General features: G+C 39.6%; 1 protein-coding gene and 2 pseudogenes across 7 annotated transcripts; all 3 read left to right on the top strand.

The window, feature by feature from the left end:
* Positions 1-69,256: 69,256 nt before the first annotated feature.
* Positions 69,257-69,859, top strand: LOC100752973 (annotated as a pseudogene).
* Positions 69,860-78,467: 8,608 nt separating this feature from the next.
* Tp63 (tumor protein p63) lies at positions 78,468-284,336 on the top strand. Of its 7 annotated transcripts, none has more exons than XM_035444669.1 (14): positions 78,468-78,529; positions 156,795-156,923; positions 157,612-157,744; positions 209,755-210,009; positions 253,777-253,963; positions 255,797-255,912; positions 257,231-257,340; positions 257,950-258,074; positions 259,914-259,996; positions 262,769-262,905; positions 274,887-275,044; positions 277,140-277,284; positions 278,494-278,587; positions 281,351-284,336. In XM_035444669.1, the coding sequence occupies exons 1-14, from the start codon at positions 78,468-78,470 to the stop codon at positions 281,645-281,647; spliced, it is 2,031 nt and encodes a 676-aa protein (XP_035300560.1). In that variant the 3' UTR covers positions 281,648-284,336. The 7 variants fall into 7 exon arrangements, with proteins under 7 accessions (XP_035300560.1, XP_035300559.1, XP_035300561.1 ...); XM_035444668.1 differs by having other exon boundaries at positions 257,950-258,086; XM_035444670.1 differs by lacking the exons at positions 277,140-277,284; positions 278,494-278,587 and having other exon boundaries at positions 257,950-258,086; positions 281,351-281,512.
* Positions 284,337-286,917: 2,581 nt separating this feature from the next.
* Positions 286,918-287,578, top strand: LOC100772026 (annotated as a pseudogene).
* The last annotated feature ends 780 nt before the right edge of the window (positions 287,579-288,358 follow it).

The following is a 288,358-nucleotide window of genomic DNA, read 5'->3' as shown; positions in this document are numbered from 1 at the left end:
AGACCCAGCCCCCAAAAGAAGATCCACATTTTACCCACCCACCTCTAAGACGCTATCCCTCCAGAAGCACCCCAAATTCCCCCACATCTTCTAAAGAAACAAGCTTGGCCATTATGCCATCATCAAGTTCCCACTGGCTGCTAAGTCAGCCAAGAAGATATAAGACAACACATTGCGTTTAGGATGGATGTCAAGGTCAACAAACACCACATCAGACAGGGTATGAGGAAACTCTATAACAATGGTGTGGTCAAAGACATTTTGCTCAAGCCTGGTGGAGAGAGAGCAGGCTGCATTTTAGCTGACTCCCAATTATGATCCTTTATGTTAACAATTATGTTAACAACGAATCTAGGATCATCTAAAACGAGTCCAGCTGTCCATTTCCAAATATGCATGTTTTCAGGATAAAAACAACACCAACCAAACAAAAGAGTACAGGAAAGGGAAGTAGTGAAAATGTGAGGTCACCAAGATTTAAAAGCTATTCATGTCATATACATAATCAACTTACGATAAATCTTATTTTCCTAAAGAGCTGCTTCTATCCCAAGAGAGGCTTCTGTGTAAACAACCCTTTTGGAAGAAGCCACATGCCCTGTTCATGATTACAAATGACCCAAAGACTATGTTTTCTTAAACTCTGTTAATCTAGAGCAATAAGGAAAGAGTTTCCTGTCTTCATCCCCAGCGTGACTTGGACTCTGTGTTCTTGAGAAAGGAAAGTAGATGTCTCATAGTCTATGTAACTGTCCTTGTATTTAACATGGCTCCAGGGAATCAAGGGCAGATGGGAGCTGCCCCACCCTGAGTAGAGTGCTGAGCTCCATCAGAGCTCACACTTTGTGAGGAATGTTTCGGAAGGAAATCCCTCGGGTAATCTAGAGAACACATCTGGGGTCTAAATATTCCTACCAAACTCCTTGCTATTCTTTTGCTCACAGATGAAAATGTGCTCTGACAACTCAAAGAAGATTCCGGGTGTCAATCCTTGTCATTAAAGCCAACCGGCCCATTGATTCAAGGATATATATAGATATACTGAGCACCTAAGTTTTGAAATGTAAGTGTTTTGAGCCCTTGTTAGACGGAAAGGTTTTCAACTGGAGAAAGCAAAATCATCTTCCTATTGTACCCGAGAGCATGTGTGGAGGTGTTTGCTTTGCATCAGGATGACAGGCTGTGCATACCTTTCTGAGGCGAGGCCTGGGTGTAATGGGGTGTGTCTCAGAGGAAGTCAGTGTTCAGAGATTTATTTTTTGTGCGTGAGCTATTCACTTTAATTATACCCATGCTGTTCGCTTGCTTTAGATTATTACTCTTATTCGCTTTCATATCCCCTTCCCTTGGCTAAACATAGAGAAAAGATTCATTTATTATTATGGAGAGCCTCAAATTTATGATGCCCTATTAGTTTGCAAGGAGGCTGGAGACTCCGCTGTGAAAGCTCTGTGATGACTCTCACTGAACACGGTCTCTAATCCTGCCTCCAGTTCCAGGAAAGTCACCAGAGCACCCTGCCGGCTTTAAAGACATGTCACCTATTTGAGTTGGGGGTTAAAACATCGCAGAAGAGAGGGGCTGGGGGCAGGCGCAAGAGCAGAGGAATGAGACTAGCAGTACATATGTCTCTGTTCAGTCTGAAATTGTTGAGCAGAATGGCAGAATACGCCTTGACATCCCGAGAACAGCAGCTGTCAAAACTGTCAGTCAGCATGAGATTGATTCCTTTCAATTACTTGTTGAACCAAGAAGTTAACGAGATGAGGAAGCTCCATGAGGTCATCTAACTCCAAGTTTTCCTACATGGGCAAATTTCTTTGTTAAAAAATCAATACGTAACAGCCAAGTGAATGCTTAGTGTTATTATTTTGTGCTGTGATAAGAGATGTAGGAGAATAGTATTCCTCTATTCCTGCCACCATTTTACTCATGTATCAATCCTCTTCCATCTTGCCACACACTCAGTCTGTGCCCCACCCTCCATGTCCTTAGGATAGAAAGATGCAGTAAGTTCTAAATGTCATGAATGTAGTCCCTGGAAAGTGGTGTGCCAGGGCCTGACCTGAAGCAACTGAAAGACATCCCCACCTAACTCACACAGGGTTCAAAGAAGACACTACACCCAAAAGTTAAAACTGCTGCACCCCAGCAGAAAAGCAAAGAGAAACTTCTGGTTCCTTTCTCACATAGCCTTCCCATCACTTTCAAACCAGAAGGACAGAAGGACCAGCCTTGCTTTCACCATCTCAGAGACACAGTCCCGGAGAAGCAATCTAGCTTTATCACAGCCAAACAAGAAATGATGGATTGCACAATTCCAACTTTCACACTCTCACTAAGTCTAGAGAGATTTGTATGATCTGTCATTGCCATTGTTAATGAAGTAATTCTGACACATGGTCATTGTTCAGAATTACTATCACATACTTAGTCTCTGAATGAGGTCGTCACTGGGAACTGCATCAGAAAGACATGTTTTGCAGTTTCAGATTTACTGAATCTTAAGTAACTTGGACTTCAGCAAACCTTGATGATTAGATTGCAGGTTAGCGTTTGGACACCACTTTTATGAGACAACCAACCAGTTAGTAGGCAGGTCCATGCCATAGCTGAAAAGAGATTTTGGAATGGCCCGCCTGTAGAGTTGTGGACCGTGTCAGGAGAATCAGCCTGGAATAAAGACCCAACCTTAGCAACACTTGAATTGCTTATCACCACAGACCCAGCAGGGCATCAGGAAGGAATGATTGAAGATCCTTTGGGAAGAATTGGGGTGGAAGGAGAGTCACAAATTCAGGAGACAGAGATAGGTGTTGAACAGATGAGATGGGGCTTGTTTAGGGTGGTATGGCCATAGCAGACTAGGACATGAACAAATACACAGTGTGTTCTCTTACCCACTCTCCCAGCTTTTACCTATTTTCTACTCTTTAAATGCAACCATAAGTAAAAGCACAAAAAGCCTAAATGGTGAAATCAGATAGATCGACTTCCAGGGCACAGAATAGGGTAGGGAAGTTTGAAGAACTTGCTGGAGAGAAAGGTAGACAACAAAGAGTAAAAAGTAGATAAGCAGTTTCCTGCATCCCCCTCTCTTCCACCAACCACCAGACTTTCCTTTTAACATTCTGTCCCCTCTATCATTTCTATTATTTACCATATCTGGTTAATCTGCCTAGACCTTGTGCTAGGGAATTGTTTCTGGAAGAGCCTGCCCTGCAAGCTCCCAAAGTCATCTGTGCCCACTGCTGCACAGGTGTGTGTGTGTGTGTGTGTGTGTGTGTGTGTGTGTGTGTGTGTGTGTGTGTGTTGGGTATATGTGTGTTTACAAAATGTGACCTGCAGAAAGAAAGAAGTATATTTTGTGTTTTGCATCTGGAGAAAGGAGACATCCTTGTTTCTCAATTCCTACAGTTTCTGACTGCTTCTCCCTCAACTTCTTTGGTAGTTAAATAGGGAAGATTGCTAATGAATTTATTCACAAAGCATTAAAATAAACTACTATCACTCCCCAAAGCCCAGTATAGCTTTAGACTTATCTGAAAAGACAGAATTCATCATTATAGTAACATGATAGTTTCAGAAGCTTCGTGGGGGCTACTTACTAGCACTTTCTGGCCAAAGGCTGACAGATTTTACCTTCCATCAACCCCCTTCCCACCTAATCCCCTAGTGGTATTTGATTCCTCAGCCTGGCAATTTGCATTTCTAACAAGTTGATGCTTTTGCTGACTCTGGCCCAGGAAGCAGACCTGGGGAGGTATTACTAAATGACTGAAACTGAGTAAGAAGAAAAGTTGCCTAACAAAGTAGGGGCTTACTCATAGCTCCCTTGCCTCCTTCATACTCTCCCCTCCGAAGGGCGGGCGGAGTCCCCTCATTTCACAACCACTTTGCTTTTCTGAATGTCAACCTTGCTCAGTTCATCGATATCAGTTTTGTCTACCATGATCCTATCTAGCCTACTTGACACATGAACATATATACCCAGACCTGTGGGTTTGCTAAACAATGGCTTTCACACTTTCTCTGTCCTTCTAACCAGATCCAGCCAGCAGCGATCCCTCAGAAAGAAAAATAGAAAACCAATGCAATTTCCCCCTTTCAACTTCCTAAGAGAATAGTGAGTTGCATCCTGCCCATGGCAGATGTCTGAAAACTGACTGGAAACTTTGAGAAGTTCATTTACTCTCTGTGTTTCTATTCTCTCCATCTGTAAAACGGGGTCAGCTGTATTGTGCCTCATGTGCGAATCTGTGTGCGGTGAGGTTTAGCGGGTAACTGACTGCAAAACATGTTGCAGATGGATGTGTTATGGAGGGATGCTTAATATCAAAGCGAGATGTCATTTTCTTTCATGCTGCATCTGTAGTTTGTAAAACAAATGCTTCTAAATTCACAGTATTTTTCTCGCATGTACTATTTTTTTCCAGGGTGATATTTTCCCAAAGACTCATGCTGACTTCAGCTTCTGGAACCTTGTGGGTGGATCTGCTAAATTAAAGACTTGTATTTAAATTTTCTGCATAACACTGGTGGGCTGAATGCCTCAAAGGGACTGCATGAAGTAAAGGCGGTTTCTAGTGCAGGAGGGCTTGGGTTGAGCTCTTGGCTCAGGGACCACAAATTCAACAAAACCGTGAAGCCTTTCTCTAACAAAATGATTAAATAGATGCACCATAGGCATTTCCAAAATGATCTTAAACCAAGGAGAATATAGAACTAACTAACTGGAGATAAATGGATTTAAGGAGACAGATGTAGATAAAGGAATAGTTGAAAATGGTGCATGCATGTGTGTATGCGTGTGCGTGCGTACCTGCCTGCCTGCCTGCCTTGTGCGATTACAGTTTGTTTCTGGAAGAAACTATGATTTTCAAAGAACATGCTGTTTTTACATGGCGGTCACTTAGACTTTGGTTCTAGCTCTGATACTTCACATAAAATACATTTCTATTGTTTATCAATAAGCTCTTTAATAATGGGATAAGATAATGAAAAAGGATAGCTGCTTAATATACTAGCTATACATAAGGTATTTCAGTTAACACTTAGGCTACATTCTTTAACCAACCTCCAATTTTTGCATGCAAGAATTGATAATTTTTGTATTTTAAATATTCCATGACAATATGCTTAAATTACTTTTAAACTGATGACGATGACTGTCACTAATACATGAACTAAATGTCCGTATAATATGGATCTATAATGTTTGCATATGGTTATAGTTTAAAAGTCTCCAGGGGCTGGAGAGATGACTCAGGGGTTAAGAGCACTGGCTGCTCTCTAGCAGAACACCCAGGTTCAATTCTCAGGATCCACGTGACAGTCCACAACTGTGTGTAACTCCAGTTCCAAGGGATGCAGTACCTTCTTCTTGGCCTCTGCAGGCATGGCACACATGGTAAACATACACACAAGCAGACCAAACAAACATATACATAAATTCTTTTAAAAGTAGAGAATGATAAACCATCTCCAGTAATGTCTGTAAATTCTATTTGGAAAACAAGGAAAGGAAAAAATGTTATGCCTGGGGGGGGTGCAATTAACCCCGCCAGTTTACTCAAACACTTGCCCTCTCCCTGCAGCACAGACCTGAGTTACTTTGTCCTTCAGAACTTTTGCATGCTTCCTGTAAGTCAAAATTAGAAGCTTATACAGATATATTGTAAGGAGCAAGACATCTCTGTGAATGGCCTGGAGTGTGTTAATGATTAGCCAATGTAGGTTCTAAGCAAATGCCTTGGTTATTTGAGTAACCCCCAGTTTGATTTTGCTTTAATTATTAAGAAAATTCACATCCCTTAGACCAAGACCTTTGTCATCCAAAAATACACACAGTCACAAAAATATACATCAATACATCGTGCATTTAAAGAATGAAAGATGAATTGAAATACTATATAGTTTTCTTTAGAACTGATTTATTGTTAGAACATGGGGTGTGAGCTACTGAAATGCCTCATGGGAAGGTATCTTGTGAATAACCTTTTTTTCAGTGAGTTCGGTCAGAAGCCCCCATCTCGACCTGGGAAATCCTTCTCACTCAAGGCTGTGAGACACAGGGGAGGTCAGGTAGAAATGATGACTCATCATGTGGAGATAGATAGAACTGCCTAAGTAGTGAACTGCCAAGGAATGACATATCTGCAGGAGAACAGTGCTGGCTGCTATCTTTTATTCTCTTGGTTTTCTTCTTTGGAAGCTTAGTGCCAAGAAAGGAAAAATACAGTCTTTGCCAGTGACCCTGGTTTTCAAAAAGTCAAACCTCCTGCTTCTGAGTTGATAGCGTGTGTGTGTGTGTGTGTGTGTGTGTGTGTGTGTGTGTGTGTGTGTGTGTGTGTCAGAGTCCCTACTTATAACTGTATACTGCAGGTGACAACTATCTATCACACCCCAAATTTTTAAGTATTACTTGTTATGGCTCACTTATGACAATCTTAAAAGCACTTGTTCAAGGCAGCACTGTCCTCAGCCTGCTGGGAACGCCAGTAACCGTCCTTGGTGCTGTCACTGGTCTCAAACAGCCTGCCTTTAGAACTCATTCTAACAGACAGGAAAGTGGAGCAAATCCCCTGGCCTAAAGTCCCTGTTGTATCTGTTACACACACTTGCTGGGGTTTGGATGTTGAAACACCAAGGCCTATGCAGTGAAAAGTTGCCTCTGGTGTGACCATGCTAAGAACTAGAAGGGCTTTTAAGAGGTGGACTTGATAGGATATCCTTAAGACAACTGTCCTTAACATGGATGAAGCTCATCTTATTGTATCCTCAATCCATTCTCAAGACGCCGGACAAGAAAGAACAAGCTGAGGTACTTCTTGACCTTTTTTGTTTCCTGTCTTGTGATGTCCCTTCCTCCTGCATGTATTCCTGATAATGAGAAGCTATCTGCCTTGAGGTCTACATTAGAGTCAAGCTGATGCCAGTGCCATGACTCTGAATCTCAAGAACTGTGACCTGAGTATATGTCATCTCTTTATAAAGTTACCCAGCCTCAGAAAAACGGAAACAAACAACAACAAAAACAAAACAAACAATCCCCAGACAAACAGAAACATTCTAATGCATCTGGATTATGACTTTTCTGAGCTGATGAACTTGTAAATAGGAAAAGTGCATTGGGAGTTTTTTTTTTGGGGGGGGGTGGTTAGTGGTGGCCTAGGTACCTGTGGAGGTCAGAGGTCGGTCTCTGGTATAGTTATCCAGATGTGATCCATCTTGTTTTATGATGCAGGTTCTGACATTGGTTTGGAGTTTGCTGAGTAGGCAAGACTGGTCAGCAAGGCAACCTCTGCCTCCCCAGTGCTGGGACTGCAAGCACAAGCCCTCATACTCAGCTTCTTTCACATACATTATAAGTGTATCATTTAATATGCTTTACTATAATATAAAATTTGCTGGGAATATTCTATGATAGAGACATTCCATAAGTTCAATTCCTGGAACAGGGGAAATAAAAAAAGTATGTCTATAAACCCATGTCTCGTAGATAAAAAGTTCACAGTTGAGAAAATTCTCAGGGTTTTTTAACTTTTGTTCCAAGTCTCTAGGCAAATTATTTTAGAGCTGTTTTTTTGGCAGCCAGGTATCTTTCCCCACTGTGAAAAAGAAGCTTCAGTTTGGGAACTAAAAGTTAATGTCTTTGATCTTTCTATTACTCATAGCTGTTCACTGAATATTTTAGACATACAGTGTAATTGTATTTCCTTGAACAGTTTTCAATGAGACAAGCCTTTGTGACTAGCCCCAAATGGTAGACCACAGTGACGCTGACCTGTGATTAGTGTAAAATCCAATTTCTAGGCAAAAGTCTTTAAAACAAAAACAAAAACAAAAACAAAAACAAAAACAATGTGTGACTCATCCTTTGCTTTCTGCTTCCCATAGGGACTGCAGTGCTCCAGGAATCAGAAGTGCTGTCCTCTCACTCACCTAGTCAGATGGTCTAGAAGGGAGTCTCTACGGTGGAGCCCACATGGACTGCACTATGGATATTTTAAGTCGCTGAAGTTTGGAATTGTTTATACCATAGCACAACTTACTCTGAATAGGCAATCATCAGTCACTCACTCTATGATAACATCTGAGTTATCCATTCATTACCAAATGTGTTGTGCTCCCAAAAGACCATGTCCAGCCATGACTAGAGCTGGTGAATAAAATGGAACAAGAGAGATCCTGTGCCCCTCAGGCCCACTGGGCAAGGGAATATACCAAAAACCATGAAACAAGAACATGAGAAGCAAAATCTTCAAAACACTGACCACATAAAGAGGCAAGGGCTTTCAAACAAGCAATAATTACTTCCTTTTGGAAAGTGATAGAAACTTCTAAGGCCATGTGACCATGAGATGTGCTTAAAGGGGGTTAGAGTATGTATGCTGGTGGTGGTAGGTATGGGGACTCCCTAGGGTTGGTGCAGGGTGGACAGGGCCCAAAGCTATCAGAAAGGTGAATGTGGAGATCTCTTCTCACAATAGCTGTGCAGGTACTGACTCTTGGTGCTAGAATCTCAGCAGCCAACATCACCAATGGGACTTGGTCTTTAAAATAGATGGAGCCCTGCTTCTTATTGATAGAAGTATTCATACCTACGGACTTATCTCCCTTTTGTAGGACACTGTAGTTTTACTCCATGGGACATAGAAACAAGAGAATTGATTTCAGACAAAGTAGCTGAATATTCTGCTCTTAAAGAGCTTTTCCCAGGCTCAGTTGGTTTTCTTTTAATTAGTTCAGGGTTCTAATATAGTATTCCTTTTATTTGTTAGTATAAATTCTCTGACATTGCCCTCTTCCAAAGCAAAAACCAGGTACTTCCAAAAATATTTTAGGTGTACTCAAAGGTTTTGGGACCATTTGAGCATTCTGGAGGTCAGTACACATACCAAGACTTCAGTCCCATCCCTTGTCTTGCTGTCCTGTAGTTAAGGCAAGATCATATCAGTCCACACACACACAAACAGCAACAGTGGTTTCCATGGTGAAACACCATACATGTGTGACTCCAGGGATCTCTGGAAGAACCTTTGAAGACTGAAAAACAAATGCAGAGGGCAGACTGGCACAGGGCTATGGTCTATTTTGTTGTTTTATGTATTGTTGCTGTTTTGGTTGGTATCTGTGTTTTCATTCTCTTTTTAAAATATGCAATTGTGTTTTTGTTTTAGTCTATGCCCTTTTTTCCCTGTAACATTTGAGTAATTTAGTTTCTCTGTCATTTTTTATTTTAACTACCTTTAATTTGTAACATTAATTGTTTACCCACCATGTTTCATACCCTTCATGAAAAGACCTTCATGACTGGCTAGTGCGAGATGATCTGTAGTTCATAAGGCTAAGATTTCTTTATTCAGATAAATACCAGCCCAAATGCAAGCCAGAGCATACCCAGAGGCCGCAAGCTAGCGTGACCAGAGAGAAGGGGCATCCACATGTTCGTGGCCCCTTAAGAATTCTCTTGGCTTCATATTCGACCTCCCCTGGCCACGCCCTCATGGGCACACCTCACAGGCACACCCGTAGGGGCTACTAGGAGACGGGCTACATTGTCTTCCTACAACTGCCCTTCATTTTCCTATACCCATAAAAGTCTTCTATTTTACATTTCTGTAGATCATTTATACAATTCCTTGTTTGCTCTGTTCCCCATTCCTTATAAGCAGTGAAATGAAAATACGAATACATTTTGCTCCAAATAAAAACAAAAAACACTGTGAACCAACTACACCTCTAAACAGCCCCCACAACACTGCTATCAGTGAACCATAGCTATATGCATACACAAGTATCATGCATGTAGGTCTCATGCAGTGTAAAAAACCAGGACTGACCATAAATAAATGGGAGAAAATAGTATGTCTCCTTTCCTAATTGGAATAATTCCTAATGAAAATGTCCCATGAGGGGGACTCACAGAAAACAAAACAAACAAAGAGCTGGGAAAGGGAAATTGAAAGTCAAAGAAAAATCCATTAGAACAGGTACAGAAAACACAAGCAGAAATAATCTACTCTCAACCAATGCCCAAATGGAACCAGAATTACTGAGATAGTGAGATGCCAAAATGTCTGAGACAGAATTCAGAGTTCCGCAATTTTTAAGTGAATTAAAATAAGTGGATGCATTAATGAAGATAATCTGTCTAGTTCTTGACAAGAAGGTCTTCTTAAACCTGAATAAAAGTTAGTTATTATGGGGAAAAATCCAAACTATCAATGAAAATTTTCAGCAAGAAAATTGCGAAACTTGAAAACAAACAAACAAAAAACCCCCCAAATTCTAGAAAACACACACCACTATAGCACCAGCAGCACCAGCAGCACCACCACCAGCAGCACACTAAATTAAATAAAAACCACATCAGAAATAGAAAGAAGCAATAGAAAAGACTACATGGAAGAACAAATCACAGTAAGAAGAAAAAGTTGAAACAATGTACTCAGACATAAAAGGGGGAAAAATGACCATAACTAGCCTTTCCAAAAAGTCTGGGGCACTAAGAAACTAAGTCTGAAAGTTCATGAAGTAGAAGAAGAAACTGACTTAAAATGAAATGGAATAGACAAATTACTTAATAACAGTACAACAGAAGACTTCCCAAACACAGAGAAAGCAGTAGATATCCTTGTGGACAAGAGACATAAGCCCCAAATAGACAAGATCAGAGAGGAACCTCTGTTGGGATGGAGGAAACATTGAGAGCGTGAAGTCCTGAGTGAATATGTATTTGACATGGCCAAGGCCTTTGAACCCATGGGACCGTTTGGCAAAGCCATTAGCAATATATGCCAGGCCCAAGAGAGGTAGTGAAGTTCTCCTGGCTAATACAAGCATGAGTGTTTATTAACAATTTACCTGTGTGTGGAAAGACTAGCAACTGCAGCTAGCTCCTTCCAGATGTTCACAGCTTGAGCCTGAGACTATTACAGAAATCACAGAGTAGCTCCCCTGCTCCATGCTGTACTCAATAAGCAGGCTGAGAATGTGAGTTAGCAGGAGCAGGACCCACCTGATCTCAGTGACAGGGATTCCTTCTGTATGCTGTGAATATATGTTTCTCTTATTGGTTGATGAATAAAGCTGTTTTGGACAGTCAGGATGTAGCCAGGCAGGAAGTAAAGGCAGGGCTACCAAACTAGGAGAATTCTGGGAAGAGGAACACAGAGTGCGAGTCACCAGGGAATCACCATGAAGCTGCATAGAAAGAAAGAGACTTGGCCATCACCAATAAGCCAAGACCATGTGGAGACACACAGATTAATAGAAATGGGTTAATAATTAAGAGAGAGCTAGTCAATAAGAAGTCTGAGACATAGGACAAATAGTTTATCATTAATATAAGCCTCTGTGTGTTTATTTGGCACTGAATGGCTGTGGGACTAAGTAGGACAGAAATGCGGACTTATGTCCACATCTCTGTGTCACTGTTCATTTGTCTGTGTGTTTGTTCTTTTTTATTCCTTTGCCACATCTAGTCATAAACTTTCCCATAGTACATATCCATCATCAAGATATTTGAGATACAAAGTAAAGAAATAACTAAAAATGGCAAGGGGAAAACTCCAATTCCAATTCACACACACACACGCACACAAACACACAGAGAGAGAGGGGGGCATGGATATCAGAATAATCTTGAATCATTCATCAGCAGCACTACAAGCCAGGAAAATCATGGAAGAAAGGGTTTCAAGGAAACAGCTGCCAACCAAGAATAATATACACAACCAAAAATAACATACCCAGCAAAATTAGCCTCTAAAGTTGATGGAGAAATAAGGAATTTTTTTTTTTTTTTTTACAATTCAAGTTAATTGGTGACAGACAAGCCAGGACTTTAGAAACTCCTTCAAGGAATTCTACTCTACAAAAAGGAAGAAGAAAGACCACAAGACTATGTGAAATAATGTGCTCCACAAACGGACCATCAAAGGAGGGATGGGAAAGATTCATTCATGTCCAATGCAGCAAAGAAGCAAACTCTTCAACTAACAGGGGGCGTGGGGGCGGGGGGGGGGGACGGGGACGGACTATCAGAAGCCCAACTAACCAGGGTATTGCTGAATAATGCTGTAAGTCCCTTTTAAATGACAAGTCTCTTAAACAATGACCTTAAATAAAACAGCCTTAACTGACCAATAAAAAGACCCAGATTGACTAAAGTAAAAAAAGAAACTATCTCTTGTCTTCAAGAAACATACCTAACCAGCAACGATGCCTGAAATCTAAGTGTCAAAAGAGGGAAACCAAAGTATGTAGAAACCAGAAACAGTATTTAGGGAGTTGTAGCTATTTTTACATTGACTAAGGTAGAAGATATCAAGAGGACCATCAATATTAACACTAGAAATAATCTCACAAGAAGGGTAACCATTGGAAGTACTTGTGCACCTAGTCTTGATGCTCCCAGTTTCATAAAGCACACTAAGAGACAGACAAGGTCATATAGGTTCTCATATAATAACACTGGAAGAATCCACTACCCTGCTTGCTTTCACATTTGGAAAGATCATCCAAATAAAATCAGCAAAGAAAGGGCATACATAAATCATACCATACAGTTAACTTGATTTAACCAAGAATAGAATTTCCATTTATCAGAAGTTAATGAAACTGAAATTAAAGGACAATACAGAAAATCCATCAAAGAGTGGGTTCTTTGAAAAGTCTAACAAGTTTACACACACACACACACACACACACACACACACACACACACACACACAAACACACACAAAGGACAAGAAAGAAAAAACAGAGATGATTGAAATTAATAGAACTAGAGACAGAAGAAGAGGATTGTACAAACAGACTTTCATGAAAGTCAAAAGGAAGCTAAGCATTGATTGGAATACTTGTAGTTCCCAAAGCTGGAGAACAAAGGAGAAATAAATAAATTTCTAAATACATATGACCTACTAAAATTAGAGCCAGGAAATACAAATAACTTAAGCAAATCCATTACAAGTGATGAGGTTGAGGCTGTGATTCTAAATCTCCTAACAAAATAGACTGTGGAACCAAATGGAGTCACTGCTGAATTCCCTCAAAATATTAACCAAGATCTAATACCAATATTTAAAAAAGACCTGTTACACCAAAAAGAACAGCAAAGAACATTACCAAATTTCTTCTAAATAGCCATGTTATCAAAACTGGGGAAAAAACACAGACCAAATGAAAACTATAGACCAAACTTCCCAAGAACATGCAAAAGTTCATGCATCATGATGCAAAAATGCTTATCAAAATATTTGCAAATAGAACCCAAGACAACATCAAGAAGATCATACATCAATAATGACCAAATCAAATTCATCCCAAAGGTGCAAAGTCAATTAATCGTAGGCAAACTGATAAAAGTAACATACCATGTAAATTGTCTTAGGGAGTAACTCAAGACTCAGAAAGGTAAATGTCACAGTTCTCTTTCATATACAGATTCTATTTTATAATGTTGTATGCATGCGTATAAGTGGGATAGTATGTAATTTAGCATCCAGAAAGAAGGCAAAGAAAGGCAGAAGGAATGGGCAAGAGGACACACATGACATGAAGCCAGGAAAGAGGTTATGGAGAGTGAGAAGGTACAAGGGGGAAGGAAAATCAACAAAACTAGTGTTTTGAAAATGCCAGTATTGGGTAAAAGATACTGTATATAACAATAACTTTGAAATAAAATAACAAAGAAATACATGTGTTACACATGGACATTGGCTAATGTGTACATATGGGGCACACTGTGATTACTTGACACATATGCACAAATTGCAATGAAGAAACCCAGGCAAGTAATATTTTGGCTCCTTCTACTTATCTTGTCTTTACATTGAGAAGCTGAACTGTTTCCAGTTCCTGATCAATACATTGTTAGAAACTAGCTACCCTATAATCCTTTAGGGCCTTCTGTACTTACTCCTCCCATATGGTTGGTTGTAGTGTTACTTCCTTCCCCTCCAACCTCTTCCCCTCTTATTCTCTCCACTCACAACTGATCACTCAGCTCCCCCACCTGAGTGAGGACATCTGCTGTCTGTCTAGAGACTTTCATTTGCCCTACTTTCTTTTCCCTTTCTCCCTCCCTCCTTCTTTTTTCCTTTAAAAAATAATTTCATCTGGTGTGTGTGTGTGTGTGTGTGTGTGGTGTGTTGTGTGTGTGTGTGTGTGATGTGTGTGAGGGCATGCACACATGCTGTGGGTGCCAGTAGAGGTCCTAGGACCTGCAGAGTCAGTTATCTCCTTCCTTTCTTGGGTTCTGGAGATGGAGCTTCAGTCTTTGGGCTTGTGTGGCCATCATTTTTACCCACTGAGCTATCTGGCCAGTCCCCTTCCTTCCCTCTGATGCAAATGCACTGGTAATCCACTAACACACCAGCCATTTGTCTTTTCCTATTTCATAAAGTATAGACTTTATTTCAAGTTGAGTATAGAAATTTTCATTCTGTGTTCCAGCCAGTCTGGAGGGAAACACTCATTGCTTATTCACAATCTTCTATTACTGTCATATTCCTTACCCTTTCTTAACCTGGAAATTCCCAGAATATACCAGATATTTTACTGAATGAATTTTCCCCACTTTTTTTTTCTCTGTCTCTCAGTGGGAAGGCAGATATGGCCGTATTTGACCCTACCAGGCACCCATCCATCATGGTCTTTTTCCTTCCTTGTGCTAACCAGGGGATCCACATCCCATTTCAGTTGTGTAAACTAAAGTTGAATCCCATGACTGCCAGGATATTTGTGGTTAAACCACTCGACCACCTCAGGATTGTGTTAACTCTTTGGGGTTTGAGGGAGTGTGTGTGGGTTGGCAATTGATTGAACTTAACAGTGATTTTTCTTTTTCAGTTGTAACAGGATCCCATGCTGCTATTTCACTTTGGTAAAATAAAGCCACCAGCTATGAGGGTTGGTTTTGTTTGCCTTCCACCGAGGAGGTTTAATGTAAAACTGCTGTGATCCAAGCGGCACACTTGAAGAGGCAGAGACTTCCTGATTGATTGTAATGTGAAGTCATGCTCGTGGCAGATGTGAAGATTTCTTGCTGGAGACAACTGTGGATCTGAGTCTAATGCCACATTAGACGTCTCTCTGGACCCATTTGCAGTCAGTGTATTCTGATTTTCTTAATAGAACCGTCAGTTTCATGAGTATAATCAGTCTTGTTATAAAACTGAACTCTCTCACTGCCTTTGGCATTGTCTTCTTTAAGCTGAGAAATGGTCAAAAGTGTGTGTGTTACTGTCCTTTAAATAGTAGGCTTTTGAACTGTGATTGATGGGCTCTGTTACATGACACATGTGTATCAATCTACAGGTCCTTACACTGAAGCAAGAATCCCTGGATTCACACACACACACACACACACACACACACACACACACACACACACACGAACCAGTCACTGAGACAGAGTAAACTTAGAACAAATTCTAGACATTTCAAAGATATTGCATTGTAGGTCATCATGTCCAGCCCCTTTGCAAATTAAGACAAAATTCATTGACCACAGGGAAACCTATCCCTCTCATAGCTGCAACCTTGTCAATGACAAGGTAGTGACATATGTTTGAAAAGAGCCGTGGTTAGAAGGGGGAAAGAGAGGCTGAGGAACTGCTTTTAAATGAGACATGAGAAAATCAATGAAGGCAACATTAACTGTCATCTATTATTTTCAAATTAAGGACACTTTGAGAACTGAACTATAAAGCCACTCAAAATATCAGATTGTGGTGGTGAATGAAGATTTGTTTCTTCATTTTGATAACTGTGTTATGATTTGTATTAAATGAGTCTTTGCCAGGGTTCGTGTGTGTGTGTATGTGTGTGTGTGTGTGTGTGTGTGTGTGTGTGTGTGTGTGTGTGTGTGTGTGTTTGTACATACATACTGATAAATGAAAATAGGTTCCATATAAGGACAAATATGTCACTTTAGATAGATAGGTAGATAGATAGATGGATGGAAGGATGGATAGATGGATAGATAGATGGATAGGTAGATAGATATTTATGATAGAATGTTATAAGTATTTTATCAGGAATTCCTGATAATTTATCCAGAGATGGTGTGAACTTACAGAAACATCTCCTGTAACTGCTAAGGAAAAATATTCCTTGTACCATTATTGAAACATGTTAAAGCTCAGAACTATATTTTTAGACAGTGACCAAAGGAGAAGAAGACAGTGTTATTTTAAGATGAACTTTACAGAAAGGACTCCTTGAAAATTAAAATTGTGGCAAAATCTCCCTTAGAATTACTAGGATTCTACAAGCAACTTTCCCTTCCCAGCAGTTAGAAAATGAGAATACTTCCCTATTATAGTCACTTTGTATTGAAATCTTTCCCTCTTTGTCCCCTTGGATTCATTCAACCATGATGGAAAAACAGCATATTGAAGTGCACATTTATACTTGTGGGTAGTAATCTCTCTCTCTCTCTCTCTCTCTCTCTCTCTCTCTCTCTCTCTCTCTCTCTCTCTCTCTCTCATTTGTCACTTCCTTCAGACAGTCTGGGTCAGGGTTCCTGTAGAATGTCCTCCATGTTAAGCTTGTTTGTGGGTTCCACGTGGCATCACTTAACATTTTCCTCCACCTGTCAGGTTGTCTGTGAAGGCAGGAGTGATCTTATACCTCTGCTAGGGTGCAAATCTTATTCAGTAACTCCATCTTTGTGAACTAGTGTGAGGCATTTTGTAACTCTGCCTAGTTACAAGCAAAGGGCAGTTTTTCTCCTACAGTCTAGTTTTGTAAAAAGAGTAGGATTGATTACTCAGAATTCCTTAAATTCCTTAAAGCACTTAAGGTGAATGGTAGCATCACTTTCCAGTGATGTGAACCCTCTACGGAAAAATCAGAGCAGCTGGAGGATAACAGCAAAACAGAAGGTGGAGAAGCCCAGGAACAACCTGTATAATAGAGTTAGATGACACAGACTCCACCAGGGCCAAAATACTACCCTTAGTATGGCATCAACCTGCAGGAGAATACAGAGGGAGTCTATCTGCCTAAAAAGAGGATAATAACGACATCAACAATGGGCATTCCCTGTAAAATATATGAGATCAGCTTTGCAATCAGCCGTAACTAGAGGACCTGTGCAGATTGATGTCACATGGGCATGATGCAGCTCCGGTAAGTAAGATCAAAATGGGCTCGTGCAGTGGTATGCCTATAAAAGCCTGATGTCAGAATCCGAATTTCTTTCCCAAAAGAGCCTTATGGAGAGAAGAATTGACAACCAAAATTGAGCAAAGGTGTGTATAGACAAGAGAAGAGACAGGGAAAGTGGAGCAGGTAATCAGAACCTAGGAAACTTAAGAAGACAGCCATTTTTTAAGTGTTACAAGAAAACAGCAGGTTATCTGACCAGCATCAAACTATTTCAACAGTAATCCTTTATGCCAAAATGTGGGACAGCATGCCTATACTTCTCAAAAAAGTACAAGCTGAAAATTTCCTATGCAGCAAGAGTTACTTTCATTAGAAAAGGCAAGCACAAAGTTAGCAGTATGTGGGAACTTAGGGAGTCTTTTACAGTTGAGTCATCATGTTAGAGAACACGTTTCAGAAACTTCTAGTTATTAGAGAAACATTGTCATCAGTTATGGATTGAATATCAAACAGTAAGAGATCCCACCCAACTGGTTTTGGTTTTGATGGGTGCTTGGATTATGAGGGCACTTTTCCCAGCAACATGAATTTATTAATGAATCCATCAATGGATGGGCCATTAAGAGGTGAGGCCTGGCAAGAGGAAGTACGTAGTTAGGGCGTTTGAATTTGAAGAGTTGTGTGTCTTAGTCCAAAGGTCTTTCTCCACCCCTTTCTGGACACTAAAGTGAGCAACTTTGAAGCTTCTTCTTCAGCCACAATATACAGAGTCATCAGCCATGGGCTGAAATCTCTGCAAACTCGAGCAAAACTAAGTCTTCCTTCATTTCAAATTATTTATCCCAGGTATTTTGTCCTAGTGATGGAGAGTGACTTACAGGAGAACTCAAAATAAAGTAAAAAATTAGAGCATCCTAAGTAATGTGAAAATAGTCAGGAAATGAGGACAGCATGACCTTTAAAAATGGGGAAAGAATGGAAAGAACCAAATAAACCTCGTTTCTCTGTCCTTACTAATTATGCTGGGGATAGCAAGCTCAAGATTGCTAAGTGTGTAATACATCATAAAGGAAATGAGAAACAGAGGGATACAGCACTTCAGACAGGTCAGTACCATGAAGAACTATGGGCCTCCTTCTGTGGAGTAAAGAATGACTAGATAGATACAACACAGGAGAAGGTGAGTGAAAATCTGCAACCTTGTGCAATATTATTAAACACATCGGTATCATATTGCTAGGTAAGTAAGTTTAAGTAGATGGAAGTTTGTATACTTTCCCCTGAAGCAACAGAAACAGTGTACAGAAAACAGTATTGAGCATTGCTGGTATCTGGTTTGTGGTGCTAAAAGCATGCTTGCCATGGAAAGGCTAAGACATTTATACAAATGGGTGATTTCCGAGTTATAGCACAACATATTGAAGATAGCCCTAAAATAATTTGTCATAATGAAAACAGAGCAGCATAACAGAATTGTATCTAGAATTTCAGATACAATTTTAGCATTACACAATCTACTTACCACCTTCCATGTACCATGTACCTGTGTTTCACTGAGATCACACACTTCCCTCATAGGATGTTTGGATTACATGCAAACCTGTGCAGCAGCTCTTTCTCAGCCTAACCCATCTGGTTCATAGTTCCGGGGAATTTTATGACAAGAACATCTGTTCCTTGGGATCTAAGCCTTAATCCATTGTGAGCTCCCTTCATATTGGCAACAGCAACTTCCACCCTTTATCTACTTGGGATGAATTCAAACAGGTGTCTCAGAAGCAAAAGTCCCCTCATCGTATTACAGAGTGCCTTGGCAAGAGAGAGGGTGTCCATTAATGAGATCCTTCTTGAATTGATGTGGGGTAAATGCCAAAAGGTCTCTTTCAATAGAGGACTTGAAAGAGCTCTGTCGTGTGCTCTCTTGCTCCAAGTCTTAAATGATTGCTTTATGAAATGTGATTTAGCGCCTCCATAAGGCAGACACTCTCTGAAAAGAGAGAACAAACTAAGTCACAGTTGACTCTCTGTCCATCTCTGAGTGTGACAAGTGTATAAGTTCTGTGAATTAAGCAAGCTGAAGTTGTTCAACAGAGAGTGAGACATGCTATGAGTCCTAAGGAAACAAAGCTCTAACATTAGAATGGAAAAGCAGACGTGTTCTCCTTTGAGAGAAGTAAAGGATGTTCATTACACTGTTATGACCCCTCACGGACCTCCCCCCAAACACATAAGCAATAAGAAAGTGGATCAGTAACTCTGTGTTCACCATTCTAGTCCATTCATTGTCTTTAGCAAATTACAGGAAAAGAAATGCAATATATTTATGACAAAAATATATCTCTAAAATTCATATAAATGCAGACACTTTAGAAGGCCTTCTAAGTGTTCTGTTCACTCCTCACTGATGTCACTCTATCCCTCTTATGTGATTGTTCTGCTTGGTTTCTCCATTGTTGTAATAAAGACCATGACCAATAGCAACTTGGTAAGAAATAATGTTATGGTGCATCATGGGTCAAACACTGAACAGGAACTCAATCAGAAATCTAGAGGCAGGAACCGAAGTGGACTCCACGGTGAAACACTTTGTACTAGTTCGATTTCCAAGGCTTACTCAGCTTCCTTCATATACGACACAGGAATGCCAGTCTAGTGGTAGCATCACCCACAGTGGGTTGGTCCTCCCACACCAATCATTGATCAAAAATAATGCCTCTATAGACTTGTCCATTGGCCAGCCAGATGGAGGAAAGTCCCAATGAAGTTCGCTCCTCCAACGTGATCTAGTTGGTGTCAAATTGACAAAAAAAAAAAAAAAAAAATCAACACCAATGACCGCTCAACCTTGTCTTCTAGGTGATAACAAAAGAATCATTATGGAATTAAACCTGAATAGTTTAGGATTTTTCAATGGATCTAATATTTTGCATATTACTTTTGTTTTACTCTTTTACAAATAGTGAAGATACCAAGTTTTATTATATATTTTATATTAATATTATATATTTTTGGCACTGAGCCAAAAATAAACCAAGGAATTTTTCTGAAGTAATGTACAATGCAATATAAAAATTGCTGTTGATCCAAGCACTTTGTTTGTGTTACAGTTTTCAAATAGCCCACATTCATCCAGAACTTGAGAAATATCAGCATTTTTTTTCTACTAGACACTTGGTTTTGTATCCATTTAAATGGTTTTTTTTCCATTTTCACCTATAGATATGACTTGCTGAGATATAACAGGCTAAAGGGGAAATGAAGTTGAGATGGTTATTAGGATCAGCCATACTGCTGGATGGTTACTTATGGAACCCGATGGATTGGTTGAACTTTAATGTATAACTTCTCTGCCTTTTTAGATTTGTGACCTACAGACAAGGCTGGTCTGAAATGCTTAAGAAAAAAACAAAATTTAGATGAGAGCTCTGTTATCTCCTATTTGTGTAAAGAAATCAACAGAAACTTACAGCCTAGAACACATTACTCTCATGTTCTAGACAGTCCTAGAAAAATGAGGAACCATGTTATTTTCAATTATTGAAACCCTTTCTTCCACAAGAGATACTGTAAGGGTAATGTCAGCATACTATTTTCCTCCAAGTTCATACTCTCTTTTTGAGTCAGGGGTATAGAAAGGACCTGAGAAGATACCTACTAAATGCTGTATTGACCTACCCTAGTAAAGATTAATAATACAATCTAAGAAGACAAAAAACACTACCAAGCAACTTAACAGAACAAAGCCAAAATACATATTTTAGGAATATAAACTGTATCATTTTCCATTTGATAATATTTTCAATTAAAAATAAGAAGAAATTCAAGAATCAAAAACATGAAACCCATTATATGAGGAAAAATCAGTCAAAACTGAGCAGGGATGCCCCAGACTATAGAATCATCATGCAAAAACATTTAACATTTATTATGATTGCTTTCAATGTGTTGTGGAAATTATAGCCAATGCAGAATGCTTTAACAGAGATATGGAGGGAGAGGGACCTGGGATTGACATGTAAAATAACTTTCTTTCTAATTAAAAAAAGATAGACACTTTGAGAAATGGAAGCTACAATGTTTGAAATGGAAACTATAGTGAGATTAGTAGAAGATACATATTTGATTTTAAATAAATCCATGAATTTGAATAACTCTTGGTTTTAAAAAAAAGAACGAAAGGGGAAAACAGCAGAATAGAACTAAATAGGAAGTACTTCACTGAACCCAAATCGCAAAGAATTCAAAGAGCAGTTAATCACACACACACACACACACACACACACACACACACACACACACACACACACAGAAAATTAGACAATGATACAATCAAGTTGTTTAAAATTAGTGTCAAATAGGCCAATACTAATAGGGAACAACTAGACTAAAATATAAAAATACTTCATGTAGATAAAATGTGGTAGATGATACAAAATAAAATCGGAATCACTGTCTAGAGCCATATATTGTAGATAACACAAAACTGTGAGAAGAAATTATTTAAAACTGTTACTTAATACCATAGCAAGTCACTTAATTCTTTACAAACAAAAGTTTTGTAAGATATGTTTATGGATTCTTCATATTAACATATAAAAATACCAAGTGAGATTCACAGTGAGATTATATTTATCTGTTGGTCATAACCATTGGTTGGTACTGTGTGCTGCCTAAGTACATGGTTAGATATTGCTATTGTCTTTGGTACATGTGAATGTGCATCCATGTTTGCTGCAGTAGCAGCAGTCAAGCCCTGCCTGGTGCAGCTTTCCCAGCTCATAAACCTCATCTATTTAAGAGTCTTAATTCTTGGCATCTGTCTTGGACCACTTCTATAACGTGCTTGCAAATACCCTTCCTTTCTACAAGATTTGCCTACCAAAACATCATGGACAAAATTAAAGTGCTAAAGACAAACTAGAAAAACAATGGAATGGAACTAATAGCTCAAAGAGCTTGTAGCTTTAGTTTCTAAAGAGTTTTTGCACATGTATAGGAAATAGATACATCAACAAAACAGGGAAAAATCACGAAGAGCAGTTTCTTAAGCAAAGACAAATGGCCAGTGAAACAGAGTAATAATCCTAACAGAAACCAAAGCAATTCCAATTAGAACAAGACATCAAATTCACTTTCAAATATAAGATTTTAAAGTGGCAATCCTGGACATGATATTAGGAAGTAAAGGGACTCTCAAGTTTTCCCAGTGGGAGCAAAGTGGCACATATTCTTTGGAGTAATCTCCGGAGGTACCCCAATTGTCTCTTGACCCCACAGTTCTACTTAGCTGTGTGGAAGGACACAGCTAAGTAGATGCTTGCTATAATGTTTTTTTTTAATAATAATGAGACATTCAATATCTAACAGGATTGAAATGGGTAGAATACTTACACATATGCAGAATACTAAACAAGCACAAAAATAATTAAATATCCTAAACCATCATATAGAAACTATATTATCTCACCTGGCAGAAATATATATATATATATATATATATTATATATATATATATATATATATTGCATAGATGTACATGTATAGTGGATAAGATCTCAAAAGATACAATGCTAACAGAGCTATTGTTTCCAGTATTTACGTTTTAAATGTTTTAACTCATTTGTATCTCATTGTTCCCCACTAGGTGATCATTAACTTGTGGCATGGAATTTGAAAACATAGCAGTGTATTATTTCAGCACTCTCTAAGTTTCACAGCCAGGTCAATCAAGGACTCAAAGTACCCAGGCTTTTTGGAATGGCAGTTGGTTTGCTTAGAGATAATTTGGAAGCAGTTCAGCAGGATAAGAGTTAAGGAGTAGACTCTCCTGGAGGGAGGTGAATTTCTTCTGTTTGCATTTTTTTCCTGCCAATTAAGAGGCAGTGCTGGCTCTAGCATCCTGCAGGTGGCCGGTCTCTTCTGACTTTGAGAGACTGCCTCATTTGACTGGCACTGGGACTAGTTACCCACTGGTCTCTGCTGTGACTGGGCACCTCTCTGCAAGTTTTATTTTAGCATATAAACATAGGCTTTTTCAGCCTAAAAGGTTGTGGAAGTCACAGGAGAGACCACAGGGCTTCCATTTTCCCTCACCATTTGGAAGGCTTGGGGCATCCTGCCTCTACGACTTGTATTGTTTTGGCATCTCTGAGTGACAGGGTCCGAAGCCTGTGACTTCAAAGGTGGAATTTCATCTCTGGCAATGTCTCACATTTGGTACTTCTGCCTCTTAGGGCTTTCCTAAGGAAGGGTCCAGTCTTCTTCCATTAAAGCCACTGCCACCACAGGGGCTGCTTGGCACAATGGAGCGACTTCTTTGACATCTAGGTTTGGGGTAAATTTGGCTGAACTGTGCTCTCTACTATAAACAAGACCTTCATTCTTTCCTCAGATGGCCGAACTGACAAAGGCACCATTAAAAGGAACTCACCTAAATCTCAGTTTGCTAACCTATACCCAACTCAAAAACAAGCGAAGGACTGTGCTGAGAACATAGAAAAGAGATTGCCAGTAACAGTTGCAAATGATGTAGTATGGATAAAAAGGATTGATTGTAAAGTCTGGAATTGTGGGTGTATATGCTTAATAATACACATATAATGTCGTGGATAACTCCAGTTTAGATCAGCTAGACTTCGATATCATTCTAGATTGTTCGTATGCCTTATTTAGTATAAAACGGTAAACACTACAGTGATTCTACAGAGCCAGACCTCATGTACCCTGAGCAAATAATGATCCCCAGTGGACAAGTCAAGGGAAGAGGCAGACTTCATGTATTGAAAGGCTTGTAAATGGGCATTTCACAAAGGGGAATCAACACTGGCAAAGGGAACAGACTCCAATTTTGTTTGAAGCTAGAATTCATGCGAAGTTTCTAAGAAGTCAAGGTGAAGAGTATTATTTATTGGAGTCTGGGGGCTGGGTTACTTTAACAAGAGAGACCATGGTCCAGCAAGACCTTTCTTCTGGCACCATCTGGTAATCACAAAACACATCAGATCACAACCAATGTTCATGTAGATGCCTTGGCAGTTGTTGGGTACCAACATACACTTAGAGATGAAAGTGCAGATCAACTACAGTGCGTTACCATTTCTTATGCCTGACCCCATTTATCTTTAAAACATAAATTTAAAAAGATACTTACCTTGGTTGTTTGATGGGAGATGAAGATATTGAAAAATTTTGTATTATAAAATTCCATTTATACAGAATAGGTGTCATTCTTGACAATTACCTTTCTCTCTTTACTCTGGGAAGTCTCTAAGCCAAGAGCTAAGCAAAAGCTGGGCACTGTGTTTCAGAAGCTGGTCTGACCCACACAGCATTAGACAGCAAGTATCTCATTGGCTGATACTGTCCAACAAATACTCAAATGAAAATAAGTTAACTATGGCTTCAGTGCTAAAGGTCATTTTTTTTTTTCGAGACAGGGTTTCTCTGTGGCTTTGGAGACTGTCCTGGAACTAGCTCTTGTAGACCAGGCTGGTCTCGAACACACAGAGATCTGCCTGCCTCTGCCTCCCGAGTGCTGGGATTAAAGGCGTGTGCCACCAAGCCTAGCCTCTAAAGGTCATTCTTGACTTTAGCTCCTACACATCAAAGCCCCTTAAAATTCCTTCCCACATGATCAAGAGCCATGTGTTGATGGGAAATTCCATTAAATTCTCTGAATGATTTTTTAAAAGCATGTTTTAAGAGACTTCTGTCGCTTCTTGAAGTTCATTTTTTTCTTTTATACACATACACATGGAGAGATAATTCACAACCTGTAACTTTATGACAGACATCACCCATTTCCTCTTCCATAGCATCTGTCAGTCATCTCTCTGCTTTGAGTCTGGTTTGACAGACTATATCAACATTTTCTCTGCTCTCCATATCTTTTGGTCCATGAGTGGCTCCAACAGGAAGTCAGAGTTCAGTGCTCTTATGTCTCTGTTGCTTAGCTCTTGCCAGTTCCCTTCCCCAAAGGTCAACTGCTCTTCCTTAAGGTCACTGCACTGAAAATCTCAGCTTTTCCTGGCTCATCCCATGTCTTGTGCCTTGTGATGGGACACTGGCATGGATGTTGTTTTTCTCACCTAATCTATATGCCCCTGTATATGAATGTATATGTGTGTGTGTGTGTGTGTGTGTGTGTGTGTGTGTGTGTGTGTGTGTATGTACAAATGTACCTATAATGGAAGTACATTATTCTGTATTTATATTCTCTCTATATATGTACATAAACTATGGATAAACTAAAATGAATTATCTTGATTTTAGCAGAACATCTGTATCCCATTGGAACATCACTTAAATAGTGGCATTAGATAGACAACAGCAAATCCTGGATATGTGGGGTTAAAATAGTCATGCCCATAATATACCATAACACTATAGCTGAAATAAAGTGGAAAGCTTTGAAGTGGGGTTCCTCTACAGCCATCATCTGAAGGACACAATCACAAAAGTTATCAAGAATTGCTGCAGAAATCCAGGTTTTGCCATGATGAGCATTCACTACAATTTGCATACCTGTGCTTGTCACTGTCATTTCATCAACTGGGACACTGGCATCTGTGCAGGTGAGAAAGCCTCTGAGGTTTGGATTTACTTTGTGATTCCTGGTGGGCGGTGGTTTTGATCACTGCTCATTTATTTGGAAAAGGCATTTGCATTAAATTTAGAATTTCCTGATTGTTGGCCTATGTTGTCCAAATTTGCATGGTTTCAAAAAGGAAACACAGCTTTCTGTTCTTCTAGACAACATCCATCGTCGTCCATCAATCAATCAGCCTTGGAACACTTACTGTCACTCACGCTGATGGCAACTTCTCAGTTCCCATTGTTTTGACTCTTGGGAGGAAAGAAAAGCACTCTGTGAAAAGGCAATGACAGGGAACGCTTGTCCTTGGTAGTACAGTACTGATTTGGAGGCAGCAGAGACACTGTCGGTTTCCTTCAAAGCAGGGCTGTTAGTTTGTCGTGTTGAGATCCCGAGTAAACATCCCTTGCAGAAGCCTGAATCAGAAAACTTGTGTTTATAATCTTTGGAGTACAAAGTATCTATTGAGCTCCAGGTAACATTGAGCTCCAGGTAACATTGATCTCCAGGTAACCAGTGAGACAGACTCAACACCAAAAATCCATTTTCATTCCTTCCAATCAAACCCAGTGTTATGCTGTTTGTTACTTTCTTTTCTATCAAAGTGTCTCTATTGCTTGCTAAAGCAAATGTTAAATAATCTGTAAAGGTTACTTTTGAGGATACAACACACAGCCCATTGCACATCCTTTCATTTCTTTTCTTCTGCTTTCACCATAACCATCCCTGTGTGTTGTAGTGACATTTGGTAAATGTTGGCATTCCTACACAGTCACCTTTTCTAGTGTGTGAGAAGTCATTCTGATATTTGGTAGATGTTTGTTTGTACCCTGGAGAGTGGTCCATACCCAGAGTATATGGGCTGGCTCTCATCCCTGAATCCAAGGACAGGTAGAGGACACAAAGATGCAAGACAGAAATAAAATCATATGGGTTCCTCAGTCCTCTCTCAAGACACACATCACCTCGTTCAATGACAACAACAAAAAGCAAAGTAGAGCAGGATTGAAACTCCAACTTGGTCATATCTACACATGGGACACCCCCTGGCACTTGTCAGTGAGAATTCCTAGGTATAGATGCTCACAGTGCTGCTGGTATCTAATTTCTTGTACCCCATGTAGACCCCTTTAGTCTCTTGCTGACTCTGCACCAGGATCCATCTTCACACACATAGTAGATCAGCCTTCTTGAGGTCATGGAAGAATCATGACAAAGGTTTGCTTGAGTGACCTGTGATGAAGAAGTCAGTCACAGGATATAGTGAAGACGGTGAAGAAATAGTACAAAAATAATTAAAGAATACTATCCTCTTGTATATAGCATGGCTGTTATCATCTTGGAATCAGAGGAGACCTTCATAAAAAAAAAAAAACCTCTCAACCCACACTTTTTCTTTGAATTTGTTGTCTATATTGTGCCATTGTCCTCCATACTATAGCAGAACAGGGTCTTTACCCCCATTTCCTATTACACAAGGCCCTAAGCTGCCAAATTCTTTAAGAATCCTAAGAAAAGAATTATTTTAAATGCTGATAAATATGCACTTTAGTCAACTAAAATGTCTTTTAAAAGAACTGCTTTGCGGGCCGGGCGTTGGTGGCGCACGCCTTTAATCCCAGCACTCGGGAGGCAGAGGCAGGCAGATCTCTGTGAGTTCGAGGCCAGCCTGGTCTCCAGAGCAAGTGCCAGGACAGGCTCCAAAGCTACACAGAGAAACCCTGTCTCAAAAAACCAAAAAAAAAAAAAGAAAAGAAAAATAAAAAGAAAGAAAGAAAGAAAAAAAAGAACTGCTTTGCACTTTAATTTAAAAGTCACATTTTAACACTGTGGTCTATTGCTTTGAGGATGTTGAAAATAAGCTCAAATTTATTTATGTGCTTTATTGTTAGATGTAGACATGTGTGTTCATATAAAATAGCTCTCATGAATAAAAATACTTTGTGAGAAGGTAAAATAATATTGAGAAGATGGAAAGAATATGTAATTGAATGGGAAAATAGGCAATATTTCCAAATGTTGAAGAGCTTTCCCATTTATTTTAGTTAGTTAGTTAGTTAGTTAGTTAGTTAGTTTGTTTGTTTGGTTTTTTCGAGACAGGGTTTCTCTGTATTGCTTCAGAGGTTGTCCTGGAACTCAGTCTGTAGACCAGGCTGGCCTTGAACTCACAGAGATCCACCTGCCTCTGCCTTCTGAGTGCTGCAATTAAAGGCATGTGCCACTAACGCCCGGATTCTCATTTATTTTAAAAGATGAGTTTAATGTTATGTTACAATTGCTTTAACACTCTATTAAACCCATTTAAATGATTTGACATATAATTGTTTAATTTTAATGTCAATTATATTAGTCAGGTTCACTAAAGAAGCAAAACTGATGTAATAAATGCATCTGTGCATTATCAAAATGTACTTTATTAGAGAGTTTTACAGTTAGTGGTCCAACTACTCCAGCAGTGCTTGTCTGTCAGTGAAAAGTCTAAAGATCTAACAGTCGTTTGATCTCTGAGGCCAGATGTCTCATTTGGTCTTCAGTATTCACTGGAATACTAAAGAAATAGGTTCTAATGCCAGTGAAGGAATGGACTTGCCAGAGATAGAGAGGGCCATTAGGCAAAGAGCATGAGCTTCCTTCTTCTGGGTCCTTTATGTTGGCCTAAATCTAAGGTTGGTCTTCTCAATCAAGAAAAATTCCTCACAGGTATACTGAGCAACTTGGGTTTCAGTGAATATCACAAATAGTCAAGTTGATAACCAATAGTAGATATCACAGTCAATATTTACATTATTACGAAATTATTACACTTACAAGCTTTTCATATTATTATGACTTTATTATCAGTATTATTATTTTTGATATGGTCATTGCTGTTATTATTATTTTGAGACAGGGTCTCTCTATATAGTCCTGGCTGACCCAGAACTCACTCACTGTATATACCAGCAGGCATTGATCTCAACTCACAGAGATCTACATGCTTGACTCTCAAGTGCTTGGACTCAAGGTGTGTGCTACCACACCCGGCCTAAGTTACTCTGAATGTTTTCTAAATATTCATTTTAAAATTATACTAAAATGTTGGGCTTAGAGGCACATGCTTTTAATCCCAGTATTTGGAAGCAGAGGCAGGCAGATCTCTGAGATCAGGTTGAGATCAACCTGTTCTACAGAGTGAGTTTCAGGAGCAGCCAGGCCTACCTAGAGAAACCCAGTGTTTAAAAACAAAAATTGAAAAATTAAACTAAGATACATGCTTATAAGTTGTCTGATAAGCAGTGCTTTAGAACATTTATTTTCAAAAATTTGTTTACTGGGATAACATCAACATTATCTAGGAAGTTGCTCAATGTCCAGCCCAAGCCAGACCTTCTAATTCAGATAGCAATGGGTGCTATGCATGAAGACTGGTTATACTTGGAGGCTCATGCCTTGTGTGAGTCTCAACTCTACTCTAAAGAGCAAGTGACTTCAGCAGTTCTTTATTCCCTACAGTGGAGTTGAAATAGGTTGAAAGGACCAAATGCTTAGACATTTGGTTTCATAGTTGACTGTCTCAATGCTTTCTTAAATGCTGCTACATTTCCTAAATTCTTCATTTGAGTCACACTATATACAGCCGGTGGTCCAAGTGTTTGATCAGAGAGTTAAAATTTGACTTCTTGGTACATGCTAGTGTTCAATCAGCTGAGACGACCAATGTGAGGCTGAGATAACAGATGACAAGTCAGGAACCTTCTGGGGGATTAAGTTGCATGTAGCACCCTTCATTTCTGGGCAATTCCTTGGCGTTTGCCCCCCATGACAATATCTACTTACTGTCTTGATTTTCACTTAGATCCAGCTCAAGTCTCAACTCCCAGAGCATATCCCCTCCTTCCTAGGGAACTCTGCAAAATCATCACGCACTGTTCCTTGTAGCATTTAACCAAATGCATCCTGTCTTGATTTCTGTAGGTTACACTCCTCATTAGGAATTTTCCAAGGAAAGAATTATGATTCAGTTAAATGTTGGGAGTTAAATGCCATAGGCTTCTTGTAAGAAAGATAAGGGGATATTTGATATTGTTCATTAAGCCTGCTGCGATTAAGTAACTTAAGAGCACTCTGAATATGATTAATATTTCTCAATAATCACCATTATCATCACTGTATTGTAACTCTCATACACTATAATTCTGTCAAATAGCCCAGCCCTCGTGGAAGAAGGAAATATTTACACATGTGAGAGCACTGAAGTGTTGGTCAGTTTTTATCAAAAGTATCCTTTAAAGCACACTTTCTGGCAATCTGGCTCTACAGTCTTTCTGTCTTCTATTCTGCCATGTTCCCAGAGCCATAGATGCAGGAGCTCATTGGTGATTGGCTAAGCTTATTCAGGAAATCTTTCCAAAGAAAGGAACAAGTTGCTTCATCTTGAATCCTACATAAAAAGGCAAAACAGTTGGGCTTCTTTAGGCACTTAATAATAATAATACTCTGTTCTATGTGACATAGTGACATAGTCCTGGAGCAGAGAAGAGTGGGACAGCCAATCCAGCCCCAATCCATTCTGCCCTGCCTTTTAGGCAAAATGACACATTAGAAGTTCACAGCATATGGAAGACTCCAGACATGCTGCCTTAGAAAGTTATACAGCCGGAATAAAAATCTCTTGGCATTCTACTGGATTTTGGTAAAGAAAAGTGCTTCAACAAAGAACTCAAGCTGTAGCTTTGGAACTCCTCATTATTCCTTGTATTCTGAGATACCCAGAATCCTAAGAAATAATGTCAGAAGGACCCAGGAGACTTAGTAGCTGCTCATTATGAGATGTATGCAATACTTGAGGCTGAGAACAGTCCCCAGGGCATGGTGGCCTGTGCAAGCTGGGATTGAGCCTGTGTGGCAGCCATGGCATATTGCATGAATGTGTAATCCTAACCCTCAGCCCATCCATCTCACCTCTACTAGTGACCTCCCATGGCTGCATCTTTCACAGTAGGGGTATCTTGAAAGAGTCTGAAAACCTCAAGTATGTACTGCCAATGGATTGACTTGATTTTTAAGCACAAGCCACAATATATGGTGTTTTTGTCAGTGATAACGTAGAAGACAGATCAGAGGGGGAATATTATCAGTGTGTGGACCTGAGTAAGACATATAGTGGTATGTCTTATGAGGAAGGAAATGTGAAACAAGGAGACGAAATATGTAGAAATAGATAGAGTCCTGGTTAACAGCCTTGGGGTACTCGCAAGAAAACCAGAGACAAATAATATGTGGATACATACATGGGACTGAATACAAATATAAATATCATTGTGTCACATATTGACATCTGCCAGAAATTACCTGTAACCAGACAAAGCCCTGGTCAAGCAACTATATAAAGTGGCATAGTTGGTTTTAGTTGAGGACAAAAGGCGCATGATTCAAGTGGTCCTTTAGGCCAAGCTGAAGGTTTTGCATGGGCTCAACAGCAGGGACATGGCTAGAGTCAAGTAAAGAAAGGGTCAGTTCTGTGATGCTGGCCAAAACAGGCTTCTTGACTTTCAAACAGGGTGAACAATCTTTAGAAGCTTTTTTTTAAAAATCAAAAGTAAAATGCTTTTCCACTGGTGCACAATAATGTATAAATTGCATTTACAAATGGCACACCACAAGATGGTCCCATTCATGTCTATGCTATACAGTATTGAATTCAGGCAATGTCCTCCTCAAGCAACTATCACTTTGTTTCAGTGAAAATTACCTTTGATCAGACAAGATGCTGCAGACTGAGTAGCTTATGCACAACAAGTTTATCTCTAGCAAGTTTGGAAAATAGGAAGACTTGTGAGGTTACTGAAAGATGTGCTGTCTGGTGAGGACTGATTCTGGCTATAGAGATGGCATCTTTTAGGGTATCCACTTGGTGCAAAAACACACAGAAAGCTCTCTTTGTACCACTTCATAAGGCTACTAATTCAACTCATGTGATATCTGCTCCCATACCTCATGACTTCTAGAAAGGCCTTATCTTCTAGTTCTGTAGTTTTCAGAGTCAGGATTTTAACATTTGCACATGTAGAAGACATAAAGGTTTAGCACATGGCTAGGCTCTAAAGCACCAACACAGGGAGTCTACGTAGTAATTGAGTCTTGCTACCATTGGTTAGTTGGATGGTTGGTAATGTGCTTGCTTAGCAAGCATGGAGAATTGAGTTCAATTTCCAGAACCCACACACAAAGCCTGAGTGGTAGTGTACACTTGTGATCCCAGTGTAGATACAGGTGGATCACCAAGCTTGCTGGTTAGCCAGCCTGGCTTAATTGGTCACCATTCTGCCTATGGGAGACCCTGTGTCGCAACCGCCTCGACCAGCAAGGAAGACACAATGCTGAGACTCTTCCTTAAGCAGTTTACTCAGGAACCTTAACAATCTCCTGACTCCGGGGGAAAGCCAGCCCACAGCTTAAAAACACTCTTGCCAGCCAACCCCAGAACGCCACGTGGCTAAGGCGGATAGGCTCGCATTTGCTGATGCAAGTTTAAATCTTAGACCAAGTCAAATAAGGAGTTGTTTATTCCAGAGAGCGCTCACCCTCGGGATGGTGGAAGGTGGAAACCGGCGCCATCATTAAGGCGAGGCGCATCACAGCTCTCCACAACCCTGTATCATGAAACCCAGTGGACAGCTCCTGAAGACTGACACCTAAGGTTATACAACACAGGCATTTGTCCATGATGCATAACCCCCTCTACACACTTTCCAGGCAAGCAACCTATAGTAAATGGACTTATTAAGCCAAGACAATAAGACATTATAGAGTCAGACATTAAGCAGTTATACACGAAACTAAAATGTAGCATGACACAGTAACTTTAAACAAAAGTAAAGTTCAAAGTCAAAGCAAAGACTGGATCTAGTGCAGCAGCAGGGGCATTTTTATGTAACATTTTAATGCTCTGTCTCAGGCAGTCAGGAATATAATGGGTGATATCATACTAAAGCTGAGAAGTGAAGAACTGTCTTCTGTTCATCACTAACTGGAATTTTGGGAGCAAGGAATATAGTGGTTGCTGGAAGTGTATCTGGAGCCCTCGGAACTGTTATTAAACTTCTCTGTGTGCTTTTAATGATAGCAAAAAGACAGGCAGAATCATCTGATAAAGGTATGCAGGATTTCATTAGAGAGCCTGGATCCCAGGGCTTCTGGGAATTTTCTTGCTGTGTTTCCAAGCCCTGAATACCTATCTGGAAATGTGGAGGCCCAGCTACTCAGTCACCCACCTAGCTCTACACAGCAAATGGGCCTCTATCTTGTACCAACTACACTTCGCTACAACAGATTGACTCAGATGTGGTATTTTAATTGGTATTAAATAGAATTACTACTTAATTAAAGCAAACGCTAATTAATTCTCTGAGTCATTGTTTGTGCAAAAGATGCTAAATTCCAGTCAAAACCAATTTAACTGAATAATATCCAATATTCAATGTGGTGCCTGTAGGAGGTCTCATTTATTTTCTTATCTAAAGGGATAGCTTTACTAGAAATCACCTAACAAAGAATGTTTAGATTCATTAAATGTCACCCTGGAAAGAGACATTGGAGAGCTCATTCAAGCTTGTTCATTTCGTATGTGGGAAATTGAAACCTAGACAACCAAAAGCAGTTACCCAGGATCACACATCCCATTTGTGTACTCATTTTTCTATTCTTAGAAACATGAGCTCTCTGTGGGTTCTATAGCAAGACTAACAGAACCATCAGAGAACCAATGAAACAAAATATTGCCAGCGTCACAGATCTGAGCCAGGACAAGAATCCCAACTTGCACCCCAGTGATCTCTCTGCCACAACAGTGCACACACATTAAGTCCCAAGGAGTGTGCAAGTTTTTTTGTGCGAAAAAATCACCATGTTTCTGAAACATTATTTCATTGATGTTAAACACTGGAGAGAATTCTTTTCTTCTGTCAGGGGAAGGTTTACTACTGAATAAGGCTGGCCTTCAACCCTTCTGATGACTACACTCTGCTGTCAGTGAACTTAACCCTTTCAGAGGTCATTTCTTCAATGGACTTCCTAGGATGAGATCATCTTCCACTCACTGGGTATCATCTTCTCTTTTATGTCTAATCTAGACCACCACACATGTTCCTCCTCTCATCATACTTCCTAGTTCTCTCTAGTCAGTTTAAACATTCCAAGAAAAGCAGCTCCACTATTTTCCATGAAGTCTACTCATGTACTCAGTGTTCCAATATGAATGACCACCAGGACTCCCAAAGGTCCTGGAATTTGACAGATTCACAAAGATTGGAGATCTAGATTTTAACTGATACTTCTCAAGCATTGAAGAGTCAAAGGTTCTCTGAAGTTATAGGGAATGTGGCAGCACATCCTAGTATTCACATGGCTTTAGAATACAGAGACGAAAATTCAGCACAACCTCCTGTTTTACTAAAGCACAATGGTCTGGTCACTTCTTTTAGGTTCTTCTCTATGTTACTGAAGATGTTGACAGATAAAAGAACCAAACTTGATGATTCTGTTTTACATACTCCTTTTCAGAAATGTTTTAATTACCATGTGTTCTCTTTTTCACTTTTGGCTCATTCTATTAGGATAGAGTGGTTATAACTAAATCTACAAATTGGTCTGAATTCTAATCTAGATTGTCATTTTTTGTCCTTTCTAAACTCAGGTAGTGGAGAAACCAATGATGAACTGCTGTTAAAAGCTTCTGGATATATCTCTATTAATCCACAGAGGAGAGAAGGCCAGTGTGTTCCTGTTGAGGCTAGCATGGAGCCAGTATCCTGTTCTCTTATCATGAACTCAGCCAAGGTGAAGAAACCAGCCCTCTCCTGAAATGGCTGTCTCAGTGCAATTCATCATGAACAGTGAATTATAGGTTGTGCATAAACCCTGCCATGCCCTGGGGAATGAAAGACTAGTGCCAAATTTCCTCTTCAGTACATGTGTGACTCTAAAATGAAATACATCCAGAATGAGTTTTGGGCAATTGGGAGTGTGGAAAAGCAAGGTGGGTGAAGTCTACTGATAATGGTTGCATCAAGACTTTTCTGTGTTTTCCTATACCAGGCCTCCCATCTTGATTTGCTGGGACTTACTTCAATGCTCTCCTTGAATATGTAAATCTTAGCCAAAAGCTCAGGGGACTCTGTAACTTCTCTGCCAGGAGAAACACTTTGATGAACTACAGGGACAGCCCCAGGAGGAACTATGACTCCTCAAAAGACTCAAGGGTGATTGATTGCAAAATCCAGGAATGGGAGGCAGAGAGTGAGCCCTAAGTCTGTCTTTAGACAAGCAGGGACAAGGCTTAGAAGGAAAGAACAGTGCTAGGGAGGAGTTTAGCCTCAGACAGACACAGGCTTTGAGAGCAAGTGAGGAACAAACTCCACCATGGAATGAGGCTATGAAGCTGGTGTTTCCAAGCAACTGTACCAGGAAAGGTTCCCTGTGATCAGGCCATGTCATGCTCACTGTTTCCTGTGGGGACACAGATGCCTTACTTTCTCTTTGACTTCTATTAAGTGGAGTGAGCTGTGTTCCCTCCTCTTTCTCAGTTTCCATGCACAAATGAAGCATTGAGATTTTTCCCATAGGGAGAGATCAGCTGAGTCCACTTAAGCTAGAAAACTCAATAGGGAGGTCCTAGGTTTTCCAATGGGAAGAAGAACCTACTTGGGATCTCAATCCCTTCCCATTAAAGAAACATGACAGTTTGAGTAACTCAACCTGAAGCCTTGCTCCTCTCACTTGTAAATAAAAAGACCATCTGCAAGGGGCTGCTCAAATATGTAAACATACTATAAGGCAGGGTGGTTCTCAGCCTGTGGGTTTTGACCATTTTGGGGGTCACCTATCCAATATCCTGCATATCAGGTATTTACATTACGATTCATAACAGTAGCAAAATTACACTTATGAAGTAGCAATGAAATAATTTTATGGTTGGGAGTCACCACAACATGAGGAACTGTATCAAAGGGCCACAGCATTAGGAAGGCTGAGAACCACTGACATAAGGGCTACTCATGAAAGAACTCTTGCAGTTCCTTCACTATCTGATTTCTATTTTATCATTTCAATATTTACTGATATCGAATGGTGACTGGTGTCAAAGGAAAGGAGGCAAAAGTAGCAACCCCCATACAAATGCTTAAATTTCCTTGCCTCTGGACGGAAGCAAACATTGATGGACCTAATGAGCAATGGCAACCCTCCTTAGCACCATGTGTTTTGCAGGAAATTATTCCATTTGCTCTCCCACTGACCCCTATTGAATGGCACAATCACTCAAATCCTATGGGGGAAGAAACTCAGCTCCAGATCCTACTTTCCAGGCAGACAGCATTAATAAGTGAGAAAAGCTATCCTTCTCAACATCAAACACTTCGCAATGTGTTGAGGGAAGCAGTTCTCCGCACATAAGGCCCAGGAGGATGCAGAGTAGAAAGCTTGACTTTGGAGTACATGTAGGGCTTAGGTGAGAATGCAAGAAGATAGTCCAGACTTAAGAAACAGAATTGGAAAGTTTCACCAACATGTACAACACCTTCATGGAAGTGTGTCTTATAATACGAGACTAATGTCTCTTCACTGGGGCAGGTGTGGTGTACTGTTGTGGTGTATGTGTCTAGTGTATTTCCTTATTAGTGTGTATGCACATGTGTGTGTATGTGTGCATGGAGTTGTGTGAGGGCATCTGTGCAAATGTATGTGGCAGAGCTATGGCAGAATCTTTCCTAGATTGCTCTCCACAGAGCAATCACAGAGAGAATCTGCCACTGAATCTGTAGGTAATCAAGTAAGCTATGCTAGCTGGTCATTGAGCTTTGGGGACCTGCCAAAGTCCCCCCCCCCAGTGGGGTTTGTTATGTAAGAGACTTTTCAAGGGGAAATGCAACACATAACCATTTTATTCACCCCAGAATAGGAGCCTGCAACAGACAAATGGAACAGTTCTGTTGAAGTCCAGCTTAATGAACCTATGAGTTTTGTTGGGTTTACTGGCAGGAGTGTGGGTGAGAGATGATTTACAGGGGGAGAGACAACTCAAATCAACTGCATCACTGAAAAGCCCACCCCAACAGGACAAGGTGTGACTTAGGGAAGCTGCAGCCCTTGAGCTCTTTACATAACTTACAGGCAGCTCTACAGGTCTACCAAGCTCCTTCTGGCATCTAGACTCACTAGTATCTTCCCTTAGTAGTAGTTTTCTGTTTTTTTTTTTTTTATAACCTGGGGAAGCAGTCCTCTGGAGTCTCAGAAATTTCAGCTCTCCAGGACATGAGCAATTTGTTTACTTTCTCAGTCCCCTGAGCCCCCCTCTTCTTAAACGGAATGCTACAACTTGGAGGAAAATGCTATACAGCAAGGTGGCACAACATCCATTACAATGCGTAGGTTCTGCGTATCTGATCTGAGGTCTTCATGTTTGCTCAGCAGGTACTTCACAAACTGAGCCATTTCCTAGACCTCAGGATTAATTTCTTACTAATAAAGTGACTTTCCTGTTTATCTTCAAAGCCTGGTGGTTTTCCCTGATGTTATGTGATAGGAAATGCTGGATGACATATATATTAAACCCCAAGCTCCCACTGACGCTGGCAATGTTCTACCCAGCTCATGCTGCTCAGAATCATGGAAGGGATAGGAAGGTGCCTGTTAGTGGCTGCTGTAGAGTGTCTTGAGGGATGATCTCATCTGCTCTTCATTTTCTCCTCCAGCTCTCCTCTTCCTGATGCCCCCATGCCCCTGTAGCCCTTTTCCCTTCATGCCCCATATATTTCATCACCTTCTCTTATGGCCTTTCCTTCCCTTCCTTTAAATGTCGTCCTCCTTTCTCATAGTCCCCTTTCTGGTAACATTATATTTATATATTTAAATCTATATTCCACATAAAAAGGAAACATAATATATTGTTATATTTATTAAGTGTGTGTGTGTGTGTGTGTGTGTGTGTGTGTGTGTGTGTGTGTGTGTGTGATAGTATGCTTGTGGCAAATTGCAGGAGTTGGTTCCCTCCTTCTGCCCTGCAGGTTTAAGTTAGGCTGTTAGACTTGGTGGTAAGTGCTTTTACTGCTGAACCATATTTCTGGGTTTTGAAGTGTGTGTGCATGTGTGTGTGTGTGTGTGTGTGTGTGTGTGTGTGTGTGTGTGTGTGTGCACATGCATGTGTGTGGGTTGGTTTATATATTCACCTACACCATTCCCCTTCCTCATCCTTCTCTTCTCACTGAAACACTTTTTTATTTTCTAATTTTTGTGTCTTTTTTTCTGTGTGTGTTGAAGTGTTGAATCCTGCCTGAGCCTACATAAAAGGTTATTCTATGGATTGAGAGTAATTTCATGGTGGATACACCAATGAATAAAATAAAATGGCACTGCCTCATCCAATGAGCTTTAATTGCCATCCTTCATCTATGATGAATGTTGATGGACCCAATCTTTGAGAGTCTTGTGTGGAAGACCACAACTGCAGTGAGTTCATGAGAGCAAAAGTTCTGCCATATCCAGAAGACAGCCTTTTGCTACATTCCTGCCTCACCTAGGCCCTAGTGGTTTTTCTCCACTCTCTCTTCTTCAGTGGTCCCAGAGCCTTGGAGGAGACAGCAGACTGTCCCAAAGAGGGATGGGCACACCTTAATTAACGTAGTGAATTAATTTTATGTCTAAGTAAGGGTTCACATTTGAAAGTCTCTGATCTAAGGATAGACCCCTACCTTTATTAAAAGGAAACAAAAAACAGGCCAAAGAGGAAAATAATTTGCTTAAAGATACAAAACTGTCTTGTGGGAAATCTCACATAGTGCTGGGGATTCCAGTACAGTGTCTTTCTCCCACCTCAATATTTGCCTTTAGCTTCAGAGAAAATCTCAGATTTCTATGCTGCTCTGTGTTTTCTTTGTATCGTTTCCTCTTTTTTATTTACCCCTTCTTTTCCTCTCCCCCTCCCCTTTCTTTCCTTCCTTCTCTCCTTTACCTCTTCTGCCTTAGGGGCCCAAGGAGTTGCTGTGTCCAGCAGCTCCCTGAGTTGCCCTTCACAGCCAGGCAGTGCACTCGGCCTTCTGTCTCCTGAGATACTCAGTGCACTTAATTCATTCCCACTTTGTACAGCGAACCTGGTCCCTGCTGAAACATCCTCCACCCTACACCAGCTCCAATTCCCCATTGTAAGTGAGCCATTCCTTCCTCTTTTCCCTAGAGTTCTTTCTAATCTCCAGCATTCTCAGCATCCTTAGTCTTCCTTCTAAAATCATTCTTACCTACCCACATTCTTTCTAAAATCTTCCAGTCTGGTCACACTCCTGAAAGCTGTAATAGCCAGTTCCGGTGAATGTAGCTTGGTGAGAACATCATGGTCAACTGTTTGCAACAATCCTTCCAGTACTGTGGGACTCTAGCTTTTATTTGTACTTTTATTATTGTAGTTTCTTGTTTTGTTTTGTTTCTGAGACAGAGGTTTCTTTGTGTAACAGTTCTGGATGTCCTGGAACTTGCTTTGTAGACCAGGCTGGCCTAGAAATCACAGAGCTCTGCCTGCCTCTGCTGGATGTCTACTGGGATTAAAGGTGTGCACCACGGCCATCCGGCATTCATCATTATTACTATTATTTTTAATTTAGACACACCATTTTGTTTTGAAAGCCAAACCCTAATATTCCTGATCTATTCTTGTTTTCCGTCTCTCAGTTTGCCACTCTGTACTTCTGAATGATGAAACGCAGATGGGTTTCTCTGCCCCTTCCCATATTGGAATTGTTCAGTGTGGGTTTATTTTTCCCAACTGAAAAAAATGGTCCTGTGAGCTCAGAGTAGATCATCCTCTGTGTTATCTCTGTGATTATCCTTAGCAACTAGTTCATCTCCTAAGTCTCTTTCAAGTCATCAGTGATTATGTAGCAAAACTTTTAATTAGCATCAAAAGGAGCCAGAAGAGAGATAAAAATGGGCTCCATGAAATTGAGCTTTCCTGCTTCAAAACATCTGTCACAAAGTACATTTTGTTCATGCTATTATTGAGAAATCAAGCTGACTCAGTGGCCCAGTGGGGCTATGAGGACTTGAAGGCTTTACTGCTTTTCTGCCACCCAATTTTCACTCAACAGCACTAGCAACACTAATAAGAATCATGCGACCACCTGGAAATCATGTTAAGGTACCAACAATTATCACTTCTCTAAACTAATTTTCTGCCTCATGTTCCTCCTCTGAGAAAAGAATCCGAAAAAAGTTTGAAGAGAGACCTGTGCCAGCTCTCTTCAAATGTTTCAAGGGCTCTCAAGGACTGGAAGAATTAATCTGTAGCCTTCAGAGTTAGAGGGGGCAATTGAGTTAAGAGAAATCTCAGTGGAGTGCAATTACTCATGAAAGAGTGAGAATTCAGTCACTGGCTCTCTTTGTGAGGAAGTGTGTTCCTACACAGTGGCAAAGGTCAGACAGAAGTTGGTTATCACTTAAAGCAAGTATGCAGGCAGCTGAGCCAGCTTCTTGGATAACATCCTCTAATGTTCTCATCAATTGGAGATTACAGAATAACAGTAAAGAAAATATCTTTACATATTCTTGGCCCAGCGAACGTGAAATTAAGCCCCTCAAGATCACAGCAGCAAAATCCCAAGTTTGGAAAGAGTTCCTGGATAATTCTCTCCAGAGAGTCACAGGCAAAATGCCCAGGGTTGCTCTACCAGTAGGGCAGAATCCAGTACTACCAAATTCTGTGTGCCGATTTTTTTTCTTCCACCCCAAAATGCCTGGGGCAGGTGATTCCAAATGGCAGGAAGCTGGGCCGACAATGTATGATGCTGAAGAATCCTTTTTTTTTTTTTTTCAGTTGCTTAATGTTGCATTTCCCCCTCTCAGCACGTACCCAAAGTGAGGTAATAGACAGCTACAGTCATCACAGAAACTCCAGCACAAAGGTAGATGGTGTTATTTTTGATATGTATATCTATGAATGCAGAGCACACATACACAATGACTCATGCCTTCAGACCTGAAACTTTTGTCAGGATTTGGGGAATTACAGAAGTCTTGTTCATTAATCTGTTTTGTGGTTGTTCATATTTTCTCCTCAAAAGGGTAACTAACAATCCCACTAATAATAATTTGTTATCAAGTTAATTTGTCTTCTTTTCTGAATCAAATAATGAAGTAGATCAGCCAGCATTTATATCTGCTAATCTTCTAAATCAGAAAGAGGTTGTGTGTGTGTGTGTGTGTGTGTGTGAGAGAGAGAGAGAGAGAGAGAGAGAGAGAGAGAAAGAGAGAGAGAGAGAGAGAGAGAGAGAGAGAGAGAGAGAGAGAGAGAGAGAAGCACACAGAGAGAATTCTTTTTTTTCTGTCTTCAGTGTCCAATTTTGAATTCAATTCATACAAATTAGGTCTGGAAAGGTCCTTAGAGGACATCCAGCTTAGTATAAAGGATGCTCAAGAGTTTGTGGTGATTCAGCAATTCATCCATTATGATGCAAATCATGCAAAATCCTTTCCAGTGCCCTGCTAGAATGCTGGTTTTTTAGTCCCAGTATGACTAACAGCTGCAGTTTTACGATGTGTACCACTAAGTATATTAGCGTATGCTTCAGAATGAACTTGGTCAGCCAGGCAAGACACAAATAGGAATAGCAACACCTTTAAACATTTTTCATAGTGTCAGAAATGTAGCTAAAGTACCATCAAAAGCTCCAATGGGAGAGTAGCACCCATTTACATTAGATGTAAAACAGAGATCAGAGTCACAAGGAGAGAAGAAACTCACCTCCTCCATGGCCGTTCTGAAACTGTTCCCATCGACTGTACATGCCAACAGTAGTTATGCAAACAGCATGCCCTGGTGTTTGCTTAATTGGAACCTTGTCACTGATCAGAATGACACATTTGTAGCATGCTTTTTATGTTTATGAGCTATTGTCAGTGTGGCCAACTGAATTATAAAGGTGCTTTGTTCCAAAGACTGTGTTAATTGAGGTATCACTGCAAAGTTGCAGATGGCTTATAAAAATACTGATGAAATGGGAAGGTAGAGTGTTGAGAAATTGGTTCATCACCCACCAAACCCTTCATTTATTTTTTTAATTTGCCTGTGAGGGATGTACAATCCTAATGTCTGTGGCCAAAATCTGTAGGCATTTGCATGTATTCATGTTTTCCTCAGTGAAACAAACGCAGGCTTCCTTGTGTTGGAGAGGTTGCTGTATCTACTGAGGAGACAGGCAAAACAGCAGCACAATGAGTTCCACCAGGCCACTTCTACATAGACATGCTCGCAAGTCACATCTTTCTCTCTAGAATTATGAAATTACTAATTGGTACACACACACACACACACACACACACATATATATATAATTTATTTAGATATATACTCAAATATGTGCATGAATAAGATTTATACAATGCCCCAAATGCCATTAAATATTGTTTTTTTTTTTTAAAGTAAATGCATGGGCAGGAGAGATGGTTCAGCTGCTGAGAACATGAGCTTCCCTTGCAGAGGTCCTGTGTTCAATTCTCAGCACCCATATGTCAGCTCACAATCATCTGTAACTCCAGTTCCTCTGGCCTCTGCATCAAGTAGACATGCACATGGTTTACACACACGTTTGCGGGTAAAGCACCTGTAACCAAAAGATTAATAAATACAAAAAGGAACCAATTAAGTGAAGTAAACACACACTACAAGTTATTATCCTTATTTTGTTGATATTTATAAAGACATAGAAGGGAAACATGAATAACATAGCCATAGCAGAGATAGGGGTGACATCAACAGGACGTTAGAGTAAGTTTCAATATACACTTGTCACAGAAACATTACTTTGAAAGACTTTTATCCATGAAAATAACTTCAAAGAGTGAGAGAATTCAGGAAGAGATTATAGAAATGAGAGTAGTCTAGGGTCTGAATGACTGTGTTCTGTAACTCGTATCCCCCATCCTTCAAGTATTTTTTTTTTTTTTTAGTATAGTCCAACATAAGATACTTTCATTTCATAATTTCAACCTGGCATCTCCTCAAACATCCATAAGAGCTTAATCTCCAGTGTGATGTTACTGCAAGTAGGACTTACAAGAAGCAAGATCTAAGGGGAAGTTCTAGGTCACTGAGAGTATGTCTTTGAAGGAGATAGTGGGCCATTAATACCTTTCCCTATCTCTTTCATTTTTGACCAGTGTAATGTGAGTGGCTGATGGGGGATGTCCTTCTGTATATATGTTTCTCTTATTGGTTGGTGAATAAAACACTGTTTGGCCAAAGGAGGCAGGAAGATAGGTGGGGCTAGGAGATGAGAATTCCAGGAAAGGTAAACAGAAGGTGACACCATGTAGACCACAAAGGAGTAATGGGTCCAGGCATTCTCCAATAAGCCAAGACACATGGAAATATATAGATTTATAGAAATGGGTTAATAATTAAGACAGAATGGGGGAGCAGAAGGATTGGGTCTGGAGAAGAATAGAGAGCTGGATGAGAGATACCATAATAGAGGGAGCCATTGTGGGTTCAAGGAAAGATCTGGCACCAGGGAGATTTCCAGAGATCTACAACTGGCAATCTTACCAATAGTGGATAGGCTACCCTAAATGCCCTTCCTTATAATGAGACTGATGACTACTTTATATGCCATCCTAGAGCCTTCATCCAGTGGCTGATGGAAGCAGAGGCAGACACCCACAGATATACACTGAACTGAACTCTGTAACCCAGTTGCAGAGAGGGAAGAATGAAGAGCAAACAGATCAAGACTGGGCTGGTGAAGCCCACAGAAACAGATGACCTGAACAACAGGGAGTGCATGGACCCCAGACTGGTGTCTAGGAAGCCAGCATGGATCTGATCCAGACCCCTGAATGTGGATGTCAGTGAGGAGGCCTCACCACTCTATGGGGCCTCTTGTAGTAGATCAGTATTTATCCCTGGAATAAGAAAGGTCTTTGGGAGCCCATCCCACATGGAGGGATGCTCTCTTGGCCTGGACATATGAGGGAAGGACTAGGCCCTGTCCAGGATGATATGACAGACTTTGGGGATACCCATGGAGGTCCTTACCCTCCCTGGGGAGCAGAGGAGGGATGGGGTAGAGGGGTTAGTGGGGGTGGAGGAGGAGGAGAGGGGAGGGAGCAGGGATTGACATGTGAAGCAAGTTTGTTTCTAATTTGAACTAATAAAAATAATTTATTGGAAAAATAAGACAAAGCTAGCCAATAAAAAGCCCTAGTCATTGACCAACAATTTTATAATTAATATAGTATCTGTGTGTTTATTTGGGTCTGAATAAGGTGGCAGGACCTGGTGGGACAAGAAAACTCCACAACAAGGAGCTGACTCTACCATATAGCCATAGCCACAAATGACAGTAGGGCCTGTTTTCTGAAGAAAATGCCTACATAACTAACTCACTAAACATGGAGAATTCAAGCTGATGCCTGCCTAGAGCCTTCAAGCATTACTAGGTTCATGATACTGGAAGATACTCTGCATACTACCAAAGGAGAAAGGTAAACACCAACCCAGCTACAAACTTTTCAATCTACAACGGTGAATTTCCTTCAAAATGCATTAGTAAAATCCTGGCACAAAGTTTATGGGAATTACCAATCAATATCTGATTTGTTAATGCCCACTCTATGAGATGGAACCCATCTCTGACATTGTTTGGGCTGCCAAAACCTTGTGAATAGGTAGGCCAGAGACCTAGGGTAAATGCAAATACTATTTATTGGTCAGCATCTGTGTCATAGACCCTAGCACGTGACTTGTTTTATAATTTTGGTTACAGACTTGTTTCTGGAAACTTAAAAGCTGAGCCAGATGTTGTACACCCAATTTCTAGACCTACTTAAAAGCTAAAGATAGTTTCCACAAAGCAGGGTACCATAGCAGCTCTTTGAACCCAAGAAGTAGGCCGGCCTGCGACTAGGTACCATATCTGGCCACCCGAGGACACAATCAGCAAACCTATGCATGGTATCCATGGCTACACCCCCCAGAATCTTTGATTCAGTTAATGTGGCAAGAGTTTCTCTTATATACATCACTCTGGAAAGACAACAAGGTACTTTCCAAATACAGAGATATAAATATAAGATAGGCAAAACAGGAAGAGAAAGGGATAAAAGCATATAAATATGAAAAGTAGGTTACCAAAGAAGAAATACACATTAATGTTTGGTAGAAAGAGGAAAAGAAACTGTTGTCAGAAATAGCTAACAAAGCAGGAATAGTAATTTCATTCTATCAATAACTATTTTAAATGGAAATGAATTACATTTTATCATCCAGGATACAGACAGATTAGCTAAATTGAAAGAAAAAGAAAAGAAACTCAAAACCCATAGTTATCCATAGACTAACTTTAAAGGTAGATTGGAAACAAATGTGTCATAAAAGTGGTAACCAAAAATGAATGAGTATGGCTATACTTCTTTTTTTTTTTACAGATATTTGTTAAGATGTTATTTATTTATTATGAATACAACATTCTGCATCCATATATGCCTTGCGCCCGAAGAGGGCACCATATCTCATTATAGATGGTTGTGAGCCACCATGTGGTTGCTGGGAATTGAACTCAGGACCTCTGGAAGAACAGCTGGTGCTCTTAACCTCTGAGCCAACTCTCCAGCCTGAGTATGGCTATACATCTAACATACATCATAGAGTTCAAGCTAAAACTGTCATAAAGAAAAAAGAAGGTAATTATTTATAGGTAGAAATTAATCAAATATCTTTAAAAATTAAAAATATGCATGTAAACAACATTATGAAACCTAAATATATAAAAGAATATGCATATAAATTCAGATAGGAAAAAAGCAGCAAAAAATAAGTCAGTAATAGTAAAGGAGTTCAATAGCTTTCATGTTTTAAATATTTATTTTACATATGTAAGGATTTTGGCTGCACATATATCCACCATGCGCATGTTTGATAATGTGGAAGCCAGAAGAGAGTGTTGGCTCTTCTGTAACTGGTGTTACTAGAGCTACAGATGATTGTGAGCTGCCATATTAGTGCTGGGAATTGAAACCGGGTCCTCTTCAAAGCATCAAGTTCTCTTAACCACTGACCCATCTCTACAGGCCTCAATAGCTTACTTACAGCAATTAATAAGTTATCCAGAGGGGGGAAATCGATGACAAAAGATTGGAACAGTATATACTATGAATTTATACAATACTATGTATAGAACAACAAGGGTGTGTGTGTGTGTGAATTTTATCTGGACATTGCAGCTAATAGCATAACGGCAGCATTATTTTCTACTACATGAATCTCCCAGAAATGCCTTATGTAATCTATAAAATGAGTTTTCACAAACTTAAGATTGAAATAATATCACTAACCTTTCTACAACATTATTATGAAACAAAAATTAAGAAAAAAAGACGTCATAGAGTTTACAAGTAGGTGAAAAACTAAACAACCTGTTCTTGAACTTTCAGTTGATAAAAGACGAAAAATAAAATGAAATTAAAATGTTAAAATGGAAAGAAGAAATAAATGAAAAATAAAATAAAGTATAGGAATGTCTGAGTACCAACAACATCGTGTCTAAATAGTGAGATTATAGTAAAAACAAATGTCTCCCTGGAGGAAAAATGTTGAAGAACATGCCCGATGTTAAAACCCAAGGAACAAGAAAAAGATGGACAGGCTAATTTCCAAACTAGCACAAGTCGATCATTTCCTGATTTCAAGTAAATGGTCAAGCCAGCACATCTAATTCATGTGAATGCAGAAATATATGAAGGAATTCTTAGTAGATGCAACATATGCAGCCTGTTAAAAGGTTCATGCACCACAAAAAGTAAGATTTGTCACAGAGATGCAAGGACTGGAATTAATGCATATGAAATTAGTAAGTGTAACAGTATTAAGATAATGATGAATAAGATAACATGTCCAGTTGGGGTTCAGTCTTCTGCATTATTTGGTGATTTAAATTGACATGAAATGGCCTTCAGACATGCATTTGTTTTAGGATTAGGTATTATTAGGCTTCCATATGACCCCTTAAATTTAGCTGTGCCTCCCTATAGTCCTTCCTTTGCACTTCTCTTCCCTCCCCATTTGATCTTCCCATTCCAGTCTCCACCCTGTTCATTCATAACTATTTATTCTATTTCCCTTTAATGAGAAGATCTCTCCCCGTTAGTCCCTTACTTTACAGATTGTGGCTTGCTTATCAAAGATTTAGCAGCTAATATCCACCATATTTTTCTTTCTGGGTCTGAGTTACCTCACTAAGAAAATTCTTTTTTTTTCTAGCTCCATAAATTTATTCCCAACCTTCATGAATTTACTTTTTATTGATTAGTGAGTAATATTCCATTGTATAAAATACATTTTCTGTATCCATACATACATTGATGGACATCTTGGTTGCTTCCAATATCTGGCTATTATAAATAGAGCAGCAATGAACATGGTTGAACAAGTCACCCTGTAGTAAGATGAAGCATTCTTTGGGTATATGCTCAGGAGTGGTATAGCTGGATCTTGAGGACAGTCTATTCTCAACTCCTGAGAAACTGCAACACTCATTTCCATAGTGGCTGTGCAAGTTTGCACTCCCACCAACAGTGAAGGAGTGTTTCCCTTGATCCACATCCTCATCAGGATGAGTTGTCACTTATAGATCTTAGCCATTCTGACTGTATGAAATGAAATTTAAAATAGTTTCGACTTACATTTTCCTGATGGCTAAGTAGGTAGAACATTTCTTTAAGTGCTTCTCGGCCATTTGGATTTCTGCATTTGAGAATACTCTGTTTAGATTTGTACCCCATTTTTAATTGTGTTGTTTTACTGAGTTTACTCAAGTTTTTTTTGAGTTATTTATATATTTTCGATATTATCCCTCTATTGGATGTATCACTGATAATTTTTTCCATTCTGTAGGCTGTCACTTTGTCCAATTGATGGTTTCCTTTGCCATACAGAAGGTTTTCAGTTTTGTGAGATTCCATTTATTAATTCTTGTTTTTAGAGCATGTTCTACCTGAGTTCTGTTCAGAATGTCTTTTCCTGTGCCAATAAGTTCAAGACTATTCCCAACTTTCTCCTCTATCAGATTCATTGTTTCTAGCCTTATGTTGGAGTTGAGTTGTGTACAGTGTGCTAAGTATGGGTCTATTTGCATTCTTCTACATGGGTGTAGCCATTCATTTTGACTAGCCCCAATTTGTTAAAGATACTGTCTTTTTTTCTTTCCATTGTGTATTTCTGGATTCTTTACTAAGAACCAGGTGCCCATACATGTATAGATTTATGTCTGGGTCTTCTATTTTATTCTATTGGTGGATGTGTCTGTTTTTGTGCCGATATCTTGCTGTTTTTATTACTATAGTTCTAGGGGACAGTGATACCTCCTTCAGTTATTTTATCATTCAGGACTGGTTTTGCTATTTTAAGTTCATTGTTTGCTTGTTTCAATATGAACCTGAAATTGCCCTTTCAAGGTCTGTGAAGAATTGCATTGGAATTTTGATGAGGATTGCATTGCATTGTATTTTGGTAGGATGGCCAGTTTTACTATATTAATCCTACTGATCCAAGATCATGAGAGATCTTTCAATTTTTCTGAAATCTCCTTTAGTTTTTTTTCTTCAATGTCTTAAAATTTTTATCATATAATTTTTCACATGTTTTATTAGCGCTATCCTCTCAATTCTTAAGCTATTCTGAAAGGTATAGTTTCCCTGATTTCTTTCTCAATTCATTTGTCTGAAGAAAAGCTACTAATTTGTGTGTATTAATTTTAAATCCTGCTATTTGCTGAAAGTGTTTATTAACTGTAAGTGTTTGCTGGTGGATTGTTAAGGGTCACTTAAGTATATAACCACACTATCTACAAATTATGATACTTTGACATTTTCTTCCATTTCAGTTTTTAATCACATTTTTATTGCTCTAGCTAAGTCTTCAAATCTAAAATGAAGATGCATGGAGAGAGTGGATGACCTGTGTTTTCCCACTTTTAGTGGAAAAGCTTTGAGTTTCTCTCCATTTAGGATGATGTTGGCTGCTAGCTTGTGTATATTGCCTCTATTATTTTGAGGTTTATCTGTTATACCCCAACTCTTTTTAATACTTTTGTTATTAAGTGTTAAATTTTTTCAAAGGCCTTTTTGTATCTAATGAAATGATCATGTGGTTTTTTTCAGTGTGTTTATATGGCTGATTACATTTATTGATTTTTATATGTTAAATCATCTCTGCATTTCTGGGATGAAGCATATCTGATCATGGTTGTTGATCTTTTTGATGTGCTCTTAGCTTTGGCTTTCAAGTATTCTGTTGAGTATTTTTGTATCTATGTTCATAAGGAAATTGGTCTGTAATTGTCTTTCTTTGTTGGATCTTTATGTAGTTTAGGTATCAGAGTAAGTGTGGCATTGTTAAAAAGAATTGGGCAATGTTTCTTCTATTCTATAGAATAATTTGAGGACAATTGGTGTTGAATTTTCTTTGAAATTCTGATAGAATTCTGCAGCAAAACCATCTGACCCTGGGTTCTTTTTGGTTGAGAACCATTTAATTACTGCTTCTATTGGGTTTAAGGTCTTTTTAAATTACTATCTGATTTTTATTTAACTTTGGTAGGTGCTTAGAGTTTGCTGAATGAGTAGATTTCTCAACACAAAGACTCAGATTATAAAAGGTCTTTAGGTAAGTTGATAAACATAATCAGTAAATTGATCATGGTGATCATTTTACATCATGTGAGTATACAAGACATCATATTATACACTTTAAATGTGTCTACAACTTGTATTTGCTAATTATAACTTAAGGGATTTGGTTGGAAGGAAAAGGCAGATACTTAAACTATCCTTAAGCAAAATTTGGTCATTATAATATGTACATCTATTCTATTGGTTCCATAATGATATCAATGTAGCTTTCAAGGTACAGGAAATTTCTTTAGAATTTTATATTTAATACTCTACCAAAAGTATCATACACGTGGTAGGTATGGGCTACCTATGGAGAAACTATTGGGCAGCAAAATCTCTCCAAAACAGTACAGAGTTTTCTCAGTGAGACCAATGGTTGTTTCTGAGAGCTAGAGGATAAGATGTTATTCCAAAGACTCTACACATCTTAATTGTAAGGTATAGGGAAAGAAATCTGAGAATGATTGGAAACTTCTTCCCTGCTGACTAGTTTTCAAAGTGCTAGAAGCTGATATGAAAGCATCTGGGAAAAAAATCCATGAATGGTCTTATCCAATTGTGAACCTAATGAGTCATAAAACCAACCTGCCAGGCAAGGTGTGCCCACTTGTGCACTAGTGGAAATGACTATTATAGGAATAAACAAGCACTCTATGATTGGATTTGAGTCCTGACTCACAGGGGGGACTCTATGCCTGATACTATAAATATGGTCAATAACTGATACCTAAAGAAAGTATAGGCCAAAGATGAAAACTGTATATTTTCATTTAACTAATTTGACCAAATATAAAACTTCCCTCAAAGTATGTGTGTTTATACTAATTGACAAAGCTACACTTACTCTTAATCATAAAATTCTCTCTGCAGTAAAAAGTTGGTAAATGCAGAGACTCGAGGCTATTCATGAAGCTGAGAGTAAGTGATGGATAGGAGTTCAGCCTGAAACATTATAATTATAACACATTCTGTAAGGCTCAAGGAGCATTCCAAAAGACAGCTTAGGACATGTAAGAAATGAGAGATATGGATAAGGGCTGCAAAAAAGCATTCTCTGGATGTAACATAGCTATTGCCATTATGAACTCATAGTAGTTGAGGCTATTTACATGAGCCTGCACATGACTATTGCATGGGAATCAAGATTGACTAGACACGGTAGAGGTTAAGTGAAGTTTATTCAGGGACAAGGCACTTATATGAGAAGCAGAGGATCACTGCAAGTTCCCACTACAAGGAACCACCCAGGCTGTCCTCCTTGACCCAACTGGAATCAAGAGAGACCCACCTGTGCCCAGACCCCAGACCTAAAGCCACTATCCATCATGTCCACAGCTGTGACCATGCCCAAATTGATATCTCACTACAATCCCCATTTTAGTCTAAAGAAAATATTTAGGCTTGACACTAATTATATACAAAGATAGCAAAAATCAAGTGTATTCTAGGAGAAGGAAAAGTAAGAACATACACACTTAAGACCTATAGCCAGTGAAACAACACATGACTAACCCTGTCAACAACCAATTATGCCCTGGGAAGGTCTCTTGGGACCCTACCCTTTTGTAATGAACTATTGGCTATATAGAGAGCCAGAGAGGGGTATGCTGTTGTCTTCAGTTTTGTACCTACTGTTGAGTCCACCAGACTTCAATGGGTAGGTTCAAAGTTATAGTTTTATAGACAACCCTGGTTAAACTCATTAAGTCACAAAACAAAATGAGTAGACATGAATGTGGGTAAAAGAATAAGAGAGAGATAAAATGATAATTACTATGAACTATATACATACATAAAATTATCAGATAATTTTAACTAAGAATAACATCTTTTTATTTGAATTTCATAGCATGGAAGTGTGTCTATTCTCTAACTGGCATATACTTTTGTTTCTCTTCTGATAATAAAATTTATCCATTGAACACTATGTCACTGTTTATCTACAGTGCTTAGAAACTCAGATCCAAATATGTAGTTCATTCACAGAATCTTATGAACTGCTTTAAAATTATATTCAATTTTTTATTTTTGTTTGATAACATATTTATAATTTCTATTTAATTAACTACCCAAGTAGCCCTTTCTCTAAGCTGTTTCAATATCTAAATAATTAACATTCTCCAAAAATTGTATGAGGGAACTCCTATAGTGATCAACACATTTAGTCAAATGTCTGGAAACAACATTAACTCAAAAAATTCAGTAACTCACTTATATACAAATGATAAACAGACTGTGAAAGAAATCAGAGAATCAACACCCTTTACAATAGCCTCAAATAATATAAAATATCTAAGTGTAACTCTAATCAAGCAAGTGAATGAACTATATGACAAGAACTTCAAGTCTTTGAAGAAAGAACTTGGAGAAGATATCAGAAGATCTCTCATGCTCATGGATTGGTAGGATTAACAGAGTAAAAATGGCCATCTTACCAAATTCAATCTACAGATTCAATGCAATTCACAATTGAAATCCCAATACAATTCTTTACAGATCTTGAAAGAGCAATAGTCGACTTTATATGGAAAAACAAAAAATCCAGGATAGCTATAACAATCCTGTACAATAAAAGAACTTCCAGAGGTATTATCATCCCTGATTTCAAGCTCTACTACAGAGCTGTAGTAATAAAACACTCCATGGCATGAAACCAGGCAGGTAGATCAATGAAATTAAATTGAAGACCCAGACATAATTCCATACACCGATGGACACCTGATTTTATACAAGGAAGGCAAATATTCAATGGAAAAAAGAAAGCATCTTCAACAAATGGTGCTGGCATAACTGGATGTCAGCATGTAGAAGCATACAAAGATATCCAAATTTATCACCCTGCACAAAATTCAAATCCAAGTGGATCAAAGTCCTCAACATAAATCCAGATACACTGAACCTGACAGAAGAGAAAGTGGGAAATAACTTGAAGGTATTGGCACAGGAGACAACTTCTTGAACAGAATTCCAATAACACAGGCATTAAGATTGACAATTAATAAATGGGATCTCATGAAATTGAAAACTTTCTGTAAGGCAAAGGACATCATCAATAGGACAAAACATCAGCCTACAGAATGGGAAAAGATTTTCACCAACCCAACATTCAAAAAAGGGTTGACTTCCAAAATATATAAAGAACTCAAGGAACTAGAGATCAAAAGACCAAATAATCCCATTTAAAAATAGAGTGCAGATCTAAACATAGAATTTGAACAGAAAAATCTCAAATGGCCAAGAAACACTTAAGGAGATGTTCAACATCCTTAGCTACCAGGGAAATGCAAACCAGAAACAAATCTGAGATTACATCTTATATCGTTCAGAATGCCTATGACTAAAACACAACTGACAGCTCATGCTGGAGAGGCTGTGGAGCAAGGGGAACACTCTTCCATTGCTGGTGGGAGTGCAAACTTGTACAGCCACTTTGGAAGTCAGTGTGATTGTTCCTCAGAAAACTGGTAATCAATCTACCACAAGACCAAGCTATACTGCTCTTGGGCATATACCTAAAGGATTCTCCATCATACCACAAGGACATTTGCTCAACTATGTTCATAGCAGTTTTATTAGTAATAGCTAGAACCTAGAAACAACCTAGGTGGCCTTCAACTGAGGAATGGATAAAGAAAATATGGTACATATACACAATGGAGTGTTACTCAGCTGTTAAAAACAAGGACAGCAGGAAATTTGAAGGCAAATGTATGAAACTAGAAAAAAAAACATCCTGAGTGACATAACCTGGACTGAGAAAGACAAGCATGGTATTTACTCACTCATAAGTGGATATTAACTGTAAAACAAAGGATAACTATGCTACAATCCACAGGCCCAGAAAGACTAGAAAATATGGAGGGTTCATGGGGGGACAACCAGATCTCTCTGGGAAGGGGACATAGAAGAGATTTTGAGTGGATGGTTGGAGGGTCAGGATGGGAACATGAGTAATCATGTTGGGGGGCACAGAGTGGAGGGAGTGCTGAAGGAGAGTGCTGGTGGGTATTTCTGGGTTGGATGGAAGGGAATCTCCCAGAAATCTATGGGAAGGACCAAAGACTCCTGGCAATAGTATCCTGAACTGGCCATCTCTTGTGACAAGATTGGTGCTCAGCCCAATTGTCATCAGAGAGGTGCCATCGAGCAAACTGATGGAGGCAGATGCAGAAACCCATAACCAAACACTGGGCAGGGTTCAAAAATTCTGCAGAGGAAGAGGCAGACAAAGGAGTGTAGGAGACAGAGGGGTCAAAGACACCATATGAAGGTTTACACAGTCAACTAACCTGGGCTCTTAGGGGCTCACAGAGACTGAATGGACAACCAGGAAGCCTGCATGGGACTGATCTAGGCACTCTACTTATATGTTACAGTTGTGTAGCTTGGTTGGTTGCCTTGTCTAGCCATTTAATACATGGGGAGCTACTTAGTTTTACTGCAACTTGATATACCATATTTTATTGATATTCATCAGAGACCTGCCTTCTCCATGGATAAGGAAAAGGAGGGGATGGAGGATAGGAGCAGGGTGGGGGTAAGGGCTAGGGACTGGGAAAGGAGATGGGGGAAGGCTGTGGTAGGAATTTAGGGTGTTTTGTTTCTGTCACCCTGTGAATGGATATTTTCACTAGATATTTTAAATTAAAAGATTATGCTTCATTTTCTGCCTAGAAAATTTGTGTTTATTTATTTTTTATTACAGTTGATGTCGTACAACTTCCTGTGGCCCAAACTGAGTATCTGCTTTTAAAGACTTGGTCTTTTTTGTTGTCATTACACCATTTTTTTCCTACTCAAAAATGAATACTCAGCTTTTCAAAAAAAAAAAAAAACAAAACAAAAAAAAACACTACTGAGCAGGTTGGAGAACTGCAGTCTGTTCCTGTTTAGTTGAAAGATCCTGTTTGAAAGTCTAACCTATCACTTTATGGGGGGAAAATAAAAGAGGTTGCCCGAGGTCTGACAGCAAGTACACAGCATGGAATCATAGCAGGCAATGCACTGCAAATCCACTTGGTCACTGCAATGAATGCCTCTCTATACTGTTTTAGATGGTCTGGTTAGTGTTCAATCCAGGAATATTAAAGCTCCCAAATACATGCTAATGGACTCTTGAATGAATTAGGTTTTAGGGACTTCCTATAGGTAGACTCAATAAGAGGCAAAAAGATATCTGTGGAATCTGTTAATTTCATACTAATACTTATTGACTTTGATACTTTTGAGGCCATCACCAATAAAAATTTGAGATCAGCATACATTCAAATTTGAATGGACAGTAAGAATCAAATATACCATCTGATGCAGCTGTCTTTGCTATACGGGGAATCTAATTGAATCTCCAATCAGTATATCATGTGCTGGAATTTCTGTCACCTTGTGAATGGATCTTTTCACTAGATATTTTTAATAAAAATCTTATGCTACATTTTCTCCCTAGAAAGTCATTGTTGATCTTATTTTATTACAGCTGATGTCATACAACTTCCTGTGGTCCAAATTGAGTATCTTCTTTTAAAGAAGATACTCAATTTTCTGTTGTCATTACACCATTTTTTTCCTACTCAAAAATGAATAATCAGCTTTAAAAAAAAAAAAACACTACTGAGCAGGTTGGAGAACTGCAGTCTGTTCCTGTTTAGTTGAAAGATCCTGTTTGAAAGTCTAACCTATCACTTTATGGGGGGAAAATAAAAGAGGTTGTTCTTAAACTGTAATCTTATAAATAACTAGATTTTGTATTTAATAGAAAGTTCAAAAATTTGGAGGAAAGAGGAACTTTGGAATTTATAGATTCTTTCCCTTTCAGCCCATGGGCAAATCCACATATATTCACCTATTCTTCATAATGTCCAGATGTGGATCCAGAAAGGCATTCAACTCACGTGCTAGGATTATATGTGTCAAACTGCTTGTCCTCCTCCAGTGTCCTGCTTTGGAACTACAGTAAGTCACCCCCAGTTTCCCTAAAAACACACATTTGGATTTGACGAACTCCTTTAGAAATCATGGAGAAATATTAAAGCTAAAAGACTCCTCAGAAGATCTGGAATTTACCAACTGGAGAAGTTTATGGTTTGAGGTTAACATCCTATCGTCAGAGTGTTACTAGAACAGCTTATTTATTTGAATAATTCTGTTTTTCCTGTTGTGCATTGTGTCAACTTCTTATTTTTCAAATTCACAAGTAAAGGGATCATCCTCCCCAAAATATTGATTTGATTTCTCCTTCAGTGGCATTGTGTAAATGGTGAGCAAGTACACTGCAGGGCATTAGGAGAACTTGCATTCATCCTGTGTGTCTCTTTCATAGTCCCATTATGATCAGATTGGATCTACCACACAAGTCACTGAGCATGGGGTGGTAAAGAGGTACTCATGTGTAAACGTGTGAACTGCTTCAGTTATAGCTAGCTCTGGTACTCAAGAGGGGATTTCAGATGACATGTGAAAGCAGTGACTATGGGGAAGTGAGACTCAATATCTGCAGATGTAGTTTTCTCTCCATATACCCATGCTGAAGTCCTGGGAGAGACACACTTGTGCCCCCATTTCAGTCATGTTTTTCATTCATAAAACTAACAAATATTTATATGCATGCTAGGAATTGAACTAAAACTGAGGTTCCAAAGAAAACTACAATGGCCTTTCCACTCTACACCCATCAGAGCTTTAGGGATGAAGAACTCTGCCAGACCAGGAATAGGTAGGAATCTTATATCCCACAATTCACAATTTCTTTTCTCTTTCAACAATGGATGGGTATTTAATAACTCCATTATCCCTGCCTGGGACTTGAATGAAAAATGTCTCTATAAGAAGAGCAGGCCAAGATCTCCTTTGTCCCAGAGGAGTACTGGTTCTCTAGCCAATTGTGCATGTGCTCTAGCCTTTGTGTTCTTGCTCTCTATAAATTATAAGATAACCATAAGAAGAGCAAGGAAATTAGACTGCTCCTGTGGTTTGCCCCAACCACAAACAAACACATTTTTTCGCCAATTTTTGTTACCTAATTTCTATTTAGATACAGGGAAACTAAGGTGGTAGGATTATGGACCTAAGCCTACAACGACACCTTCAAGTCTACCAACTATTTCATCTAAGAGTAAACTTGGAAACTCTTAGGACCTCCGCTCTCCACTGAAAATGCAGGAAACAAAACTCTCCAGCATTAGAGAGATGCTTAAAGTCATGGTACAGTAAATAACAGGACCAGCTTTCAAATGGTGGAGACAACGCATGCAGAAAGGCAACTGTGCACAGGAAGTTGTGTTTGACCTCTGCAAGCGAAAGGCTGGCTGACACGTACATGATAAAGACAGAAGAAAATATCTTAATGGATGCAAATATTTCAGACACCCAGGTCTTAGGCAGTGATCACTATATCCCAAGTATTTCCAGGGTCTGTTTAGATGTACTGTTGAAGGGAGCATCCACAGGCCAAAAGAGGCGGGAGGTGCTCAGAGCAAGCCTGCCATGAAATCCCTCAGATCTTTTTTATGGGTGGGAGTTGTGAAATGCTTTTTGCATCTATAATTAGGGAATAGAGTGGAGCAGATGGCTATGGCGCAGTTATAATTAAAGTATAATGCACAGTAAAATCACCTTGTGCAGCCAGTGATGCATACATGCCAGAAATATTAACTCTCTTTGAAAGTGCTTTTAAGCTGTGTCTTTGGGCTGCGGGAAGAGCTATTGCATCATGACACCAATTTCACATGCTCTTTTTTTGTACCAATGTTCTCTCTGCAAAATCAGGATTGCCCTCTACTAAATTGAATGGCTCACTGAGTCTCCTTAGTAAGGAACACTGCTGTTAAAATAGAGGGACATGCTTTACTTTAACGGCACAGAGCTGGTGTGCTGCAACAGATACCCACCTGGATTACCAATTCATTTACAAATTGTCAGCCGTACCATAACTCAAAGTACAAAGGTCAAATGAAAAGAATCCAGGGTTTGTTTCTTAGGCAGGAAACCAATATGTAGTGACATGGATACACATGCTGACTTCTAAAATGGCAATGTTCCATTTTTAATTTTTTGCCAATTAAGAAATAATAAATCAAGGGGACCAACCTCATGCTCTGAAAGGATGGCTGTGTCTTATGCCAGGCACTGAAGGGCCTGTGTTTCTCAATGCTTAAAGGGAGAAAGTGGGACTACTTGATAGAACTGGGCCTTTTCTGTATCCTGTCACTCTTGTTCTTGGCTTCATCAATCTCCTCCTCCTCCTTCTCCTCCATCTCTTCCTCCTCCTCCTTCTCTTCCTCCTCATCCTCCTCCATCTCCCCCTTCTCCTCCTCTCTGTCCTCCTTCAACTCCTACCTAAGATCTCCTTTCTCCTTTGAGGTTTGTATTCAACTGTTTTCCACAATTGTGATTATTAAGATGTTCATGGAGAGCATGGGGTTTCTTCCATTTCGTATCCACTCCACTTTGCTTGTCACGGGTGGTGAGAAACAAGTGGTTCATGTGAGCCATTAGTTCTACTTTCCTTCCATGGAAGCCACCAGACTCCACACTATGAATATTTCTTGGAATTTTATTATTGTTGACACTGTCGGGGATACAAAGGATCACAGTTCTAGAGTCATAGATCTTATTTTTCTGACATCACATTACACATTAACCCCTACCCTTATACATTAGATTCATATTGTCCCTAAAGGAAAATATATCACACCAGTAGTCCTAGTACACTTCTGGAGAAGAAGTGATTTCTTTCATATTGTCTGTCAGAAAAAAAAAAAAGATAGCACAATAAAAGTTCTTTTGCTCCCAAAGATCAGCCCCCAATGTTAACACTCCAGCCTAGCATCCACTGATGACTCAACTTAAAAGGCTAATATCAGGATAAATAGGATTAAGAGAACACCGGAAAGAAACAAGCCCCTTTTCTCCAAGGATGAACTACAAGTAAAAGCAGAGAGCTTTACTATTTTGGAGAAGCATTGGAGAGGGTCAGACAGTTCAGGGGTTGAAACTGAGATCTGCTTCACTAGGGGTTGAAACTGAGATTTGCTGTCCCTGGATGAGTTGGTTTCCCTCTGAATTTCTTCGTGTGAAATAATGATGCCTAGATATTAAGATGGGTAGAATTAGAACTAATAGCCATATGTTTAGAATAGAGGCCTTTCCTAAATTAAGTCTCCCTTTTAGCTTCCGACTGTCATCTGCTCATTCTAAGATTCTCTCATGTTTCTTCTCCACCATCTCCACCTAGATCCCTACATGTCCAGTTCATATGAAAGTTTTTTCAGCCCAAATTATAAAATAAAACTAGGCCTGGCTATTTCCCACACAAGTTCTAATGGATAAAGGAGAAACTCATGCCTCTCCCAATTTTTTTTAGATACTTAGCTGAGGATGATTTATCTCTAGGGATGATGCAAACAAAGTCTTGCTATTCACATGTCAGGCAGCAAGAGCTGAGGGCCAGAACCTGCATCTAAAATTCTAACAGTAGGCCAGGCAGTGATGGGGTGGTATACACCTTTAATCCCAGCACTTGGGAGGCAGAGGCAGGCGGATCTCAGTGAGTTCCATGCCACCCTGGTCTACAAAGTGAGTTCCAGGACAGCCAGGACTTTTACACAGAGAAATCCTGTCTTGAAAAACAAACAATTTAAAAAAAAATCTAACAGTAGGTTAGAACTGTTTGATCTGAAGGAGAGGTGGGTGGTGAGATTAGGTTTGGGAAATAAGCCATTTAACTCAACAATATGTAATTATGTTACCTGATTAGGGAAAAATGAGAAAATGCCCGACCATCTTTACCATATTTAAAACTACAAAGTGTCCAAGTCAAGCAACTCATGGGATCCTCAAAACTTCCCTGGAAATAAGTAAGTCATAGCTTTATACAACACAGTTACCTGGACCCAAGAGACTCTGGACTCTGAGCCACTCGACAATGAAATGAAAGCCCCTTCTCCATCACACATCTCCTGGATATCCTGCTTCCCTTCTGCTCCCTCATGAGATGACCAGAGGGGGAGTTCTTTTCCCAGAAACTCTCACTAGTGATGTTAAGCTCCTGAGATAGAGTAGAGTTTTAACTGTGAGCTTAAACCCTTTGTGTCAAAGTAACACAGAAATGGGAAAAGTAACTCATATCCCATTTAAAAAAATTACCAGGTTGACATCACTGGTCACACAGTGTTCTTATGCACCATTGATATGCTGCAAACAGGTTTCTTCAATTTTGGATATTCTTCTTGAATATCTAAATATTTGAGATCTTGAAGTATAAGAGAGTCTGAGATGTTAATTCTGGTCACAACCTAGGAAATGACTGGGGACTGATGTGTGACATCCTGCCTTACCTGAAGCAGAAAGAAGTGCATATGGTAGGACCTGGTGACCTGTGTAGAGTCTGTAGTACACAAATGGTGCAGGCTGGTGTTCTCTGCTCTCAGAAGATTGAGGCAGGAGATTTATAAGCTCAAGTCCAATGAGACCCTGGATCACAAATCTGACAGTAAAAGCAAATAAATCACTGACTAACAAAAATCCAAAGCAAATGACAAAAATATAAAACAATTTCTCAAATCTACTATGGTGGGTGCATAAAGAGTATTTAGCAATGTCCAGGCTACCTTGGAAGCTTTTTTTAAGTCAAAACTATTTCAAAGATTTTTAAAAGCTTGTTCTTGAGAGGTTAACTGAATACAAAAATATATTTATGAGATAGTATCTATTGTAATCATATCTGTTACTACAAAAATAAGTGTTCCCATTATGATAATTAAAAGTGTACTTTACTACAGTGAGATGGCTGAGAAGGCCTTTTAAGAAATAGGCATGAAGTAATTAAAAGTGATAATCTGTTGCTAGAATATAAAATATTTTCTAACACAAAGTTCAAAAGTGCAGTGACATACTTATGAATATACACACACACACACACACACACACACACACACACACACACACACACACACACAAACACACAGTACAGTAGTTCACATGCCTTTCCACAAAATTCAGAAGGAAATGCCATTGGATAACCAATCACTACTTCAGCAGCATAATACTTTCCACAGAGAGTCTCACAAAACTCATGAAATATTTGGTGGTGCAACTTAATGGGAGGCTAGCAAATATAACTCAGGACTTCACCCAACTTCAAAGAAGAGGCAATATATTTGGAACAGTTGGTGCTTAGATAAAAACAAGATGTCAACTCATTCAATACATAAAATTCTTAGGTTACCAGTTAAGTGCAATCACTTGGCTTGTTAAATGAGACCACTTCTGGGGGCGATCTCATCTTAGTTACTGATTACAGCAGAGTTTTAAATGTTCTGTTTATGTTTGGGGGCATGTCAGCATGTGCTTTAGAGGTAGTTCATGTTGGGTTTCTTGAAAGCTTCCAGGAAATCTTGAGACTGGACTTGGTAAAAGGACATGAGACTGAGTGAAGATGTCTAGAAGGCCTAGCACACTGCATAGTTTTCAGTTCCCTGTCCTCATCCTTCAAGGCTATCTGCCATTGGAATTACAGAGTTTTCTGTGTGGGTTCAGTGCATGTGATAAACTGGGGTTTCTGAGCCCAGACTATCTGTTTCAGTCAGAAGCAGAACAGAGCCAGGCCATGACCAGATTATCCAAAATTCACCAAGCACGATGACATAAACCAAATTTGTATATATTTATGGCTTGGACTGTTTGGTGAATTTGATTTAGTTTATTTTGTTCCTCACTTCCAAAACAAAACTAACACACAAGTAACTTAAATATATTATCAGTTATTGGTATAAATTATTGACCCTGAAATTGCTCTATGCTATTTTTTTCAGACTTTAAATTATGGTCTAACAAAAATTGTTCTAATTTATTAGCCAAACTCCAAGCCTCGATTAACATTCAGAATATCTTTCAAAGAAAACAGTTGCAGCAACTCTATAGTAAAATTAAAAGGGGCAAATCCTACTGGAGGAGCCCTTATCTATGACTTTCTTCTGAGCACCTCTTTCTCCTAACGCTTATCCTTAAGCCTACATTAAAACATCTTTAATAAAACACCCAACTAGAATCAAAATATGCATTTTATAGACATCGCAAAGTTTCTTCCTCTTGGTCTGTAGAACAGTCTCCCTTTCGAGTCTTGATGCATCAGTATAAACTTATTCATGCACTTCTTCATGTTTCCTATTTGGCAAGCACTCTGTGGCTGAACTACACTTAGCCTAGGAAGTATACAGTTGATGCACATGTATAAGAAACCATAGCTCAGGGAATAAGCATAATGGTTTGGTATAACTGCTTCTTTTCTTTTGTTCTTTGTTGTTGTTGTTGTTGTTGTTGTTGTTATCTAGTTGAGATGTTTCCGAGTAGTTTATATCATTGTGTTACTATATTTTCTGATTTCATAACTACTGAGAGAAAAATCTCTGGCAAAAAAAGCACTATCTGTAAATGAGAAGTCACATTGTTCTACATTTCCAGTATTGATTTAAAACTCCTTTTAGATGTCTTTCGATATCAAAATGGCAAGGAACTTTCATGTAGCATGGAGAAAATTGTGATTCAAATATACCTAATTAAATGCCTTTGCTTTTCTCTTTTGGGAAACAGTAATGTTTAATAATCTTGGCAGCATAATAAAATACAAGAAAAATCATGTTATAAAGTCACCCACGGGATGAGCATGCTTTATGAAGCTATTTCTTCCAAACTGAAATATCCCTTCCTCCCTACTGTAAGGAGAAAAGATGTGCTCCAGAAAGTAAGTTAAACTCACAGGAGTTATGAAGCTCCTGAACCTTAGCAGATTCAGAGGACCTCTCCCCATGGCCACATAAACAGTAACAATTGCCAATGGGGAGAGACTCTGATTTCCCAAGTTGCCTGTAAGCTGCCTACACACTGTGAAGGCCTCCACATACACACAGCTTCCTTGAGCTGTCACCCAAGCTGAGTGACATTTTCTGTATCTCAACAGCCATCGAGATGCTCAGACTCCTTGAAATGGCCCTAGTAAACTCATTAGTTCATTAAGCCAGACTTGGATGCCATCATTTCTTTAGTCTATTATAGGTATCCTATCTGGAATTAATAGATTTGTTCATGTCTTCCCAAGAAAACTCATGAAATTATGTGTTATTACTACTCATTGGTGGCTTTTAAGGCAGTAATGTGATGGACTGTGATGGTCACAAATGTTCTTGAGAACTCTGTGTTCCTTTGGCATACATTGTTCCATGTAGTAGCACATGGGCAATTCTACTAGACAAGTTTGAGGACTTATTCCTCCTTTTTCCTTGCTTTCATTCAGTGTAAGAAACCCTATGTATAGGTTACATGTGCATGTACAGATTGAATTCCATTGGTTGCTTTGATCTCTCACTTTACTTCGGTGTCAGATTAGGAACACAAAAAAGCAGCTAATAGAACTTAACTTTTAAAACATGTGATATGGGGGCAGATATTTGGAGAATTGGCATAGGCAGTCTAGTAACGTTACCCTAGTACTGCTCTTACAGAACTAGAAGCATTTCAGGCCATATGCTTTGGAGCATGAGAAGGTCACACAGTGTCAGACAGTGGAATGCCAGCTGTGAGGAAAAGGATGTGTCATCCACCTCCTCAACTACTACCTACACAGGGACAGACAATGAAACCCATTCACACAGCAGGTGAGGTCCTGTGTGATTTGGATTGTTACCTAACTGCTATCAGGGGAGCTTCCTAACTGAGCCTCCTACCCTGTTCCTGACTTATAGGTAAGCCAGATACTTATGAAAAATACATTAATTTGGATCATGTTATATATGTGGTTAAAGCATTTCAAAATTTTCCATTAATCTTTGATTAAGATCCTGGCATATCCCAATGCCTGAAGAAATGCCTCCTCCGGTGCCACCTCCTTCAGTAACCTTGGCCCACATGAACACTCTGCTTTCAACCCATTGACCCGACCCCACCCTGCCTGACTCCCTTCTGTCATGCTCTTTCTCCTACCCTTCAGATGAACTCCTCATTCTCATACTCAAGATCACCTCTCCAGAAAGATTTTCCCTTTGGGCTGGAGAAGTTGGCTCAAACTCACTATGTAGCTGTGGATGACCTTGAGTGTCTGGTCCTCCAGCTTCTACCTCCCATGCACTGGGATGATAGACGTGTGTGCACCTCCACACCTTGTTTATGGGGTATAGGAGATCAAACTTGGGGCCTCATCTATGCTAAGTAAGCACTTTTCCAAACTAAGCTACATCCTCAGCCCATAATTTGAGCTTTGCTTCCTATCCTGTCTTAGAATTTATATTATGATGCCCAGTCACAGAGCAGCCTCACTTTGTACAGGATAAAGAGTACAGGAAGCATTCATTCCTCTGAACCCTTTCCAAAACAAGTCAATGCAAACATAAATATCAAGAGAACTCCCTTCTTATGTTGACATACTTACTCACTAGAACAGATAATCAATCCAAACTCTTAGGGGGTATAAATCAGTGATAGAGCATTTGCCTAGCACAGATGAGGTCATGAGTTCAAACCTCCGTCTGGATAAATAGATAAATAATCAAATAAAGGAAAAAAATCTATGAAGAACTAAACTCTGCTGCATATGTGGGCTGGTCATCTTAGGTGGACAGGTGTAGACAAGCTTTCTCCATCTACTTCATTTGAACTCCAGTGAACAGTGGGAGAGCATCCCTGATTAACTTAAGTGGATAATGGACATATGGGTGACCGCCCGTGTAATTGACAAAGTTCTTTTCCTGCTAGGCTCCGTCCAGGTGTATTAATTTTGCGTTTTGGTTGACTGACAATGAGGCATCATTATTCTTTTGAAGAACTGAAATAACTGCAGTTCCACAATAGATTCCCTGACTGTTTCGTGTTCAACTTTGCAGTCTTACCACAAACTGTTTAACCTAAAGACTATTTTTTTTCTGGTAAATATGGCTTGAACTTACTCTTGCATGTTTATGCCATGATTATATCAATGAGTTTCTCCTTTTAGCTCCAAGGTGCATCTTTTGCCACAGGCACCCAAATTCTATTGTCAGCCAGCGTTTGATCCAGAAGTCTATAAATAGCCCGGGATATGTTGCCTCCAAAGCTCGGAACTAATGCTAAGACTCTGTTTCCCTAATGGGGATAAGTAATTCAGGATACAATGTTCTTTCTTTCCCTTCCTTCTTCATAAGGCATAATCTGCCTAAGTCCTAGCTCATGGAATCCTAAAGCTTCTATTTAATTTCTGAATCTTCCTGGGGCTTATCCTGTATTCCAGCAGTTCTCCAGTGGTAATGACCCCTCTGAAGGTTGAAAGACCCTTTCACAAGGGTCGCCTAAGACCCTGTAAAAAGGCAGATATTTACATTACAATTCATAACAGTAGCAAAATTATAGTTATGAAGTAGAAATGAAAACAGTTTTATGAGTAGGGGACACCGCAATATGCTCAATTGTATTAAAGGGTTACAGAATTAAGAAGGTTGAGAACCACTGCTCTATCCTTTAATGAATGTGAACTTATATCTGTCTTATCAAGAATTCCTACATAAAAGCCATGTACTGTTTGTCCTGTCTGATCATCATGCTATTGAAGTAAGATCACTTCAATACATGCAGTGTAATGTGCTGTGGCTTGAACAAGCAACCCAGACACTTTTAGTGTACAATATAATGAAACTAGAAGAGTTCATATTACCTTGAGGTAATACTATAAATAAATTTTGTTATACTTCCTGCATGAATGTGAATTATTCCTGATCCTCCTCTGTCATCAGATTAAACAAGAATGCATTCCTCAAGTCAGTAGCTACATGAACCTGAAACCTTGTCAGTCTTCTCTGGGAAAGGAAAAGCAAACAAACAAGCAAACAAAAACAAAACAAAACAAAACTCATACAAGTTGTACTCAGGTTATTATTGAATTAGCAAATTGAGATTATAAAACCACATATTTGGTCTCTGAGATCCATCTGAATTCTTCAGGGGTCATATTGAGACATCTAACAGAAACACAATAAGGATGCTCCATGTGTAGCTAATCTACCCTTTTCAGTCATCATCTTAAGGAACTAATATCTACCATCTTCAGAATATGATATTTCTTTTCAATTTCAATTCTGGATGAATGAGGATAGGGCAAATAAAGAGGTTTTCGTGTGGTCTTTCCCAGGCTCAAAGCTTTCACTATGCAAGCCAAGATTCTAGTGTAGGCATCACACTGCTAATTTTACTATTCAAATAGAATACTTGGAAACTGGAAAAATGACCATGGGTGGGTCTCCAGATGCAGGGAACAGTAGACATTAATCAGCATTCTGTTTGCTGTATAACTGTGTGAGTTTCAACTCCAAAAGAAGTCCATTCTCATCTCAGACCCTTTATGTTCAATGTCTTCACTCAAGTAAATGCTATAAGCAATTTGTACTAGACAGTTTGCATGGTACAGCACAAATGGAAATGTAAATCACTTTCTTTAGAGACTTTTTTAAAAGTATTTCTATCCATTGACTATGGGCCCAGAAATATATAAAAAGCCTTTTTAAGGATAGAGCCTCGTGCATTTTTTTGAACATCCTTATCCCTAGATGTTTTAGAGATGCCTAGACCAATCATCATGTCATCCATTTGCAGAGCACAAAGGCATGCCCAACCAGAGGCCTATAGCCTTCAAGCTATACACTTACTAAATGTATTATAAGGAGGGTTGTGGCAAGTAATTTTTTATTAAATTTATCTTAATTTCATTTTATATTCCAACCAAAGTTTTCCATCCCATCACTCCTCCCACTGCCTCCTTGCAACAACCCCCATAGCCCACCTCTATCCACTCCTCCCAAAAGGTAAGTGCTCACATGGGAAGTCAGCAATGTCTGTCACATTAAGTTGGGGCAGGATCAAGCCCTTCCCTGCTGCATTAAGGCTGAGCATGGCATACCCTCATAGGAACAGGCTCCAACAAGCTAGCTTATGCACCAGGGACTGATCCTGGTCCCACTGCCAGGGCATCCTCAGATAGCCCAAGCATCACAACTGTCTCCCACATGTAGAGGGCCTAGTTGGGTCCAATGGAGGCTCCACAGCTGTCTGTCCAGAGTTCATAAGGTTCCACAAGCTTGGTTCAGCTGTCTCTGTAGATTTCTCCATCATGATCTTGACCTCCCTTGCTCATATATTCCATCCTCCCTCTCTTCAACTGGATTCCCAGAGCTTGGCCTGGTGTTTGCGTGTAGATCTCTGCTTCTGGTTCCACCAATTACTGGAGAAGGCTCTGTGGTGACAGTTGGGGTATTCACCAGTCTGAATATAGGGGAAGACCAGTTCAGGAACCCTCTCCACTATTGCTAGGAGTCTTAACTGGGGTCATCCTTGTGGGTTCCCGGGAATTCCCTAGCACCAAGTTTCTCCCTAACCCCATAGTGGATCTCTCTATCAAGACATCTCTTTCCTTGCTCTCCTTTCCATCCCCTTCCCCTAGAACCATCCCATTCCCTCGTGTTCTCATCTCCCATCCCCTCCCCTTTACAGACCCCTTCACCTCCAGTTTACCCAGGAGATCTCATCTAATTCCCCTTCTCAGAATAATACATGTGTGTCTCTTAGAGTTCTCCTTATTACCTAGCTTCTTTGGAGCTGTGGGTTGTAGTCTGGTTTCCTTTGCTTTACATCTAATATCCACTTATGAGTGAATATATACCATGTTTGCCTTTCTGAGTTTGGGTTACCTCACTCAGAAAGGTTTTTTTCCTAGTTCCATCCATTTGGACAAATACTTTTTTCTTTTTCTTTTCTTTTCTTTTCTTTTCTTTTCTTTTCTTTTATTAGTTCAAATTAGGAAAAAGCTTGCTTCAGATGTCAATCCCTTCTCCCTCTCCCTCTCCCTCCCCTCCCCCCAACATCCCACCTGCCCCTAGCCATCCCCCCTCCACTCCCCAGGCAGGGTAAGGCCCTCAAAAGGGGCTCTTGGGCAAATATTTTTGTAACTTGAGTTTACTGGTGTCAAGTGTGAACTTTGTGGATGAGAACATTGTGTTTCGATGTCAGGTTTAAAAATTCCTGCTATATATTTCTTCAATTTTTTTCTAATGACCAAGATATCACTTTAACTAATGGATTATGAGTCTAAAAAATTGGCCCAGGTCAAGGATTGAACCAAGGAATTGTGTGTTGATATTTATGTAACATCTCTCAGCCTCACACAGTCCACTTTTTTTTTTAAATCTGGCTTTATACATTAAGACACACTCTTTATTGATAGCCACTTGTCATATCCTTTAAAATGTCGTGTTTTGGCTAGACATCTCTATAGCTTCTTGCAGGTCAAGCCCATTGACTGCACCTCTAAGCTTTCTTGCTTGTCACTGTTATAATTACAGCTTTCTGTTGTCTGGCAGGTAAAGACCATCATTTGATTCTTACTGCTTGAGAGTAGAAGGATGCCATCCCCATGAATAGATAGGAAGAAGCTCAACTCTAATCATATCTCTGAGCTACAGAGATGAGGCAACATTCAAAGTCTTAGTAACATTGCAACCCTGCCTTCCACATTCCTGATAGCTTTGCTGGCCCACCCATGTGCATCCCCCCTACTCCCAGGGGATCTCTTGCCCTCATAGGTCTAATTCAGTGTGTTCAGTTCCCCTAGTTTCTTTAGTCTGCTTTTTCTTTGTTCTAGGAAAACTCATGCAAAACATTTTTACTAAGAATTGGTTATCATCTCCTTTAGACATCCTAGAGCAAGCTACCTGAACAGTAATAGACTTATCCTGTCCATGTAAGTCCTTAGCAGGGCATTGAAACCTATGAGAAAATGCACCCATGTCACTGAATTCTTGTAAGACTATTTTTCCAGCCCCTTTAGTGAAGTAACCTCAATATGCAACCTTGAGGATCTCTGTATCTTCAGCTGGTACACACTGCTAAATTCTGTCCACTCCTTTGGTTGCTGGGCTCCCCTTTAATATGAGTAGAATATCTTTTCTTTCTCCATTGGAATTTAACCTTGGGTAGGAGGCTGGGACCCTAAAGAGAAAAGAAAGTAACTATTGCTATGGGTGCTTGCTGTAGAGATACTTTTCCAGCATTTCAGCAAGAGGAAGTCTTTGATCCTACAAGGGAAGGGTGATCCACCTGAAACAGTCTCTGAAAGCTTAGGAGATTCTGAACAATTGGAAGTGGAGTTTATTCAAGGTCCTGTCCTTTATTTCAGGGTAACAGGTGTTTCCAGCCAATCTGCCCTGAGCTCGAATGTTTCCTAAGCTTTGTGACTTTAACCACTAGGTTCTCAGCCTGCAGCTCTGTTTTGTTTGTTTTTGTGAAGAGCCTCTTGACTCTTCGTAAGTGATGAAGAGAGCATTTGTCTCTTATACTCAACCTTTAATTGCATGTTAGGAGTCCTCAGTTTCTCAACTCTCTCTCTCTCTCTCTCTCTCTCTCTCTCTCTCTCTCTCTCTCTCTCTCTCTCTCTCGTGTCACCATAGCTTAGTAGTAACCGCACAGCCCTACTATTTTATCTGCATCTAGCAAAAACCTGAATTTAGCACTTACGAGAACCAACCTCTCCAATGGAGGTCTTTCCAGGTCAATGTCAGTGAAATATATAGCAGTTAAGCTCCATCTCTTCAGACTATAAATATTCTACATAACTCAAGAAACACACTTTTTTTTTTTTCTATTGAGACAGGGTCTTTCTATGTAGCCATGTCTGGCCTGGTGCTCACTGTGTAGTACCACTCAAGCGACTAGCTCAATTAGTGGGGACCATGTTTTGGACACAAGCTCATGGCCTTCTACAACCACGTGGGCTTCAACTGCAAAGAGGAAACAACATTCAGAAATTTTGACTGAAAGACCGGAAAATCAGATGCTTCATGAATCAAAGACAGAGGTAACTTGAGAAGCACCCAGAGCGGTGACTGACCCAAGTTCATCTAAAAGCATCTCAGACATCGATGTTAATTGTACTTTCAAGATGTAGAGTCCCAAGAAGCAATTGACTGTCTTCTCAATTTATCTGTTAGAGTTCAATATAGAAATAGTGCTGAAAAATAAAAGGAATTACTACCAGATAACAGAAAAAATACCAAAAAATGTACATAAAAGTGCAGAGCCATTGACCAACATGGATGTAAATAATCTTAATTTTAAACCTGCTGCAATGGCTCTCACTAACTTCCTTCAGATTCAGGGCCATTGCTTAAGGCAATTGGCATTTTGGTTCAGGAGGGTCAAATACAAGACGCAGTTGCTAAAGCAAATCGAACAGAAGAGGGCTTACCTGTGGCTTTTTTAGACAAACACTCTTGCTTTTGATACAGGGAATTCTGTTCTTAATGAAGCTGCTCGGATTCTGTGGTTCTTGCCTATAGAAGTGCTTAGAGAGCTACAGGCAAAAATTAATGAAGCAAGAGTAGTTGGCATCATCAGGCAATAGTTGTTGATCCAAAGACAGACCACAGACTGGGGAAAGTTGGAAAATAAGCAACCCAAGATCTCAGCTTCCCACCTGTTTAGTATGACAGGAACAGTGCACTGGCATGCGTTTGGAAGTCAATTGTCACATTTTTCAGGGAGAAATCCCAGGAAATTGGGATTTCTAGAGATTTGCCACCACAGCTTTTTTTTTTTTTTAACAATTAGTAATGATTGGGAAAGCCAAAGGAAGGAAAAAGAAGAAAGAAAGAAACTTGGCAGAAGGATATGGCTGTAAAGAAGACTCAGTCAGGGGTCATTGCATGGGGGTACCCCTGTAAGGATGCTCTGAGAATTATTTCCAGCCCACAGAAGCTTTTTATCAGTCTGTCCACCTCCACATATTTAAACAGTGTGCACAACCCAATTTCAAAACAAGCAGAGTTAACATTCTTGACTCTCAGCCCAAATGTGGGTGCTCACTGTGAGCTCATGCCTTCATTTGGAGGCTGGTATTTGTGGGGCTTAGAGTATTGTAGGCTCTCTGGATCAGAAAAAGAAGCCAAGGGACCTGTGCTAGCGCCATTTATTAAGACCCCGTGGTGTAAAAGCATTCTGAATCTTACCAGGGATATGAAAGTGTGGTGGTGATGTTAGGGAAACAGCTGTACCCCAGTTCAGGTTCTGGCTCCATTACTACCTGGAGAGCACACTCCTCAGCCTTTGTTTCCCACTTCCAGTGGAGAAAACATCACCAGGAGTTTTCAACATTTACATAAATGGGCAATGAATATAACCCATTTGTTAAAGGGTATTGTGTTTTATTTGCATTCCTTTTGCCAGTGCCCTGTATACTACCAAGAATACCATTGGCATTTAGTTAATGTTGTTTACCTGAGTGGATGGTGGTCTCAAGTCTGGGTCTATTATAGGCCAGGATTATTGGCAGTTATTAGAGAATATGGTTTTGTATTGATTCCTATAGCCATTCCTGGTTCTTCTTGTGGAAAAGGGAGTTGCTGACCCCACTAGTCCCAGCCTCTAACTTCAGTGAAAAGTTAGAAGGCTGAGAGGAGGTAATACTCCAAGAGTGTCCTATAAAATCTAAACTACCATAGAAAGTTTTGTTGTTTTAAAATTATCCTTATTGCTGGAATTTTTTCTCTTTTACTTAATGACCTCTGAATTCTCTTCAACTTAAATATAGTTACTTCTTGAAACTAGCAATTCATAAATGTTTTTTTTGTCCTTCTTCTGATAGTCGAGCTCTGCAGTTAGCTTTTCAGGACTACACATGCCAAAGGCACATAATGTTGCCATAAGCATTGAAATCTGCAGATCCCAGCTTATCCTTACCTTTCTCCTGGGAAGAAATTACTGGCCTTTTGGGTTTCCCCATGAGCAATACCGAAGCAACAAGGTAGGAATGAATGTCTATTTGAAAAGAGTAACTGCCACAGTGGTCTCTTGGTATCAGAAAGACAATTAAAAATGCCACGTTCTCTTCCTGCCAACACCTGAGCTACATGGATACTAGCAAACATCTTGCCTTGTCTGTACCAATCAGGTACCATTTTCCCAGACCAAAATCCTAGCTGTCAAATTGGCCATCAATAACTCACAGGTGTGTGCACCATATCCATTTCTTTTGATTCACTTAATTTTTAATGATTTATTTATTTTTGTTTTATGTGTATTTGTGTTTTGCCTGCATGTATGTCTTTTGAGGGGGTTGGATTCCCTAGAGCTGGAGGTATAGATAGTTGTGAGCTGCCATTTCGAGTCTTGGAACTGAGCGCAAGTCCTAGGGGAGGGCAGGCAAGTACTCTGAATCTCTCAGCCATCTCCCCAGTCCTTGTAATTTTTTTTAATTTCATAAACATTTATTAGGAACAAATTTTGTGAGGGGGATATAACACAAGTACAATGGCAAGAAAAAGGAACAATACAAAATTTGGATAGTTTACCTGCATCTAAATGGATCATGACAGACATAGAGCTATTGTGGTATTATATTGCATTTCTTTGTGTATAAAGCTTAAGATATGAAAAGTAAAAGAAAGTCACTTTTCTGAGAGCCATCTAGACAAAGGGATTGGTTCTTGTGGATCAAGCTGTTACCATCAGCTTCCAGCACACTGATGCCTACCTAAAGAAGACCTTCGAGAAATATTTGTGCTGATTTATATGAATCAGTTGTTAAATAAATGAATGCTCTCTCTGGGGGAATCACACCAGAACTCTGCTAAAATTCAGGTCATGTCATAACATCAACCATGGTCATTGACGTACAGAGAGCAAAACAACAAACAAACATGCTAGTCTCAGAAGCTAGATGTTTAAGCTCCTTACACAGTATGAATGGCCACTTCAAATGTCATCTCAACAGCTTTTGTCTGTGTGGACTTGTGTACGTGCATGCATGTGTGTGCACACATGTGTAGAGACAAGAAGAAAGTCTCAGTATCACTCGGGGGATGTCCACTCTCTTCTGTTTTTAGATTGGAATTCTGGCCTGAAGCTCACAAAGGAGACTAGGCTGGATGACTGTGAACTTCACAGATAGTCTTGTTGTCTCCAACTTCCTAGAGTTGGGGTTATGGATGTCTACCTCCATACTCAGCTTTTTACCTGGCTTCTGAGAATCAAATCCAGGTCTGCATAATTGCAAAGTGAACACTTTACTGCCTGACTGAAACATGCTCCTAGCCCTCAGTCAGATTTTATATGCCTAGAATATGGTATGCATAACAAAAGTCTAATCTATTACTCTGATAGAATATCTTGCGAAATCCTACTTAGAAGGTCACAAATTCATGACCCTTGGAGACATCTGTAGACATTCATGTTGCATATTTCTCAAGAAATGCTCTCTAATTTTCTTTCATTTTTCTTACCTTTGGTGATTATGCTGACTATTGATTTCATCATTTACGTGCACATATTTTTAATTTTTAAAATTCAGTATGCAAAATTATACGTACTGTTTACTGCTTTAATCATTTTTACATGTACAGTTGAATAGAGCTAAATATAGCCACACAGTCGTGTAACTGATCTCTAGAAGTTTTTCATCTTGCAAAACCGAAACCCAATACCAGTTAAACGGCCACTTCACCCCTCCCTCAGACTCTGATAACACCACAAATGTATTCTGTAATCTATAAACATTTTATCAGCATGATTTTTAGTAACAAAATAACTTTATGCAGTCAGGTACATGGATGGATAAAAAGCTTAACTAGTTTTTAAGAAGTTAATAGTCTTGGATTCCTGGAGTTGGAAAGAATCTTCCCTAGGCTTTCTTTTTTCTAGTGTGCCAACATGAAATGTGACAGACAGCCTTACTGTTTGTGGCTCTTCACAGACTTGTGTGCTTATGGCCACCAAAATAACGATAATTTCTATTTCATATATCCTTCTCAAAACTACCACATCATGTATAGTATATGTATAATAGTGTATCATATAATATATGCAGATAGATTATATATGTGTCCTGAATAATATACATATATTGGATAATAGAAAACAATTTAAGTTTTAAGTAAATACTGAACTCACTGATTTTCCTATACCACTTTGCATTCCTGATAAAAGAGCCTGCAGATAATTTCCTGCTAGTTCCTAAAGTGATCCTGTGGTGGCCTTCAGCCTGAGCCTTTAGTGACTCCACACACAAGAAGCCAACCTATGAGCATAAGGAATATGCTCAAGGTCATTCATGCACCACAATGAGCTGCATTAAGTTCTTCACAGCAAAGCTGAAAACTACTTGAATGGGAATGTGCCCTCTTCAAATAGACTTTGGGTGACTGGTAAAAATCCCATCCTTGTAGCTTCCCAAGTCCATGTGAGGCAAAAGGTGATGACATGGAAATAGAGTAAAACAAGGGACAATGATGTAAAAAGATCAGAATTCATGTATTTCAAGGTATAAATCTCAGTGAAGTATATGATATTGTAAACAACCTATAGAGGAATTTCCTAGGGTCTTGGAAGTGACTGTGAAAGTTTCAAAATGATATGCTTTTCAGAGTTTTAAGTTGGGGAAAATCCACTGGTGGTATGTTCAAAGCCACACAATTGTTGATTAGTGTATTGAGCTTCGCTTTCATGACGTTTCTGCCAAAAGTGAGTAACTGAATCTACTCAGGAGAAAATGCCCCCCCCCAACCAAACTAACCAACTGGCCTGTCAACTTTCCAAATAGACCTGTCAGGGAGCAGCTGAAAGGACTGTTCTCAGTGGGAGAAAAGACTAAACAGGACAATTCGTGAATCAGGATCTTTCTTTCACTCTATGGGCATGACTGGCACAGCTGGCAACTTTAAATGGATGCAGGGAGTATATGTGCATTTCTTGGTTTCTATGGTTTAACCGTGATTATGTAAGAGATTTCTTCATGTAGGAAGCACACACACTGAAACATGTAGAGGAAAGGTACATCTTGTCTTGCATGTAACAGATGCTTCCGGAAAAACAAATCTGGGCAGTACCACATAAGGACTTCCTGTGTGTTTCCTTATTTATCTCCCACTCACATGGACTTTGAGTGAGGGAGGGGTGGGTGTGAGGCGCATCCCCCACACAGCTGTTCAGGGATGTCTGGAAGAGAAGCCCACCCACATTGCTTTTGGACACTGGGTGTGACTTTGAGGGTATCAGGTTTGTCTGTCAGGGAACCTGCCAACCTCTTCCCTGCTTAATTGGCGTCTGTGTTTCCTTAGATGCCTTCTGAATCAAAACTTCCCTTTCATTGGGACAACCCCCTAATGCTTTTTCTTTCTTCTAAATACACTGTAGTCATTTGTTTAACTATAAATATTTCCATTTGATGGATTACAGGACCTGCAAGAAGCCCAAGGTCAAATCAAAGGACCAGAGCTAGGTCTGCAATGCATGTGCTTTCCCACTGAATTAACATGTTTTCACTATCAGTGCACAGGAATTCTGGTTAACCATTACTCTGCCTAGATGTCGGGCTGCAACAATTGTAAGAAATAGGGGACACAAGGTGGGAGTTTTGTAAGACCCTCTTCCCATGTCAAACCTTGCTCTCCCCCTCAGTGAATAGAGACGGGCTGAACTGAGGTTAGGTGCTGAACAATGTTGAATTCTACTGTCCATTCACGTGGTGATATCTGGTAATTGGACACCTTGTATATTACAAGTTTCCTTTTTGGTTCCCATAGTCTTAAGTGATATAGGCCATGATGAGCTTGACAGGCTGGCGCCTAAGGTCGAGTTGCTCTGGATTCAGGTTCTCTAATTAACAGTAGCCACAGTCACAAACTGCCATGGCTGGGTAGACACACAAGGTCATCTGCTCTAAGCTGTTGATGGTAGCATCTCTTTTCCACCTCCCTGTATTTACTCTTCTCTCAGTGTGAGACAGAACTCTCTTCCCTGTGTTAATGAGACTCACTATCAAGGCACAAAGGCATGGTAGCAAGAAGAGCTTGAGGTGTGGCAACAGCAGCATGAGGCTGCTTGCTCACATCTAGGCAAATCAGGAACCATGGATGTGACAGGCAGTGAGACTAGAATCCTTTCCTTCTAGTAGGCCCCACCTCCCAACAGTCTTCAAAGCTCTCTAAATGAGTGTCAGAACACATGAGCCTGTGAGGGACGTTTGATACTCAAACCATAGTGGCCAAGTGTTAGATTTAGGACCTGAGAGATAAGGTCTGTTCCTTTTATCTGAAGAGAGGAAGGAGTCATTGGTTTTTGAAGGTTATACAGATATACAAAATACAAACCAAAGCAGAATCATGATGGAAGTTTGCAGCCTAGACCATGTAGGCATGGTGGTTGTGAGATAAATGTCACAGTCATAGACTTATGAGAGAGTGTTTGCTGAGTACCCAACAGGCCAGATACATCCTCGGCTGCTAGAAGCTGAGAAGGAAGATGTATTTCTTTCTTGCCATGATGTCTGGAGCACTACATCCTGGACATTGCTGTTTCCCTGTGCTGTTTATCCCCTCTTCATACAAACTAAGGATGCTCACAAGCATCTCTCAAGCAGGTATATAGGAAAGGCCACTACCTTCTCCTAGATGTCCTTGTAAGTTATTCTATTACACTTTCTGACTGAAAGACTTCAAACTCTCACAACATTTTCTAACTTGTATCTCAAAGAAATAATTTACCAATTTGGAGAGTCACTTGATTGTCTGGGGGAGTGAGGCAATACAGGTATGAAGCAGCTGTAGTCATTGCGGGACAATTGTCACTGATTTTCTCTGGTCATGGATACTCATATGATACAGATGTGTTGTTTAACCCTGGGGAGTTTGCTTTTCTCTAAAGCTGGTTAACTATTTCCATTAAGTAGTAGGAACCAATATCCTTCATACTTATATTTATAAAATTTGTTGCCACCCAATAATCTGTCTTCTTTATCAAACAAATTTAGTAGATTTTTATAACAACTGTTGATGGAGTGGCATGCATTTTAAATTATTTTAAATATAAGCCTTTCAAATTAAGCTATAAGCCTTATAAATAAAAAAATCATAAAGAATGTTAGATAACTGATTATGTGGAGGTCCATGACTTTGGGAGTTAACATATAATATTTTAATAAGTTCTTTCCTCATTTAGCATTTAACTATAAATACCAGACCAGCAGTGAGTACAGCTCTGGTCCTAAGGCCAGCCAATCTGGCAGAATCATACCAGGGTTAGAAATATAATTGCAAACCCCACTCTGGGATTAAAGAGCCAGATTTTCCATGGACAAGAATTCCAAATCACTTATGGGTTTATTAACATTTAGGAAATCCTACAGTTGAAACTAGGGTCTTACTTGCCCTTACTTTTCAGGATTGAGGACTGAACCCAGGCCTTTTCACACTCGACACCTGCTTTGCCGCTGAACTTTACCCCCCATGCTTGTATTTTAGAAACAGTTTAGGCTGTCTTTGAACAGAATATCAGCCCACTTCTGCCTCCCAAGACTCATCTTGCAACTAGGAGCAGACAAGTCCTATGTGATGGAACTCCCCCATGGCCATGGTCATTGCCTGTTCTCAGTTTAAGAACTTTGCAATTAGGTCATCTATATTTTCTTCGAGGAAGAAAGCCAAACCCTTCCATTCCAATGAGCAAATCTATAATTAATTAGTGAAATGATTTTTGCTTCAAGTTACACATTTTTCAGAGCAGGCTGTCTGATTTGGCTGGGGCTCGGGCCAGCATGTGTGTGAGCTTCACAATTCACAGATGTTAGACACGCTCAGTCTGTGTAGAGGAAGAGAATGTCAAGTTTTAAATAGCTTCTCCCTGGCTGGAGCAACAAATAAACCATCTTTATGAACACATTGTGAACCAGAATTTCTTACAGGAAAATGTCAGATTTCACTTTGGATTGTCTCACAACTTTGACATTTTCTGATGTCACTGGTTTGCAGGTGTCCATGATTGCAGCATGAATGAAGATGCGTGCTCGCCGTGTCAGTGACACTTGGGCACACAGCTTTTATTTCCCTGTTGGACTCGATTCCTATTTAGCTTCTGAATCATATTTCATTCAATTTCTAAATCCACAGAGCCAGGATAGGTTTACAGCCTACATTCAGAAAGGAAACAAATTAATCTTCACGGTGACTTTGTCTGATAATATATTAATTCTAGAATGTATGAACAACGTTTAGATTTTTATCTAGAAGTAGGTCAAAGGAGATTAAAAGCAGCAAAAATGAGACTGACTGATAAAGTTTGAAATAAACTTCATTATTTTCCATTGGCAGGCAATTTGAAATCATTCTCAACAAATATCTAACTAATAAGATAATTCAAAAACACTGTAAAATAAAATATCAGTTCCTATTTTAACACCACATTTAAAATACTATTACTTAAATTTGTATGGATAAAATAAATCAGTGCAGGCTATTTTATTTGGGGCAGAAAAAAATTCTAAGGACATAGGCGTGATGACTCTCTCTCTCTCTCTCTCTCTCTCTCTCTAGTTGAAACGAAGAGTGAGTTCTAGGTTAAATATAATCAAGGAATTTCCCTGTCTTTGCTATTTGAGATTCTGACCACAACAGGCGGTTGGCTGAAAGGGAGGCTGAAGGGGGGAGGTGGGGGGAAGGGAGAAGACGGAGAAGAAAAAAAAAGGAAACTCTCCTAAGCTCTGCAAAACATTCTAGCCCCAGAAGCTGTGACAGAAGCTCTCGAATCAAATCAGGATCCAGATACAAGGCGGTGTTATTCAGCTGGAGCGAGGGGGACATTTATTAGCTCAGTGACACAAGTCCTGGCTCCTGAGATTAACCTCTGATGCTATTCATGCCAACACCCAATCACGATCAAGATCAAAAGTTCGGAGATGTCTACAAATTGGCAACAAGTGTGGCCACTCGACGTCAAGGGCTCTAAAACGGTGGCAGAGAGGAAGAACAGCTTTAAAGAGGATGCCCAGCTGGTAAGAATTGACTGTTTATGATGCTCTAGTCACTTGAAGACTCTCATTGGCTGAAAGGAAGAAACGCCCCGCCTCTTTGCAAATCTGAGTGTAGGGGGAAAGTGTCTAAACTTCTATGTCTGATGGCATTTGACCCTATTGCTTTCAGCCTCCTGGCTACTTACCTAGATATTCTCAGGTGTATATGTATATTTTATAGAATTGCTCCCCATCTGTTGGTATCAAAGAGAGTTGAAGGAAATGAATTTTGAAACTTCACGGTGTGCCACCCTACAGTACTGCCCCGACCCTTACATCCAGCGGTGAGTTTAAGTATGACGTGACTTCTGTCAAAACTAAACTGGTGTGAAAACTGAACTGGTGTGCCTGTGTATTCCGAGTGCTTCAGCGGGGTTCAAAAGAAGGAACTACCCCTTGTTTAGTGGACACAAGGGTACAACTTTGGACTTTGTGTGGACTTAAAAGTGGTCTGTGGGCATCTTTTCTAGAGAGAGATCTTTTACTTTATTTCTTGAGTTACTAAGTAACAAAGTTTGAAGACATCCATATGTTTTAAAGAAATTGTCACACCACTGGATTCAATAAGGAGACAGAGAGAGAGAGAGAGAGAGAGAGAGAGAGAGAGAGAGAGAGAGAGAGAGAGAGAGAGAGAGAGAGAGAATGAAAGGTTGGTAGAGGATGAGGGAGGACCTGGGAGACGTAGGAGGCTGGAGGAGGTGGGTGAGTGTGATCAATCTCAGAGGAATAACCAAAATTGTCACATCATTTTAAGATGTCTAAAATATTAAGATGTATTAGTTGGAACGCTCAGTTCCCACCTACCCAAGAAAAAGACATTTCATTGGGCAGGGATGTAATAATGTATTGGGCAACCTTCAAGTCAAAATAAACACTGAAAATTGTGATTTATATCTTAAAAATAGATGGCCATTGTTACACGAAACAGATTGTGGCTTGTCATTTTAGCTCTAAAGAGTATTTTCTTTTTGATTTGTTTCAAAACAAACATCATCTTTTGACAGATATGACTTCTAAAACCTGTGATTAAGCTGAGTTTGGTTTGGGTTTGTGGAAAAATATTTACCTAGCACAGAGGAGGGATATTAGTGAGAGTTCACAATCATTTGCCTGTGTCGGGGGAAGAGACTTTTTCAAATTAGAGTTTGCTATTTTTAAACGGGTAAATGAAATCTGAAGAGTGTTTCCCGTGTGAAGTTATGGGAGACATTCACACCACACAAAGCAGTGTGATGTCGTTAATTTAACGGCATGAGATTCGAGGTTGGAATTTGGTACTTTGTACAACTAATGAGAGAGGTCCTGAGTGTTGAAAACGGCAGGGTTAGAAAGGGGTTAAACTGACACTTGCCACCTGTGCCTGCTGGAGGCTCACACTAGAATCTGAGTCAGTACTGCTGGGCAGGGCTCGGTTACCATAGCGTTGCCTCGGATTATGAAAGGCTATTCTGTTTTCATGTCTGTAATTTGCTCTCATGTAGGGCTGACTCTTTTTCTTCCTGTGAGGTTTCTGGTGGGAAAAGCAGAAGAGGAAAGATAAAGGGAATGGCAGATGCAGCAAAAAAAGGAGACTGTGTTTCAAAGGAGAGGGAGACATGACAGAAGCAGAGGCAGAGAGAGATGGATATTGATCTCATGGGTTGAAACTGGCAATGGGAATGGCCTCTGACTCCTCTCTTACTGTCTGTACAAGCAACAGTATTAGCAAAAACAAATGGACCCAGACTTTGTCTTCTTAGATGATCTAAACATTAAGTTTAGCTGGACCTCAGCATAGGAATGATGACAAAGCAGTATATCCAAGATTATTGAGTTTTCAAAGACCTTTCTCTAATCTCAAAAACCACACATTCCATTCACCAGTTTTTAGACCCGTATTTCTAAGAAAACAGCTGTGACTCAGCAGCCACTTTTATAAGGTTCCCTCCTGGGCCTTTCCTGAAGACTATGGTGGATTCTCAGTAGCTTCACAAATCCCTAGATTGTGGATTAGCTACCGGCTTCCATATTACACACATCCTTCTGCAGGCATTTCTAGTGCTGGATCAGAGAAATGCAAATAAAGAAATAATAGGTAAGAAATTGCTTTTCATATAGCCCTGATGACCCATTAGCTCATGGAACAAATGAACCCAAGTTCTCAACATTTGGATAAACAAAAGCAATAAAAGTCTTCTTAAATAGTTTTCAAGTTTAGAGTGCCCTGATTTCAGTGGATTTCCAACCTGGGAGAAAGTACAAGAGTACACGAAGAGCTGTGAGACTGTGGCTCAAATGGTCTGGGAAGATTTATAAAACGTTTTTAGGGTAAAATGCCTGCTCATTTGTAATAAAAGCATAACCATCAAGGAACACGGAGGAAAGGAAATATGGCTACTAAGCACATGCCTACCAGAGTTCATGAGAATGTGGGTGTGGTGTGCTCATGCTTGTAATCCCAACACTCAAGAGACTGAGGCAGGAGGATTGCAAATTCTAGGCCAGCTAGAGAGATCTTGTCTGGAAAAAAAAGGTATGATGTTCGCTATTGACATTTCGTTAATTCTACAATACTTAGATATATGATATTTGATGTCTCGTTAAATATTTTAACCTTTTTACATAGATCAATTTCCCAGAGCTTACTATTATCCCTTTTTAGTGAATAAATGAGGAAGTGAAATATTACAGGGGAGAGAAGAATTATGGTAGGGAAAAACATAATTAAAATATATTGCATGAATTTTTTTCAATAAAAAAGGAAATAAGACTCTGACAACACAAAAAATCAAGCAGTGTTCTCTCTGTTATCCAATGGGTGAATAGCATGTGTTGATTTTTCTCAGCAGACAACCCTGGTAGTTCTCAGTTTACAAAATCTATTTTAAGAAAGACCAAATTTAATCATTCCATAATCATAGTCATCTACATACTTAAACTTGTCTTTCCTGACCTTGCCTTTGAGAGAAGCCTAAAGATGTGTTTTGTTATGGTTGTTGTATTAAGGGAGGGCAGGATAGGTTGGTATTTTGAACTCCAAGCTAACTGTAATTTATTCATTTCTTCTTTTATATAGAATAAAATGAATAGCAAGCTATTGCTGCTAATTGGTGGATACTAGTACTAGTCCCAAAAGGACAGTTTAAATACACATTTCAAAGTACTATGAGCTACTAGAGACTTCACCATCTGTCTTTTCTTTTTTCCTTTCCACCTGAACATACTGACATATAATGGATTTGGTTGTGTTGTGAATCAATACTAATTTACTTCCATCGTTGCAGAAACTTTTCTGAAAATAAGAAAGGCATTTACATCTATGGAGCTTATTATATTTCTAGTTGGTGATAAGAATAAGAAAGATGGATAAAAGTTATAAAGTCTGTCATTTAATTCCGAAGAGCATGAATAAATGGTGCAAAATCAGCAAATAAGTCAGCAGGTTAATTTCCTAATAAGCAAAACATATGCACAGTAAGTCTATTTGTTGTTTTCAGCCAGATGAATAGTAGAAATGAGTATAAAAGTCAAAACCTTAGAATTGAAGTCGCTGTTTACTGTTTGTGATATAAATTGTGTCCTTTAAATTATTTTCTTTTTAGAATTACCATCTAGCTTGTTAAATACATTTTGAACCCATGTTTCAAGACATTCCATTCTTTCAAAATATCTTTTCAAAATATCAGTTTTTGAAAAATAAAGATAAATCAATGTTACATTTTGAAATGATATAATTGAAGTTTGAAAATAAAATAGAAGTAAACATCATTACAATGTGATCCATTTATAAAATATTGTGTATTCTTTCACATCGAACCTCTATTGAAAAGCATTTCATGTAGCTGAAACATACTAAGAGTGTTTTCATATGCATTAGTAGTAGTAATAGTAGTCGTAGTAGTAGTAGTTGTGTGTGTGTGTGTGTGTGTGTGTGTGTGTGTGTGTGTGTGTGTGTGTGTGTGAATTTTGTTTTATTTGCTTAAAGGTCAACTTTATTAACTGTGCTTTCTAAATATATCTTAAGTGGAAGGGTGGTGCTTGTCCACTTACAGTGGAAGACCATTTCCTTTGTATGATAAAACTCACATAAAAGCAGAAGCATGTCTGGTGTGGGTGTAGTCATTTGCCCTCTGCCCCCTCTGGCATCCTTCTTACTCTGGGACCAGGCAAGCTGGTTTCCAAGGACAGCATTGACAGCTCCTCTGCCTGCTTCCTTCTGACTGACAGCAAACAATGGGAACAGCAGTAAGACTGTCAGCATGGGTAGCCTGACCTTAGGATATACTTTCTCTGGCTAACTTCTTGTTGAGCTTCCTTCTAAAGCGTGTAGACCTTGTGAGAAAAGTTTCTCCCAGGCTCACACTTTAAAACAATTGGTGCCTTCTCTCTTTTTCTTTAATGTTTAATGTAATAAACACTTGCAGCCATTGCTAATTCCAGGGAGTCACAACATAGCCATTACTTCTAATTACAGTTATAATTTAAAAAAAACAAAGATTAAAAAAATATGTGATTTAGGAGGACTGCCCAAATAAATAATACATACTTAATATCATTTCTAGTGTTGGATAGAGAATGGATCTGTGTCTTTCAGTGAGGAAATCAGAGTTGGGTTTCTCTAATGATTAGGTTTGTCTAGCTGATAGATCACAAAAAGGCCCTCACATTGCAGTTTGCTCATCTTGTCTAAATTCTGTTCTTAAATCAAGCAAGACCTAGGATAGGAACAAATAATACACTCAATTAGAGGAATCATTGACTTGTAATCTATCTACAGGCTCATATATATATATATATATAATATATATATATATATATATATATATATTGCAAAAATGAAGAACTACTGAACCACTTCAGCTTCTTACCACAAGGCTATTATAATTGTTTATGTTGCTTCAGAGATTCTAGCCCATGTGAATGTTTTAGGGACAGGGAAATTTGTCATCAGAGTATGTATACATGTCAGAGATCTGGGCTATAGTACTGCCTTCAAAATCGTCTCCTTATGATTGTCATGAAGTCCTTAGATTTTCAAAATTAGGGCTTGTGGGGGTTGAGATTGAGACCTTCAATGTGTAGGTAACACATTGAGAACTAAAAATAAGTCAGTTCAACTCTGAAATGCACCTCCTCCCTCATTGCTCACTTCCAGTCTGTGCATAGTGAGCTAGTAGACTAGTGTGTTTCCTTCCCCAACACACCTGTAACATGAGGTTTTCTTGGCCCGGCAGGTCCCTCCACCCTTCTTTGCTCCAAAGAAACACACCAATGCTATATTAATTATAAAGCTGTTGGCAATTAGCTATGGATTCTTATTGGTTAGCTCTATCTAAATTATTAACCCATTTCTAATAATCTAAATATTTCCATATGGTCTTCTCTTACTGGATAAAGGGTCTGAACCTGTTACTCCTCTTGGGTCCTACATGGTAACTGACTCTGCCTATGTTTCCCAGAATCTTCCACCTCTTCTAGTCCCACCTAACTTGCTTCCCTATTGGCCAACAGTGATTTATTGATTAACCATTAAGAGAAACATATTTACAAGAATGACATCTCCCATCATCTCCTCTTTTTTGTCTAAATAAAAAGAAAGGTTTGAACTTTAACATAGTAAATTATATATAACAATACAGTTACCAAGTAAGAATACTAGTTACAATATTTAGTTCATTAACATTTAGCAGGATTTAAAGAAAATATTCTACCGTCTATCCTATCTTTGTGAGTCTAAAGTCTCACATGCAACTTATCTTTATCACAACTAAGGAAAACCATAACCCTAACTATCTATCTTCAACTTCATCAAAGACCACAGAAGGATAATATATAAAGTCTAGAATTGACAGAGACATCTCACTGTCTGGACAGTCACCTGAAATCCCATAGTCCATGTGTGTCTGGCAGATGTCTCAATGAAGCAGAAAATTTTAAATTGTCTGCCTGCATTAGCAGTTTGTCAGTCATTTTTATTCTGTGCCCTGCAGAATGTCTGGCACATACTTCCATGAAGCAGGAACCCTTCAGGACTGTCCATCTTGTTTTGCAAGTTCAGTAGTCATTTTCCTGTGTGTCCTGCATGTCCAGTTTATCAAACAGTCCAGGCAAGAGCGGTTTCTTGCCCAAATGGCTAGTCTCACAATATGGAAAGCAAACTCCATAACGAGTTTCTTTGATGTCCATCTTCCTTTTCAGACTTAATTAGTGTTGCCAGGAGTAGTTGTGTCTCACTGTCAAGAAAAACCCTAAACCATTTTAAATGCCATATTCTGAAGATCTTTGAAAGGTTTAAAGGTTATCTATCTATCTCAAATATATCTCTGTATATCTAGAAAACCTAACATAACAATAAGTTTTTACTATTACAGGTAACTATATACAATCTGTATTTAATTATACATTACATTTTTAAATGAGCTACATAAACACAATACCTAAACAAGAGGAGAAATATACATATCACAAAATTGACCTTAAAGTTGTATAATTAAATGAAAATCCATACCAATACAAAGTATTCATTTCTATATCATAATCCCCTTTTTTTCCTTTAGAAAGAGATTGGTTGTGGCCTGTAACCATTTATGGTCAACCCCATATAAATGAAAACAAACATTTATAAACAGTATTTGGGAATATGGGCATCTTTCTCTCCATACTGCTTCCTGCTGTTTAGGGGTGCTGTCTTTGGGATCCTAAGAAGACCCAGAAATCCTGGCTGTAGTTGTCTGCAAGATTGCCTTGTCCCAGCTGTTTTGAATTTGAATTACCTGGGCCACTGCTTCAAGGGCTCTTGCTTCATCAAACCATATTAGTCTGGAAGGAATCCACATGTTTTCATTCTCTGTGTGAACAAAAGCAGAAATTCTTTTCCAAATTAACCAGTCCTTAAATTTTGAAGTAAAAGCACTTTTAAAATATATAAATTGGATTAATCCAGCAGCATTTCTTTTAGCAGTTGTTGCTACTTCCTCAGCAGTCAAACAATTCAAAAACAACCCAATAGCATACAGTGTCCAGACTCTCTGTGTATTTTCTATCTTTATGTGACTTATTTATTTATTTATTTATTGTTACTATATTACTTTTATTTTTTCATTTTTTGAGACAGAGTTTCTCTGTGTAACTTTGGCTGCCCTTAAACTCACCCTGTAGACCAGGTTGGCCTTGAAATCACAGAGATCTGCTTGCCACTGCCTCCCGAGTGCTGGGATTAAAGCCACCACACCACACTGAGCCACTCTATTTTTTTCTCTCAAAAGCCTACATATATTTTTAAATGTGCTGTAAACCTTTTAGAGGGTTTTCTTCATCTGAATCTGTCTTTCCTGCAAATAATTACATTTTTTCTGGCCATGTGTCTTCTCTGCTAAACAGCATTGCTTAAATTAAAGCCATGGCTCTTTTAGCCACTGTCTTTCCAAGATGCTGGGGGTATGTTTGCTGCCAGCTGTGAGAGCTATGCTCACCACCTTGGTCTATGCTGCCATCAAGCAACATGCTGCCCGCCGGCTTGGAGATGTGGTCACTGCCACTGCCAGCTGCTCATACACACAATTCAATTGTTAGCAGGGTCTCTTAAAAGAGCTGTGTGAGTTTTCTGTTTATGCTGAGTCAGGAAACCTCCCTTAAAGGGGCCATGGGAGTCTCTGCTAGTCTTTAGCAAAACAGAGCCCACCCGAGAAAATGCTGCTACCAAGAAGCCGTGCTTGTCTCTGTTCTTTTGTTTTTAAAATCCCTTTTTAAGTTTTTGTCAAGTTTTCAGTGGAAGTTCTTGGCATCCATGTCGCAGGCACCATTTTGTAAGGTGAGGTTTTCTTGGCCCGGAAGGTCCTGCTGTCATTCTCTGCCCAAAAGAAACACACAGAGTCTATATTAATCATAAAGCTGTTGGCTGTTGGCTACAGCTTATTATTGGCTAGATCTTTCTAAATTATTAACCCATTTCTAATAATTTAAGTAGTTCCACGTTGTCTTCTCTTACTGGACCTGTTACTCCTCTAGGATCTTACATGGTGACTGACTCGGCCTATGTTTCTCAGAATCCTCCACCTCTCCTAGTCCTACCTATCATTTTGCCTGACCAATCAGTGTTTTATTCATTAACCAGTAAGAGAACCAATGAGTACATTTAGCAATCGAGGTCACTATACCTTGAATATCATTTTCTAGGTTAGCAAGCATAAATTAAAAAAAAGAATCATTACAGGTCTTAACATCATCTTGTCTCTCAATTTTTGCACTTTACAATTAAGTAATGTGGACCCTAGAGGGAATGAGTTACTGGCGTACATCAAAATACTAGCAAAAGCAAGATGAAAATGTAAAGCTCTTGTTCAAATTCCAAGCTCTATTTCAACATGATTACATACTAATGACAAGATCAATTTATTATATATTCGTACACAGAATTTTATTTTAAGGATCTCTCAATGTATCTGATCCACTTGGAAGGTGGCAGATGAGGTGGTGGCAGCATAATGGCTACCAAAGGAAGGCATATCCTAATCTCTGGAATATCTGAGTTGACTATGTTATGTGGCCAACCGGGATCCTAATTAAGGATTCCAATTAGCCAACTTTGAAACAGATTAATTTGGAGTGCCTATGTGCGTACAGTGCAATCTCGAGAGTCTTTAAAGATAGAAGAGTCCAAAGTGATATAATATTAAAAATACAACACAGCATAGCTGATTTGTGGCTTTGAAGATGGAAGAGAGTCATGAGGCAAGATAGATGGGCAGCTCTGACTGGTGGCTTTGAAGATGGAAGAGTCATGAAGCAAGAAAGATGGGAAGCTTCTAAAGGCTGGGAAAGTAAGGAAACGATTTTTTCCCCCAGAGGGAAGGAGCCTGACAACATCTTGCTTGATTTCAGGCATTGTTTAAGGCTTCTGACACTCCAAACTGTAACATAATGAATTTGTGTTGAATTCCATCACAAAATTTGTGGTAACTTATTACAGCCACAATATGAAATGAATCTACCACCTGCAGGTTGTTTTTTTACCTTCAAGCCATAGAGGAAGAGACTTTGATTTGCTTTAGTTTATTTGACTAAAGTAGTTCTCTTTATGACAGTGTTTATGGTGCAGAGGCAGGAGTTGAGAAGATGAATGAGATGCATTCTTAGACTTCAGGGTAATGCAAGTAGCATGCCCTGTGTGGAAATAATGGAAGAATTAACACCAAAATCAAATTTGCTTACAGGTACTGAAAAGGCTGTCAAAGGGCAGACCTGGAAGCAGCCATTAGAGAGGGAGCAAATTGGAGTAGTGATTTTTGTTAACAGTGTTTGTGAACATGTGTCAAATCAGATGGACGTTGGTTGCTCAAACCTTTAATCCCAGCACTCAGGAGGCAGAGGCAGGCAGATCTCTGTGAGTTCGAAGCCAGCCTGGTCTAGTCATCGAGTTCCAGGACAGGCTCCAAAGCAATAAACAAGCATGTGTCAAATGGTTTTATGTGAAGTCCAACTTGACTTCTTCACAGTATCCCTAATGCTCTGAAGCCCAAATGTAGATTTGGTAAACAGGGATGTACATGGTTACTTCTGATTTTTCCAGATAGGGAGAGAAATGGCCCATCCCTTGCTCAGAGGCTCTGATAGGCAGGTTTGGCTGGAGTCTTGAAATTTTGTAATACACAAAAATGATTTGATTTGCATAGTTACCAGGTCACACATGAAGAAACAGCTCTCCCTGTGCTTGGAGGCTCCTCACTCACCTGAGATTTGAGATAGAGAAATTGAGCAAAAATAAAATAAGTGCAAAATCAGCGTTTTTATCAAGCACTTCCAATGCTTCACTGGTTGTACACTGTGACCTAAGTACAAGAAACTTGGACCCAATTTCCCCAAAAGAAGAAAAAAAACATGTAGCCTGGGATGTGTCTTCCTAGAGAAAGACCTCATGGTGTCACTTTACTTAAAAGGCAAATGGATTGTAAGATTAAAGTGACAATTCACTGTGTTTTAGGACAAGAAAGCAAAGTTTCTGATTAGCTGTTTTGAAGCTCAAATTTGTCTTGACAGGGTTCTCAGCTCCTTTAAAGGGCTCACTAAGGACTAGTCCTCCAGCAACAAGTGATGGATGGATAAAGCACTGTAATTATGATCAAAGGCCACCAACTCTTGCCTGTGTAATTACGCATTTCCCGGCTTCTGAAAGTCACTTTGTTCCATTGAAAAGAAGATGAGAAACGGACACAAGTGATGTGTGCTTATTGGTTAGTCAAGGTTTTGGAAATGACACTTATTAATATTTTTTTTGCCTTAAGCCAGAAGAATTGGGAGAATAATTTAGATGGTGAAAATTAATTATAACTCCATTCTCATGTTTATTGGCATTATTTACCTTCTTCATTCTCACTTATCTCTCCTCTCATTATAGATTCAACTTTCTGAAAATTAGATTAAAACCACTGAGGCTAGGAAACAAGAATCTAAGGACTCACATTCTCCAGACACTTTCAAATTTCTATTATGTTTTATCATTTTTGTTTCAAATGAGCAAACTTAATTTGCTAGGTTCAGCAGCAAACTGCCATTCTCAAATTCCATTAACTTACATCGTCTCTCATAATTGAAGGCAAAATTAGTGGCAAAAAAAAATAGTAAGTTCGAGAACGTCTTTTGAGCCAAGAAACACAAAATGGAAACAAGTGTGATAATTTAATCAGCCACATGCTTACCTAGGGGATTTTTGATGTAGGCCTTTTATTAGTTGTTTAATAGCATTAGAAGAAATAAATAATAGAACACTCAAGTGTATCATAGAATAACAGTGTGATAGAGGCATTAGCTTTTAATACTACATAGTGTGTTACACCTCAGTTTTGTTGATTGGTTTTAATTTGACTACCCACTATTACCTGGAGCTTCACCAATGTGGTCATGGTTAAGCTTTGGATCATATTTTTATTGTTGTGGTTTGTTTTTGCTTTTTTGTTTTTGTTTGGATGATTGGTTGTTTGGAGGGTTGTTTTTGTTTTGTTGTTGTTGTTTATTTGTTTTTGGTTATTTGAGACCTGGTTTCTCTACATAACAGCTCTGGCTGTCCTGGAACTCACTATGAAGACCAGGCTAGCCTTGAACTCACAGAGATCTGCCTGCTTCTGCCTCCTGAGTGCTTTCTTAAAATAGTAAATGTAAATATTTTATATTAAAATGATCAGAAAATTGGCTTTTCTTTCTTCTCATCTTATCCAAGTTCACAGATACATCTACTTTCATGACTAAATTTAATAGTGTCACTTATTTCTTAATTACCAGTTAGAGTACATAAATATGTTTATAGAGAGAGGCCCTCCTTCCTCTCAGTTTGTCTATGACATTTTACCCATCTCTCAATATAAAAAAAATAAGAGCTATGTTTCTTTTTACCACTTGTTTTTCTTCAGACAATGAAGGAAAATGCTGCTTGATAGATTTTTTTTATCAAATTAAATTCTTAGCAATCACTAAGCTGCTCGTAAAAATGAAGAATTCTCATTCAACATCTTGACTGCTGAATCTAATTGGATGACTTTGAGATTGAGAGTGCTTTTCTCTAATGTCTTGTAGCGTCTCTTTGAGTTCTATTGTGATGTCTCCAATACACAGGGGTATGAATGAATGCATGAATTAATTACCTATCCCCCCATCCCATCCCCCAGCCACTCCCCAGGGAGGGTAAGGCCTTCCATGAGGGATTATTAAAATCTTTCAAGTCCTTTAGGGCAGGGACTAGGCCCTCCCTGTGTATCTAGGCTAAGAGAGTATCCCTCCATGGGAAATGGGCTCCTGAATGTTCCACTGCCAGAAGCCTCATAGACTGCCCAGTGTTTCTAGCTGACACCATATTCAGGAGGCCTGGCTTGGTCCTATGTCAGACTGGGGTCCATGAGTTCCCACTTGCTTGGGGCAGCTGTTTCTGTGGTTTTCCCCAGCATGGTCTAGACCCCTTTGTTTGTCACTCCTCCCTCTCTGAAACTGGATTCCAGGAGTCTGGCTCAGTGCTTAGCAGTGAATCTCTGCTACTGCTTCCATCAGCTACTCGATGAAGGCTCTAGGATGGCATTTAAGGTAGTCATCATTCTCATTATAGGGGAAGGTCACAGCTTCTCCACTATTGCTTTGGTTCCTATTTGGGGTCATCCTTGTTGATCTCTGTACAATTCCCTAGTGCCAGATTTCCCTTTAAACCATAGTGGCTCCCTCTATTGATGTGTCTCTTTTCTTGCTCTCCTCTATTACTCTCCCTACTCAATCTTCCTGATCCCTCATGTTCTCCTACCCCTTCTTCTCCCCTCCTTTTTCTCCAACCTCCCTCCCCCCATGCTCCCAATTTGTTCAGGGGCTCTTATCTGTTTCCACTTCACTGGGGGACCTTGTATGTCTCTCTCATGGTCCTCCTTGTTTTTACCTTCAATTCTTCACCAGAGTGGAATTAAGACCTTTTCTATTAATTCTTCTCATTGCCCTCATTTCTCCTTTGTGTCTTTCATATAAGCTAATGTTTTTTTTACAGCATAGTAATACAAAAATACCTTAAATAGCATAAACTATCAGATTAATTTTTAATTAGTTCAAGCTCAACTTTACAAAAGTAACAAAAATATAACTGCACTCATTTCTTAAGCTAAGAAAGAAATTATAAGAACATCAAAACTAAAAGTATAACTGAAACTAAGAAAATTATATCCTCTTTGGATTTTTATAACAGTTTTGTTTATAGACCTGGGTTATTAACTACATTTTAAAGGATATTTGTAAATAATGAATATTTAAATAAACCGATAAACATTGTATGGTTGGAGGAAAGGGCACAATAGTTAAGGGGAAACAAAGATACCACAAAACCTCAATTCCATTATAAAGTACAAAGATAATCAATAATGTTTTGTTAGTATTTATTAAGTGCTAGGTTCATGAAATATGATGAAGACTCAAATAGTTCTGAATCTCATTATTTATTGATTATAAACATTATGAGCACTTCCCAGTTGCCAGGTAACTCTGCATCTCTAATGTAAGCCCCTGCATTGGGATCGTTCTAATGAATGCAGCTTAATACTTTCATTGTTATTATCTTATGATATTACGACTTGTTTAAATATTATTGTGTATCTGGTTTTATACAACTATTTAACATGCCCTGGGTAGACCAGTTGGACATATATATGTAGTCTACTGATCTCTATCACCTTATGTTTATATGGTCAGAAACCCTGCTCACAGTTCTTGGTAGGAATGACTTGTATACTAAATTTAAGACAGATACCTTAAAATATAATAACTATTCTAACTCTTGAGAAGGCATGAACTTTATAAATTGTTCTGTACAGTGTCAGGGATTGAACCCAGAGCCTTACACATGCTGGGTAAGCACTGAAGCACTAAGCTATAGTCCCAGCCCTAGAGAACATGAATTTCAAGGGATCATTTTCACTATTAATTTAACATCACAGAGCCAAAATTGAGGGAAGTTATTTCTGTCTAGAGAATAAAAGTTTTCATATGAATAACAGAGACCTCCCATGTAGACCTTCAACTTTGAAAGCTAGGAATTACTCAGTTTGGAAACTTGAGGCTGAGTATTCCAGAGGACCTCCCTTTTAATTGATTTTTAATGCAATAATTTTGCTCCCTGTCAATTCACAAATCCCATTTGCTAACTTCAGCTTTTGAAATTTGCTGAGTTCTAAACACTGTAAACCCTATCAGATTAATTGAACTCCCCCACCCCACCATTCTCATTAACAATGTGCTGTTTTCCCCAGTGTAATAATTTAACTGAGCCTAACTATCTGAACAGGTTTATTCCAGGAAACATGAATGTTTTCTGGAGCCACAGAGATCACATTGGCTTACTGAAGCTCAAGACAAAATAAGGACCTTTATCAAGTATTGTTCTGTCCCGGGGCCTCTTTCCCCTTCCACAGGGTCTTCTTCCAACTCATTGGAGCAACGTTTTTCTTTTAATGACTATCCTGCAATACTTTCAAACAGTTCTACTGCTTCTTTAGCTCCAAGAGATCTCATTCCTACTCCATTCCTATTACCATCAGGTCCAGCTGTTACCAGCAAAACACCTCCATCTTTCAGTAAACAGACAAAGCTAGGACTCCTCCCGAGGCAATGGATGAGTAGAGTCTGGAGGAAAATTTAGGCAAGTTTTCAAACAAGCAAAATAATAAGGAAAGTGAGTCTTCCAGGAAGAGAATCCATTGCCCTGATACTTGAGATCCTTATAGCTTTTACTGAAGATTAAGATACAGTCAGACAGACATAAGCCTTTAGAGGCAAAACTGGATTCCTTTCTAACACTTTTGCATATACACTGAACATGGGTGTTATTATGGAGGGGGTGGGTCACACACCTGAACCCTGTGGCTTGGGAAGATGAGGCTATATGAGAAGTCCTGTATGAGAAGACACTTTCACCCTTATAGGTCTAGCACCACTTGTTGGAGATAATATAATAGTCATTAGAGCTGATTTTCTTAGTGGTTAGACCAACTTACATTTCCACCAGCAGTGTGTAAGGGGTCCCTTTTGGTAGGATCCATGCCAGCCTTTGCTGGTTTCATAATGATTACTAATCTAATTGATATGACATAGAATCTCACCTTCCTTTTAATTTGTATTTCTTTCGTGGACAGTGAGGTTGAACATTTTATCATGGAGTTCTTGGCCACTTGTATTTCATCTCTCATGATGTGTTTGTTTCATCTTTCTATTTATGGGTGGGTGGCTTGACTTCTTGTTTAGTTATTTCAGTCCTTTGCATGTGCTAGATACTAATCTTTTGGTAGATATATAGAGACTGACAGTTTTCTCAGATCTTAAAGATGAACTATTTGCTTCGAAGAAGCTACTTAATTTCATGAATCCTACTTGTCAGTTGCTGCCATTACTTTGTGTTCAGAAAGTGATGCCTATTATATAATGAAGCATTTCCCCTTCTTTTTCTTATGAGTTTAGATTCCGTATTGAGGAGTTTGATCCATTTGGAGTTAAGTCTTCTACAAGGTAGAAGATAGAAATCTAGTATGATGCTTGTACTTACAAATACCTACTTTTTACAGTACATTTATTAAAGAGACTATCTTCTCTCTAAGGTGAATTTTCAGTGCCTGTAGAGATTAATATAGATTATCAACTTGACAGGATCTAGAGTCCCTTAGGAGATGAAATTCTGGGAATGTCTATGAGGAATTTTTCAGAGGGTTCAATGAGGTGGGAAGACCCACCATAAATATGGGTGACACAATTCCATGGGCTGGGTTACTGGACTGGAGAAAAAGAAAAAAGAGAATTGAATATCACAATTTCTCTCTCTCTTCATCTGTCTTCTCTTGACTTGGACACATGTGATAAGTCATGTCACACTTATGATACCATTCCTTCCCTGACACCCTGGATTGTACCTTCAAACTATGAGTCCAAATAGACCTTCTTTTTTCAGTTTGCTTTGGTCGGATATTTTGTCATACTCACAAAGTTTATAATGTCTATGTCAAACTACAGTGGCTACAGTTGTATGGATCCTTACCTGGATTACTTGTTCCTTCCCGTTGATTTGGTGTCTGTTTTGTTTGGTCTCATGCTGTTTTATTTATATGGCTTAGTAGTAAAATTTGTAATCAGGTAAGGTATCTACCTCAAGCATTCTATTAGTTCAGTTTGCTTTGGGTATCTTGGGTCTTCTGAGCTTCCACATGAATTTTAAGGATTTTTTTTTTCCATTTGAGCAAAGAATGGAAATTTTGGGGGGGATGCATTGCATCTACAGATTATAAATTTTGCAACACAGCCATTTATACAATATTAATTATTCCAATAAATGAGCTTGAGATGTTCTTCTATCTTTTATAGTTTTGTTCAGTTTCTTCTGTGTTTTAAAGTTTTTTTCTGAGCGTATAGCAATTTTATTTTATTTTTATTTATTTTCATCCTAACCACAGTTTTACCTCCCTCTCCTCTTGTCCTCCCAGTCCTGCCCCCCCATCTACTACTCCTCCATTTTTGTTCAGAAAAGGGCAGGCCTCCCATGGATATCAATAAAACATAGCATATGAAGTTGCAGTAAGATTAGCACCTCCCCATGTATTAAGGCTGGTCAAGGTAACCCAGCAGAAGAGTCAGAGACAGCCTCTGCTCCCATTGTTAGGAGTCCTACAAGAAGAGCAGGCTATACAACTGTCCCATATATGCAGAGGTCTAGGTCAGTCCCATGCAGGCTCCAGGGTTGTTAATTCAGTCTCTGTGAGCCCCTATGAACTCTGTTTAGTTGATTCTGTGGGTTTTCTTGTAACTTCCTTGGCCCCTCTGTTTCCCACCATCCTTCATCCCTCCCTTTAGCAGGATTCTCTGAGCTCATCCTAATATATGACTGTGGGCTTCTGAATATTTCCGTCCGTTTCTGAATAAAGGCTCTCTGTCTTTGGGCTAGGCACCAATCAATGAGTATAGAAGAATATCATTTGTTACAATAACTCTTCCTGCCAGCCTGGTCCCAGTGCCATGTCAACCCCAAGTAACACACAGAGACTCTATTAGTTACAATGCTGTTGGCCAATATCTAGGACTTCTTATTGGCTAGCATTGTCTTAAGTATTAACCCATAACTACTAATATATGTATTTCTACAAGACCTATCTTACCGAGAACGCCAGACTCATGTGTCCTCTCCTCCTGCGATCACATGGACTTCCTACTGCATTTCTGAGAATCACCCTTCTCTCCTAAGTTCTACCTATCTTGCTTCCCTATTGGCCAAGAATGTTTTATTCATCAACCAATAAGAGAGACATAGTTACAGAATGACATCTCCCATCAATCATTAGGCATCATTACATTGATATTTTTTCCCTCAAATCCTGTTGTTTTCTATTCTATGTCTCTGGGCCATCCAGCCTGTGGGTCCTGGTGCTCCAGGCAATTTCAAGGATGGGCTGTTATGATAAATATTTCTGCCAAAAGCTGCCTGAGCCCCACAGCAACGTGTGCACTTTACGCCAGCTGCCTGAGTTCTGCCTGCCATGTGGATGGACAAAATAATACAGAGACTTATATTAGGTACAAATGCTGCTTGGCCAATGACTAGGATTTCTCATCTGCTAGGTCAGTCTGAATTATCATAAATCAATATATTTTATAAGACTTATCTTATCGGAACCTTCCATTGGCGTCCTCCCATGTCGGTGGATCACATGGCACCGCTGGAGGAAGAGCCAAGAGGAAAAGGTACCCACTTCCTGCTTGTCCTTGCTTAAATATGAGTCTCCTTGCCAAGTCACTTCCTGCCTGGATCACCACTTCTCTACTACATTTCCCAGAATCCTCTTAGACTCCTAGTCCCGTCTAACTTGCTGCCTCATTGTCAAAACAGTACTTTATTCAACAATCAATAAGATGAACATACACAGAAGTACATTCTCCATCAGTGGGCTTACTCTTATGACATGGGCCTTAGGATAAACTGGTCATTAGTTGGCCACCCCTTCAATCTCTAAGCCACCCTTACCCCAGAACATCCCATAAACAGGAGAGACTGTAGGTCAAAGATTATGTGACTCAGTTGGTGTCCCAATACCCCCATGAGAAGTCTTCCCTGTTCATAGGAGATGTCCAGTTCAGGTTACATACTATTGCTAGGAGTCTTAGCTGGTGTCATCCTTGTAGATTCCTGTGAGATTTCATTGCGTTGGATTTCTACCTAACCCCAAAATGCTCCCCATTTCCAGTCTTCTCTTTCTGTACTTCCCATTCCCTGACCTGATCTCTCCTGATCCCATCCCCACCCACCCTCAGGCCACTCACAAAATTGAATGGAACTAGAAAAAAGTCATCCTGAGTGATGTAACCCAGACCCAGGAAGACAAATATGGTATATCCTCACTCATAAGTAGATATTAGCTGTAAAATAAAGGATAACTGTGCTATAATCCACAGACTCAGAGAGACTAGGTAGCAAAGAGAGGTCAAGGGGGGACACTGCATCTCCCTAAGTTTTCATTGTAGAGTTCTTATACTTTCTTGGTTAGATTCATCCCAAGAGAGTTTTCTTCAGGTGAGACATTAGGAATATAATTGTGTTTCTGATTTCTTTCTCCACAAGTTGTTATTGGTGTACAAACTTGCATATTACTTTAGTATCATGTCACTTTGTTGAAAGTGTTTATCAGATATGCAAGTTTTCTAATTTTGAGGGGCATCTCTGAAGTATAAAATCACATCAATTTCAAATAAGGATACCCTGTTTCCTTTCTTTCCCATTTGTATCCCTTTTATTTCCCTCCCAGAAAATATTTCTTTAGCCAAGACTTCAAGTACCATACTGATTAGAAGTACAGAAAATGGACATGTTGACTTACTCTAGGTTTTAGTGGAAATATTCCAAGCTTTCCTTTCACTGTTAGAATTTTTGTTAGTGTTGTAGTGTATAAAGCTTTGGTGTTAAGACACATTGTCCCTATTGCTAGTTTCTCTGGTTCTTTTTCTGTGAAGGTATATTAGTTATGTCATAAGCCTTCCCTATGCCTATTGAGGTGTTACACTATTACTGTCTTTTAGTCCACTTACGTGACAGATCACATGTATTGATTTGCATAAGTTGTTTCATTGGGTGAATCATCTTTTTGATGTGTTCTTGAGTTCAGTTTCAAAGTATTTTATTAAGAATTTTACATTTGTATGAACAAAAGAAATTGATCTATATCAATCTATAATTTTCATCATTTGTGTGACTTTATCTGCTTTTGGCCACAAGACTTCATAAAAGGCTTCAGTAGCATTCTGTCATCTTTATATTATGGAATAGTTTGAGAAGAATTGTGTTGGTTCCTCTTTACATGTTTGGGAGAATTCAGCAGTAATTGCATTTGGGTCTGGGCATTTTTAGTTGGCAGATTATTTTTATCAATGCTTCAATCATGTTGCTTGTTTTAGATCTGTTTAAGTTGTTTATCTCATGTTGGTTTAATTTTGATGTACATTTAGAAACTCAACCATTTCTTTTAGACTTTTCCAGCTTAGTGGAATCAGAGGTTTTAAGGTGTATCCTAACAATTTTCTGAAGTCCACTGTTACGTTTTATAATGTTTCCCCTTCTACCACTAATTTGGTTAGGATGTCTCTTTCTCTTAGTTTGTATAAGGGTTTTTCAGTCTAACCAAAAACAAAACAAAACAGAAACAGTTCTTTGTTTTGTTAATGCTTTGTGATTTTCTAGTTTGTTTCTGGTATTTGTTGTTGTTGTATTTGTCTTTGTTTGTTTCCATTTCATTAGCTGTTGGCCTTGTTTTAATTGTTTTTCTTTTCTGTCTACTGATTTGACATTTGATTTGTTCTTGTTTGCTCAAGACTGCAAGGTACTTAGTTATTATTTGAGGTCTCTCAGATTTTTTAAAAATAAAGGCACTTTGGGCTATAAAAACAATTAAAATAGATCTGTGGGTTGGTAGCTACTAGCTTTCAGAATATGAAATATAATATCCCAAGGCCCAATGGCTTTTAAAGTTTTTGTCGAAATATCAGCGTATATTCTGTTGGGCTTGCCTTGATATGTGACTTGATGTTTATCTCTTGTGGTGCTCAACATACTTTCTTTGTTCTGTATCTTTAGTATGTTTCAATATAATACAATGTAAGGAAATTTTTCTGGTCTTATCTGTTTTATGTGCTAAATGCCTCTTTTACTTAGATGGGCACCTCTTTCTGGTTTTTGGAAAATTTCTGCCCTTAGCTTAAAACACTCCTTTTTTTAATTCCCATGGCTCTCAGATTTTGTCTTTTCATATTATACTATAGATCATATATGTTGCCTTCATAATTACTTATTAACTTTGTATTGTTTAACTGTCTCAACTCATCTACCTGTCTTCTCCTCTCTTTGATGCAGTCTATGTATGAGGCTTCCCAGGAGTCCATTGTTTGACATATTGATCTTTCCTGTTCCAGGATTTTTAATGTCTTTTTTAGTCACTGTTCTTTTCTTCTTTATTGAATTCCACTTTTAAATCCTGAATTGACCTCATTTTTAAAGCTCTTTCTTTATCCAGAGATGCTACATTGCCTGTTCCTTATTTACTATTTACTATTCCATTCTCTATTTTTGCTCTATAAATCCAAGAGAATTCTTTAGTCTTACTCTGACTTTTCCCTTTTCAATCATATAAAGATTAACTTATAACACAGTGCATACAATGTTATCATGATTTCTTTATCACCTAAAATAATAGCACTTGAAGGAATGGTTCTTAAAAATTATGACTATATTTTTACAGTGGTTTCACCTTTCAATAACAATTGTTTTTGTAAATAGTAGTCTAATTTCAGGGGAATAATGGCAGATGAAACTTGGTGGATCTCACTACTGAGGCAGATGCTCAGTCTAGTGGGAAGAAACACCATCTCAGTCCTATTAGAGCCGTGTGCATCTTAAGCATTAGAAATACTTCTGCTGAAATAAATGCTATTTAAAAAGCTCAACCAAATGATCGTGTACAAAAAGGTTCATACGTCTTAAAGCAAAAACATAAGAAATATGACAACCAAGGCACATGATTCCTTCAAAAACTACTGCATCTATAGTAATGGCTTTTAAACTATCCAGAGCAATCAAAGATGACACAACACTTGAAAACACTAAAATGTCAGTCAAGAAAATCCAAACAAATAGCTAAATACTATTTAGTTCTAACCTGTGTCTGTCCACGTATAGAAGTACCTTTCTGACTGGGTTTCAGCATAGCGTCCTGTCACATTTGCTGTGCATTTCCCAAGAGTGTGGTCCACAGAGGCCCTGGGACTATAGTCCACTACCTACACACTCAGCAGATATCCTTTAAATGCTACACACCCATGCTGCTGCTGCAGTTCTGAGAGTCTTTCTTGGCATTTTCCCTCTCTTCTGCTGTTGTTATCACAAAATGCACAGTTCTTCTCTCTCCTCTATTCCTTTGTCTTTCTATCTTCCTGCCTTCCTGCCTTCCTGCCTTCCTGCTTTCCTTCCTTCCTTCCTTCCTTCCTTCCTTCCTTCCTTCCTTCCCTTTCTCCCTTTAAAATGTCTGTTTCTAGGAGAGCACTTGTGATTTTCTGAGGCTTGTGTAACCACCAGGAGTAGAAAGCTCCTCCGATTCTGATAACTTTTATAGCACAGGCTCTGTATTTTTCAAGTTCTGCCTTGTAATGAATGTATCTCACTTTGCTACGGAAAGGAGAGGCATTGTGGCTGTCTTCACCTTTTTTGATGGCATTGATTAACTTCATTAATGTGAAGTTTGGCAATATCCTCTCATAGATCCCTTTGTTGAATAGAGACAGCTTATAAATAATAGCCTTTGTCTAACACTTTCTCACCTTCAAGAACTCAAATAGCTCTGACAAATAGATTCCAATTTATTTGCCAGCCTGCAGGTGGGTAAATTATCACACACAATGGCGATGACTGTAACCCGGATACTAACACCAATGTTAGAGCCCTTCAGTTTAACATCTCAGACTGACAATGGCCATTCTGTCATTCTGGTCTTTTCCTTGACGAATCAAGGCTTAAAAGCTAGACTTCACTGCAATACCAGAAATTTCTAAATCGATATGAAGGCACTATTTACATTTCTAACTTAATGAGCAATTCAACAAAGTGATTAATAAGAGCCATAGTTTCATAACTTTGTCCAGATTTGACCCAGCTTCCTCTGGTGTACACACTGCATACTATGATCCAGAGGCTGGACAGACAAACCATTAATTATGTTTTCTTGGAAAACCTTTGAAAACTCTATATGACTTATTCTTAATGACATGGAAGATATATCTCTGGAATTTTAACATTTTTCTTTTCATTTATTTCATCTCACAAGCTGTCTGGTCATTATGTATTATGAAAGCCTTCTCAGGAAGGCTTCTTTTAGCTAACTGTAACATTTTTGTAGCCGCACAAAATTTGATTCCATATATTACTAGTTGAACATGGAATGGTAGAAAGATGAGTGATAGCTGTGTAATTTGACCTTGTGTATTGCTCTCCCTATAGCTGATATTCTGCAGAAGGCCATAGCCATACATTTCAGACATGCCAGGACTGTGGTAGAGACCCTATGATCTGAATCTAGATCCTTTCTTACTGTTTCTCTACCTTGACTGATTATTAGCACCACTTCCAATAACCCAACTAGCTCTTTCTTCCTTTTGAGGGATATTTGACAGACTTGCCTCTAGGTGTGAGTGGTTGTCAGTCTCTTTGATCACTTAGTCAGATCCACAGAGCTCCACTCATAATGGACTATAAGTCTTATTTCTGGTTCTAAGTTACCATGATTATATATCACCATTGTGAACTATCCTCTAAAATCTTCATTAAGTTCTAATCCACAAAACTGATAAATTTAGCCTGAAGGAATCAAAACAATGTAGTTTTTAAAAAATTCATGTCACTTGTCTGTCATTATAATTTTTGCACCCTAGTGCACTAGCTATCTGAATATCTCTGTTGGCCCTACTTGCAACTACACTTTTGGGATGGATAACAGTCAAACTTTTGTGAGCTATAACAATGAAGCAGAAATTCTTTGCATGTTTCATTCTCTTAAAGTTTTTGTCCAAACATGCTTAGACTCTTGTTTGTTGTTATAAAACCTTTATAATTTTCAAGGACTCAATATCATTAGCTTCTTATTCTTTATCATTTTAGCACCCAAACAATATGTTAGGGAGAAGCAGCTCAAGTTTTTTCCAGTCGTTCTTTGAGCTGGGAGGGAAATTCCTGAGTTTCAGTGATTCCCCTCATAGGGAGAATGAGTGGATCCTCTCCTGTATATTCATGATATTCATTGTAAATGCTACACACCCAATCTCTTATTGATTTGTCAGGTAATTCTGTTCTTATTAGTTAAAAATGGGAAACTGTGTCCTACTTGCCAGTAATATATTTTAAGTATAAAACCACTTAGAATTGTCTCCCAAAATACATGAAACTAATATTTAGCTAAGAAAACATATTAATAACATACTTCTTTGGGGTCATCATTCCAAAGACTCAAAATTGCAAGTGACATGGCAAAATGAAAAATACATGTTATTAAACTGAAATGGAAGTGAAAGAAAATAGCATACGATCCTCTATGTGCAGTTCAGTATTCAATCTAATTGTAGCTTAAATAAATACTTCGTTCACCAGATTTGCTATTAGAGTGATAACAATTTTATCTTACTATGTCACAAATTCAATAGAGGACAAGTGTTGTAAGAACGTCTTTTAGTGTATTTTTTAACTTATCTGCATGAATTCATTCTAGGAACTACTTTTCAGTTGAATATTTGTAAGAGAGACATGCCATTGATTACCTGGAGGGTCTTGGGTATTCCAATGTCACAAAAGGTATTTTTCAAAAATTTCTAAGTATCAATAAAACAAACCAAACAAATGAAAGATCTGTATTCTTCCTTGTATGTATTATTGGCTTAGCAATATAGCTGTTTCCTATAAACCAATATACTCTTCTCCAGGGTTTCAACATAACATCTCTAGGCTGAAGTCCTCCTAAGCCAGACCATCCTCCCATTTATTGAAGGACAATGTCATTACTAGAGAGTTTTAAAGTTGGATCCTTTCTTCTTCTTCTTCTTCTTCTTCTTCTTCTTCTTCTTCTTCTTCTTCTTCTTCTTCTCCTTCTCCTTCTCCTTCTCCTTCTCCTTCTCCTCCTTCTCCTCCTCCTCCTTCTTCTTCTTCTTCCTCCCCCTCTGTGTGTGTCTCTCTGTGTCTCTGTCTCTGTCTCTGTCTCTGTCTCTGTCTCTCTGTCTCTGTCTCTCTCTCTCTCTCTCTCTCTCTCTCTCTCTCTCTCTCTCTCTCTCTCTCTCCTTTCTCTCCTTCTTCCTTCCCCTCTCCAAAACCATGTTTGAAGCTAAAACTCACTAACTCATAATGCAAACTTCTGGTCCTACATCTCATGGAAAATATCACTTTTCAATGTAATTTTTCTTCTCTCATATTCAAGTTTTAAAAAAATACAATAGTAAGAAAATTTTGTGTTTGGTCAAATATTGTAGTGATTGCAAGCTATGATTTAGTTTTTTAAATTTAAATATTAAATATAATAATGTTTCATGTCCTTTAATAGTAGATGAAAATAGTTATGTTTATTTTGTATAATGTCTGTAGACTCTTTAATCTTTCACATATGCACGTAGTTTCAGAATGTAAATTTTACAAAGCAGACAGATGATAGCTGGTGGAGACAGAGGTGGGACTAGGATGTACCTGCTCTTGGTAGGTTAGCAGTAAACTTTCAGGAGTTTGGCCAGTCAGTTGTGAAACATGGTCATTCTTTTAAAAGTAAATTGTATTTTGCTTAAAATAATAAAATAAAAGCATCTATAAGCAAAAGCTTACCTCTTCTATACTATGATAACATTTTCAAAGTCTAAAATTGATCACGGTTGGAATATTTATGTACTAGAAGTTTGCAGGTGATACAACTCAGGCATCTTTCCCTCTAGTGATCCAGTTGTTGAATGTGTGTCAACAAACCACCAGAAAAGGGACCATTACCAGAGCTGATTGGGAAGAACTCCGCACAAAGCCTGTTGGATGTTATTATCCTGTACTTACACTTAGGAGGCTGCTTTTGTACTAATGAGGTCCAAGCTTTTATATGTTTTATAAACTCCCAGATGAGCTGGGGTCTCAGTAACTGGCTGATGTGAATATCATATTTGTAGACATTGTAAATCTTTTTTGCTTAATGAAGGGCTTTTCAGAGACCCAAAGTCAGTATGATGAGGATGCTGGAGAAGGAAGCTGAGAAAAACCCAGGCTCTTGGTCATGCTATTGAACTAATTAATTCTAGAATCACTCTTTAGGCATTTTGTCATGTGAAACATATATTTTAAAGCCACATATAATTGGGGTGCATATTCCTTGTAGCTGAAGGTAACCTGACTAATATACCAATTACTCTTTTTATAGATAAAAGTCAGATAATTTCTACAGCCAGGACAGTTAGCAAAGTTCACATAAGGTCTTATTAGCACTTCTATTTTCAAAGCTTGTCTTTTTATTTTTAATCTTAAGTACAACTTTGAATTAATTATAGCTTTCAGTATATGAAAGTGTTATTTGAACCTAGGTCCTTTATGTGAAATGCAACCAGAAAGGAATTGTTAAAAGAGTATGAACATTCTGAATGTATGTTCATATAATTATGAGCACCAATGACTGTGATGAATATTTAATATAGAACATAGTCAATAGAGATCTCCTCAGCAGAGGAAGTTACACCACAATCCAGCCTTGCAAATGAGTGTGGAGTCCATTAATTTTGGAAGTTGTTAATACCATATTTATCAAATGTAGCACCAGAAAGTATGTACCCAATTAGAAACAGATGAGTCACATTTAATTAAACATTATCACTATAATTCCTTGGAAATTCTAGAAGTTATAGAAACAACACAAAAATACCTTAGTATGTTATTAAACTAAATGTGATCCTTTAACAGAGAAATACCATGCTGTTGAATAGGAGAGAAGGACTCATTGACTACAAGTCCATAACACTGAAGGTTGTTATAGGAAGCTCAGGGCATCTACTACAAAAACGGTGACTGCAAGTGCTATTCTTGGGAATAGAACAGTGGGGGAGATCTCGTAGCAAATATGAGGTTGCATATTCCAGCAAAACCCACATTTGAAATGTTCAAAATCAACCTCTATCCTGAATTCAAATACTATTCTAGTGAAAGGAGACATGAGAATAAAAGTGATACAGGTGTGTGTGTGTGTGTGTGTGTGTGTGTGTGTGTGTGTGTGTGTGTGTGTGTGTGTGTGTGTGTTTCTGTGACTGAATACACCAAATACAACAATATAACAAATAGCATGTTATTGGCTGATGTGTTGGCTCATTTATGAAATGATAGGGAATGTCCTTCTGTATATGGTTATTTTATTGGTTGTTGAATAAAGTACTGTTGGCCAATGAAGAAGCAAGTTAGGCAGAACTCGGAGTAAAGGAGGTTTCTGGGATGTAGTAAAGATAAGCCTTGTGATCCAGGCAGGAAGCGACATAGCAGGCAGACTCAGAATATAAGCAGGAAGTCGCTCTCTTGTTCTTCCTCTTCCTCCTACTCTCTGCTCTGGAGCTGCCGTGTGATCCAGGGAAAAGGACTCCAGCAGGAGGCTCCTCGATAAGTCTTATAAAATATATATATTTATGATAATTAAGACTGAGCTAGCATATAAGAAATCCTAGTCAATTGACCAGCAGCATTTGTAAACTAATATAAGTCTCTGTGTATTATTTTGGCCACCCATGTGGCGGGCAGAACTCGGCGGCAAGCAGAAAAGCACCCACGTGGTGGCACAGCTCAGGTGGATGGAGTAAAAACTTATCATAACAGTGAAACTCTAGTTCACAGGTGAAAAACAACTAAAGAAACTCTGAAGTTTTAGAGGAGAACTGAATGGTAAATTTCCTAAGTTAATGACACCTAGAAGACTGTCTTTCCAAGCACAGGAGCATAATGGCATCTTTGGTCTATTGTCTATGTAAAGTGCTTTCACCTGTCAATATCTTTACAAAGTCATGTACATTTCCAAAACAGGGCATTTGATACTTTTAAAAGACAATAGAGGGAATATATTTATGACCATATACAAGTCATATGATACCAAACAAAATTATCTTAGAAACTGTTTTTACATCTTTGAGCAGCTTCTGATTCTAAAAAATAAGTCCACCCAAGGTAAATTTCAAAATTGCCCCAAGAATCTGCCTTAGTTTCCTGAATAGTGAGGAAGGAAGCTGGGAACCAAGCCGAGATCAACAGTCCCACTAATGTTACCTCAGAAATGAGAACTCTGTTTCTGAAGGAGGCAAAATGCAGGAAAAAGCAATGAAAACAATTCCTTGAGCTGAGTAAGGCCCCTGAGGTTTGTACTTAGGGCTAAACCAATTCAAGTCAAGTGTCTTCATTTCAAGTCAAGGGTTGTTCTTCCTAAACTCAAGGAAAAAAAAAAAAAACTACTGGAAGCAAATAGTAAGCCTCCATTCCAGATGTGAGAAAAGAGAGACAAGATTCCACAGTTCTGGGAGGCTGTGGTGCTTCAATGCAGTCGGCGTGGAGAACACATATCCAAGCACTCAGCTGAGACTAAGAAAGACCTGGACCTCACAATTGAGCAGAGGTCAGCATTTTTTCTGCAAAGAGCCAGAAGGTAAATAATTTGGATTCTTCTTTTCATGCATCCCTTTTGCATCTTCCTGCTATGCTTTTGTGGTGCCAGAGCATCTGTAGACAATCCATAAATAAATGAGCATGAGTATGCTCTAATAAAGCTTTAATTACAAAATCACCAGGTGTCTGTCTAGCTTTGACCCACAGGCCATAGTTTGCTGACTTTGGTTCTAGAGAGAGGCCCATGATACACCTACTCATTAAAGCCTAAATCTCAGCTTTGATAATCTCCACAGGAGAAGTTTATGTTCACCAAGTCGGAGATACCTGGGAACACTACCCCCTACACTAATGGTAATGCGCTCCACCAAAGAAAACCTAAGCTAATAAAAGGTAATGCCACTGTTGTCTTTGACAAAATCTGTATTTTTTCAAAAATAATATCAAAATTCAGTATATTTAAATCATATCAATAAATTCTTTAAAAATTACTGAACAAGAGAAAACATGAGGTTATGCAAAATAGAGGTTGACCATGGTCTAAGGCTGTACTTAGAAAACAAACTGTTAGAAGAACTATTTATTAATAATCTCAGTGTACAAAAGAACAGTGGTATTTTATGTGACAGATGAAGATATCTAAGAGGGTAAATGAAAAGCACAAAACTACCCATATAACAAAAATATAATAGCTGAATATTGTATTCCAAAGGTTGTCACCAGATGTAAAACAAACAAACAAACAAACAAAAATGATTTCAATAGGATTTTTAAAAAGTTTCACCTTGATTATGGTGGTTTACTAAAGTCATGGGGTTGTAAGTTATCCTCCAAGATTCATGAGTTCACTGTCCCTGGCTGGTTACTAGTACTAGAAATGATTTCCCACCTTTTGAGTGAGTCTCAAGTTCAGTTAGAGAGCTTTTGGTTACTACCAAAGAAGGTGTGCCACTACTGCACCCTTAGGATCCTTTTGCCATACTGATTATTGACATGCTTCATAGCTATCATAGCTAGTAGGATTGTTTGAGTCCCTGCCTTGGAAGTTTGCATGCTGCCTTCTGATCCCATGAAAGCTAGTCCTCGGGGAGTTTGCATTCGTAGAGTTCTTAGACAACCTTAACCAATAATTCAATAGTCAGCCCTGAAATCATACATACATACATACATACATACATACATACAAGCAACATTATACAGATTAAACATATATATATATGTGTGTGTGTGTGTGTGTGTGTGTGTGTGTGTGTGTGTGTGTGTAACAAGAGTTAATGAAAAAAATACCATGATTTTGAAAGGCAGCAAGAAGGGATGTGTAAAACAATTTTGAGGGAGGAAAGGGGAGGTGAAAATGATGTAACTATATTACAAACTCAAAAAAATGAAAGTAGTAAAAATATTTACCTGTTTTATTTATTTATGTGAATGCTTGCCTACACATATCTATATACCCACAGAGGACAGAAGGGATGATTGCATCCCTTAGAACTGGAGTTACAGATAGCTGTAAGCCACCATGTTGGTGCTGGGAATAGAACCTATGTCCTCTGCCATATCAGAAAGAGCTCTTAATTGCTGAGCCTTCAATCCAACCCCTCAATATGATCCTTTTGTGTTAACTTCATTTTCTGCTTAAAAGTTCCCATACTGTATGTTTCCGTTTCTACCTTTTTAATAAGACGTCATTCATCATTTATATTCCCTAGATTAAAATTTTCACTGTCTTTTGTGGTTTTCAAGGTTTTCCATTTTGTGGGTATTTAGGAATGTATTTGTACTTTGTTTGGGTACAATTTTGCTTGGTTGGCTTTATGTGATTGCTATTTTCTGGAGTTACTTAGATTTTATTGGAAATTGTTTTCCATGATATCAAAGCCACTACTAATGTACTGATTTCCTCTCCCGCTCTCTTTTCTTCCCCTTGAATTTCAGTTGAACAGTCCTCAGATCCCATGATACTGTCTTACATATGCTTGAGATGCTGTTTCTTAAATATTTTTTCTCAATGAAAATTGTCTATTTATTAGCTTGAGGTCTACCTATTTTATTTTATGTATGGTTATCAATGAAGCTCATATTATAAATTTTTGAAATTTTATTTTTAATTGTGTGTGTATGCATGTGCACATGTTTGCATGGACTCCCCAAATGTTCAGGTGCTCACAAGCCAGAAGAGAACACTGGATCTCCTAAAGGTAAAATTACAGGCTATTGAGAGCCAGTGTATATGGGTTCTGGGAAACAAATTCTGGTCCTGGAAGAACAGCAAATGCTCTTAACCCCTGAGCCATCTCTCCACCTTGAATTTTAAAAGCTAATATATGTAAAATGCATGTTATTATAAAATATTCAAAATGATTACTCAATGCAATAAAGCCATAAAAGCCTCAATACATTTGAAATATTGAAATCATGAAAGTTATGTTCTTTGACAATGATGATATAGATTATAAAGCAGTAAATGTGATTTTTAAAGCTCCCCATATTTCTGGAATTTAACAACAATTTTATAAATAACCCAGGGCTGATGAAAGAAATCAGAAAGGAGACATATTGAACTAAAGATGATGAAAAGGGATGGAAATTTGTAGGATGTATACCATATAGGATTGAGGAGAATACTGTTTTAAAACATCTGTACAAGAATAGAAATGAAAGTTTAAAACAAATTATGTAAATTCTGATATTAAAATACTAGTGTTATTAAATTAAAGATTCAGGTAGCAAAAAGAGTAAAATTAAGTTACAATGTTAGAGGAATTAAACAAAAACCACTGTTTGGATTTTTCAATAGAACTAAGAAAATTGGTTAAATCTCTAGCAAGACTAATTAATGGAGAAAAATTACAAAAGTGAGTGTCAGAGTATGAGTGATGCTAACATGAAATACAAGTGATACTTGACATGGAACATATGGACAAAATGACAATCCTGTGATAGTGTGAAAACCTTTCCATCAGGAATATCAACAATCTACATGTAATGGACATACTCTTGAAAAAAATATAACTACACAGAGAAATGAAAAAAATGAAAGGCCTAAATTTATTAAATCAATTGATTTGTTAACAAAATATTTCAACACAGAAAATATCAGGCCCAGATAGATTAGTACCTCACTCAAAATGTTAATCAAGAACTAGAATATCAAGTTTATGTGAATCATTTCAAAATATACAAGAAAGAATATTCACCAACTCATTTCAGTATGCCAGTCTGGCCCTCATTCCAAGAGTGGCATGCTAGTCCTTCTGGCTTTTTACTGCTGTGATAAATATGATGACCAAAAGCAACTCGGGGAAAAAAGGGTTTGTTTCAGCTTACAAGTTACAGTCCATTATCTAGAGAAGCCAGGCAAGAGCTCAAGGCAGCAAGCTGGGGGCAAAGACCATAGAAGAGTGTTGCTCACTGGCTTGCTCTTCATGCCTTGATCAACTTGATTTCTGAAACCAACAAGGACCATCTGCTCAGGAGTAGTTGCTCACAGTAGGCAGGACTCTCCAGCATCCATTGTTAATCAAGAAAATGCCACAGACAAGACCACGGGCCAATTCTCTAAGGTTTCCTTTTCCTGGGTGACTCTAGGTTGTGTCAAGTTGACAGAAAACAAACCAGCACACATTGCACAGCCATTAAAAAAAAAGAAAAGAGGAAAAAAAGAAAAGAAAGTCACCCCACTAGCTCTTCTGAAGATAGATGGTAACACTTTAGCAAAAATAATATGGTAAATCAGTTTAACAGCACTTAAGACACTAACATCTAATGAACAAAATTTTTAAATTCAAAATATATAATTTTGATCAAAATTAGATAAACCAGACCTGTAAATTCATTATGTCAACACAATAAAAGAGAAAGCTGAATAGTCATTGGAATAAAGGGTGAGAAAATGTTTCACAGGAAAAAACACATGGAAGGTTCTGAGAGCCAGGAAGAAAGCAGAACTCCTCCTGAGCTGGAGAAAAACCATCCACTGTACACATTTTAGAGAGGTGATGACTCCAAATATGTAGAAAAAAAGACAATCAATCCTTTTAAATGAGATATTCTAGGATTTCTGATCAGGACCCTGTATCTGAAAAAAAAAACAAAATTAGCAGTTATCATTATTGCCTGAAATGGTGATCTCAGGTGATTGCCTCCCTTCCCCCACTCTCTCACTCTGGTTTTTCTGAAGCAGAGCTTGGGGCAAGAACTTGCATGTTCATAGTGTATTCGGGTAATGACCCAAAGAAGGAGAGAGAACCAGAGGTGGAGCTGGGGGGTCAGTCAATATAAAGTGACAGATTGAAGTTACTTCTGTGGAAAGCAAGGACTGGCTTGAAAAGAGTCTCCTTAGAAACATACAGAATAACTCCCAGAATGAGTCCCAGAGAAGGGTAGAACACTGGTCTGTAGGCTTGGTTACACGGGTATCCCTTGGAGGTCATTGACTGCAGCTGATGTTCTTTGCCTATGCAGCCACACATCAAGGGGCTGAGTGGGTATCTGCAGTGTCTGAGAGGGCAAAGGAAAAGAATACAGATCTGCACATAAAATGAGCTGGCAATGGCACCCGTCCACTGAATGGACACAGACCTTCCCTCATAGAGGAGGCCGAATCTAGCTGAGTATGGTGCCTCATGCCTATAATCTTAGCACTTAGGAGGCTGAGGCTGGAGATTGCTGCAAGTTCATGACCAGCTTGGGTTACAGAGTAAGACCCTCTTTCAGAAAACCAAGAAACAAACAGCAATCAGAAAATCCAACCAACCAAACAATAACAGACAGATGGGGCTGGAGAGATGGCTCCGTAGTTAAGAGCATTTGTTGCTCCTGCGGAGAATCCAGGTTTAGCACCACTCGCATCCATAGTAGCCCTTTACCATCTGTGACTCAAGTTCCAGAGGACCTGTTACCTCTGCTGACCTCTACAAGCCACCAGGCAGGCATATGTTGCACTTGCCTACATGTAATCAAAACACTCATATGCACAATAAAATAAAATTTACCATCTTACAAATAAATAGTTTTTTAAAAAAGAAACAAAGTGACCTGTTAGACACCTGAGATATGACTGACATTGCAGCACACACTTGGAATCCACGCCCTGCAGAGCCGGAAACAGGAAAGTCACAAGTTCAAGGCCAACCTGGGCTACACAGGGAATATCATGTCTTAAAAAGCAAAATGAAATATAAAAGAACCTTATATACCAAGTCTAAAACTAGGTTCAGTTTTATTCAGTCTTCTAATCCTGGGAAGAGAATAACATAGTTTGAGAAACATCAGAGTATTATAACAAAACCATAAACCAGGCAACTTACAAGCAGAAGAAGTTTATTTTGCATAGTTCTGAAGTCTGGGAAAGTCGATGCCTACTGAGAATCTTCCTGGTTCATGGTTGGCGTGGGGGTTGTGTTGTGTATTGACAAATGAAAAAGACTGGCTACCTCACAAAAGGTGTTTCTTTAGGATGTCAAAGCTGTCATCCTAAAGCCCCCTTTCCTAGTGCCACCCAAATATAGTTTTTATATTACATTTAGAAATATAACCTGATAGTATTTTGTGCTGATATGCAATGTTTTTTTTTTCTATCAGCTAACTTAAAGGCAAGAAACATTCCCCTGATTCTAAACCATGTTTTTCTATAGTCTGTAGCTCCATCAGCTTTTGTTCCTTCTTCATGACAGGAAGAAAAGTCTTACTGTTTCTATTGCTTCATAAAATATCCAAATCAAGTTGTGGATGGAAAGACTTATTTTAGCTTTAATCCATCATGGAGCAAAGTCACGGTAGGAACTTGAGGCAGAACTGAAGCAGACATCATGGGAAGTATTTACTGACTTGCTCCTTATAGTTTGCTTAGAGGTGGCACCACCCACAGTGAGCTGGGTCCTCCCACACCAATCATCAGTTAGGAAAATACCTTCACAGTAGGTCAAGTCCTCTTCCCAAATATGTGAAGGTTTATGCCAAACAGACAAAAACAAAAACAAAACAAAGCAAAAAACAACTGGAACTTGTAGAAAGGAGGCTTGGGAAACTCTGAAGGTCAGATGACAGCTTGTAGGAATTGGCTCACTCCTTCCACCCTGAGACTTGTGGAGATCAAACTCAGGTTTTCTGACTTGATAGCAAAGGCCTTTAACTGCCCACAGTCTCACTGGCCTCAGTGCCCCACTGGCACCCCCATTTTACTTGGAGATTATGGGGTCTCAGGGAACTTGGGCTATTTCTGCCTCTTTACCGCCAGCGTGCTGAGTTTTCAGTCCTTTACCACACCACGCCTAGATCCTGTCACCTGTTTTAATGATGGAATTTACCTCTTTCTTTTTATAAAACCATTATCTCAGTCATTTGGCTTGCATATGAAAAGCACATGGAAGACTGCAGGCTTGTGCCTGTGTCCCATGGTACTCATGGCTGAGCTGGTCGGGCTTCACTACAAAATGCAGGTACAGCCACCGTTGCTGATCCCAAATGCTATTTCCAGGGCCAAAGGCAGAGGTTTGGTTCTTAGGCAGGATGTGTCCACTGCTTGTCATCCACTTGTTCTGAGGACTGGGACTGGCCCTAGATCATCTTCCCGCAGCCACTTTTATTCAAAATAGGTCAACATTTCTGGCACCAAGAATATTCTCATCTAAGAGAACACTTGTGGTTTGTATCTGAAATGTCCCCACAGGATCATGTATTTGAATAATCTATTGGGACACTGTGGAGCTTTGGGGACATGGAGTCTAATACACATAGGTCACTGGAAACAGATCATTGAGGAATACAGCTCTATCAACTGCTTCCAGTCTAATCCGTGTCTTGTGCTCTACCAAAAAGTGAGACATAACAGCTGGTAACAATGAAATCATTCAGCTGCCTTCCCCACGACTCTGTGAGCCAAATAAAATCATTGATAAGCTGTTTCTGTCAGATACTTGTCACAGCGAATTGAAAAGTAAATGAAAACTCTGAAAATGATAAGAAAAAAATTCATTTTTATTCAAGCACGATTGATAAAGTATACCTATTCCTAGCATGTAGCACCCTTTATGGAAGTATACATTGTTATGTGAGTGCCACAAGCAAAAGAAAGTGCCCACCACTCCATACAGCAGCCTTTTATGTGTATAGTGAAAATATTTCAGAGCCATCCTCTCAGAAGTTGCCCTATATGTAGCAGGGAATTATTGGGTACTCTTTTCATGTTATATTTTTGCTCCTCAGAACTTCATCCTTCTTAACTGAAACACTGCTCATTTCCCCATTCCCTCCCTTTATATTTTTGTATCTTATTTCACTTAGCACAATGGTTGTCAACTCTCCTAATGCTGCAATCCTTTAATACAATCTCTCATGTTGAGCTGACCTCCCCCCCCCAAACACACACACCATAAAGTTATTGCATTGCTACTCTGTAGCAACTGTAATTGTGCTACTGTTATTAATTGTAATGTAAATATTTGGTATGCAGGATATCTGATATGTGATCCCCAAAGAGGTTTCAATCCACAGGTTGAGAACTACTGACTTAAACAAAGTTTTCTCTAACTTTCTCTAAGTTGTTGCAAATCTAAGTCCCTTTTGATGGTAATAATGCATGCTTATATTTAATGTGTACACAGTGTCTTTTCCATTGATTCTCCACTGATGGACAGATATTTATGTTGATTCCATAGCTAGTAAGTAGTGATGCAGTCAACGGGGGAGTTCAGATGCCTTCTTGGATTCTGGCTTCATTTTCTTTACATTAATACATCTCCAGAACTGCATTGCTTAATCCCATGCTGGTTTGATGTTTAACTTCTCCAGGCAACTTCATGCTGGTTTCCATAATGGCTGTCACAATTTACAACACACCACATTCAGGCCTTGTCTTTTCTAGCATTTGCTATTATGGGTCTGCTGGGTGAGGAGATTTTTAATTAATGAATGCTTGCAAATTTTCTATTGATAAATGTTTATTTCTGTGTCCATATTTCTACTCAGGCTGTGTTTTTGTTTCATTTTGGCTTTTGCTATTGATTTTTTTTTATCTTGTGTGTGTATGAGTGTGTGATCTGTGTGTTGTGGTGTGCACATTTGTTCATGTGTATGAGTGTGGACATACAGTTGACAGTTTTCAGCTTCCATCATGTTTGTAGCAGTCTCTCTGTTGTTTGCCGCTGCATATGCCAGGCTAATTGGGTCTTGAGGATCTGTGTATTCTGTATTCTCTCACCTCCCCATAAAAAAAAATTGGAATTGGAGCTTCAGTGCATGCTACTATGCTTGGCTCTTACATTCTGAGGATTCAATCTCAGACCCTCACTCTTGCATAGGAAGAACATTACCTACCGAGCCATCTCTCCAACCCCCATTGGGGTAATGTCCCACTGTCAGTTAAAAATAGAGGAATTTACTAGCTTCCTTCCTCAAAAGCCTAAAGAAATAAAAGAAGCTTGAATCAGAAAGGAATAAATAAAATCACGTATTTTTTTAGATCAGCATTATTGCTAATAACTCCAAAGTTACTTTAGAATAAATAGAGAACTTGATGTATTTGATAAGTAGAGTTATAGAAATGCTCAACAAAATCCTAGCAAAGCAAATATAAGAGTACAGTGCAAAGAACAATACATATGACCAATGGAAGAGAAAGCATTTGACAGTAGACAATAACTTCTGATGATAAAAATGTTAGAAGGGGAAAATTCTTCAACCTACTAAAGGTTCACACACTGTAAGTGCGCAGATCCTAGCATGTTAGTTACACATTTTTCTTTACAATTGGAAAAGGAAAAGGATGCCAATTCTTCCAGTTCTATTCAAATTTTCTTCTGCATCTATCAAGTCACTGTGTCCCTTTGCCTGCTTTGATCATCAAGTTTGTCAGTGAGCATCTTATATTTACTGTTTGGGTTTATTTGAGCTTCATCTGGATATTCATTTTCTTCTGCACATGAAAGAGCTAGCCTATCTTTATTTTTCTTTTAAGTGCATTGGTATTTTGCCTACAATGTATGCCTGTTTCACATTGTTGGATCCCCTGGAACTGGAGTTGCAGACATTTGTGAGCTGCCCTGCTGGGAAATGAACCCAGGTCCTCTGGAAGAGAAGCCAGCACTCTCAACTGCTGAGCTATCTCTCCAGCTCTGAACTATCTTATCTTTAATAAAGAACATAAGTTTTTGCTGTTTCAGTCTTAGTATTTTAGCATTTGTGCTCTTGCAGTGTCTATTGAAGAATTTTCCCTCCATCACAAATTTGTTACCATTTTTATCATCAGAGGCTATTGTATATTGTCAAATGTCTCTTCTTTTGGTCATGTGGGGTATTCTTTTCTTTTTAAATTAATTTTTATTTAAATTAAAAACAATCTTATTTTAATATCAATCCCAGTTCCCTCTCCCTCCAGTCCTTCCATTTTACTCACCCATCTCCCCTTCTTTCCTCCCTCCCTGTCTACCTCCCTTCCTTCCTTTCTTGATCAGACACTTGTATTTTGTTTTATTCCTTATGTGGTAGCAAGTTTTATGATCATGATCCTTGGAGTCTTTATTGGTGGCTACACTGTTAAGAAAGTAAGATCTCTTTCCCCCTTTATGGAATACCCTTAACAGAGAAATCTCTCTACCATTCAGTCCAGCCAGAGAGTATAAGTAGGTGAACAGAGATCTGTATTGGGCTTGTTACTGTAATCTTTAGTAGACGCTCTTGATGCTTGCATGAGGAAATGGCCAGGTTTGTTGAGTGCAAGGATTTTCCTGGTATCTGACTTTTCAATGGCATATGTCGAGGCTTAGTTCCCAGGACCAAGCTTCTATCTTAGTTTTATAATGACTGGACAGGATCTTTGGTCCAGTAGATTGTACTGGTGATCATGTCTGTGAAGGTGGACCTGGGGCCTCTGTACTGGGGCTAAAGAGAGGCATGAGTCCAGGGCATTCAGCCTCTGCTTGGCCCTTGAGCATAACTTGTATAGCCAACATGGTGCTATGTTAGTATTGGAGCCTCTCTTTCAAGAGCCTGTGTTCTAAGATCTAGGAGCTATATAGGGTGTACTAAGGCTGAGTACTTACCTTACTCCCTTTCCTTAAATGGATGATGTAACTTTCCACAGTGCCCTGCCCTTGCCTGGGGAATAGGTAACACTGGTATTGTGAAACAGCCATTCTGAACCTCTCAAACATAGTTTCCTAACTTTTATACTACATTCAGTTGCTGTACTCTCTATCATGGAATGATTTAGCTCCTTTAGAGCATTTTCCAGTGTGAGTAGTTGTTCAGATTATGAGGGAAATGAGACCTTTGCTCTCCCATTTTTGGCATTTTTTGACATTACACTCATTAGTAGGAATTTTAAAGTTTGCAATTAGATAGGTAAACATGCTAAATATTTAGAAATTAATAGAACTCCCAGATATTAGCAAAATCACATGAAATAGTTCTTGAGAGATGTTTTATTTAGAGCAATAACAATATTAACTTGCAATAATTAAAACCACCAGCTACCTATGGAAAAATCCAAAAACTTCACACTGAATGGGTGGGGACTTTAATAAATTCTGGGGGAAATCAATTTCCGATAGCATGAAGTTGTCAGTTCTCCACCATGGTGTTAGTGGCATGGAAGTCCAGTCATAGATCCAGTGAATATTATTTTGTTTCTAGAACTTGGGGGATAAAAGAGATCAAGAGAAATAAATGTCCCAGAAAATAAATTGAAAAGCAAAAGCTAGATTTTCACTATCATACATTAAAACATATAACATTTATGATAATAAACATATATAGTGGAATGAGAACAAGAATAGACCTCACCCACCCACTCCAAAACTCCATGAAATATCATAGGAATTCTGGGAATGGATTCTAATGTTTGGTGCTGTGAATCAGAAGGCTAAGGAGAGATAACTCGTGATCAATGAGAAGAAAAGCGGCAAAGGAAGAAATAGAGCCTAGTATCTATACATGTACATTTATAAAATTTGAAATCTTCAGTAAGTATAAAGACAAAGGGGAAAGCCACAGACATAATATCATATAGACATTAAAAAGCATACTGGGAGAATATTTAAGCCCATGACAGAGGGTCAATATATTGTGCATATATTAATACATAGCAATGCAAAGCATGAGCTCTTGGGTTCCAAGAAAATTCACAGAGACCATTAATAAATAATTCCTCAGAGAAAGAATGCATGTGCCAAAAGCATACACAAAACACTCAATTTTGCCAGCAACTGAAGAGAGCAAAATTAAAAGCAACCTGTCATATTCTGATAGATAAATTGGTACCTTTATTTTCTTTTCTTACTGTTAATACCAACTGCTGTATAGAGTTATCGAGTTTTAAATTGTTGCATCATCCTAAAGGAAAATAGGGTAATGTTTTGTAAAAGGTGAAAAAAAAAAAAAAAACCCTTCATCTATCCAGAGAGGTGAGCTTTCTTGGCACATACTAGGCATTGAATTGCACCTCCCCCAAAAAATTGATTGTTTAGAAGTTTTATTTCCTGGAATCTGCCTGAAGGATGGAAAAAGGCACAGACTATTTACAGTGTAGTTCACAGAATCATTATTTATAAAGGCAAAGACGATCCAAGAAAATCAATGCTAAACTAGCCTCTGTGGCTTTTAGCTAATCTATTCCCCCTTCTACTGGGCAATCTCCTATTCAAAGACATGGAGACACCACTGCTCCCCCTGTGCCCAAGACTCTGAACCTACCTCCTGCCCTTCACTGAGACTCTTAAAGGCAGTGAGTGTGAACCCCTGCAAGCCTGGTGACTGGATGACTCCTGGCAGATTGTAAATGACACTATGGAGCACTTCAACTCATTAGGAACCATGTTAGGCCCTTTCCACATACTATCTGATTCTATTTGATGCTTCTATAGTCTCTGTTGTCCAGATAAGAAAATAGAATTGGCATTTAAATTGCCTATGTAGCTAGTAAATGGTAAATGTGAGGTATAAGCCCAGATTGGTTAATGATCACAAGGATGGTACCTAAAAGAACAAGAGTTCCTAACTCATGTTAAACAACTGTGTGCTAGACCCTGCAGTCAGTGCTTTCTACGTATCTCCTCATTTAAAGCTTAGTCACAGCACCATGAGAGACACTGTTACCATCTCCATGTACAGACAAGGAAACCATCATAGAGCTTCTATATAAGACCTGCACAGCCTAAGTCCTGAAAGGGTTAGAGCCCAAATGAATTCATATCCATGAGTCTTTCTTGCCTGCCATGTGGTACCCCTACCATGTATGTGATTGTTTTGCAGCATGTTAGAGCACATGCTTCATCTATTCATTCCCTTTGAGAAACATGTATTTGACAACCCACTTGCTGAAGTGCAAGATGCCAGACTGGCAGACACAGTACACAGCAGGAACAAATGCCATTTCTATAAAATGAGAGCTATATTTCTTTCTTAGTTTCCGGTGAGTCAGGTCCAGCCCCTATCATATTTGGCATATTGAATGTCCCACTATAGAGCTGAACAATTGGAGTTTCCAAACAAAGCCAAGACGATGACTTCATCTTCTGTTCCTTTGTTAGGAACTCGGTCTCCTCTTTACACTTGAACATGAAGTCATCGTGGTGGCCTGCCAGTCGTGAGCCCCTGCTCAGTGTTTCTCAGTCTGTAGAATCTCTGTCTTGCATGACCTGGAATAAGAACAACTCGGCACCTGTTCTCAATGTGTTAAAGTGTATGGTGTTCTCACCAGATGGATATCCACAGAATGTAGATGCGTCACCTAGGATAAAAAATGGGCTGCGTAAAGGTTTACATCCAAAGTTTGAAGATTTGATTACATCCGAGTCATTTGCAGCTTCAGCAACTGCATGGAGACAGTTGGGGAAAATATCACTGTGACGGCAATATGGCTATAACTAGCAAACAGACTCTGTATAAAGTTCATGGCACTGGGTCTCCCAGAAGAAACTTTCATTTATTCCTTTATTCTTTCCTGTAGTGAATCAATATATACTTGAGATTTCTGGTAAGCAAGGCACTGTGCTATGTACAGAAATAGTGAATTCAGCCTGATACATTCATTGTAGTAAAAAGCTTACAATCGGATCCGGAGGAGACATGGTCAATTCCAATACAGGTTATAAATGTCGTAATGCCCAGATGAATAGAGTACGCTGAGGGTGGGGCTCATAGAGTGATGAAGTCTGCCTTGCAAGGGCTAAAAGCTTAGAATGGGGATATTAGAAATGGAGAAATTCATGCAGACATGGAGATGTGCATAAAGCAGAATTTTCAGAACTGTAGGTACATTGACATTTCTGAAAGGGAGAGTAACCAGTAAGAAGAGATGAGGGTAAATTGACAATGTATGGATGACATAAAGAAGCATAGATATTTAGGTGGTAGAAGTATAAAAGTATACATAAAGGAAAAGTATTAATGATGCTAATTCTGTGGATAGAAGTATAGATAAACGGGTAACACATGCCTCACTCTGTAATTTGTACCTTTTACATTTTTATAGTGAGAGAATGTAATATGTACGTGTATATAATGTTATATTATAGAAATAGACAAGTTGTGATAGACTAATAAAGGAGACATTAAAATGACAACAAAATGTGTTAGACCCCAGGGAAACTAGAAATAGGAAGAGTTAAATAGGCTCTGGTGAATGTTCTGACATCCCCCCCCCAAAAAAAAAATAAGATTAATTTTTAGATGTGGCCAATAAAAAAGAATCAGTAGGTTGATTACCCTCAGCTTAGAGACCTTCTTAAAGGGGAGTAGACTGAAAACAAATGGGTGGAAGAAAGAGTTGATGAGAAATGTTCATGCTTAGAAAAGTTAAGTTGTACAGTCAGTGGGTTAAGGATACTGATTTTAGCCTCCTTGTGAGTTTAGCTTCTTGTTTTTGACTCACTCTGTTTTGAAAAGTTCCAACACTGTCCTTCTTGGTCATCGGGCCCCTCTCTTCTTCTCCCAGCTTCCGTTCCCTAAGGCCTGGCTTCATGGTTTCCTAGCCTTTCAACAGTCGTGAAGCACTAGCTCTGAACTTCCCTGAGTGCTTCACTTCATGTGAACTCCAGTGATGCATGCATGTTTTATCGACTTCTAAGACTATCTCACATTCAGTGTACAATAAACAATAAACATATGTTCAGTGGAAAAAAATGAAGAAGGCTAGGAAGGAGAAGAAAGGAAAAGAAGTTGCTTTCTCAAATGGCTTTTATACAGAATGGGATGTGCTGTGCAATTGTTTAGGGCTGGATCTTCTGCCATCTCACCCTTAAGGGCTGAAGGAAGAGGCAAGCATCAAGTTTTTCAATGGTTTTCCACCTTCCTAATGCTGCAGCCCCTTAATACAGTCCCTCATGTTGTGGTCACTCCCCAACCTTAAAGTTATTTTTGTAGCTAGTTCATAACTGTAACTTTGCTACTGTTATGAATTGTATTGTAAATTTCTGAAATGCAGATGGTCTTAGACAACCCTTGTGAAAGGGTCATCAGACCCCCAAAGGGGTCATGAGAACCACCAAAATATTTTATCTTCACATATCAGCAAGGCCAGCAATATATAAACTGTGTGGGAGATAGGACAGAACAACATAATCAGGGTCCTGGTACTGTCCTCAGCATCACTGGCACATGACCTTCCATCCCTGACTCTGTGACTTACAGTTTCTGATCCTACAACATGAAGAGTTAGAATAGAAGTTTTCTACATTGTTTGATTTTTGTGAGGAAGAGACAAGGAAAGAGGATACATAGGAAAGGAAGACAGGGAGAGCAAATGTGCTCTGAGTTCAAGACCAGGCCCCCATCTCCACGGTCCTGTTCTGTGTTTAAAAAAAAGTATATATATATATATATATATATATATAATATATATATATATATATTGTATATAATAAAATACATATATTAAACATATTATTTAATAAAATGTGTGTGTGTGTGTGTGTGTGTGTGTGTGTGTATCCAACCTACAACTTCTCCCTCTCAGTTCTGGGCTGGAATTGGAAGACAAGCACATTCTGCATGAAAATGGCTAGGAAAAGAACTGCCCCTGGTGGCATGGGGCACTGTTCAAAGAATTCATGTGTAATATAGGAAATAGTCCTCATTTTAGGCCCAACATCTTAGCGTACTATCTATCCCTAACAGATAAAAGGACATTTACTGTGGATTCATTTATTCCTAAACTAAGAAAGCTTGCTAAGACTAAATTAAAACAACAAAAACAAAAAACACGAGTGGTAAATTACCACCAGAGTTTCCTGACTTCCCAGATATGAAAAGAGAACACAAATGAAAAGTGTTGCTGAGAAGTTTACTGAATGGGAAGCCTCAAGTCAGGGTTTTTAAGTGTCAAAAAGAAGAGGTTCATGATCAATGGACCAATGTAGAATGAAATCAGTCTATGGATGTGAGGACAGTTGAGCTGTGTCTCTTGTTTTTGGTCAGGAAGGAGTTAGGATCAGTAAGTGATAGGATCTTGCAAAGAAGAGTACTGGTCCTTTATCAGTGTTGCTTACTTTGACTCGGCCATGATGAAAATGGACATGGATTTCACATTTCCAATGCTAGTGGCCACATAAAAGCAAAGCTCCTACCTGCCTGATCTAAACAATATAAATCCTGTATCTGAAATCAACTATTAGTTTATTCCAGATGTCAGTCTGTTGTATGATTCAATATCTCCTTCCCAACCATCCATAAAATGAAGCCTTTACATCCTTTTTCCTACACTTGTATGATTTTAAAGAAATGCATACTTATAAATGAAGGTTACAATGACTGTTTTAAGAAATACTGCCTCACTCTTGCCATATGGTGGCGGCCCATGCCTTTAATCCCAGTAATAAGGGGGCAGAGTCAAGCAGATCTCTGAGTTGGAGGCCAGCATGATCTGCAGAGTGAATTCCAGGACAGCTAGAGCTACACAGAGAAACCCTGTCTTGAAAAAAAGAAGGAAAAGAAATACTGACTCACAGTTATCTGTGCTATCATAGAGTAGCAGAGACAATCGATCGGTGGGATCACTATTAGGAATCTCTGACCATCTGGCAGGTGCTTGAATGAGATGCCCTTTCAGAGTCATCTAATTGTAAACTTAAAATGGAGATAAACCAGGAGCTTTGTACTATGGCTACCTCACTACTTTCTCCTCTACCATGAACACCTTAAGACCAAAACCAATGTGTGACCCATAAAACTGAATGAGAATTAAAAGCCATGGCATACACTGTTGAATGCCTGCTACAAAGGCCACTGTCAAGACAAGGCTGTGTCGGGGTTCTTTATGTCCTTTTCATTTCAAAGAAACCCTTGATGCCATGCTGTCTAGGGAAGAGGAGCACTGGCAATTTGCCTCCTATACTATAGTTCTGCAATTCCAATTGAGTGAAGGAGAGGTAGTTCTTGTAACCAAAGCTATAGCAAGAAAGCTCAATGTCAGCCTCTTCAAATAGATCAGGAGAGGCTTTCTGCTCATTCCCATTCCTGAGACAGCTTCATCTTCTCGAAAGACTCATCCATGAGACACAATGGTGAAGGTTGCAGTGAATGCATTTGACTGCATTGGGTGCCTGATTCCCATGGCTGCTGTCATGTCTGGCAAAGTGGATATCATTGCCATTAGTGAACTGTCATTTACCTCAACTATGTGGTCTGTGTGTTTCAGTAAGACTCTATCCATAGCACGTTCAACAGCACAGTAGAGACTGAGAATGGGAAGCTTGTCATCAATGGAAAGCCTATCACTGTCTTCCATGAGTGCTATCCCACCAGCATTACATGAGGTGATGCTAGTGTGGAGTAGTTTGTGAACTCTGCTGGTGTCTTCACCACCATGAAGAAGACCAGGGCACTTGAAGGGTGAGACCGAAAGTGTCACTATCTCTGCCCCTTCTGCTGATCTTTGTGGTGGGTGTGAACCATGAGAAGTATGACAAGTCAAGATGGTCAGCCATGCTTCCTGCACCACTGACTGCTTAGCCCGCCCTGGCCAAGGTCACCCATGACAGCTTTGGTATTGTGAAAGGACTCATGGCTATGGTCTGGTCCATGATATCACTGCCACACAGAAGACTGTGGATGGTCCCTCTGGGAAGCTGTGGTGTGATGGACATGGGGCTACTCAGAACATTATCCGTGCATCCACTGGTGCTGCCAAGTCTGTGATTAAGGTCATCCCAGAGCTAAAAGGGATGATCACGGGCAAGGCCTTCCATGTTCCTATCTCCTAATATGTTTACCATGGATCTGACATGTCACAACCTGGAGAAAGCTGACACATATGATGACCTCAAGAAGATGGTGACACAGGCATCTGAGGACCCACTAAAGGGCACCTTGAGCTACCCTGAAGACAAAGTAGTCTCCTGCAATTTTAATAGTGAAGCCTACCTTTCAACCTTTGAGGCTGGGGCTGGTATTGCTCTCAGTGATGACTTTATAAAGCTCTTTTTTTTTTTTTTTTTTTTTTTTTTTTTTTTTTTTGCTTTTTCAAGACAGAGTTTCTCTGTGTAGCTTTGGAGCCTATTCTAGCACTTGATCTGTAGACCAGGCTGGCCTTGAACTCACTGAGTGCTGGGATTAAAGGCTTGCACCACCAACTCCTGGTCTGTAAAGCTCATTTTATGGTATGACAGTGAATACAGTTAGAGCCACAGGGTGGTACACCTCATGGCCTACATGGTCTCCAGGGAGTAATAACACCCCAGTAAGAACACAAAAGCAAGAGAGGCCCTCCCAATTCAGCTTCTGACACTGAGTGTCTCCCCTCACATTTTCCATCACATTTTTCATCCAGATAGGGGATGGACTTAAGGAGCCCTACTCTGTTGAATACTATCAATAAAGTTCACTGAGCCCTACCACCACCAGAAAAAAAAGAAAAAAAAAGAGATCAGAAAAATTGTATTTCAACAGGTACTTTAGATTTAAGAAAGGTTCACTAAAAGTAAAGTCTTCAAGTCTAAAACACCTCCTGACTGAGTCTGTCCATCTCTCCTGTCTCATACACACATGTTGGTAATGAGTAACTTGAGACCAAGAAGAAGGGATATAATTCAAGACAGCCTTTCACTGTCAGGTCACAAACTTCAGGACTGCTAAGGGTGAATGTGAGGAGGGGGGTGTGCTCTTCCCTAAGATCTGGCAGATTTATTCCAGTGCTTGTGTGCCTGGGGAAGACTCCTCCTGGACAAACAGATGCTTCTTCCTTCAAGGGGACAGTTCAGAGGCACTCCTGACCCTGATAGTATTGGTGACCCCACCCCTGTGCCTGAAAACAGCTGTTCTGTATCCTCTGGCTCTGAAACTACTTCCTGCCTCATTTTCTTTCAAAATTGAAGAGACCTTATCGCCCAGCTCTACTGCAAGAAAAGATATGACTGCTGATAGGGTTCAAGCCTTCAAAAGTTTATGGCCACTGGCCTTGGAAAGGAAACTGATGGAAAAGCTGATACCAAGAGCACTTTAGTGTATCCATCCTCACCTGTCATGCCCCAGGCCTTAGCCAGGAGCACTGTGTTCTTCTATTTAGCTGTGTTGAGAGAGATCCTAGGAGAAAAGGCCAGTTTAGCTCTGACTGCTTATTAGAGTCGAAGCTATTGCCCTACATATCTTACTCTCCCTCCAGTTAAGACTCTTACAACACCAGAGCTAACCAGTGCTTCCTCACATTGAATTGCAGAGACTAAAGTGTCCAAGAGTGGAAACAGACTCTTGAAATCATAGCACCCAGGCATCTAACTTGATCAAGCCAAGCATCATTGAAATATTGTCAACCTGGGCAGCAACAAAATTTTCTTCATCTGAAGAATTTGTGGTTCTGTCAGTAATTCTTATGGTGCTTGTAAAACATATGTATGTGGCAATATCCCCAAATTGTATGCTGGTGTGTACATCCTGGGACCTGAGTTAAATTATATCCTCATTCTAAGTCTGAGATTACTCATCTCTAATACAGGAGAGCGGATTAGACAAGATACCTTCAAGATACAGTTTGAATTTTCTTAAAACAAAATATTCCTCTAATGACATTATCATTAGCTATGTCAAACAGAAATGCGACCATACATTTCCAAACATGCATGCTCTCATTCCCCTCACTATATTTTATCCTAATCAGAGGGAGTAGTCATTCCTTCCTTTAAGACAGAGGTTATAGGTTAATCCTCCAAAGGGAATATGACAGAGTAGCTACTGATGCCTTTTTATTTACTTGTGTTATATGGGGTCTCTCTCTCTCTCTCTCTCTCTCTCTCTCTCTCTCTCTCTCTCTCTCTCTCTCTCTCTCCTCTGTGTGTGTGTGTGTGTGTGTGTGTGTGTGTGTGTGTGTGTGATGTATATGCTTGTTCATGTGTGTGCATGTGGACATAGGAATGCCATAGTACATGTTGGGATGTCAGAGGACAACCTTCGGGGTCTTCTTGCTGCTACATAACCCAGGCCAGCTGGTCCATGAACTTCTAGAAATTCTCCTGTCTCCACATCCCCACTTCTCATATGAAGGGTGCTGGGACTAGAAAATGCTTGTGCCACTGTATCCAGCTTTTATGGGAGTTCTGGCAATCTAAACTTAGGTCATCCATCTTGCCCAGCAAGCACTTTTATACACTAGGCCATCTCACCAGCTATAATGTTACATTTCTAAAGCTTGATATGTCTGCCTTTCCAAGCCAGCTGTACTCTTTAATGAGCTATAAGACCATATACTGATTACTCTTTCATTTTCTGAATCTATAAAGAGGCTAATGATAGATCGTGTTCTTTAAGGACTAAGTATGCTAATGTATGTCATGCTCTTAAGAGAGTATCAGAAATGTCATAAACTATAGAAATATTATTATTTATAGTCCTGTATTTCTTTGTAATTATTTTTTACAGTGCGATAAAGGTGTACTGGTTTTATTGAAGTTACCACTTAAAGTAGTTTTTAGAAATAGTTGAATAATTGATATTCCCTTGTTTACTTAGAGGACCATCATATTGTGGAATGTAAAGTAGTATCTATTATTATATATGTCTCACATAAATTATATCAGAATAAAAGGGAATGACTGAAACACTCTGTGATGGGTTAATTTTGGCTGCCAACTTGACTGGAATGAGAAATAGCTAGATTAAGAAAGCTCACCTCTGGGTATGTCTGTAAGGGCATTTCTAGCAAGGACTAATTAAAAGAAGTCATGTTTGGTGGGCAGCAGCATCCCATAGGTGTGGTACCCAGATACAGGAAAGGAAAGAGTCACCAGAGCAGCTATTCTTACTCTACATCCTGGACATAAGGAGGTGATCTTTGCTGCTTCATAATGCCACGTGATGCTGACACCTCTGAGCCAAAACCAATTTTTTTCTTCCTTCAGTTGGTTCTGTCAGGCATTTTTCCATAGCAAAGAAAAGTCAGGTGAAGACAAACACAGAATTCAGGCATACTAAGCTCACCATGTGCTGTGTGGTTGGCAGTAGACACACAATGATACAATGGGCAACACAATCCCTGCTTAAGTCAAACTCACTCCATGAAAGGCCAGTTTTCTTGTCAACTCTTCATGCAACATAATAAGGATTTCCTCTGGCCAAAGTGTGCACAGTTACTTCCTTAGTTTCAGACTATAGCAACCCTGGCAAAATGCTCTCGGTTTTGAGATTGCTTCATATCCTTAAATCAACCAGTCACCTTCAATATGTTAGTATGACATCTGGTAAAACATTTTAACTTTTTGTATCCAGTTTGAATTAAAACTCCAAATAAAAAGTTCATACATAGGTCTGGGTGTGTAGCTGAGTGATATATAGAGCATATCCTTGGTATGTATGAGGCTCTGGGTTCAAAGACAAGCAGAAATAAGGTAGACACATTCTTACTATTTTGCTTTGGGCTTGAGGAGGCACCAAGGGGCAGAATTCAAATGGCTATGAAGCACTGGGTTTTAATGAAAGTGTCATCAGTTTGTTGCCAGAGGTCAAATCTCTCTTCAAAATAAATATATTAAAAAGTCCAGAATGCTTTGGGAGCCCACTCCACATAGAGGGATGCTCTCTCAGCCTAGACACATGGGGAGGGTCTAGGCCCTGCTCCAAATAATATGACAGACTTTGAACATCCCCCATGGAAGGCCTTACCCTCCCTGGGAAGCAGAAAGGGGATGAGATAGAGGGTTGCTGCTGGATAGGGGAGAAGGGGAGGGAGAGGGAACTGGGATTGACATGTAAAATAAGCTTGTTTCTAATTTAAATAAAAACAATTTTACTTTTAAAAAAAGTCCAGAATGAGTAAACATTAGGAAAGTAAGACTTACCTGTACAAACTTGATAACTTTGAAGCAAAATAAGGGTACCAGTCTCTGTAAAAGCTAAGACTCTAGCATTTGTAAAACTATAAAAATGGGTACTCTGGCCAGACGTTGGTGGCGCACGCCTTTAATCCCAGCACTTGGGAGGCAGAGTCAGGTGAGTTCTCTGTGATTTTGAGTCCAGCCTGGTCTCCAGAGTGAGTGCCAGGATAGGCTCCAAAGTTACACAGAGAAACCCTGTCTCAAAAAACCAATAATAATAATAATAATAATAATAATAATAATAATAATAATAAGGGTACTCTGATATCGCTGTACTCATACAAGCTTTGATTTTCATTGAGTCATTTCTGTATTAGAAATAATTTGAATTCTTCCTTTGACTTAAAAATGTATAAAGCAGCCCTTTTATTTAGATGTCAACATGACATAGCTAATTAAACATCAGTTGTAATGGTTTACACAAATGTGTACCAGTTAAGACTTTAGCTAATATTAGCTTCATTAGCTCAGCTTCAGCTCTGTCTTGTTTGAGGAACAAGGGTTATGTGTGGTGATGGGGAATCGCTTGTCTGATTACAGGGCTGTGTAGATAAATTGTCTTGTCTTTTCAGAGGCCTTCACTGTTTAATCTGTGTTGGACATTTGAAGTGTCTGCAGTGAGCCTGATAATTGGTGGATCAACAAGTTGTGAAATAAATGGTGGTGAAATGCCTTCCCAGAGGCTCCTAAATATGATTCTTTTGATTTTCCTAATTGAGGTTGTTAAACTGTGCCAGGAAGGCAGCCTGTGCTAATCGAGAAAAGTGGCAGGATGGCTTCCTGATATGGCCCCATGTGAAGTAACTCAAGTATTATGAAAGCATGGTGCAGTTCTTTGGAGATGCAGTTCAATTGGCCTTCATTGAATACCTCTCTCTGAGGCAGGCCAAAAACACTGTTTCATTGGATTTTCATGTTGGCACTGCCTCCCTAGTACTAACTGATGCCCCAGAACTGCAAGTAAGAAACAGAAATGCACATTGCCAAAGCCAACAAAGCACAAACAATTCTCTAACTGAAATGCAGTAAAGCCAGCATCAAATATGTAGGTAGAGGAGTGCTATACAAGAATTGCCACTGGTGTTCACTACCACAGACTCTAGGCCTGCCTACCTGGGCACTGACATTCAGGACCACAGACTCCTGGCTGTGGCCAGCTAGGGTACAATAAGATGTCAATGTCTCTTTGTGTGTTCTGGTGAAATGTTCTATTTCCATCCTGGCACTGATGCTGTCTTCTAGAAAGAGGTGACACACAGAACTAGAAACAAATAGCTACATGTTCAGGCCCTTACTTCTTATGGTTGAGATTGTGATCTCCTTTACATCTTCCAAAGTTCTCAAGGGTAAACTTAAGGATGATTAAGATGAGGGTAAATCATAATATCCAGTGCTGGGAATGTAGGAAGCCTTGGGTCATGTTTATGTCCACCAAATACTGAAAAATGAATACATCACAGAAGTGATGTCAATAACAAAGATGAAGCAGATTATCAACAACTGGCCAAGCCAGAAAATATATAGAAAACAAAATATCTTAAGAATAGAGATTAGAATTAAGTTTAACAGTAAGATGAACTTGGGGACCATTATCTTTTCACATCTCTGATGATGGAGGACAGAGAACAAAGCTCTTACTATCAATTACTTTAAATCTACCTCTTTTTCGATCATGCTACCAGATTTTTGCTCCAGCAAGTTTTATATACTCCCTAGGACTCAGTTTCCCAAGTAGGAAAAGAAGACAATTATACCTGCCTTTTAATTAGTGTTGATATTAAATGACCAATTATTTATGAAACATTTTGAGGGGGCCTAGAGCAAGTTTTAGTCAATGCTGTTGATAACATTTTTTACTGGCCATTATTATTTTATCATTCTTATTGTATCACATTTCAAGAAAAACTTTGGCTTCAGAGTTGTCTGTCCAGTTTGTGCTCTTTAACAGTCATATATACCCAAAGGGGATTAAGAAATTTCTCTTTAGCTGAGTGATGGTGGTACATGCCTTTAACGCCAGCATTTGGTAAGCAGAGACAGGTGGATCTCTATGAGGTCAAGTCCAGCTTGGTCTGCAAAGCAAGTTACAGGGTAGCTAGGGCTACACGGAGATACCCTGCCTCAGAAAGGAAAAAGAGAGAGAGGAAGAAAGGGAGGAAGGAAGGAAGGAAAAGAATGAGAGAGGGAGGGAGGAAGAAAGAAAGAAGGAAGGAAGGAAGAAAGAGAAAGAAAAGAAAGAAAGAAAGAAAGAAAGAAAGAAAGAAAGAAAGAAAGAAGAAAGAAAGAAAGAAATTTGGTTGTGTCAGGCTATAAAGACTATGGAAATTTCTCTGTCAGGATTCTGAAGGGTCACAATGAAAGGTAGGAAATTAAAATAGAAATGTAAATGAGGCATATGCAACATGAGTAAGAGATGAAAGGAAAGTCTAACTGTATATTGGAAACCTTCATTCAAGTGCCCAGAGGTGAGGATGGGTAACAGAGTTTCAGGAACATGAGATTTAGACCTCCTTTTAACATTGAGTAGACATTGGAGATCGAGGTAGAACTAATACATAAGGCAGTGAAGGAAGTCTGGACCTGCAGTTGCCCACATGGGTCTCGATCCTTCTTTTCCAGGCTGAAGTGACTTTGGATCTGTGACTCCTTGATTTGTGTTCTGCTTTGTACAAGCAGGGGTGATAATGCATCCCACATGTTGGTTCTAGGATGACTGGTTGAATGTACTCCTGAATCTGAGGTGGCACTTCTTTGATTTTTTTTTTCTAGATTTTCCTTTACTTCTTTTCCTGGGTAGATGAAGAGCCCCATGCACAGTTTAACCTTAGCAAGTTGGAGTTTCCAAGGACAAGTGCATTATCTCCAATGGCTTAAGAAAGACATTCTTTAGAACTCTGGATTAGCTCCTGAAGCTGTTTTGACTATTGAACCTGCTGAATGGAACTCTTAGAGTTCTTGATTCTAGAGTGAGCTGCATCGGGGGTAATTCATTAAGCTTCTAAGTGGTTTTTGTTGTTTTGGAAGATTCTTGGAGGAGGGGCTTACAAGTTTTGATCAATTGTGACACGTCAGACAGAAGCTGCAGGGAATATTTATTGAATGATTCTTAACTTTCCAAAGGTAATTTGAAACCAACTTCCTTCCAAACCTAAATGATTTCATTTGAAACCCTCAGGGCCTCTCTGGAAGTTTGGGGCTTTAAGGATCTTTTTACTGGCCATCAGAGATTCTCTCTCTATTGTTTCTTGACTTGTTGGAGATTGAGGTTGATTGGTAAGTCACCCCCCCCAAGGCCTGACATTCTTCTCTCATTCAGAAACTAAGTCAGAAACTCATTGTACTCCTCAAAATGTTCTCTGCCTGGATCTCAAGGCTACCAGCCAAGGGTATGATGAGCAGGGCTGGTACCACAGAGAAGGGTGATCCACCATGCAGCTGGTTGCCATGGCTGCTATACTGTTTTTAACAAGGTAGTGAATCAAAATGGAGGACTATTAAGGAGCAAAAGGAGCTTACAATAAGGATATCCTTTTATTAAAAAAAACACCAGCCAAAGGCAAGTCAGAGCCTGCCAGGGGCAGCAAGGCAGGCAGGTCAGAGAGAAGGGGCTCCCATGTGCCTTGCAGCCCCTTAAAACCCTATCACATGTCATCCTGACCTCACTTTGACCACACCCTGACAGGCGTGGTCAGACACACCTGTAGCCAGCTTCTAGCAGGCATGGCTTACACTGTACCCTACAGAAGAGACAGGCTTAGACCTGAATTTCATCTCCATCATTTGAAAGCTAATCTTAGGAAATGGAAATGCTGTTCAGGTTCCTCTTCAACAAAGTGACTGAGACAAATTCTACCTTGGAGTATTTTTAACACTATTAGAAATGATGAATATTAAAGAAGAACAAGCAGCTACAGAATACGTACCATCAACAGTTGGAGAACACTGGGCACTGTGCTTCACACATGTTCTCAAAATCATGCCTTTCTATCTATAAAATGGTGTCATCACTGCTTCCCTTTGTGGAGGGGAACACTTAGGTTTTGTCAGGCAGCTGGTGAGTACCACAGCAGAACTAGGACACCAGCTGACTCTAGCAACCATTCCCTGAATCCAGAAACCTGGGTTACTGGTGCTACTTTTGGGGTCTCCGACTGATGTTTGCCCACTGGAAAAATAAAAGATGATGCAGGAAACTGCCAATGAGACTGAGGCATGAACATGATGGGCATGAAAGAAAGGATGAGGGTAGAAACCTTGAGGCTTTTCAGCAAAAGTAACTTTCAAACTTCAGGTCCTTTACATGAATTCAGAGAATGGCCCAGCAATACATCAACACTCAGAATGTGTGACAATCATTGCCAGGGTCCCATGGAGGACTTTGGAACATTGCCATCGTAGTCTTTCTGCCAGGAGAAGGAGATAGAAGCTCAGAAGATGACCATGACTAACTTATTCAGGGTCACATGGCAAGTTCTTAGAAAAGCTGAGGCCAGAACACAAGTCCTTTACTCAGTGGCCAACTGCTTATGCAACCTCACTTTGGCTTCAGAAAGGGGCTCCCTGTGGTTGATTGAAGATCTTCAAGATCCCTAATAACACCTCACTCACTAGACAGTACCTGACAGCAAATTAAATATGAATTAAAGGGTTTCCTGGTGCCTGTCCTAGAGAAGGGTGCATTCACATATGGACCACCAACCTATAAGAAGCTCGCTCATTCTAATCACTAATCATTCATGTGGGTCTAGTCCTCTGTAAAGTATAGGTGATAAAAACCTAAAGTGTCAGCAAGCTAGTGTGTGTTAGAAACATCATACATATATGGCCAGTACTTGACAAAAGACATTTGTCTGGGTAAATATAATCTAAGGTGGAAAAGTGTGTGTGTGTGTGTGTGTGTGTGTGTGTGTGTGTGTGTGTGTGTGTGTGTGTATGTGTGTGTGTGTGTGTATGTGTGTGTGTGTGTTCAGCTGAGAATTAAAGAGGTGTGTTAAAGGCATCTTGATTCATGCTATTCTTCATCCAAGAATGTTCTTTTTTCTTGTTCTCCACATAACATCAAATTACCTTTTCAACCTCCAATTTCCACTGCTTCCCTTGTGAAGCCACCCATAGCTTACAAAGCAGTTCCCCCAGCTTTCTAGACAGCCCAACTCTCAGATAACATCTACTTATTGTTCACAGCTCAGTTTAAATGTCACCATCTCAGGGAAACATACTTTGATATGAGGTTTAGACCCCCTAATACATGCTGTCATTGTCCCTTCTATTCTTTCCTCCATGCACTTGTCACAGTTCCGTGATGGTAATTGCTGTGCTTGACTGAAGTGAAATCTGTCTCCCTCAAGTTGAAGAAAAGACAAGGCTCTTTGTCCATGCTTTCCTCAGGCAGGGCCTAAAGAAGAACTCCACACAAAGCTGACTGTGGGTAGATTTCTGCCCTGCGTGAGCCACTGTCACTGTGTGGAGTGCATAACTCTGACCCTGCCAAAATGGCTGCTGGATTTAGTTTTTGTAGAGTTTAGCAAACTGTTAGGGTAACTTGGAAGTGCTAAAAGAAAGTTCAGATAAGTAAAAAGTGTAAAAACTCTCACCCGTGGAAGTTCTGTAAATTCTAATAAATCCAGTCAGTCAACTAGAAAGATTCCTATTTTCTTATCACTTCTTTCTCCTTGAGAGACAGAATAAAAATTCCCAGAAATACAGTGCTCCATATTTATAAAATGTTGTGACTTTAAAATTATGTCTACTCAGTTGTATGACTTCCCTCAAGTATTTTCCAGATACACATGCTATTTCTCTACACACTACCATCATATCTATCAGTATCTGGTGGTAAATATTCCAATACTGTAACATCCTGGGAAGCTGTTATGTGTACACACAAGGGGAATTTCATGAGGACAAGTTACACACTCAGTACCTTTTTCTAGAAGGGTCCTTAAGGAAATTTGAGTGACTGCTTCCCCACATATAAAATGGGTATAACAATAAAACCTACTTCATATGATTAATAGAAATGTTAAATAATGTAACATACAGTGTTTGGTTTATAGTATTGTTAAGTTGGAGCAGAAATCAACAACAAAAAGGGCTTTGTTGTCTTAATTTCTTAATAAAATAGCAGTTTCTCATAATAGCAGAATTCTTATTACTGAAGGGATATATGGCTGAGGTATTGCTCAGGGGAAAGACCATGTCAACAGAAAGTTAAGGCTATGGGTTCAATTTCCCATAACCATCAATAACCAAATAAGCAAATAAGATAAAAATCATACTGTGGACTTTTCATAGTTTTTGGAAAGAAAAGCAGAAACTAAGACATCCAACAGATTTTTAAGCCTCTACAGGTATTCAGGCATTACCTTTTATGTGCATTAATTAAAATTGTGCTAAATATCACATTTTCCCATAAATTATCATATACCATGAAATCCTAACTTTCAGAATGGATACGAAGACTACAAGAGTGGTATAATCACCTGTAGTTGGATTTATATTTCTGGAAACAGCCATCCATGCACAGCTGAGTGGGAAGTAGCCAAGGACTTCCTTGTATCACTCACACTAGATACTTGGACATGGCTGTGGGCCTCGATCTTCTTGTGGAGGACAGAGGCAGTTATCCAGGCTGTGACATCAGTCCTGTTCTGTAGTTGAGCACTTTTGCTTCCAGTAAAGCAGGAAGCAGACAAGTTAAATGAGCAAAGCCTAGCTGCTGTTCATGATGGTGTTGGATAAAGAGAGACGAATTAGATAAGATGCCCTCTGAAGCCCCTTTGACCTCTGGCCACCTGAGAACCTGGAACTTTGACTCTTGGCAAAACATTTGAATTGTGTAAAAAAGATTGTGGGGAATACTGATGTTTCAACCCAAATCTGTACACATGTAGAATCAATGTGCCTTGGCACTGGTAACAGTTGTGGCTTTCTAGGAGATTCTAATGGAAGAATTAAATAATTATGCCTGGAAGAGTTAAATAATTCTGTCATTTCTCAAACATGTCCCTTTTTCCAGCTGTGTCATAGAGACACTTAAGATTGACCATTTTAAGACCATGCTATCACTGAGAGAAATGATTAGAAGTATTTTAACACATATATAGATTTAGAAGAAATTCCTATAAGACCAATTATAAGATTTCATAGAAGTGACTGCCTAAGTGTTTCTTCTTTTTCAAAAAAAAGAAAAAAATCAGTGTGATCGGCAATACCTAACACATGTCATTCTGATACATGGAATTGTACTTTAGCTCAGAACTGCCCCTCTCACCAACCATGGGCATGGCGCTCATTGCCATGTTAAATTAGAAACTGAAGTAGGTGGGGAAAGATGTGGAGTTCTTAAAACTGTGTTTATCATATGGTATAGTTTTATGTTTTGAAATTTAAGAAGTGTGCTGTGCTGATCTCATGATGGTCAAAAAAAAAAACCTTCTCTTGTGGGTATACTAGAGATCCAAGGTGTGTTGCCTTTTAGCCAAATGATAGGAGATATCACTAGTTCAGACATGAAAGGGGAATCTCCTGTCTTTGGAAACTGCTCATGTGAGGAAGAACATATGTGTCCACTGTGGAATGGTGGTGCAGTCCTTTAACAGAACCTGGTCCACTTCAGGGCAGTGGGATAGCCCAAAGAAAGACCAAGAGTCAGGAACATTTGATGTAGACCATTCCTGTAAAGACAGAATCCTCTCCCAACTCCCCCACTACATCTTAGCTATTGAGAAAGTCTCCATGCCAAATTGGAATATGCCATGAATGCTCTTTCCTCTCAGCCCCTCAGGCTTTCTCCTACACATAATATCCTCACTGCAGGACCATAATAAAAAGCATTAATTTTGCAAAACACAAAAGACTTAGCAACTTTAGGGGACAAAGCATGACATTGTGATTTTAAGCCTTAATTATATTTTTCTGTTTTGTTGTTGTTGTCTGTTTGGTTTGTTCTGACAATGATTTCTATTTTTGGCCTGTGGATTCTCTGTCTCCTCATGGTACATATAAATCAGCCCTGATATCAACTGGATCCTACATAGCTAGCTAGATCAAAAGCCATGCTGTAAAGCCAGAAGGTTACATGCTTTGCTAGACAGATGACTTGGAATATTCTTTAATGAGGGAGTAGTTCTGACTCCAAACCCCTAATCCACAAATGGAAACCACAAGTCACCCCAAAACCAGAAGGAAAGATTTTCATTGCATTGCTTCATTTCCTCTCTCTGCACAAAGCCCTTCATAGTATATAACTCTTGTTTTGTTTTTGTTTTGTTACAGTTCTTTGAAATGTCTCTCTTGCTAGCTCTTTCATAGAACTTTAGCAGTACATAAGAAGATTAAACGTTTTAGAGTTGCTGATAATTATTATCAACATTGATTGCATTTTAGAATCATGTAATCATACTTAATAGTTATATCACATTAGCTAAAAAAGATAGCTTTTAAAAAAGAATCTGTTTTATCATTCAGGCATATTAAACATTGCTATTTTCTTATGCCCTTCCAAAGTCTAGTTAGATGCTGGCATGCTTGATGATCTGTAATGAGAGCATACATAAAGTACATTGATGCAGTGCATCACATATACATTTTCTGAATTTACCACTCTGATCATTTTAATCCTACCTTTAATAGTGCCTTGTGTAGATTTATCTAAATATATTGAGCTTAAAGTTCTAAAATCAATATTTGAAGTGCAGTTTAGGAGAGTTAAATCCATTTTATTACTGTTAGTACATGCACGATCATCTTAGTACATAATGGTTTTTTTTTTATGTTGTTGTTTTTAAGATTTACCTTCGTAGATAAAATCCCACACAGGTTTGCTATGTGAAAGGATAAGGATGTATTTGTAGCTATAGAATACTAACATCTTTGCTCTTTTACATATTTCATTACTTTTCATTAAGCAAAAATTAGATCATTATGCTAGGAAATGATTACCTTTAAAGCATAGCCTAAATATTAATATTAATACTTTAAGTACTAAACTCATTGCCATAATAAATTTAAAATCAGTATGGAAAATTTAGAACCTGTACTTAAAGCTTTTAAAAATGGACTCAAGATTATTCTCAATTCAAAATGAATCTTAACTACTCTTTAATTCAGGTTTCTAATAGTTTTAGCACTAGCTATAATAACGATATTATCTGCTTAATTTACTGCACTTTCCAGACACACAGAAACAAGACACATAAATGGCTGCATCTACAAATAAATCCCAGAGTTTCCTAAGGTACTGTGTACCTACACCCCATGCAGTGGGCTCTGGTTTTGTCATCCTACTGCATTGTGTTTTATGCTATATCAGAGGCCTCCATTGCTGTTTTCATTCTCTTTCTCTTTGTTTTCTAAACTGCCAAGTTGCTTTCCTGATCTGGATCAACAGATTGGAAAATAGTCTTGAAGCAGCCGTGACAATATCTACTGCCTGGGAAGTGTTTACCAACACTGACTCCAAATGACTGTGTACTATCTTTTAACTTCACATTTGGAGCAAACATTTTTTCCTGCCAGTTGTAGTTGTCATGAGGAATACATCCACTTTACAAAAACAACCTGTTGTTTTGAACAAAAAAAGCACAATCTATCTTTTTAATTCTTCCCTTTGTCAGCGAAAGCTTGGTTTTTGTTGTTGTTGTTGTTCTATCATCCGTATGCTTTAGTCAAAAAATGTAAATCCTGATGGCACACAACAGCACTCAGTTTGGTCAGTATATTTCACCGCTGGCCCAATGAACTCTAACTTTGGAGGCCAAACCCAAACAGTATGGTAAGCCAGCATTTCTAGTAAAGCTTATAAGAAACCCAGAAAATATGTTGGGTTATCACAGTAAACAAGTCATAGATGAAGGCATGTGTAAGTGCAGTTTTTATAATTTTTGACAGGAGAGATTTGTTTCATATATGGGGTGAGGATGTGCATGCCATGGCATATGTGCAGAGGTCAGAGAAGAACTTGGGAGAGTTGCTTCTCTTCTTCGGTCATGTGGGATATGGGGATTGAGCCCAGGTCAACAAGGCTTAGTGCCATTTTCCCAGCTCTGTGTATTTGAATAGAGTAAGCACAGTCTTAAACATTGTATGTATGCAATTTTTAGGTTATCAATGCATTATTATATAGTTCCCACAGAAAGCAATCTACTCCCTCTGAATAAGTTACTATAATGTATCCATTAAGTTATGTAGATTTCAGTTTTTTCCAGTTAAAATCTAGCGGCTTTCTGCATGATGTGTTTTCATGTATTGTCATACTAGCATTTATATTTATGTCAACAGAAACACATTTCTTATATATTTAAGGCAGCAGTTCATCTTGTCTTCATTGAAAACAAGAGAAACTTGCATTGTTTTTGAGACAGTCTTGCTATGTAGCTCAGGTTGGCCTATACTTACCAACTTTTTCCTGAGACTTCTGAGAGCAGAAATTATGGGTGTGCAGAGCCATGCTCCTTTTGTTATTTATTCTATTTTTTAAAATCATATATAGGCATGTATGCCTGAAAAGGCCAGAAGTGTCAGAGCCTCTAGAGCTGGAGTTACAGACAATTGTGAGCTGCTGGGCATGGGTGTGGGAAACAAACTTGGGTCCTCTGGAAGAGCAGCAAGATTCTTAAGCAGCTGGACAATCTCCCCAACCCCATTGATTTATCATTCCATCTTAGAAAGAGTTGTGAAGAAAACATCTGTGTACTTTTTTTGAGAAATACGTATGCTTTTAAAATTATGTTTTTCCTAATGAATATCACTATAGACCATTGCTCTTTCCTCTGGGTTGTGATTCTAAAGTTAACACACTTAAGGAATGACAACACCCAAGTATTGTAGTTCTCCCTTAAAATGTGGGTCTTGCAACAGCCTTGTTCCCTGCCTACTTTGTTCACAAGACAGAGAGTGTTTGTTCTTTATATTTCATGGGAATATAATATCAATCAAGAAATATTTATATCTATAAATGTGTTGAGTCATTTGAAACAAAGATGAAATAATCATATCCCTACTTAGTAATACCAAAAAAGCTATGTTGTTTGATGTAGTTAGTAAATATTGATTTTATTTTTAAAAGCAAGGTTTTCTTCCTTCCTTCCTTTCCATCCTTCTTTCTTTCTTTTCTTCCTTCCTTCCTTTCTTTTTTCTTTCCTTTCTTTCTTTCATCACTAGATTTAGAATATACACTCATGTCCTGGATATCTGTGCACATGTTAGGGGAAGGGCTACGGAGAAAAGAAAATACACCCTGAGTGCCCTTTGTGAATGGAGTTTGTGAGGTAATTCTCCCTCCTTTGGGGTGGGTAGTATCTCCATGTCACGGAAGGAATGAAGTAACTTATTTGAATCCTGGGATCAATACAGGACCAAGCTAGGACTTGAACTGAGCTACCAACTTCAGCTGCACAGGACCCCAACAAGCTTTCAATCTGCTGCTCTGGAAACTGCTGTTTGCAGCTAAAATAGGAAAGGGTGGAGCTAATTTAATTAAAATAAATGATTTATAACATTAACCAAAGAGCTTTCCTTTTAGCTCCTCTCAATGTTTCCATTTCACTTTTAGCTGCCCTTTTGTATCATTTCTTATTTTACCTTCCGGGTTCATCCAACTGTAGTTCCCAGACTTACAAAAATACACTTGCTAAAGAAGACTTCAAGGACAAGACGAACTTCAAACTTCAAACAGTTATTTATGCTATTGAATTGTTCATCTCAGAGAGTGCCGGTGGTTCTCCTTGGGCTAGAGGAAGGTGGAACAAGGAAGGAGGGTGGCTTGACAGTGTTAGGGGAAATTCCAGGGGATGGGGGTTGCCAGATTGCTTGTTGGCTCTTAATTGCCAAACCCCACCTCCTGCGCTTTTTGCACAGCTGTGTGCCTCATTAAATAGTGATGTCTACAAATCACATCAGCGTTAAAATGCAGAGCAGGGGGAATTCCTGAACACAGGCTGCTGCCAAGTTCCTAGAGTTTTAACAGCACACTCCTCAGGCTGCATCGCTCTCCTATCAAACTATAAATAAGTTCAATATTAAGAGTTTTTTCATCAATTGTAATCCCTACCCATTCACTTGGAGTGTTTGATATTTGCATGAACAGCAAAGACAGTGACCGTGTCTACAGCAACATGGTGTGGGACATGTGTTATCAAATGTTAGACTTGATAGAGCTAATGATCTTTCAGTTGGGTGAAGAATAGCACTTAATCCCAGAAGCACCATTTTTTTTTTCTCACCCCAGTTTGATTTTCAAAAACTGTCTTATAGAATTTAGGACTAAGAATCCAGTTTCCTCTTTGTGCAGGGGAGGTACCTCAACATATATGTGTATTTTACTCATCATATGGAGGGTTTGTATGTGCAAGGTCTAGTGCTGATTGAGAAGTGACAAAATAAGTCAGACGAGGTTCATGGGCATGAACAAAGGCAGGGGATGTCATCTTTGCAAAGGATATACTGGAGTTGTTGCAAGGATGCAGTAGGAATACAGAGAGACTCATAAAGTCCATCAGGGGTGATAGGAGAAAGTTCAAGAAGGAAATAATCTTGAGTATTGGCTTTGAAAGATGGATAGTTGAAAACAGATAGTTGAAAACCATGGGAGAAGAAAAAAATGAAACAAAAGGTATGAATAAAGACATTATACAGATTATCAGTAATGTGTATGAAACAAAGGTACAAAGAATAAAGACATTCTACAGATTAACAGTAGTGTGTGTTCCTTGTACTGAAATTGTGCTGTGCTATTTGGAAATCCACCATTTTTTATTTCTGGCAATTGATAAAGTCAGATAGCTTATTTACTTGCCATTTGGTATATGTCTTCAATGACATTGGTTATATTCTTACACTGATGTTGTGAGCCTTGTCTGGTTTGAGTAAATAATAGAAGGGAGAGCCAAGTGGATGGATGGGACACCCATAATGGAATGTTGTCCTGATGGTGTTGGTGGGTGGACACAGGTATATAGGTGTTAGAAGAACCAAAGGAAAGAGGGTCTGTAGGTGTCTTAGGGTTCCTATCTCTGTGAAGAGATACCATGACCATGGGAACTCTTATAAAGGAAAATATTTAATTGAGGTGGTTCACTTACAGTTTCAGAGGTTCCATCCATTATTATCATGCTAGGAAGTAATGTGGCATGCAGACAGACATGGTGCTGGAGGAGTAGCTGAGTGTCCCTCATCTTGCAAGCAACAGGACACTGGGAGTAGTTAGAGCATAGGAGAATCTAATCCTACCCCCACACTGACACACTTTCTTCAACAAGGTCATGCCTCCTAATAGTGCTACTCCTTTGGGATAATGGGGGCCAACCACATTCAAACTAACACAGTAGGTTTTGGAAAAATCAAAGAATCTGGAGAGTTTTAGTAACCAGTCTAGAAAAGGAAGACAAAGCAGATCAAACTGGCATGTTTTATTCAGCACACTCCCTACACAATCATCACAATAGGCAGTAGGAGCTACTGAGGTCCAACATGCTTCCCTTTTCTGAGCTATAAGGAAGGGAGACCAGCACATAAATACACAACTACTACACAAGATAAAATCGAGTAAGATATGGTAATGCATCTTGGTAGTGTGGAGAAAGACAGATCTACTTTTGACTGGGGAGGAACAAGAGATTATTTTTGAAACACTCACGCTGATGTTGGATGAGAAGTAACCAGGTTATCAATATTTATCTTTGGCCATTCTGGGCACTATCACAAAGCACAATAAGCTGAGTTGGTAAAACAGGAAAATTTTATTTCTCACAATTTTGGAACCTGGAAAGACTGAGATCTAAGTCACAGAATAGCCTAGTTAGTTCTATTCATTTTCTAGATGGTAGCTTTGGGCTGTGTCCTCACACTGGAGGAACAAGGCAGCTCTCTGAGACCTCTTTTTATTATAAGAGCACAGTTTCCTACCCTTACACCTCATGATTTCATTACACCCCCAAAGCCCATCTTCATTGTACCATCAGCTTTGAGGTTAGGTTTCAAAACATAAATTTAGAGGGACATAAACGTTCAGTCCACGCTAATAATTAAATGTGGAGCATTGTGTCTGATTAAAGGAGAGAGTAGGCAAAGAACAAAGTCCTGGCAGTCAACTACTATTTCAGAATTGAAGATGAGGTTAGGGGTTAGGGTTCCAGGTGAGCCAGGGCTAGGATCAGATCTTCAAGTGTCTGCAGAGTTAAGCTGAAGGGTTTGAATATGCAGTTTGATAAAGAAGCATCTCAAAGGCAGCATGACTCTGAATAGCCTATCTATAAATGCTGCAGGCAGGGAACTCATCCATTGCTGTGTCTTTAAGTTGCAATAAAGAGATGGCTTTGCCTGGGACTTCCTTCAAGCTTCCACAGAATGGAGGTATGTCAGGACATTCTGATCATTGAACTCAAGGATCAGCTATGAACTGGGATGAGCAAAACTAGCCTGATGGGTCTCTCCAGCAACCTTATCTCCATCTCCACTTTGGCCACTTAGGCAATTCTATTATTCTCTGTGGTTTTTGAGATTTAACACACTACCTGTCAAGTACTAGGTACTCAGTAAATGTTTGGCTGAATGACCAGACACAAAAACTAAGTTGTTTTTTGTTTGTTTTGTTTTGTTTTGTTTTTTTATAAAGGAGTTAAGTAGTTTTCTTCAACAGAGGAAAGAGGGAAGAACCTGATCTAGTGCTCCAGTAAATAATCCACACATGTCCCTCCCTCTGGTTTGGAGTAGGAGAGAAAGCCAACCTTTGATGGCTTCCCTTTGATGAGACAATTTTTGATAAATAATGAGTTTCCTTTGAGATCATCTTTCCCAACCTTTGGGGAACAGTGTTAAATGTTCTTGCTCTGATCTGGGTTTTAACTTCAGAAACTCAGTCTTCACACCTTCCTGACTTATTTGCCCATTGAGATGACGATGACGGAGGGGAAAATCAGTGAGTGAAGGTTTTAGGATAATAGTTTTTAAACACTTTTCCCCAAAGAACCATTTTCTTGTAAAAATACCCAATTGAATAATTAAATCACAAATTCACATTTAGAACTAGTAGTCTGAACCAATTACTGCTAACAGTTTCCTGAGTATTTATTTCCTGGAACTTTTTATGCTTCTCTTCATAATTGTAATTGATATTATGAAATGATATAATTGATGCATGAAATATTAGGCATTTTGAATTGCATATGTTAGCAACCCAGCCAATAGCATAATTATGAAACAAATTATCTTGTTTGTATGAGTGTGCGAATGTGCCCGAGTGCACATGTATGTATGTTTGGGAGGTTGCATGTATATATGTATGTGTGCATGTGCATAGAAGCCAGATTCAACCTTGGGTGCCATTCCTCAGTTGCTTTCTGTCTTCTTTCTTAAGACAGAATCTCTCTCATTGGCTCAAAACTTGCCATGCAGACCAGGCTGGCTGGTCATGGAGTCCCAGGATTCATGTATCTCTATTTCTCATAGATCTGAGATTAGTAGTGTGTGCCACCACACCCAGATGTTTTTTATGTAGCGTCTACCCTTGCTGGGTGGCACCTGTCCTCCTGTTGGGACAACATTCTTACATATTTTGACATCTTTCCAACGTTCTCTGAAAACTTAAAACTCTCTGGATTCTTGGGAAAGGCTGAAATGGAATAAATGAGTAACCAAAGATTTAGTTCAGCATCCTTCTCAGACTTAGTCATTTTACCTACACATGTGCACACACACACATAATTCAGGCAAAAGTCACCTGAAAAGGGCTGTCTAGACACTGAGGAGATGACCCAGTGGGTCAAGTGCTATCCTTGTTAGCATGAGGAACTAAGTTGGGATTTCTATCACCCACATTAAAAAAAAAAAAGAATCAGATGTAGCAGCAAGTGTAGAGCCTGTAACCCTAGCACTTCCAGGGTAGAGAAAGCAGTGTACTTGAAAACAGCAAATTCCATGCTCAGTGAGAAACTGTGTCTCAAAGAGATAACATAGAGAGATACAGGGCAAAGTGCCTAAATTCCCACAGACAAGTGTACCATCACAACTAACACTCTCTCTCTCTCTCTCTCTCTCTCTCTCTCTCTCTCTCTCTCTCTCACACACACACACACACACACACACACACACACACACACACACACACACACGGTGTGCATGCCCTCACACATCCCAAAACCAGAACAAAACAAAACAAAACTCAACAATTCTCCAATTCAATGGGAAGGTCATTATGAGGAAAACAATGCTGTATGTTTTGTCTTGTTTTGATTTCCTTTTGGTTACAGCTTCATCTTAAGGTTTCCCTTGAAGCCAGCCATGGCCACATGAATCATGAGCAGGAATGCTTCATCCTGCTGTCAGAATGGGCCCTAAATCTACCTAAGAACCCTCCCTTGCTCTCTAGACTCTTTTTCTTGCCCTGATCTTCCTTATCCCTGACACCAATCCTTATTTCTTTGCCTATAGCCTGGATAGAATGGAACCAGAGGAAATCTTTAAGGCTTTGCGTGTTACATCCCAATCCTTCTGAAGGCTCCCAAATGAACCAAAAGTGTGTTCCCTCCCTTCCTTCCCCACTCTGACCCTCGGTCCATCTGCCTATCCTATTGCCAGGCTCCACCCAGGATGGGTTGGTAAAAGCTTCCTGTGTTCTTTCATGTAACTCACACTCTCCATAGTGTTGGTGGGAAAGAGGAGAAAGTCTGCTGTGGAGCATGCTGTTTCAGGCTTCAAGGAGACAACACTGAACATGAATGAGCAGAGCAGGAAGTTTTGGTGTCTGGAGTGAATGTGGTACTGAAAAAATCAGGAAGGCAGATATTTAAGGTAGTCATTGACAAGGGTCCTTCTTAAGCATTCATAGAGGATGGCCTCTGGCTATTTATTCGTTCCAGAGGGAATGCTTGGGGACAACTATCTAGTGATGAGGAACGAAGAGGGCATAAGATTCTGGGATAGGGGCATCTGCTCTGACTATCCAACTCTTCATATATAATTCATTAAAGGGAAAGTATTACCCAGGTGTATATATATATATATATATATATATATATATATATATATATATAATTAAACACTAAACAGCCTAAAAATTAATCTCCATATGTGATGCCATTTAGATCACTACTATATATGGCAGCTCAGTAAAAGGAGTGCAAAAATATGTAGTGACTTTAGCTTAGCCAACAGCATAGCAACTCAAGTTTTCATGGGGCCAGAGACTTCACAAGAGTTGGTGTGGATTGGTTGGAAATAATTTTAAATTTACTGTGAAATTATTTACTCATAAAAGAAAAAAATGAAAGGGAAAAGATAGGGTATCATCTCTGGAAAGAGAGGTTTTGTTCTTAGTTTTGCAGCTGCAGGCGGAAGGCCTGTCCTTGCACAGGTGGTAAGCAGTAGCTCTATGGATACAAGATCCAGATGGAGAGAAGCATACTTAACAAAACCAAGTGTATGAACAGAACCGTGTTTAGATGCCCATGAGCACCAGAGGGAGTGGCCCACCCGCAGAAAGCAGAGTTGAGCTATTTTGGCAGAAGCGAGTGGACTTGTTCTTCAGGAATCCAGGCTGCGTATGACCAGCACAGCTTCTTTTCATCCCTAGATGGTTACCGTCTCTTTAAAGACTGAGCTGCAGCCATCTGAGAAACTCAACTCTGTCCTCAGAAACAGGCAGTACCCTACAACCCCATGATGTCACAGGCCTGCCATTCCTAGCTCTTATGGCTGCTTTTACATCCATTTGTCAGAGATCTTCTTACATTATAAAGTCACCTTTACAAACATTATAGCACACCAATCAATGCATGTATCCTGTCTCCCCTGTATACTTTAAACTAGTCTGATTAGAAAATGATATTTTTACCTTTTAATCTGGGTTGATACATTTCTTAAAAAGTCTGACAACAGATATGTTTAGTTTTGCAGACTGGTCACTCTCATAGCTTCTAACCTCCAGCCATGTAGAGCAAAAGCCCCAGACAGCCTAAGCAATGGGAGTTTGAGGAATAAATGTTTGTGGATCCCTGTTTATGACAGCCTTCCAACCTTCTGACAAATTTGCTTTGACAACCATTATTATGACTCTGTTTTTCACTATAAGGTACAAACAAACAAAAACTTTTCTTGTAAACAAATGTCTTGAACACTAAAATACTTTGTACAGTTTGGAACAGTCCATTACTTGTATTGCATTTAAGCAGTGCAGGAAAAACACTTCGTTTGACACAGTCGTGTGTTCTGTGCCTGAAGACTACTAAAGACTTGTAAAATGCTATTCTTTTTCTTTGTTGTTCTTTCCCTTTTGCAGACACTATGATCCATTCATCACCCCCAACATACAAACCCCACCAATGCCCCACTTCCTCCTCACCGGTTCTCCCAGAGCCCTTATTTCAATTGAAGGGCATTAAGCTAAACTTCCCTTATTAAATGTGTCCTTCACCTAGTTTCTCCTCTGTTCTCCAATACGAAAGTCAAAGAATCCTGCTCACTGCAAGACTGTCAAAACCCATAAACATAATCCTGCTGAAGAGAGGGAGGAAAAATTGTAGGAGCCAGAGGGGTCAAGGACATCACAAGAAAACCCACAGAATCGATTAACCTGGTCCCACAGGGCCTCACAGAGACTGAACCAACATCCAGGAAGCCTGCATGGGACTGACCTAGGCCCTCTGCATATATGTGACAATTGTGGAGCTTGATGTGTTTGTGGGATTCCTAACAGTGTTGTTTAAAATTCTTAAAGAATTAATAAAAGTATTACACTATTTTAAAAAAAAAACATAAACACTTTGGGCTTTAACTCTTTTTACGGTCAAATATTGTCTTCGTTATCACTGCTGGCTTTTGTTAATTTATTTGCGGGTAGAAAAAAAAGCCATCTATATGAAGTTTACATGGCAGAGAGGTCTCCCTCTTTCCAGGCACCATGTGAATGCCTCTCAAAGCCAAGGAGCCTGTCAGGGAGGGGAGAGGCGGAGTCTCTGCCTGTAGACCTCCCCACTTGAGGCAAGCAAACAAACAGAAGGGCTCCTTGCAGCTGAGGTGTGTACTAATTACCCAGTGTGCATCAGTGGGCGGCTGAACAGAGAGCCGGAGTCTACAACCTAAGCTCCTTGAGCCACACTCATAAAGTCAACTGAGGAGGTGAGGAACCCCTACCTGCAAGAGGAACCTCCATTGGGAGGAATTGCCATCGCTACACCATGGGAGGTTTTTGTGAAGACGCGGGTTTTGCTCCAAAAACAGCAGTGATAGCTTTGAGTGTAGCAAGGGATTGGGCGATGTGCAGGCACGGTGAGAGCTACCAGGCTTTCTTCAGCAGGTGTCATGAATTGCTTTACTGGATGAATCACCTGTTGTCCACTGAATCAGAAACAGCTGGGGCTGCTCTTGTAATCATGAGGGACAATGTGATGTAGGCCTTAAAATATCAGAATAATGGAAGGGGGGAGAAATAGCAATTATTTAGCAATCCAGTAACCTTTACAGGAAGAAATGAAGCCTACAGAGGGACAGGAGATTCCCATGGTAACATCGTCAGTTGGAGCACACAGAGACAGAACATGTAGTCTTCACTGCCAACTCTCCAGAGTGAGATATGAACTCAGGGCAGCACAGAATAAGCAGCCTGAGATTGGTGGGTGAAGGCAGGTGACAGGACAGTACAGTGCTGCACTGACCTTAGATTTCAATTAAGAACTTGTTTCTTAAAGCTGCCTGGGAGAAGCCCCTACTTGTTTCCTTCACATGCCCAGACAGACTGCCCTCCCTGGAATAAGGTTAGTCCACCTGCCAGGGTGATTTTCTTCTGATTCTTGTGTGGAAATCACAAGACCTGGACAATAGGGTTTCTCAACCATCCCACACCTCAGCCCTTCCTGAGGAACTCCAAACTTCTAAAGAATACCTTATCCCAGATTGCACCCTTCCAACAGTTGACTTACTTGGACCAGGGTCAGGCCCAGCCTTTTGCATTTTAAACATCTCAAGTATTCTAAGGTATTGCCAGGTTTGAGAAATCAGGGCTAAGGGAAGCCTGACAGATTAAGCCTAGAGCAGGGCAATGGCAAAAGGCAGGTAAGAAGGAAGAGCAGGACAGAGTGCTGAGCATGAATTAGTGTAAGGTGCACTGGTGCCTGAGTGTGGAAAAGAGTGGCCAGAGGCCGCTGAGCTCCAGGGAGAGTGGTGGATCCTAGAAACTCAGGTGGAAGCCCTACAGAGAGGCAGATTAAATTTAGCTGGTAGGTGGTAGGCCCTAGAATGAAGGAACTCCGTGATATCAAATCAACCCTCCCTCTAGGTTGTGGGTACTTGGGGGCATTTGTTTCTCTCAGCAAGAAGGGATGACAAGGTGAAATGACTCAGAAAGAAGTAGTTTGAATTGACAGGTAAAAATAGGGCAGTGCTGGAGAGGGTGTGTGTGTGTGTGTGTGTGTGAGAGAGAGAGAGAGAGAGAGAGAGAGAGAGAGAGAGAGAGAGAGAGAGAGAGAGAGAGAGAGAAAGAGAAAGAGAGAGAGAGAGTCAGGAACCATTGGGTCTTAGTGAATCAGATAACACAGGAAGATGAACAATAGAGTCTTTACAACAGGGGACCTTAGAATTCATCGTCTCTCACCCACCTCCTTTCACTGAGGATGAACTTGAACCCAAGATCACAGAGATCCCAGCCACTTAAAGTCTCCATCAGGGCTGTACAATAGGCACAGTTCCAACCTGTATCCAGAACTCTACGTAGTCCATGGCTGGGAGAGTCAGCATAGTGTGAGAGCTAGGGACACAGGCAATGCAGCCATCTCACTAGGCTTAAATCTGTTCCAATCACAGTCCACATATCCTTCTAAGATGGAAATTTGCTGTACATGCCATTGTTTCTTCACCTTAACTTGAAGATTAGTAAAATGTTATCATAGGTTGTTGAAAGGGTCAAATTAGTTTATAGTCAAAAGGATTTAGAAAATGTTTAGCAAACTGCTTGTATTATACAATATTGTAATTGTTACACTCTGCTATTTTGTTTAGTACTAAAAGGGTATCTTAGGGCTGGGGTATAGCACAGTGGTAAAGCATTTGCTTAGCTTGCTCAAAGCCCAGTGTTCAATCTGTAATGCTTCCAGAAACATTTGGAAAGTGCTGTCTGAATGGTCATGGCTGTGACATATTGCCTGAGGATAGCTATTTAGAGAAAATGTAATTTTATAGAAGCATTCTGAACTCTAAACAGACTGAAATTTAATTGAATCCTCAAGCTATGAGATTTTACACATTCTGTCTTTAAAGTGCAGATTTCTAAGTCTTATGTCACATATTATGTCTGTCTGTCTATGTATGTATGTATGTATGTATGTATGTATGTATCTATCTATCTATCTATCTATCTATCTATCTATCTATTGGTACAACACATTGCAGCATTGAACTATATTCCTGCTATAGCCCTAGTCCCTATTCTACTTTTTATTTCCAGGTAAGGTGGTGTTTAATTGCTCATGATGCCCTTGAACTTGGGGTCTTCCTGCTTTCAACCTGCATGCCAGGCCTGTGCACCAGATCAGGCTCATACCCATCACTGGAATCACATTATAGGGACAAGAACAAGGCATTGACATTTCCCAAAAAGGCCTCCAAAGCTTCTCCTTGCCTTTACAGTGTGAAGCTTCCCGCCTCTTACTAGAGGAGTAAGTAGCCACTTCACTTAGACTTGAGGCCTTCCTTGCTCCTGGAGACCACACTTCTCCTGGTTGGTACAGTTAAGGAAACTGGGTTTTTGATTAGCCTTGAGAATGGCTAATCAAACATCATCCCCATTCCCGGATCCACCCATGACCTTGCACACAGTCTTGTCTGTAAGATATGAGAATGTTGGGATCTACCTCAAAGGATGTTGTGAAATTAAACATGGCTTGCTAGGTGCATTGCAGGGCACCTTCCTAATGGGAACAGTGACATGCTAACTGCTGTTTTGTCTCTAACTGCTGGCCTCTGCTTGTGGTCCACTGCTCAGATGTTTCCTTTGAGAAGTATTTGCTTTACCCCTATTCTCTGTCAACTGCTCTGCTGAAAAGTACAACCAGAAAGAACAAAGGCTAAAGGGTGTTTCTTGTCTCCAGGAGCCAATCTCTAGATACTACTAAAACTTTTACCACATGACAAGATAATTCTAACTATGACAGGACAAAAGCTCCACAATGATTTAGTAACAATAAAATAGTGACTATTCCTCCAAGGGAATGAGGGTGAAGAGGGGACTAAGTTAATGAGTCTAAGTCCTGAGCTGGGGAAGGACTGATCATCATATAGGCTCATTGTTTGAGAGAGAATAGCAACAAGGGGAATGAAATCAGAAGCTACAATGGGACAAGGGTGGTGAGCGAAGGAAGCTATAGACAGAGATCTTCATTATCTTCACAGTAGAATTGGCTAGGACAGAAAGTAAGACCAAGGTGTGAAAGGTAAAGGTGCACTCTCATAATTCACAGTTTCCGAGTTGACCTTTTAAGTGAATAGACATGGAGTCTTAAGAAAGATCATGGTAGGAAAAGGAGAATCTTCTGAAAGGCAGTTACTAACTATGGTGAATGCCAGAATAGAGGAGAAATGGGCATATAGGAGACTCTTCCTCTATTAATCACTTCACTGCTATATAGAAAGAACCTCTTTGATCATGATGCTCCATAAATTAGGATAAATTGAAATAAATTGAGGCATAGAATAAGCTCCAGATCCAGTTCATTCTAAATTTTGTTTGCTAAGGGGAAAATTGATCACTGGATTTGAATTGGAGTAGATGTGTTAAATACTCACCTTGATGTTATGAACAAATACCCGACATAGGCTCAGGATATCCATCATTTGAATGAGGTAAGGACACAGAGTTTCCATTTTTTCCACAGCTACTTGGCATTGGACATTGGTAACAGGAGCATGTGGGATGGGCTGTTCCTTACTTCTTGGTGGACAGAGACTAGAAATAGCAAATTTGACTGGGGAGATGCCTCAGGAAGTAACATGTTTGTTTGTATAAATAGCAGGCATGAGGACCTATTGGTCCCCAGAACTCACCTGCCAAGTGAAGGTAGCAGCCTGCCTCTAAATCCAGCACTTGAATGGCAGGGATGGGGGAATCTGGCTAGACTAGCTGTATCTATGAGCTCCAGATTCAGAGAGAGAGCCTGCCTTAAAGCTTAATGTGAAGAGCTATTCAGGAACACTGCCAGTGCTGGCCTTGGGCCTCCATACATATGTGGACAAGTGTAGAAATCACTCCACACACACATCTGTGCACATACATCTGAACAGGCATAGACACATGTATTACACACACACACACACACACACACACACACACACACACACACACACACACACATAAGAATTAAAGAGACTATAGAAAAGGACCAGAGAGCAAGATGTAACTCCAGGAACACATCAAAATAATCCACTTCCTTCAGCCATGTCCCACCTCATACTTTTCATTGACTTTCAATGAAGCAGTTATGTTATGAATATACAAGAGATTAATGCATTGAATTGATCAGATCCCTTTTGAAAACCGTCTTTGGACATACTATCCCTGCTATACTTGGAGATGTCTTTCACTAAGTAAACCCCTAAATGTTTATTAAGTCAATCAAGTGTCAATCAAAAGTAACCGTTACAAATGGGGAGACAAGAAACACACTGATCATTTTCAACATGATGGTAGGGAAAAAAAAACTGCCCTCTAAATATGCTAATGGGCCTGACTTAAAGTTACTAAGTGATGGTGAGGAGGATGGCTTTACCCAGTCTTAAGTAAATCTATCCATTTGGGGCCTTTAGAGTCTGGTGGGTATTAGAAAGAGACAGTGCACCAAAAGGGTTGCTTCAAGATGTTCTTTAGCCTCCTTATAACTAGATATTAATAATTAATATCAGTAATTTTAATGATGTAATTATTATGATTATAGTAGAGTAACTCAAAGATTTTAAGGGTTTCTGGGCTAAAAATATAAAATGAATTATGTGATCTGAAATGCTTCAGAGACCTACAGAGAGGTTGGTGAGAAACTACCAACCAATAGATAGATGGATATTAGAGTGGGAAGTCAATTTCAGAGTTTTGATCTACTCTTACCTGAGAATTCAAGAGCCCCCCTGAGTATCCAGTGATCAAGGGCTCTTGACCACTAGGGAAGCTGGCTGTATTTTCACACTGCATTTGCAGACTCCCTTCCCCACCACCTTTCTTCCCACTGAGCTGATGCTGCCATTGAATCCAAGACTTTGTGAATGTTCAAAGGCAGAGCTCCTCTCCATGCATTTGAAAGTCACCCCTGATGGTTCCTAACCTTGACTTCTCCTTGTATTGCAAAGAATGTAGGAGCCAAATTGGTAAAGGAATGTGGACTTATTTACAATTTAGCCAAACTGGGGAGAGAAAGGCTACTGATTTCTCTGTTTCCTGATGGAGTGTTTCAGGCCATAAAATATACCTCTAATGGGTTCTGTCCTGGAAATGGGAACCTGGGCTCAAGATTGCCCCTGTCCTCCCTTACAGAGACACTTGCCTTTGGTTGGCTGAAGTATAGGCTGAGAAAATGGAGTTAAATCCTTTCCCCAACTGTTTCGAAAGAGAAATGATTCTGCTTTGGTTGGTGGTGGAATTCCCACCCACTCTAGGTCTGGCAGAGTTCTTTATCTTTAGGTCCATTTCTTTGAAAGGTTTGGAGTGATTTTATCTTTTCTTTGTATTTGTAGGGCAGCTTCAGCTCAGACTCCTCTGTACCAACTAACACACTTATTTTGCAAGTAAAAACAGATAGTAGACTGATAGATGGGAGAGGTGTATCTGTTCCACCAGAGCTTCTGCAAAGGGTCTTGGATGGCAGTTGTGGTGGCATTGACAAAAGGGTCACACAATCTGGAAACATTATTCACTTATTGTCACTAGTTTTTGATGCCATTTCATGGCCATTTTGTTGGCAAGGGATGCTTATAGTGACAAAATAGATTCAGTAGTTTTTTTAACATTAAAAAGAAATCCCTAATATTAGAATTCCATGGCTTCAAAGTTTTATGGGGAATGCAAAGTAGATATTATATATGTAATTTAATAAGGCATGACTTTGAAGCAACACAATCTTGTATTTAAGTCCCAGCTTTATCATTTACTGCCTGAGTGAACTTGAATAACCTGCTTCTCCTCTCTGAGGCTAGAGGGCCTCTGCATAACTGGAAAAGCAGGCCCCATTTGGAGATCGCACCTTAATCCACAGCAATGCTCTGCTGCCAGTCCTCAGGCAAACAGAGCACACAGGACTGAGCTGTGCTGGCTTTTCTGCCCCCAAGAAGGTCACAGTCCAGTAGGAAATTAGAAACTGGTGCATAAGATGTTGCAATAAAGGGGGCAATTAAGAAAAACCTAAAAGCACTCTACTAATAACACACACACACACACACACACACACACACACACACACACACACACACACACCTTTCTAAAAAAGCAGCATGTCATTGACCGACCCTCAGCATGGCTTTCCACACACTAGAATCTCGGCAGATGGTTGAGTCATAAAACATTTCACCCAATGTATTATGTACATTATTTCAGTGGGATGGCCCTGAATTCACAGATTATTTTTTAAGTCATTCTACTGTATTTCTCTCTAAAGTGTCTTTCAGGAAGGTTTGATGGATGCTAGATAGCAAAATGAGTAGGAGGTGATGAGTTTCCAGTATTTATCACCTTTGTATTTTAGTGTAACTTTCTTTTAAATGGATTTCATAATAATACGTTAGAGTAATAGCTGTGATTAACCATTACTTGGAAAGTCCCAGGGAATTAAACCTCTTGTTCTCAACAGCCAACATTTTGGCACAGCGAACTTGAGGAAGCTCATGCTATAAGGACCTCAGCTGTGCTGTGACATTAATGAGACAGGATGAACTTGGTATGCTAACCATCCTTCAGAGTTGGGACTCATGCATGAACACATCCCCTCAACCCATGTGAGCGTCAATGTGACCCCAGCTAGATAGGAGGCTCCTACAAGAGCTGCTTGCCCTTCCCTCCTGGTGACTGAGACCTAGTCAAGGGCCCTTTGAGGCAGGAAATCTAGGAGCAGCCAGAAGCTTCCAGTTTACCCTGCTAACTGTTATCTTTTCTGTTAGCTGACTTAGGGCACACTTGTGTAGAATCAAGCAAACTTCTAGGCTTATATATTTGTATCTATATGATCTGAAGGGAAACATGGAGACATTATTATTAAAATGAATTCTTCATAATTATGCTACTGGATGCATGCTAAGCATAGGCACTGCTAAAAAGCCATAGGTTGGTCCAGGTGTGGTAAATATTAGCATCTCATGTCCTAATTTATTTTCAAAGACTGTGTAGAAAGAGCCAAGTTAGAGCAGAACAGAGCTGGCCTGATTGTTCTTTGGTTTGGTGTTTGGTTTTGTGTTTTCGTCCAGACTTTCCATGAGGTAAATGAACAGAATCACACAGAGGTGATACTATCTGGGGGAACAGGAAAGCAAAAGAAGATACCAGCTGTTGACTGATGTGTGTTTTCCAGTAACTTCTACAATGAAAAGTGTTCTTTTCTGAATTAGTATAAAGAGTGAAGGATAGTTTGTTTACAAAAAAAGCAGGCTGTAAAGAACAAAAAAAAAAAAAAAAGCAAAACTAACAAAACAAAACCAAAAACACTTCAGACTGCCAATGTTTGGGTGTGACTGGTTTGTCAAAGACCTTTGAAGGGAACCATTGTTGCATGAGTAATTGATACTGAGATTCACCCATAGGCAAAGACTTAAAAGATAGGTAGAGCTTACTTCACCCTTCCTGCCCTATGGCCCTGGGTGACCTCTCCACCGCTGCCCCACAGTGTTTGCATGCTGTTCTACTGAACAAGAAATGAACTCTGTTTGCAAAGGAGATATGTGAAGATGTCCCAACATACAACTTTGAACATTTTTCCCCTCTTCTACCTTCCTTTCTCCTCCCCCCACCACCCCTGCCCCTGCCTCCCCTATCATTTCCTCCTCTCCCTTTGGGGGTCAGTTTTTACCAGGTGTACATTTGTAAATTTTCATATTCTTAGAGGGGAAAAAAATCCACCCAGTTTTAGAGGAAGTTTATTTAACAAAATAAAGCAAAGGATGGCATACTCTAGAAGCAATGACTACAGCCACTCGCCAGAAGGGAGGAGTATGTGTCAGAGGATATAGGTACCAGCCCATGGGGTTCTGCATTGCATAATTTAAAGGAATGTTTATGAATATGCATGAGATAGGTGATATACTATTGATGAAAAGTAACAAGTTTCCCCCTCTCAAATTATGAAGGACTAGAGGATTGGATTTTCCTTTTAAGTTCTAAATGTCTTCTTTTAAAAACTGTGTGTGTGTGTGTGTGTGTGTGTGTGTGTGTGTGTGTGTGTGTGTGTGTGTGTGTGTGTGTGTGTCCATATCATCTATGTGCACAGAGCCCAGAAGAGGGCATCAAATCCACTGAAACTGGAGTTACAGGTGGTCCTCAGCTACCAGATAGGGGTGTTGGGAAGCAAACTCAAGTCCTCTGGAAGAGCACTGAGCCATATCCAGGTTCTTTTAAAAAGTCCACAAGAGAGTGGTGGGGGGTAGGAAGTCAAACTACATTCCAAATGATGATATCAGAGTGTTTATTTTTTTAATTTAGATCCTTTATTCTTGTACATGTGTGGCAGTTTGGGAAGTTCCCATGGTATCTCCATGTCTGATGTAATAGGAGGACCCTAACCAAAGCTTCAGTGGTGTTTAGCAACAATGAGGCACTCTGAACATTGGAAGACAAGGGTTCCAGGATAGATGTATAGTTTTTCTTGCTTTCCTCAAATCTGTCTCCTGACCCAACCAGCCTCATAATGACTATTCCTATGACTGTTTATGTTCCGGTGTTTGAATTGTATAAATATTTTGTTCTCTTTTTGTTGTCTTACCTAGACTGATAGCCACAACCTTCGAAACAATCACTTTAAGTCCTTCCTCCATGCAATATCCAGACAGATCACTACAATATACATTCTGATTTTATCCATGGCATGCTTCAAATCTGTTAGCCTTGTGGAGATAGATACAATGCCCTGAACAGTGATGAATATGTAGACTTGAATACGTAAAACACACACTCTAATGTAACTGATACTGAGAATTTCTGGGTGAGATTTGTGAGTCTCGTGAAAGTCATGTCCTGGCTGTGACAGTAGATGACAGTTTTTGTAAGATACTTCCATTTGGCAAAATTGGGTAAAGGATATGATGATCTCTCTGTAATATTTATTATAATCATTTATGAGTCTATAATTATCTTGAAGCAAAGTGTCCACTTAAAATGGCTCCAAAAGGAATGTGGTAATGGCTCAGTGGTCAAGAGTGTGTACGGGCCTTGCAGGGTTTAGTTCCAAGCACCATGCCTGGCAGCTCACAAACCACCTGTAACTCCCCCTCCAAAAAGATCCAATTCTCTTTTCTAGTTCCACCAATACCTGCACTCGTGCACATATACCCACACACAGGCATGTAAAATTAAAATTAAAAAGCAAATCCTTAAAGAATAGCTTACAAAAGTACCTTTCAGTGTAAGTCCTAGTACCCATGCGTCTGACACAGCATGCAAGTTTCATATTCTTACCAACTGCTTATCTCCACAGTCGGTGTTCAAAGTTTTACACAGCCTTAACACAGAGTTACATCAAATTATTTCACATGCACCAAGTTAGTGTCCATCTTAGCACTTCATATTTGACTGTAGCCCAAATTGGAAAAGACAGATAACTTGTTGACCTCATTGCTATTTTACCTACTCTACACATTAGCTCTTACTGTGCTGGCTGATTCGCCCTCAGCCACTTGTCTCTTTCCTTGATCCTGCAGAAATTATATGTCATGATTTAACAAAGATATTTACACTCACCATGTCTATTATAGATTTGTTTTGCTCTTGTCCCCACCATGGCCTCCCAGAGGATTGAGATAGTCATAGTCACTTTTTATTGCCAATACTCAATATGCTTCTTGGTGAACAATGGATATTTTATTCATTATTTTAATATATTTAACCTGATCAATAAATGTACTGCTGAGGTGGGTTAGTAATTATTTATTAATAACCCCAGTGTTGTGATCTCCTACTGTGCAAAGAGAGCATAGAATAAATGTTTGAAAGATGAACTGTCCTTGTACATTATTAATTTAATTCATTTTTATATGAAGAGCAATGATTTAAGAGCAATAACTAATTTCATTCAGAGGTAAAATTAGCCTACTGATCATTATAGCAAATCACTATCCAGATTATCTTAGGCAGATAATATTCAGACACGGAGAATATATCAACTGTGAAAGCTGGGGTTTTACTCTAGATAAATAAGGATCAAAGTTGAATTAAAAAAAAAAAAAAGTACTTGAGGTCCTAGCAGCAAAATGAACAAATTGAAGAGGCATTAATTGGCACGGTGTCCTGGTGTTTGTTTATCTCTTAGTTAACTATGAATTCTAACTCCAATTAAGCAACACCTCCACACACACCCTGGTAAGCAACTAGTGATTACAAAAAATAAAGCCTTAGGTCCACGAGCTGATATTTATTGTCCTAGAGTGTGATGCTAAAATTGTAGCTACAAGAGAAGTTATTAATCTGGGGGTGGAATTTAAGTTCTCTGAAATCACCTCTGCTTTTCAGGTCTACTTCTTACCTGCTAGAGGCAGAATGGGCAGATAATAATTTGAAGCACTTATAAAATAGGTCTAATGATAGGTCAGACTTGCCGACAGCTTTAATGAAGGGGTATTTATTTTCTTTTTGAAATGTACACTCTGTTGGGAAGTGTAAGTATAGCATACAGTAACAATGCTATTAATTAAGAGAGATGAACTTGATAAAAAAAAAAGACTTGATTGTCTAGCATTGGAAGTTTTGTCTTGATTTTAGGCAGAATGTAGTCCATGATGCTGTCTTAAAGAAACACCAATTGTGCAGCTTAACTGTGCTACATATGCCTGTATGACTTTTATAGACTCATTGCTGTTTTCCAGATAGTTTTTATTTTGTTTAATTAGCCAGTGTCATGAATACAGTAACCATAATCTTAGCTTCATTTCTTTTTTTGTCCTTTTAAGTTTCGTAGAAACCCCAGCTCATTTCTCTTGGAAAGAAAGTTATTACCGATCCGCCATGTCGCAGAGCTCCCAGACAAGTGAGTTCCTCAGCCCAGAAGTTTTCCAGCATATCTGGGACTTTCTGGAACAGTAAGTATCAAACAATCAAGAAGTATAACTGAACTCTTTAGAAACAAGTAAACACAAATTGCCAAGGTATTATTTGCTGCCGAATCAGTTAATAAAAGTTATACTTTTGTAAATTTAAGGTCTTCAATAATGTATCTGCATTGAAAATAAAGCAGTTTTCTCTCTCTAGTTTCCAATATCAAAAGAACATCTTTATCCTAATCTGAAACATCATCCTCAGTGTCGATGTCTGACACTCAAATGCTATCCTTTTTCCTTGAAGACTTATCCCCCGAAGAAGGTGAAACACTCTATTTCATTAGTCATTTTAATGTTTCTATGAAAAATGTTTTTATCAAAAGCAAGTTTTAGTTAAGTTAATTTGATAACAAAAGGGGACACTGGAGTGCTTACTGCACACGGCTGACCTTCCAGGATCTTCACATAGCACTGCCCCTGATCTATCCATGTTAGCCTGCATGTCCACTTGCAGAGATCATGCCTCCAACTCGACAAGTAGAGTTCAGTTTGACCTTCCTCAGATCATGCATATGGGAAATGGTTGAGTCAAGATTCAAACCTGGAGTTTCTGATTCTAAGCAAGGATTTACCAACACCGAATTAGAAAATCTTCACTATTACTGGTCAGCTAAATGCCTTGTAGTTTCTCCCAGTTGGTGATACATCCCTTTCCCCCTCTTTGTGCTAGGCCTATATGTTCAGTTCAGCCCATCGACTTGAACTTTGTGGAGGAACCATCAGAAAATGGTGCAACCAACAAGATTGAGATTAGCATGGATTGCATTCGCATGCAAGACTCAGACCTCACTGACCCGATGTGGGTGAGTACCCTGAGCTTCCTTCCTCTTCAGTGTGTGGGTCAGGCTAGCCACAAATCAAAGACCTGTAGGAGGAGAGCAAATCTAGTCCATGGGAAAGGATTAGTCGCTTTTTCTTTTCATTTGTTTGTTTGTTTTCAAAGTTGTTCTTCATGTTAAACCCAAATTAGAGAGGATGATGTCATCAGGGTTTTCACTGTCCCTCCCTGAGAAGCAGAAATTGGATCTGATTCTGCCCAGATCCATCCCACTGTGGGAACCACTTTTCTTCTCACTTGACGTCACTGCAATGTGAAGAAAGGACTTTTGTGCACGAACTCAGAAAACAAAATAAAAAAGAACATAGATGATAAATAAGCTGTATTTTCTGGGCTTTACCACCGTATCACTCATAATGCTGGGATGTTAGGACTGTTACGTATTTATCAAATGGTAAAACCATACCAGTGACTTCCATTTCTGGCTAGGTCTGATGTATTACTGTTAATTTTGATACAGATCCTGTACTAATGAAAACAAAACCAATCTCAGTTGATTCCAAGCAGAGGTGTACCTGCCTTAAGAAGTTGTATGTTCTGGTCCTGGAAAGGTTTCTATGATGACTCTTGGCTACACAGGAATAACAAAAGTTTTGGTGTTTAAAATCATAAGACTTTCAATTCCTAGTTCCTATTATGGTTATAATTTACACATTGGCATGTTTGGTTTCCTAATGTTCCGGATTATTCTGTTTTTGAGCACATTCTCTTCCAAAATATCATTTTCACGTTTTTATTCTCTCTATCCAATTCTTACCTGTCTCTCACTGCCCTCTTTGCCCTGCTTTCTTTTGAAATTCCTTCTGTGTCACTGTTTCCACCCACTGGAATTAACTACCATCCCCCCAAAGCAACTGTGATGATAACTTTTGGTATGTTCTGTGTTACACAATACTATAATTGTCTATTTCTCTGTCTCTTCAGGATTCAGGGGCCACATTTTTGTCATTGGCATGCTTGAGAGCCCATAACAGGGCCTCAGAAAGCAGGCAACAGTATTTGACCAGAGAAGACAAAATAATAATACAGTACTTGAGGCAGCTATATTGAAATGTACATGGGAGGAGAGAAAGAATGAATTTCATCAAATAAACACGCATATTTTTCTGTAGATACCCTGTTTTTAACTTAAAAGAATTTACAATTATTGTACATTCTAATTTAATATGAATTGTCAACTTCTATATTAGCAATATTCTAATACCTTCTTATCTTTATCTCTATACACACATAGTTAGGTATGAATGGCAGTTACATAGACAGAGCCAAATTACAACAGCCCTCAGCAGCAGGCATGGCAAAAGAGCGAATTTGCCCAGGATGCCATAATAGTGCTCTGCTCTGTAAATTTGAAAGTAGGGAGATGCATAGATGCCTGTCTTCTCACTTATTGTGTGACTATGTGGGGCTTGTTTCTTCAACTGCTTAGGAGCAGCCTTTCACATTCCCATTATCAGTTAATTGCTAAATACTTTGTAAAGTCTGCACATAAATTACTTTCCCCATCAATATAGTATTTTAACGAGTTGGGAACCCAGCCAATGCTTTTCTCACTGTATAAGAAATGCAACTCTATAATGGGCATGAAAAGACATGTCAGATTACTAAAGACAGAAATTGAGAAATTCATCCTATTTTTTTCTGATTTTTCCTATATCCAAGAAATGGTGTCGTGATTATTGACCAAGGAAATTAAAGTGTAGATGTTAAAATAGATTGCATTAAATTGTAGATACTGTGCATATTTTAAAAATTAGAATATGTTTTATGCCACTGAAAATTAGTTCCATTTGGTTAGTGAATGAGGATGACTGAAATATCTCAAAAGAAATTCATATTTCAATCTGCTTTTTCGAGTGCCTCAATGATCCTTGATTCTATTTTATAAATTACTGTATTTCCCAGATTTATATTATTTTGAATATGTGTAGGCATGCATCTAATATGTTCAAAATGTAGACTAAATATTAACAGTTAGACATTCTCCTCAGTGAGGGATGCTGGCCACATAACTGTTTTGCATTTTCTTTACTCTTTATACTTCATATTCAATCAGATTTTTCTTAAAGGAAACTGAGGGGTAACTACCTAAAATGCTTTGTATTTATAAATCCTTACTGACTCACCCCAGATGCACATAAGAAGTCTTAATTTCTACATATCAACAGATGGCTATCGCTATCGTTCTGGTGCATGTTTGCGTGCGTGCGTGCGTGCGTGCATGCAGTGTGTGTGTTTGGTAAAGGCATAGGCCATGGCACCCATCATAGTACCTTACTTATATGACCCAGATTTACATAAAATTTCCATCATGCATACAAGTCTAAACACACTTATTATTTAGCAACAATTTATTTCATGTTTCTTATGATGCAGATAAGGAAATCATTGTTTCTTCCTTTGAGAACACAATGAAATAGCATTAAAGACAAATAGGTATAAAATTGCCCATGAAATCTACTCAGAAGTACAGATACTTTTATAGAAACGTGACCAAGAAGTAGTTTGTTAAGACTTGAGAAAGCCCAGCAATGTTACAAAAAGAGTCATTTGTAATTAGGCTTTGAAATATGAGGAAAATTGATTGTATTGGCGTGGGTGAGTCCACATTTGCAAAACTGATATCATCAAAGCATAGCTTGAAGGAACTCTAGAATTTGAAAAGCTCAGACTAACAATTTCAACTAAAGAATATTTATATAAGAAAAATTTGAGCATTAAAAATTATAGGGTTAAGAGCTGAAGAGATGACTTGGCCATTAAAAGCACCAGATGCTCTTCCAAAGGACCGGGATAGCATTCCCAGCACAGACATTGAGAGGAATTGAAAGGCTCTATGGAATGATATTCCCTTTTACACATCTGGTAGAACATACCAATGAAACCATCTAGGCCTGCTATGTCTTTTCCAGGAGCTAGAAACTGAATTTCTTTATATGACTGCGCTATTATTTTACCTTGGAGAAGTCTAGACAAAATGTAATTTTTGAGAAAATGATAAATTGAATCATATTTTCTAAGCACATGCATATAGAATTGTTGGGAATATTTCCTTTGTATTCTATTAATACCAGAAAGATAGATGATTATATTTTCTTTAATATGTTGGAAATTTTCAGTACCAGAGACTTACCAATTTTCATTACCTTTCAACAAAACACCTCAAATTTTACTTTAACTTTTTTCTAATAGTTTTCTCTGTTCAACCTCATTTTTTTCTGGTTTGCTTTCCTGACTTCTGTGTCTTTTATTTATTTTTTCACTCCTCCCTTATGTTTTCCTGTTTTTTCCAAAATTTCTTTTCTTCTCCTCCACCATCTCCTCCTTTTCTCTTTCCCTTTCCTCTTTCCTCTTCCCCCTACCCTTCCCCCTTCTCCCTTCCTCATTCCCTCTTCCCCTTCCTTCTTCCCCCTTTCCTCTTCCTCCTTTCCGCTCCTTCCTCTTTCTCATCTTCCTCCTCATTTTCATCTTTTCTCCTCTCCTTTTTCTCTCCCTTCTCCTCCACCACGTCTCCTTTCTTTTATTGTAGCCATCACCTTATCAATGCTGTAATAGCTAAGCTTCCTCACTTAGAAGTTTGTATTGGTGAGCCGATTATTTTCTTTATCTCCAGGAAATTTTAGCACTGACTACAGTAAATTTCCCACTAGACACTGCCTTAGCTGCATCCAATCAATACTGATGCCATTAACGTGGTTTTCAGTTTCTGTTTAGTTTTAAATATATTTACACATTTTAGGAACTTCAGCTTTGACCTAGTAGTGTTGGGAAGTAGACTACTGAAGTACAAGACTGCACACTCTGCTTCTGTTGTGTAGTAAGTTCTATAATTAGCAACTGGATCTAATTGGATTTCAAACTGTAAAGTCCTGCAACTTTTCTGTTTTTCTGTCTCCTGTTATATTGCCTACCGAGTGTTGAAGTTTCCAAGCAATAATTATGGATCTGTTGCTTTTCCAAATCTTTAACTTTTTCTGTATGTGTGTTGGGTACCTGATATCTGGAATTATTAATAATCATGGTGATTGTGTAATCCTATTAATTTCTGCTAGTGTACTTTTTATGTCAGTCTACTCTGTCTTGAGTAATAATTCAGCAAACTGAAGTTTCTAGTTATTTGCCATTTGTATGAGTCTTTCCTACATCATTTTACACTTAGATCATTTTACTTGAAATGAATTTTTCTAAATGACATGCAATCAGATTACTTTCATGCATTATGACAATTTGTGTCATTTGTGCTGTACACACCATTTATATATAATGGAATTTGTGTGTTTTAGGACTATGATTGTTTCCTGCTTGTTCATTCTATGATTCATGTTTCTATTTCTTCTGTCTTTTTTGATTACTTGATCTCCTTTTTATTGTTTTATTTTAATTTACCTACATTGTCTTTAGTTTTCCTTGCACAATTTAGTGGTTACTCCAAGAATCTCAGTGTTCCTTCTCTGTCATCTACCAAGCAATTGCATAGAAGAGAATATGGAGTGGAATATAGGAACTTTAGCTTCTTCATACTGTACAATACACTACATCTTCAGTTACTGAATGTTACATTAAAAACTCACTGTTTTCACTTTCAACTTTCACTTTTCAACAAACTGCGAACTCAAGAGAAGAATTGTGGACTATTTATTGAATAAGTTGCTTACCAGTTCTAGCGCTCTTTCTTGGGGGGAAACTACAACCCCAAGTGGGCATTCGTAAGAAAATGGTGGAACTCCATTTACCCTTCAGTTACTAGAATGGCTGCTTTCAAAGCAAGCAGTAACTATATTTTTAAGAAGAACAGCAAGACAAACTCAACTCTCATTTGGATTCTTGGGTCAATCCAAATTTATTAATATTCTCCTAATTTATTCCTTTTCTCAGTCCCAGCTTGCAGGTGCACACACACACATGAATGTACCCACATATAATGAATGAACCACACTTATATTGTAGCACTATACTAGAGAATCAATTCATTACAGTCGCTGGTATATATGTTGTTTTAAGTCTTCATCTGCTAAATTTTAAGATTTAAAGACATATTAAGTACATACCCTCTGGAAAATAAAACTATTTAAAAGTTGTTCACAGAAATTACTTTGGCTAACTAAGGTCAGAGCCAGGAGTTAGTAATTTAAGCACATGCCCTTTCCTGACTCCACAAAGTTGTGATAGACCAAGAAAGCAGTGGTCATTTGTAATTTCCAGAATGTGCTGAGAAGAAGATGCATTCTTTTGTGTTTGGGTGAAATGTTCTATAAATATGTTAGGTCCATTTAGTATATAACATCAATTAGCTCCATCCCTTCTCTGTTTAGTTTTTGTCTCAGTGACTTGAATATTAGTAAGGGTTAGGTATTGAAGTTTCCTACTATCAGTGTGTGAGGGTGAGTATGTGATTTAAACTGTATAGTATTTCTTTTATGAACTTGGTAGCCCTTTTGTTTGGTGCATATATGTTAAGAATTGATATCCTCTTGGTAGAATTTTCCTTTGATTATTTAGTGTCCTTCCCTATCTCTCTGATTAGTTTTGGTTTGAAGTCTATTTTATCAAATACTAAAATGGTGACATTAACTTACTTCTTAAGCCCATTCACTTGAAACATCTTTTTCTATCCCTTTACCTAAGGTAATGTGTTGTGGGTCCTTCTGGCTTTCAGAGATTCCACTGAGATTTCAGGGGTTATTGCAATAGTTCTGCATTTGTATGTTTGTTGGTCTTTTTCCCTTGAAGGTTTTACATTTAGTGTTTTGAATATTATATGACCAGTGGAGTTTCTTTTCTATTTGGTTTTATATATGCTTCTTGTCCCTTGATAGACATCTCATTCTTTAGGTTAAGGAAATTTTCTTTCATGATTTTTTTTTAAAAAAAAAGGATTTTCTGTGACTTTGACTTGTGTTTCTTCTTCTTCTATTCCTGTTATTCTTAGATTCTTTTTTCATCATGTCCCAGATTTCCTGGATGTTTGTGCCAGATTTTTTTTTTTTTTGATTTGGCATTTTCTTTGATCAAAGTATCCATTTCTTCTATTGTGCTTTCAATGCCTGAGATTCTCTCTTCCGTCTCTTGTATTCTTTTTGGTGGTGAGGCTCGACTCTGAAGTGCCTGTTTAGGCTCCTTCACTTTTCATTTCCAGATTTCCCTCAGTTTGATTTTTCCTTATTGATTCTATTTCCACTTTCAGGTCTTGATGATTTTTCTTCCTTTCCTTACACTGTTAGTGTTTTCATTGACTTCTTCATGGGTTTATTTATTTAATCCTTTAGGACATTTATCATATTCATAACGGCTATTTTAAGGTCTTTTCTTGTGCTTCAGCTATGCTGCAATTTTTAGGACCTACAAGGTTAGGGTTGGTCAGCTCTAGTGAAAACATATTGTCCTATTATTGATCGTATGCTGGCATCTGGGCATCTGGGTTTGGGAAGATTGTAATTCTTGGTGATATCTGGTCTTGTTTTCATTAGGTAGATGTTTTCTCTGGTTCTTAGGAGAGTGTGATGGCTGTGTGGTGTGTGGTAGGAAATTCTTCTGTGATGCTGATAGGTGTGGCCACTGGGGGTTCCAGATAAAGGTGCTTTTGCTTCCTTGGTTGGAATGTCATAAATCAGTTTTATAAAAAGTAGTTTTTAATATTTCTATTATAGAACTTATTTGCTAATCTTCACAAAAGTCACCCTTACATTTTATGATATTGATTGTTCAGATTTACCATACTTTAACTTTTCTATTGGTAAAAATTCCTAGAAAAATATTTTGAGATGGATATTCTTTTATAGATACTTAAATGCTGTTTTAAATTGTGTACATAATGTTTTTTCCATGAATCCTTTCTTGTATTATTACTGCTGTCTGTTTACATATCCATTAGCTGTGAGGAACATTTATAAACTGGAAATAATTTTGGTGATACAGTATTTTTCTTTGTGAAAAAAAAACTGTAAACATATATGGGAGATGGAAATGATTGCCCACCATGCTGAAATGCCTCCTTTAGTGACACCTTTCATTTTAGTCAAGTCATCCAAAGGACTCATAAGGCTAAGTATTGTGGCTGAAGAGAAGGAAGTTCTCTTGGAGACTGGAGCAGCTAGTTAATGCGTAGGCAGACTGTGATGGAGCCAGTATGGGAAAGACATGGAGGAAAAACAGTGTACCCAGTGTCTAGAATTTGTCCTTGACATGGCAATGGCTACATCATTTTCTCCTGTTCTTCCAACACTCCTTAACCTTTACTATAGAAGCCATGGCAGTCTACTCAGTAGTGAGCTGTGTGTGTTCATTCTATGAATACAATTAAAACATGGGTGCAAGAAAACATTCCACAAAACAATAAATGTTCTTGCAAAGACTATGGAATCCGCGTGTAATTACCTATTCTGCTTATGGGGAAGCTCACTCTACACTTAGTTTAGACTGAGTTTAGATGTCCCCGACAGCAGACTGTTTTTTTATTTTCTTCTTTGTATGGCCTAGCCAATAGGAAGACATCACTTTGTTCAAGAGTGCCAACTGAGAGACTTTACCTTAAACACACATATGCATTTCAACCTTGAACAAACAGGCTGCTTAATAAAATAAGGGCAAGGGTTTTCTTTTCTTTCTTTCTTCTCTAGAAATTCACAAATATCACTTGACAGCTGACAGCTCTTCCCTTACAAAAGAGGCTGTTTGCTTTTTGCTTTGGTGTTTGGGTAAACTGCAGCCCACACTGGCAGGGAATGTATTGCCTGGGGGAAGGTGTTTGCAGTCCCTGTGTTTAATCTGAAAAGAAACCCTTTCCCTTCTATCCCTCCCTCTCCTTTTTCGGAGGGAGAGTTCAAAATGATAGCCCCGGGGAAATAGTTTCCTTAACACCTGTCTCTGGTGTAACCTCAGCAAAGTTACTTAAGACACTGTGCTCAGTGTGTGCACATTCACAATGGAGAAGTTGAAAAGGACAGATAAACAGACAGGGATTTCAGCAGACACTGGGGAGCTGATGGTGACCTTGCATCATCTCAGAACCTTAGCAGGTTGACATCCTAGCAAGCTGACTTGAAAAGAAAGAATACAGGCTTTCCTTCAGTCAGAAACAGAGTTTCTACCAGAAAACCTTGGGAAACTCTTAAGAGAAGTATGGGAACTTCAGAAATGTTCTAGTGACCATCACACCTTTCCTTAATGATGAGATAACTAACATCCAAGTGGCCCTTGGAACATTTCTGATAAACATGAGTTGGTGGTAACTCTGGCCTTCTGAGCTCTTATTCTCTGCTGGCTGCTGCAAGAAGCAATCTAAAGGTTCAGTTTCTGGAGGCAACGAGCCAGCTGTCTGCAGTTAATCCAGCTCTGCTGTTCACTATTTTGGTCCACTTAGAAAAAGTACAAAATGTTTCTGACCCTCTGTCTCCCATGGTGCAGTAGGAAGCTACTGAGACTTACAGTAGACAAGCAATTCTGAGATGTAACTTTTGCACATTAGGTGCTCAGGGTTATACTTTTCATGGACCTGGTGCTCAGTGGTAACTAACATATGTATGGATAAAATGTGATCTCTTTCAGAAGTAGGACATTTTAATTCTAAGTGCAGCAATTACCAATGAAGAAAGAAAAATATGAAATTTCTATATATTCATCTTTTTTTTAAAAAAAATCATGTTACTGCATGACCTGTTAGCATACTATGAAATGGGACATGGCCATTCCTACTTAAATTTAGACAGGGTTGAGGTTTCTCTGGTTTTTGCTTCTTTCCAACTATTGCCAAAGTTTGAAGGATTGTTTTGAAAATCAGTGTAATCTTTCTTATGTTCAGGTCTCACAGAACTCATTAGAAAACATATCTACCTTACTTAATAATTTATATGTTATTCCACTGTCACTGAGTGGTTTTGTACCATTCTCTTCCAGTGGAGTGATTGGGAACATGAACTTCAGTGGCTCAACACACAGATTCACCTGGGTTCATCCCTTAACATAACAGTGAAGTCAGATCTACATAGAACCATGACATGGTTTAATTCTTGAAATGTAGTCTGAGGACCAACAGCATCAAGAGTACTTAGAAATTTGTTAAGATGTGGGAATTCTTGGGGACTGCTCCAGATCTAGAGTCAGAACCTGATGGGAAAAATGACTGTGTTCATCTCTCCACATACCCGCCAGTATCTGATGGGCAGAACTGCTTGGGCAAACATTTAATACACGTTTGTATAGGGACAAAGCTAATTCGGGGGAGGGCAGTGACTAGGCAAGGATATAAAACTGTAAAGACAGAGAAGAAACTTGTAGATCACTCTCTAGTCTAAAATCAGCATTTCTGACTGGGGCTCATATTAAAACATATGCAAGTGGCACTCAGAAAATAAGAAGGTAAATCCAGGCATCATGTTTGGGAGGCACATGCAGTAATAACTAAGTGGGGGATAAAACAGGAGGATCACTCATGAATTTGAACTTAAGGATTTGAGACTACCCCGAGCACCACAGGAAGATCCCATTTCAAAAAACAAACAAAAAACAAAAATCCAAATCAAATGTTAAGTATAATACTGTAGATAAAAATATATTTAGTGAATGTTTGACGATCATATGTTTTGTCAAAAAGAAATAAATAAATTCCATTACCTTCCCTTTTATTTTTAATTTTTGTTATTAAATCTTGGAAGATTTCAGACAATGCATTTTGATCATATTCTCTTTTGCTTCCCCCAGCCTGTACTTTCTTAATCAGAGAGATGGCTCATTCAAATGTCCTCCCCAGAACTCTCCCTTCATGTTCTTAATTGAACAAGCATGTAGTAATAGCCTATGAAGTTCATGGCACTCTGTTACGGGGGCTGAGGAAAATGTTTGCTGATTGAATAGTGGAATAGAAAAGATTAAAAATATGCACTTATCCTAGAATAAGAGCCCAGAGGTTAGTGGTGTAGAATGACTGCTGTGGCTTTGGGGGTACTCTTCACCAGGCACTGTAAGTTAGCAGTGCTTCCTGGGGTGAGCATTTTAGTGACCCTGCATCCAACTGACACCCACAGCTTCCCACACTTACTTTGTCTGCAAAATAAGGGAAACTGAAAAACAAAAACTCCCCCAAGGACCTCGTAGGTCCTGACAGACAGGACCTTGTACAAACAGCCCCTCTAGAAGGAAAGGGCTTTGTGCAGCAAGGAACTCTACATGTGACACCAGCAGGAATTCCGATGAGCTCGTTTCTATTGGAACACTGAGGAAATAATAAGATTATTTAAAAGAAAAAAGACAGACTGTGTTCCTGAAGACAGGGAGGGACTGAAAGAGCAGGATATAGCTTAAATACATGAAAGACTGAATGGAAGATAGTGAATGGTGGTGCTGACAAAGAACAGAAAGATACATGAATCACCTAGTGACTCAAATGACACTTTGGAACCTTTCTGGGAAGAGCAGGGATATAGATAGCTCAGTCAGTATGAACCTTGCATAGAACACACAGCCCTGGGTTCAAGCCCCAAAACTCCATGAAGCAGGTATGGTGATGGACCCCTGCAATGTCAGTACTCAGGAAGTGGGAGCAGAGGCATTGAAACCACCCTCACCTGCAAAGCCAGTTTGAGGCCAATCCGGAATACATGAGACTCTGTCACAAAACAAACAAACAAACAAACAAACAAAAAACCACAGCAACAACACAAAAACAATGCACAAAGCAGTTTCCTGGAAATACAGAACATATCTGAGGACTATCAGTTTGAAGCTCATCTTATGTAAATTTGAGAAATGTATTAAATTCACCCAAAATATATAAGCAAGGGAAGGAATATTGAGAATGGCAAATAGTTGAGATGGGGTCAGTATAAGAAAAGACTTTTTCTTTTAAGGGGCAGCACTGTAGGGGTGAGGGATGGATGTGTGTGGAGGGACGGGGAGGTGAGCAGGATTGGGGTGCATGATGTGAAATACCCAAAGAATTAATAAGGAATTATGATATGTGTATATATATATATATTATGATATACTTTATTCATAATTCTTTATTAATTTCATGTATATAGAGAGAAGAATTGTGTGGCCGAACTTAGTGGCCCTCACGTTTTTTAACCCCAGCACTTGGGAGTCAGAGGCAGGTAGGTGGATCTCTGTGAGTTCCAGGACTGCCAGAATTGTGACACAGAGAAACCCTGTCTCAAAAAAACAAAAGAGGAAGATGTGTCCTTGCTGAGCTGGGCCTCAGTAACTGGAAGAAGGCTGGGGGAGAGAGATATGGAGTGTGCATGTGTCTATGGTCTCATATTCTGCCCACCCTGTGGTTCGTTTGGGGGTCTAATGATCCCTTTTAAACAGTCCTTATTCATCTTGCCTGTATTTATGGAGAACTGACTGCTACTTCACAGAAAGCAACAGAGATGAAAGTCAGTGTCTCTTAGTTTCACTATCATAAGAGGAACGATTAAGTGCCCCACTAACTAGAATACACGAACCATGTTAATGGTGTGCTGGGATTGAGGCATAAAACAGCTAATACACACCAACAACTGTGTGTGTTATTTCTGGCTGGATGGGTCACAGGGTCCTCTCCAGGCAGGGTGAAAGAAGACCAGTAGGTATGTATGACATTCACACCTTCAGCATACAAGCACATTCCTCCTTGGGAACTATTCTAGAGCCTTCATTCTCTCGACTCTCCCTTTCATTTGAGGACTTGGTACCTGCCAGAAGTATCCTGCCTGCAGCTCCATGACTTTAGTTATTGCCTCTTTTGTCTATTGAACTCATCCTTTTTGTTTAGAACAGATACATGGTTCTTTTCTGTATTTAAAAACAAAGCAGCAACAATAACAAGGAACAGGTCCGGCTCCTTTGCATTTACTTGCCATCCTGCCAAGAAGCTGGGGATTCTTAAAGGATATGACTTAAGTCATTTCGTGCCACACCTTCTTAAAGCAGTGAAAAAGTGAGCAGGGATTTTCATGAGTGACTCTTGGACCTCTGTGGCATAGGATAAGGAAACAGAAACTGGATTAGAAATCAAATCGTGATTTGGCCTCTTCAACCTTGCCACTCACTACTCTTCCAATCAGAGCTGAATGGCTTTGTAAAGTGGCCTCTCCTTTAGATGTCTGGGCGGGGCATCCGATTATTTGGGGTCAGATGGAGCTTTACTGGGGTGATGTTGGCTGCTCGAGATGAAAGGCATGAGAGCAAAGCCTCCCAGCCGCTGCCTTAAAGACATGTAGCCACCTCCCTATTTGACAGTGCCGTTTTATTTGCTCCTGAACCATAAAAGTAGCCTGTTTAGAAAACGGGGCTACTCAGGTGCATGAAATCAACCCAGTATGGAAAAGCTAAGGAGGGTTTGGAGAAGGACAGAAATCTGTTTGGTGAATAATTGATAAAGGAAACAAGTATCCCAGTATGCCAGTAATTGAATAAAGAAAGGATGCATCATACCACAAGATTGAGGTCTTTGGTGTTTGCTTGCTGTGAGGAGGGTTTTCAGTTTGAGGCTCCATAAAATATAAAGCATGTTTAAAGGCATGCAAACTTCTGTAGTAGTCATATTTGGGTAAGAAACTTTGGCCCAGGTGTCAAAGGTCTTGGGTTCTGGTTTCCACACTGCTGACACTAATGGTGCTGTTAACCAACACCCATCTCTTCTCCCCTCTTGACTTAGTTTCCTTAGGGGATAAGAGCATAGGTCCCAGCTGGGTGAAGCTCGCTTCTCTCATGCTTGGTCAATGGCTGCATTTCTCAACCCCTCGCTTCCATCTTGTTAGGACTCCTTTAGTGAGGTAGCACAGGGGCCTTAGAACCTGCAATGACCTTTGTTAGAGCAAAAGCTCTTCTAAATAAAACCCACGTGGCATAAAAATCTAGAGAGTTTTGGAATAACAGCTCTCTTTTCTTACTATTTTTTAGGGATGTGTGTGTTTGGTTGTGGGGCTGTTGCTAATATGCACAAACCTAACACAAAAGTGACTTTTTCTATCTGAGAAAGTGCCTGGTTCCCAGTCTATAGTCCATGAAGGTACGGTGGGTGGCAACAGATTGCCCTAATAACGATTAGTCATAAATGTGTGTCCTCTGTGGAGTGGTGAAAGGAAAAGTAGGCACCTTCTGTGACTCTCCACTCCCTTGAGTAAAGCTGCCTCTATCTCCCTGGCAAGCCCCAGGCAGTGTTCCTTCCAAACAGCGACCTGCCTAACCAGTTCATTGGAATGTCTTTCCACAGACTATCTCCTCATTCAGATTTCTTCTGAAATTGAAACACTCTAAAAGCATAAATCATGTTGCCTGTTTAAGTGGTCAATGGTGCACACAAAAATCTGTTGCTATTGTTTCCCTTTTGAGTACACAGACCTATCTACCACTTGGAACCAACAAAAGCAAAAGTGATTAAGCGCTCTACTGCTTTCTTCCTTTTAGAGACAACTTTTTTTTTCCTTCCCTAGGTTGCATTTGTTCTCTGGGTGACAGGGATTAAGCTTTCTTGATGTAATCTTTCCTCCCATTGCACATCTCTTTCTGTCCTTCTCTCTGCAGCCTACGGGTGGTTTTATGAAGATATTTAGTGTGCGTTCTTTGCTGGTATGTTTGGATCAGTAAATGATACAATGTCAAGCAAAAGATCTAAGTTACAGTCATCACTCACCAAGCCATATGTGAAAATGTTTTATGCTGATAAACTTAGTGCCATGAACTCCATACATCAATACTCACCTTCAGTGAGCCATAGCTGAGGCCATAGCTGAAGGAATTGGCATGGTTTTCTCTCCTGTTCATACTCTGATCCAGTTCTTTATTTAGTTCTATAAAAGGAATTTAAAAATAAAATAAGAAAAGAAAAATCGTGAGTAGAGCTTGTTCTGATAATTTTCTTGGTCTGATTTTATGTAGTTTCTAACTAAATAGAGATAGTTTAGGTTTTGTAGTCAATGAAAGGGGGAAGGGATTGGGGAGATAGGGGGAGAGAGAGACACAGAGAGGGGAAGGAGGGAGAGAGAGATCAGCAATTACTATCCTTTACTGATCTTTCAGAGGATCCAGGTTCACTTCCTAGTACCTATAACAATTCAGGCACTATGCTGGCCTTCCCCATGTCACCTGGTAGAATGCACTCAGGCAGTACCCTGGTCAGCTCAGGTGCAAAAGGCCCCTTTGAAAGAAAGACCTTTGCCCACTTCTGCTCTCTTTCCTGCCGTTCCCCTCTTCTCTTCTGTCCTATCTCTGTCTCCTTACCTTTATTCTTTCCTTCCCCCACCTCCCCTTTCTAATGAAATTTCTCACTAGGCACTCTCTGCCTGGATGTTTGTCCCTCCTCCTCGGTCACCCTTGTCTGCCATGGAATCCACCAAGGTCCCCGACAAGCTTTATCCTAACAGTACTCTTGAGGTGGTTCATAACCATCCATAACACTAGTTTCAAGGAATCCAATGTCCCATTCCAGCCTTCATGAGTCCCAGGCTAACATGGTATATATGCACACACGAAAGCAAAACACTTCTTCATATAAAATAAATTAATCTCACCCCCCCAAGGGGGAAAAATATGTCCATTTCTTGATTTGTGCAGTGGAAATGGTAGTTTGGTCTTATATAAGTTGAATTTATTGATCTCTCTTATAAAGATCCAAACATGAAAGAACAAAAGGCATTTTCTTTGTCGAAATTTGCTTTTCAAAATACCATCTTCTGAGCATAATAACCTGAGTTGATCTGAAGCTCGGTTTTGATGCCAGCATCTCTCTTGGCACAGAGTCATGATGCCAGCTATACCCACCAAGAAGTCAGCTGATGGGGTGGCTCATGGCTGACAAAGCAGACATATTATTTTATGTCACATTGAGTGAAAGTTGCCGCACTGTCTGAAGGTCCATGGAAACAAACCTCCTTCTCTGGCTGACCTGGAGAGCATGCTTAGATTTAAGCCTTCTTGGAAACAAGTTGTTGTGCATGGAACAAGCTCCATGGACTGCAGAAACTTTACTCTATTATCAGATCTCTTCGTTCTGATTATCAAACCTCTTCGTTCTGATTATCAAATCTCTTCATCTTGATTATCAAATCTCTAGCCTTTAACAGTGTGACCTGGGAGCCCTAGGAACAAACACGTCACTAAGTCACTCTGAATTTTGTTTTATCACTTAAGAATTGATATTCAGCTGGACAGTGGTGGCACACGCCTTTAATCCCAGCACTTGGGCGGCAGAGGCAGGCGGATCTCTGTGAGTTCAAGGCCAGCCTGGTCTAAAGGAAGAGTTCCAGGATAGGTTCCAAAGCTAAATAGAAAAAAAAAAAAACAAACCTGTCTTGAAAAAACAAAACAAAAAATGTTATTCAAATCTACATGAGAGGTTCTCTAAAGAATTGTATGGCAATGTGGGATTACATATAGTATGTTGGTACATTAAGTGAATTACAGGACATTTTGATATTAGATATTTATTTTAAAAATTAAGTAGTTTGGGTTCTGTCTTGAAATAACCTCAGTATAATAATAACTATGAACTTTAGGATTTTGCTTCCCATCCTAAGATCTTCAAATGTATTTAATTTTTGAGTATTTGTGCATGTGTGGATATGCACATGCCAATAGAACATGTGGATGTCACATGAGAAATTGCAGGAGAGTCAAATCCCTTTCTTTCTACCATGTGGGATTGTGGAATTGGACTCAGAGGTACAGAGACAAATGGGTGAATTCCACTGTAAAGTCAAGCACAAAAGCTAGCTAATATGACTACAGGAGACCTGTGCAGCCCCAGTCTTCTACTTACTAGTTACATGACATCAGACAAATTACATTATTGATCTGTGCATCTTTCTCATGTGTAAAATGGGAATCATAATAGTACTCCCTCTTGGGCTGATATTTTGAATCTGGAACATGTGTAGATAAAGGTCTGAGAATTGTGACTTGGCTTCTTTAAGAGGTATCTAACAAATGTTCACTATTTTTCATTCTGTGACTGTTTATGCAAGTATGTCCTTGTATGTGTGTATTATGTATGTATTTACATTGTGTGCATATGACTCTTGTGGGCCTGAGGGCCTGAATTCAGAGTCCAGAGGAAGACACAAACTATATATCACCGTTATTGCCCCTTATTGCATGTAAGCAGGGTCTCTTGCTAGCTAAAACCTGGGTTTGCTTAGGCAGGCTGACTGGTGATCTATTAGATCCACCTGTCCCACTTCTCAGTGCTGGGATGACAGGCATGTGCTGCTATGGGTGCTAGGGATTTGAACTTGGGCCCTTCTGCTTGCACAACAAGTGCCCTTACCCACTGAGGTATCTCCCCAACTTCACAAATAATGAATTTTTAAAAGCCATTGATCTTCAACTTTCATGAGTTCTATTATCTTCCAAATCTTTGAATCTATGTAATGGTCAAGTTGGATAACAATGTAGAAAGCTATTTTGGACTAAAAGAAAAGTAAAATGTTTTCATTAAGTTTATTACTAAGTAGTTTACTTGAGATATTGGACAGTAAAATGACATTTTAGCAGTTGTTTACAGATAATTTGTTATGATTTATTTGTGATAAGTCAGAGCCCTGCCATATGGTTGGATGAGAGATCGTGGGCCCTGTGACCGTAAGGGCTTCTTTATTATTATTATTATTATTATTATTATTATTATTATTATTATTATTACTCTTGGTTAAAAGTCACTTCAAAAAATCACTTTTTGTACATAATTATATAGATAATACTAATAATGTCTTTGCAATAAATATGCACGCATAGTTAGTTTCTATACACTGCAAAAGAATCATCAAAAGAATGCAACTGTTAAATGATTGTACACATTGAGAACATCAGAGGGGTCTCCAATGAGCTAACTTGAGCCATTACATTGCTTCAAACTCTGTTTGGGCCTTACATTCAGTGCAAATGTATTAGGACCATGAAATGTCCTTATTTTAATATTACATTTTTTTCTGATAATCTTACCTAATGTGATTATTCAGTTTGGCGGAAAACATTTTTTTAAAGGATGAAAATTTCTCACCATTTGATGGTATTCCAGTGATGAATCACAGATTGATTCATGATTGGAGGCAGATTGCACAAAGTTCCAGGAACACAGAAACATCACAAAGTCTGGCACGCATCAATGTTCAGCAAATGTCTGATGAATGGTTAGGGCTAGAGGGCTGGTCTCTAGCAAAAATTCATTAGCTCTTTCAGTAAATCTGTGCATCTCAAATCTTCCCCATGTCTCACCTTTTTTGGGGTTTATTCTATTATTTTGTTTTGTTTCCAACTTTTAATGTTGTGGCCTGATTCCAGGGCCTCACACATCTGAAAGTATGTGCTATTCTATCTGTTGAACTGTATTCCGACTACCTCCGAGTCTCCCGATGTGAGCTTTAATGAGCAAAAGTGATTTCTCTGATGCTTTTGCCCACCTCAGTGGGTGTTATGCCATTCACATATGCTACTTACTGCTTTTCTGTGCAGTAAGAATGTGTCGACACTCACTTAGAATGCTTCCTGGACAGCTATGAAACCATTTGTAATCTAGCTAAGCAGCAGAAGGTAGCACATTTGGGGGCTTATCCAAAGGCACTGTGCCTGGGAGGCTGTTCTTTTTTCTTTCTGAAGAACATTTTTTCTCTAAATTTATGCAAATTTAAAGAGTCCAGTCCAAGACATCGTTGCCACAGATTGTTAGGCAAATGTTGCAAGTTTTTTCTTCTCGAAATTGGTGACTCACTTCCACTGTACAATGATGTAAGATGTCAGATGTTATTATTTGAATGGACCAAAGTTAATTACAATCAGGATTTTAAATGATATGTATTCATAAAAAAACAAAAAACACTTTGTATAACACTGTAGGTATTTTAAAGTCTTATTTTATATCTATTATTGTCTTTGATATAATGTACAGTATAAGTGAATAGTCACCATTTTCTTCTTCTCCCACCCTCTTCCCCAATCTTGGGCATCAAACATAGGGCCTAAAGTATGCTAGATAAATAATCTACTACTGAGTCATAGCCCAGCCAAGATTTTACTTTTTATTTTGAGATTGCATCTGGATAAATTGCCCAGGCTGGTCTTAAATTGGGTTGATGCTGCCTCCATTTCCTCACTTGTAGGTACTGCACATGTGTGCCACCAAGCCAGGATTATCTTAAGATTTTTGTCCAATTACAATGTTGCTAAAAGCCACTTAACTCCATTGTCTATTTTAGTATTTATGACTAAACAAAAAGCACCCATGATCTTTCAGACCTGTGCTATCAGTGAAAATATGGGTGGTGTTCTGGATACCCCAACCTAAAAAAGTAAAATTTCAAAAATTCAATGTTTTTCTATTATGCCATACTATAATAAAAGGCAACATTAATAGTGAAGCAGAGAAAGAAAAAAAAAGTCAAAAGGCTTTTGATATTGATGAGTGGGTTGGTCGTGGAACTTTCACCTCTGTAATTACTGATGTGATTGCTATTTTTTAAATAATATTACATATCTATATTACACTCCTCAGTAGAAGAGCTGGGTATATTTAGTAGAACCAGCACAATCAAAAATTGCATAAAGCTTTGCTTGGCGGATCTCTCATTTCGATGCAAGATCCAACTTCTCCCTTGTCCATGGTGGAAAGGCCTAAACATTGTGCTGGGAAGCAGGTCAGCTTCCATCAACATCCAGGAAGTTTGTGGAGTCACTATTTTCTTCCTATGGGTAATTCGCTACTTAATATTTGCATTCCTGCCTAATAGTTTTAGTGGGGCTATCATCGTTGGTAGGAGTGATAGTATATTAGAAACCATTTGTCTGAATATGGCAGTGATGGATAGTGGCTTTGTTTACATGTCTAATTGTAAGGGTCTGGAAGCATTCCTTTGATGAAGCAAGAGCAGCTAATGAAGACAGGTAAACAAACTATTATAATGAGTCTCGGAGTTCATGGTGACATTTGGCTAATTTGCTTCTTGTCCCTGGCCAGAACTTTTATCTTCCCAAGCAGAATGCCTATTTTGAATTTACTGGAAAGCCATGTAACATAAGCTAACACTCTCACTAGAATGTCAGTGACAGGATGGATGGTGATGATTACCTGGCAGCCAAAGCCCTTTTACTAAGGAAACAGAAGCACAGCAAAGGAAGAGCCCAATCCAAGATCACACAACCAGTTGATGAAAGAGCTAGCCAGAAGCCCAGGTTCCTGACTATAGGATATGTCTATCCTTTAAAGTTATATGTCTATTTCTTGATGCTAACTGTATCTCAGCAATAATACCAATGTCATACTACCAACATTCTGAAGATAATATTGGGTAGTTGTTCTCATAGTGTCATTTGTCAGCCTTCCATCACCTTAACCACTCAGCCACCTGGTCCTATGCTCATAGTGTCATTTGTTAAGACTTTTTCTCTCATGTATTTAGTGTTTACTCAGTGCCAAGTTTAGTGCCTAGACTGTTGTGTTTCGTGGAAATGGAGATTGGATTTCTGTTTCATTTTCAAGAACTATGCTGTAATAGTCTGTTTCTATACCCAGCCCCAGACAATCTCATCCCACAGCCTTGGTGGTAAAACGAATTAGTTTTGCAGGAGTCTGCTTCTTCTAGAAGACTAAACAAGGCATCAAATCCTCCCTTTGTAGTAAGACAGGTTGCCAGAAAAGTGATTGATATTGCAGACAGAAGTGGACTTCAAGGGGAGAACAAGCAGATAAGTGGGTAATAAGTAGATAATACTTTGGGTTTGTACTCAGGGTCTTTTATCTGAGCAGCTGAAGGTTGCTGTACCATCAAATACCAAGGTTCCTCCTGTAAGGGGGATTCAGGTCTCTGCTTATGCTCTGTGGCTGTTTTTCCTGCTTGATAAATGAGTATGAAACATTCCAAAAGCTACCAGTGGTAGCATTTTTTTCTTCTTTCTCTGGGAAGCTAAGTCATTAGGATATGAAGCCATACCTCTGAAAGTTATCTAGATCCCAATGTAATGTTTTCTATATATACTTTCCTCCACAATGTTTGACTCTGAAACAACAAAAGGAACAAAAAACAATTAAAAACCAAAAAATAAAAAATAAAAAATGAAAACCTCAGTGCTACCAAGCAAGGCATCCCGTGTTTTATTTAATCCCTTCTGGTTATGTCAGAATCGTTTTTCACTTCTCAAAAATTTTCCTCATAAATCTTATTTTAGGTCAGCCCAGACAGTAAAGCTGTCAGACAGCTTCAAGCTACTGTGGCTGTGAGAAGCCACGCTAAACGGAGTGTATTAGCAAGGCTGATGGACCCTGTTAGTGATGCGGAGTCTGCCTGCATTCATTTTGTACATCTTGGAAATTCAGACAATCTGGGTGCATTGCCAAACCAACAATTCTTTCCTTATATTAGGCCAGGACTCACAAATCAGAAGTCAGCCCCCAGAAGAATTAGAGAACCATGCCAGGCCTGTTTACTGTTAGAGAATTGCTAAGTATCCTCCTTATATAACAGGGAGGATGGTTTTCTGAATATTAAGACACTGAACACAAACACTAAGTGGCCCTGGCAATCGTGTCCATTTGTGGCACTTTTCTGCTTCTGTAACTCTGGTGAGTGAGTGCATGTGTGCGTGCGTGAATGCACGTGTGTCTGTGTAATTATAGAAATCTTTGGGTTGGATAAGATCACAAAGGTCACCAGATTCACCCTCCCCAGCAGTCTGGCCTCTAACTCCATAATTACAATTTAGATGCCTCTACCTTCTAATTCTCTTGGAGGGAAGTAGGAAAAAAATGTCATCTGGCTCATCCTCTGACTGTAGAAAAAATGATGGGCTGGGGAGATGGTTTAGTCAATAAGTTTGGTCCTCCAAGTGTAAAGATCCTAGTTTGAGTCCCAGAATCCACCTAAAACTACAAGGGTGGTGGCCTGTGCTTGCAATCAGTGCTGGGAAACAGAAGACCGGAGGCTCCCTGAGGCTTGTCAGATAGCCAGTGTAGCCTAATTGGTGAGCCCCAGGCCAGTGAGAGACCCTTTTTCAAACAAAAAAAAAAAGTGTACAGTGCCTAAGAATGAATGGCTCCTGAGGTTTTTGTCTAGGGTCCACATACATATCAACACGTATACACATGCATTACATTCACCATAAATGAACATGTGGACACATGCACACACAGAGAGAAAAGAACATCTATCACTAGGTATAGATAACTAACACAAACAAATAAATGAATAACATAATAATAAAAAACACCACCCCATATGTGGATAGATGCTCAGGTTTTATTTTAAGGCAAGCTGTTGACTTTTAATGAGTATTTCCTGAAAGTCTAAACTTGAGAGGCAAGGCTGTGGTTCAGGTGGAGAGTTTCCTTCATCCATGTGAGCCACTAAGCCCACCCCTAGAACTGCAAATTCAAAAATGAAAAACAAATAGAGCACAGGATTTCACACTTGACAGGATGTTTAATGCTTACGGATATTAGATCATAGGTGGTACATCTGTAAGTCATCATTTGTTGTAGCTAAAGTCTCTTTTTGTTTTGAAACAGGGTCCCAAGGTTCATTGCAAACATGTTGTGTAGCTGAGGATGACGTTGAATCTCTGATCCTCCTGCTTTATCTTCTAAGATTCCAGCATGCTCTGCTGTATCTGGTTTATGTAGTGCTGGGTATCGAACTCAGGCTTCTTATATACTAGGCAGGCACTCTGCCATTTGAGCTACATCTTCATCCCCTAGATTCTTTTATGAGGTGATTGTCCACCAGTTAGATCAAAGAAAATATGAAAGAAATTGTGGCTAATTTGTATTGAGGACAAGCAGGTAACAAGGATGTCATCAAGTTTATGCATTGCTGTTTTGGAAACTTAAATATATGACTGCTAATTCTACTCTTCTATATTTTTCTTTCCACTTTACATGAGGTGAGTTAGCTGGTGGTGTCCCCTCTCAATAAGTAAGAAAAAAAGGCTTTCTACCATCACAGACATAGACAGTTTTGGAACCGAGATTTCAGGGAAGCTCTTTCATGTTAACCCATGGCTGATGTGTTTCGAGTACAGAGCTGGATACCCTTAGTCCTAATGTGTCATCCTGTTCCTCTACTTGTTTTCTGTCATTTATTTCATAGTGCTCTTTGATTCTAGATTATTTTTACTTCTCCATTTCAATGTTTTTGAAAAGAAGATTTCTGTCTGGTACTTTTATGCATAAATCCAATGTACTTAGTTCACATCCAGACTCGACTTCACTTCCCAAGTCTTCCCTACATTCCTCTTCTGACTTCATGGCTTTTTCTTCTTTCTCCCTCATTGTTTTAATAAATGGCTTTCAACATGTTTCTTTGACTCTTTGAAGACTCTTGTCATCATTTTTACTGCTAATTCTCCATCTTTAAATACCCCATTTCTTAAATATTTTATAGGCTCCATTAGAACAGAAATACATTTCACCAAAGCCAGAGGTATCTTGTATGATAGTGAATTTAGTAGAAGACTATCCTGGGAATTAAATCTTAACTAATTTTACAGCTGATTCCAAAGCAAGTGTGTTAGATGTACGAAAAGGAACTGTGAGAGGTAGCATTGAAAACATATAGAATACCATATATGGAAATGCTTGAGTCCCATAGTTAATGTCACAAGTGATGTGATTCTTCAACTATGGGACATGGTACTCAAACAAGCCATGTGGCACTAACACAACAGTTGCAAAGCTTCAAGTCAATCATTTTCCATCTTAAGTTTTATAATGTTCACTTGGAAATGCCATGGTTTGGTCATGCTATCTACAGTCCTTACTACTGTGACATCTAATTCCTGCTTACCAAAATTTGGGGTCACTGTAGTCATCATTATCAGCCATTTCTTTTGACCTTTTCCATCTTCTTTTGTCTTTGGAATTCCACCTTTCCTTTGAGGAAAAAAAAGTCACAATTATTCCTAGTCTTGACTCTCTTCTTGGAGGGAAAAAAAAGGATATCACAGGCACTGAAGTATCATTGTGAGTACATCCCTTTAGAGCCCCAGATACTATTGAAAACAGCATTGGTGAGTGGACATTTGAGGGACTACTAATTGCTCATTACTCCTGACTCACAGATGAGTATTGATGAAGAAATGGATCCTTGTTTAGATTTTAAAAATTTACCCTGAGAATAAAGTCCCCCCAACTCTCTACTGGGTTAGCCTCTTCCAAGGCTACAGATCTGTCAGGGCCTGGTCTAAATGTATCTGTTAGTCCTAGGGGCAGCAGGGAGGGGATGAAGTTGAACTCAGTAATTGGCCACACAGGTCAGTCTTTACAAGGCATAGCATCCAGCAGTCAGTGCAGAAAGGCATCCTGTGCACTTGTTTGCTGAGGGTCAGAGGGTAAATGCTGTTGTGACAGTCCGGTGGACTTGGCCCACTTCTTTGTGGACGGTGAGAAGGAGATGAGGAATTGCTATTGATTGTGGCGACAGCAGTATCAGACAAGCTCTCAGATCTTTTTGATAGATTTTTGATGTGGTCTTCTTGATAGATTTTCAAGTCACATGAAGATTTTCTGTGTTAAATGAGGAGGTAGAAAGGCAGTCATGGGCAGGAAAAGGTGATCTCTAGCCCATGTTTCCTTGTAGGCATTTTAAGCCACAAATTCTCCAAGAGCGTAATATTACCTCATGGGTAACATGTGAAGAATTCAAGCCCAGCACAGTTTTTCTTCAGTACTTCCTTCCTGACCATCTCTGTCCATGAGCTCTCAGGATCAAAAACTCCACCTTCTTGTTCTGACACATGTTATAGTTTTCTTTTCTCTGTGTTGATGCTTTGCTTTCAGGATGTCTTCTATTCTTCAAAAGTCCTTCTCTGCATTAAAGGTCCACTTCTTTATCCTCCCACAGAGAATCAGTTAACCCCCCCCCCACCGTGTTCCCTGGCACTGTGGCTTATAACTTAATGCTAACACTTATTTCAGCTTATCATCTAGAATGGCTACCATCCTGACCCTTTCTTTATGCTTCTCCATCTACTAGATGAACCAGTACTGCATCATATTGCTGCTTTGTTATTTTCATAGACCATGTGCAATAAAATATTCAGGAGTCTTGTGGAAGGCAATGTGCATGTGTGCAAATGGATGTCTGAGAGGAAATAACTTGATCTCTAGCTGATACTCTGTAATACTCCTTTAAGGCGTGCCCTCTTCCATGGATGTATGGTTTAATGTTAAGATCTGATTGACATCCATTTCTTTTTGTCTGTTTCCCATTAACAAAGGAACAGAAGTAAAAGGTTGTAGTTGGCAGTTTCACAAATTAGAAGAACCACTGCATTTTGACGTGCTCCATTCTCAAATCACAGAGGAGATCAATAGGGAGCATGGCTTGTGTCATGCCTGAGGATCATGCATCAGTGCCAGTTCACTCCCGTGAGTGCCAAGCTATTGACCTTGACTAACAACATATTGTAGTTGCTAAATAAAAAGTTATAAAAGGACCTTTAGGGGACTAAGGTAGGAGAGAAGATGCTGACTGTGTCTTCCAAGAATGCTCAGACTGAAGTATCAGTGACCTAACTTTGGCATAATCCTCCAAGCCCAGACTACAGCATCTATACCATTAAGTCCACCCTGGGACATTATAGCTTAAGTTGGCCATTGTACATTGACTCTTTCTAAATAAAAATCCCCATGAGTAAAAAGGAATGACCAAAACCAGAAGCAGTAGATGAGAATGTGAGTAGTGCTGCCACTGCATCCACTTAGCAACTAAATTACAAATCATCGAAGCCAATTATCTTCTTTCTTGCTCTCCATCTCCCTGTCTCTCTCTCTCTGCCTCCTCTCTTGTCTATTACACACACACACACACACACACACACACACACACACACACACACACACACACTTATCCTTTCCTGTCTTGTCCATCTCTCTCTATCTTTGTGGTTCTAAGAATAACAACCAAGTTCTTGCCTGCTAAGCAAGTGCTATATCACACACCCTAATATTGTTATATTTTTCATTTTTTGGATCCACTGTTCCACTATGTGTGTGTGTGGGGGGGTGCACACATGCAAGAATGTAATTGTGTGTGTATATGTATGCATGTGTATGTATGTATATGAACACGCACATGCGACACCCATGTGGGTGTTTAGATACACATGTCGAAGCCTGGCTTTTCCGCTTGTTTCCTTCTGTGATTTGAACACATGTGGATCAGACCCCATTTGAGGAAATTATTTCATAATTCCTATTATTATTATTACTCTATAATCTTAAGTTCATTTTTTTATGTTTGGCTTAGGTAGACTTCTTTTTAGTCGGATTTGCTATATTGGGGATTGAACCTGCTTCCTCACAGGTGCTAAGCATGCGCTGCACTACTGAACTACCTTTCTGTGGCTGTCTGAAAAAGAGTCAGTCTGAACGAAATTCCAGTCTTTGCTCGAAATTGCATGTATTTTTTCAGATGCATCACTCCTCTTGTGTCTTTTAAAATTCTTTCTGACAGAACTTTCCAGCTAATGATGGATACAGATAATGTTTTCTTACAAAATCAAAACAGCGTCCTCCATAGCCTGGAAGATCTGGCTCAGCCACCCAGACTTGGAGGCACACCTACAGGGTTGCACCACTATTTAATCGAGCTGTGAATCAGGACTGGGAAGCTGGAAATAAGTCAATTTACTGTGTTTGTAACAGTAGAAAGCCCAGGAGAGCACTATTTAGCAGGGGGCACATTGCTGAGAGGGACTGACAGTTCTACGGAAGTCCATTGTGTCCATAGGTCCTCTCATCTTCCCTTGCAGACCATGCAAACAAAAAGTTACTTTTTCGGAGGCTGCATTCCTGCACATTGTTGGCACACGTGCAAGACACTAATCTCTTCTGTAATGAGCACTTGGTGCCACACAGTGTGAGTACATGGGGATGGAGCCAGAATCTGAGTTCTGAGCTCAGCTATGAGCGTAATTTATGTGTGAACTTCATTATACATTTAATTCCTCTGTAAGCGCATTTCCTGATTTGAGAACCAAAGCTAGCTAGGGAGGACAGGCCTGCTTCCCCGAGCAGACCTCTCTTTAGCAGAGCTTCTGCTGATTGCACACTCCTCAAGATGCAGGAAATACAGCAATGAAGGCGGCATGGCCGCTACTCTCAAGTGCCTCTTTATTCTGGGATTCGTCAAGACATGAGTACAAGGTTCTAAGATGAGATATGCATTAACTCGAATTTGGTGAGAAATTAGCAACTGGCTACAGAGAGGAAATAAGGAAAGATGAATAAATAAGGAAACGCACCCCGTATGGAGCAGACAGTGTTAAGTGCAGTGGAGGTAACATGTTATAGGAGTGCTGGTGTATTTGAGGTTTCCTTTTGGAGACAATTACGGAGCTAGCTGAAAGATGGTGAACCACAATGTGTGTGTGTTGTATATAAGGCAGAATATAAAATAAAATCCTCAGGCAATTACTCCATATCCCTAAGCTACTATGTCGCTCTTCATCAGCTAAAACAGCTTTCCCACTAGTACTCCATTGACACTATCCTTGACCTAGTATTATCACAAGATTATTATCATCAAAACCTCTTCAAATGTGAAAATTTGGTCTTTCTTTATGAAAACAATGCCAGGAGCTGCTTCCACATCTGATGTTATGAACCTTGTTGATCTTAAGTGAACGTAACAAATGCTTCAATATATTCTGAATCTGTGAAAGACAACACTGTACCATGGAGGCACAGTATTTATTTATTACACCATGGTTTTTCCTCCCATGCTCTATCCTCATGAATGGAAAATGAGGAAGCCAGGTGCCATTTGTGTCTGGAAGGATATCCACCACATGCTTGCCCTCAGCTCTGGAAAGTACCATGGTTTGTCATGCCCAAATGACCACAGTGCCTGTTAGCGATAGGAGACGTGTCAGTTATGCATTCACCTAGGGCTTCAGTTGCCATTTCTCTGAGTATTTCAACTCTCTTCCTTTAATGTGGAGTTGACCTTGTTTGTGTGCATTTTCTAGTGAAAGACTGATTTGGACTGCAGCATCCATGACTATATACTTAAACGCTAAGAAGTGGAACCATCAGGGATATACAGAGAATTACTTACTGGAAAAATGTGCCAGGACTTACCCACTCACTGGACTCACTTAGAGATCATCAAGGAGCAGACAGGCAATACCAAAGGCAGGCAGAAAATCACTGAGTGAGCCAATTTACCAAGAACATTCAGATGCGCTAGGGTTTGACGCTTAGCATCTTGAGCTGGTGCAACCCAAAGTGGCCATAGCAGAGCACAGGTGGACAAAAGGGACAGGGACTGTGAGTCAAAGTTGCTGTGCCATAGCATGCGAGAGTCAGGCAGGATTTGTCAAGCTTCCTCAAAGGCATAAAGCTGTAACTCCTGCTCCTGCCTGTAGCTAAGGAGAGACAACTTGAGGAAATACTGTTGAAGTGTGAAGTCACCAGGCCTCAAGCTGGATAACAATCAACTGTTCTAACAGTCCTTCTGAGAGGAGTTCCAGAAGGGATAAGTGGCTCACAGGGAAATTGTTTTTTATCAATAGTAAAGTTTATGTCATGTCAAATAGACAAATGTGAATTCCCAAAAGTCTGGGATCACAGTCACATCAAAGGCCAAACTGTAACAACAGAGTCTAAAGAACAGATTGGAAGACTGAGAAAAGGGAAGGCTTGTACTTGGTGTAGTCACAAAAGCTAGAACCCTATCCTATGTTTATGATTCTGGGGACAGAGACCTTTTGTGCATAGTCATTACAGGCAAGAGGGGCTTCCTTTATATGGTTTTAGAAAGAGGGGCCATTAAGATATGGTATTGCATTGAGGTATAGTTCAGTAGATTGTAGAAAGCAACACGGTATGCCTTGTAATAATCTTGAATGAATATCTGTTCATCTTCTGTTCATTAAAAGCAAGTCATTAAAAAGGACTAACCTAAAGCCATGTAGGACCCAGACCCATGTTTCTGATTCTTACTGTAGAGTACTAGCAGTTCCTGCCTGTCAGCAACTTCATTGCCTAGGTCACTTAGTGTGGTGGCATCCTTTGGACACTGTGGCAGCAAATAGGAAGGGCCAAGGACAGAGTCATTTATTCATCAGACTGTTGAAGCTTAAGACATTGTAATGTTTTGAAACTAAGAATTTAGTTAGGAGCACATGGATAAATAACAATGGTAGTTACTTTTTGAAGAATTTATCATGCAAACTACTGCTGTGGGGCTAGTTAGGAAAATTAAATATAATATTGAATAAAATGTTGATGTTAAGATGAAAGTGTTCAAAAATGTTAAATAAACATAACCAGGATTTGATGTGAACTGGTTTGATTTGAAGACCTGCTATTTGTAAGTCAAACCATTGGGTGTGGAAATGAGCCTGTTATTTTAATGAGTAATGCCAGGTACCCAAATGAGGAAGTTACTTACTTATATAATGAAGTTGTATTTTAAATACTATTAGATACCAGTACTAATGCTGTAGCTTTTGAATTGTGAGGTTGCACTAGATTTCTGCAAAATTCTCAAGATGAACAACTAAAAACAAAATGTTTACTTGGGATCATGGTATCAGGAGTTTCAGTCCATGGTCAGTTGGCCCTGTTTCTTTTTGTCCTGTGTTTAGACAAAGCATCATAGCTTGAACAAGTGTCAGGGAAATATCTGAGTCTCACTACACCCTTCAACACCCATGTCTTCCAACTAAGGCCTACTGCTAAAGCTTCACGGCCTGAATACCACCATCAGCTGGAGAATAACCCTCCAATACATGAGCTTTGGGGGAACACATGAGATCCAAACCACAGTATGGCCTAAAGAGAAGCTACAGTGTCTAGAGAACAAGGGAACAATGGGTGACAGATATATATATATATATATATATATATATATATATATATATATATCAAGCATAGGCTATTTACAGACCATCTGAAGGAGAAATTTGTGCTTGAATTGGTGGCTCATGCCTATAATCCCAGCAACTCAGAAGCTAAGAGAAAGACTGTTACAAGTTCATAACTGAGTGTGCCCTGACCTCAGTCTTCATTTCAAATAGATAAAGAAACAGTGAAACCGAAAGGACTAGTGAGTGTTGAAACATAGTCTCACCAGCAAGCAAATGATCCTTATTAAAATTACAATTTCCATTTTGATTGTTAAAGTTAGAAAGGATGTTTCCCAGTGCCCTTATGGTAAGTCTTCTGAATTTGGTGCTATGTTCTAGGAAAATATGGTGATACCATACTCATCTGACCCAGTACTGTGTGACTATTTACCAAGAGAATGGTTATAATACTATGATGATAACTAACAAAAGTAATATTGAATATTATGTTAATTTTGTCACTATTCATAAACATGGGAAAATGCAACTTTTAACAAAATTATGAGTAATATGTTTATAGCTGGCTTTTTTCTTTAAATTAAAAGCAATCTTATTTTACATACCAGTTCCTGTTCCCTCTCCATCCCATCCTCCTGTGCCCCCTACTAACCCCCATCTCACCCCTTACACCCTCCCCAGGGAGGGTGAGGCCTCCCATGTGGGTCTTCAAAGTCTCTCACATTATTTGCAGCAGGGCCTGGGCACTCCCCCATGTATATAGTCTGAGAGAGTATCCCTCCATAGGGAATGGGCTCCCAAAGTCCATGTACTAGGGATAAATACTGGTTCCACTGCCAGAGGTCCCATAGACTGCCCTGGCCTCCCAACTGACATCAGCATTCAGGGGGGCCTGGTTCAGACCTATGCTGGTTCCTCTGCTGTCAGACTGGGGTCCATGAGCTCAGTTCAGATGTTTCTATGGGTTTCTCCAGCATGGTGTTAACCCCTTTGCTCATCACTCCTCCATCTCTACAACTGGATTCCAGGAGTTTGGCTCAGTGTTTAGCTGTGAATCTCTGCTTCTGTTTCCAGCAGATACTAGGTAAAGTTTCTAGGATGGCATTTAAGGTAGTCATTAATCTCATTATAGAGGAAGGGCATTTAAGGTAGCCTCTCCACTATTGCTTAGATTCTTAGTTGTGGTCATCCTTGTAGATTTATGGACATTTCCCTAGTGCCAGATGTCTCTTTAAATCTATAATGGCTCCCTCTATTCAGGTTATTGGCTTTTAAAATTTGGAGTTTTTAGCATTTTTTTCTAAAATTTGCTTATTTATTTAATGTATATAGCTGTGTTTGAAGCATGTATGTCTTCACATCAGAAGAGGACATTGTATCCAGTGGGGCTAGTTATAGATGGATGTGAGCCACCATGTAGGTTAAAGTCAAGATTGAACTCAGGACCTCTGGAAAAGCAGTCAGTGCTGTTAATCACCAGGCCATCTCTCCAGACCCGGAGTTTTTAATTTTTGCTTCTAATTATGAGATTACTCTTTAATGCAATTTTCCATCATAATGAAAAATTATATGAAAGATGATTGTATCTCTCCATTTCTACATCTATTGAGTTGGGTTGCTTTGAGATCTTCAGAGCCAAGCATTATCTGAAAGCAGGGATGTGATGTGGTGAAACTCCTGCTATTAATATAATCACAGGTGGGCTGTTGGCTGAATGAGCTGCAGGCTGCTGTGGACATGGCACTGGCTGTTGGTTAAGCAGAGGGTGGGAGGAATTATGAAGCTTCAGCCTTCATATTTGGGGTCAAAATGTACAGATTCCCACTCTCATCCTGTTGTGTGGCTCAATGTCTTCATTTGTGAAGTGGCACTAATGTACTTCAGCTCATCATTTTTCATGAAAATGAAATGTTTCATTGTATAAAATACTTTGAAGATCACTTGACCCATAAAATATTCAAAGATGGAGAGAGAGAGAGAGAGAGAGAGAGAGAGAGAGAGAGAGCAAGAGAGAGAGAGAGAAAGAGAGAGAGGAGAGAGACTGAATGTTGTCTACTATTTTACCTTTTCCAATAACATGTAAATTTTTCTATCTTGAATATAACTCTCAGATTTGGTCAGAATCCCCTTCCTTTCGCTGCTTAGAAGGCGTCCCCATCTGTCAGAGCATAACTGGTGACCCTACAATGGATGTGATCTTATGTCTTGATTTGAATTCAGTTTTGGACTAAAGAGAAAGTTGATCTGGCGATTTCAGTAGCTTCTTCAAATGCTCATTCTTGTGTGGGACCCAGGGGGAAGGAAATCACTTAGCTGAGAGAAGATCAGAGTTTGAAAAGTTACTTTTGCTCTGCCAGTTACCCTTTAATTTGGATGCTAGCTGACATTTAAAGATGTAGCTGATTTTGTTTACAGCAGCTCGGAAAGTCCCCGCAGCTCTTAGCTTCCCCCATGCTCTAAAAACCCCAACCTTTTTAGACTATTACAGGTTTATCAAGCTGGCAAGTGTCCCTTTCCACAAATGATTATTAAGGATTTGAGATGTTGAGCTTAGATTGGAGTCATTATTTTTCCTCTCTATTTTAATGAATTAGAGTGCTTTGATTCTTATGGGAAAGGTATTCCATGAAATAAGTGTTTATTTCATAATAAACAGGAAGACTCCCTGTTAACTCTCTTGATCTTTCTTATAAACTGAAATTGTTTGAAACACTGAGTTTTTAGACACTATATGTGATAGGAATAGAAAAACATTCTAACTTCAAAAATGTATAGTCTAATGGAAGAGTATACACTCCTTTTATTGAATGGTAGAATTTCACAACTGCTTTAATTGACTTCATATAATGTAAGATTCTACTTTGCCAGATGTTGATGGTGTATGCTTTTAGTCTGAGCACTGGGGAGGCAGAGGCAGGAGGATCTCTGTGAGTTCGAGGCCAGCCTGGTCTACAAAGTGAGTTCTAGGACAGCTAGGGCTATTACACAGAGAAACCCTGTCTTAAAAAATAAAATAAAAAAGATTGTATTTCAATTGGGAGATTAGAGAAGTCCCCAGAAGATAGTGTTAAAAGAATATCAGAACAAATGTTTGTATCTGATGGACACAGAATACAGGTTAACAGGGATAAGATAAAGAGATGAGGGGTTACTAAATGAAGAAGCAGGTTAGCAGTGGCCGGATACGGTCTCATGCAGAGGGCACAGTGGAGTGTGGGTAAATGAAGCATGGATCAGATTTTGATGGATTAGAACTTCTTTCTTAATAGTTGTTATTGAGGTACTGTGTGAGTGCCCCAATGTCCCTTCTAGGAAAGGTACGGAAATGATGATGACTCCAGGAGCCAAGAGAGAGAAGACTGCAATTTCTTCCTTTTGTTGCCTCACCCATGTAGCTACCTTTTGGTTAAGACACACAAAGATTACTAAACTTAGAACAAAATACACATTCTTTCTTAGAGTTTTAATCATTGCCTTAAAAACAAGTCATCAATTTTTGGTTTCCCTTGGTAAATAAATAATCCCAAGTATTCATAGTCTTGGCTTCTAACCTCATTTCTCTTTCAAGTCAAGAAGATGAGTTTCTTGATAGGGACCTCTCCTGTGTGCCTGACTAAACTCCACAGAGCCTATGCTAAAGCACAGGGGCACTGATCCCCACCCATAGGATGCATTTACTGTTTACGCACAAAGGAGGCTTCTATGTGGCATTTTCTTGAGGTCTTCACGTGCCATGCTGTCCCTTATTCAACCTTATAGCCTGGGTTGAAATCTCCTGGAACCGTTGAGATCCCAGGGAAAGCAGAGTACGGGGAACTGTTACATCTCCATAACCTCCAGCTCGGTTAAGTGCATAGTTCTTACATCCAGGAAGCTAATTCTAAAGCCAAACATTATCAGATACACTTTAATTAGCACTCTTAGGAATATGTTTATGTTAAGTTCAAATTGATATGGACAATTAGCTAATTTTTCTTCATGGGAATGTCCTAAAGCAAATAAGTAAATAAACAAACAAAAATCATACATCTTGGTTCCCGATACATTGCTTCTATGCCCATTAAGTGTTTCAGTACCTATATGGCTTAACTACATCATTTGTACAATACAGAAATGAACACACTAAGGGATAGCTATAGCTATCAATACAAAATGAGAGAAATCTCCTTAACACTTCTCTTAATCCTGGACTGACACAGACTCCCCTCCCTGTAAAGGTCTTTAGGAATCCTGAGCTCTGCCACTCTGTCTTTTCCCAAAGGAGGAATCTGAATCTAGACTGGTTGAGTAACTTGCCCCTAGGGCATGGAGGTTGCTAAAGCCAGAACTGGGAACACAGCTCTTGTGTCTAAACTCCCTGTCAGGCTCCTTTCCTCAACTGCCCAATGTTCTCAAACAGCCATGGCATAAGGTTCTTTGATTTCTGTCTAGAATCTTGGTTCATGTCTGACTGAGGCCACAGACTGTTCTGTTTATATGCAATTGACATATAGAAAGAATAAGACACTTCATCCCCAAATCCTACCGGGAATCTTCAAGCTTTGTTAAAGAAGTTGGTTTTCCCCTTGATTATGTGTAATTGACAGCTCAGTTAAGGGACCCAAATGGCTGACCTTTCAAATTAATATAAAAATTAATGTAGTAACAGATTTACTTTAATTCGGTGATTCTCAAGCAGAAGTCATCCAGGACTGCATGAGGCTCAGTGAAATTTCCTGGTTGGGCTTGCAGTTCTTGGGGGATCCCATTCTAACTGTGGCTGTGTTAAAAAATGTACCTGGGCTGTCAGGTTTTATACTGACCCTTAACCTGTCACTGGGAGTAAATGGGATGATATGGAACAAAATAAGTCTACTCTCCTCTTAAGCCCTCCACCCACTTTCTGTTTGGTTAACTTAAGTTAGTAAGAAAAGCAACTCCTCCTACTATTTAGGTAAAGAGGTGAGTGTTTTGTGTGAGATAATTTTGTAGTATTTAAATTCTCATATTCTTTTATATTTGAGATCAAATTGAGTTATGGGAGATTTTTTTAAAAGCAAAAAACCTAAATTAGTGACAATCAGTCATTGGTGCCTAAAATAATCTTTATTCCAATGACCATCTATCCTTTCCCTAAATGAAGCCTGGGAACGCAAAAGAGAAATAAACACAAGGCAAATCTGAATTCATGAACATACTGTAAGGTTTAATTCTGATGTTTTAACAAATATCTATTAAGACTTCTAGATTTTTTCTTATTTTTTAAAATCTAAATTTTAGGGAAAAAATCTGGTATCTACTCTTAGTAATCCTAGCCAGTTATAATTTTAGGTACAGTAGAGAGAACTGTGTTTCTGTTCCAGGGGAGGTGAGTCTTCAGATATAAGGCTAGCTGGGTTTCAAGCCCTGGGTAATAATGACAGAGCAGAGCACGGTAGCAATCACCTCAGAACTTGGGAACATTCCATCTTCACTGAGTGTGGTAACCAGACCAGGATCTCTAAGAATATTCTTATGCATATTTGCAAATCCATTTAATTATGATCAAAAATATACTGTTAGTCATTTACATAGAAATAGCACAGAAAGTAATCAATATGAATTTTATTACAGATTTATAGGAAATACTATCTCTGAAGCCTTACTAAAAGCTGAACAAAATAGTGAAAAGAAATATACAAATATTTGGTTTTGGGGATCCTGGGTACACGTCTCAGGGCTTCTACTTACTGTGCCTAATATGGGTGTTTGTTTTTATAAGTTTAGTGTGACTGATAGTTTTAACTGCTTACTGAAATACATTCTGGAAAACCAAGTGGCTTATTCTGGCAGTGTTTGATATGAACCTCTGGTATGTGTATGATGAAAATATATTGAACACTTAGGTTATCACACAGCACCTTTTTGAGTTTTATACTAAGAAAATATACACCCAATTTTGCCTTTTTGCCTACTTCCTAACTTTGTGTAATCATTCTTAAAAATCCAAAATGTAATTTAGAGAGAGAGAGAGAGAGAGAGAGAGAGAGAGAGAGAGAGAAATAGAGAGAAGGGAGACTTCCAAAAGTTTCCCAGACTTTGCTTCTTAACTGCAAAGTGCAGTAACAACTTTGTGTAACGCCTTGCCTTCTGCATGTTGTGGTGGGGGTGGTGGGGGTAGTGGGGGTGGGGGTGGTGGGGGTTGTAGGCTTGTTGGAGGGAGGGTTTTGTTTTGTTTTTGGGACAGAGTGCACTTTCTTATGAAAGAGACAGGGAAAGTTTTACCTGTCTGTCTCCTGCCTCTTTTTTTTTCCCCCTTTTCTTTTAAAGATTGGTGATAAGGAATTCTAACTACTTAATGAGATGGGAGAGGCTTCACTCCATTGGAGTGGAGGAGCCCAGGTGGAAGTTGATGGATTGGACAGGTAAAGTGAAGAGTCCCGCCCCTCACGCCTATAGTTGGGTATATATTAGGGAACCTTAAAGTATGTACAGAGAGAGAAAGAGAGAGGCAACCCGAGTTCTGTTATCTTCTCAGAAGATTCGAAGTGAAAGGCTCAGAGGGGGTGGGGGGGCTGCCAAAACCCTGGAAGCAGAAGAGAGAAGAGCAGCCTTGACCAGTCTTACTGCTAACATGTTGTACCTGGAAAACAATGCCCAGACTCAATTTAGTGAGGTAAGGCTTTTAGATTTTAGCATTCTGCATAGACATGGTTTTCTTCTCTGCTTATTCTTTGAAATCAAAACTTTCATAGTCGTGGTCCAAGTGGCCCATTGTAATGTGTCTGCCAGTCATTTGTAGGAATCTTCCTTTCTTCGTTAATGTTTTCTGTAGTGGCCATAAGGTTGTCTTTTATTGTCTTTGAGTATCAGATGAAACAGTAGGAGCAAAAAGGGGAAGACAGACATTCCTGGGTGGCACTGTGTATTTGAAGAAACACAATATTCAGGAATATGTAAAGTCACTTTTTTATGAGAACAGACAGTGGAAGTAGAGCACATTCTGCTAGGAACATGGATGGGAGCTAATGTCCCAGTGAGATGAATTAATTGATTGTATATTAACTGTTTGGCTCAGTTCTCCAGGCTTCACATTAAAAGCAAATGAATTTGTTGAAAGTAATGATGTAGGTGTGTTTAAAGCTATCACTTCTAAGTGTATCAGTCTGGAAGCTCATTTAAATTTGAAGATCCTGGAGGACTGTCCGGCACTATGTGGTCTGACTTAGAAGTTTACCGTGGAAGGGTAGATAAGTTACTGAAGATTCGTGCGCTATTAAGCATTTATGCGTGTGTTCATGAATGTGAGCATTCAGACACTCTCAATTTTAAGGACTTGGTGATTCTCTGCTCCTGTCTAGTCACATCCTTAGTTTATCTTAGGGATTTCAATCGCAAAACACAAGAATGAAGGGGAAGTAAGCCGCTGACGAGACTACAGGGCTCTGAGGAAGTGTCCTAAGGTCCAGAAGCCTAACAATATTAGTTTACATTCCTAGGAAGAGGCAGCTGTTTGTTGACACTAATCAGATTGGGGGCTGGGGTCCAGAGACTGGCTGTTGGGAAAGAGAGTTCAGAATTTCTGACGAGAATGCTTGCAGGTGCCTGCTTGGAAAAGGGAGACTGGGGTCCGGGGAGTCAAGCCTCTTTAAGAGTCAAAACAAAATGCACCGCAGTCAGCACAGACCACAAGAGGAAGAGAAGCAAAGGGCAACCAAGCAGGGCCAGCGCTGTTACTGACCATGCTGTTGTCTAGACACCTGAACTGTGCAAATATAACAGGGGAAATATCAAGTTATCTCAAGGAGGAAAAGGAAGTGCCCGCTTTCCTTTAAAACAGACATGCGGTCTTGCTTGTCCTCTCTAGAGAAACTTGAGTTTCTCGTTTTGCTTTAACATTGAAAGGTAGCTTAAAATGTTGGCAAACAATTTAAAGAAGTGCCCGTAACTTGTAGGAGTTGCTTGCTGTTTCCACTGGGTCTGAATTTGCTCAGTTTTAATAATTAAGAACTGGTCACTCTGCCAGTCTGACTTCGTCTGTGTTTGTGTGCTGTTTTGCCCGGTATTTCTGAAGTATCTAAGAACTAGCTATCTGTGAGCAAATGTGAAAGAAGAAAGCCAAGTCAATTCTGAGATATGGGTGAGGAAATTACAAGCCTGGTGTCAAGTGAAAGGAAATGGTCGTTTTAAGGAAACGACAGTGTCAGAAAAGAAAGACGATTTTATAAACTCCATGACGATAGTATATCTCTGTGGGAAGACTGCCTTTTATAGAAATAGTAATGTTTTATGTGAGAATATGGCAGCCTCATTATGAAGGAAATTCCTCTACACAGGCTTAGGGTTTTTTGGAATGCTAGACAGAAGAATGGTAAGGGTTCCTGAGGCGGCTGTGCCGGCTGCTGGAATGCTACTGAGCTACATAGAAAATAGCTACAAAAGAACATGGCTGAACTTCTATCTTCCTTCATTTTGCACGCTTGCTTCATGGCTTTCATGTTCTTCCAGTGTGTGTATTATGTGGGAACTTCATGACTGGGATCTGTTGGGACTGGTTCCCATGTTTGTGTAGGATTCTCTGTAAGATCTTGTGCGGTCTATAAGTAGTACACTGCTCCATATAAGTATTTGGAATATTTGGGTCCACATGCTTCTGCAAGTATGGAAATTTAATATGAAAGATATGGCACTTTGGTATTCATGTGTATTGATACCCATCAATACAGAAACAGCAAAGAATGGTTAGAATTGGATGGATTGGGGATACAAAAGGAATAGAATATCTAGTGAGAATTGCTTAATAACTATAATGTACTCTTCTGTATGCTGTGTTTAACTTTCCAGTTGTTTCCCTCCAATAAAGCTGGCTTGGGGGAAGCAACTAATGAACAGGAAAGTGTCCGGAAGGGAGGAGGATATGGGCAAGATGTGACAGGCAGGGCTTAAAGTCCTGCCCTTGTGTGACAATGGAGAAATAACAGGCAAGCGCTGGGATCCAGTGCCAAGCCTGAGACCATCCCAGACTCAGATAAAGAGTGTCACAAGACAGGAATTTCTTCACAGATTAAGCTCTACTTTCTAAAACAACACCACCACAAAAGCAAAAACAACAAACACAAATGCTGGACTGGTACCACACTCTACTGCACTTCTTCAGCATCTCTGTGTGTGTGTGTGTGTGCGCGCGCTCACACGTACATGCACGCCTGCACGCGTGTGTATGCGAGAGTGTGTATGCGAGAGTGTGTGTGTGTGTGTGTGTGTGTGTGTGTGTGTGTGTGTGTGTGTATGTCCGTGTGAGTGTGTGTGGAAAGAGAGGAGAGTGTGTATATAGTATGAGAGAGAGGGAAAGAGAGAAGAGAGACACTCTATTTTAGAACAGTCTTTTCTAAAAAGATCCTGTGTTGCTTTTTGGTGAGGGAGAGGGACACTTTGGTGGATTGATACTAACCAGAATCCAAGACTCAAACCTTCCATTTTCCTACTCAGAGTTTATTGTTTTCTTTTTATATTTGGGAGTGCGCCATGTATACAGTTGCATGCCATTTACTAATGTCTTTATTGGGAACTCCATGGGACAGTTGTATGCACTCTGAAGACGAATGATACAGAGTAGCTATCCAGAGAGGACACACTTACTCAAAGCTTTGGGGAAAGTGCTACAGCAGCCATGAGCCCCCCCTCCCCCCCCCTGCAGGCCAGGTCACTGCCCACTCAGCTGACCTCAGGGCCTGCATGGTCTCAGTGAGCATTTCTTAGCTCTGTCCTTTTTCTACTGGCTGGGTTTTAAATGGGGAGAACATTCTTCGTCGTTAATAAGATGGTAGTCCTAAGGGTTCCCAAGCTGTGTGGCAGACATCAGCAGCAGACTGAATTCGGGTATCAACCATGCTGAATTCACTCTCCACAGGGGAACATGGCCTCGCATTAGCTGTTTTCCAATTGGGTGCCCTCGAGCCCAAAAGGGACTGGGAGAAAGAGGTCTCAGATGTCGAACCATAGATCAGACCTCCTCACCACTACTGGAAAAGAGATTGGCTGATAATGAAACTCTTATCCTTTATCTAGATAAGGGAAAGCATGTTTGGTTTGGTTGTTTTTTAGAAGAGCAGTGATCCTCAACGCGGGTGTGGGGTGGGTTGAAGTCTGAATGGATGTTATCCACAGCCACCAAACAGTACTGGCTGTTCTTTCATCAGACTATATTCATCTCTTGAACACAAATTGGCTACAAATGTTCTCAGATTTGAACGGAGAGGATTTAGAATAAATTCTCTACCCAGCCCTGTTAAGGAAGTATGCCTCTGTGGCCATTGAGAGTTTGTTTACGGAGGATTTGAGTGAAAGGGTTAAGAAATATGCTGCAAAGAATGCACTGTAGCTTTCTTTGATGTGCGTTTGAAGGCTTAGGAAAGAAGGATATAGGTTAAAAATATCTTCTCTGATGGCTCTCAATGTCAACTTTTTTCCCTTTAGTTTTGAGTATTTTTCACTTTTTATTTTATATCAGTAAGAAGAGAAAACACCGATTATCAAAAGAGAACTCAGTTTTTTTTTTTAAAGGTCTTTTTCATAATTGACATAAGGGCTTTACTTTTTTGAAGATGGCAATGTTTTCCAAACCTAGTGGACTACTCTCCCTCCTTTGATATCTCATGAGAACGAGGGTGATGGGCACAGAGTTGTCTGTCGTTGTTCAGTGCTAACTTTAATGGCCCTTCTAGAGGGTATCCAATAGGGCAGGGCATTTGGGGTTCCAAACACAATGATTTGAAATGTTAAAAAAAGATAGTTGATTCGAAGTTCATCTCATTTCATCTCTATTCCCTTAAGAATATAATTTCAAAAGCACAAGGAAATAATGTTGATAGAGGTCTTTAATGTGCTGTGGAAGTGTGAGCAATATGCAAAGTATCAGAGGAGAACTAAAACCCTGATAAGAAGCTCAGGAAAACCCAAATGTATACATAGGATGCAGCTGAACTTGGATAGACACACAGAAGTGTCTGGGTCCTAGATTTACAAGGGGGAATGAAGACTCTAGGGAAAGTGAAAAAACAGAGAAAGCACATGACTTGAGTGCTGGCTGACATACCCAGAAATGTCATGTGTGTAGTTCAGTGGAATAGAAAGTGTGGAGCCATTAGGACATAGAGTTAGAAACATTAGATGAGTGGCTAAACAAGGACCATGTTACTGAGAGCATGGTGTGTCGACACAGTGGTCATGGCAAATCTGGGATGGGCTCTGAGTAGTGTGTAATAGGAGCCCTCTCTGAGAGCTCTTGGGGAGGATAAATGGCTCAGCCATGGACTGCATGGAAGCAGAAAATCGCATTCCTTCACTATACATTGGCTGCCAGTTCTACAAGAATAGCCACCACTTCACTGCAACATTTGGAATGGTAGAAAGGAACTGTTTCTCAGGTCTCATTCAGCTAGTGTACTCTCTGCCCATAGCTCTCTCCAGTAGCCGTGGTTTCTGCCACAGATGAGTTGAGAGTATTTAGTCTTCTTTTGTCCTCTTTATAGCTGCTATTCCATCAAAATTATTAATAGTACCCCTTTTCATTTGCAAAAAAAGTTCTAGTAAGTATTCAAATTATTCAGTTTCTCTAAAAAAGGACTCTATTCTTCTTTTCATTCTTTTCCCTAAATAAACTACCCCAAAATAAGAAGGAACATATATTGGCCTGAAGACCAGACAGCAGCCACAAACCATACAGATTATTTTTCCCATTAGAAGTCATATTTTCATCTGACTCGTTTGTCCCAGAAGCTAAGTTTAGACACACCGACTGTCCTAGTAAGGAAGGCAGAAATAAGTAAGGAGTAGCCAGAGACTTCAGAGATTTTGCCAACCTAAGAAGGAAAGAATATGCTTATAAATGAGTCCAACATAAAACAAGCTTGTTAGAGACACTATAGGTTCTCAGAGAGGGGTGATGCGGGGGGGGGGGGTACATTATTTGTGATGAAGGGAATATTTCACGGGATCACAGCATCCATAATTCAACAAGGAATGGAGGGAAGAAGAGTGTGTGGAGGATATAGGTGTCAAATTAATAAAATGCAAGAGAGAAGGGAAATGGATAGAGGCATACTGATTTGAAAAGAGAATGTGCTCATGTATACATTGACGTGCATTAAAAATTGAGGGCTTTCCCAGAAATAGTAAGAGACAATCAGAAGGGCTTGTATGCTCTGGAAACATGAATAGTGTTGACAAATTTGAGGTTGATGGCTTTGGTGACATGCTCTGGGGGTGATAAGTGGCACACTACAGAGACAGAGAAGAATTGTCCCTCAAGACTGCCTGGCCTGAGAGGCATTGAGGGTTACCAATTCAGTTCCATAGACTTCAGTGGTGACAGATACTGTGTCTTTCATTTATATGGAAATCTGAATTAGGGACAAAATTCAGATGTTTCTCTTTGTTATGAATTCATTATATTTATTAGCTATTGTAGGTCCAGAATAAGGAAACCAATTCTGGTCACTACTCTCGATGAAAATCGCAATTCTGAACCTAAACATGGAGGACCAGACACCCTTGTGACATTTGTTAACATGAGATTTCCAGTTGGTAGGTAATAGAACAGAGAGATGTACAAATGGCACATTTAAGATCACTGCCATCTCAACAACCAATTAAGAAAAATAAAGTTAACACATTTAAGCTTTAGTTTCTCACATAGAGTATCTCACCCATGACATTTTAAACTTTGATTTGGAGGCAATAGCGTCTGAAGAGACATGTCAAAAAAAAATATCCTTATGTTGGGAAAGGCATGATGTTTCCTTCCATATTCTCCCTTAACACCTGTTTCTCCAAAGAAGAGGTACAGGCAACCAAAGAAAACAGAAGTATAGAATAGCAAGAACAGTAGCGCAGGTCTTGGGTGGGTGCATGGTGATGGGGGAGTTGGTGACTTGATTTAAAGGAAAAGAAAAGCCGGGTGTGGTGGTGCAAACCTGTAATCCCAGCCCACTTGAGGCTTTATACTTTACATTTGATTTTTCTTACTTGATCTGGTAGTTTCTATTAGAAATTGTATTCCTCTCCATTTTCTACTAAAAAAGACCTGTGTTGGTTTGCTTTTCAAGACAGAGTTTCTTGTGTAGTCCTGGCTGTCCTGGAACTAATTCTGTAGACCAGGGGCTGGCCTCGAACTCAGAGATCTTCCTGCCTCTGCCTCGATTGTGCTGGGATCAAAGGTGTGCACCACCACACCCATCTGACATGGGATTTCTCATTTCTAAACTTCTTTGATGCTTTACTGTGACTGACGTATGTGCCCTAAGTTTTCAATGAAGTAGTTCTAGTTTGTTCTTTGAAGACAGAGTAAGGTTGGACAACTGTAAATTAAAGCGGAGATGCCGTCCCTAGATAATACCCATTCGTCTATTTCAAATCAAGCAACTGGTGTTAAGGTGAATCACACATTGATTATATAAAGGGGGATAAGTATGAAATCTTTTTGAAAGACTTGATATCTTATTCAAAACCTGTAACCTGCACTTCATCTTCTTTTTTGTTTAAGAGACAAAACAAAGGTAAAAAATATTTTATAAAAACTGTGGTGTATTGTTGGGGAAAGAAGCTCATGAGCCACTCTTGTCAGCTACTCTGGAAACTGTACAAAGGAAACAGTTCTCCACTCTTACTGGTGCAGAAGCCACTAATAGGTGCAGTTAGTATAATACCCCTGTGAGAATTAACCCCCCACCCCCAAGAAGGCTGGCTTTAGACAGGACTCTACCCAGGCCTTTTCTTTCTTCCTTTCAAGCTTGGGTAAAACCCCCACAGGGGCCATTCCCAATCCAGGCAGTGATCTTTCTCAAGTTGATTCTTTCTCAGATCACAGAGACAATGGGGAATAAACTCTGTTTACTCAAATCAGTCTGGATTAGTGTCACTCTATTGATGGAATCCGAATTAAAAGGAAAACCATTACCCCTCACAAAGGACAACATCAGATGCATGGGGAATGGCTTGACTACTTTTAAATAGACCAAGGGAGTCTGAGCAGACTAAAGTGGAGGGCCCATCAGAAACCTACAGAGAGAGAGATGGCAGAACAGGTGAGGTAGAGGAAACTTTTCTGAGCCTGCTGCAAGGGAAATTCAGCCATGTCCAAGTGCTTAAAAGGTTCAAAATGCCTGCCTGCCTTCTGTACTCCAGTACCCACTATTTTGAAATGACGTGCAAAATAATAAAAATATTCGAGTCTTGTCCTTGTTATGTTCTGCCATGGTTTTCCTTGATGTCTGATAGGTTATTTGGTTGGTTGGTTGGTTTGGGGTTTCTTGCAGTACAATGAGTTTTATTCGTTTCTGTTAAATTTCAAGTAACAAGGAAGATTTTTGAGGAAATGGAAGAGTTTCTTAATTTAAAACTGGCTTGTACACTATCTAGCAGGTAAATGGGGCAGAGTAAATGCTACTTTCATTTAATTGATTACCCAGGAGGGCAGAGAATGTGTGTGATAAAAACAAAGCAAAACAAAGAGATTAGATCTTTATCTTGTATTGCAGCTGAAGTGTTTGCTTGCTTCTGCCTTGTTTCCCTGATTCAGTCTGTCCCTTATGTGTCCATGGGTCATCACCAGAGAGGTGGGCAGTTTAATCTGGGTGAATGAGCCTGGTGAAGAGCAAACACACTCCTCTGATTGTTTTCCATGCTCTGAGAAATAGTAAGTCCTTTTGCTTAAACACGACATCCAAGCTTTTTCCCTCAAAGATACCTTTAAGGCGGCTGATGGAGTGCCACTCTTTGAGTGAGTGAGACAAATGCTTTTCAGAGTAAGGGATCCTTTTGCCCTAGCTGCTAACCTCAGTTTGATTTTGCATTAAAAGTGCCAGTTTAGAGAATATCCCAACACTGGGTATGTCACAACGTCTCATTACAAAGCACAGTAAAGCGCCGAAAGCTTTACCTCAGATGAAATGAAACATGTAGCAATCAGCCGGACAGCTGACAAGCAGAAGTAAATTAGAGGGCTGGGGCAGAGCACAACAGCAGAACACTCGTCTAGCAGATGAGAGACCCCGCATGTGATGGCTGGCACTGCAAAAACAAGGAAATGAAAATAAAATGAGAGCACATTTGAAAGTGCTATGACTCCAGGAGCATACCCCTTTCTTCTTGCTTCAGTGTTCACCTTTCAAGGAAAGGCTGCTGTGGAGCCCTCCTAGTGTGTGCTATAAAGTCTGGACCAAGGTCATGAGTTTAGAACATTCCCAAGAAACGGTTTATGAGTTTGAGAAACCCAAGTCTTGGTTCTTCAAAACATATATTTGTAAGTCATTGTTAATCATGTTATTATTCTAAACAGAATTCTGACTAACTGGGCAGGAAATTGTGGACGTCAGACAGGGCGGAGGCCAAGTTTGTGGCCTATCTATTAGAAACTAAAGCTTGTTTCTAAGCGGTTCCTTTCCAAAGGAACCAATGTTTGCCCATAAAAGTCTTTAATAGAAGTAAATAATTGCAAGATTGGGACTACTATTGCCGACCTGCATGCATTGAAAAGGAAGTCTAGACCATCAGGTAAAAAGTTCTCTGCCTTGGCACAAAAGTGATTATGTGCTCATTTTAAGGAAGTAGAGGCTCCTTAGTAAGCTCCTCAGCTAGGTGTGAGCCACCAGCGATTACTCATTGCATCATGAGTGACAATTCTGGCTATTCTGCTATAGGTTCCCACCAAACACTGATGCTCAAAGCACAATTCCCACCTACCAAGAGCATGAAGAATACAAAGCCAAGGTCACAGGAATTATGTGAGATGCCCTATATTGCTCAGATGACAGATGAATGCCAGGTGCATGCAGAGCTGTGTCAGGATAAACCAACATTGCTTTGTTGTGTTAGGACAGAGGAAAGGCCTTCTGCATGCCATTTGTAATTGAAGGATTTTATACTTATTTCTGAAAGAACCAATTCCTGGCATCTACTGTGCCACAGACACTTCTCCAAGCAGTAGGGATTTGTCACTGACTACAACACCTATGATCTCACATAAGTTTATTGTCTGACAGAGCAGACCAATGTTTACCAACTACAGCTGCAGTGATAATTATGCAGTACCAAGGGGAAGGGTTATGAAAATGGGAAGCAAAGGGTAAATCATCTGTTTGGGCAGTGAGATGAGGAGTGAATAGAAGACACGGAAACCGGAAGTTGAATCATGAAGCAGGAGTGCACTTTGGAAAAGTTGAAGGAAGGGCTGTTTGCCAAAAGGCCATTTCAATGACACTACCTCCAAGGTCAATTTAAAGATGGGGCCATTTTGTTCTTACGACAATATGGGTCTCCCCAAGGGGTTCACCATGCAGAGTCTGAGAGTGCCATGAAGAGATTTGCAGAATGTTTTCTGTGGAAGCTCCAAGGAGCTTGTGGTCTTTTTGGAACTATAGATAAAATAGAGGATCTCTGAGAACAAGTAATGGCTGATTGGGCAGTGGGAAGCTTTTGGCTATGTGAAAGGAGTGTTTTCCTTAAAAGAAATGTTTAAATGAAAATTCCAGGCAGACAGTTCCATCCTCCTCATAGGTGCTCAGGATGAAGGGCTAATAGATGAATCACTTCACTAGTGTCACATTATGGCTCCTGGTGCTATGCTGGACAAATTATGTAATCTAATGAGCTTAAGTTCTCTCATCTATAAAAAATATAAAATGTGGTATCTATGAGGACACACGGGGCAGAAAGTACAAAGCAGTTGGAAACTATCAAGTCCAAGCTGAAGTCTCAGTAGGAGAATTAACATCAACACCAGCTAATGCCATCCCACAAAGAAGCTTGCATATGAACACTAAGCATATATCACATTTTTAGGGTTTGCTTTGGACATAAGTGTCTTCTGCATCATGTTATCAATGAGCTATGTTTCTACTCCAGTGTACTCACCCCACTGTTTTGTGTCATGGCTGCTGACACAGATTAAAACATGAACTGTGATGGGGTCTGGAGAGATAACTCAGAGTTTAAGAGCACTGGCTGATCTTCCAGAGGTCCTGAGTTCAATTCCCAGCAACCACATGGTGACTCACAACCATCCACTATGAGATCTGGTACCCTCTTCTGGTGTGCTGATATACATAGAAGCAGAATGTTGTATACATAATAAATCAATAAAATCTTTAAAACAAACAACAAACATGAAGTGAGAATCATTTTCCAGCTTCTGCTGTCACTGGATTCTATTTTCTATGTAGATAGCCTGACTTTCAGTAAAGATCTTCATTAGGGTGTACTGTCTTTCCCCCAAATTACCCCATGTGTAAACAGAGCTAGCAAAATATATGATTACTCTAGGCTTATGATGGCCTTAGAGAACAAAATAGGAAAAAATGGCCATAAATATACTTTGCCTTTATTTTAATGACTAGCTGCCAGGTTGAAAAATCTGAAGGTCTGAATATCTTTCTCTAACATGTCATGAATTATAGCATTAATTAAAAGTATATATTTCTGCTTTCCATCATGCCTACATTTTCTTAGTATGTAATGGGGTAAGAATTGACATTCCTCATGGTTTGTACTTCTCTGTCCTGATTACTAAAGTCATCGAATTAACTTTTCACTCTCCTTAACTGAACTTTTATACACTTCTTCTTAGCTATGAATAGGTCAGGTTTTATCTTCAATGTATTCCCTATTTTCTGCCTTTCAAAACTCTACAGTGTTTATTGACATCTTTGTCCCCTTGATCAGCAGACTTTAATCTGTTTGTCTCGGCTGTTCATGTAGTTTTTAAAAACATCTCTCATAAGTCATAGAGTCTTGCTAAAATATTCTAGTAAGTATTCTGCCTATATTCTAGACTTGGTTTTGCTTAAAGGCTTCATTCTTGCAATTTGCTCATTATATGAATGCATACATTTTATTTCCAGGCACTTACTTTTTATGATTATGTGGCAAACAAAAGAAATAAAATAGCTTATATTTATTAAAATACGGTTTTTAGAAAAGATGATGGTACCTACACATTTAAGGTAAAAAGATGTTGATCTAATTGAACATTCTTCTGTAAATATTTTCTTGACCTCAAACAGAATGCTTTAAGTTAATTATGTTCAATTCTAGCATAAAACAAACCATCATTTTCTGAATTGGGACAGGTGGTAGAAGACATAGAAAATGGCAAGCATTTCTCCCTTAGGCAGTGTTTGTTGAAAGCACTCCTCTGCTAATATTATTGGATGAAAATACTGTGTGTTAACCTAGCATATAAGGGAATGAATATTTTGCAAAGCCAAGGTCATGAAGAAACTGTTTTCTTTTCCCAGGGGAGCCACAGAGGCCCCTCCATTAAGCCCAAGGCCAAAGATTATACCTACAGAGGGAACTAGCTATGCCACTAGGTTTTTTAGGTTTGACCAGACAAATCTTAACAAAGACAAACTGATGATTTCATTGGGAAAGTAGGGCACTAGCATTATTTTAAAATAGCTTCACAGAGGAGCTATTAGAAGGTGAGAACTGGTTCTGCCATCCCATTGTCTTCATGGTTTTATGTAGATTCTTAGCCCCTAGGAAGCTGGGGTCAAATTTGCTCACCTTCTTCACCCCAGGGAAGAGCACATTGCTGGTAGTGTCACACTTAATCCCATGCCACCAGTCTGAGAGTTCTGTTACACTTTAACAATCCAAATAGAAACATGAGAAGTGCTGAAGATGTCTAATCCCCTAGCCTTACCTAATATCCATTCAAGAGCCAAAAATATTTTTCCAAATGAAATGTTAGTTATTTTTCCACACGATCTCAATATACCTAGCACAGACAACAGCATCTGAGAAAGATTAGGATACTTGCCTTCTACAGATGAATTTGTGGGGAGGAATTTTTCTTTTTACATACACAAGTTTTATCTGAGCCCCATTTGCAAAGCAGTGTTCCAATGATTTGACACTTTTTTTGGTGTGAATTTTGTGTAGGAAGATGATAAATTGTAAGCTTCAAGTGACTACAGATTCAGGTGTTTAAGGACTCTATTTGCAGCAGCATATCAAAATATTATGGAAATCATATGAAGAAAATCCAGGTCCATCAAATGTTTCAAAGTCTAAAATGGTCACAAGACCATAATTGAGGAAAGAAAAAATAAAATGAAGTACAGGGGTGGGGTTCTATTCTTTAGACATTTTGAAAGATCACACAGAGAGAATCTAATCTTCGCTGTCTTAATTCTGAAGTTTAGTAGGACACGGTCAGGGTATGTAGTCAGCTGTAGAATGCAGAACTTACACGGAAGCAGGAGGCAAAGGCAATGCTCTTCCTTTTACTTGGTAACTGACAGTTGGAGGTGCTCTTTGCTCCTGTTGAAAGCAGATTTTCTGCCACAGGGATCCTTTTTCTTGTCACAACCATGTCTGTGTTCCTCAACATTCTAAGGGTGTTCCCTGACATCCACGAGTGTGGTATATCCTTGTGAGTACCATGTATTTCATCTCTTCAGTGTGGAGATAAACTAATGTGTGATGGCTGTGAATATACTTCAGGGATAAGCATGGGAGATATTTCAGGTCCAGTCAGGGAGTCCTGAATTTCCACGTAACTTCTCCAGAAAATTAACCAACTGCCTAAAGTCAGGGGGAAACAATTATCTTACTTTATAAGGAGCATAGTGAGTAACAGAAAAACTGTACCCATTTCTATGTACATATTTTATGAAAAGAAGGCTACCTCTTCTCACAGATGTGGCAGGACAGGCACATGACCTTGGCATCCATTTTTTTTTTTTCTGTGCACCTGCAGATCACCTGAGGGATTTCCTGAGATCAAGACACTTGGTCATTAGAAAGAGACTCTCTGCTCCATTTCATTTCAAATACCCTGACACTCTTTGTTATACAAGAAACACAAACACCCAATGGAATTCTTCCCATGGCAGCGTTTGCATCTGATGCACAAATGTCACATTCTGGTGTCTAACACTCTTCCTTGTCATCATTAATAACCAATTAGCATTCCAGCCTACCTCATTTCTCCTCTGTGTGTCCATGGTATTACCAAGAGTAAAGAAGGGGACAATGCTGTTTCCTCCTCTGCAGTAGCTGCAATTGGCTGGAGAATGATTCTTCTACCACCTGCCCAGCTTCAGAGAATAATGGTTTATATTAGGATTAAACACATTTCACTTAAAACATTCCATTTGAGATCTACACGGGAACATCTTCACAATGCCATTGGGCATTGCTTAACTTTTCCGTATCAGACTTGAAAAATGCTTAACATTGTATATAGAGGCCCTGGATTTTCATCTTGCATTAAGTACTAGAATGTATTTTCCTCTCCTTTCTGGGAAACCATTAGAATTCTGAGCAAAGTTGGTTTGTCCTTCTTCAGTCAATGTATGTAGTTATTCCTCCAATTAAAGGAAGGAAGGAAGGAAGGAAGGAAGGAAGGAAGGAAGGAAGGAAGGAAGGAAGGGAGAACTCTTTTAAATACTGCATATTTCAAAATTAGCTTGTAGTTCCTGTGGCTTTTGACTTACTGATTCCCAACAAACTAAGGAATTTGTCCAAGAAGAACTTCCCCGTGTACCTTTGTTTTCACTGTGGGTCCTTGTTTATTCATTTCTCTTTATAGACATTAGAAAAAATCAAAGATATGTTTCTTTGTTCTCATCTAAGCCCACAATTAGAAGTGCCAGCTTTGTCATTTTTTTTTTTTAAAGAGGCAATTGAGTACACTGCTTGGATTGATTTCTTTTTAAAGCATACTTTGGGAAGAATTTAAATTGAAATGATTTTCTACTTTTTATTGCTGGATAACAAATCGAGTTTACACAATTCTGAGAACTCTAGGTTTATAGTATATGTGTTAAGGGATTCATAGAAAGAAATCATGCTGGTTTTGGTCATTTCTAGTCTGCAATTTTACTCAACTGCATGGCTTTGGAAGGAGATCTATCAGCAGCCACCGGGCTCTCAGTGAGTTTTGGAAGTTTCTTGGTGTCAAGTATGCTCAGCCTTGCAGCCAGGGCAGGGCCAGCCTTTTAGATGCCTCTGTAAATGGAATTTTACTTTTTCTTAAGTCCTTGGAGAATTGATGTGTTTGCTTACTGGCTTTTAAAACTCAGCCCCCAACTTTTTTCTTTATATGTATTTGGGGGAGAAGATTCAAAGGACCGGTGTTTCTTTGTTCTCATCCAAGCCCACAATTAGTTGATGTTTCTGCTGTGTAGCCTGAGGGGAAGGGAGGGGTGTGCCAGGCCAGCAGTCATTTTACTGCCTGCGAGAAAGTGTTCAGCTAGCTTCTTTTTCCTTTTTGTCAGGGACCACTGCCTCCCTAATTGTCCTGCTATAGGGAAGCACGTGCCCTCGCCAGCATTATCTGATTCCTACAGGACTTCAAGAGCGCTTTGTATACTGACCCTTAACTAAACACAAATAAGATTTCTTCAATCCCCGTCCCAAGCTGTGGCCTCGGGCTTGCTACCTAAAAGCTTTAGTTCATGAAGGTGTAGACACATTTGTACCTCCTTGGTTTTATTTTTTTTTCCCTTCTCTCGGTGTCTACCTGTAGTTCAGCCCACCTGTCTTGAAGGGAGGTTGAGGGGTAGGAACTGTCGAAGTCAGAAGGGAGAGAAGACGAGACAAACAGCTGTTCCTGTCAGCATGAGGATAAGTGTAAATAGATTAATAGTTATTTACAGAGTGAATGGGAGGTGCCATTCAGCAGTGGAATGTGAACGCGTGAATGTAATGGAATGGGTGTGCAGCTAAGAGCATCTCAGCAGATGCTCTCTGGACTGAATGGAATGACTGAGCCCATTTAGTCCTCCTAGGACAGAATTAAGTTGAATAAAATCTTGTCATTATGTTATTAATGTTTGAAATGGAAAGCAAAATTCAAGCCCTCATTTCTTCTTTCTGTTTTCCTTTCCTTTCTTCTTCTTCTTCTTCTTCTTCTTCTTCTTCTTCTTCTTCTTCTTCTTCTTTTTGTTTAAATCTTTTAAAATATTGTTTGGTCTTCCTGATTTTCCACAGTCTGGGTCTCTTGGGGTTATATTTCTATTGAAAAACTAACCTCCTTGGTTCCTTTTAAAACTATGCACCAGTACAGGGATTCTCTCCCGCTTTATTAGCTGTAATAGAAAATAACACTTGCATGGGTTAAAAGTTTCCCCGAAGATAAGCTGTCCCTCCCACAAGCCAGTGACCCCTCTGGAAACTGTCTCAGTGTAACTTGGGTTAAGGGAGGGCTGTCCCTTCCAGCTGACTTCAGGCTTTTTCAGAATTTCTGCTCTGTCTGGTGGGGAGATCACATCCCCACTCTGGTAATAGGAAAGTTGTCTTGCAGGTTAATGGGAAGGTTTTGACTGATTCCACAAACATCTCACGGAGAAGCAACCCTGCCCCTGGGGTCTTTTCATATAGAAAACAGCAGCACCTGTCTGTTGGGGCTATATGAGCTTAAGTTCTGAATCATGTCCACCACAGAATTTTATCCCCAAAGAGGTGGTGTGTCGTTTAGCTACACATGTTCTACTGTAAAGAAAACAGAATTGCTACAAATATGAGTAGACAGATTATTAAAAATTAGACCAGATTAGCATGCTAGCAGGCTACTTTTTCAGTACATGTGGTAAAGATGACCGTGGTAGTTCAGGCCTGGCAGACCTAGTCACTCTGCAGAATAAGGCTGTGAGGCAGGAGAATGGCTGAAGTGGAGAGTTTGAGTCTTACCTGAGAAACACAGCAAAATCCCATCTTGAAAACTAAAGAGTGTGTTGCTGTCTCCCTGACCACAGTGCCCATTCCACCCCAGTCATTTCAAACCGGTCCCCATAGTGGTGGTGGAATGTCAAATAAATTTAGATTTAATGCTAAAAAGAAATTGTGCCCTATATGTACAACAATTTGAGGCTCAGCTCCTATAAATCTGTCAGTTGGTCTCTTTCCTTGTGAATGTTGTAGGAGGCTTTTTCTTTTTTTAAATAAAGCAATAATACAGACAGCATTTATTTAAAATAATTTTTAAGCAGTATCATACCCTGGGCACTCTGCTTGTTTTGAGTAAGCATATATTCTTGTTTTTCAACAGTTTCCCAGCTGTACTGCCTGTCTCCTTGTACCACGGATGTCTGGCTTTACTTGTTACATGAGGTATTTGGGACCTCATGTCCAGTTTTGTACAAACCACACCAAATGATGCTGTTTATTTATTTATTTTTATTTTACCAAACAACAAGCTTACATGACTAACGTCGGGGTGTGTGGGTGTCCTTGCAGCCACAGTACACAAACCTGGGGCTCCTGAACAGCATGGACCAGCAGATTCAGAACGGCTCCTCGTCTACCAGCCCCTACAACACAGACCATGCGCAGAACAGCGTGACGGCACCTTCGCCCTACGCACAGCCCAGCTCCACCTTTGATGCCCTGTCTCCATCCCCTGCCATCCCTTCCAACACAGATTACCCAGGCCCACACAGCTTCGATGTGTCCTTCCAGCAGTCAAGCACAGCCAAGTCGGCCACCTGGACGGTAAGCTCTCCTCATTCCCACACCTATGGTGGTCTTCATCTTATCCCAGGAGTTTTCCCTCTTCTAAGTTCATATATTACTCATCCGATGAGGAAAAAATATCATCTTTGACTATTTAACACTTATGTAGCATGTAGATGATATTCAATGCTAAAGTCTGGCTTAGTCTGGCAACCAAATGTGCCTATTGTGGCCAGTGCCTAGTGATGTCAGTCTCTGTGTTCCTGATACCTACCCACTCCTGGGAGACAGCCATCAGGAGTGGGTAGTGACAAGAAGTATCACAGTTCTAGAATATGGACAGTTTCTAGGGTGTGCTGTGTGTTCACCAATCTCCTCACTGCAGAAGATGGAAATATTTTAAGTGATTAACAAAATACAATGCGACCATTTAAGGCAATTAACATCACTTCCTAAGGCCAATTTGTATATTCAAGTAGATTTTATAGCAAGGGTCAACATTTGTTGGTATGTGTATGTTTACTTAGTTTACAACACTTTTCCCCCCATCAAAAGCCTCTACAACTATTTGGAACCCTGAGTTAGTGCAAAGGGATTCGGATTTCAAATGTAGAAATCAGCTTTCTGTGTGTTCAGGATACAACTCCTCTAATGCCTGTACATCCATCCATGTCCCCAACTTAAAAACTAAAAAGACCCAGGTATGGTGACACAGGCTTGTAATCACATCTGCTCGTGAAGTTCAAGCAGGAAAGCTGAATTCAACTCCTTTCCTGGGCTACAGAGAGAGTATGAGGCCAGCCGGAGCAAACCAATGAGACCCAGTCTCAAAGAGAAAGTATAGCAGAAGATACAACCCACCATTAAAAGACAGGTCGTATATATGAAGTCCTTCTAAATGTCATTCTTTTCTTGAAAAACAGTTTTAGAGTTTGGCCAGTTCTTTGCTGCTTCAGCAAGCCAGATTCTCTAGAGAGTGGCTCTACCTTTATTCTGTAGATGGTACCTAGTTGACTGTCAGCTTTCATGAAGGTGAATGGAATTTAAGGATAGCCGACATTTATCCCACTAACTACATTGTGGCATCATCTTGTATCTGTTCCTTGCCTTTTCCCTCTCATTTGTGTAGCTGATAGCACCATTTTGTATCCTCCTCCTGTTATGAGGGAAGCTAGAGGACATGCAGATTAAGCCAAGTGATACTCTGTAAGTCTGTGCGGCTAGGCTGTTTCTAATTTCTGCCTCCCTTGATGGAGTATGTCCTGGCCTTTTCTGGCATTCTAAGCTGGAAGTCCCCAAATTGTCTAAAAATTCCTCTTCAGCGCTCCCCTTTCATGGTCTGAGAAGCTACTCTGTGATGGCTCATATATCAACCATGAATGCAAGGATCAACTGAACACTTGATCCTGCTTCCATGCTTTGCTTGTCATTTGTGTGTGTCATGATCCTTCATCTCATTTGTTTTTATTATCCCAGAGTGAATGCTGCAAGTGAGTAAGCTTCAGAATGCACTGGAGTTTGTCAGGGATGTTTGGCTATCCAGCAGGACAGCAACCTTTTTACAAAGGCATGTGAATCTAGAGGGGGACATGGAGGACATGGAGGTATTTGTGAGCCTCAGGATCAACAGTTACTTGATTGGTTACCAAGTCCTGGGTCCACTTTTCTGAGGGGATAAAAGGCATGTTGCGGCCACCAAATGAATATCACTTCCCTCCAAAGTCATGGAAGTGAAGCTTGGGGCGGGTGCATTAACCCAGTCTGACTACATACCCCCCCACCCCACCCCACTCCCCAACTTACCACTTCTTTCACAAAAGCTCAAGACCCATTTGCATATTCAGCACAAAAACCAAACCACCCACAGTCACCGACCTTCTCTCAAACACATCATCTCACAAAAAGCATTGGAGTCCCACCACTTAAAGCATAGGTTAGGGAGAAAGGAGATGGTTTGGACATACACACTGATAAAATATCAGAAATAGCAACATCACAAGCCCAAGGGAAAAATAATACAGGCTCTTGGGTTTCAGAGATCCGGGTGAGAGCTGGAAAGCTTGGATGGTAGTATGATTGTCAGTGTGGCCTTAGCCAAGTCACTTCAGCCATCTGGGGTTTCATCGGTGCTTTAGTGAGGATGAAGATGGTGACAGTGTTGTCAGAGGTGAGGTGATGGCACTAATGAGGGCAGGAAGCTTTAGAACTGACTAGGTTCTCATCATGTGCATTGCCTGCCCTGCCGTGCAGAAGTGGAGATTGCCAGACAGTTTGACATCTTTTGGATGGTTCTGCAGTTGTCTACAATCTCTATAGAATAAGGGTCCACCAGCATTTTGCACACTATCTATAGATTTATTATATTCCTTTTCACTCTCAAACAGCCTATTTTAAGGTCATTGGCATCTCTTTGAAACTCTAGTTCACTGGAGTCCTTATCCAGGTACCTGTGGTGACCACCTATCAAGAAAATATTTCTTAGTTAGGGAGTCCTATGCTTTGTACATAACAGCATCTAATTATTGGGCCAAGTTACATATTCTTGCATCATATACAGACTTTGCATTTTCAAGAATAGTTACTTATTTTATGTTCATTGGTAATTTTTCCCTGCATGCATATCTGTTTGAGGGTATTGGAATCCCTGGAACTAGAATTGCAGTTTTCAACTACCATGTTGGTGCTGGAAATTGAACCCAGATCCTCTGGTTGAGCAGTCAGTCCTCTTAACAACTGCTGAGCCTTCTCTCTAGCGCCCAAGAAGAGTTACTTAACTATTTGTCTTATTTGTGCCTCGTGACTAAGTCTTTTGTCCCCAGTTTTAAAATGGGAAGCCTCAATAAACAAGTCACAAGATGAATCATGCCCAGGGCCCTCACACCAGATAGTATCCTTCTTATGCTGTCTAGACTGTCACTCAGTTTCTAGCTGACAAGAGGTAGAGGCATGCAGAAGTAGGCCTGTGTCCTGTGAAGCTGACCTTTGATACCCTGATGTCCCTGTGTCCTGTAGAGCTGGACTCTAGTACCCTGATGTCCCTGTGTCCTGTAGAATGGGCCGCTAATGTCCTAAAGTCCAACTGGCAGGGGGGTATTCTGGGCTGTGTTACACAATACTTACTCCCTTGGCATCTGTGCATTTAAAGCATTTATTCTAAATAAGATGCTAGGATTGCCCACAAACCAGAAGTAGCAAAAGTAGGTGTCATTGGGGGAGACCACACTTTCAGCCTAGACCTTCCAGGGACTCTTTAATAAGATTTTGTTGTTGTTGTTGTTTTTCATTTTGTTTTGTTTTTTGTTTTGAGCCTCTGTATTGTGTCACCTTTTCATGATATTCTTCCTCCAGAATCTTCTCTTGTTTCTCTCAGAAATGCTTCCAGCCTCTAATTAAGATGCTTGGAGCATGGAGTATGCCTTCACCACTTCTGCTTTAAACAGCTAGAGGGACTATGGTTTCTAGTTCTGGATATATATATATATATAATATATATATATATATATATATATATGTATGTATGTATATATATTCTTCCAACAAAGCAAAGTGTGATAACACATTCTTCTACTCTACTTAACACACACACACACACACACACACACAAACACACCCCTCCGCTATTCTTCTATCCACAATTAAATTGACACTAGGCCACCGACAGAGAGGCCTGTTATTTAATAATGCATGAATGGTCCAGTGTTTTACCTGAAACTCACCAGGCATAGGGACATGACAAACAATGGTACTTAGAAGACATGAAGAAACGAAAGTGCAGGTGCTGTCTATGCAATGTACTGGTATCATGTGGACTTGCCTTGAGACTCACCCTCTTGGAGCCTTACTTTCTTTGCTTACACACATTGATATCAATACTTTGTTGTGAAGAGTACAAGATGAGCAAATGTACCTATTAGGGCTTAGCTAGTCATAGGCACACATATGTCCATCAAGTCTAATTTGGCTGAGTTTGAATTTGTAAGTTGAATTTGAGTCTTTTTGTATTGTAAACTTATTGCAGTTTTGCTGAGGGTGCATTTACACAATGGGTAATAATTCAAAAAAAATAAAAAGAAAGTCTCCATTAATGTTTTTGATGACTTGGAGATATTAACAGGCATACTTCACCCTTAAGGACTATAATATTATCCCCTATCCAAATATACAGGTGATGACATAGCATGGTAACAGGCTTTCTTGAATTCAGACAGCTATTTGCTTTCTTGTTTCTTAAGCCTTGTCCAAGCTGATGCAGGCTCACCTTGCCAGCACAGGTGTGTGTGGGCCCTTTCCACTTATACAACTTAATGATTTAACACATTTATTGCCTTCAATTCTGCTTTATCTATTGGGATGTTGTTTTTTATTTTCCTATGTGGTCAGAGAAACAGAGCACATTACTTATTGGAGAGTTTGCTATTGACTTCCAGTCAAACATGAGTAGCTATCACTAAAACACTCTATAGCAGGACACTAGCTCAGTAAAGCAATATGTACTGATAAGAATGTTAGATGGCTGTTAAACATTGGTGATACAGAGAAGAGAGCTTCCCATGAAAGCAGAGAATAAGGGGAAGGAAGCCTGCATCCCAAGGCAGGGAGTTTGCTTTCTATTGGACTACAGCAATGAGGTTGCCATCCACAGACCCAGGTTGGCTCTGATTATTGACTTCCTTCACACCTTTTAATCTGTGAGATTATTTATTTATTTAGCAGCCCATGACATAGCAGATCATGTTCTCTGTGAGTAACCTCAGGTTAGGCTTTCTCTCCCTCCCTCCCTCTCTCCCTCCCTCCCTCCCTCCCTCCCTCCTCCCCCTCCCTCCCTCCCTCCCTCCCTCCCTCTCTCGTTTTCTTAACTGTATTCAGACTTAGGTAATGATATCAGTCTTGGGGCAAAGAATCATTTGGGTTTTTGTGTCTTTCTCTCATAGATTTCCAAGACTTACTAGGTAGAAAGCCTAACCTAGACACTGAACAGGACCTTAAACATAAGGAAACCTTGTTTGTAGTTAGTTTTGAGCCTTATCCTCCAGTCCTGAGCCTTACCATGACTGTCCATGGATGTGGACTTCTGCCTTGGCCTGCGGTTTGTGAATAGCATTCTGCCTTTTCCTAATCATACCAGATTCTGGTTATGTTCAGAGCTTTGAAGAATCTGCCTGGAGCCAGCAGAGAGATTAGGGAGGTGTAGTTTGAAAAGGAACATCTAGCTCCCTGGAGAGTTCCATTGATCCTAGCAATTGAGTCTCAGTCTCAGAGGGAGCCAGGCAGGCTGTGATGCACGCCTGTGACCCACTCCCTGTCATTGGGTTACCTGTAATGTAAGACTTTCGGGGGAAAGGCTGCCAGCTCTGCAGAAATCAAATGCAAGCCAGCCTGCTGCATGGCCCTATGGAATGCAGATACTATGGCTAGCCCATCACAGCATATGATCAGCTTCTTCATGTTGCCTGTGATTTGCAGATTCTTCCCACAGAGGAAATATTTCTGGGCCGGACCCTGGGCTCAGTGATGGAGTACAGGGTTAGCAGTGATGGAGTACAAGATCAGCACTCACAAGGTTCTGGGTTCAATTCCTAGCATGCTCTCTTTGTCTCTGTCTCTCTTTCAGTCTCTGTCTCTCTGTTTTATGTCACTTGAACTCTCTGTGTCTGTCAGTCTCAGTCTCTCTGGCTCTTTCTCCCAACCCCACTACTCCCACCCTTCAATTCTAAGCCTTAATTTGGCCTTAGCAAAGTCTCACATTTAAGTGACAGTTAGATGTTATTGCTGAAGGACAAGGGAGAAATTGGTAGACCATAACAAGTTTATTTTTAGTTCTTGGCATAGCTGTCCTATAAATTACCCAAGAAACATATAAGTGCATCTTTCTGTACATCAGACACGCTAATGAGTTACCCAAGCTATTCCTTAGAACACAGTACTCGGACTGTCTCAAATGATATGCTCGGTGACTCTCAGTGATGGTTAATGTGACTGCCTCTAGGGTTTGGATTTACACACATCCCTGGTCAAGCATATTACAAAAGAGATGTACCTTGGTCCAGAGTGTAATTAGGTAGCCAAATCCAAGTTCACCTAATTCAATGTTTATGACTCTCCCTCTGTCTTCTGAGTGATTTGTGGGCTGAAGCATGGAGTTTCTTTTAAAACAATTAATATTGATACAATGCATATGAGTATAATAAGGATCATTGATCCAACAGAAATATTTTTAATTTTTTTACCACTACAAAAAGAATAGCCTGTATTTCCCTTGTTTTTTTCTCTTCCCCTCTTACTCGTTCTTTTCCTCCTGTTCCTAGATCTTCATCCCTTTTCCTCACCTTCTCTATTCCTCATGTTCCTGTCTTTCTCCTCTTAGTCATTAGTGGCTGTGGCCAACTGAGTTCTCTGGCCATCACCAGCCACTTTGTGTGTTGTTTCTCTGCTTTCCAGGAATTCTGGGTTAATATGGAGAAAATCTTGATGGTGCCACCACTATAGGCATTTTAAGAAAATGAGTCAGACCCCTGAAACATAACATTGGGCAGAGTACTTGACTAAGATGGGCTACAACAGAGTAGAGAGGTCAGAGATATTAGTGCCAGGAAGGCTATTGAAAAGGCTGCATGGAAATGGGTTGATACTCCATGACTGCAGGGTCTTGTACCTTTCAGTCCCAGCCTGCTGTCTTAAGAGAAGTGAGGCCTGTCATTAAACAATTAAAGAGAAACTAGAGACTTTGATTTGCATGTAACACCTCCAGATCTTTAACTGACAGTAATATCTTCTTGTAAAACACTATAAGCCAAACAAAACAGTAGACAGACTGAATTTCCATCCTGTGTGATGTGTTGACAGAGACAAGAGAAGGATATTTGAAGTTTGAATAAAATAACTGCGAGCCTATAAGGTAGAACTATCCATTACTATCAGCTGTATTTCATTAAGCAATAATTCTCTGTCCCTCTCAAAGGAAATAGAGATTGAAATCTTGTTACATGTAACCAAGCAATACATTGGCAGTGTATATTTTTTTTATTTTTTTCTTAAAGAATCTATCCTTCCTACTTCATATCTATAAAACTTTATCTTATAAAACCCTGGTTGTATGCAGTACTCTGTACTTGCATAAAATGTTTTATTTGTTTCTGCTCTTATCATTAGAGAATTTATGGAATTCTGTACGTTAACTCTAAAATTAGCCAAAGCTATAATCAAAGGAGGGCAGTGAGGTTTAACGGGCTTCAAATCAATTTTCTCAGCTTACTAACTGTTATTTTATTTTTAATTGGCACATACAGCATGTTCTGGAATAAAGATCACCTGAAAATTGATGCATAAACAGAGAATAATACCAGAAGAATTTTTTAATGACTCAAGAAAAACATACTATATCATTAAGGTCACTAGAAATCCCTTAAAATGAATGTGTATTCAAAATCAACCCTGAAGGATGTGCCTTTTACTGTGGGATATTTGCTGTTGGTACTTTCCCATATATGAGCTTTGCACACTCTTGTTCCTGTCACCTCCTGGTGAACCATTTCCACTGGGTGCGGGTGCACCGTCTGTTGTCCCCCAGCTCCCATCCATCTCATGAACAGCATGCGTACATTTCTCCTGAAAGATATTCATTAATCATCTGTCACTGGGAAAGTTAAAGCAACTTGATTTTAATAGTCTCATGAATGTATGTCAAGAACAATCAATATATTTACTTAGATTGCTTCCAAGTTTTTCATCACTTCTTTGTTCTCTGCTTTTTTTGTTTTGTTTTGTTTTGTTTTTTGAGAAAGGGTTTCTCTGTGGCTTTGGAGGCTCTCCTGGAACTAGCTCTTGTAGATCCACCTGCCTCTGCCTCTGCCTCCCGAGTCCTGGGACTAAAGGTGCATGCCACCATCACCCAGCTGCTTTTTTTTTTTTTTAATGAAGTTATTAGAAGTGACCAGTCTCCTGTAGTTGTAGCCGAGTGGTTAAGGTGATGGACTAGAAGTGACCAACTGAGTTTTGTAAATGATACCAGCCACTGGGTGTCCTGATTTTGTACTTTTCTGGAGTGGTGGACACATGGAGACTTGAAATAATGTAACTTTTCTGCCTAGCCCCTTCTATTCATTCTACATTACAGGAGAAATTTTTGTTGAATGGGGTGGTAACTCTTAGATATTTTTTAAGCCTTGTAATTTTCCTAGGCATGGAGTGGTTTTAGACCATGGGGTCCTGTAATTAGGCACATGGACACCCAAAGAGAATAATTTTTGTTGGTGTCCTTCCCGTGGTTTTTAATAACCCTATCATCAAACTGAAACTCAAAATAAAATTTAAGGTAGAGAACCTATACTTAATTTTTTGGAAGATCAAGCTACAACATTTATTTATTTTTATATGTGTGTGTGTGTGGGCACACATGACACAGTGTACCTGTTGAGGTCAGGAGACAACTTCTGAGTGTTGGTTCTCCTTCTACCACTTGGGTCATGAGGATTGAACTCAGGTCTTCAGAATTAGTGGCAAGCACCTTTATGACGAGCCATCTTGCAGGTCTACCTACATTTAATTGACTATGCGATAAACTAAGAAGGGAGTCTTCTTTTATAAGCAGAGAGAGCCATCTCACTTAATTTGAATTTATATAGAAGGTTCATGTGAACAATGATAACATTTGCCACTTCATTGTATCAGGAGGAACTGAGTTTCTGTCTGTTTTCTGAAGCCTTAACACTGAAATTTCACATCCCCTAGTCAAACAGGATCTTCTTCCATTGGGACCTTCTAAAGTTTAGGGGGTTTTTGTTGTTGTTGTTATTGGGCCTTTTTATGCTCTTAGGAAAATTTTAATGAATACATTGAAGAGATGATTTTAGAAGACTGACCCTGGTTTTCTTTGAATAGCTTCCAAGTTGTAGCAAATCCGAGCGAGGATTACTTGCAGACTCTCATTTGATTTGTGACATCATCTGACAGGCTCCCGAAGAGCATGGCTTATTAAGGATAGCACGGCACCACGAAGGCCACTGTGGGGTACTAATAAGCAAGAGGAACTGGGGCAGGTGGTTTTGCCTCTGCCCATCTGTTAAATGGGTATTATAATATTTCTTTGGCAAGATGACTTTGAGGTGTAATTAAGGTTTATGAAGTGCTTTGGGAGCCTGGGAGATTCTGTTCTCAAAACACAGCGTGTTATTACCTCATCCCTGATTCTTGTTGCTTAGAGTTACCTTCTTGAACTACATCATTCCCATGTTTACAATTCAGGCACTTTTCCGGGATTTTCCAACTCAATTACAAAGACATGACATGACACATTCTACATGTTTAAGTACTTGGGTACAGATAGTAAATGAAAAATACTCACTTTTAAAAGGGGGGGCATGTTTTTGTTTTATGTGTTCCAGTGTTTTGACTATGTGGTGTCTGTGCATCATAAACATGCCTGGTGCCTGTGCAGGTCAGTAAAGGACACTGGACCCTCTGGAATGAGAGATACTGAAAGTTGTGAGCTACCACGTGAGTGCTGGGAACTGAACTCGGATCCTCTAGAAGAACAGCCAGTGCTCTTAAACATTGAGCCATCTCTCCAGCCCTATATATACTATTTTATAATTCAAAGAGTTTCTCCTTAGAACATATGTCCTGAATACATCTTCGAGAAACAGTAGGATGAATTTACATCGATTACTCTTTGATAACTCGAGATACAAATATATCTTGTCCTTTGATTAGATTCCCCTTCTTGTACTTTACCTTATATCTTGTGTATAAATTTGAGAATTTTACACTTGTGAGTATAAAGCCCCAAATTATGTGAATTACCTCTATTCCATTTTCATATTTTGTATTTCTGAGTAAAAAAAATCACATTTTTCACTTAAACAGTGTCATAAGTATGTATTATATTTCTAACCAAGTAATCACCATCAAATAAATCACACATGTGATTAACCATATATCATAAAACCAAAGTAATTACTGCCATAAACATCTTTACAAAATGGCAAAATGATTCTCACGTCCTATAGTTAGCTTAACTATCTTATATGCCTTGACAGATGTGTTATGTTTTACTTGTAAAATATTAGAAGTTATTTTTATGAATTTGACTTCCCTAAACTAGCTTCACATAAAAAATATCTTAATCCATATTTTGATTTTGAGGAATTTTAATACATTCGATTACAGTAATTTAATCACGGATTTTTCTCAAAATTGTCTTCAACAAGTTTAGATTTTTACATAGTGTTTAGAGTGAGTTTGTTTCTGATTCTATTACTAAGGGAGTTTTACATGTAAGGAAAAACTTTGTTTCTTATTGAATTTGAAAATACATTAGTATGTACCTTTAGTGTCCCTGCCTGCCATTCTACACACCAAAGTAGAGTGGTCTAAAAAGATACCCCCCAATATTAGTATGTATGAGAAAGGGTTGGAATACCTAACAGGGAGACTTCTAGTCCTTTGCCTTGGTGATGGGGGATGAAGTTAAGGACTAGGGAATGTATTAGACTCAAGCTTTACCTTTACACACTAGGTTTGTGGCCTATACTTACTCTTTCTGCCTTTTTACACAAAACTGTGGAACCACTACTAGATGATGCCTCTGAGAAATGTTGGAACAGTTTATAACTAGATAAAACAGATTAACCAACAGAATGGAAGGTATTTTCAATAACGGAAAGCTGGAAGAATTATTTCTGTACTCTCACAGTTGAAATGAGTACTTAGAAAATGATCTCCTTCAAGCCAGTCCACATTAAAATGTAGGCTCTTCCTCTATTGCTCATTCTCCTATTTCTACAGTGTAGTCATACAAGTACAAATAAATACAGGATTTTTTTTAAATACAGGATTTTTAAAGTACTTTAGTATAACTATATTCCCTCTGAATGTAGGAAGATATTGGATAACTGTTTTTACTTTTGACCAAATCAATCTTTTCAAATCGGATTGCCAGCTTCTAAGAGTTTTCACAAGATAACTTTGACATTCTTTAATCTCATTCCTTTACCTCTTTCATGGTCACAGATTAAACCTAACTTTCACCCATCTTCAAAGTCTAAAGTCTACACATTCATATGTAGATTCAATAAAAGCATATTTCAGAGATGTTTATAGTCTGTCTGAATCATCATATAACTTAAAAAACATGCACCCATTACTTACTTTGGTTAAAACTCTACAGTAAAATATGTAGATGGGTAGCTCAAGGTCTGGATACAGGGAATCAACTCGCTCAGCACCACATCTAGAAGAAATTATAGGCTTCTCATATAATTTCTACTCAAGAAGCAAATGGGTAGCCATTAGTGTAAGCATTCAAAATGTACTGATAATCCAGGATGGGTATCTTATCTAACAACCATCATTTTAGGCTATAATGCCTTTTTTTCTACAAAAGGATGGGAGACAAAGATGTTCACTGTGAGCATAGAAATACTGGAGCAGCAATACATGTGGTACCCTATTCTTCCTTACTAGGTCCCCTTGACACAACTCACTGTGACCATTGTTTGGCAGATGGCAGAAAGGTGGTACCTGTGCGACAGTACAGGCTAAAATAAACCCTGGTAATACTTTGAGGACCTCAGAGTTGTGGCCTAGGAGAAACAACTATAGATGGCAGCATTAAAAAAAAATAAGACTGTCTGAAAAATTATGGATGGTGTAGTGTTCAGCAGTGAGAATGGGAGAGAACAGAAGCACAAAAATATGAAAACTGAAATATGTAAATCAGCAGTAGACATCATTTGGAAACTTTCTACAGACACACAGGTAGTGGGAAAAGTAGAATAAAAGTTCCATCATTCATTTTGGATAGAAGTTAGCTGCGAGGACCTACACACTTAGTTGACTGAACAAACCTTTATTATGTCTTGATTTCATTACTGTTTTCAATGATCTTTATCAAAAGCATTTTACATCCAACTATTTCAAAGCATTGGTTTAACTGGTCTCATCCCTTTGGGTAGTAAATAAATGTGGCCTTGCTAACACAAACAAGTTTTACTAGCAGTAGTCTTCCAGGTTTTACGATTTCTCTCTTCCCTCAACGCCCACCCAAGAGTAGCTATTATCTTAGGCACCCTGGGATTACAGTATGGCTGCCACAGGAGAAGTAGAATGTCTCACTAGAAATTTAGGAGGAGAGCCTTACACAGAAGTCTGAAAACCACACATTGTGTTTGTTAGCCGATGTTTTCTAAGACACAGTACTAGCACTAATGGTGTATGTTTATGATATGCACTTCTAATTTGAGGAAGAGACCCAAATGAATTCAAACGGAATGTGCAAAATCAACCTAATTGCTTTCCATCCTTAATTACTACATTTGATAGTCTATTATGTGCTTTTGCATTTAGATATGAGGACATGCTTCTTATTTCTTTCACTTTTCTTCTGGGAGACTTGATTGAGCTATTTTGGGAAAGAAAAGACAGGGAATTGAGAGGGGGCATATCTTACTTTTTTTCTCCCTAGAAAATCTGTTAACTTTTGAGAACTGAACCTCTTTTAAAATATATTTCAGGTAGTCTTAATGAAGAAATATGTAATTCTATATACCTCAATAATTTATAGACTTTCCTACCTTTAAATTTCCAAGAAGGTCTCCGTCAACATCTACTTGAATTTAATGAAAACAGATAATCAGCCAGACTTTTAAGGCTCTTTGCTCATGAGAAATCCCAAGGTTTAATTTTGGTCATTAGTGCAATGTTACAATTCTTTGGGATAAATTGTGATGGAACAGTGTCTCAATGTGCTGTGTAGGCTGGCAACAAGCTCTGTGTCCACATGCTCCTTCCTCTCCAGCCTCCTGTTTATCCAAGTATAGGTGGGTGGTACCTCAAGCAGAAATTCTCTTACTCTAACATCTGGATATTTTCCCACTAATTCTGAACATAGCCTGATTTGATGGGGTTTTGAGTTGATGTTGGCATTCATAGTGCTTGCCTTTGAGTGTCCAGTGGCTATAGTGGTCTTCCTCTCCTAGAGTCAATGAGCATACACACGAGGAAGAGATGGCCAGAGCTATGTTGTTATCTGTTTGCCACTGCTGTTTGATGGGATAGGGATACTCCCCATACAAAAGAAGCTTGGGAACAAAGTGAACTAGGAAAGGGGGAATCACCATGAGTATGTTTTTCCTACACTGTAATATGAGCAGACACAGGGTTTATATCCTGCTAAAGCTTGCTTAGAAGCATTCCCAAGCTAACAGATTTTCTTTTTTAAAGAAATGGCTTAAGAATTTGTTTTGAAGTTGTCAGTTGAGCATATGGCTGTAGGGCATGGACTCCGTCCTAATTTGTTGCTTTCATAAAGTGTTTGACATTGGAATTTAGACATCAGAAACAGACGATGGAATACTTTGAATGCAGCACATTTCATAAACTCTCTTTTTGTAAGTTCCCTGGTAAATTAAAGTGAAACATCATAAAGCAAACAACATACTGCTCAAAACTATGAGAGGTTCTTATAGGGTATCTATGTCTTGAAGACTACAAATTTAGTAAAATCCCAAAGTACTTGCTTTCAAAAAGAGGAAAAAGTGTACCACATACAATATTTAAAATTTGCAATCTTGCAAGACATGGATAAGCCAAATAGACAAAGGAGGATTCAAGCCTGGCTTCCCTTAACCAACAAACTGAATTCTGTTCCTAAGAAGACAAAGAAGTAAAGGGGCAGAATTTAGTTTGTTGGTTAGGGGAAGCCAGGCTTGAATTTCACCTTTGTCTATTTAGCCTATGCAGAGCCCTTGTCTCTCTATGGGCTTTGACTTCCCCAATATGGAGATGATATTATTAGTAGACGTTAACAGAGTGAATATAAAGTTCAGGCTGCAGCTACTGGTGAGTGCTGGGTTTTATTGGGAAGGATTATAGGTTTAGGGTTAGAATTTAGGTTAGACTTTCCCACCTGTAGCTACTGTTGGGATCTGTAGTAACGAGTTAACACCATGGAATAGTTCTCGATTCTGTCATGAAGCCTTCCACTAGGCAGTGGTGGAAGGACTGAATAAACATGTGGGTTATTCTATAAATGGAGTGTTGGCCTTCCAGTAGCCTAAGTGAAACCACGTGTAAGCCTATGTGCTCCCCGGCTCCAGACACTCCATTCCACCTTAAGCTGTGCTCAACTACAGAAAACTGAATACATGAAAGTAAGTTGCTGCCAGCCTAGGTATGGTAAAGCCCCTGACACACATCTCCAGGCAGTGTGCTGCATGTCACAGGTGGGGTATTCCTTTGAAAGTGCAGGCATGATTATGCTCAGGTCACATATAAGGCAGATTAATTTAGTCCTGTGTGGATGTCGTTGGAAGGGGCACCTGAAAGGTGATAGTTATGCAAACACATAGTGGTAGGGCACAATACTCACCTGTGACATAGCTCACTCTGTAAGTTCGGGGGAAGTGAGAGATAGCAGGAAGAAGATGCCAATGTCACTGTTTCTAGGGCTCAGCAGTCAGGGAGGGAAGAATAGTGTGATAGCTAACCCTCACAGAATAGCTGTTAGCAGTAGTGGGCTGCCATGCTCCAGCTAGGATCCAGGCAAATTGCTTTGCCCTATTGGTGCCTCAGTTCCCTCATCTTTAAAATGAGGCTAATGATAATTACCCCAGGATTTTCATGAGGATCACATGAGATAATGAGGTATAAGTGCTTTACTAGGAAGTTGGTGTCCATGTGAACTGTTGCCTCTGCCTTGAGATACTGCCAGCCAACCTTGCCATTTCCCAACATCTGAATGGAACCTCACATGCTTCCATCTCGTGTATAAGCTCAAGGCTCTGGCTGAGTGAGATGATTCTTATCCAACTTATTTTAAACCTTCCTATAACATTCCCTTTCGCTCCTGCTTTTAGGTAAAAAATAACCCTTCTGTATACCCCAAAGTTGACTCCCACTGCCTTTTCTTCCTTCCTAAGGGAAAACCCAAGTAGACTAGAGGGTAGTGGGGTTTTTTTGTTTTTGTTTTTGTTTTTGTTTTTGTTTTTGTTTTCTTCTCTCCTGGAATCATTGGAATGGCTGATTGTGGGAAATAAGAGCCTTCCTTTAGGACTCACCTAACTGGGATGTCCCATAAATATCCTCAGTCTGTAGGATTCTCCACACAGACAGCTGTTCTCATTGCCAATTTGTTCACAGCATTTGGTCATGGACTCATGAACAACAGTGCCATATCTGCTGGGGACCAACTACTCTCTAGAACACTAGAGCAGGGGAGGCTCAGCAGAATTCTCATGACTGAATCATGGCCATGAGCTAATGTCTCTGGTTTTGTGAGTCAGTGCTGCCCAGGCATTGGTTTTCTAGATTTTTTTTCAAAAAATAAAAAGATTCCTCTATTGTCATTTGCTTGTGAAAGGCTAAAACAAACCTCCCTGTCACTAGAGAGTAGCATTCTAAAGATTGGATGTTCAGTTCCTGTTTTCTGTTAAAGTATTTTTTAAAAAATAGAGTTTCTTTAGGAGCTGATAATAATAATAAACACTGAGATGTGTGTGTGTGTGTGTGTGTGTGTGTGTGTGTGTGTGTGTGTGCGCATGGGTGCATGCGTGTGTGGCTCCAGGCAAAGTAGGTGAAATGATGTGTTTGGGAGATGAATGTTCTTGTACTAGGCAAGACATAGCTTGCAGGAGAACATCTGGAGCCGGCCCATTCTGCATGGGATGGGGCCAAGACGTGTTTATGCCTTAGTGCCTGTTTGAACAAGTCTAATCTTAAAATGATTTAGAATGTTTTAGAAGATTCCTCTTCACATATTATTTCCTTATATAACCAGTATATGTACTAGAAACTTTGTTTAAAACATGACAACAGTGTTTATCCATATGAAATAGAATTTAAGTGTTTAAATCAGACTTATTAGGGAAGCATTCCACTGAACTGATAGTATCAATATGAAATTATAAATTATCAATATGAAGTGAATGCCTAGTCCATGACAATATTGATCATTAAGGGTACAAAGATAAGTTGCATATCTATTTTAAGTAGAAGTTTCCTAGTTTTAAAATATTCATGAGAGATATTTTTGTAGAAAGAAAAATAAACTACCTGAATCTTTGCTCTCAAATACACTGAAGTGTTGCTGAAAACTTGATTTAAAAACTACCTGTCAGGATGGGAGACAGAGATCAGTGAGAGAGAGTGGCCTAAGTTATGAACAAATCAACAAGTAAGAGGGAATCTCAATTTCTTCTGCCATCAGTATCTATCTTTGTTACCTTCAGAAAGGGAAGCATCTTGTAGGGATGCAATGGGGAGTCTTTGTAGCTTTTAAATAGACATTTCATGTATCTTTTTAGGAGTCTGACAGTGCTGCTGTTTCTCAACACACAGTGTGTGGGTTGGGGGGGGGGGGGGGGGACAGGGGGTTGGTGGTGTGTCCTATCCGAGAAAGCATGCTGCCCCTTTGCTCCATTCTTCCCTCAGCTCTCGCTTGCCCCTCACTCCTTCCTGTCAAGATGGAAATCAGTTGACAAGAGAGAAGGAAAGAAGATGGGAAGGGAAAAAGAAAAGGAGTGGTGAAAAAATACTATGGAAGCTTAAAATTCAGTAGTTTTGAAATGGTTTGTTCAAACTTCCTCTCAGAAAGTTAGCATATTTATAATTTCCTAGCTGGTAAACCCCCAATCTCTTGATACTGTCTGAGTCAACTACAGAAGTTGCAAACACCAATGGCAAGCTTTGTCCTCTGATTTGGAGATCATTGGGAGTATTTTATCACTTAAATGAATCTCAGTTTATTATTATATTTAGCTGCTTCTTAGAAAAGACCATATCCAGAAATTGAATTTATCTTTTGCTCAAATCCACTTAAAGACCTTTGTTTGTTTGGGGTTTGTTTGTTTATTTTTTGTTTTGTTTTTTCGAGACGGGGTTTCTCTGTGGCTTTGGAGGCTGTCCTGGAACTAGCTCTTGTAGACCAGGCTGATCTCTAACTCACAGAGATCTGCCTGCCTCTGCCTTCTGAGTGCTGGGATTAAAGGCGTGCACCATCAACACCCGGCTTAAAGACCATTTTACGAATACCAAAATGTTAACAAAGGGTCACTCTAGGAAGTAACCTTGCCCATATTTTTCATTTTCTGTTTTTCTTGGCATTGCAAAATGTATTGAGTTTTGATTGAAGAAAAAAATAATAAAATGCAGGGTGGATAGAACTCTAGTGAAGTCCAGATCAAAGGAAAGTCTCCTAGTAAGAAGACAAAAAGCATTATTTTTCAGCAAGTTCCAAAAAACAAAAATCATTATGTACAGAACTCTGTAATGATGTGGAAAGGCCTTTAAATTTTTGTTTATTCTGCTTAAAGTTGTATCTTCCTAGGAACTTTAAAATTACTAGTCCCCAGACTGAACGATCCTCCCAGGATTCATCAACCAATATTCTGTGACATGAGCACATGAGTGAAGTTGGCTATTCCATATTTCTAGTTCTTAGTTGATATTATGCATCGAAGAACACTCTTAATCTTAAAGAACATATCTTGAGGGCCCACAATGTATACTCGCAAAAGAAAAACCACATAGATAGAATGCCATACAAGTGACCAGACCATTCTACAATTCAATCTCCATTTCTGTCAGGCAGAAGTAATCTCTCGTGAAGGTTGTCGAGAGTTCACTGTGTGAAGCCCATAGTCCAGAGCCTGCCCACTGAGCATGTCCCTGACAAATCGGTTAGTTAATATGAGGGCTAGATGCTGTAGGGTAATCATATTAATAGATAAGTTAGCCCTTCCTTCTTCAAAGGGCTCACAGTCAATCTCTGAGAACTGATAAAGCTGGCTATAATTCAGTGTGACAGGGGCTCTAATCTCTCTGGAATGTCCTTCTTCCTACTACCACCTTTGTCTTTCAGGCAGACTCCTGCTTATCCATTTAAACTCGCTCGAAGTATTAACTGTAGACGAAGGCTTCCCATTCTCCCATTCTACCCCCCCCAACATGCATACTCAGGTCTGAAGGATTAGCTCTGTCTGGTCATGGCATCTTGATGCTGGTACACTCAAGTCTCAATATATATATGTATATGTATGTGTATATATATATGTGTATATATATTTGTTATTTCTTGTCTGAACAAAGTATGATGCAGAACAGAAAACACTAACTTATCTAGTTTCCCAGAGAATCTAGTATTTAGTGTTGGATTTTGAAGTGATAAGCAGGACACTATAATGGGTAAAAATACCAAAGACATTCTGATTAGAGGGTTACTAAAATCATGGATACATGGATGCATCCTGTATAAACAAGAACATGAAAAAGTTGAATATCCTTGAACTACAGGGTGTTTGGAGAAAATATATGATGGTAGAGAGAAGTCCTTAGTGCTAGAATGAGAAGGGATTGCAATCTTGGAATGTCATCCCAAAGAACTAAACTCCATCTTATAAGCCTGGGGAAAACAGTAACTGGTGAAGATATCATATCCTATTGGAGGGAGAGAGATGACTAAAGGGTAGCTCCTTGGAGGTTGGAAGACTGAGGGCAAGGAGATGAACTGGGGAGGTGTTAACAAGAATTCAGACCATGGCAAGAGCAAGAAGTGCTGAGGGTGGAATCGCAGTTTGTATTTCAGAGATGGAGACCTACTCTGGGGTTGTTTTGACTTTCATCACTGTAGTGTTTCTTAGACATAATTTAGAATTATTTCTTGTCACACCCATACTAGCAAAAAAGCAAAAAAAAAAATGATAGATTCCTCGAATGTTTGGTATTTCTTCATTTAGGATTAGCATGGCTGCTTATGCTATTGGTTTGTGTACAGAGGGCCCAAGAGCATATATAGTTGACTGAATAAAGTCACACTGTATATTTGTGACTTGACTGCCACTGGAAATGTTTGAGAGGAAGTGGTGTTGAAAGGAGGAAGATGTTTATGAAGAGTCAGGCTATTTTCCCAGATCTTTAGTTCTATTACCTTTGAGAGGAGTACATTGGACTAAATCTTTTAGCATTCCTTCTGGTTTTTACACTAGTAGGAATGAACACTTTCCATTAAAAGACTGTCTTTAAGTCCATTTTTAAAAAGACAGAAGCAACTTTTTCTTATCACATAGCCATGCATTTTCAAAATCAACAACAAGAGATGCATGTATCCTTTGGCCTGCCATCTTCAGTGGCATGTCAGTTACCTGAATTATAAAATTCCATTTCCTTTGTGCTAAAATATAGAAACCACAATCGTCTTACAAAGAGTAGTCATTACTTTTGTTGTTGCTTCTACTCCAAAAGGATTCAGAATTCTTGTCAGGTACGATGTTACTGAGCTGTGTAACATGGATCCAGACCTAGAGAGCCTTCTAAGGTAGGGAACAAAGAACCAGAAAAGAAGATTTGGGAATGAAGCAAATGTTTCATCCTGCCTTAGTGCCTAGAATACGCTGTTTTAGAATGTTTGTGGTGGAGACCATGGCAATTAATATTAAATATAATGTAATCAGCGTTGTAAGTGTGTGCTTAATGCTCCAGACCATAGAAACACACTAGGCTCCAACTGTCAGTTCCCCAGTTAGGAGAGAGACTATGAGAGCCCGAGAACAACCTTGTTACTTTAAAGTTAAATTTGGGAAAGATTCTTTGAAAATTACTTCCTTTCACTTCTAACTAAACTCAGTCACAAAGATTCTACATTGTTCATAGCTTTTTTGAAATACTTGTCTTTTTGTTAAATTTTCAACTCAAACTGTAACCTTAGACTCTTGCAACTAGGGTATATTATTTCCTGGAGTATGTGTGACCTGAACCCACAGCTGTCTCCCATCTACCACAGGATAACCTGTGCTTTGCATGTAAGGAGTTATGACAGGTTAGCCCCACTGTCCACTTTCCTTTCCTTAGCTCTGTAAGAGGTCAGTGGCCACTGACAATTGGCCAGGAGGACAATTGGATGGGAGTGGCAGAGGAAGAAGACTTATTAAGAGTTCTTAAACTACTCTAACTACAGAAGGAGGCAAAGCTATTTTAGATTTGACTAGAGGACCTGGTTTTGAACAAAGGTAGACCTTTCAAAACTGTAGTCAAGAGCTCACATTTTGATAGTCTGTTATAGTTTGTGATACACAGCATTAGTTACAAAGGGGTTTGGTAAACAACACAACTTGATTTATTCTTCAACTTGATCAGACATTGCTGTGCCAAATTCTACATTGGAAGCTAGTTATCAGTATGTGTATTGCTAGTGTGAAAAACTTTTAGGTTAGTAAAGCATGTAAAAGGCACACACACACACACACACACACACACACACACACACACAGAGAGAGAGAGAGAGAGACAGAGAGAGAGAGAGACAGAGACAGAGACAGAGACACAGAGAGACAGAGACAGAGACAGAGAGACAGAGAGAGAGGAAAGAGAGAGAGACAGAGAGAGAAAGATGCATGTTTTTTGGTGTTGTTTCTGGCTTTGCTTTTTGAGATAGGATCTTACCATGCAACTGAGTCTTGCCTTGAAGGTAGGTCCTTTTGCCTTGGTCTTTGAAGTACTGAGGCACTAAATGGGTACCTCCATGCCTAGATGCACACTTGGAATCTTGTTGTTTTATTGTTTCTATCACATGAGTAAAAGATGAATGAAGTAAGATATCTATGTAGAAATTCAGTGTTTTGTCACAGAAAACATGGAAGTGCAATAAAAGAAAATATATTTTATAGAAGAAAAATGATAACTTCTTTTATGGGTTTAAAAGTTGGAAGGAGTATATACATATTCCACAAATACTGTTTGAGAAAAAGCATGGACATGAAAAAGTGAGAAAGGCATAAAATCTAGAGTAACTAAAGCATAAATAACAATGTAGAATTCTGCAAGGTTTAAAATGGGTAAAATTGGCCCTATATAATAAATCAGAAATAAAAACAAGCAAACAGAAACCCAAAGTTCATGCCCTGGCCTTTTCTAATGGAATAAATGGGCAGAGCTTACAGAGCTCATGCTTCCAGTGTTTCGAGGTTTCCAGATGCTGGGTACCCTGGCATGAAGCCCCTCGGGGGCACCACGGCAACCACAGGAACCCTGTGATGCAAGTGTGGAGGATGCCTGCCTAGATCTGCTGCTCAAGAGTTTTGGGGTCAAGAGAGCTTTCTGTGCCTGTTAAATTTTCCCAATTGAGTTGATCATTTTGTATGCAACGATTGATGCAAATCTAAGTATGGATATGAAGCAAGAAGAAAGTTCCACAGATTCTCTTTATTGCATTGTTTTTAAGTAATGGGATTTGTATTTTTTTTTTTGTTTCTTTTTTTTTTTTTTTTTGAGACAGGGTTTCTCTGTGGCTTTGGAGGCTGTCCTGGAACTAGCTCTTGTAGACCAGGCTGGTCTCAAACTCACAGAGATCCACCTGCCTCTGCCTCCCGAGTGCTGGGATTAAAGGCATGTGTCACCACTGCCCAGCTAAGCAATGGTTTTATTTGTATTTTTATAGTAGTGTTTTTGTTAATTATTTGAGAATTTCGTGTAATTATTTTGATCATATACAACACCTCCAACTTCTCCCTGATCCATCCTACTTCTCTACCCATTCAACTTCAAGTTTGTTTTGTTTTTAAGTCCAATTAGTATGCCCTAATATCCTTGAGTTCCAGGTCTGCCCTGGCAAATAGTCAATCCAGGAGGGGTCTAACTAATCTCCCTTTCTAAGCATCTCCCAGAGGCCAAAAGCTACTCAGTTAGTGGTATGACTTTGGGTCTACTGTTGCCTCCTCCCTGTTTAGTTCCCTCTAACTTGAGCTTGCTGGGATCTATCCCATGCAGGCTGGTACTATTATTGTTAGCTTATATTCCAATTCCACAATATCATCTGAATTTCAAGCACTTTGGATTTGGTGTTGTTATTGTAACTGTCATGTTGAGAATATGGACTCTGCAGCACACAGGTAGAGTGTCAACCTCAGTCTGCAGGCCACAGGATCCTTGTTTCCTTGCCAGGCATGTATTTTACAATGAAATGTGATTCCGTTTCCAACTGGTATTGTTTGAGATCCACACACCACACTGCCAATCTTGTTTCTCTATTGCAGGACTGCTATAATGGAAGAAACAGCATTTGGCTTGAGAAGAGATGGGCTTCCATTTACAAAATATTGGGTTGGCATTATAACTTTTGGTTTGGAACTTGATGTGCTATGAGAGCTATCACAATGGGAATATTCTAATTCCCTTTGCCCCATTGGATTTCCCTGATGACTAGCTAACAGATAATATGAAGGTTATCTGAGACATTTCCACTCAGGGCTCGGTTGTAGTTAGCCAACCCCAGGCACTGGAAGATGGGTAGTCCTTGAGGTCAAAATCCTAAGTCCAAGAAGGTAGATCAGGAACATCTCAGTGCTTAGTTGCACCTAAACTCAGAACAGCTTGGGTATAATAGCTAGAGCTGGACATAGCTCCTCAGCCCACCTGAATATTTCAGTAACAGCACAGCAAGAAAAACTAAATGAATAAGACGCTTCCCCCTCCTTTTTCCAATAAGACACATATGGCATAATTTTGACCTCTATAAGACAGACAATGTAGGTTACTCCTCTGTGTATGCGAATATAGTGAGGGGTATGCAGCTTGTGGGTTTCTGTGCAATTTGGATGAGGCAGACCCAATTGTAATCAGTACTTACAGTCATTGAGTCAAGGAGTCCACAATGTGCTACACATTGCTGTCACTGAATCCTGCACAAATTCTCCAGGATCGGGAAGTAATGTCCCCAGTAAGCAGGTGCACTTACCTTCTTTAACCTAAAGTCACTAACTAAATATAGAGCTATGCTGAAGTCCAAGGGTGAATGGCCCTTGAAAACTCTGCCCTTCTGCTAGCATTCTGACTGCCACTATTTGACATCTATTAACCACCCTGGGGCTCCCATTTGTGCCTCTCCAATGCAAGTGTGTCTCTGAGATGGGGATGTTGAGAGTGGTGTGTTTAGCAGATCTTCTTAGGCTGCAACTCCTACCTGGTGCCTTTATTTGCCTCACAACCCCAAGGTTAGGGAGTGACATAAGCATCCCTATCATCTGAGCCTGCACCACTGCTACTTCGTTTCCTTTCAGTTTACACATTCCACTCACAGGAAGTTCTGTATGGCAGGGGGATGGGAGTTCTGATAGCGATCATATCAGGAAGAAAATGAAGTGACCAAGTAGGAGCAAATGCGCATTCTAGAGCTGTACCAGCTCATCTCTTATGTTTTATAATGGGGGGGGGCTGACTTCCAAATTTGTGAATGTGTTCAGTATTATGTAAGTGCTACAACCTAATATGCAGTTGATACCTCCTACCCAAGGAACACAAAGCAGTGGAGGCAGCAGGCCTCACTGTTTCTAACTGTGGTTAGAAACGGTGTATCCCATAATGCCCTACCTGTGAATTGAGAAATAAACTCCAGAAGACCCAACAGTCTGCACATGTTGACAAAATAGATCCAAGAGTTAACTCTAACTCCTCTCTATCTCCTCCCTCCTTAGATAGAGACTACACCAAGAAAATCTTCCATCATGAGTAACCATTCTCTCTCTCTCTCTCTCTCTCTCTCTCTCTCTCTCTCTCTCTCTCTCTAACTTAGAAGGAAAGCACATATTATACAGATGTATTTTCATGAATGTTGAACTTAAAAATGTGTTGTCTTTGTGAATGATGATATTTGTAAAAGAAAAAATGTTAGACTTCACCACTGGATTTGAAGTTAGAGGCTCTTACCAATGAGGGACAGCCACACTTTTGCACTCAGTCATGGTCTCACACAAACAATGAGCTCAGAGGAGAAAGTTTTATTTTGAAAGAATCTCTTATATTTTTGGTTGTGAGCCTAGCCTTTAACGGCTGAGCCAAAAGAATGTCAAGAAAGATAATGGTTCTAAGGCATATTTGTCTCAATGTACCTGGCTATTCATATATAAATACAGTCAAGAAAATAGTGGTGTGTGAGTGTGTGAATGTGTGTGTGTGTGTGTGTGTGTGTGTGTGTGTGTGTGTGTGTGTCTGTGTGTGTGTGTGTGTGTGTGTGTGTGTGTGTGTGTGTGCTGTGGATAAAGCTGAGTCTGAAGACAGGGAGACATGACGCTACTTGTCAGGTATGAGCGAGACAAGACCAGAGGCGCCGGGAAGCTTGACTACCGTGGAGTGCTCAGTTGAGACTTGTCTCTGCCCCATGGCCTGCAGCGTTTATGTAGAAATTGGGGATGCTTTTACCTGTTCCAAAGCCTCACCTGATCAGACTTGCCCAGGTTGGAGTTTGGGAAAAAAAGTGTTTGAAGTAAACAGGAAAATTACTCACTGCAGTGATGTGCTTTACTGGCCTTGGCAGAGCTTTACAGTCTTGCAGTTTTTTTTTTCTTTTTCTCCTTTCTTTTTCCTTTTCAGTTTTGGGACGAGAAACTTGGGGGGCAATCATTAAGGCACTGCTTGGAAAACAGAGTTTTGTGCCTTGCCTCTGCTAGTCGGGGGAAAGTTGCCTTTAAATAATTTATGCTTATGTGTTTGTTTCTTGTTCTAGTACAGAGTAACTCTGGAATTTCCCATGAGGAATTTCAATGAAAACAAATGAATGCTTCTACTGTATACGTGTGTGTGTGTGTGTGTGTGTGTGTGTGTGTGTGTGTGTGTGCTTTTGTGTGCATGTGCACAATTGTGTGCGTATATGCATGTGTATCTATGTGCTTTTGGGTGTGTATGTGCACAAGTGTGTCTCTACAGTGCTCTTTACAAAGCAGACCCTTCTTAAGGAGTGGGCAGCAGGTTCCTGGGCTTGTGAGTCACTTTCTTCCAGGTTCTGATAAGAACCTAAACTTATACATTGTACATTTGAAAGGAGACAGACTGCTCATTAGATTTTTTTTAAAACAAAAAGCCCACAAATGCTAAAAACCTAAATGAGAAGAAAGGAAATTATCAGTTTTAAAGGCATTTAAAACAGCTAGCAGCCCATCCTCTAGTCCTCTGTTTAAGGAATATCTTGAATAACATTTTTTTCCTGGCATCCTTATTGGAAAGGGATCTGACAGTCAGTAAGATAACCTGAGTGGGAGAGCTGCCTGTGGTATGTGTATTCCCAGCTCTGGTGCCCTGGACATCATTAGTACAACAATAGCATGCCAGTCTGTTCTTCCTGGATGGGAAATCTCTGGCCTACCAGGGCTTCTTGCCTGTACTAGGGCAAAGCTGGATTCAGACCTGATGAGATGCCCTGCACATGCAGTTAAGAAAGGTTCAGATCCCTGTTCCTGCCACCAAGTCTGTATCTGAAGCCACTCAGAATGCCTGTCCTTTTGATTGAATAGAGCATTGTTTGTTCCCAAGGCTGTTTGCAACTCTCAAGAAATTTTGCTCTAGGTCTGCCCATTTTCCACACTCAGTAAATATCCATTTTGAGAAAAGATGTTATTTTTACTTAAGATTTAAGATAATGGATAACTTAGAAACTCAAGGAACACCAATTTTAAGAGTAAAAGCTTTTTTATATCCTTTGGTGAACAATGTGGGAGGCTGTTTTTCTGGAAGAGAAGTGAGGCTGTTTGGTGGATACCTGAGAGTGCTACAGGAAATTCCTGTTTAGAAGGTAGCACTCTTCCAACAATGGGAAACTTATTTTCCTTGTGGTGTATACACATTTTGACACTCTTGTCCCACATTCCAGACACTTAGTCTTTATTTAGACTCTTGCTGATGTAGTTACTCATCTGTTCTCGGTGTACGTGTTTCACAGCAAGCCCTCCACAGGCCTGCCACTAGTCCAGCTGTTACAAATAGCCCCTGTTGCTCCTAGACATTTTCTCCTAACTGTCCATCTTCTTGTCAAGCAGTAAGATCTGTCTAACTTATCTCTGATCCCAGCTGGTGGATGGCCCATTGCTGGTGACAGCAGCTGACCCCTAAGCCTGTGACCCTTTGGTCAGTATTCTTTTCAGGCTCAATCCTGGGTTACTAAGGACAGTCCCAGTCTGCTTATACAATGCCTTAGAGTTTTCAAAGCACACATAAATGTGGGCCCGATGAATCCTGGTAGCATCCCTCCTGTGCTGGCAGGCATTTCCTGCATTTCTTAAATAAAGACTTATGTAACCTATGCATCAAAGCAGGGCCAGGAGATCCGCCCATGTGAGCACTGTGCCCTTCACTTAAACACTGTGCCCTGTAGCCAGAGGTGGCGTTTCACTATGGTCACAGGATGAGCTTTGTTTTGCTTTCTTGCCTTATTCTAGAGTCTTTTGGTACCTTAATAGGTCCCCTCTGCTCTACAAATCCCCCTCCTCCTTTCCTTTCTGTGTAATAATATTGGTAAGATATTGTAAGTGTTTCACACAAATGATGGGTTTATCAAGTTCTTTAAATTTCAATTTCCAATACAGGTAGTAATAATATAAGGTAATTTATCTCTGTACAACCTAGTGTTGTTGCTAGATTGCACAAATGAAATTTCAGAAGTCAAGTACACGTTTCACATAAATAATAAAAATGTATAAAGCATTAGTATATGGCATATAGTATATGGTACTTATGCTAAATTATTATTCATTGTATTTTTAGTTTAGCTTTAGCTGGGCTGTGGATGTCTTCTGGCAACCCTATTCCCACCTCAATTAACAACTCTTAGTAGCACTGAATTTGTCCTCTCTCTTCCCATTTCAGTTCAGCGCTAGCAAGCATGTGCCTTTAACTCAAGCTGGGCGATGCACTCATTTCTCAAAGCCTCACAGGCCCCCATCTCTCCTTCCCTTCCTTTCCCTCTTCCTTCTTTCCTTATCCACAAGCTTCGTAATGCTTGCTTCTTCTTCCTTTCCTTCCTCCTTTCCTTTATATATTTTCTACTTTCTCCTTTCTTTCCCTATTCCCTTCTCAATTAGGGCCTTGCTATGTTCCCAAAGCCGGTCATAAGCAATCTTCCAGCCATAAACCTCAGATAGCTAGGATACCTATGCTATGTGACAGTCATATCTCATCGTGCCCAACTTAATGTTTCTGACTTTCTCCGTGTAGGGTAGCTGTTGTTTACCAGCTTACTTTATTGTTTTTCTAATTATTTCTGCTTTTTTTCTCCCAAGAAATTATTATCAGTTCAGATTAGAAACAAGCCTGCTTCACATGTCAATCCCTTATCCCTCTCCCTCCCCTCCCCCCCAACACCCCACCAGCTCCCACACCTCATCCCCCCCTTAGTTCTGTAGTATTTCAGAAATTTACTTTAACTCCAGGGTATAGCCAAGACAGTTAGAAGGTGCTTTTTCCTACTGGAGCTAACTGAAATATGAAATTTCTGAAGAATGCAGGCAGAGTGGGCAAGATGAAGCATGTTTCCATCTTAAGACGAACTGGAAAGGAGTAGGAAGTAGTGTTATGATAAGCTGGTAAGAGGTGTTGCAGGCAAAGGACAGTGTTTGTGTAAGTCTTTCCCCTGCAGCCCCCAACCCCCATCCCTCAGACGCTTATGTAACACAGGTCCACATAGTGCCTAATTAACAGCCAAGGAAGTAGATGCCTCAAAGTTGTCTTAGTTCCTGAAGCTCTGTTTAAAAAGAGGCAGTAGAGTGGAAGTTGTAGAGTTGGCTTAAAGCAATTGACCAGCAAACCTGATCTAATTTATTAGGTTACACCTTCTCTTTTTGGTAACAGTAACCATAGGATCTTGGTACTTGAGTATTCGAACTTCCTGTGCTTACAGAAATAAAGAAAGTCAGCATTTGGCCTGGTTGATAGTGTAATGTCAACAGAAATGTCTACTTCCATTGCTTAGTCAGAAACATGGGAACAGCCATAGTCAAAGGGACTTTACAGTGTCCTAGACTTAGCACTTGAAGGCAAATTGAAGATCAATACACCTGGTCTCTGTTTACATCTGGTAATCTGATTGCTGCCATCATTGTCATCTTTAAACCCTGTTTATTTACAGCCTGGCATCTGTTTCTTTGAGGTAAAGAATGAAGGATAAAAATATCAGATTAATGATAATTCTCAGTAACTATTGCCAGTATTCTTTCAGGGGGATATTTATTATTTATTTGTTTCTTTGTTTATTTTTTATTTATCATTTTTTAAAATTTATTTTACATACCAACCACAGTTTCCCCTCCCTCCTCTCCTCCCGTTTCCTCCCCTACCTCCCCATCCACTGCTCCTCTGTCTCTATTCAGATGGGAAAAGGCCTCTCCTGGGGGTATTTAAACTTCTTGATAAGCTGACTTTCTGTCAGGGTGGGAGGATGCCCTGCAAGTACCCACACAGAAGCATGAGTGGAGGCTCTTCTTTCCTCAACCTTAAAGAAAAGTCAATGAAACCCAGTGCATTGTAGGAACCTCTTAGATTAAGTGAGAATGAACTAGCCTCTTCTCACATATGGTGCCTGCTGGTTTTTTTTTTTCCTTTCTTTCTCCATTTTTTTATGTTCTGATTCATCCCAAAACCTTATTACCCTAATCAGGATAGTAAGTACACCGAAGTCAAAATGACTCTCTAAGAATTTGGTTTGAAAATGTTTAGTTGTCACCCAATTGTGCTGCTTTCTAAAGCGACATTGACCATGTCATGAGACTGGTTCGAATTGGAAGTGCTTCCTCTCAGGGCTTGTCCCAAGCCAAACACTGTGTGATCAGTATGACAAAAATCATTCTCCCTTCACACTCATGGTGGCCATAGGGATGTGCATGATACCACCTGGCTAAAGCCACACAGGGTGACATCCTATGCTGTGTCTTGGGAAGCTCTGGATTAGCTCCTTGCTGCTGGAGAATGTGGCTAGAACTTAGATTTTGAATGTCCGGAAAATTTCGTTGAGGTCTGGAGTGTCAGTTCTCTTCACCGGCAAACAAGAGGAAGCATATGTATTTCAGAGGTAGCTGGAGCTCCTGTAAACTGTGAATGCCTCTCAGAGCCCCTGCTCTGCACATCTGTTAAGTAAGTGTTAGCTGTGTGTTTTCTGCAAACCACACATGTCTCTAGTTGTCTAGTCTGTCTTTTGACCATTCCCAGTTTTCAGCACGTTGGGGTGGGGGAGATAACCATTCCAATTCATTGAAAGGTATGAATCTTATCTTTTTTTCAATGCTCTCGCCCCAATCCTCAAACACACAGATGTCCATTCCGAATTCAGTATATGAGTGAAAACCTGAAATTAGTAACTAAACACTTAAAAGGTAATAGAATTTCCCCCATGAATCTAGGCAAAGAATGTTATTGGTTTACTAAAATTAGCAGAGAGATAGGAAGAGACAAGGAGGACAGGAGAGGATGGGTGATGGATGGACAAGCCCACACGCTGAGGGCTCAGAGGCATTTGTTGCAGTTTTCACAAAGCCACAACCATGAGAAATGTTAACAGCTTCTCAGATTTTCTCAATATTCCTCTTGGATTTTGAGTCATGAAAACAGGTTTGGATTTGAGATTTATTATGTTGTGTCTAATCCTAAATTACATTTATGTTTTATTTCTGCTGTATGTCAGAAATAAGCAAATATAGGTTGATTTTTTTTTCCCAAATGGAGGGGAGAGACTTGGTTTCCATGTATTCTCACAATAGCAGGTGGTACAGTAACTTGAACACAGCAGGGTCTCTATAAATGAACATGGAGGTATTGTGCAATGTGCTTATGTGATATATATATATATATATATATATATATATATATATATATATCCGGGATTCAAATCTGGATTTCTACCCTTATGTTACTGTAGGCAAAGTATCTATTTAAACCTCTACCGCACAGAGAGAAAAGTAAACAGGAGACAGTGAAATGATCTTTAATCTGTTAAGGACTACATACCATGGTGAGTGATGGCACTTTCTGTGGACATCAGTTACATGTCATTAACTTCCAGATTCTTGGTAATAATCTATTTAATCTTACCTAACAGATTTATTTAGCTTTCTAATAAAAGGAACACCCCACGGATGCCAGCAAATGACCACAACTGGGTTCTTTTAGAGTAGGCATAGGGATAAAATTCCAAAGAAGCATCCTTTTGATGAGTGTGGCAGCATTTTGTCAGAAACGCCTGAGCTATTCCACAGAAAGACAGCTATCGATGCCTCCAGCAGCAGATGGTTTTTCAGCATGTCCTTATTGAGAAGGATATTGCTCTCATTAGGAGCTAGAGATTGAGGAATAGTTTACCATGAGTCATTTTTAGAGTGGGTATGCCTATGGACAGTGAGTTCCAGTATAGCATCATGGGAAGACGGGGAGGGAATCCTCAGCTTCAAACAGGAGGCTTTGTTTTGGAGTAGGAAAAAGACACAATTCTGTGGCAGTGTGTGACCTGCATCCCAGGAAGAACTTAATGAGGAAAGTGCCTTTCTTGATAAACTAAGGTTAGGCTGAGGATAGAGAAGGGGCAAAAGGTTTGGGGGTTATCTGAGGTATCTTGGGGCATTAGAGACTCCTAGGAACCTTGAGTCACCTTGAGGGAAAAGAAGGACACTTTCTCCACCTAAGGGCAAATGATGGTTAAGAGCAGAGCAGTCTCCTAGGGCAGTGGTTCTCTACCTTCCTGGTGCTGAAACCCTTCAACACAGTTCCTCACGTTGTGGTGAGCCCCAACCATAAAATTATTTTCATTGCTACTTCATCGCTGTAATTTTGTTATGAGTTGTAGTATCTGATATGTATGCTATCTGATGTGTGCCCCCCCAAAGGTGTTGTGACCTACAGATTGAGAACTGTTGTCCTGGATGGATGTGCTGTTTATGGAGGGAAGAGGAATAGTGCAAATGAGAGAGATGGTGGGATACAGGGAGAAGTATATATAGAGACACAGAGAGAGAGAGAGAGAGAAAGAGAGAGAGAGAGAGAGAGAGAGAGAGAGAGAGAGAGAGAGAGAGAGAGAGAGAAACAGGGCCTATGTGTCTTCATTTCCATAAAGTTTTCTTATCTGTCCCTCAACCCTGGAGGAGATAGCCTCTTCCGAGAGAGTTACAGGTGTGCTTCACTTGAAATGATTATAGGGTTGCAAATGAGAAGCCATGGGTTCTAAATTCTATCTTATTTCTTGAGTGTGGTTTTCTCTGGGCCTCTCACCTTCAGAATTAAGTTGAAGGTGCCTAGTGGAGTTGAGGAGTGCTGGTTTTCTACCCCTCCCCACGCCAGAATGGAAGAATTTGACTCTGTAGATAATGCCTGTTTCTCCTCTTATTTGGGGATTGTTTTATTGAGGGAAACCATTTGCAAACGTTTGATCAGAAGTGAGGAGACAGTCTACCTGAAGTTTCCTCTCAGCTCTACAAGATATTCAAGTGTATAAACCTTTAACTCCCAGAACACAACATACACACAGCATTGACTTCTTTCTAGCCTTCTGCTCCTGATGAGTGTGACTTTGGGGAAATACGAGAAAACAAACTAGTATGTATTGAGCACCTGAAGACAAATGCTTTCCCAAGGCAGCTTTGAGTGTGACTGCATTCCTGGCTAGGTCCTGTTAACATGGGTGACTTTGACAGTTGAGGCTAGATGGAGGCCATTTCACTCTACAGAGGAGATAAAGTTGCAAAATTGCCAATCAAGTGAGTCAAATCGTTCTTAATGGGCTTTCCAAACTCATATCCTCAGGCAAGTAGGAGGCTGGCAGGCTTCACCCCAGCCCCTGCCCAAGGATGGTGCCAATATGCTTCCCTTCAGCCGCAAAGACAGCTGTCTGCCCATTGGTAGATGCCCCAGCCAGCCAAAATTTGGCTGTGACATCCTGGCAAGTCCCAGGGCATGCTCCTCTCACCAGAACTGCTACTGCAGGATAAGTATCCTGAATCCCCTGTCCCCCACCTGCCAGGCTGGCTGGACCCCACTGGTTGGTCTTCACAGTAGGTTGCAAGCAGACAGCCCACCTGCTTGATGTCAGCATCTGCGGGTGAGGTGCTGGGAAGAATGTGCCGCTCCCAGCCTCAGCTCAGGTAATTAATCCCCACAACTGACAGGTGGCAACAGGCGGCCCTTTGGCTGGGGCTGTCAGGAAAAGTGCTGGGAGGAAGGATTTTTTTTTTTTTTAACTATCAAGAGCACAATTCGTACATGTCTGGCAGCTAGACGGCTGTGGCAGGAAGAGAGGCGGAGAGAAGTGAATACGTGCCAGGTGTCTGTGGGGCCACTCTGGGGATCTGCTCCAGCCTGACCCTTACTAAAGATTCAGTAGATTATGGTGGCCCAAGATCTGCCTATGAGCTCCCTTGCAAAGGCCTTCTTCCCTATAGATAGAGTTTTAAAGGTAAAACAACCCATGTATTAATCAAGAAGTTGGAGCCCAAAGGGATCTTGTCCACGTGACTCAGAAAGTCAGTGGGAAGACACTTCCTGTACCGAATTCCAAAATGGGGGGGAGAAGAGTATGGTTCAGTCACCAGAGAGGACAAGTAGTTGCTTCTTGATTGCTATTTTGGTTTTTAACCAAACTTCTGGGTATTCCCTCTGCCTCACTCCCCAAATCACATGCTCACTGCCCCCTTTCCTTTGGGCTGTTTTGGTCGACTACACCTGATTTGAATTTTCTTTAGAATAGACAGAATTAACTTTGAAATTAGTTTCTTAAAAAGAAAAAATAAAACAAAATCTACTCCTAGATGTGAATGTTTCGGTGTCTCTCCAGTGAGTTCTTAGAGAACACAATTCCCATTTTAATAAGTGTCAGCTCTTACCACTCTGTGACTGTTAGTCAATATATTTTTCTCAGATCATGAAACATCTTTTGTATGTTAGTAAACTGATGTTAGGATTGGTTTTCCAAAACCCTTGATGGAAACGTATAGCTTGCCATGTATGTCTGCCCCTCTTGTATCTCACTCAGCTGCGTATTAATCTCTATTTCACCACAACACACACCAGCACTTTGTTTTTGTCTTCTCTCAACACTGGACATGTTGTGTGATTTCCTCTTCTATCAGTTCCAATTATGACTTTATCACATATATCCTTACCATTCCAAAGGCCCATTAAAGGTGGCAATTTTCAAGAATACAGTTTAGAAAAGGAAATAAAATGGTCACTGAATGCCTTAAGGTAGCACAAAACCACAACACATCAAGACAGACTTTGAACTTGTTTTACTATTAATGGCTTGCTTGGGATGAATGCATATGGCTGCTTTTGACACTGAGCATGTTTCTTGTCTTGTTCTTTGGGTTGTCTGAGGTCCTGCAGACAACATTTTACCTCTTACATTCTTTTATATTCTCTTCAAAGGGGAACTGTAAATCAGATTTCCATTGTACACTTCCCCTTAGTGAAGGAGAACAGTCCTTTCAAATATTTGTAAATTCTGATGACTTTCTTTCCCAATTTTAAGCAAACCTGAATCTACTAGTAATACATGGAATAACATAAGACTAATATATTTATGGATGCATTTAAGTATGTGTTAGATTTCTTCTCCTCTTCTTCAGATTCAGCCTTGTCCTCTGGGTAGGTGATTTGCTCTAAATGTTAATAAAGGAAGAATACATTTGTGTGTGTGTGTGTGTGTGTGTGTGTGTGTGTGTGTGTGTGTGTGTGTGTGTGTGTAGATTACCTCCTAATGGGTTATGGTATATGTGGTATTACATTCAAAGAGAATGTTAGACAATTTTCTTGTAGTAAAATAGGATGGCAGATATAGGTTGATCTTGAATTAAGGCATCAGGATGACTTTAACATTGGCTGTGCAGTTGCTGCCCTTAGGAAGAGGTAACATGATGATGTATGTGGCTTACATACTTATTGATTAATCCTTGTACAGAAGTTCATTCCACACATATTGAGTTAAGCACCTTGTATTTTTCTGGAAAAGAACAGAAGAGTTCATTTATGTTTGTTTTGTGTTGTTTTGATATAGCAGGGAGGGCAGGTCTCAGTTGTGCCTTCAGGAAAGGGAGCTTCTGAAAACATATGCAGGTGTGTACTGATGTTAGCTGGCATTTCTATGCAGCGGGATACTGAATTACCAGTCTAGCAGCCAAGAGCGTGTAATATAGTATGTCGCTGAGGCAGGTGGTGGCAGTAGGGTCCTCACCACTGGAATGTTTTCCTGGCCCTCCTTTCTATTTGCAACATATTATTAGCAACGGAGCTGAATCTGCCCTTGTTTCACTAAATCCCTTGGAATAATTTTATTTGAACATGATATTTGGCTTTAAGCAGATATCCTCTCAATATGCCAAACCTGCCCCCTTCTTTCCCAAAACAAAACAAAACTTCAGTAAAGCGTCCTTTTCCATTTGGTCAGAGATATTGTATAGCATGAGAGAATGGAGCTCAGGCACCGCTATCCAGCACTGCTCTTCCAGGCCACTGAAGAAAGATTGTTCATGTTGGTATTTAAACTCTGATGATTGTCTATGGGGAATTCGGTAGAGACCTAACATGAAATTGGGTTTCCCATTCTTGACCAAGAATCCATGCTTCTTTAGCATTTGGGCCGGAATTAGAATTAAGTATGGCCATCTGTGCATGTAAATGCATGCTGGTTTCTACTCTTTTATACTTTTCCAAAGAAGGATTGTGCCAACATTTTATCTCATTTTTTAAAAAGCCACTTGAGCAATGTGAACCTGAGAACAGCATTTCTATGAGATTTATCACCAATTATAATATATTCAAAGTAGAATAGCTACTGGCAGGCCTGTCCAAACCACAGCCTACATGCAACCTAACAAGAGTCATAAATATCCTGAAATATTATGCTATTATTTTCAGAAACTTTTGTAATCACTTGCACAGGTCTCAAGCATGGGCTTTGCACATGAGAATGTATTGTCCCAATGTCAAAAAGTTGCTATGCAAGGGGGTAGTAGGATGGCTCAGTGGATAAAGATGCTACCAGCTCAAACCTAGTGACCTAAGTTCAATCCCATAAATCCATGCCAAGGAGGAAGGAGAAAACGGATCCTGCAAGGTTGTCTTCTGACTTGTGTATGCATATTGTGGACCATATGAGTCAAGTCCCCATGCTTATATCATACACACACATATACACAATAATAATGGAGGAGGGGGAGGGGAGGAGGGGAGGAGGACCTTCCTGCAAGATCATCTCAATGAGTACCCCTAGTTTCCTATCTTGATGATTAACTCGAGGTTTCAGGGAATCATCTGAGTTGTCTGCAGCTACTCAGAACATTCCATGTTTGTGATTTCTTTGGAGAAGTCAATTATTTTTATCCTTGGGACCCAATTATTTCAAATGCGCTTTCTTCACTGTGACAGAATTTGGTTGTATAATTTCATATTAAGACTCTTGCTGGGTAGTGGTGGTACACACCTCTGATCCCAGCACTCGGGAGGTGGAGACAGGTGGATCTCTGTTAGTTTAAGGCCAGTATGCTCTACAAAGCCAGTTCCAGGACAGCTAGAGCTGTTATACAGAGAAACCCTGTCTCGAAGAACCAAACCAAACCAAACCAACAACAAAACTCTCATAGAGAGCCACACCTGCTCTTGCCTCCTTACCTAAGTATGCAACAAGGCCAGTAGAAGGTAGCTGATGCATCCCAAGACCTCGGGGAGTAGCTTATTCAATAGGTATTTTATGTTACAGCTACTTTTGACTCCAATCTGAAAATATGCTTACATTTGGGGAATAAAAGTGCAAAATGAAAACAGATGTCTGACAACCAAAACAAAAGGCGGTGTCCCCGTAGCCTGCTGAAAGTTGAAGATGCTTTCAAAAATGACCTCTGAGCACCCTACTAGTTTCTGTAGACATGTGCTTTTGTGACTGAGTGTCTATTCAAACTCACTGCTACCAAACAAAACAGTTCCACCCTGGGCCTCTCCCTTACAGCCAGTGATACTCGTGGTCTCATTGGTCTTCATGCCAAAGTCTGCCTGCCGGTCTCCTCCTTTGGGACTTCAGCTTCTCGTCTATAAATCTAGTAGCTAAACCAAATGATCCTGTAGCTCAAAACTCCCCGAGTTGGCTTTCTAAGAAAATCTTAGCAAGGTCATCTAAAGCTCAAAACTGGCTGAATCAGAATCTGGAAACAGAATCAAGGGCTGGCCTCAACGATGCCATGCTGATTTTCCTATGGAAACTCTGTAACTAGAATATGATACCTTATGAAAGCAGTCCCTCACAAAAGTGGAGTATCTTGAGTCTTCTCTGCCCAGATCATCTTCACAATGCCTTCATGCCCTCCTGATTGAATGGACCTTCATTTCTCCTTGCTCCCTTTGCTCTTTCTTCACAACTTTTTTCTAATTGTGTGACTTATTAATCTAAGTATTTTTATTTCATCCTCCCTTCCTCCCTGCCCACACCCCTCAGATTTTCAAGACTTGGTTTCTTTGTGTAGCCCTGGATGTGCTGGAGCAATAGACGAGGCTGCCCTTGAACTCACAAGAGATCTGCCTGCCTCTGACTCCCGAGTACTGGGATCAAAGGTATAGGCCACCACCACCTGGCTCTAGGTATTTCTGAATCTAATTAAGTTATCAATTAAAATTAAGCATCATAATTAAGAAGTACTCTTGTTTGCTTGCTTTTGGACAGACTCCTAGCATATCCCAGTGTGGTTTAACTTTGCTGCCCACCTGCTTCTATCTACTGAGAGTCAGGCATTCAGTTGTGTATGACCTAGCTAGTCAGGCATTACTCAAAGATAAAATAAATAAGTAAATAAATAAAACAGAAAAAGCAAATGAGTTAAGATGCCCTAGTAGTTACACCATTTTAGTATTTTATGTTGCTTCACAATTTTCATTACATATTAGAGATGAAGTAAAAATGTCCCCATCTTTCATATCACCTCACCCCCTCTCTCCTTTTGACTATTAACTGAATGAACTATGTTTGTACATAGGACCATAGATGGAGTTTCTTGAATAAGCAGTGGAGGATAGAGGGGACATGACTGTGTTTCCAGATGTATTTTTTTAGGGGGGGTTGAGACAGGGTTTCTCTGTATAGCTTTGGAACCTATCCTGGCAATCACTCAGGAGACCAGGCTGGTCTCAAACTCACAGAGATCCGCCTGCCTCTGCCTCCCAAGTGCTGGGATTAAAGGCATGTGCCACCAACACCCGGCTTGCAGATGTATTTTAATCAGCTCTGCCAATGTGTTTACTGATGGGTTGATTGTGGGGGAGGGAAATAAAGAGAGAGACAGAGAGACAGAGAGACAGAGACAGAGACAGAGGAGATGTAAATGTAGTCAGTGAGAGTACACAAGAAAAACTTCACAGAGAGAGTAATTTAAGATATTTAAAGAATATTAAAATATTAAAGAATAAGTTGGCACCCAACTTCAGCTATTCAGGCAGGAAGTATCAAGAAGCAAACTTAGGGCAGGGAATGGAATGAAAAGTTGGACGAGTGGGAGAAAATGTTTAGACTTAACAAAGTACAATCTCCTTGTTTTCAATTTAAAAGATACTCATAGAGCATCAGGAAATGTTATTGTATAGAACAAAAGATGCTTACAAAAACAATGCTAGTTTCTTATTTCGCCCTTTTCTAAATCCAGCTGAATGCATGAGCTGGCTTTACCATAGGGGCCCAGATGTTCAGTAGTCTACCAAGACCTTGCTCAGTAAAAAGGGTCAGCAACAAATAGGGAAAAACTAGGAAAATAGGGGAGGAAAATTGGGAATAATGTTGTTAAAAATGAATTTTAGTTGATGAAAATAAAATAACATAAGGTAACACTGGAGTTAACAAAGCAGTCTGGTTGTGAAGGAGAAAAGGATCCAATTGCAAAGCCAGGAAACAGACTCCTGTCTGACAAACAATTACGGGCAACAATTACTGGATTAGAAGTCAAAAGACCAGATTTAAGTCTGGCCTCTTCTGTTTATCCCCTGTGTCTTTATGTAGTCGGGCAATCTTTCACAAATAGAAAAACATAAAAGCGACACACACCTCGGTGCTGACTATATATTGGTAAATTCTTGGATAACAGTAAAAGCAGATCCTGGGTCTGTAGGGTAAAACCAAAGTTAACTAAAGAGAACCAATTAAAGAGTCAAGGAAAATATCTCAGGAATTCTAAGCAAGTCTTTGAAGGTGGCTTCCCTACAGATCCGGAAAACTTAGGCACTATAAAGTCAGAGAAAAAAATAATAAAGCCAGGCCAACAGGCTAAGGTGAGAGGTGGCTGTTAAAATGGATATAAACAGCAAAAGAAATGACATGCAGAAATTATGTCAATATCTGAAATACAATACCACAGAACTCACTGTGGGAAACCTTACAGTAGATAACACAGTAGACAGGCTTTCTTAAAATACAAACAAAAGGAAAAGATGTTCTCATGTCTTGAGATACAAAGTGAGCTTCAGATTTTTTTTTAAAAAAAAAGGAGTGGTAGACGTTAATAATGTGATGAATAAAAGCAGAAAATTCATCTTCATTTTTTAAAGTTAAAACATGTATGATACATTAAATCAATTACTAATTTTTTATGGTTACAGTTTATTTGAATGTATATGTACAAGGAAAAACATCACAAAAGTTAATGGCAGGTCTTTCTGGGCTAGAGAATTATTCTTTGGTAGAAATAAAACTATATTTGCAGTTGATATGCTTGTCTGTGTGGAAAATTGTAAGCTACTAGAACTAATAGGTAAAGTTAGTAAGGTCCCACAGTACCTGGTCAACATAGAAGCATCAGTTATTTAAGAAAAGCATAAATGTTGTGTTTTCACAATAAGATATGTACATGATCATTTATCAATAGTAGAGAAAACTAGAAATAGTAAAAAATAAATAAATATAAATAAATAGCAGAACCCTACTCCTGGATAACATAAAATACTGACATATGTGAAGCCATGTACACTTTTCAAAAGTATCATCACAAGACATCATGTAGTAATGTGTCTGTCCATTTACATAAAACTCCACAAAGGTGAAAATATAGTGAGCAAACAGCAAGCAGATGATTGCTTGGGGCCAGAGGTTGGGAAGGGCTGATAACAGGCAAAGATTCTTTGGTGAGAGTGAAACTGCTCTCCATCTGGAATGTGCCTGTGATTATGCAACTCTGTACCTTTTCTCAAAACTCGCCTACTTAAAACCCTTTCAAAACTGCTGTCATTTACAGAAAATTTTACATCAGTAAAGCTTATTAAGACAAAAGAGACCTACATGCAGGGAAAAAAAATTAAAGCAAAAATTAGTCTTTAGAGTTCAAAAAACCTCAAGCCAGATTTGAAGAAGAAATTGGAGATGAATTTTGGAAATCTCAGTAACAAGGAATCATATTGAAAATGCTGTATGTGTTCAAATTGTAGTCTTGGCTGATGTGAATCACTAGGGTCTATAAAACTATTGCCATAAATCCAACTTCCCATTTTTGCTATCTTACATAAGCCTATTTGGTAAGGGATAAAAGCCGTGGCCAAGCCTGAGGAATTATTAATACATGATAGGCTAGAGAGATTGCATTGAAAACTGGAAAGTTACATGAAAACCATCGTGTCATCCTAGAACTAATTTGCCAAAAATGAATGAAACAGTGATGGAGACATGAATTTGCCAAGCAGGGCCCTGCCGGGCCACTTCTTTCCTCTAGTTCCTGTGTTGCAGGCCTGGTCATTAAACCAGAAGCAGCAAGGTAATACAGCTTGGTCCTGGTCAGATATTTTGATTTAGTCAAATAGGAAATATCACTAGCCCTGGAGAATATGGAAAGGCATCACCCCAGATGCAGGACTATCTGGGGATCTCTAAATTGTCATGGTGTGATTCAGAGACCAAAGGGAAAGCCAGAGTACACAAGATGGAGAACAACACACTTGAATGGGGATGGACAGATGATATATTTAAAGAGTTGGCATTGAAAAGTTCGTCTTGGAGACTGGAGAACTGACTCGGTGGCTCGGTGACTAAGGAAGGTGATGTGTTGCTCTTGGAGAGGACCTAGATTTTAGTTCCCAGGACCTGCATGACAGATCACAACCATCTGTAACTCATTGCAGGGGAATCAAACGAAGGGCCTCTTCTGATTTCTTCAGGCACCAGACACAAACATGGTACACATACATACATACAGTCAAAACACACACATGCACACAAAAATAAATAAATAAATGAGGAGACAAGTTGGTATTAGTAGAATGGAGACAGAGAAAATGCAGTGGGGAAGAGCCGGGCTTGGAAGGGTGAGACTCCAGTAGGTAAGCCTGAATACAAAGGCCCATAGAGTCTTTAGTTATCAAGTTGTGTTAGAAGGCAACTGCTTGTTTGCCCTTGCATTCCTCAGAGCCATACAGGCCAACAGTACTCTCGGGAAGCCTGGGTAGCCCCTTCCTCCTAGCCTATTGTTTTTTCAAAAGTGTAACTTGCTTTCTTTGTACAACAATCAGTGAACACAAAAGGCTGCTTCTGCATATTTACCAGGGCACTTTGGAGCTTCGTAGTAATGCCACTGAAGATTGTACCCGTTTGAAGTCCCTTCAGAAAAGCCCTGATGCTGTAAATTAGGATGATGCAGAAGTACAAATTTGCCCCTTCACAAGAGAATAGAAAGATGAGGAGCTGCTGCTAAAGGGTGAGGACGTGGAGCTAAGCAATGTCTGTGTATCCTCAGGCAAGGCCTCACTGTGACTTCATTTTCTTATCTATGAAATAGATGGATGATGAAAATAATAGAGGCCCATTATCTGTTATCTGCATTTCTAAAATTCAAAGAGCACTGAAAACCAAGCATTGTTTTCTTTTGTTTTTTTTATGTCTGGAGCACAGTCATCTGTTGGTGAAATCCAACCCAAACTAGGGGACTTGGAAGCCATTCCCTGATCACTGTGAGCATTTCTGGGTTCTACAGAAGTGTTGGTTCTGGTTATGGAGCACAGGCCTCATTCCTTGTGGCTATTGTTCATGATAAAGGCTTCATGAACTTTCTCCCCTTTGTAATACCCAAACAATTCTGGATACTGAATCCTTTGGCCCCGGGGGTTCCAATAAAGGACATGGGACTTGTAATCCCTTCCTCATAGTTTTGAGAGAAGATTCACTTTCTAATAACAGCATTCATTATTTAATGTCAGAAGCTCGATTGCCCACCTACCTCCCTGAGGATGAATAAGGGTCTGTACTTGATGCAGTCTCATCTTATTCTTTTCCTTTTGTGAAACAATTGTTTCATATATCCCAGGCTGCCCTCAAACTCACTGTGTAATCAAGGATGACAGCCAGTTTCTGTGGTGCAACATAGTTAAACTAGGCAAGCACTGTGTCAACTGAAGTGTCCACCAGCCCCTACACTTTTTCTTATTATTTTTTGGTCATTTTAGTCTTTGTAGCTCCATTTCTAGTATATTAATTACTACAGTGAATTGTCGCTCTTAGGAACATGTCCTTACTCTTTTATTTTAGTTCTTCCCTCCTTACAGTGAGACCTTGGTTGCCTTCATTTGTTAGCCCACAAACTGATCTTTCAGTCATGTGTCCTAAGGTTCATTTTGTTTTCTGAAATGCAAGTAAGACTATATAAAGTATTTCTTGCAACTAAAACACAAATAGATATGCTGATATCTTTGGAACTTTCCATGGAAGTCAGTTGTTAACATGCCCTAAAAAGACATTTCTCTAAAGTCATCATTTAAGAACACAGAAGTAAGCCAGGCATTGGTGGCTCACACCTTTAATCCCAGCACTCAGGAGGCAGAGGCAGGCAGATCTCTGTGAATTTGAGGCCAGTCTGGTCTACAGACTAAGTTCCAGGACAGATTCCAAAGCTACACAGAGAAATCGTGTCTCGAGAAACCAAAGGGGGGAAAATAACAACTCGCAAAAGCAGGTCCCAGAGCTGGAAAGATGGCTCAGCAGTTAAGGTTTCTTCCAGAGAACCCAGATTCAATTCCCAGTCCCATATTGTACTTCACAACTGTCTCTAACTCCAGTAACAGGGAATCCAACACCCTTACACAGACATACATGTAGGCAAAACACCAATGCACATGAAATAAAGGTAAACAAATTTGAGAACACGAGAGGAAAAAATATCCATCTACATTTCATTCAGTATTTTCGAAGAAGAAACTTACTTCTGTGGTTGATTTTTGGTGTGCTTCCTTTTCTTCAAGCTATGTAATACGTTTTGACTGTGTTTAATCCTTGGCCTGTGGGCATGGAGGACTAATTTTGCAATACCCTTCTAGCACTAGGAAATTTTAACTGAAAGTTTCCTACACTGAGTTCCTTGGAAGAAAATGAAGTATTATTTAAATAAGTGCCCTGTTTCAAAAGGAAGTAATAAAGCCAGTTTAAATGTGATTTACTTTTCTCTCTCTTTTTTTTTTGATAGGTGTTGTCCTTTAGTCATATTTGTGGTGGGTCATATTAAAAATGAGTCTCTTTGTCATCGTGGCTCCCATTGTGTCCCTTCTCCCAAGGAGGAGATGCTGCCAGTGTAGGCCTGATACCTTTGGTGTTTACCCTCTGTTTGGATGTGTGTTACTAGGTGCCCACTCTTGGCCAGGATTTCTAGTGCCTGGGTGGTTTTACCTCAGCATTGGAGTGAGCAGGAATGAAATGATGGGGCACTGACCCAGGGAACTTGAGTGACAAGGTTTAAACCTGGAGTTAGGATTAGAGAGAGAGCACTTCCTACTCAGATTCAGAGGTAGCAAGAGGAAGCAATGCAGGTGGGGCTTTGTCCCCTTAAGTCTTTGGCATTTTTAACCATATTTTGCCACTTTGAAGCCAGCTCATCACCAGGGAACATACTCTCCCTAAAGAAAAATGAGTAGGAAGGAAAACTGTACTCACTTGTTTACTGGACAGACCTGCATGGCTGTATGGGCTCCCTCTGGAGTAGTGACTAGCTGCTTCCTATTGGGCTGGCCATTTGGATGAGAGGCCCAAATGCTTCCTGCTGGTTTCTGTGTGTGTGGTCTCTCTCACTGCAGAACCAGACAATAAGGAAAGAGCTCAGGGGGACCTCTTGTAGAGCAGTGTTTTAGCTATGGATCTCAGACAAAATCTCTTCAGTATTGCCAGACATCCCATCTTAAAAACAAGTTCCACACACTCGAATTCCTATGAATCTCTTACAAGGACAAGGTAAATTATAGTCTACCCACAGTAAAGCTTAAAACATTGTTTCCTGTTTATCTCTGGAAACCTGTGTAGTTATTCATGGTGTTATTATGTTTAATAATATTTTTATCCTAGAATATCATACACTGTTTTAATCATGCCTCCTAGATCTGTCCTCTCCTCCCTACCTGCTCAACTTCCTGAGCTTTCTGTCTTTCCATTTCTAACCATGCAGGCCACATAATCTTTAAGTGTGGCGCCTACTCTGGAGTTTGGACCACCTACCAAAGGCCACACTCTTAAAGAAAGTAGACTCTCTCTATCTCCCAATTGCCAATACCTTGGGCCTTTTGAAAAAGTCATATTACTTTTTAAACCCCTGTGAGCTTCAATTTCCTCAACCTAAAGATAGGGGGGTAAAGCCAAGCATTGTGGTACAGGCCTTCCCAGCCCTTGGGAGACAGAGACAGGCAGATTTCTGTGAGTTCCAACTTAGCCATCCAGTGCTATATAGTTAGACCATGTTTAAAGAAAGGGACAAAAGACACCAGGCAGAGAGAGAGAGAAGAGAGAGAGAGAGAGAGAGAGAGAGAGAGAGAGAGAGAGAGAGCACATTTAGAAAATAATAGTATAAATGCACTATGTTTTAGAAACAAAATTTTATTTAAAGTAGCAAAAATTATCAATGTAATTATTGGTACTGATTGAATATAGCTTCCTATAAAACAGTTGCCATGTGCCACACTTGTAGTAGCCAGGGCTTAACATGTGGATAGAAAGAATTTCACAAGTGGCTGTGGTTTGCTTGTTCTGATTTGGAGTAACATCTCATACTGGTTCTCTCTCCCTCCCATCTCTGGGCCCCTCTCCTCTCTAAGCAGTATTCCACGGAACTGAAGAAGCTGTACTGCCAAATTGCAAAGACATGCCCCATCCAGATCAAGGTGATGACCCCACCCCCACAGGGGGCTGTCATCCGTGCCATGCCTGTCTACAAGAAAGCTGAGCATGTCACTGAGGTGGTGAAACGGTGTCCCAACCATGAGCTGAGCCGCGAGTTCAATGAGGGTAAGAACGGTGGGGTTCTGGGACTCTGTTACTGTCCAATCAAGCTCCTTGATGCTGAAGGTGCAGGTTCCCACATCAGACTAAGAATATTGATAAATAAATTTGTGGCTTTCACAGTAATTGAGCTACCTAGTTTATTTTCCCAAATGAGGGTCTATGAACAGAATAGCACAGTGGTAGCTGTGGCTACCATATCCTTTGACTTGGATGTGTTTCCCAGAGTGTTATTTCAAGTTTAGAGAAATTGAAGGTAGGGAAGACTAGAAGAAGGAGCATTAAAGAATATATATGAATATAATGAGCAAATGAAAAAGTAAAAGGAGAAGGAAGAATAAAACTTGAGAAGGAAAATTATGGGTAATAAATAAAAAATACCGAACAAGTAGAGAGTTGAAAGACAGGTGTCCAGGAGGGGCTCTGGGGGCCCCCTTTAAGTTCTGTGCCCATGTATAATGTATACCCATCTTCTGGGCTCCAAATCTAACAACAGAATTACAGAAGAGGTGAGTGTTCCCACAGGGTCACATAGAACCACATGGCATTATGGTTCCTTGAAGGGAAATGAAAGCAAAGAGTACAGGGATGTAGAAAGGAATCACAGAGGGTTGGAAGTGCAGGAAGGGTTGGGGTTTAGAACATTTCACAGAAAATACTGCAGCATAGATGGCAGCTAGTTGAAATATATGAATATAGGGCACAGAAGAGATTGAATAAAAATAATCATGGAAGAAGAAAGAGGCTGGGTAAAGATTTAGAGAAAGAAAATACAGCCACCTATCCCAGACTGATTTTTATACAATAATTTCTAGTTTTGTCCATATGACTGCGTTCTCCATATCTGCATGTATTGCTTTGTGCTTAACAATGTATCATTAAAAATATCCTATACATGCAGGTTTTGCCCTCAGTTTGCCTTAAAGGTCTGTGTCCATCAAAATGACAATATTTTGGTGGTTTCCTTAATTTTGAGCATAATATTGATTTAGTCAAAAAAAAAAAACAGTGCTACACAGAATATGTCGATATTCTTAGCTTTTCCTTTTTTATTGAATAGTTTTCATAGACTGGAACTTCATACCCCAAGGGTAAGATGCCTTTATGGTCCCTAAGTTTCAGAACACTTTCTTTTGGAGCACTGCCAAACATCACAATTTTATGACTTTGCTTAGGCTCTTTGTAAAACCCTCCCCCTTTTCTTGTCTCCAACCTGGGCCTCTTTCAACACAGTAAAGCCAGAAAGCTTCTTATCTTTATAGCTAAAGACAGGTCTAAAAATGGATAAGAGAAAAAAATTAAGATCCACGGTACTGGCCAACTTCTAGTGTTCTCCTTGTGTTGTTTTCAGCAGTGGGGCTTGAACCCAGAGCTTTGCATGCAGTAGGCGTGTGTCCCTTCACTGAGTCATATCCTCAGCTAATTTCTTCTACTTCTCATTTAGTGATTTTTTGGCAGTTAAAATCTTAGGCTGTACTTTTTTGCTTGCTTGTTTGTTTTCCATTTCCCAAGGAGACCAAGCAAATTCTGTGCAATGGATGGAGTCAGAGATGTAGCATAGAGTTCTAAGAAAGCTCAGACAGTTAACCTTAAGTTGGGGAACATAGAACTGTCCCCTAGACATCGATCATCATGAAGCTGTTTGTGTTGGTGTCAAGTGTTAGGTGTCATCCATGTTAGACGCCTAATCAAGGCCTGTCGTTTTCTTGAGGATCTGTGTTTCCTTTATGACACAGAGGGTTTCTTTTGGCCACCACCATACTTTCTATGCCGTTTCATTTCACAGTCTTCTTTATTTGAGTATGTAAACTAACCATTGTGTCTTTTTCTGGCTTACAGGACAGATCGCCCCTCCTAGCCATTTGATTCGAGTAGAAGGGAACAGCCATGCCCAGTATGTAGAAGATCCTATCACAGGAAGGCAGAGTGTGCTGGTCCCTTATGAGCCACCCCAGGTAAACAAGCAAACAGAGTAGGAGGCAGACCTGCAGCCAGGCTAGCCGGGCAGAAGAAATAACACATGTTTGGTAACATGTGGGACCTAACATTTATCTCCATGTTCACCCTTGTCACCAAATACTTCCAAAACATTCTTTTAATATCTGTTGTTCCCATGTCACCCCTTGAAAAATCCTAAACTTGTGGCTGGAGAGAAGGCTCAGCTGTTAAGAGTACTTGCTGCTTTTCCAAAGGACCCTGACTAGTTCAGTTTCCAACATCCCCCCCCCCCCACCATCAAGCACACACATTTCCTCATGTCTGCCTGTAACTCAGGTTCCAGAGGATCGAATGTCCTCTCTGGCCACTGGGGGCACCAGATACACATGGCGCACGTACATCACGCAGGCAAAATGCATAAAATAAAAATGAAGAAGTCTCTTTAAAATCTTGAGTGTACACTGAACTTCCTTGGTAATGGGGCTCTGCCCATGCTGTCCTCCTCACAGCTTGGAAGTTGGTTTTATACACAGTCTTTACTAGACGGCAGGAAATCGATAGTGCATGTAAACAAATGCTAGATGTATTTTTTTTATAGTAGGTTGTAAATGAGTGAAGCTGCAATGCATTGTTTAGCCGAAGCTTCCCTGAACAGATGGTACATTTACAAATGTGTTGTGCGAGGCAGAAATAGAGTGGTGGAAAGAACACAGTAGTAAGAAGACTACAGGAGGAACAGAGCCATTCTGCTGGGGTTGACTAACAAACCCTGGACACTTGGTCATGTGACTCTCATGCTGTCTGACTCTGTGAACTTGAATTGTCTTAGGCATAATTGTACAATTTAGGTGATTTAATTCTGAGGGTGTTTTAGCACTAGGATATTCTTCATGAAGATGTACATTCAAACCTATGTAATATCCTTTTATCCTCAAAAGGAAAATACTCTTGGAGCATTGCTGCTATTTTGGCCACTTAAAAAAAAAAAAAAAAAAAAAAAAGCTTTCCTTTCCTAGAGATATCAGTGTGGTGTAGAGTAAAGGGGGTAATCTGAATCAGCCTGCAAAAGATCAGGGTCAAAGAGCAATGGTCCAGTATAATCCATCTTGCCCATGTTGTTGCAGCATTGGGAACATTAGTATGAAGGTCTCTTGAAAGGAAGACAAAGACAGCTCTCCAGTGGATTATACAATAGCCTTTCCTAGAAGGAAACATGCATCTAGAAACAGTTCTTTCAAGAGGGCTGAGTTGAGATGCAAAAGCATTAATTCACACCACCATTGGCACAAGTTGCATCGCATATGGACATATATGTTTCCTTTTTCTCCTGCTTAGGTTGGCACCGAATTCACAACAGTCCTGTACAATTTCATGTGCAACAGCAGCTGTGTTGGAGGAATGAACCGCCGTCCAATTTTAATCATTGTTACTTTGGAAACCAGAGAGTAAGTGGCGTGTGTGGAACTGTGTAGCCTCACAAACAATCACAGGCAGACGATAAAGTAGAATCCTTGGAGAAGCCCCAGATTTGGTGCTTTGTGCTACAAATCCAGTGTAACACTAACAGGTCTGAGAAAGTCGAGGCAGGGATGGATAGCTCAGGGAAGGGGGAAAAAGAGCCAAGGGGACATGCAAGTCACTTCAGACCTGGATTCTTGACTTCTGACTGGAATTGTGTTTGTTATTATGTGGCCGCAAGGCATTTACCAGTTTCCTTGAGAAGTCTGAGCTGCCTGAGGGGATTGTATCCTGGGACATCCCCTGGTTTAACTCAAGTTTCCCTCAAAATATGTAGCTAAATACAGCTGCTCAGCTAATGGCTCAGAGGTTCTTTGTAGAACAAATGGAATGTTCTTTATTCATATTGCTTGCGGCACACACGCAGTTCTGTATTCTGCCAGGTGCTCCGGGAGCTTGCTAAGAACAGCCAGCCATACTGAAGGGTTATGGTGAGGGTAGACATATGATGGCAACATCAGGGAAAAAATAGTGGGAGAACTGCAAGAGACTTTGATACTTGTAACTTTAACCTGTTATTTTTCTCTAATTTCTAGTGGGCAAGTCCTGGGCCGGCGGTGCTTTGAGGCCCGGATCTGTGCTTGCCCAGGAAGAGACAGGAAGGCAGATGAAGACAGCATCAGAAAACAGCAAGTCTCGGACAGCGCAAAGAACGGTGATGGTACGAAGCGCCGTAAGTAGATGTAGTGGCCAGATGGGGCAGGGTCAAGTCTTCTCCAGAGGCAGGACTTTGCAGATACTGTTACGAAGGCTGTATGAGGAAAATGGTGAGGTTTAGCAGTGATTGTGACCTGAGGACTCAGAGAAAGTAGGAGTATGGCTAGGACAAGAGGAGGAACTGCACTGGACCCCAGGGCACACTACAGCTTGCTTAAACTACAGTTGTTGGTAGGAGATCTCAGTATCAGATTACTCAGAATTTGATTTCCACACCAACAGCATCAACCACAGCTGAAAACTGGGCACATTCTCAAGCTCTGGACTCACTCTTTCTGATGGCTGAGTGATCTGTGTTTTGTAAGCCCTCCACCTGGGTGGAAAGTCACCTAAAGCTGCAGGTGTCCACTTATCTTTCAGCTATTAAGCATGGGGCTAAAGTGGTACCTGTTCTCCTCCAGGCTCTACAGAACAGTGCCATTTGAGATCATATTTCCTTAGGCACAGTCCAGGAATGTGCAGGTGTGGTTGTGCTGAGCCTTGACTTCACATGTCGACCAGAATTAGGCCTCAGCTGCCTTATCACTTGTTATTAAATGTGGATTCTAATTAATTTTATATATTTTAAATGGGATATTTCAAGAAACCTGTAGTATAAAATTTTGCAAGCCGAAGTGCTCCCATTGGAAGGGGTTCATGTGACCTATGGTGAATGCCTCCACCCCAGTCACTTCTATGAAGTCCTGGAGGCCAGCTGACAACATCTGCAAACCATTGTTCCATGTGTGCTGCTGGCTTGTAGGGAAATATTATTCTAGAAAACACTTGCATAAACGTCAGCCCAGTGGCAGTTCAGCAAGTTAGTTTGGGTTAAAGTTACAAGAAAAGATTCCATTCTGTGCCCATGCCTGACATGGAAATCTCTGTGTGTACAAGGCTAGCTTTGAAATCAAATCAACTATCCCCCTTCAGTAGTCTGAATTCTGGAGTTGAGGCATAAACATATGAGTTCCAGGCATAAACAGCCATGCCTACTCTTCAACAGGTATTTTGAAGTATATCACAGTGCCTTCTTTTATGAGAAGGGCTTACTCTTACTATCTATCAGTATTCAGATGAAGTAAAAATTGAATTGTTCCTTACAGGAGAACCTATCACCACTAGCCTCCAACTGCTGAATGTGATATGCTTTTCTGCTGGACTCCCTCTGTCCCCCTGATAATTCCTCAAATAACTCAAATGTGCCATATACACATATCCCCATTTTAGCTTCACACTTGTGCCTGCAGCTAACATGGAGCAATGATACGGTCCACCTTGGGGGCTCTAATTACCAACAATTTGGTGGTTTACAGTAAGAACAAAATAGCTGAATTTTGGTGGAAAGATCATTTTCGCACCCTGGATCCGGATTGATTAGAGATTCTAATGTAAAATCCTTAGTGATTTATCACTTGTTAATTTCCCCATTTTAATCTTACCAACACAGTTCCTGTACCATGCACTTAACTCTTTAGGTGATGTATGAGCTGAAACATAAAAATTTTAAAAAGCAAAAAATGAAAACCGCTCTTCCTTTTCCTTAACAGCCGGAAGGCAGGGCATATTCACAATGGCCCTCACTCCCCCAGCATCCTGGATTTGCCTTTTTTAATTACCTTTTCTATCTCTCTCCCACCTTCTTACTCTATGTAAAAGCAGCTAGCATCAATTAGATGGCTATTGAGGATAAGCATCTGCATGGTAGGCTCTTTCTATTTTGTGCATATCCTTAAACACCAGATTCAATGCATCAGCACTTCAGTAACTTCTCAGGATGAGACTTGTATGTTTCTTCCTCCAGCTTTTCGTCAGAATACACATGGCATCCAGATGACCTCCATCAAGAAACGAAGATCCCCAGATGATGAACTGCTATACTTACCAGTGAGTTACCCTTGAATTTTCATGGTTGCCTCATTTAGCCTCCCTTGAACATGCATATGTTCACCCAGTTACCTGGGGCAAGAGGGAAAGAACCTTCACTCACCTGGAGCTTGTACAACAAAGTGACTTAGATGGTATAGCTTGTGAACAACAGCCATTGGATTTCTCCCAGTGTTGAAGGTTGGAAGTCCGAGGTCAACTTGTCCTTGGTCAGGTTCTGGGGAGGGCCCTCTTCTGAGATGCTGCCATCTTCTGCATATTCTTTTTCACAGACAGAAAGCTAGACAGATAGCTCTCTGAACAATCATTTATAGGGACACTAATCACATCCACCAAGTCTCGAACTTCACAACCTAAATAGCGTGCCAAGGGCCCTATCTACTGATACTAGCACTTTGGAATTTAGGAGTTAAATATGAAATGTAGAGAAGGAAAACACATTCAATCATAGCAGCAGAAGGAGGTATAAAGTAAAGCAAAGATATTTTTCTCTTTAAATCATGAAGCTATCCTTTCCCTTAGAATATATTCATATTGCAAACTCTTCTATTTCATCACTCTTCCATCCTATCAAAGCTACCCTTATAATAGGACATTTTCAATCAAGTATTTAAAGTTAATTCACATGTCATTATTTGTGAGTAATAGCACTTTTTGACACAGCATTGCCATTCCTGAATTTTTGTCATAAATAGTTCACAAAGTTCATAATGCAGCAGTTATGGACCCAGTCCTTCAGGGTTCACTGAGGTCATTTGATTCATGTTTATCATATGTAGCAATCAACTCACAGCAAATTACATGTCCATGTCTCTAAACATTTCTACGTGCAGGAACATTTGTTTTCTTTTAGGGACTGTTATAAACAAAGCCAAGCAAGGCAGAAGCCACGTTCATATGTGAAGAGCCAGAAGGCTTGACCCAATTCTGTGTAAGACTATCCATCACTTCTACAAGGTCACTAATGAGGTCACTTTTTTAGGTTATGGTTAGCGTTCATTGAGTTCTTACTACCCCAGGTCTTTGCTATCTACAGTGACTATTGTTGTTGTTCTTAAACTTTGTAAAATATTGGTGAACAGTTCAGCATTGATGCCATCCAAGATGACACAGGTGGCAGTGCCAGGGCAGTGACTGAGCTACTACTGCCCTGGAATTGGAGCATAAGCTTATATATGCTCATAAGGTTCAGGTGTTCATGCCTCCTTCCCAAGGCTTCCCAGCCCTGGCTCTTGGGAAAATCTGACAGGCAATCAGCTGAGGTTCCCATTCTTGCTTCTAAAGCCTACATGTAGAAAGTGAATGTTTTACTTTAGGTAAAACATTACACCTGCTATACTATACGAATAGTCCATGGAAATCCCAGTGTATAGTTATAAAGGAGCTACTGGATGAATTGTATCTAAAAGCAATGAAAAGTTAGAGGATGAAAAAAACAATGGAATCAATTCATGTTAAGTGACTAATAGGCTGGATCCCAAGCAATTAAAAGGAAGAATGAAATTTTACCTTCAGAGCATTGACCTTCTACTAAGCACATAGTACTTAATGAACTACTTAGTACAACAAGGCTGGGGAAAACACAAGCGAAGGAACCAATGTAGAGAACAACAGCCCTGAAGTCAGGGTAGGCATCTTGGAGAAAAGAGGTAAGAACAGACTAAGAACACCAGAGGAGAAGCTGGCATACTGTCTCTTGTGCTCAGGCTGGATGAGGCAGATAAGTAGATAAGGTCTAGAATGCATTGTACACTCACTCCCAGGGCTCTGGGAGTTCTCCAAGTAGGCTGTTGGCTTCATTCTAGCCCATCCTTTGCTTCACTTTTAAAGCTTTGAGGAAGCCATCTTCAAAAGTGAAGCACACTTTATTCCCTCTGAAAACTTTCTTCATTCCAAAGATGGATTATCTTTCATGGTCATTATATTTTATAAAGTTGTAGCTGAAACTAAAATGTAGCCTATGAATCTCCACATTTCGATAGATCAGTGGACAGCCTTTTTTTATATATACATGTTTCTGTTTAAAGGTATTTTGTTTAATGTATGTTGTCAGCTCACCCACACTGAACTCACAGTCAATAGCATAGTAACTTGCACCCCGATAAGGTTTCTCAAACATATGCATATTCTCCGTATGGCCTTTCTTGCAATTAAGAATAGTAAGCAGTGGATGTGAGGGGGATCAGGCTGTGACATCTGTCACCCCATTGACAGCCAGAGTTGATTTGGTTGATCTGGATGGCTAGGTTGATATGGCCTTCGTCCCTCATGGCTCTGTGTGTGTCCTTCCCACTGCACACTCGGTAGAAGAGGACAACCTTCCCTGAATAGAGGAGGAGCAGTCTTTGGTCAAGGCTTTATGAGTAGCTACACTTTCCTGCTAGAACCTGCAAACAAGCTCTCAAGAATAGGAAGCAGCGTTTTAGTTTGGAGCTCATTTTAAATAACGAAGTCATCAACAGAAAACACAAAAATATGAGCTACATATATGGTCCTAAGTAGCCTGGGAAAAGAACACTAGTTCACAGCATGAAAGCTAATACAGGAGCATAACCCCTGCTCACTTGCCTTCAGGTGAGAACACGCACAGATGACTCAACTCCTCTGTCCCTATGTGTGTGTCCATAACTGAGTGAAAAGTGCTAGTTATATTGATATTAATGTTACAGATATGTATTAGTATAGGTACATTTACCAATTCATAATCTACAAATAATGGGAACTGGCTGACCTGCAGCTCTTCATCTTCCCTGTTTTCTGGCTTTTCCACAGGTGAGAGGTCGTGAGACTTATGAAATGTTATTGAAGATCAAGGAGTCCCTGGAGCTCATGCAGTACCTGCCTCAGCACACGATTGAAACTTACAGGCAACAGCAGCAGCAGCAGCACCAGCACTTACTTCAGAAACAGTGAGTGTGTCACCATTCTTGCAGAAGGCATGAGCAAGGGTGACTGTTGGCTGTTTTCATCAGCAGTAGGCTAATGGCAGAAGCTGATGTCAGGAGACTATAGTCCATAATAGTTTAGATGAGCTGGTTTGGCCTACTTTTTCAGTTTTCACCTTCTGTGTGTCTTATAATCTTTCTTTGGGGGTGAATTTCACTTGTGTTCTATTATGAGCCCCAAACTTATACTAACACTTACTAATGCTCTATTCTAACAGCAATATCTATTTCAAAACCCTTCACACCTCATAGAAGACTGGCTTGTGTATCTCCTAGGATATATACAATCCCTTTTAGGGTATCTCTGTAGATAAAGACTACCCAGGAGGTTTTCCACCAAGGAGGTGAATTGCTTGCCTTTTGTGGTAAAAAGGATTCTGAGGCCTAGCCCTGTTCTTGCATGATGTCCCAGTGCAGGACATAGTCACATCAAATTTCTATGTTTTAGCATCTTTGCTCTAGACTGTCTTCCAGCAATACATTTTCAAGTAAATAGGAAAGATTTTGCAACCTTATTAGCATATGAATACAATCTATTCATATGTTAAGTCTTACCTTTCCACTTAGAGATTTGATGATGTTAATTGTTTTGTGACTAACAAGAAGAGTATAGCTCTTCTGAAAGGATGGTAGCTTGGCCAATCAGAGCTCTGTTTATACTCATCTTGGGGCACTTAAGTACAATCACTTGTAAGTTTAATACACTGTGTCTAAGTACAGGTGTTGCCAGACAGTCTCAGTAGACAAACATCTATACTACTTTTTCAATCTATTTGGGAAATTTCAAACATTCAACCTTTCAAGACAAAAAGAAATGGTTATCAAAAACTTCCTTAACTGAGAAAAGAGTTTTTTTTTTTATTTTTTTTATTGCAGTGGTAATTTATTCTAATAGTCCTAAGTTTTGACCAAAGATGATCTTTAAAATAGAAATGCAAGTAAACAATAAATAATAGTTTTTTACTAATATTATTGGCTACTACCAAAAGTGTAATGAAAGGGGCTCCGAACTTTTTCTAAAGCAACATAAATGTTGCTAAGCAGTCTGAGCGGCATCTCTAATAATCGTAGGCAACGTCTGGGTGGTGAGCCGCAAAAATGAGCACGCGCCCTTTTCAACTCAAAGCTGTTGAGAATTAAGACCCTTTTTGACTAGAAAAATTCTCACATCTCAAATGAAAGTTTAACAATTTATAACTATCATTTGTTCTGAAGGTCAATCATACAATTTAATCAAGTGATTTATGCAGAATACTCTAAATCAGAACACATGAAATTCTCACTGGCAATCATATACATACTTTTTTTATATCTGACATCAATGTATGTTAAGACATTCAAGTATAGAATCAGTTAGGTTCCGTAGAAACATAAAAAAAGAATCAAAGGAATATGCAGCTGAGACAGAGTAGACTTCCAAGGGATAAGGAAGTGTTCCTTTAAGAGACATTGGTCATAAATTACTACTGGTTCATTCTCAAAATCTTTAACTCAGCCAACACAACACCAGTAGCATTAGGATTACAAATTAATGTGTTGTGTTGAACTAGCTCTGAGAGGTCTAATTAATGGAAAAGGGGCTGTCTGGAAAAGGGACTGGTAAGAATTTTCATTTTCTTCTAAAGCACAAGAATTCAGTATTTTAGGCATCTTGGTGCAGACGCTCTCTTAAACTGATCAGTTCTACAATTGTATCAGAAGAGCAGCAGTAGGTACCAGAAATGAATGAATGAGGGTGACTGTCACATGAATATCTTATTGAGGAGTCTGAAACTTGTATCTCTATACCATTTTCTCATGTCATGATTGCTACCTCCTCCATGTTTAAATGTGTAAATCCATTGGAAGCTCGTGAGCAATGCCCTAGAACTGGCCCACCACTCTTGCAGATAAATAGGTTGCTCATATTTTTGTGCTCATTGAAGTGGAATTTCTGTTTGAAGGGTTCATGAGAAGCTAATGTGTATATTCTAGAGAATTATGACAAGAGTATACAAAGTCCTGAAGTCAGTATCAGGCAGCAGCCTTCACCATAGATCTCTTTTGTCCTATGGAAAACGAAGCATTTCTACTTAGATATCAAATACTCATGGTGATATAATTCCTTTATTAAAGCACATTACAACACAGGAATTTAAAATGGAGATAAGAAAGATAGGGCTCCTGTCTTTCCATAGGTTGCATCAAATGGTGAATTCCAAACCAAGGTGTCTTTGTAATATTAAGAAAGCTTTGCAATTATCAGGACTATATAAATTAATGGGATAAATTAAGGGAGCCTCCAGAGATTAGATGAGAAAGGAAATACTCTACTATCTTTGTTTTACAGAATTTATGAATAAAGTGGCTTGATTCTGGTCAGGGGCTCATGCTGTCTATGTTTACATTGTGTAGATAAAAAAATACTGACCTTGAAAAAAAAAAAGAAAATACTGACCCTGTGTCTCTGTGTGAGGATTTTTCCAAGGTAGCTGATAGATTGCCTTGCTTTGCCCCCCAGGGAATTTATATTATCTATTCTTGATGGAGCAATCTATTTCATCTGAGAAGAAAATACATGCTATATTTGTGCTAGCAAAAATAGTCTAAAATTTTGGGGGGGATTATTTTCACTCTTTTCCAGGAGTAGATAAAAATGAATAGCAAGGAATTAGCTGCATAGCTCCCAGGGTGTTCCTTTGAAACAATCATATGCATGGTTTTGAGTTGGTGTCTCACAGCTGTGATAGCTTAAGCATGGAGAGCTAACAGCCTGCAAAATGAGTCCTTTGCAAAATACAGATGTTTGGTCCAATTACATGTTTATACCATTACATATCCATGTCTCCCTGATGACTGACATGAATCCATGTAACTTCTCCAGTTGCTACAGTCTTCAGCTGAGATTTTTTTCAGCTCTTTTATTTTCATGCAAATCTCCAAGAGCAGGGGACAGGAATAAGTAGACAAAGAAAAACTGGAAATCTAATTTCCTGACAATCATTTGAAAAGAATAAATCAACTTAGAAAGTGCCTATAATAGCATGTGATTTCCCTTCTAAATCATAGTACCAATTTTATGCTAGTAAGGAATCAATTTTTTTCAGTAGAATGAAAATTGGTGAGAAAGCAATATACTTCCTACAAGGTGGCAGTAAAATATTTTCAGTTTAATTGCTTCCTTACTGTTCCATTCTGTGTTTTCTCTCTGCTTGCTTTTCACTTGTGCATGGGTTTATTATTTATTTTTTTTAACCCTTCATAGTTACCTTCATGATCATAGGCTGTACGGAAGATAAATTTTGAACCGAGTTGCTATGATTCAAGTTGTTACATATATGGGCTTTACTACTTAAGAAGAAATTTTATTTTAATTGACATACCCATAGTGGTAAAAATATAGGCAGTTATATTTACTAAAGCTCAAATCTGATGCAAGGACAAATTGGACCCAGTATTTTTACTAAATTCTACTCTCTTGCTATTCCATGGGCACCGGTTCTTAATGTTAGGCTGAAGTTATTTGACATCTGATTTAGCAAGCCTTAACTTTTAAAGACCCATGTGACTTGGATTTTTTTGTTTTGTTTTGTTTTGTTTGTTTTTCTGTAATTTGACCTCCTTGCCTCTGCTATTCTCAGGCCAGTATGACTTTCTTACACTTTTGCCTAGCTGTCAGTTCTCTCTGTGAAGTAGATTCCATTAATTTATAATAAACCCTGTGACACGTCTATAGTGATGTCTTCATCATGGTTCCATAGTAACCAGAAGTCAGAGGATGCTGCTTCTGAGCCAGATCTTCAAGACTGGTTCCAGCCCCTCACACCAAGGCTGGGAAGACCAAGCAAGCTCGTAAAACAGCTAAGCCTAGAACCCCTTCAGAAGCAAAGCTCTTTGTTATTGCCATCATTATGGAGGCAGCAGGAGAAGGCTGCAGCAGCCAGAACATTGCAGGGAGCATCCCTTCCGTGTTGTAGTGGTTACCAGCCTCTTGGTCTTTATTCTTGCTCTTTCAGTTTAAAGCTGTTATCTTTTTGTCAGGAATGTCCCTCTCCCAGCTTGATGTATCTAAGAAGCAGACAGTATCTTCAAGAGTACTAATTAATTAAGGAGAAAGTAAAGGACAGAGCTATCCAAAGTGATACAAATCATTAAAACCACACTTCTAAGTTAGGTGATAAAGTCACCCATTTTCAGAATATTTGTTGGAAATTACCAGCTCTATAGAGTTGAAAACAACATCAACAACAAACAACCTAGTAATTTCATGTTGTTCAACTCAACAACTATAATACAAATCTGAATTTCTATAGTTGATACAGTGCTGATTTTGAACTTCATGGCTAAATGATGACATTTTCAAGACAGAGGTTTATTAGCTCCAGATTATAAGTAGAGAAAAAGCTCAAAGGTTAATTAAATTCAATTAAATCACTTCTCCAAATGCCGTACCTCCTTGTAGAGCTGATCTAGCTTCTAGGTGTGAAAGTTTGAGACCATGAGGTATATATAATCTTGCCTTCACTAGAACACAGATATGATCGGTACATGCTGACTGTATTAGGTTTACCTATCAGAGACTCTCCAGACTTCAGCTTCCAAGACTCAAGGCTGAAGCTTTTCGTAATACATTGCTTCCCCCATGCTGTGTGTTCTGGCATATTTTGTTATGAAGATCCCAAATCTCACTGGTATACTAGATTCTGGATCAAGGGAGAGACGTGGTTTTGTTCCTTTGAAAGTACTAAACAAATAGGATTTGAAAATCCAGTCTGGGAAACAGTTCCCAACAGTTCACCAGGTTGCACAACCCTTAGCCAAATAAAAGGGCTTACTCTTGGCATCCTGTGGCATAATTGATTTCTTAATTATGCAAAAGTTGCTTTCATGAGTTTGATATATGCATTTATAGGCCAAGTTTGTGACTGAAAGGATTAAGGTATTCACCCACCTCCATCTGGGCACATACAAAATGTTCATTAATAGTTCTTTCCAGATGCAGGATGACGCAGCCCCCACGCTGATAAGATCGTATTTCTTCAGACTTCAGAGTTTGGCTAGACAGAGCAGTAATGAGGTATAATAATTGGGTATGTGACATTTTTACAGAGGATCAAAGTTTATTCTTGTTTCTGTATTCCCTTTGTCAATTAATTGAGTCCAGGAGACCCATGCCAAGCACTGTACTAAACACTGGACCTGCTTGTCACCAGAACCCTCAAATGAGTCACCTTGTGTTAAGAAATGGGCACGGCCAGGCCCCAGCTAAGTCTCAGAAAGGACCTTGGAAAAGCCCTTTTTACAAATAAGCTTCTGATGTTTACAGGTGATTAGCTGCCCCCACCCTGCTTCATTTCTCCTTTGGCTAACTCTTGAGAGGTAGGATGTCCCATGTGACTTTAAAGAAGGACTTTTAAAGGACGTGTGAGAAACAGCTTTGGAGATGGTTTGCTCCACCTGCACTATGATCATGAAGGTAGAAGGGTGTGTCTGTGTTCATTTGATGTGGATACACGGGTCCTAAGCCTTCATTCTCTTTCTCTGGTTCCTCTCTGCAGTCTCCTTTCAGCCTGCTTCAGGAATGAGCTTGTGGAGCCCCGGAGAGAAGCTCCGACACAGTCTGACGTCTTCTTTAGACATTCCAACCCCCCAAACCACTCAGTGTACCCATAGATCCCCGTCTGTGTTGGAGCATGTGTGTTTGTTGTGTTTCTGTGTGTGTTTGTGCACTTGCGAGTGTGTTCATGTATCCAGCCCTCACAAACAGGACTTGAAGATACTTTGGCTCAGAGACGCAGCTGCTCAAAGGCATACAGCCACTAGTGAGAGAATCTTTGAAGGGACTCAAAATTTTACAGAGGAAAGATGCTTCCTGCAGATTTTGTATCTTTAGACCCTGCCTCGGTTGGGCAAGAACTGTGCTGGTCTGTGAGCTCTCTATTGTTTTCCCAGGAGGGAGGGGGATCCGTTGGGTAGAGGTATTACAATGTTTATTGGAACCCTTTTCTGTTACCTTCTGTTGTGTTTCTAAAACCCATAATAAAGCTTTTGAGCAGGTCTCAAATTTAAGATGTATTTTTAAGAAAACAAGGAAAAAAATCTGTTATTGTCTGTGCCTAAGCAAATTGTGTTGACTGAGAGTCTCGGGCCCTTTGAATGCTGGACATGGAATAATACTCCAAATAGTAACAGACAGAGGTGTTAAGTGTCCTGGGATTGGGATTCTTGTTGAGAAGTTCATTATTCATGCATTCTTTTCCTATGTGAGGTCAAAGTTCACTAAGGCTTTGCCAGGTCCGATCTCTGCCACTGGACATTAGCATCTACTACAATAGTCTTCTTTCACAGAGACCTACTCCTCAAAATGGTTGTTTAGATGCCAAAGTAGTTAAGCTGGTTTTACGGTGTTAATAGGAGATGAAACTATCCCAGAAATATTGCCCCCAGTACTCGCTTACCATTGTTCAATGCTGGGAGAGTTCAAAGCCTCCTCACCAAATCCAGGACTTATTTGTTTAACTAGAGCTGCTAGCCCTCAACCTTGCCACCCACGGAAGCTGCCAGATTTCTTTCTCCTTTTCTTGTGCATCTATCTGGGAGACTTACTCTCGGACTGAATGAGATCTAAGCATACTGGTATCAAAATCAATAGCCCTAGCCTAGAAATTAGAGAGCCAACCTTTTAAAATGTTGTCCCAACTTGAAAGGACTGACAGAATCTGTTTCTTTCTCTAATATCTCTGGCCCCTTCTACCCCAGCCAGATCACCAGCTCTTCATTTTGTGTCACCAAGACGACAATTTCTTGTGATAGAGGCTGTTGCTTTGTGGATGTGTGGTTTTAATTTTCAATAAACTTTTGCATCTTGGTTTATTTTGTAGTTATTGTTTGTCTCTCTTGCTCCCCCGAAACAGTAAATTCTCACATCTTAAGTGCTGCAAGTGCTATGTATGGCTCTAAATAAGAGTGACAGGACAGTCACTGTGGTCCTGTCTCTATTTCTCTTGTAATTTTATTTAAGATACTATATCCAGGTTATCACTGAAGAATGAGGTGATTCTCAACCTTCATAATGCTGCAACCACTTAATACAAGTTCCTTATGTTGTGGTGACCTCCAACCACAATTTTTTTTCTTTGCTACTTCGTAACTGTAATTTTGCTACTGTTGTGAATGATCATGTAAATATCTGATATATGGGGTATCTGATATGTTAACCCCAGAAGGGTCTCAACCCACAAGTTGAAAAACACTGGCTTACTAAATGAACAGGTTTTAGCCCTGTGAGGGACTAGAGTTTAGTCCTAGAGTGCCATAAGGCATCTGATCGAGTCTTGAGCTTTGTTTAAAATAACCAAATTTACTAAATTTAAGTTAAGTCCAAATGCATTAGAGAATTAGGTTTATATGCCATAGGCTTTAGCAAATATTTATCCAGTAATCTGGAGTGGGGCCAATATCCTAAGTTTGGGAGTTTAAATTTCTGTGTGTTCTAGGCTTTATGTTATTATAGTTAGTAATTCAAAGGAAGATTTAATAAATACACCAAAGCAAATAGCAGATCAAAACATAAGACAAAAACATCTCTACAAGAAATGAAAGTATGTTAGTTGTGTTCTGCTACCCTTGTTATATTTCAGTTAGCAATTTAGAGCCCAGGTATACAAAGAACCGGAGAATGTACATTAAGTTTTGACGTTTCTTTCAAAAACATTTTTCTCTTGTAGTCTATTCTTATGTAACCTTTTGATGTACTTATAGTAACCTTTATATGCACACACCCTTGGTCTTTGGAGGCAAGCTTACCCAGCATACAGGCCACAGAGAGGGAAGCTCTTGGGAAATACTTAGAAGAGTTGTAATCACTTTTCTATTTTTTCCTGCTTTTTAACCTTCCTCCAGTGCAGGGTGCCCTTCCCTTCCCCTTCGTTATTCCTTTCCCCTTTCTCCATTCAGCATTCTAGAGATGGCTTGACAAAATACAGTTTTTTCAATGTGTCTCCAAATGTGAGTTGAAAGTTTTAGTTAGTATAATGAAAGGATTTAAATCAAGGATTTAAAGGGAACAAGTGAGGATTCAGAAGGCCGTAGACCTAACTTGGAACTTATCCTAAAGTTTGTCTTTCACCACAAGGTCATAAGAGGCAGAAACAGGAAGTTGAACTTCTAATCCCAGATCATTTAAAACTGTGGTTCTTAACCTTCTAATGCTGGACTCTTTAACACAGCTCCTCATGTTGTGGGGATCCCCGACATAAAATTATTTTCATTGCTACCTCATAACTGTAATCTTATTACCCTTAGGAATTGTAATATAAAAATATTATATTCATGATGTTTGATATGTGATCCCCCAAAGGGGTCAGGGCCCACAAATTGAGAACCATTGATTTAAAAGCATATCTAGCCCTGGAATTCTAAATTTTATTCTTAGCAAGGCACACAAAAGTTTATGGTTTGAGAGTTAAAATGTAAGAATTGTGGGCTGTGAACAAATGAGATGGGTGGGTTCAAACCACCACCACTAAAAAAGAAAAAAACACAAACCAAAACTGTGAGTTGGGTTTACAAACTCTTCACCTTAAGACTAGAGCTACAGGAGATTAAGCTTTCGATATCTTTGTAGTACTTGCTTCCCAGAAAACTCCCATGAGCCTCCTCAGAAATGCCCTCCAATAGAGACCATACTGCATTTTTCCTGCAAAGAGCTGTTGTCATCACATTTTAGTTGTTTGACCTTTGGTTGGGGTGGGTGATAAGAAAAATAAGAAAATACAATCAACATAGCATAGCTTCTGTTTTCTGCTGCTCAGATTTAGGGTACTGTTTACTGAAGGACCATGGCATTGCACTTGTAATGGCCAAGCCTTTGGCTGTTTTTCAGGACCTTTGAGTTGGCTGTGACTTTTATGCAGGATCACACTTTTTCCTAAGTGTGTGATGGCTGTCCATTTCAGACACTGTGGAGTTACTAATGATCACAGTGCTGTGACCATCTTTGTGTCAATAAAACTCACTTTTATGTTCTAATATGTAATTCAAGATTTATGATCCTTTTGATGTTATCCAGGATTGTTTTCTGAGTTTATTCAATTAAGAATCTGTTTTAACTCTGGCTACTTCTTCCTATAAATTCATAAGTTGGCACCTTACATTCCCGTGTCAAAATACTAGATATAAACTGGCCATTTGGAGCTATGAAGGAAGAGGAAAGGACTAATATCCTGAATGTCTGTAAGACACTGAACATATCCAGGACTCTCACATGGGCTCATTCAGACTTCATAGGCACCCTTTCAGAGAGAGCCTAAGGCTTTATCTAAGAAAAGGAGGCTCCACTGAGACACAGATTAAATCCAATGACTTCATATATTCATCTCATATCAAAAAGCTAGCAAACACTTTGATTGGCTCCATAATTCAGATTCCTTCTCTGTTCATCTGCTGTTTCCAGTGTCTCTTCTTAAATTAAGTTGATTATAGTGAAAAACAGTCAATTAGCTAATAAGATAGTAAAAAAATAATGATCATAGGTTTTTAACAGCATATAGAAAATAGTAATAAATTGTGACTGAAAGTCCAGGGACAAACATAGTTTGTGAAGATACTTGTATCTGCCTGATTGCGGTTACTGATGGTTAAAACTATTCTTATTGTTAGTGTTGGCTATATATTCACCACCTGCTTGGGAAGATGGAGAAGAATATGGAGTCTTTTCAAACTAAATGGCCTATCTGTATCCAGAATATGGATGACGGGCTCTTAGCTACATTATGACAGCCCAAGACATGTGTAGAAGCAGCAGCTGATACTACCTCCCTGCTACCTTACTCTGTGCTTCCTGTGCTGAGACACTGATTTCCAGATGCTTCTGGGTTGATCTGAATGTGCTGACTACCCATCAAGCTCCTGGAACACAGTGGTGGTGTGGACTTACAATCGCTTGGTAGCTATTAGATGCCCTTTATGGAGTCATTGCCCTTTGCCTACTTTGGCTTTCCACATTAATCTTAGTCCTTCAACAGGTTCTTGATCCTGCAACCTTGTTACCTACCATCATTTCATTTCTGGAGGCATGTCCCCAGAAAAGGAAAAAAAAAAAAAAAAGAAGAAAAGAACCATCAGCTAAGTACCAGGAGATTCATTTCTATCCTCAAGTCATCCATCTAACAGTAGCACTGGGCATTTGGGCATGTTATTTTTTTAGAGTTTCATATTTACCTGCTCTTCAAACATTAATAATAATTATCTGGTTACCATTGGCTTCCATACTGTTGCATGGCATGCTCCAAAGTGGTGGCAGTCACTCAAACATGGGTGAAAGACAGCCATGTAACCTAAGGTGTTTCCTAAGTGGGAGTTTATTTTATGATGCCTGTTTGTACCACTTGAGAGACCAAAAAGAACAAAAATTAAATCAATGGTGCAAAATGTAGTAGCTTTACACAATTGTTCTAATTTACACAAATACCTGTAGAGGGTCTTGTTTGCTTTACCCTGGCTAGTGGTTTGCACTTATATAGAAAACAGGTTCCTGTTTTTATAACTGTGGGGAATCCAGTGCATCTTCAAATATTACCTAAAATACAAATATTTACATCCACCATTTAAAACTTTTAAATTTTATAAAGCATTCAATATTGATATCCTTCCCAAACATGTATGAAAATAAAACCACATAAACATTTAAATTTGTCTTTTAATATATATGTGGGAATATGGGTGTGGCAGAAAAGAAGCAAAACAAGATAAAAATCAGAACAAAACAAAATCAATGAATTGTTTGGTTAATTTTAAAGGAGCACTTTTCCTGTCAGAGGTCAGAAACATACTCAAAGCAAAATCCTTATTCTGTAGTTTTGGCAATTGTTCACTGTGAATGCTACAGTCTCTACAGTTGGTCCTTATTATCTCCTTTCCAGTTTCTTTTTTCTTTTTTCTTTTTTGGTTTTATGAGACAGGGTTTCTCTGTGTAGCTTTGGAGCCTATCCTGGCACTCACTCTGGAGACCAGGCTGGCCTTGAACTCACAGAGTTCTGCCTGCCTCTGCCTCCCGAGTGCTGGGATTAAAGGCCTGCTCCACCAACGCCCGGCTTCTCCTTTCCAGTTTCTATCTCAGCCTGACAATGAATGAAGACTCCCACTTATCAGGGAGTCTCTCAAAGATGAAAAACATTACATTTCAGATTTTCTGCTCCTAACAGTGTAACTCATACAGAAAGGGCACATGGTTGTATCTGTTGTTTATATCTGAGAGCTTTTATGTAACTACTGCATTTGTTTACACACACACACACACACACACACACACACACACACACACACACACAGGAGACTTGTAGAAAGTCAACACCACAGTGGCTTGGATTCCAAGGTTCTCCTACGTAGAATTGCTATTCTTCTCAAAGCACATAAACATCTCAGCTGAGGAGGCATATTTATGTCTTGGGGGCTTCTATAGGACATTAGGCTATGCTGTCAAATACCTCTGATGATGAACTCCTTTAGATAATTGCTGTGAATCCCAAATGGATTGGAAAGTTGTAAATAGGCCTTAGTTGCACGTTGAGTTTAGTGTCTCCCTGCTCTTCATCAGCCTGTGTGCCTTGCTCAGTTCTTTTCTCTCCTAAATGGTTTTTAAGATTTACTTAAGTAGAAAAATAAGAGAGAGAGAAAGAAGATGGAAGAAATAATAGAAAGATAAGAAGCATGTAATTTTTCCCTCTCACAAATGAGATATTAAACACTCAACTGTGGATATTCCAGAAAATAGTGACTTTTGTGATGGCTTTGCAGTCCCTCCCTGGTAAGGAGTCTCACAAGGAAAATAAAGGGCTTTGGGTCATAAGGCATGGAGAGTATCTGGATCATAGATAGGCGAGGTTGAATCTGAGACCTATTGGAAATGACTGGTCCTGTGTTTCAGTGTCCCATGTTGACTATCATTACCATGTTTGTGTTCCTAGGACCTCGATGCAGTCTCAGTCTTCATACGGTAACAGCTCCCCACCTCTGAACAAAATGAACAGCATGAACAAGCTGCCTTCCGTGAGCCAGCTTATCAACCCACAGCAGCGCAATGCCCTCACCCCCACCACCATGCCTGAGGGCATGGGAGCCAACAGTAAGCATATCTCTCTTCGACTGCCAAAGGATGGACGGGGCTAGTACAGGAGAAGAATGCCTTAGGATGGCAAAAAAAAAAAATGATTTTCCCCTAAGCTAAGTGCCATAGAGGCAGAGGAGACCACAGTTGGCTGAGTTGGCTTTTACAGTTAACTTGTCTTTCTTGAGGTATGGGTTTCATCGCAAAACACCTTAGAGATAGATGTGGGGTGAGGGTCTTCCCTCAGTAGAGATAAAGATCTCTGAGACAAGAACAGTTTACTTCCTGCCAACCTGGATGGAAGCCTGCCACTGACCACCAACCACCTCCAGCACAATCTAAAGGAAGTGTATCTGACATGAGGGAAGGGGTATGATGTTCTGGACTGTGAGCATAAAAAATATTGATCCTCCTCTGAATTCTAGCAAAATTAGCTGTGCAACTGCAAACAACTTAGCTTTTTGCTCTTCTGTTCTCTGTCTCTAAAATGATCACTCCATACATTTAGAATTTTATGTATCTCTGGCTTTATAGTGTTGCTTCATCCCATACACAGTAAGCAGGGAATCAATCCATAAAGAGGTTTCCCCTTTACTTCTGTCCAAATACATATTCCTAATAGTAACTAAGCATAACTATAAAAGGCAGTGCAAAACCTGGGTCTAAATAAATAGATGGTAATTGGTACATAGCTTTTCTAGAAACAGATTTATTTTGTCTATTATAAGTAAGTCTAGGTAAGGGGACACAGAGGCCTAAATAAAATAAAGAAGGTTAAAAATGCAGAAGAATAAATAATATCAGGGTTAGACAAAATGGAACCCTGCATAGTTCCTAAAATTCCCACTCAATGAAAAAACAAGAAGCTACCATGTGGTCCTTCAAAATCCCTAATTATTGTGACCAAAGCTTTGACTTCTTTTCCTTTGGAAAGCCCGGCCTATCCAAAAGAAGCAAAGGGAGTTTGTGATTGTCTGTGGTGTAGCAGCCCGTGTTGATTTTTCAATATGATAGTCTGACAACAGGGACTGTACAACAGGCTGCTCACTCATCGTGATAGTGTACCCTGAGAAGCCAAACCTGACAGTAAAAAGAGAAGCCATTCAATTTTATTTTCTTTCTTGGAACATAATTAAAATATCCCTGCTTGTTCTAGGAACAAGATAGTGGTAACAATAACAACATTTCACATTGAAACAACTTTCAGTCACTTACATTTTATTTATAGTACACAGTTCTCCTCTGAAGTACTCAGAGAAGTCTGATGGGAAGTAGATGAAGAAACTGCAGGACTGGGCTTTGCAGTTGGCTGTATCAGGCTCTTTCCCATGAGCCATACTTGTAATTACTAAAGTAAATGCAAATTATATTCTTATTTTCTAGATATATTATTTTTCTAGTTTTTGACCAAAATGCAAAATTTATTACATAAATTTTATTAGCACTGAGCTTCTTTTTTGGGGAGAAGGGTGTCAGTGAATGCTTGAAGTTCATGGTTTTGAAAAAATGCCCCAAAATATTGGTGGTATTGCTGAATTCAAGTGTATTATATAGCACAGGTAGAATCGGGAATAGTGTTTTTTCTTACTAGGCATAAAGTTCCCAAACCAGTACTTTACTAGGTTTTTCTGTTTCCAAACAGATCTTACTGACATGTGCTTGCATTTCTGTCAATATAAGCTTTGGGGCATCTCACTGTGCCAGGAAGTCTGCTATGGCTGTGGGGATAGAAACATTGATGTGAGCTAATCTCTATCCTATAGGAGATGAATATAATAAGAGAAACTGAAATATAACCCATTCTGCCCAGTAGAATGAGAAATGTATCAACTTAGGAGAAAAGAGCAATTAGAAGAAAAGAAGAGTAAGAAGAGAATAGTCCTGAGAGAACAAAGATCCAGAAATCTGCCATTAGTTTGGAATTCTGGTTCTATTCTGCTTGACGAGACATAGAGTGTGTGAAGGGATATAGAGAAATTAGGCCACCCCTGTCCTCCTCTCCCCCAGAAAAACCCACAGCATTTTGGTGATAACCAACAAGGCAAGATAGACCTCTGGGATGCTGGGGAATGATAATCTAGTAACCCTTTCTATTCCTCCTGCTTCTGTTCAGTTCCTATGATGGGCACTCACATGCCAATGGCTGGAGACATGAATGGACTCAGCCCTACCCAAGCCCTCCCTCCCCCCCTCTCCATGCCATCCACCTCCCACTGCACCCCCCCACCTCCGTACCCCACAGATTGCAGCATTGTCAGGTGAGTGCATGGCATGTGCTCCTGGGGCTGGGCCTAGGCACCTGTGGGTGGAGGGAAAAGCTGATTAAATGATGGAGAAGAAGGGATGCCATCTCACGATTTGAGTCTGATTGGTCCACTCATCAACATAGCTCTATCAAGAACTCCTACGACCGGTGTGGGGAAAGTGAAAATGTGTGTATGTGCACACAGGTTTCAGACCTGTCTCCTGGTCTTCCTTTACTCCCTTCTCCTCCCTCCTGTTTTTACAGGTCAGTTGTGGCCCATAAATTGGTGCTCAGGGCTGGGTTTCCCCAGAGGGATATAAGCTGGCTATCCTGCTCCCTTTCTTGCTCTCTAGGCCTCATAGCTCTTAGCCACCATGGGACCATAATTTTGGAGTTGGGTGTCTATTAAAAAGTTGTGATACTAGGAAAAATCTGAAATTTGAAGAACACCTGCCACTCTGCAAGGAAAGAGGGACAGTCCAGAGAAGAGGGTTTCATAGGGACAGAAGCAAACAAAGCGTAAAAGGTGCTTCTCACAGGGGCACATGCAGCTCTGTGTTGCATGCTTAGGGCATGCTTTGTTCTGTTGGCTGCTGGTAGAGTATGTTTTGTCCATGTACAATTTCAGCCCAAGAGATGGTGTGGTACATGGCTTATCTCGGCAGAAATTGGCCCTGGGATGATAGTGACATCACCAGTCTCAGGCTAGCCCAACAAGGAGGAAGACCTATGTTTGAAGGACATAAATCAAGAAGTATTGATGCTATTCTGGAGTACTAGCCTGCAATATTTTAACTGCCTAAAACATTCTAAGAAACCCCCAAACTCTAAATTGTGGATCTAGAGATTCTAAAGCTGACGTGATGATCCAGGAGGCAAGAGGACTAGGTACTTGACCACTGGATCCTTCATCTGGATCCCCAGCAATGGCTCCTGCCACATTTGCACAAAACCTTAGAATACCTCAGAGCACCAACTGAAAAATTGCCACCTTCTAGAATGCTTATACTTGATGTCAGCTTTTGTTGTCAGTTTACCTAAAGTTTGAGTATCTGACAATCCTCATACCTCAGATCCAAGGCCCACACATACTTCATGACCCCCAGTCTCTTATGCAGGGCATCCGAGGGCAAAATGTTGGGTTTTCCTTTATCTCGCCAATGCAGTTGGGGTGAACTTTCTTTTTCTGTTTCCTCCTTCCTCTGCCCTCTTCCCTCTGCAGTTTCTTAGCCAGGCTGGGCTGCTCATCATGTCTGGACTATTTCACGACCCAGGGGCTGACCACCATCTATCAGATTGAGCATTACTCCATGGATGTAAGTAACTGCTAGACTTTTCTCTCGAGTAAAATGTCTCCATTTTTCCCGCTCTGGTATACGCGCCTTGTAGTTCCATCCACTGTAGTTTTAGACTTTGTTTTGGTCATGCTTCTAATCCTCAATTCTGATGGAACCCATAACCCTGTTAAGAAGATTCCCCAAGTTAGAAGTTCAACAGTTAATAAGCCTGATCATTAAGCTTTGGCTTATTGCACCCACGTGTGTGCAAATGAGAAATAAATATTTAATGTGTGCAGTGAAGAAATTTTAGTCTCAAGCCAGGTGGCTGAAAAACCAAGCAATTGGGAGGCTGGAGCAGGAGGATTACTTGATCTCAGAAGTTTAAAACCTGCTTGGGCAACCTAGTGCAACTTACTCAGAGATTGGCTATGATGATCTCATTAGTCTACTTAAATCACCAGGAAAGAGAACAGGAAGCACATAGTATGGTTCTCATTTAAGTATACAGAGAAACAAAAAAATTGTCATTGGCCATAGTGCATTGATGATGAAATCATTAAGAAAAACTTAGCTATAAATCTCTAGCCTGTGACACCGTTCATTGGCATTTTCCACCTCTCCTTAAAGTAGGGTTTTAAGGATGTTCCATTCATTTGTTGTTCTGTCAGTCCAACTCCCTCCCCTATTATCAGGAATGACTACTGGCCAGAGTCCTGGGCATAGATTTTAGTAGTAGTGAGATTTGAGGCTGTCACTTTGCCTCTCTCGGGGCCTCAGTTAATCCAGCTAAGGTAGAAATTGCTCCTCGTTGGCTTGAATAGTCTTTGAAAGAAGCTGCATGTGATGGATGGAACTTTCTTGTGCTTTCCACCCCATTTCTTGAACTTCTGCATACATGGGAGCTACTTTGTTTGCACCTGATCCTCCTCTTCCCTCTTTGGCTGCTCTTTCTGCTGCTCCCTGTGGTATTTGCTATCCTCTGTTCTAGCTTCCAGATGGCACTTTGGACTGATGGGAGGAGAGTCTCTGCCTCTGCTGCTGCTTCTGTGGTGGGAACTCCTTCCCCTCCTTGAGCACTGATGCTAGAGATGCCCATGCAGCATGAGAATGCCCCAGCCCCATAGAGATCAGTGTATACCATGTTACCTTATCCCTCCAAACATCATGCCTGGTGCTTCCTTGATAGAACCTGTCATAGGAAAAAAAAAAAAAAGACAGATAACACTTTAGGACTCAAACTTAAAATCACATTTCTCCAATGATGAAAACAGAGTGGCTCTGTGTTTGAGAAATATCTGCCGTGGAGTCCTATGTGGTGGAGCAGGAAGTCCGCTGCTTCCCTGTGTCTTTACATAATACTGACTTGTATCCCCTTTGGGGACAGCCAGGCTTCTCCTGCAGCCATTCATGTTCAGAGCTGCTTCCCACAAATCTCTTTCTGTTGGTGTTGCCTTGTAGTGGGTGGTGCTGAGCCTACAATGAATCTTGGGCTCACTTGTAGTTTCACTGGTAAAAAGAATGGCAAGAAACAATAGAGCATGATAACTTAATCTATTTGTGGATTGTCTGCTTTACAATGTTTTCTCCTACTACAGAAGAAGTTAGGGTAGCGGTGATGGTCTGAAACCCATATAATGGGACAATATGAGAGCATGGCTCAGGTTTCTGAGTTGGGACATTTTGGAAAGCTATTCAATTTTCTCATCTTCCTCTCAGCAACTTTTTGGTCGTTTCTGGAAGCAGACACCTCTTGTGTCTTTGCAGAAGTCTGTTATTTTAGTATCCCTTTTTTTCTGGTAGAGGATTTGAATACATTGGGTATCTTCAGATGCAAAGCTGAGTTAATAATATAAATGATGAGCACTATAGTGTGTACTTTAGAATTTATTTAACAACATATCCACATATCTAGCCCATATTGACTAGAATACATAGAGGCATTTGTATCCAATGTATCCAAATCGGAAACTCAGATCAGATTGCCATCTGCCTAGCCACTTTCTGCCCACCTTGCTGCTTCATTGAACTGAAACACATTAAACAAACTAATGGCAAGCCATGCAAGCCATGCACCATACCTACTTAAGACTAACCCCATTGGAAAGGGCTCTTGTCCCTCCCGTGGTGCATAGACACAACTGCTGTGCATTTTGGTGTATTTTATCCACACACCATGAGACCTTTCACTCCATAGGATAATTTGAGGCTCAAAAGCTATTCTTGAATTCACAATTTATTTACCTTGTTATATAATCTCAAGGCTTGTTAACCTAATCTCCCATTTTTTCTGTCAATAAAATAGGTGTAATAATATCCAGCACTAATTTCAGAATTAAAGAGGATTATGAATATAAACTAAAGAGTTTGGTGGTTGGCACATAGGAAACTCTCAATCCTTGTTAGAAATCTTTCCTTCTCCCATCTCCCCCACTGGTAGTGTGACACTCCATTAATGCCTTTCTTCCGGTGGCTAAAGCCTGATAGATTTGAATCATGGAGAATCTACATTTCTTCTTGAGATTTTTGCCCTCTTATTTAACTACTGCTATCTACACTATGTTACACATGGAGAAACTGAGGCCAATGGAAAACGAGTAGATTGTTAGTCCCAGGACACGTGACACAGCAGGGTTCTCAGTAACATAACATGGAAGACTGTCAGAAAGCTAATTTTATTTGCCAAGCTAGTGGTCGTGTAATTCAGATCATGTAAGCCAAACCACCAAAGAATGAAAAACATCATAGGATAAAAGGCTAGGTGTTTGCCCTCTAATGCCTGGCTTCCTTCCTGTTGCACAGGATTTGGCAAGTCTAAAGATCCCTGAACAGTTCCGGCATGCCATCTGGAAGGGTATCCTGGACCATAGGCAGCTGCACGACTTCTCCTCACCCCCGCATCTCCTGAGGACCCCAAGCGGTGCCTCTACAGTCAGTGTGGGATCCAGTGAGACCCGTGGTGAACGCGTGATTGATGCTGTGCGCTTTACTCTCCGCCAGACCATCTCTTTCCCACCCCGAGATGAGTGGAACGACTTCAACTTTGACATGGATTCCCGTCGCAACAAACAGCAGCGCATCAAAGAGGAAGGGGAATGAGCGCCCATTGCTGGGCTCTTCGTGGTGTCTTCTTCCACCTCCCAGCCCTTACAGGGCATGCCCGCTTCAAAGCATTCTTACTAGCTCTTCTCCTTTTCCTTCTCAGTCTGATTTCTAAAGGGACAGAGAAGTAAGAGGCTACCTGTTGCCTAAAGTCTGACCTGTCACCTGATTCCAGTTCTGGCTTTAAGCCTTCCAAAGTCTTGCTTGCGGGATGCGTTGTCATTGCTAGATAGAAGTTAGCAAAGAAGCAGCGGGTCTCTTTAAGCAGCGGAGAACTCTCATTGACTTTTATAAAGCATCTTCAGCCTTATAGTCTAAGACTATACATATATAAATATATAAATATACAATATATATTTTGGGTGGGGGTGTTGAGTATTGTTTAAATGTAATTTAATGGAAATTGAGTTGCACTTATCAACTTTCTTTGAAATCTGCTTGTTTTGGATGACTGATCTGTGCCCCTTTCTCAGGGGTATCATGTATGGTGACAGATATCTAGAGTTGAGTGGTCTATGTGAGTAACAATGATGTATGGGTCCTCTCAGTTCTTTGGATGTTTAGCATTTCTCCCATCAAACCTGTGGATGCATCCAGTGTGTTTACCATTGCTTACTATGAGGTAAAGCTGTATATATATGTACACAGTTTTCTCTGTCAGTGTATTTTATGTTACTGGTGTTCATTCCAGTTAGGCTTGTTCACTCTGTGACTATTACAAGCAGAATTTCATGTTCACTTTGTCACACACTATAGGAAAGGACAACCTCTCTTGATTTTGTTTGAGAATGAGGAATGCAGTTTATTCTGGAAATTCTTAAATGGTCCAAGTCAGCCATTGCAAACATCCGGCGGGAGATAGCCAAATATTGCAGTGGCCCCTTGAAATGTAAAGCCCAACACTCCAGTATTTATTAGGAAAATATTTGCTGCCATTATAGTAGCCTCTAAATTTCACTACTGGATTGACCAAGTAAAATACACATCCACTGTTTTTGTAAGAATTTAGAACAATTAGCATGAGTGGAATTTGTCTAGCTTTCATGGGGAGTTGTAATGTCTATTAGGAATATTCAGGACAAACAAGCATGACTCAGAAATACTGAATCTCCACTAAAAAGAAAGTTGTCCCATAAAACTATGAATTGAAATTCCTTTTGAAGCATGAGTGATGCTTGGGAAATACACCTTCCAAAGACTTCCCTATCCATAAGACAATGCATGCTAGTTTCTCCTCCTTCAAAGTCGAAAGTAAGAGTAATACATTGGAAACTACAAACTTCGGAGAGCAGTTTTCATGTGGCGTGAGCCGCACCACTGTCATTTTCTGCTTGATCATCAAAGCTCCGTTGCTTTAGAAAGCAGGCTCGAAGATCCAGTTTTCCACCTAGCTCCTTCTAGGCCTTGTAGACATAGAAATATCCACAAATCAAGGAAAACCCTCTTCACTGAAGCCCTTTAAACTCCATCAACAAAGACTTGTTTTACACTTTGTGAAAGCATGCAACAGTTGGTGTTCCTCCTAGATGTTTCAAAACATGTTGAGACGAATATATTCCTTCCCAATGTAAAACATGTGTTGTGTATATGCTAATGAGCTCTGAAATCCTCCCACATGTTTCTGTAAAGGGCTTTCATTCATTGTACATGAGATACCATTTTTATTTTAAAGTGCAAATGGGCAAAATGTATGTGTTTCACCAGAAAATCTATTGGGTATGAGCGTGTGTGAAATTGCATACTGTGCTGTTTTGTTTGTTTTGGTTTTCTCTTTGGGATAGTAGGGTTTTCCAGAACCAAGGCTGAAACTTTTGTTGTTGCTGTTTTTATATATATATATTTTTTGCAGAAACACATTTAGTGAGAATTCAATGTCAGATAAGACATTATACCTTAATTGTAAGATGGGGGGAAGGGAAAGTTGTTTTTTTAATTTTTTTTTAAATTTTGTATGCTAAAGAGAATGAGTCCTTAATTTCAACATTTTGTGTTTAAATACTCGTGAGACTTATTAATTTCTGTAACAAGTTCACAGCTTTGCAAATTCAATAGGTGGAGAATGAAGCTGTGTCTTGGCCAGGTCAGGAAGACAAATGGCTTCCTGGGTGTTGTGAGTATTTGGGCTGATTTAGCACTGTTAAGGTGGCTCTGGGGACTCTGAGGCATTTCAGCACTATGTAGGTGGCACTAGGGACTCAGAAATTTCTGTACTGTATCCGACGATTTTGGCATTAGCCATTAGTCATAGATAGGCACAGTTCCTCTCCTCACACCAGTGTTAAAGTGTGTGAGCAGCCAGGGCTGCGGGGAAGAGCATGGACAACAGGCATCTGGCCCTCCTCTCACTGGAGAACGGGATTTCTTTGCTTGGCGATGAAGTAAGCAGGATAGAAAGCAAGATGCTCTTTATTAATCCATTTAGCTTTTGTTTTCTTGATTTTTTCCCCCAAATATGTATGTGGGATGTTGACTATGAAAGATATGTGGGTTTTTTTATTTTTATAATTGTATAAAACTAAGCAAATGTCAAATGTTTTATATACTTTATTAATTTTTTTCAAAAGGTACTTTCTTATAGACATCATACTTTTTTTTTACAGCTTTCAGTTGCTTGTCTTTTGGTATTTTTGTGTTACAGGCTATGGTGAGCCAGAGGCAAATCTATAAGCCATTTTTGTTTGCCAGGACATGCAATAAAATTTAAAAATAAATGAAAATACATTAAGACATTGTGTTTGTGCATGTGTGTGTGTATCTGTCCATCCTTTCAACCTCTGGCTCTATTTCTCTTACTGTGAAAGAGGAAGAAATACTTCAATCAAGGTCAAATAGAGTTTGCTGCCTAAGTAGGGAAGAGATTGCAGTGTGTCCTAATTTTATTTTATTTTATTTTATTTTTGACGGCTTTATTCTTGTTTTTTAGTTGAAAATAGATTATTTTCCTTCATACAACATATTCTGGTCATGATTTCTTCTCTCTCATCTCCTCGGTCCTCTCCACCCATCCAACTCAACACCTTCTCTCTTCTCTCCCTTGCTTTAGAAAGCAGGCAGAAAAATTATAGACAACTCACACACAGAAAAACTCATAAAAACACAAAATTTGAAACCATAACATATAAGCAAAAGACCCATGATATAAAAAAATAAGATAAAAGTCCAGATAAGTCATTATGAGACAAAAAAAAAAACCCTCCCAACTTACCATACCACTGAATGTGTTTTGAGTTGGCAGTCTACAGCTAGGCATGGGGTCTGTCATCAAGTATATATTGGTTTGTATATTGAGTGAGACTCCATTAAAGAAAATGAATTTTTCCTTGGAGAGTGGTTGTCAATTGGACATGGCTTCTTGGTTAGGGATGGGAGATCATGTCCACTGACACCTCTCACCTATCTGGCTTAGATCTGTGCAGTCCCTGTGCATGCTCCTACAGTCTGTAACTTCATAGGTGCATCAGTTCTGTCATGTCTGGAAAGCATTGTTTCTTTGGTGTCTTCCATCCCACTTGCTCTTTCAGCTCCTCCAATCTTTCCATCTCCCCTTCCCTGAACTCTGAGGAAGAGATTGGATGGAAACATCCCATTTAGGACTTGGTGTTCCATTCTAAGATCTCTTACTCTCTGAATATTGTTCAATTGTGAGTCTCGGTATTTTCATCCACTGGTGGAGGAAGCTTCTCTAATGATGCCTAAGTAAGAGTTATGTCCTAATTTAACTACAATACTGTTTCATGATGCTCATAAATAGACCCTTCAACACTGAAGGAATACTGGGTAGATCACCCTGGTTGTGTGAGGAGACACATTGAAGATAGTGGCTTCTGAGTGAGACAGACCAGACAATACTTTCCCATGAGGTACATAGATCATTCAATAAAATAACTTCTCTCTAGCAAAAATGGTCTAATAATTTTTGTTAAATGGAAAACTTTATCCTCTTGTAGAGTGAACTAGAATGGCATGAAAATAATACTCAAAATGCATCAAGAACTTTGCAGAATATTCAGGGTGTATTTGTGACCTAGATATAACATCTGTCATGTGGATGAACATAATTACCTTATGAAAACATAAATGTATAGTGAAGGAAGGTGAATCTTAAATTATTTACTGAAAACTGTCAATAGTTTCTCAAAAATAAAGTAATTGGTTTGGTGCACCCAGACGAGGTGGAGAAAACTTAACTGTGCAAATGCCTTGTGCTTGATATACACCACAGAATGCTGGGCTCCCTTCCTTTTTCCCTTCTTCCTTTCTTTCTTCCTTCCTTCCTTTCTTTTTTTCTTTCTTTCTTTGTTCAAAAGTTATAGGTATGTACAAGAAAACCAAATTTTCTTCCAGTTTCTTCAGAGGATCTTTTAAACGCTTTACAAACCCAAAGCAGATTCTGGAAGTTTAATGATCTTGTTTCTTCACATCTTGAGAAATTTTCTTTCATGATTTGGCATTTTAGAAACTGTCTTATCCTTATCAATCAACTTAATACTTCCCCAAAGCCAATAATATGCTTTTATTTTTTATTTTGAGACTATAATATAGTTACATCATTTCCCCTTCCTTTTGAGACTATAATGACATCATTTCTCCCTTCCTTTTAAAAATATAATGTAATTACATCATTCCTTCCTTTCCCTTTCTCCCTCCAAGTCCTCCCATCCACCCCTCTTTGCTTTCTTCCAAACGCATGGTCTCTATTTTCAGTAAGTCTCACCAACACTATCTTTTAAAATAAATTAATGAGATCAATCTAGACTGTGCCGTTAATGTGGTATCCCCTAGATACGTGTGACTACTGGGATCTTAAATGGGCTCATCAAAACTGAGCTCATGAGCCAGGCGTTGGTGGCACACACCTTTAATCCCAGCACTCGGGCGGCAGAAGCAGGTGGATCTCTGTGAGTTCGAGGCCAGCCTGGTCTCCAGAGCCAGTGCCAAGATAGGCTCCAAAGCTACACAGAGAAACCTGTCTCAAAACAAAACAAAACAAACAAACAAAAAAACTGAGGTCATGAGTGCAAAGTACACATGCACTTTCAAATATTTAGAATAAAAGTGAATGAAAATAATTTTCAATCATGTTATGTTGATTACATGTTAAAAAGATAATATCTTAGAATTACATGTTGAAAAGATAATCTTGTTTCTTTAATTTGAAAAGTTCCCCTTTTAGATGTCTTCACTCATTTAAATAATATGACACTTATTGTAGCACTATTGTCTTAACTAGCATACCACATGACACCATAAGAACACAGAGGAGCTCTTTTCCTCCCGTGCGCCACCGACGATCCTATTGTCATCATGGGTCGCCGACCTGCCCCGTATTACCGATATTGTAAGAACAAGCCGTACCCAAAGTCTCGCTTCTGCTAAGGTGTCCCTGATGCTAAAATTCGCATCTTTGATTTGGGACGGAAGAAGGTAAAAGTTGATGAATTCCCACTTTGTGGTCACATGGTGTCAGATGAATATGAGCAGCTCTCTTCCGAAGCTCTAGAGGTATTTGTGCTAACAAATACACAGTAAAGAGTTGTGGCAAGGATGGCTTTCATATTCGAGTGAGGCTCCATCCTTTCCATCCGAATCAATAAGATGTTGTCCTATGCTGGAGCTGACAGGCTCCAGACGGGTTTGCGTGGTGCCTTTGGGAAGCCCCAGGGCACAGTGGCCAGGGTTCACATTGGCCAGGTCATCATGTCCATCCGCACCAAGCTGCAGAATGTGATTGAGGCTCTTCCTAGAGCAAAGTTCAAATTCCCTGGTTGCCAGAAGATCCACATCTCAAAGAAATGGGGCTTCACCAAGTTTAATGCAGATGAATTTGAAGACATGGTTGCTGAGAAATGGCTCATTCCTGATGGCTGTGGGGTCAAATATATCCCTATTCGCGGTCCCCTGGACAAGTGGCGAGCCCTGCACTCCTGAGAGCTTCCACTGTGCTCTCCTGTACCCTACCAAATGTTCAGTAATAAATCTCATATCCAGTCTGCTTACAAAAAAAAAAAAACGCAGAAGAATGATGACATAATAAACATACTGATACAAATACGCATAGTTTTATACAGTGTTACCCATAAATGTTATTATCGCCTTTCAAGAAGGTTTGGAGTAATACAAGGTATAATATCTCTGCAGTCAGAATTTTATTATCTTTCTACAGTGGCACAAGGATCAAAAGAGTCAAAAGATAGTTCAAGCTTGTTAAACTAGAAGACAAATGCAACATGATGGTGAAATTGTTCACATAAGTTAATCTACAGACTGAGTCTTCATCTATGATGTCTTAAATTTACTTTCTCAAGCACAAAGTTCAGTGGATAAACAATTTAGGTATCTGGATAAAAATGACTACTTCACTGAGCATTAACAGCACATACCTTTAATCCTAGAACTCAGGAATTCAAGGACAGCCTGGTCTACACAGTGAGTTCCAGGACCAGCAGGGCTACTCAGATAAACACTGTCAGAGAGTCATTTAACAGGAAGAATTTAACCAAGTAATATCTTTGCAACAAAAGTCCGATCATCCACTTTTGCAGAACATTTGGTAGTATTTTCTCACCTCTAATAATTCCTGGGACCAAATATTATGACATACTTCATAAGAACACAACTGCTAACAAAAGGATTTTCTAAAAGTCATTGGAAATGAACATACAATATGAAATATAACTAAAATGAAAAGTTCAATTATTGTTTGCAAAT

This window comes from Cricetulus griseus, chromosome 4, assembly GCF_003668045.3.
Source record: "Cricetulus griseus strain 17A/GY chromosome 4, alternate assembly CriGri-PICRH-1.0, whole genome shotgun sequence".
NCBI lineage: Eukaryota > Metazoa > Chordata > Mammalia > Rodentia > Cricetidae > Cricetulus > Cricetulus griseus.
This window is presented reverse-complemented; position numbering and strand designations above follow the sequence as displayed.

Bases quoted from the DNA above. Each gene is read 5' to 3' on its own strand.
- Tp63 (XM_035444668.1), top strand. From the start codon at position 78,468: ATGAATTTTGAAACTTCACGGTGTGCCACCCTACAGTACTGCCCCGAC. The intron at 156,924-157,611 runs GTAAGTATCAAA...TCTTTGTGCTAG, and splicing joins ATCTGGGACTTTCTGGAACA to GCCTATATGTTCAGTTCAGC. The intron at 255,913-257,230 runs GTAAACAAGCAA...TCTCCTGCTTAG, and splicing joins TCCCTTATGAGCCACCCCAG to GTTGGCACCGAATTCACAAC.